General features: G+C 36.6%; 2 protein-coding genes and 1 pseudogene across 3 annotated transcripts; 2 read left to right on the forward strand and 1 right to left on the reverse strand.

Annotated features, from left to right (window-relative positions):
- The first annotated feature begins 18,018 nt into the window (after positions 1-18,018).
- Positions 18,019-65,283, forward strand: MNS1 (meiosis specific nuclear structural 1). The gene is made up of 10 exons (XM_042941937.1): positions 18,019-18,119; positions 19,106-19,327; positions 37,023-37,150; positions 45,255-45,357; positions 48,005-48,234; positions 48,824-49,040; positions 49,143-49,250; positions 56,818-57,075; positions 62,973-63,098; positions 64,739-65,283. The coding sequence occupies exons 1-10, from the start codon at positions 18,117-18,119 to the stop codon at positions 64,829-64,831; spliced, it is 1,488 nt and encodes a 495-aa protein (XP_042797871.1). The 5' UTR covers positions 18,019-18,116; the 3' UTR covers positions 64,832-65,283.
- Positions 65,252-129,421, reverse strand: TEX9 (testis expressed 9). 2 transcript variants are annotated; one of them, XM_042941938.1, is made up of 12 exons: positions 129,380-129,421; positions 129,184-129,275; positions 119,908-119,971; positions 118,117-118,196; positions 112,638-112,683; positions 111,780-111,862; positions 109,385-109,563; positions 106,595-106,677; positions 106,008-106,181; positions 87,389-87,523; positions 66,267-66,401; positions 65,252-65,640 (listed from the first exon to the last, which is right to left on the reverse strand). In XM_042941938.1, exons 1-12 carry the CDS (start codon positions 129,404-129,406, stop codon positions 65,566-65,568), a joined length of 1,173 nt encoding a protein of 390 aa, XP_042797872.1. In that variant the 5' UTR covers positions 129,407-129,421; the 3' UTR covers positions 65,252-65,565. The 2 variants fall into 2 exon arrangements, with proteins under 2 accessions (XP_042797872.1, XP_042797873.1); XM_042941939.1 differs by lacking the exons at positions 129,184-129,275; positions 129,380-129,421 and adding an exon at positions 120,131-120,287.
- Positions 129,422-204,786: 75,365 nt separating this feature from the next.
- Positions 204,787-205,257, forward strand: LOC122222540 (annotated as a pseudogene).
- The last annotated feature ends 29,432 nt before the right edge of the window (positions 205,258-234,689 follow it).

The following is a 234,689-nucleotide window of genomic DNA, read 5'->3' on the forward strand; positions in this document are numbered from 1 at the left end:
CAAAACAGACTTTTGTTTAATGGAAAATTAACCAGGATGTTTTTCTATCAACAATTCAATGTTGACCCAAGATAAAGGCAATGCATCATAATACATAAAGGCAATGTAAAGGAAACAAAAGTAAGAAAAACATAATGGAATTAGATGAAGTAGGTGTGGGCACAACTAGAGTCCATGACCACAGATGTCCTTGAGCACTTTGGAAACTGGTAAGGAATTTCACAAAACCACTCTCTATCATTTTTCAAAATTCCGGTAGAGTGCCTGCTGAAGTTCTGAATATAGGAAAAAAGTCAGCACAATGGCTATTTTTTAAATAGAAAAGAATGGCCTCGGTATTATAATATGTCTATCGGGTCAAATTCCTTGCCCACAAAGCTACTGAACCTTTTGTGAAAGCATTAATTTGCAAATCTTAAAAAATAATGTTGGACTTCAATTCAACATGAGTTGGTGAAGATTAAAATCTGTCAGTTGAATCTAATTTTCTTCTGTGATGGGTCTGTTAAAGGGCAGCGACAGTGTAATTAATTGCTCGAGGCTCAGAAACCCAATTAATCTCTAAGTTGACTTTTATTTCATAGAATGTTAGTGCTAGAAGAGGCCTTAAGGATTATCTAGCCCACCCTCTTCATTTTATAGAAGAGGAAACAGACGTTAAGGAGGTTAAATAACTTGTTCAAGGTCAAAGACAGAGTCTTTCTTTGCCAGTGCATCCTGTAAATAGGTTCAATAATGCATCCTTTAAACTTTTATGAGTTTCTTTGCATTGGATCATGAAATATTATTTGAACACAGGTTTTTTTTTTTAATTTGCCTCTAAGTTTTTGAAAATTGAAGCCTGTTCCATAATGATTATGCAGCAAGGGGGGGGGGTGGGTAGTGAGGGCAGGGTCCTGGTCTGCACCCTCAAGAGGAGGACTCTGGAGACAGAGGACCAGCCCTATATGGACTCTTGGAAAACCAGGAGTCCCAGTTTGGCAGATGTGAGTGACACCTAATCCTGGTGGTGCTTTGCCAGCCATGACCTCTCTTAGGGATTTGTATGTCTGATTCCGAGATGTAAGTGGATAAACTGGGCACACAGGGTACTCTTAGAGAAGATGTCAGCAGAATAACAATGATAACAAAGATGACATATGAGAAGATTAGAGGAAATGAGAATAGCCACTATAAATGTGAGACGCATACTAGCACTCCACGTGTCAATGTAGCAGCCATGGGGGTGCTCTGCTCAAATCTCTCTTTAAAGGAACTTGCTTCAAGGAAAGCAATTGTCCAAGAACCTGTGGTTGCTGCACATCAGGATCCACTGCAGCGTTCACACTCAGGCCACACTCTGCCAAAGCTGCTCCCAGGCAATGCCTGAGCATGACTGGGGGATTAGAGCTGGGACTTTTTGGCCCAACATGGGACATCTCTCATGGAAAGGCTGTGCTTGGAGACTCCCTACTGGCCTGGTAGAGACTTTATCAATTGTACAGCAGTTTGAGGCTCTTCTTCTTTTCCTCTCTCCTTTTACAGGTGTCAGAATCAGTTCTGAAGGCTCTCCATGCCTATGTCTACTTCTCCCTCCTCCTTTCTCCTTTATAGACCTTTTCCAAAATAAACCTCTTGACCAGCCAGTTTGGTCTTGGCATCTGTATCACAGAAGACCCTAGCTGATGCAGAATATAGCAGTTGCCTTGGTTGATGTCAAGGAGGGATTTAAACATTACCTGAGAAAAAAATTAGGATCCTGCTTTGTGGAGGGAGTGGTTTGAAAGCAATAGTTTCTTTTTTTTTTTTTTTTTTAATTTTTTTTTCAACGTTTTTTATTTATTTTTGGGACAGAGAGAGACAGAGCATGAACAGGGGAGGGGCAGAGAGAGAGGGAGACACAGAATCGGAAACAGGCTCCAGGCTCCGAGCCATCAGCCCAGAGCCTGACGCGGGGCTCGAACTCACAGACCGCGAGATCGTGACCTGGCTGAAGCCGGACGCTTAACCGACTGCGCCACCCAGGCGCCCCTGAAAGCAATAGTTTCTGTCTGGTTGTTGTAGTTACCATTATCACAATTCCTTAATTATGCTCCTTCATGATGGCATGGCCTTAGATATACGTATGTATTGTAGTAAAATTTACTTCTGGTGGTGGTGGGGTGGGGGGGAGAAAATCCATGTTTCACAGATTCTAGGATATACTTTCTTTTTTCATTTTAGTCTTTCTGAAATTGGGATGGGCCTTAAAATAAATGATGTGCTGCAGTTAAATCAGAGGGGTTTCTTCCTTTACTGATGGATAAAATACCTGGGCATCCTACCATTGATGGTGTCATAGATTGATTCAGTAAGAAATATCATCTCAATTCAGGTCACAAGATGCTAGGTACTATTATAGATTCTAAAGGCCTAAGGGGCTGAATTAACCTTTGTGGGTTATTATTTGGCTATCTGTTAGATGTATCTACTAGGAAAGGAAAGAAAAACTCATGGAACAGAATTATATGATGGATAGGTATACTGTGGATAAATATTGTCATGGGCATATTACTATAGAAATAAGTAGGGATCCAAAGAGGCATAAAAAAAGTTTTGGAGGGGCACCTGGGTGGCCCAATCAGTTAACCGCCCGACTTTAGCTCAGGCCATGATCTTGCCGTTCATAGGTTCGAGTCCTGCATGGGGCTTTGTGCTGACAGCTCAGAGCCTGGAGCCCGCTGTCGATTCTGTGTCTCCCTCTCTCTCTGCCCCTCCCCTGCACGCACTCTGTCTCTCTGTCTCTCTAAAACATAAATAAACATTTTAAAAAAAGTCATAGGAAGCAAGAACCTTTACTCTTGTCACTTCTGACTCTATTCACTCTTTTATTCCTTTTTCTTTTTTGCTACTTTTACAACTGATGTTTTCTTATAGGCCAGAGCTGTCTTACCTAAAATTGGATTCCTTGGCACTGTTTCCAAAGTTAGGACTGAAACCATTGTTTCCTTTCCCTCTCCATGTAACCTTTATACTTGGATCAGTTTCTCCCAGCATTCCAATTATTTCCAAAATTCCCCATGTTCCAAAAATCCTAGGAAAGAATAAGTGGGGATCATTTTGATATACTACTCCATAATCATTGGAAGGATTGGTAAAGTTTGGGGAAAATATACTTCACACTTGATTCAGAGATTGTTTGAAAAAAAATGATTTTGTGTGGAATGATGCCCTAGACATTGTGGAAAACATTCTATAAAATGAGAAATTTGCTGTAATTCCGAAGTTCACAGCATTTCCCTGAGATTCAGTAGTTTTTAAATTTTTTTGACCTTGACCCATAGTAAGAAACACGATTTATATCATGATCCAATATATACTCTCTTTCTTGCTTTCTTAGCTTTCTTTCTTATCTTACCTTATTCGTGATCCACAATTTGAAAAATACTTAATTTTATAAAAAAGCATGAGCTGGGGAGACAGACTTGGTATAAAACTCTGTCGCACAACTAACCCCTTCGATGAATTTGGCAAATTGCTTCTACTGAATCTTGTTTTCTTCATATGTAAAACAAACTGAATTGTCCTGATAATTACAGACAATTATAAATGAAGCGGCTGGTATATAGTAGATGCTCAATTAGGTATAAGGTAGCAGGAAAATGTTTTCAAAATATTTTGCACTGCATTTCCTTATACACTTTGTCATCTATTATCTCAAGGCAAGGTTGTTACAGGATTTCTGGGCCATTCTGGTCTGTTAGCTCTACCAGTGAATTGATACAGCTGCTCTCTCTCTCTCTCCCTTTGCCTTTCCCCTCTCCTCCCTTTTTCCCTGTCTCCACCTCCCCACAGCCCCCCAGTTCCTCTCTGTTTTCTGGCAATGGGCCAAGCAGGGCTGGATCTTAGGACAATGTAAACAGCCTTGCACCATACTCCTTTGCCTTGCTTCAAGTGATCACAGTGAACTTGGGTTCTTAGGCTCTCCCTCCTCAGGTAGCTGCCTTCTTCATCTGCCATTCCTCTCGAAGGAGTATTGGGTCCCTCTTGCTCTCCAGGACCTTAGAGTTGGTGCTCAGGTTCTCAGTGCCCAGTCATTCTTTCCTATGATGTTGCTCAGGCTCTCTGCAAATCACCTCTTCTTGGCCTGCCCCTCTGACCCTCCAGACATACTCACATGTTCTCTAGGTATGTAGCTGATGTGCTATTATTTATTTCATCATTTCCTTACCATTGTGTATTTGGGCTGCTCCTCTTTTTCTGCTAAATTGGAAAATTCTACAGTAAATAAAATAATACATTTAGTGGTTTCAAATTTTTGTTTGGTCTGGTTAATTTTCCATTGAAAAAAATGCCAATGAAATTTCATGTTAATGAAAAAAATTTGGCCAAATATGCCAAATTTGATCAAATTAGGTACTTTTTCCCAAGTTAAGAAATGAAAAACAATTAACGCCTTTCTAAAGGTGTTTTACCTATATATGTACTTGGATATTAATATGTACACACTTTTTTAAAAAATGAATATGAGCTTTATAGTTCAGAAAGGGACTCCTCTGCTCTTTACAATGAATTAGATGTGGTCGTCTTTGTTTCACCACTAACCAATTAGTCTCTATGCACCAAATGACAAATCTCTAAGCAACTATTACTTGCTGTTCCATATCTTGTTATGTATATGCCAACCACCTATTTTAGAACTAATTAATGTCACTTTTCATTCAATTCTGTTCTTACACCTGTTGTATCTGCCGTTGGTTTTCCTCTTATGCTTAGAATGACAGAATGCACAAAAATAGACAACTTGAGGCAATCATCTAGATGAAGGTAATAATTTTTTTCAACTACATGGTATTTCATTTTATTTTATTTTATTAAGTAATCTCTACACTGAACATAGGGCTTGAACCCACAACCTCAAGATCAAGAGTCACAGGCTCTACCAACTGAGCTAGCCAGTCATGCCAAACTACATGGCATTTTAAATAAAAGTGGCTTTTTAAAAAATTACCCAGATAAAACTTTATTCATATCCACAAAGAATAAGCATTCTTTCCGTGTGGTGTTCCCCAACCTTAGAAATGTACGTGTAACATTTCTATAGTTACTTTCTAGCGTTCCTTTAGAATTTACCAAGTCAGTAATTTCCTAATAGGTGAGCATGCAAGAGCGAGGATGAAACTAAGAGAGCAGTGAAGGAAGGGATCCACTAATCTAGGTTTAAATGGGCGACAAATAAGCCTCTATAACTGTGTCTCCTCCCTCCCCCGCAAACAATTATTTAGCTCTTGATCCCATCAGCACCTAGTCAATGTGATTCCCAGATTATGGTGGATAAAACATCCAGAAACAGATTTTATTGCCTTAATGAAACAGTCAGGTTCAACATATGGAAACTGGCTTATTCTGAATCGACCAGAAATAGTCACTTCCTAACTGCATATCACAGAGAGACAAAGTAAGAAAGGAAGTTATATACAATGAGACCATTAAATGCAGATTTGCCACAAGGCAAGATGGTAATGCTTGAACATTATGAAGTGCGAAAACTGCACAAACACATTATATTTTAAACACTTCATCTATTTAACAAACTATGTACACTCTTCAGCTAAATAAGATGAATTGAGATTCAAGAGGCAGCACCGTACTGGCAAATCTCGTCCTAAAGGCATCCATTAATATAAATCAACAGTAGCAATTTGGTTTGATCATTTATTTGCGAGAATCATTAAGGTTTATTAGCATAATTATTCCCTGTGGGATTTCATGTCAAGGAAATGAAAAATGGCATTATCAATATTTAAAAGATAAGTGTGTAACGTTCAGAGTACTTAGTCATCTGCAGGTGGTGTCCAGCTGCAGCAAATTAGATTAGATCTGGGCATTTTTCTGAATGAAAGAAAAATTGCTTTTTTTTTAATTGCCTCATTTGATAAAGCAATACAATTTTGTAAATAATTTCTACTATATGGTTAAACTTACAGTGTATACCTATTACCATGACTTATTTCATATCAGGAACTATGTTATGTTCAACCTCCCTATATTGTAACTGTTGGGAACTGTGAATCATATAATCCATCATTTATTATTAGGAAAAGCTCTTTCCCTTACATACTCTAGACCTTTAGTCTAGACCTGTGGGTGAAAAGCTATATTCCAAAGGGAAATGAACCAGAAAATTTCTCCTTAATGCTGGGAGGGCATAAATCCTTCCTCAACAATGAAGTAGCATTTATGATAATTTATCATAAAAAATAATCTTTAAATGTAGTAATTGTTTTTTTAAAAAGGCATACAATGGAGTATTATTTTGTGATAAAAATAAATGAGCTATCAAGCCACAAAAAGACATGGAAGAATCTTAAATGCATATTACTAAGTGAAATAAATCGGTCTGAAAAGGCTACAGACTGTGTGATTTCAACTATATGACATTCTGGAAAAGAAAAAAAAAGGCAATAGAAAGATTAGTGGTTTCCAGGACTTGGGGGGAAGGAGGGAGGGATGTATAGGTGGACCACAGGGGATTTTTTAAGCAATGTAACTATTCTGCATGGTACTGTAATGGTGAATACATGACATTATGCATTTCTCAAAACCCATAGACCTGTAAAATAGAGTGAACCTTAATGTCAACTATGGACTTTAGTTAATGTATCACTATTGGTTCATCAATTGTAATAAATGTACCACACTAATGTTTGATGCTAATGATAGTAGAAACTGTGTGAGTATGGAGGGAGGAGAGGACATGTTGGAACTCTCTGTAGCCTATCAATTTTTCTATAAATCAAAAACTGCTCTAAAAAGCAAAGTCTATTAATTAAAAAAAAATAGGCTATTTTTTCAGGTCAAATCAGCTAATTGTTGCAACTTACTAAATTTATCTTTAATTTATTATTATTTGTAATGTTTATTTATTTTTGAGAGAGACAGGGCGTGAGCAGGGGAGGAGCAGAGAGAGAGGGAGACACAGAATCCAAAGCAGGTTTCAGGCTCTGAGCTGACAGCACAGACCCTGATGCAGGGCTTGAACCCACAAGCCATGAGATCATGACCTGAGCTGAAGTTGGACGCTTAATGGACTGAGCCACCCAAGCACCCCAAATTTGTCTTTAATTTAGATGAACATTTGGGCCAAAAATCTTTTTCTCTGACAGATCCCTTATTAAATTACGTAAATTATTGTAGAATCTTTCTACAATACTCATGTGTTGCCTGGAAACAAGAAGCTATAACTAAAATTCCATTTAGAACCAACAATCCTTAGTTAGAGAAGAAAAAAATAATTGCTAAAATACTTTATAATACTACATCACATTTCGCTATTAGGAATTAGCAAATTCCACTCTCTTAAACCTGGTATATCCTGAACCTGTCCTCCTCATTTACCCTTGCTACAGGGAGCCTAACCTTTTAGGGAAGTGGTTATATCAAGAAATTTGCAGCAGGCTGTCTGCTTTGCTTTGTTCCAGGTCAATTTACACAGAACACCAAGAGAGAAAGCTTGTGCCTTCTGTTCCTCTCAGGCAATATTGCCGATGAGTAGAGCGGGAGAGATAATATTGATATGCAACCGTGCGATCAATAACCCAAGGACAGAGAGAGGAACAAAAAATTTGCAGTTCCCAGAACTTTTTTCACAGCTCCAGTTAATCTTTTTACTCATGCTTTAGATTCTTTTCCTTATGGTCTCAATCTTTGCCACATATAGACCTTTCTCAAACTCCTTCCCAGAATTTGCTTTAACATGAACGTTGCATGTTTTTAGCTTGTTTGTGTATGGCCCTACATTTTATCACTGTTTTCTTCATTAGTGAACATTGTTCTTAGTATAATGTCATTACTTTAAGGTAGGGGTCCCTTTGCCAGGGCAACCTGGAGTGCAGTGTAGGTCCTCTTAGACCGAGGACTTGAATTCTACTTGTTCAGAATCCTGTTGCTTTTTCAGCACCCTCCACTCTTGTGATTAAAAGTACACCAACCATTCCTTAACATTCTTCTTTTGTCTCTCATCTCATAATTTCTGGTCACCTATATGGTTTCATATTAGTTTATTTCTAGTGACTAAATGCAAAGCTTTTCCCTCCTCCTACACAGTAGATTCTCCATCTGAATTATCCTTCTGAACATCCTAACACTCAAATCACCACGTTCTAAATATACTGTCAGTCCTTCAATGTATACTTACTAAGCTATACTATGTTCAGAGCTCTGTGCTAGCCACATTCTGGTAAATTTAGACAATTAGTAATGCATTTAGACTATTGCTTACCATGTGTGGTGTTCTGAAATGCTAATTGCATGTTTTAAGAGGCAAATGGAATTGATATATTTAGCTGCCTAACTAAACAGATAATCTATGTATTGATGAGTGAAATACTTTGTGTATTTGATTAATGAAGTAGTCTTTAGGTTACAAATGTTTCCTTGCAAAAACTAATGTATTAGTGTGTATTAGAAGTTCATTGTATATGAGAGCTTATATTTAGTTAGCAAGTAACTAATGTTTAATGATCAGATTTGTACCCTCTTAATGTTTTTAAGACATTTATATTTATTGATCTGTGAGCATTTCAGGCAAATAACATTGACCTGAATCTATCTATGCAACCAAAAAGATTTGTCATTTGGTTGCCAAGAGGTCAATTGGATTGTGTTAGACAGATAAGGGAAATGAAGAAATTATAATGTATTTAGACTTTAATGAAGTCTTTTTGAAGAATTCTCCCAGTAAATTCTTATGGAAAGGTATATAAATATTGGTAACATTTTAGTAAAATTGGTTCATTGGTAACTAGTTAGATGATCATACTCAAAGTTTGCTGATTTAGTTCCCCTCTAAAAGATACTCTAATAGTATATGTTAGGGCTCTTTGTTCTTGGAGCCTTGTCTACTTTTTTATCCTTTAAGTATTTGAAAATACAAAAGGCATGTTTATTCAATTTGTAAATGACATGACTCTGGGAGTTATTAAACATGTTACGTGGATATTTTGGAAATCAAAACCAAGAATCAGGCATCGAAATCGGCCAGGAGGAGGACAAACTTTCACTCTTCACAGATTACATGATACTCTATATGGAAAATCCAAAAGATTCCACCAAAAAACTGATAGAGCTGATTCATGAATTCAGCAAAGTTGCAGGGTATAAAATCAATGCACAGAAATCGGTTGCATTCCTATACACTAACAATGAAGCAACAGAAAGAGAAATCAAGGAATTGATCCCATTTACAATTGCACTAAAAACCATAAAATACTTAGGAATAAATCTAACCAAAGAGGTGAAAAATCTATACACTGAAAACTATAGAAAGCTTATGAAAGAAACTGAAGAAGACACACACAAAAAATGGAAAAAGATTCCATGCTCATGGATAGGAAGAACAAATATTGTTAAAATGTCAACACTACCCAAAGCATACATATTCAATGCAATCCCTATCAAAATAACACCAGCATTCTTCACAGAGCTAGAACAAACAATCCTAAACTTTATATGGAACCAGAAAAGACCCCAAATAGTCAAAGCAATCTTGAAAAACAAAACCAAAGCAAGAGCCATCACAATCCTGGACTTCAAGCTGTACTACACACCTGTAATCATCAAGACAGTATGGTACTGGCACCAGAACAGACACTCAGATCAATGGAACAGAATTGAGAACCCAGAAATGGACCCACAAACGTATGGCCAACTAATCTTTGACAAAGCAGGAAAGAATATTCAGTGGAATAAAGACAGTCTCCTCAACAAGTGGTGCTGGGAAACCTGACAGCGACATGCAGAAAAATGAACCTGGACCACTTTCTTACACCATATGCAAAAATAAACTCAAAATGGATGAAAGACCTAAATGTAAGACAGGAAGCCATCAAAATCCTTGAGGAGAAAGCAGGCAAAAACCTCTGTAATCTTGGCTGCAGCAACTCTTACTCACCACATCTCCAGAGGCAAGGGAAACAAAAGCAAAAATGAACTACTGGGACCTCATCAAAATAAAAAGCTTCTGCACAGGGAAGGAAACAATCAGCAAAACTAAAAGGCAACCGATGGAATGGGGAAGATATTTGCAAACGACATATCAGATGAAGGGTTAGTATCCAAAAATCTATAAAGAATATATCAAACTCAACACCCAAAAAACAAAGAATCCAGTGAAGAAATGGGCAAAAGATACGAATAGACACTTCTCCAAAGAAGACATCCAGATGGCCAACCGACACATGAAAAATGCTCAACATCACTCATCACCAGGGAAATACAAATCAAAACCACAATGAGATACCACCTCACACCTGTCAAAATGGCTAACATTAACAACTCAGGCAACAACAGATGTTGGCAAGGATGTGGAGAAAGAGGATCTCTTTTGCACTGCTGATGGGAATGCAAACTGGTGCAGCCACTCTGGAAAACAGTATGGAGGTTCCTCAAAAAACTGAAAATAGAACTACCCTAGGACTCAGCAATTGCACTACTAGGTACTTATCCAAGGGATACAGGTATGCTGTTTCGAAGGGGCACATGCACCCCAATGTTTATAGCAGCATTATCAACAATAGCCAAAGTATGGAAAGAGCCCAAATGTCCACTGATGGATGAATGGATAAAGAAGATGTGGTATATATATATATACACATATATATGTATGTATACACACACACACACACACACACACACACACACACACACACACACAATGGAGTATTACTCGGCAATCAAAAAGAATGAAACCTTGCCATTTGCAACTATGTGGGTGGGACTAGAGGGTATTAGGCTAAGTGAAATTAGTCAGAGAAAGACAAATATCATATGACTTCACTCATATGAGGACTTTAAGGCATAGAACAGATGAACACAAGGGAAGAGAAGCAAAAATAATATAAAACAGGGAGGGGGACAAAACATAAGAGACTCTTAAATATGGAGAACAAACAGAGGGTTACTGGAGGGGTTGTGGGAGGGGGGTGGGCTAAATAGGTAAGGGGCACTAAGGAATCTACCCCTGAAATAATTGTTGCACTGTAAGCTAACTAACTTGGATGTAAATTAAATTAAAAAAACAACAACACAAGAATCAAAAGTTGTGATCAAGACTCTGAGCACAGGAATTATGGGAAAGGAACTAATTAGTAGCTTCTATAAGATAAGGGAGAGAGGAAAATGGGAGAAAGGAAATCGGAGGTTTTCCACTCTGCCTGTTAATCTTCAAAATCAAATATTGATTTTAAAAGGCAATGAATGCTATAAAAAGTTTTGTTTTTCTTAATCATTTTCACCCATGAGATTAAATAGAGATGGTGGTTTGTATCATTTAGGAATTGCATCTGACTAATAATAAGAAGAATCCGGAGTGAAGAAGAGGACACAGAGGCTTAGACAAATGAGGAATTTATTTTTCTTTCATATAGCATTAGGCAGCCCAATCTGATATTGTAGCTCTGTGGTCATAAATAACCAAGGCTCCTTCCATTTTTCTCTTCTGCCATCCAGAGCATGTGTTATCTCATTGACAAGATGGCTGGTGGGCTTTCAGTCATCACAACCTCTTATTAAGGGCAGAGACCCACACATGTAAAGGCCTTCTTGCAGGAAGGAGCTCAAAGAAGTCAATTTTGGCTGAAGTTTGAAGAAATCTGAAGAGATAAACATACAGCCTTTATAGCCAGGTGAAGGGTTCTAGATTTTCTTTAAAAGCAATAAGAAAACAGCCAGTACTTACCATTAAGAGAAGTTTTATCAGTTTATGAGACCCCCCCCCCCCACACACACAACTAGTGTGCCAGAACCCACCTAACACTGAGACTGGACCAGGGTAACAGAGAAGCCCCTCTTTCCACTACCTGGCAAGCTAGCCTTAGCAACAAAAAACAGCAGTCTCCTGGGAGGGCAGGAACCAGAAGGTGGAGAGAGATAAGCTTTGGCATGCCAGAATCACAGGGAAGGCCTTAAGCTAAAGATGAACCAGGAACACTGAGAGAAGCCTTTTGGAAAACTAGCTTCCACCATAAGCAAAAGATAATGCTAGAGAAATTTGAAGATAATGGTGTACTGGAACCACATAACCATAGCAACACGAAGTTCAAATCCAGCTCAGCTCCTGACTACCTAGGCTCAACCTCCTACACTGATGTTGTATGCTTATTTCCAGGCCTAAATATGATTTACCTCAGTCTCTACTGCCTTACATGTGATGTCTGGTATTCAATCCAGAACTATGACATCCACCAAAATTCAAGGAACAACATTGTAAAAGGTGTATAAAGATGAACCTATCAACAGAACAAAATTCATACATGGCCCAAATGGTGAAACTCAGAAAAATTTAAATACTATGATTAATATATTAAAGACCCTAACAGAATAGGTAGACAATATACATGAAAACTTGGATAATTTTAGCTGAGAAGATGGAAACTATAAGAGTTGAATGGAAATTCTAGATAAAAATAAAACAAATGAACTTTGACAGTTTCAACAAAAGACAACATAGCTGAGGAAAAGAGTCAGCGAATTTGAGGATATATTAATCAGAATTACCCAAAATGAAAGACTGAAAAATATCGGAGAAAACAAAAAACAGAGCACTTGAGAATTTTGAAACAATATCCAACAATCTAACATATGTATTGTGGATTTATGTAATTTAAAATGTATGGTAACAGCACAAGATATGGGATGGAAGAATTGAAATTATACTGTTCTAAGGTTTACACACAACAACTGAGGCAGAGTTACAGTATTTGAATAATATATAAATAGTAAAGCTTAGGTCAATCACAAACATTTAAGAGGTATAAATAACAAGTCAATAGTGAAAATAAAATGAAATCACAAATAATAAAAAAAGAAGACCAAAAAAGAAGAGAAAATAAAAAACGTATGCAACAAATATTTTAAAATTAGCATAAGTGTATATTTTAATCCATACATCTCATTACTGATATGTAAATGGCATAAACCTAGCAATTAAAAGATGGAGACTTTCTTAAATTTTTCTTAAATTAAACATATGAGTGAAATCATATGCTATTTGTCTTTCTCCGACTGACTTCACTCAAACATACCCTCTAGGTTCATCCATATTGTGGCAAATGGCAAGATTTCATTCTTTTTTTTTTTTAATTTTTTTTAACGTTTATTTATTTTTGAGACAGAGAGAGACAGAGAATGAACAGGGGAGGGGCAGAGAGAGAGGGAGACACAGAATCCGAAACAGGCTCCAGGCTCTGAGCGGTCAGCACAGAGCCCGACGCGGGGCTTGAACTCACCGACCGTGAGATCATGACCTGAGCCGAATTCGGACGCTTAACCGACCAAGCCACCCAAGCACCCCTGATTTCATTCTTTTTTATGGCCGAGTAATAACTCCATTGTACATATTTACCACCTCTTCTTTATTCATTCATCTATGGATGGGCACTTGTGTTGCTTCTATATCTTGGCTATTGTAAATAATGTGTAATAAGCATGGGGTGCATATTTCTTTTCAAACTAGTGTTTTTGGGTTTTTTTTTGGGGGGGGGGTAAATACCCAGTAGTAGAATTAGTGGATCATATGCTAATTCTGTCTTTAATAATTTTGAGGAAACTCCATACTGTTTCCCACAGTGGCTGTACCAATTTGCATTTGTACCAATAGTGTACGAAGGTTCCTTTTCCTTCACATCCTCAACAATACTTGTTATTTCTTGTGTTTTTGATTTTAGACATTCTGACAGATATAAAATGATATCTCATTGTGGTTTTCATTTTTATTTCCCTGATGATTAGTGATAAAACAAAACAAATGAACAAAGAAAAATAAAAGAAAAAAAATCAGACTCTTAAATACAGAGAACAAACTGGTGGTTGCCAGAGGGGAACCGGCCAGAGAGGGGTGGGGGGCTGGGTGAACTAGATAAAGGGGATTAAGAGTACTCTTATCTTGATGAGTATTGAGAAATGTATACAATTTTTGGCTCACTGTATTCTACAGCTGAAACTAGTATAACATTACATGTTAATTATACTTAAATTTAAAAAAAGATGGAGATTATTCAATTGAATAAGAAAATAATGCTCAATGATATCTGTAGGAAAGTCATTTTAAATATAAATATGCAGATACATTAGATAGAAAATTAGAAAAGTAAAAACATAGAGAAATACATGCCATGTAAACATTAGTTATAAGAAAGCTGGGGTGGCTACATTAACGGCAACAAGACTTCAGAAAAAGAGTATTACTGGGGTGCCTAGGTGGCTCAGTCAGGTAAGTGTCTGACTCATGATTTTGGCTCAGGTCACAATCTCAAAGTTCATGAGTTCGAGCCCTGCATCAGGCCCTGTGCTGGCAGCATGGAGCCTGCTTGTGATATTCTTTCTCTCTCTCTCTCTCTCTCTCTCTCTCTCAAAATAAATAAATATTAAAAAATTTTTAAAAAGAATAAAGAATAATTACCAGGGGAAAATAAGGGTGTTTGAAATGTTAATGTCAAAATGTTAATGTATATACCTTAATCCTAAAGATATACACACTTAACAATAATACTTTAAAAGACATGCAGCAAAAGGATAAGCAAATCCACAATTATACTTGATGACCTCAACACTTCTCACAGTAATTGATAAAATAGAAATACTGTAAGGACATGGAATTTCCTTGGCATTGGATGAAAGCCATTCTCAACCAACTTGACCTTTGCGATGTTTATAGAATACCTCACCCAAAGTACCTGAATACATATTCTTTTCAAGGACACATGAAACAGTCACCAAAATAGACCATATTCTGCTGAATAAAATAAATCTCTACAACTCAAAAGATTTGAAGTCATACAGGTACATTTTTTTACCATAATGGAATCAACTAGAAATCAATAACAAAAAGATGCCTGGAAATGGCTAACAAAGCATGTTTAAATAATTCATAAGTCAAAGAAAAAGTCTTTGATATTTTGAACTGAATGAATGAGAAATCACCATATATCAAAATCTGTGGGAAGCAGCTAAAGCAAGGCTTAGAGAGAAATTTATATTATATATTTATATTTGAAAAGAAGAATGGTGTTAAAGATTTAAACTTCCACCTTATGAAACTATAAAGAGAAAAGCAAATTAAACCCAAAGCAAGCTGGGAAGAAAATAATGATGGTAAGAGCAGCAAGCAATTAAAATGGAAAAAAATATATATATACATATATATGTGTATATATATATATATATATAGAGAGAGAGAGAGAGAGAGAAATTAATAAAGCCAAAAGTTTGCTCTTTGAAAATATAAGTAAATTTGATAAAACTTTAAATGATGAAGAGCAATATATTTCTTCAAAGTTATCTGGGTAGAGCTTTTTCCTATGTGTATAACAGTACCATAATTTCAATCATTTGTTAATTTAACAAATATTTATTTATCACCTATTATGTGCCAGGCACTAATCACTGTTCAAAACAAAACAAAAATTCCTGCTGACAGCCCAACCAACGAAATTTTAATTAGAGGCTACTTTATGAGAAGCTATACATAAGCTGTGCTTTTTGTAGAATTCTTGTGGAAGTTCTAGACAAACAAAATTGAATGTTTTCAAAATGTTTTGCACTGTACACATGTGGCCAATTCGACTTTTGTGGTAACTGGGTTTATATGATCTCCCAAAAAATAGAAACGTTGACAATTACCATCCCCTCAACACACACACACACACACACACACACACACACACACACACGCACATGCCCTTTTCTATTGTAGAAAACAATTTGATTCTAAGGTGAGGTCTACAAGCCCAATAGGATTATCTATTCCTTGCATTTCAGTTTGGGAAGTTTCTACTGACATATCTTCAGGCTCAATGATCCTCTCCACGGTGTTGTCCAGTCTACAATAAGCTTGTCAAAGGCATTCCTCATTTGTTACAGTGTTTCTTATTTCTAAAATTTTCTTTGGATTCTTTGAGTTTCCATTTATCTGATTACATCACCCATCTATTCTTGTATGTTGTCAATATTTTTCATCAGCTCCTTTAGCATATTAATCATAGTTATATTACTGTTTAATAATCTCCCAATCTGTTCTGTTTCTCCCAATCTGGTTGAGTCTAGTTCTGATGCTTGCTTTGCCTTTCAAACTGACTGTTTCCTTGCCTTTAGCCTTGTTGTTTTTTGTTGAAACTGGCTGTGTTATATTGGGTAACAGGAATTGAGGTAAATAGCGCTTAATGTGAGTTTTTTATTACATGGCTGGGAGTTGGGCTGTGCTTCATGTTTGCTGTAGCTGTTTGTTCTAGAGGTTTCAAATACCTCTAGTATTTTTGTTTCTGTCTCCTGTTGTCTTTGGATTTCCCTAAGAATTCCTTGTTAGTATGTGATTTTGCAGTGCTTTCATCTGTACTCAATGTTAAGTGTGGGAAGAATTCCATAATTTTATATTTAAGCCTCTTTAAACCTCTTTGGGCTGTGACCTTCACAAGTGTTTCTTAGCTTCCTCCTCTCTACTTAGGAGAGACTGGCAGGCTGGAGGAAGCTATAGTCAGAGAACTGTCCTTGCCTTGGGTGGGATATAGCTTTGGTACAATCTTTTCTTCTGGGAAGTAGGCCTTTATTAAGGAGAAGGCTCTAGATATATTTGATAATAATTATTAATCTTATCTGCTTCCTGGAGCCACAAGATATCTTTCTTGGTTTTTCATGGTGAGAACTTGCTGGAGTTCGTCAAAGCAAAACCCATGCAAGTGTTGGGGCTCCCAAGACTGCAAACCCCGGGTAGTTTAACTCACGCCAGTCTGTGCTCAGTTTCCAACAATTAATCAAAATTAGTATTCAAGTATTCCTTGTTTATGGCTTCAGAGGCTCCTGCTCTAGATAAGTAGGTCTTGGCTGTTACCCCCTGGACTCACCTCTCCAGATTTCAGGGTTGTAGGTTGCCCTGTGACCTCAGTTCTTTGATGAGTCCAAGAAAAATCATTAGTTTTTAGTTTGTTGAAATTTTTCTGATAGTAAGGACAAGTGATAACTTCCAAGCTTTTACATTTTGGAGCTAGAACTGGAAGTCCTTTTGGTTATTAATCTTTAAGCACAATATTGCTGCACATGATGGGCTTCAAATTAGCTAGCACAAACTAAGTCGAGTTCCCACACTACGTTTAATTTTTTTTTTTAGTATTATTTTTGAGAGAGATAGAGAGGGAGAGAGTGAGAGGGAGAGCGCAAGTAGGGGAGGGGCAGAGTGGGAGGGAGACACGGAATCTAAAGCAGGCTCCAGGCTCTGAGCTATCAGCTCATACTCACAAACCCCAAGATCATGACCTGAGCTTAAGTCAGATGCCTAACCCACTGAGTCACGCAGGCGCCTCATTTTTTTTAGGGACTTCTCTGTCATCTCTATAATCTTTGACTAATTTTTCTGACCCATTCTTGTTCTTAAATTCTTCCATTTAAAATGGACTGTAGTGTGTAACTGCCAGTAAAATAAACCTGATCACATCCTGCCATCATCTGTATGCTGGCTCATCGATACCTGGACCAGGTATTCCACAGCGGAGAAAGCTCTGTGTGGCCCATGCATTTTATTACCACAGTTTACCAACAGCGTCTGCGGGGTGTGAGGTGAAGGGCGCTGGAAGGACATGCCACCCGCAGTGCCTCACAGTTACCCAGCTAGGGAGACGGTGGCCGTGCCTCCCACTGCTAAAGGTGAAGGCAGTCATCAACTCAGGCAGAACGGGCTTTGAGGGCACAGTATGTTCTATGCGTGGAAAGTGACTTTGGCCCCATGGAATAGGAGTTTGCGTATTTCTGTGTAAAGTTTCCACAGCTTCCCCTTGGCTCCCAAACCCACCCAAATCACACAATTTAGCCGCTTGAGGGAAATCGTGAGCGCCCTAAAAGACTACAAAGAGCTCGCGCCTGGATACAGAATCTGAACTTCCCGCCTGTTAATTAGAGCTGGAGAAGTAGCCCCTCTGCCAGCCTTCCAAGAAGCTCAATGCCCATTGGCTCTTCCTGCGTCCAATGAGAGACTGCGCCCTGCGCCGGTAGGTGGGACCCTCTTTGGCGGCAGTTGCCAGGAAACCGCATCAACATCAGAGAGCTGAGCCTCTGCTTTGGAAGCGGGAGGTGGTGGCCGCTGGAGCACGAGAGGGGGATTTTCATCTGCCAAGATGGTAAGCCGGTTGGGGGTCTGGAAACTACTTGTTTATCTATTGGTTTAATTGTAGTTTAGAGCCAGCTTGCACCTAAAAAGGATTTGAAGTGCCTAATCTGAGAATTAAAGTGGGAAACTCGTACAATTTGCTTTCAGAGGCCTCCTGTGCTATTGTTTAAGCAACGAACACGGTGGCTTCCAGCCTTTTCTCAAATTTCTGGCTGTTATTAGATCTGCCCAGTAAATATGTTTTTTCTCATATTGTGGAAATTTGGGAAAAGATTAAGAACGTTGAACGAATAACTGGGGGAAGAAAACTCCAGGAGAGAGTGAATGAATTAAGTAGCAGCGGCCCGACCTGTTAAATCTATATTAGGAAAACCTGACCAGTTTCTCAACGGAACTTGATGGCCAAGGGGTAAGGGAGAGGGGGTGGAATGGGGAAGGAGGAATTCCCTGTATTGCGCTAAAAGCTAGTTCTACAGAGCTTGACTACAGGTCTTTGAATCTTAGTACTGCGGCATATTTAAGCTGAGGAATCCTGGGTAAAGTTGCTTTTACTTTTTATTCTTCATCTATAAAATGGGGAGTAATAAAAGTTTACTGATATATCAATATATTAGCTACCACGCGTACTTTTTTTTATTTCTCTGAATTTAGGAAGGGGGCCAAAGGTCCTTTGTTTTTATTAGTGTTCCCTATTTTTGTAATGGGAGCTTACATCAGTATACTTTTAAAGTTTATTTATTTATTTTGAGAGCGAGGGAGCACAAGTGGGGGAGGGCAGAAAGAAAGGGAGAGAGAGAACCCCAAGCAGGCTCCACGCTCAGCCGGGCTCAATTCCTTAGCGGGGCTCAATCCCAGGACTGGGAGATAATGACCTGAGCGGAAATCAAGAGTGGTGCATAACCCTCTGAGCCACCCAGGCACTCCACAGCAGTATTCTTTTAAAAATTAGATTTTGGAATATCAAAGTATGCATACTTTTCTTTTTTTTCATTATAGGCTTCTAAAAGGAGAGCTATGAACTTCAGTGAAAGACATCAGAAATTAGTAGATGTAAACTACTGCAAGAAATTGCATGTCCAATCACTAAGAAAGATACAGAATCAAGTCAGGGACCAAATGGTGCAGAACGAAAATGATGACCGTGTGGAGCGCAGGAGATTCCTCAGATTATTACAGAATGAACAATTTGAGTTGGATATGGAAGAGGCCATTCAAAAGGTACATTTTACTATTCATTCTTACATCATTTTTTTCCCTTCATTTTCTCCTTGGAAATGATAAAAATCAACTACTGATACTGGAATTGAATAGATAACAGCATCAGATAAAGTATGCCTCATTGTATGTCAGTCCAGTGTAGTGGTAAAGAACTGGGTTTTTGGAGTTAGACTGTTATGTCTTTAAATCCTAGTATTGCTGTATATAAGCTGTTGAACCATGATTTTACTTGCTGCCTCATCTATAAAACAGGAATTATAATAGTACCCACTTTGTAGGATTGTTTTAATAGTTAATGATTTAATACATGCAAAGCACTTGGAAAAGTACCTGGAACAGAGTAAGACACAGGTTTTCTCGTTTTTTTCATAAACATGAAATCCATAATTACTGAGTTTTGCTCATATAAGTAAAATTCAGTTGCATTCCATAAAATTCAAAAGAAAAAATTTCAGATTACCTTTTTTGAATTTACTGATATTAAACATGTTCATTGTTCAGTGGTAGAAAATGAACATGTATGTATTAGATTTGAATTTACTTGTATTTTTGATTTTTGAAATACTGACTTGAATTCAGGTACAGTACATATATATAACTCCTAAAATATGGAGATAATTTTTCAATGGAAACTTCTAAATATTTTACAGAGTGAAGGTGGTAAAAAAGGGAAACCAATAAGAAACAAGTTGTCATAAATGTGAAAAAGGTGTTCTGATATTTCACTGTTTATTGAGTTCCTGCTTTATGTTCAACATTTTGCAGGATATTGTGGGGAATGGCAAAAGCAACTTTTAAAAATGATATCCATCCCTCTGAATTTCAATTTCATAAAGCTTAGACATGATTTTCAACTCTGAGCAATAAGATCCTAGGGATTAGATTTTTTTTCCTATTTTTATTCTTATTTTTTTCTTTAATTTTAAAGAAAATCCTAGATATCAGATGCATCTTACAAAATACAGATATTTTCTAACATAGTAGCAGAACAATGCCATTATCTCACATAATAGAATTAACAGTAAATTCTAGGTATCATTTAATGCCATCCCATAATCAAGTTTTGGGGATTATGTCAAAGTCTGCTTTTACAGTTGGTTTGTTTTAATCAGGATCCGAACAAGGTTCATATAGTATATTTGGTTGTTATGTCTGTTAGGTACCTCTAATCTAAAATAGTCTCTCCCTCATCCTTTATTTATTTAAAAAGAAATTTTTCTTTAACGTTTATTTATTTTTGAGAGACAGAGAGAGACAGAACATGAGTGGAGGAGAGACAGAGAGAGGGAGACACAGAATCCAAAGCAGGCTCCAGGTTCTGAGCTGTCAGCACAGAGCCCGATGCGGGGCTCAAACCCATGAACTGTGAGATCATGACCTGAGCCAAAGTTGGATGCTTAACCGACTGAGCCACCCAGGCCTCTCTGGGTCTCTGGCTTTCTACTCTCAGATCTTAGGAATCACTTGAGCTGATTCATTATCCTATTTGTTCTTTTCCTCTGGTGAATACAAGACTCATCTTGTAAATTTCTGGCTTCACACCCGGAATCAGCCATTGTACCAAAGAGCACTGTTATCATCTAATGGAAATAATATTTAGAGACAATTTTTGAGATAAATTTAGATATATAAGAGTTGCAAAAAATAGTAAAGAGAATTCCTGTATACCCTTTACTGATTTCTCTTTAAGTTAACATCTTAAATAATCATGGAACAATTATCAAAATGAAGAAATTAGCCTTGGTACAATATGTTAACTATAGTATTTATTCAGATCACATGAGTTTTTTCCATTAACATGTTTTCTGTTTCAGGAATACAAACTGCATTTAGTTGTTATGTTTCCTTAATCTCCTCCAATCTGTAATAGTTTTTCACTTTTCCTGTCTTTCATGACCTTGACAATTTTAAAGACTACTGCTCATTTATTATATTAGTTTTCTGTTGCTATGTAACAAATTACCACAAATTTAGTGGCTAAAAACATCTGTTGATTACCTCACGGTTTCTGTTGGTCAGAAATCCAAACATGGTTTATAGCTGGATTGACTGCTTGGTCTCACAAGGCTGAAATCCAGGTGTTGTCTGGAATATATTCTCATCTGAATCTTGGGGTCCTCTTCTAAGCTCATTTAAGTTGGTAGAGGGCATGTTCTCATAGTTCGAAGACTAATGCTCATATCTCTCAGAGATTGCTGACATTCCCTGCCACTTGATCCTTTCCACAACATAGCAGTCTGTTTCCCTGATATCCACAGAACAGTGGCTTCAACTGCTCTTTGTCATTTTGGGGCTCACCTGATTAGGTCAGGCCTACCCAAGAGAATCTCCCTTCTGATTAGCACAGTGGTTATTCTAGCCTTTCTCCTTTCCTTATTCATAATTGCTTTCTCCAACAAAAAGAAACCTGGTTCTCATTATCTATAGTATATTTACTTATTCTTTCAACCCTAGTATACAAATAAAGTAGTCTCAGAATTGTTAACCTGCACCACTGTGAACAACACATTTACTTACTACAGTACGGATTTGGATATAAATATTTTTTGTCCTTAGCCTTATAATATCTAGTCAGACGCTGTTTCCTAAAATTACTTATGTCTATTTCTACTGCATTTATGTGATTGTCTTTTTAAAAATTTTATTGAGGTATAATTGACATACATTATGATATTAGTTTCAGGTGCACAACATAGCAATTTGACCTTTGTATACATTGTGAAATGATGACCTCAATAAGTCTAGTTACTATCTATTTACCATACAAAGTTAATACGCTATTATTGACTATATTCCCCATCCTGTATGTAAATCCCCATTACTTATTTTATAACTGGAAGTTTGTACTTCTTGATCCTCTTCACTCATTTCACACCTCCACTCCTTCTCCCCTCTCGTCTGGCAACCACCAATTGGTTCTCTATATCTATGAATTTGGGTTTTGTTTTGTTTATTTGTTTTGTTTTTGAGATTCCACATATAAGTGAAATCAAAGATAATGGTCTTTCTCTGACTTATTTCAGTTAGTGTAATACCCTCAAGGTCCATCCAAATTGTCACAAATGGCAAGATTATCTTTATGGCTGAGCAACATTCTATTGTACTTACATACCACATTTTCTCTATCCACTCATCCATTGATGGACATAGGTTATTTCCATATCTTGATTATTATAAATAATGCTACATTTATATATCTTTTCAAATTAGTGCTTTTGTTTTCTTTGGTTGATACCCAGAAGTGAAACTGCTGGATCATGTGATTTTTTAAAAATTTTTGAGAGCTTCCATACTGTTTTCCATTGTGGCTGCACCAATTTATATTCTCACCACCACTGCATGAAGATTCCCTTTTGTCCACACACCAACACTTATTTCTTTCTGCTAATAGCCATTCTGACAGGTGTAAGGTAATAATCACATTATAGTTTTGGTTTGCATTTCTCTGATGATGAGTGATGTTAAATATCTTTTCCTGTGCTGGTGGGCATCTGTATGTCATTTTTAAAAAGAGTCTATTTAGGTTCTCTGCTTATTCTTTAATCAGACTGTTTATATTTTGTTTGTTTTTGGGTTTTATGACTTTATATATCTTGGATATTAACCCCATATAGGATATATGATTTGCAAATACTTCTGTCATTCAGTAGGTTGTCTTTTCATTTTGTTGATGGTTTCCTTTGCTGTGCAGAAGCTTTTTAGTTTGTGGTAGTCTCATTTGATTTTGCTTTTTTATTGCAGTTACCTCTGGAATCAGCTTTAAAAAAAAACATTGTTAAGATTAATGTCAGGGAGCTTACTGCCTATGTTTTCCTTTCAGACTTTTATGGTTTCAGGTCTTAGCATTCAAATTTCTGATCCATTTTGAGTTAATTTTTGTATATGTTGTATGATAGTGGTCCAGTTTCATTTTTTTGCATGTTGCTATCCAGTTTTCCCAGCAGCACTTGAAGAGTTTCAACACCACTTTTCCCCGTTGTATATTCTTGCCTCCTTTGTTCTAAATTAATTGACATATATGTGTGGGTTTTCCTGGGCTGTCTGTCCTGTTATATTGATCTATGTGTCTGTTTTTATTTTAAAATTTTTTTAATGTTTATTTATTTTTGAGAGAGAGACAGAGCATGAATGGGGGAGGGTCAGAGACAGAGGGAGACACAGAATCTGAAGCAGGCTCCAGGCTCTGAGCTGTCAGCACAGAGATGGACGTGGGGCTCGAACTCATGAACAGTGAGATCATGACCTGACCAGAAGTCAGACACTCAACCGACTGAGTCACCCAGGAGTCCCTCTATGTGTCTGTTTTTAATGCCAATACTATACTGATTTGATTACTATAGCTTTGTGATAATAGTTTGAAATTTGGGAGCATTACACTTCTGACTTTGTTCTTTTTCAAGATTGCTTTGGTTATCTTAATTCTTTTGTGCTTTTATATGAATTTTAGAATTATTTGTTCAAATTCTGTGAAAATGGTGTTGATATTTCGGTAGGAATTACATTGACTCTGTAGATTGCTTTGAAAAGTACAGACATTTTATACCACTACTCCATGAGCACAGAATATCTTTCCATTTATTTGTGTTTTCTTCAGTTTCTTTCATGAGTATCTTATAGTTTTCAGTATATAGTCACCTTGGTTAAATTTAGTCCTAGGTATTTTGTACCCTTTGATGCAGTTGTAAATGGGATTGTTTTCTGATTTTTCTTTCTGATCTTTTGGTATTGATGTGTAGAAATTCAACAGGTTTTTATGTATTTTTTGTGTCTTATCACTACTGAATTGATTTATTTTAATAGTTTTTTGGTGTAGTCTTTAGTATTGTGTTATTTGCAAATAGTGACAAGTTTGCCTCTTCCTTTCCAATTTGGATGTCTTTTATTTCTTTTTCTTGCCTAATTACTATGGCTAGGACTTCCAGTGCTATGTTGTATAAAAGTGGGGATGGAGTGAACATTCTTGTCTTGTTCCTGATCTTAGAGCTTGTCACCAATGAGTATGAAACTAACTGTGGGTTTGTCATAAGGGTATTAATTATGTTGAGGCACATTCTCTCCATAATCTGCTTTTCCTGAATCAAAATGATCAATGATTTTTATCTTTCATTTTGTTAATGTGTATAATAGTGATTGATTTGGGGTGTTGAATCATCCTTGCATCCCTGGAATGTCACATTAATCATGGTGTATGGTCCTTTTAATATGTTGTTGAATTTGGTTTGCTTAATATCTTGTTGAGGAATGTTGCATTTATGTTCATCAAGAATATTAGCTTGTAATTTTATTTTTGTATGGCATCCTTGTCTGGTTTTGGTATTAGGATAATGATGGCCTCATGACATGCAGTGAGAGTGTTCCCTCCTCTTCAGTTTTTTGAGAGTTTGAGAAGGGGAAATATTAATTCTTTGAATGTTTGATAGAGTTAACCAGTAAAGCCACATAGTCCTGGACTTTTGTTTTTTGGGAGGTTTTATTGATTCAGTCTCCTTACTAGTAATCTCCCTACTAGTATGTTGATTTTATTCTTGATTCAAGAATTCTTCTTGATTCAGTCTTGGAAGATCGTGTGTTAGGAATTTATCCACTTCTTCTAGTTTGTCTAATTTTTGGCATATAATTGTTTATATTACTCTCTTATGATCCTTTGCATTTCTTTAGTATTAGTTGTAACTCCTTTTTCACTTCTCATTTTTATGTATTTGAGCCCTCTCTCTTTTTTCCTTGGTAAGTCTAGTGTCGCGACTGGCGCGACAAACACCGAGGTCAGGGTCCTGAGGGTAGGGGAATGCAAGAAAAAAGAGAGAGAAGAGAAAGTTTGGGAACAGGAGGGTCCCCTGGGCTGATGGCCCAAGTGACGGCTTTATTGTTGCTGTACACAATCTTTTATATCCAGACTCTTATGGGTCAGTCCATTCTAAGAATAAACAGGTTTCGCATAATCGCTGCCAACCAAAACATTTAGTTCTGTGTTTCTTGTGCATTTTCTAGACGGGTCACAACAAGACCTTGTTGATAAGATTGCTAGCAAAACACAATTCCCATGTTTGTTTCTATCTGACTCGGGGTAGAAAAAGGGAGGTAGCATTACTGCCAACACTTGCAGACCACAGGCTTCAGGAATTAACTTTCTCAGCCTTGACAAGGCTTTGGTATGCCCTTGAAAGTGGGGAAATGGGAGGGGGAACCACCGGGTTGGCTAAGTCAACAGGGAACATTGCTCGACCGGGTCTCAGCCTGGCACTGGGGCCCGGTCCCCCACAGTCTAGCTGAAAGTTTGTCAATTTTATTTATATTTTCTTTTTTAAGTTTATTTTTGAGAGAGAGATAGAATGAATGGGGGTGGGGGCAGAGAGAGAGGGAAAGAGAGAATCCCAAGCAGGCTCTGCACTGTCAGCATGGAGCCCAATCTGGGCCTCGAACTCACAAACTGTGAGATCATGACCTGAGCTAAAACCAGTAGTTGAATGCTTAACTGACTGAGCCACCCAGGCACCCCATTTTTATTTATATTTTCAAAGAAGTAGTTCATAGTTTCATTGATGTTTCCTATTGTCTTTTTTTGTCCGTATTTCATTTATTTCCACTCTGATCTTTATTATTTTCCTCCTACTAACCTTAGGCTTCATTTATTCTTACTATAGTTCCTTTTGGTGCAAAGTTAGACTGTTTAATTGAGGGTTTTGTTGTTTCTTCAGAAAGATCTGTACTGCTGTGTACCTCCCTCTTAGAACTGCTTTTGCTGCATTTTGATGTTATTTTCCTGTTTTCATTTGTCTCCAAATTTTTAAAATTTTATTCTTTAATTAAAATTTTTTCTCAATGTTTATTTTTATTTTTGAGAGAGAGACAGACAGAGCATGAGTGGGAGGAAGGGTAGAGAGGGAGAGGGAGACACAGAATCCAAAACAGGCCTAGGCTCTGAGCTGTTAGCACAGAGTCTGACAAAGAGCTTGAACTTGGAAATGGTGAGATCATGACCTAAGCCAAAGTCTGATTCTTAATTGACTGAGCTACCCAGGTGTCCCTGTCTGTAGATTTTTTAAACATTTCTTCTAGGTATTTATTTCTTCGATGCTCTTGTGGTTGCTTTGTAGCATGCTGGTTAATTCTCACATTTTTGTTGTTTTCTTCTTGATAATTGGTAATTCCATACCATTATGGTTGGAAAAGGTGCTTGATATAATATCAATTTCGAATTTATTTAGATTTTCTTTTTTATGTGGCCTAACATTGATCTGGTCTGGAGAATGTTTTATATGCACTTGAGAAGCATGTGTATTCTGCTATTTTTGTACTGAATGTTCTGTATATATCTATTAAGTCCACCTGGTTTAAGGTGTTGTTTAAGGCTGATGTTTCCTTATTGATTTTCTTATTTCTGTCAGATGATATAAGTAGGGTGTTAAAATCCCCTACCATTATTGTATTGTTGATTTCCCCTTTTTGGTGTGTTAATATTTGCTTTATATATTTTGGTGCTTCTATATTAGATACATATATATTTGTAAATTTTATATTTTCTTGCTTGATTGACCTCTTTATCATGAAATGCCCTTCCTTGTCTTTTATTACAGTGTTGGTTTTAAAGCTTATTTTGTCTGATATGAGTATAGCTATACCAGCTTTCTTTTCATTTCCATGGAATATTGTTTCCATTCCTTCACTTACAGCTTGTGTGTATCCCTACTTCTGAAGTAACTCTCTTGCAGGCAATATATAGATGAGTCTTGTTTGTTTTTTGTTTGTTTGTTTATAATCCATTTGGCCAGCTGTCTTTTGAGTGGAACATTTGGTCCATTTATATTTAAAATATTACTGTTAGATCTGTACTTATTGCCATTTGGTTAATTGTTTTCTGGCTGTTTTTGTAGTTCCTCTCTGTTCCATTTTCTTTCTCTCTTTCCTTGTGTTTCATTGTCTTTCTTTAGTGTTGTGTTTAGTTTTTTTATTTACTTATTTACTGTAAGGTTTTGCTTTGTGGTTACTGTGAGATAATTTATGTATACAACATATATAACATCCTGTCAACCTTTTAGGTTGATATCGACTTGAACTTACTCCAAAATAGTACACTTTTACCATCTCCCCCATTTTATGTTTTTGATGTCACATTTTATCTCCTATTCTATGTATCACTTAATTATTGTAGTTTTCTTTTACTGTTTTTGTCTTTTAACCTTCATACTAACTTTATGAGTTAACTTATATACTACCTTCACTACATATTAAATCTTACAGAGAGATTTTTACTTTCAAATGTTTTCTCGTTGTTAATTAGTGCCATTTCTTTTCAACTTAAAAGATCCCTTTAACATTTCTTGAAAAACCAGTTTAGTGGTGATGAACTCCTTTAGCTTTTGCTTATCTGAAAAACTATCTCTCCTTCAATTCTGAGTGATAAACTTACTGGGTAGAGTGTTCTTGGTTGGAAGTTTTTTCCTTTTAGCACTTTGAATATGTCATGCCACTCCCTTCTGGCCTGCACAGCTTGGGCTGAGCAATCTGCTGATAGCCTTGTGGGGTTTTCTTTGCAACAAGTTGCTTGTACTGCTTTTAGATTTTCTTTTTTTTTTTTTAATTTCTAAAAATTTTTTTAAAATTTATTTTTGAGAGAGAGAGAGACAGACAGAGTGCAAGCAGGGGAGGGACAGAGAGAGAGGGAGACACAGAATCCAAAGCAGGCTTCAGGCTCTGAGCTGTCAGCACAAAGCCCGATGCAGGGCTCAAACTCATGAACTGCAAGATCATGACCTGAGCCAAAGTTGGACACTTAACCAACTGAGCCACCTAGGGCACCCTAAGATTTTCTCTTTAATTTTTGACATATTAATAATAATGTGTGTTGGCATGGATCTCTTTGGGTTTATTTTACTTGGAACTCTCTGGGTTTCTGGATCTGGGTGTCTGTTTCCTTCCTTAGGTGAGGGAAGTTTTCAGCCATTATTTCTTCAAATAAGTTTTCTGCCTCTTTCCTTTCTCATCTCCTTTGGTATCCCTATAATGCAGATATTATTTCACTTGATTTTGTCCCATAGATCTCTTAATTTATCATCTTTTTTTTTAAGAATTCCTTTTTCTTTTTGCTGCTCTGTCTGGGTGATTTCCAGTGCTTTGTTTTCCAGTTCTCTGATCCATTCTTCTGTTCTATCCAATCTGCTGTATAACCCTCTTCGTGTATTTTTCAGTTCAGTTATTATATTCTTCAGCTCTGATTTCGGTTTCATACTTTCTTATATCTTATATCTCTTTGTTGAAGTTCTCACTGTGTTCATTCATTCTTCTCCTAAGCTTGGTGAGCATCTTTATGCCTATTACTTTGAATTCTTTATCTGGTAAATTACTTATCTCTGGAGCAGTAAGGTCTTTTTCTGATGTTTTGTCTTATTCTCTCATTTGGAACATACTTCTCTGTATCCTCATTTTGTTTGGCTGTGTTTGTTTCCCTCTGTTAGGCAAAACAAGTACTTCTTTCAGTCTTGAAGAAGTGGCTTTGTGTAGATGATGAAACTTCTCATTCACCATTGATTAGTTCTTGGTTGTCTCTTGAACGTTTGTGATCGTCTGTGAACAGCCTGATTTTTATTCTTGATATGTCTGTGTTGTTGATGGTATGCCAAGACCTGTCTGTGTTCCAAGGAGAGGAATCTTATTCAGCACCTAGTTTCAGGCTGAATGGAAGCCAGACCCTCAGGCAGCAGCTTTTAATATATGCAAATATATGCAGTCCTGTGGGGCTACAATTGTAAACTCTGTTGGCCTCCAGATCTAGAGATGGAGGTGTTCCCTGGGCAACAGTTGTAAAAACAGGGCTGCAAATGAGTATATAAGCTCCTTTCTGGGAGGTCTTGTTGAGCTGCAGTGAGGCCAACAGGATGGGCAAGAATAATGTCTCCCTACTTATGTTCCCTGGGAGTGCCTTTGTAGCTACTGTTTGTGTGGGAAACCTGAAGACTCTTTCTTAGGCTGGAGCTCCAGGATAAATAGGCCTTTTTCAAGGAAGACTGGGCGTGCAGTGCCCTGGGGGGTTGGCCTGCCAAGAACTGTCTTCTGATGGTAAGAGTCCCTTGGAGCTCAGGACTTTCAGCCCTCTTGGCCACCAAGGCCAAGTGAACAAAGGGCATTCCCTGTGTGGTTTGCACACACCTGCTCCGAAAGGTGCGCTCACCAGGTTCAGAAAGGCAGGGGGGAAATGTCTTGACTGCATGTGACTGAAGGCTTCTGTGATACTGTGGGAGAGTGCCCTGTCTCTGTGCCTGTATGGCCCCAGGTTGGTGGCAGGAGAATGTCACAACTGCTCCCACTTGCCAGTCCAAGCAGGGTATGGGGGATTGCTATGACCACTCCCACTGCCCAGCTGCAGATAAGCAGCAGGATGTCACTGAGGCCACCTGTCCCACCAGCCCCAGGGAGGCAGTGAGAGGGTGCAGCATCCAGTGTGCTACCCTGGCAGGTTAGGTAGAGAGCACACAAAAGGAGTTAGCCTTGCCTCTGTCTCTGGCAGAGTCCCAACTGTCCCTTACTTCTGCAGCAGATTCCCCCAGATCAGCAAATGAATTCCCTTCAAATTGGTGCTTTTGTGCTTGATCCTGGGATGAGTGAGACTGTAGGTGAGCCTTTAAAATGAGAATCTCAGTTTCCTATAGTACTTTGGGTCCCTTGGATGTCAGCCCTGTTGGTTTTCTAAGCCAGACATTTTTGGTGCAGCTCTGAAGTGTTGGAGTGCCTAATGTAGGGCACCAACCCCTCACTCATCTGGCAGAGGTGCTGGACTGGTGAGATCCCTCTCTGTTGTGTCTCCCTGCCTATTGGATGTAGGGTTTTTTGGCAAGACAGTGTCTCTACCCCTCTCAGTGTGGTCCTTTTATCCTTTGTTGTAGAGAAGCAGTTCATCTAGTTTTCAGATCCTTTTCAGAGAGAAATTGTTAGAAGGTGCAGGAGAGACATGAAGTATCCCCCAAACTGAGAAGGCACTTGGAGACCGGAAAATGAAGTAGGCCACTCCATACAGTTTACACAGTGTTTTACTTCAGGTAACTTACTGACAGGGGGATTGGGTGGAAGACTGACTATTCACAGCAACTGCATAGTTATTCTCTGCCAAATCCAGACCTTAGTCCACAAACCTTATAGAGCAAAGGGACGCATAGAAGGGCACTATACTGAGATCAAAAGGTTCACACACACCGCAGAGAGCTTGAATGTGTCTAATTGACAGCTAACTTTTAATTAGATCTTACAGCCTCACCTGTGCATCAGGAAGGGGAAAGACTATTATTTCTAAAAGATTAATGGGAGACCAAAACAACCTTCTCCCTATTTTGGTCTTGGTGGGCATTTCTAAGGTATGATTATTCATTTCCATGGAATGGCTACATGGAACCTGTAGCCCCAAGAAAGGTCATTGAGCAACCATGAACAAGATGGAGGGCTAAAGATGGAGTCGGTATTGTCAGCATTCCTACACAAATGATCTACATGTAGCTGTAGATTTTGTGTGTCCATGGGAGGAGATGAGTTCAGGATCTTCCTATGCTGCCATCTTGGACCCCCTGATTTTTAATACAGTTAATTTGACATAGTCTGCATTCCATTATTCCCCCCACATGTGGTTGATTTCTTTAAAAAATTTTTTTATGTTGAAATAGTTACAAATTCTTGGGAAATTGCAAAAATCATATGGAGAGGTCCATTGGGCACCATACAGAAGATTCCCCCGGTGGTTACATCTTGCATAACTGCAATATAATATCAAACTCTAGAAAATGATATTGGTACAATATGCATATATACCCATATGTCATTTTTTTCAAATGTGTAGTAGATTTACACAGCCACCACCTAATTCAAGATACAGAACTGTTGTATCACCACCAAGACCTTATTCATGCTACCTCATTATAGTCATATATTTTCTTCACCACCACTGCCCTCCCCTCCCCACCACCCCGCTGCTGCCACCGACTATGCCTGGCAACCATTGATTTGTTCTCCATCTCTGTAATTTTGTTCTTTCAGGAATGTTATATAAATGTAATTGTGTGTGATTCCATATATATGTAGAGTTATATGTGACCTTTAGAGTAGATTTTTTCACTCAGTGTAATGCTTTTGAGAGTCATCCAAGTTGTTGAATTTGTCAATAGTTAATTCTTTTTTATTATTGAGTAGTAGTGCATGGCATGGATTTACTGGTTGATTTCTTTTTAAATTTGCATATTATAAAATTAATTCTCTCTGATGTATATGTAGTTCTATGGATTTTGACAAATGGATAGATTTCTATCTCTACCCTCCCAGTGTCATTCAAACACTTCTATCATCCCCAAAGTCCCCTCATGCTGCCCCTTTGTAGTCAGCCACTCACCCTTCTCCCCAAATCCCTGGAAACCACTGATTTCTTTTATGTCCTGTTAGGTTCACCTTTTCCACAATGTCATAAAAATAACTGGAATTAGGCAATATGTTACCTTTTGGGTCTGACTTCTTTCACTTAGCAAAACAAATGTAAGATTCCATATTGTTGTATGAATTGTTCCTTTTATTGCTGAATGGTATTGTTGTATTCTAGTATATGGATGTACCACAGTTGTTCATTTGCATGTTGAAAAAAATCTGGATTGTTTCCAGTTTATGGCAACTGTGAATAAAACTGCTATAAACGTTTGATTACAAACTTTTATATGAACATAAATTTTCATTTCTCTTAGATAGATATCTGAGAGTAGGATGGTTGTGTCATATAGTAGGTGTATGTTTCACTTGATAAGAAATTGCCAAACCATTTTGCAGAGTTGCTGCATTTTTTTTGCATTTCCTCGGGTGGTATATGGGAATTCCAGTTGTTTTGTGTCATCATCAGTACTTGCAGTTGCTTTTTGTTAATTGAAATTATTATTTAGATAATTGTGGATTCATATGCAGTTGTAAGAAATAATACAGAGAGACCCAATATACCTTGCACCTAATGTCTCCTAATGGTACATCTTGCAAAACTGTAGTACAATATCACAGGCAAAATAACAGCAATGATACAATCCACCAATCTTGTTCAGATTTCCCTACTTTTACTTGTGCTCCTGTCTGTGCATTGGTGTGTGTGTGTGTGTGTGTGTGTGTGTGTGTGTGTGTGTGTATTTGGTTCCCTACAGTTTATCACACGTGTAGGTTTGTATGTCCAGCACCACAGTCATGATCCAGGGGAGCTCCATGACCACAAGGGTCGCTCATTTTGTCCTTTCATAAACATAACCATCTCTTTCTTGTACACCATACCTCATGCCTGACTCTGGCAACCACTAATATGTTCTCCATTTCTATAATTTTGTCATTTCAAGAATGTTACCTATACAACTCAACAATAAAAAGACAAATAAACTCTTTAATGGACAAAGGACATCAATAGCCATTTCTCCAAAGAAGATACACAAATGAATAATAAGCACATAAAAGATGTTCAACATAATGTCATTAGGGAGATGCAAATCAAAATCGCAGTTAGGTATCCCTTCAGAGCCATGAAAATTGCTCTAATTCTTTTTAAAAAGGATAGTAAGTATCGGAAACGATGTAGAGAACTTCGAACCCTTGTACATTGCTTTTGGAAATGTAAAATGTTGTAGTGGCTGTGGGAGACAGTTGGACAGTTCCTCAAAAAGTTAAATGCAAATGCTGTATCACTTAGCAATTCTTCTACTAAACCCGAGACAATTGAAAACATGTTCACACAAAAACTTGTACATGAATATTGAAAGCAATATTATTCATGATAGCCAAAAGGTGGTTGTTGGAAACAACCCAAGTGCCCATCCACTGATGACTAGATAAAATGTGTTCTATCTATACAGTGGGATATTATACAGACATAAAAGGGAATGAAGTACTGATACATGCTGCAACATGGATGAACCTTGAAAGCATTACACCAAATGATAGAAGCCGAGCACAAAAAGGCCACTTATTCTGTGATTCCATTTAAATGAAGTATCTAGAATAGGCAAGAACATAGAGATAGAAAGCAGATTAGTGGTTCTCAGAAACTAGTGGGTATGTGGAATGGTGAGTGACTGCTAACAGGTATGGGTGTTTTTTTGTTTTTTGTTTTTGTTTTTTTTTTGGAGGCGATGAAACTGTTCTGTAATGTTGAAACTTACATCTACACGAAAGCCTGCATGTGGATGTTTATAGCAGTTTTAATTGCCAAAACTTGTAAGCTACTAAGATGTCCTTCAGTAGATGAATGGATCGTTGATCCAGACAATAGAATATTAGTGCTAAAAGAAGTGAACTATCAAGCCATGAAAAGACATGGAGAAACTTTAAATGTGTATTACTAAGTGAAAGAATCCAACCTGTAAGGGCTTCATACTGCATGATTCCAACTATCTACCAGTTCTGTATGATAACTAATGGTAGATAAATATCATTACATGTTTCTCAAAACCACAGAATGTACAACACCAAGAGTTAACCCTAATATAAACTGTGGACTTTGGGTGATTGTGTCATTGCAGATTAACTGATTGTAACAAACGTACCACGCTGGTGGGTTGTTGATAGTGAGGTGGGGCGGTGCATATGTGTGGGCTTTGGGTATATGGGAACTCTCTTATTTCTGCTCAGTTTTGTTGTGAACACAAAGCTGCTTCAAAAAAAAATATCCACTTAAAAAAAAGTTCTGAAACTAGATAATGATGTTTGTTGCACAACACTGTGAATATACTAAAAAAACACTGAACAGGGGCGCCTGGGTGGCTCAGTCAGTTGAGCGACTGACTTTGGCTCAGATCATGATCTCGCGGTCCGTGAGTTCGAGCCCCGCGTTGGGCTCTGTGCTGACAGCTCAGAGCCTGGAGCCTGTTTCGGATTCTGTGTCTCCCTCTCTCTGACCCTCCCCCGTTCATGCTCTGTCTCTCTCTGTCTCAAAAATAAATGAACGTTAAAAAAAATTTTTTTAAAACACTGAATTGGGAATTGTGAAAGGTGAATTTTATAATATGTGAATTAAAGCGCAATTGTAAAATAAGGAACGTGTTTCAAGAACATTATATAAATGGGCCCAAACAGTATATTGGGATTGGATTTTTTCACTCAGCTTAATTGCTAGAAATTCATCCAAGTTGTTGCTAGTGTCACTATTCCGTTCCCTTTTGTTGTCGAGCAGTCCTCCATGGTAGGATGTACCACAGTTTATCTCACTATTCACCTGGTAGCATTTGTCTGTTTATTTCCATTATTGGCTATTTTGAATAAATCTGTAAACATTTGGATACAGGTTTTTATTTATTTTTATTTTTTTATTATTTTTTAATATATAATTTATTGTCAAACTTGTTTCATACAACACCCAGTGTTCATCCCAACAGGTGCCCTCCTCAATGCCCATCTGTCACTTTCCCCTCTCCCCCACCCCCATCAACGCTCAGTTTGTTGTCAGTATTTAAGAGTCTCCTATGGTTTGGCTCCCTCCCTCTCTAACTTTTTTTTTTCCTTCCCCTCCCCCCTGGTCTTCTGTTAAGTTTCTCAGGATCCACATATGAGCGAAAATATATGGCATCTTTCTGTGCCTGACTTATTTCCCATAGCATAATACTCTCCAGTTCCATCCACGTTGCTACAAATGGCCAGATTTCATTCTTTCTCATGGCCAAGTAGTATTCCATTGTATATATAAACCACATCTTCTTTATCCATTCGTCAGTTGATGGACATTTAGGCCCTTTCCATAATTTGGCTATTGTTGAAAGTGCTGCTATAAACATTGGGGTACAAGTGCCCCTATGCATCAGCGCTCCTGTATCCCTTGGGTAAATTCCTAGCAGTGCTATTGCTGGGTCATAGGGTAGGTCTATTCTTAATTTTTTGAGGAACTTCCATACTGTTTTCCAGAGCGGCTGTACCAGTTTGCTTCCCACCAACAGTGCAAGAGGGTCCCTGTTTCTCCACATCCTCTCCAGCATCTGTAGTCTCCTGATTTGTTCATTTTAGCCACTCTGACTGGCACGAGGTGGTATCTCAGTGTGGTTTTGATTTGTATTTCCCTGATGAGGAGTGACGTCGAGCATCTTTTCATGTGCCTGTTGGCCATCTGGATGTCTTCTTTAGAGAAGTGTCTATTCATGTCTTCTGCCCACTATTTCACTGGATTATTTGTTTTTCAGATGTAGAGTTTGGTGAGTTCTTTATAGATTTTGGATACTAGCCCTTATTACCCAGTATGTCATTTGCAAATATCTTTTCCCATTATTTTGGTTGCCTTTTAGTTTTGTTGATTGTTTCCTTTGCAGTGCAGAAACTTTTTATCTTGATGAGGTCCCAATAGTTTATTTTTGCTTTTAATTTCTTTACCTTTGTAGATGTGTCAAGCAAGAAATTGCTGCAGCTGAAGTCACAGAGGTTTTTCCCTGCTTTCTCCTCTAGGGTTTTGATGGCTTCCTGTCTCACGTTTAGGTCCTTCATCCATTTTGAATTTATTTTTGTGAATGGTGAAAGAAAGTGGTCTAGTTTCATTCTTCTGCATGTTGCTGTCCAGTTCTCCTAGCACCATTCGTTAAAGAGACTTTTTTCCATTGGATATTCTTTCCTGCTTTGTCAAAGATTAGTTAGCCATACATTTGTGGGTCCAATTCTGGATATAGGTTTTTAAATAAACATAAGTTTTCATTTCTCTGGGATAAATGCTTGAGTGAAGTCACTGAGTTATATGGTAATTGTATGTTAGCTTTATAACAAACTACCAAACTGTTTTCCAGAGTTGCTCTATCATTTTACATTCCCACCCAGCAAACAATTTCTCACCAACATTTGGTTTTCCATTATTTTTCATTTTAGCCATTGTAATAGGTTTGTAGTGATCTGTCGTTGTAATTTTAATCAGCATTTCCTGAATGCTAATGATAGTGAACATCTTTTCATGTGCTTATTCCTTCCAAATACAGAATTTAGTTAAGCCTGTAGATTCTTCTACCATTTTACCTGTGATACAAAAGAGAAACAAGTTAAATGGTATCCTGGAGAAGCAATCAGTCAAATTCAGAATGTAGGACATTCTATGGGCTACATGTACTAATTTCTACAACAAATAAATGGCTTGAGGGGAAAAATGTGTGTATGGGATGACTATTACAGAACTTATAACTAGATGCCACATGTGGACCTTGTTTGGATTTTGATTTGAAAAAGCAAACTAAAAGCATCTTTGAGACAATTGGGAAAACCTGAAAATGGACTACACCTTACTAAGGAATAACTGTTATTTAGACATGTTAATGGTATGGTTGTTATATGAGATGAAATTCTTATCAGATAGAGATCAATACTGAATTACTTATATGGTAATGACATATCTAGGATATGTTTTAAATAGTCTAGCAAAAAAGAACAAAGAAAAAAATGAAATTGGAGTAGAAGAACAAAGAAAAAAGGTTGACAAAATATTGGTAGTTATTGAAAATGAGTAATGCTACTTGAGGGTGTATTTTAATATTCTTACTACTTAAGATATCTGACATTTTCTATGGTAAAATGTTTGGGAAAGTGTTGATTGAAATAGCGTTTTGTATTTTAAAATAAAACACAAATGGTTGTTGCTCCGAAGGCACTTGAAGTTTTCTGTTACAAAACAGAGTCTTCCTTGAGGAAAAAATATATCTGATTCTGAAGGACAAATAATTGAAGTTTCTGTTTTAAAAAAATTCAGGCAGAAGAAAACAAAAGATTGAGGGAACTTCAGATTGAACAAGAAGAAAAATTGGCTATGGAATTGGCCAAACTAAAACATGAAAGTCTAAAGGATGAGAAGATGAGGCAACAAGTAAGAGAAAACAGGTATCTTGGCCTTTATAAATTTCAGTTATTTTGTTTTTGCCTTTAAACTATTTATGTTATGCTTGGCACCTGAAAGTGAAATTTCTTTCTTTGTATCATTGCACTTAGTTAATATTTTGTCTGGAAATGCTTATTGCTTTAAGTCCTGTATATATTCATTTGAGAAAAGAAGTTGTATTCAAAGTAGTGTTTAAGGTGAAAATAAATATCACTTTCTTATCTTTCCTCTAAATGTAATTTTTTAAATGACCTAAAAAATAGACTCATGAATCCTACTCTTAAGTGAAACCTTACATAATTGAATTTTCTACCCCAGTATTACTGGAAAGTGGCTGGTCAACTATGGGTCAACACCTCTAGTGATTGCCATAGAACTTCTTTTTTCATTCAGCTGTAACTCTGAATATCTTTCCCCCATATTGTTTCAAAATTAATTTTCTTGTAACTTTCATGAATTTATCTCATTTCTGCTATCTAATAAAAAACAAACAAATTTAGTGCTTATTTAGGATATCCTTTCATATTTATGAATCCCATAAATGTTTTACTCTATAAGTTAAACATCCTTCATTCCTTCATTTGTTTCACATATAGTATAATTTCAAGCTTCACCATCCTGGTTCTCTTCTGTAGATATAATTTACATGATTATTGGTCCTTAACAAAATATTACCCCCATAATTATGTGTAATGCTCCAGGGTATTGCTTAATACCCGTACTAGAGGGACTGTTAACCACATTGTTCTAAAATATGTTTCTTAATGTTGCCTAAGACAGAATTATTTATTAGGAGCAGCCATGTCACGCTGTTGGTTAAAACTCAGGGCTAACTAAATACCCATCCTATACTTACATAGTTGAATATAATAGAAATTTATTTACTTTGATAATTGTTACATTTTTTCTTAACTGAGCCAAACTTCCTGTAGGACTATGACCCATGGGTGACCTTCAGGGATTCTAAACTTCATTAATTTATATTTATATGTTTGACAGATGTACCCATGTGTGTTTTTCTGGGTCTATAACTTTTATCAAATTCTTTTACTAATTCTTAAAGATTTAAAATTGCCACTAATGTCTTCGTATTGTTCTAGTCGCAAACTGTCTTTTTGGACATTAATTCTCTAATCATATGAGCTATCCCTTGTGGTTTTATGTTATCTGAAGATGAAACAAATATTTCATCATATTTTTGTCTAATTCACTGATCTAAAAATGAAATGGAGGAACTTTCTACTTCTAGCAATTTTTAGACAAAGTGATTCCAATAATTGCTCCCTCTGAGAACAGGTTATCTGGAGAAAGTATAAAAGTCAGATCTGGGAAAGAAGAAAACCAGAATGGTAAGCTTGGCATTTGAAGCTGAATTTCTTTTGGAAGCTTTGCTGATTCCAAAAGTATGGCTGAGAGTTAAGAACTGAAGCAGAGCTTAGCCAATAAGCATATGGCAAGGTGTTCAACATTTTAATAAACTTTATGTTTAAGATTTTTGCACCTTTGTGTATGTTTTACTTCACTAATACAGAATTCAATTTGATTTTATTAGAAAGAAACAGATGAAGAGAGTCATGTGCAAGCAGGCCAGTGGAAAATATCCAGAATGAAGCACAGAGAGACAAAAAGATAGAAAAATACAAAAGAAAGCTTGAAAGAGATAAGGGCTTTCTATCTCTTTGAAGAGATATTGGCCAAGAATGTCCAAAAATGATAAAAGACATAAAGCCACAGGTTAAAACACAACAAATGTTGAAAACTATACCTGTACTTATCCTAGTCAAACTTTTGAAATCCAACAATAAATAAAACTATGAAAATCACAAAAGCAGCCCCTCAAAAGACTATTACGTTCAGAGGAGCAACAATCAGAAGTACAACTCGATTTTGAAAGTAACAGTGAAAACGAGAAGTCCATGTATTGAAAGGGCTGAAAGAAAATAATGGCCCATCTAGAATACTATATTTTTGAAAATTTTCTTCAAATTTAAGGCAGAAGTCATTCAGCTGAGTGCTTTTTCAAATAGCGTATGTTACTTCTTAGCAGTGTCAAAACTGCTAAGAGTTTTTAATTTTGTGCATAAGCCGTGATAGAATTGTGACTGACGTGCAGAAAGGGACCAGTTTTCTGATCAGTCTTTTCATCTGCAAATTGGCAGTTCTCAAATCAAGGAAATGTTTGCAGTGATACTCAAAATACATCCTAAGTGATTAAAAACCATGTATAGTAAGATTAGCCTCTTTAAATCTAAAAGAAATGAATTTTTAAAACCCAAGGTAAATTTTTAAAGCTCATTGACATTTATTTTGAAAATAATTGACTTTGAAAGTCATGAGATTCTTTGTTATTTGATCTTTGAACACATGATTTTTTAATCCAAGAAAATATTTAAAAGACAGTTTAATTTTATCACTGCTTTTACCTTGAGATGGGACAATCACTTCCTATTTTTATTTTTTTATTTTTTTAGTCACTTCCTATTTTTAGAAGTCTTTTTTAAAATTATACCACAGATCAATAATTATGTGTGATTAATAATTTCAGTTAGTTATTTAAAATTATTATGCTTAATTATATAATTAATTATACAATTTATAATTACATAATTAGCAGCTATACATGTACTATATAGTTAATATATAGTTTTATAAAAGCAAAAACAAGTATCTCATATATAATTGATAGTTAAGTTTAGCAAACACTGGCTCAAAGAGGAGACAGAGATAGGCTTCCTTTATTAAACACATAGCCACTTTGTTCCTGATGGCAGTACAGTTCGAACAGTCAAAGGTTCATAGCAACCAAGTGAATGCTGAATCAAGAAAAAGGCAACTTATAAATGGCAGCAAAGCTTTGTAGTTTTTTCATTTGTCCTTGCTCCATCCCCTCCCAGCTCTAAGGCAGTCTTGAAAGTAGTAGCCTATATTGTGAGTATCTGTCCCTCATTCTGGAGAGAGGAGAGCAGATCAGATCTTATTAGAAAATTATTATGTATGTATGTTTGAACCTACCTGGTAGCTACCTGTAGGATTGACACAAGATGCTCATCTCTGTTACACATAACTCCTAACCAACTCAGACTAGAAAAGCAAATTACATCTCTGATAAGATTTTAATATCCTTGGGGTGCCTGGGTGGCTCAGTCAGTTAAGTGTCTGACTTCTGCTCAGGTCATGATCTCACAGCTGCATCAGGCTCTGTGCTGATAGCTCTGTGCTGATAGCTCGGAGTCTGGAGCCTGCTTCAGATTCTGTGTCTCCCTCTCTGTTTCTGTCCCTCCCTGTCCATTCTCTCTCTCTCTCTCTCTCTCTCTCTCTCTCTCTCTCTCAAAATAAACATTAAAAAACTTAAAAAAAAAGAATTTAATATCCAGAATATATAAATGATTCCTACAATTCAACAGTTTGGAAATAGGCAAAGTACTTAAGAGATTTCTCCAAAGAAGACAGACAAGGGGCAATAAGCGCATGAAAAAAAAACACTCAACATCATTAAGTCATTAGGGAAATTGATAGGATAGCTTTAATAAAAAAATGGAAAGTAAATGCTGGTGAAGATGTGGATAAATTGGAACCCTTGGACATTGCTGGTAGGAACATAAAATGGTGCAAGCACTGTGGAAAATAGTTTGACAATTCTCAAAAAGTTAAATATAGAACTGCCGTATGATCTATCTAGGTAGATACCCACAAGGATTGAAAATTGAGGCTTAATCAGATATTTGTACATTAATGTTTAATGCAGCATTATTCACAATAGCAAAAGGTAGGAACAACCCCGTTGTCCATCAACAACTTTGGTATGTATATACAGTGGAATATCATTCAGTTATGAAAAGGAATGAAGTTCTGATACATGCTACAATATGGCTGAACCTTGAAAGCAATATGTTAAGTGCAGTAAGCCAGACACAACAGGATAAATTACTGTGTAAATCCACTTATGTGAAATAACTAGAACAGGTAAATTTATAGAGACAAAAAGTAGTAAGAGATTACCAGAGGCTAGGAAAAGAGAGGAATGGGAAGTTACTGCTTAAATGAGTACAGCATTTCTATTTAGAATGATGAAAAAGTTTTAGAAATAGTGATGATCGTTGTAGAACATTGTGAATGCAACTAACACCACTGAATTGTACACTTAAAATAGTTAAAAATGGCAAATTTTTCTTTTTTGTATTGTACCACAATAAAAAAATTATAATATGAAAACCCTCAAACTTATGGGGTTTAGCTAAAGCTGTTGCTCAAGAGTAATTTATAATCTGAAATGACTATTAGAAATGAAGGCTCAATCTGGATATTAGAGAATGTACACCAAATTTCCATCTGGAATGATTATAAAAAGAATGTAGGAAGAGAATAATAAGAGCAGAAACAAATGAATTAGAATGTAAACATAAAGTAGAATGAAATCCAGAATTGTGCCTTTAAAAAGGCTAATAAAATTGATTACCTCTGGTTAGAATGGTATAGTGTAAAAGAGAATGAATGCATAAATAACCAATTTTAGGAATGGATGATAAGATATCACTGTAGATCATACAAATGTTTACTAGATCATAGCAAGATATTGTGAATAATTTGATACAAATAAATTTGAAAATTAGATAAATTCTTAAATAGAACTATTTACCAAACTGGCATATGTAGAAACAGAAACATAAATGTTTCTATAACTTTTGAAGATATTACACCTATAATTAACCTTTTTAACAAAGAAACCTACATAGCTAGGTGGTTGGTGAATTTTACCAAACATTCAAATAATAACCCCGATCTCACATAGTTTTGCAGAGTGGGAAAAGAAGAAACACTTTCCAATTGATTGTAATCAGATCAGTACCTGAGTAGGGTAAGAACATTATAGACTAATTTTTCTCTTGAATTTAGCTACTGTAATCTGAAATTAGTTAATGTCAAATCCAACAGTGTGTGAGAAAGATAAAAATCTGACTAAATTTAACTTATTCTAAGAATACAAACTTGTTTTAACATTAGAAAATCAGTAAGTGTAATTCATCCGATGAACAGAATATAATAGAAAAACTGTATGAGCAGAAAAAAACCAATTGGTAGAAATCAACATCACTCTAAGATTAAAAGAGGATTAGCAAATTAGGAATAAAAGGAGTTTACAGTAACATCATACTTAATGGCAAACATTAAACACTTTACTTATATTAAGAAGACAGGAATGCTTGCTATAACAGCTTCTCTTAATAATTGTATTGGGCACACTAGCCAGTGCAATAAGGCAAGAAAAGTAAATGAAAGTTGTTAGGATTGTCAGTAAAGAAATAGAACTTTCATTATTACCAGATGATATGATTGTGTATGTAGAGAATCCAAAAGAATCTATGTATAAATTATAAAAATAAGTTCAGCAGTGTTGTTGGATGTGAAGTCAATATACAACATTAATTGTATTTCTGTAAATTAGCAACAATTAATGAAAGTTTTAAAATAATTTGTACAAGAGCATAGAAAAGTAAGTAACTAATGAAAGAGGTGTAAAACCTCAACACTGAAGAAAAACTATTATCAATAGAGTTTTTAAAAACCTAAATAATTGGAAGGATGTGCCATGTTTATAAAATTGAAGACTCAGTATTGTAAACATGTCAAACTGATATATAAATTCAGTATAATCCTAATCAGAATCTCAGCCAGTATTGTTTATTATGACATTTGACAAGCTTATTCTAAAATGTATATGGAAATGCAAAGTACCTAGAATGGCTAAGACAATCTTTAAGAAGACCAAAATTGGAGACTTATTCTTTAGGATATGAATACTTATTATAAAGCTATAATAATTAAGATATTGTGGTTTTAGCACAGAATAAACAAATGGATCGATGAAATAGGATGGAGCAGATCTTTTCAACCAGAAAATTTAAACCCTAATGGCCTACGGCATTTGTAATGAATTAACTTACTTCCTGTGGATCTAAAACAATGCCTGCTATGTACCGTCTATGAGAGAATTAAAATATAGACTCCATTTTCTGTGAGGCTTAGTTCTCTTATGGAACCCCAGTTGAGGAATGATGGGATGGGATATTCAAAAATGGATCCATGCATATATGCACACTTAAACTTTATGACACTGCAGATCCCTGGCACTACAATGGTAGTGCAGAACATTCAGAAATGGACATCTTTATAAAATGGTACTGCATCAATTAAATAGCCATATATACAAAAACGAACTTGATTTTTTACCTCACTCTACACACAGAATTCAATTCTTGAATGATTATAGTCTAAAAGTCAATGGTGAAACAAAATTTTGAGAGACTAACAAAAGAAAATAACTTTATGTCTGTGCAGTAGGCAACATTTCTTAAAACATGACACAAAAGTCATTGACAATGAAGAAACAGATGGGTGAATTAGAAAACTTCTCTTCATCTAAAGAAACAGCTATAAGAGTAAGTACAGACTGGAATAAAATATTTGCAATGATTGTAACTAACAAGAGACTTATATTAAGAACATACAAAGAACTCTTCTGTAACAAGAAGTAGACAATTTAGTCTAAAAGTGGGCAAAAAATTCTTGAACAAAAACTTCACAGAAGATGAATGACTTCACAGAAATGATTCAAACATATGAAAAGGTCTGAGTTTCATTTTATTAGGGAAACAAATTAAAACCACAGTGATATTTTACCCACAAGAGTGGTTAAAATGAAAAAGAATGACACGACTAAAAAGTGTTGCTGGGATGTGTAGCAGTGGGGGTACTGAAGCACTATGAGTGTAAATCTCTCTACAGAGCATGGAAAGCTGGCATTTTCTATGAAATTTGAATACAGCCTACCCTGTGACTCAGAAATCTCATTCCTAGGTATATATCCAATAGAAATCTGTGCATTTGTCCTTCAAATGAAAGTCATTTATTTGCATGTTAGTTGTTTGGAATTTGATGCACTTTGTTTTGGAGAGGTAATATTATAAATTGGGATTGGGTATGTACATTGGCTTACTAATATTAGTACCTAGCTCTAATCCAACAAAAACTCTTGTAAATATGTCAGCTCCTTAGAGTAAAATATGTGGACTAACCTAGAAACTTAATCCTCATTTATATTATTACTTTTATGAAAGAAGGCAGTCTTGTGTCCCATACATTTACAACTACAGCAGTGAGGGCAAGAAGGACACATCACAATACCAAGAATAGCTCTCTTCCCTACCCATGATTGTCTCTTTGGAGGTGTAGGGTACTTCTAAATTGTTTATAATTAGGTGAGTGCTTCTGTTCTAGTAAGAATTAAGATGTGCTTAAAAAATTTTTTTTAATTTAACTTAATTTTTTGAAACAGCATGCACGAGTCAAGGAAGGGGAAAGGGAGAGGGTGACAGAGAATCTTAGGCAGGCTCCATGATCCACGCGGGGGCTCCCACGACCTTGGGATCATGATCTGAGCTGAAATTAAGAATCAGATGCTCAACTTATAGAGCCACCCCAGTGCCCCAAGATGTGCTTCTAAGTGACATCTAAGTACCCTTCTGACTCAGAATTCTCATATTCAGAAATATGACTGGCACATTAAAATGAAAAGTTGTGTATGGCATATTATTTTCCACTATAGTTAGGGAAGGGATAGATTGAAAAGCAGTTCAGAGGTTTTCTGAGGGTGATCCTCATTTTTAATAGGTAAGTAAACAAGCCCAGAGAAGTGAAGCAAACTTGCCCATGGTCATTCCTCTCCATCATTAATCATCAAAAAATAGTCATGGCTTTCAGAGTGTTTACAACCCCTCCACTATAGTTCTTGTAGCTCAATAGTGTCAGTAGCTGGACAGAAATTTTAACCAATATTGATAAAGCATCTTCTCTGAGTCAGGCACTGGCAAAAAGATTTTTAGTGATGATTATTGGAAATAAAACAGTTGTTTTGTCTGGAAAATTAATTATAATGCCTCATTTTCATTCTGATTTTTCTTTAGATGAAGAGAGAAAAGAGTATTAACTTTCAAGATATTTAATATAAATATACATTTAGAAAAAAATTATTTTAAATTTCAGGTACAGATTTTTAAGATGAAAATGTGGTCCTCAATTTTAAATTTCTGTCTTTTTTTTTTTAAACAGTATTGAGCTCAGAGAATTGGAGAAGAAATTAAAAGCAGCTTACATGAATAAAGAAAGGGCAGCTCAGATTGCAGAGAAGGATGCCATTAAACATGAGCAAATGGTAATCATGTTTCTGGTCATTATGTTTTCTATATTTTTAGCTTCATTTAGAAAACCAACAATAGACCAATTTTTTGAAAATTGCTACATACCATGAAGAATTTACACTGCTAGATTTCTTAAATACTTTTATGCTTTTCAGATCCTTAAGGTATAGAAACCCAGAAATTATTCAATAGTGAGCCTTGTTTAATTTAATATTAGAGCCTTTCAGAGACACAAAGAATGTGTTTGCTGTTTAGAATGAATAGCTATACTCAGTAAGTCTGAGCATTCTTTGTGGTCTCTGACTGATAATTCTTTGACAAACCAATACAGTACAAGTTGTTAGTGTGATCAATTCATTTTAGAATGTTACTAGATTTTGCATTTGTTAAATGTTTTAAAAAGTGAACTATTTTATAATTTTAAGCAGGAAACTTTCCTGTTTTGTAAGTAGCTATCTCTATCTTTTTTCCTCTGTTTATTCCCTTTTCTAACTCCTGACATACTGCCAGATTCAGGGCAAGAGTTACTCTTGGGCAAAGGAGTTTTAGACACACTCACTAGTGGTGCTACAGTAAATGTAAAATAGGGTTTATTGAGTTAATTCTGAAAAGCAGCGTGCACACCATCACGTGAGCCCTCATGGTCCCCTGGAAAGGCTAGACATCAATGAAAAGGTCTGATTGCAATAGTACACAATCTTAGAAGTTCTTTTCTCTCGTTTCTCTATTAATACATAGAGCATTTTGGTTGTAGAGTTTCCTCTCTCTTGGATCCCTTTCAAGGATTATAAGCTATTAAAAAGAAGAGGTAGAGGTAAATGTTGTGGCTTTTAAAGTTATATTTTAGGTTAAAAAGAAAAAAAAAGTTGCAGAAAAATCAAGTTGGAGAGAAATACACATCACAGACCGTCTTTATTTTTTAAAAACTGTATATTAACATATGTGTATATATTTCAACACATATATGTTGATGCACACATACAATTAGAGGAATAATATCAAAATACTTAACCAGCACAATGCAACATAGGCATCTCATAAGAATAGATGCTGGCCACAGTGATGTGCATGCATGTGTGTTAGTACAGGAAAAGTCTGAAGGGTTGCACAGCATGCTGTTAACTGGGATTGCCTTTGGCGTGGCAGGTGGTAGGAGAGCATGAGGAGACCTCATTTCCTAAGCCATGTAGTTCTTTTCTACCCTTTCAAAAATAAAGTGGAACTGGGGCAACTGGGTGGCTCAGTTGGTTAAGCTGAGCCAGGAGTTGGTCCAACTCTTGATTTTGGCTTAGGTCATGATCTCATGCTTCGTGAGATCAACCCCACATCCTTGTGAGATTTTCTCTCTCCCTCTCTGCTCCTCCCCTCATGTTCTCTCTTTCTTTCTCTCTCAAAATAAATAAAATTAAAAACAAAAATAAAGTAGAACATGAACAGTGTACTCTTTGACCAGTAGTTTGCAGTTTTATTCTGATCATTGAAGTTTTTCCAGGTAGTTGTACATTTAAGTCTGACTCCTGAAAGAATTGCCACTATTTTCTAAATAAAATGAGTCCACAAAAATTAAAGTCAAATAGTCCTACAACTTGACTAGGTGTCAAGATACCTAGGTGCCAATATGGGCTCTGTCTGAGCTTTAGTGTTCTTAAATCTGTGAAATGAGAACATTGTATGTCTATAAGTGTGTGGCAGTGTGTACATAAATGTTTTTGTCATTTCACATTTTTTTAAAGAACCCAATACAACACGTGCTAAGAAAGTAGAAGAGAAAGAATTTTGGTCAAGTCATATTAATAGTGTATATGTTAAAAACCTCAATTAGATTAGGAATGGCATTCACATTCACATTTTAATCTTTTCTTGTCTATTTGATGCTATTTGGTATGTGATCATAATGGTCAAGGGTAATAAAAATTGCCTCAATATATTTAATTTACAACTTATTTTGTTAAGTGATTTCAAAATGCTCAAAACAAATAAGAGGTTTAACCTAGTTAAGAAGTAAGATTGTCTCTAACTCAGAGGGAATGGTCTTGAATGAGTGAATTAAAAGCTACAGAAAACAGGCACAATGATATATGTGACTCTTTTAAGTTAAAGTGATTATAAAGGGCATTTAATAAATGAAAAATGAGAGACTTCAAAGGCTGGTGGCAAGAAAGAAAGTTTAAGCTGAGAGAAACTTCAGAGTTGCTTAGAGCTGGTTAATAGGAGACTTGTCTGAAAAAGAGTACAATCCTTACTGTAAAGGGCAGCTGATACATAATGGAGCTAAAAATTGCCTACATGACTTTTAAATAAAAGGAAAAGATTACTACTGCTTTTTTTAAAAACAGTTATTAATAAAGTGCTTCTAATTTTTTCAAATTTTTGCTGTTTTTCAAATGCGGAGTTTTTCTAATTTTCTCACACGTGGAGTTATTAGTTACACTTATCTCGTATTTCCTTGAGATCTACTTGAAGGAATGGGAAAGCATCTTTAGGGTTTGACTCATCATTCAAACCCTTCAAGTAACAGTGACTTACCTTTGCATTTACCTGGACAGATGAAAATATTTTATGCAGTACACTTTATAATATTCAATTTCACCTGTTTTGAAGTATTCTATCATACTGCACTCACATTTGAAAGTAGAAAGATGAATTTTGTTTTCATAACAGAAACATGATGCTGAAATAGCCAAAATCATGATGGAAGAACACGAGAGAGCAATAAAGGAAGAGAATGCTGCAGAGAACAAACGGAATAAAGTAAAAGCACAGTATTATCTTGACTTGGAGAAACAACTTGAGGAACAAGAAAGGAAAAAGCAGGAAGCTTATGAGCAGTTACTGAAAGAGAAACTCATGATTGATGAAATTGTTAGGAAAATCTATGAAGAAGATCAATTGTAAGTTTATCCCAGTTTCTTTACATGCCTAAAAATTGAGATGAGATTTATGTCAGGCTTGTTGTGAAGAGGAGAAGCACCTGAACAGTGCTGAATACATACTAAGTTCTCAGGAATTATTACGATCACATAAACGGAGTCCAACTCCTGTTTATCTTTGTGAGCATGATAATTATCTGGTAACAAATGCTTATTAAGTAACAGAATGATTAAACCTTTGTTTTTCTTAAATGTGCCCATATCGTGTCAGAGGACTTGTCTTCTGATCATTTCTTTGCTAGACAACTGAAGTGTAGTGTACTGCTAGGCTTATGTAAACAGGTTGGTGCCTTTCTGAAGTGAGAGGCATAAAACTTCATTAATAGGTTAGAGGAAAGGTATAAGTAGTATTTTACTTGGAAAATTCATACCTGTCATTATATTTAGCAGTACATAGTGGACACTCAAAATGTTTGTGGTATGAATGAATGAATAAACTATAAATAGAAAGGCTGTTTTTTCCCACATTATCAACTGAAGGAAATGACACATTTTTATATTTATATTATTTCTTGTACTATAAAACTGTACTCAACTATTGCTTTTTTAGGGAAAGACAACAAAAGTTAGAAAAAATGAATGTAACTCGAAGGTACATAGAAGAGTTTCAGAAAGAGCAGGCTCTCTGGAGAAAAAAGAAACGTGAGGAGATGGAAGAAGAAAACAGAAAAATCATAGAGTTTGCCAACATGCAGCAACAAAGAGAAGAAGATCGAATGGCAAAAGTTCAAGAAAATGAGGAAAAAAGGCTGCAGCTTCAGAATATGGTATTAAAATAGCCACTTCTTTAACATTGGAGAAATTCAGAAATATTTGATATAGAATTTGTTTCTTATTAATGTTTGTGTGTTTCTTTAAAAATTTAATAGCTGACTCAGAAATTGGAAGAAATGCTGCGGCAACGTGAAGATTTGGAACAAGTGAGACAAGAATTATACCAGGAAGAACAAGCTGAAATACATAAGATGAAACTAAAAGTAAGTTTTGGAAATGGAAAGAATGATTAACATACAGAAGAATATCATCTTGAGATGAAGCAGTAGAAAAATAGTAGATTTAAACCCAGCCATATTGATAATTACATTATGTGTAAATAGCATAATCACTGCAATTAAAAGAGAAATTTTCAGGCTGGATAAAAAAGTCATACCTAGGTAACAGTTCACAAACTGCATAGAAAGTATGATTCAACTGTGTTATCTATAAGACACACAATTTAAATATGAAGACATATAGTTTAAAAACAAAAGGATGGAGAGAGATATACTAAACACTAATCAAAAGCAAGTGGTGTTGGAAATCATGGTAAATTCATCTAGAGGATATAATAGTCCTAAAGGGTGGATGAACCTAAATAAAGCTTTAAAATGCATGAAGTAAAACTGAAAGGAGAAAGAGACAAATCCATAATTATAGTTGAAGATTTCAGTATCCCTTCTCATTAATATATAGAATAAGTAGTCAGAAAACCACAGGATATATGTTCAACAACATCAAAAACCTTGACCACAAGTCAAGATGATTGGCCAGTTTTCTAATTGTGTTGTTAATTTATCGTAGAGTTTTGAGAGTTCTTTATGTATTATAGATATTAGTCATTTGTCAGGTATGTGGGTTTCATATATTTTCTCTTGGTCTATAGCTTGTCTTTTTATCTTTTTAACAGGGTCTTCTTCCAAGCAAATGTTTTCAGTTTCTCTGAGGTCCAATTTGCTAATTTTATTTTTTTTAGATCATACTTTGGTATCAATTCTAGGAAGTCTTTGCTTAGATCCTGAAGAATTTCTCCTTTTTTTCCTAAAACTTTTTGCCTTTTCCATTTAAGTCTGTGATCTATTTTCAGTTAATATTTTGTGTGGGATGTGAAACTTAGGTCAAAGTTTTTTGCTTTTAGATATTTAGTTGCTCTACATCATTTGTTGAAAAGATTTTCTATCCTACATTGAATTGCTTTTGCAACTTTATTAAAACACAGTTAAGTATATTTGTGTGGATCTGTTCCTGGGATCTCTATTTTGTTCTGTTGATCTATGTATCTGTCCCTCCACCAATACCAGACAGTTTTGGTTATTGTAGCTATGTAATGCTTTAAATTTGCTTTAGCCTTTTCATACATATTTTTAAAATTTTTTTTTAATGTTTATTTATTTTTGAGACAGAGAGAGAGCATGAACGGGGGAGGGTCAGAGAGAAAGGGAGACACAGAATCTGAAACAGGCTCCAGGCTCTGAGCTGTCAGCACAGAGCCTGACGTGGGGCTTGAACTCAGACCGCGAGATCATGACCTGAGCCGAAGTCGGACACTTAACTGACTGAGCCACCCAGGCACCCCAGCCTTTCCATACATATTTTTGAATAATCTTGTCTCTAAGTACAAGTAAGTCTTCTAGGATTTTGAGAGGAATTGCATTAAATCTAAGTATCAATTTGGGGAGAACTGACGTGTTCACTGTTGAGTCTACCAGTCCATGAACATAGTATGATTCTCCATTTATTTAGATCATCTTTGTATTTTTTCTTGTGTTTCATAGTTTTCATCGTACAAATCCTGTATGTGCTTTGTTTTTATATTTAAGTATTTCTTTTTTTTGAATAATTGTAAATGGAATTTTAGTTTTAATTTCAGTGTCCACGGACTCATTACTAGTGAATTCACTTTTTTTATATTTATCTTGTATCTCACAACTTTGTACTGTAGGAGTTGTTTTTCTTTTTCTTTTTTTTTTTTTTTTACCTACCCAGTTATGTTTTCTGAGAATAGGGACAGTTTTAATTCTTTTTTATCTGTATCCTTTTTATTTCCTTTTCTTGCCTTACTGTTCTGGCTAAAACTTCTAGCATTGTCTACCACTGTGATGAGTAACAGTGATGAGATAGATATCGGCTTTCTTTGTTGTCTATCTTCAGGGAAAGCATTTTGTTAATTGTAGTTCTGTAGATAGATGCTCTTTATTAAGTTGAGGAAGTTCTCTTCTAACCCTATTTTCTGAAGATTTTTATCATGAAGAGATATGAAGTTTGTCAAATGCTTTTTTATATCTATAGATATAGATATCTATATCTGTCTATCTATATAGATATCTATTTATATCTATAGATAACGTTGTGTGTTTTTTCTTTACTTTGGCGGGTTACATTTATTTTTTTTTGAATATTGAACCAGTCTGATTACTGGAATAAATCCCACTTTGCATTGGTGTATAAGTCTTTTAATATATGGCTGGATTCTATTTTCTAATATTATGCTAAGGATGTTTTCATCCATATTCATGAGGAATATTGCTTTTTAGTTTTCTGTTTTCATATTGGTATCAGGGTATTCTGATCTTCATAAAATAAATGCAGAAGTGTTCCCTCTTATGTTTTCTGGAAGATTGTGTAAAATTGGTTTTAATGCTTTGTTAAAATGTTTGGTAGTCTTTTCCAATGAAACCATCTGGCCCTGGAGTTTTATTTTTGAGAGGTTTAAATTATTAATTCAGTGTCCTTAATAGTTATAGATTAATTCAAATGATCTTATTTCATATTTGGTTACTATTAGTGACTTGTGTTTGAGAAAGTGATCCCTTTTGTCTAAGTTGTCAAACGTGTATGTAGAATTATTCATACTGTTCCCTTATTATCCTTTTGATGTCTGCAGGGTCTCCAATGCTATCCCATGTTTCATTCCTGATATTGGTAATTTGTTTCTTTGTTTTTTTGGTCACTCTTGCCTCAGGTTTTTCAAGTTTACTGACTTCTTGAAGTATAATTGACATATAAACTTGTAAGATATTTAAAGCATTATGGTGATTTGATATATGCTTATTTTGGGGAATGATTCTCCCATCTAGTTAATACATCTATCACCTCACATAATTATTTTTTTAATTTCTTTTTGAAGAGAGCACTTAAGTTGGACTTTTAGCAAACTTCACTTATATAATACAGTGTTATTCACTTTAATCACCACATTTTCCATTAGATCCTCAGGCCCTATGGCTGAACTTTGTACCCATTATCAACCTCTTCCTATTTCCCCTACCCTCCAGTTTATTATTTTCTGTCTCATTATATACAAAGATTAACTCAAAATAAGTGTGACAAACAAAAAGGCTGAAACTACAAAATTTCTAGAAGAAAACAGAGGAGAAAGTCTTCACCCTTGAGAAGGGTGAAGATTTTTTTGGTACAGTAAAAAAGGTATGATCCATAAAGGAAAAAGTTGCAAATTGGGTTTCATCAAAACTAACACTGTTAGGAAATTGTAAATGCAAGCCACAATCTGGGAAATAGTATTCTGTACGTGTATCTTACAAAAACCTTTTATTAAGAATATAAAAAGAACACTTATAACTCAATAATAGAATAATAAAGAACTATTTTTTTAATGAGCAACAAGTTTGAACAAAGACTTCATACAACAAATACATGAATAGCCAAGTATACAATAGATTGTTGGTTATTAGCATTATTTTTAATATTTTTCTCCTAAAACAAAACATCATTTTAGATAAACTGGAAAGAATTACCATGTATTGATATCAAAACCCTTTTGGGTGTATATTCTTAATGATTACTGCATGTAAGAATGTAAAATATAGGGGCACCTGGGTGGCTCAGTTGGTTAAGTGTCCGACTTGGGCTCAGGTCATGATCTTGTGGTTCGTAGGTTCAAGCTCCACGTTGGGCTCTGTGCTGACAGCTTAGAGCCTAGAGCCTACTTCGGATTCTGTGTCTCCCTCTCTCTCTGCCCCTCCCCCATTCATTCTCTCTCTCTCTCTCTCTCTCTCTCTCTCTCTCAAAAATAATACATTAAAAATTTTTTTAAATGTAAAATATGTACATTTCTTTTTAAAAACAACTTAATGTAATCCATTTATATATACCTAATATCAAATTACCCAAAAAAGTTAAGAATAAAATGATGGATGAAGGTGTAACAGGTATATATGGACCAAGGGGAAGCAAATAGGCAAGGTTAGCATCAGATAGATAGAACATCAAATGAATCCCAGATATCACAGATGAAAGGTACAGTTGACAATGAGGGTATTACAGGATAAACATTTAATCTTCTATGTAACATTGCATTGAAGTACATAACTTGAAAATTTTTTTTAATGTTTTATTTATTTTTGAGAGACAGAGAGACAGAGTGCAAGCAGGGGAAGGGCAGAGAAAGAGGGAGACGCAGAATCTGAAGCAGGCTCCGGTCTCTGAGCTGACAGCACAGAGCCCGACGTGGGGCTCAAACTCACAAACCGTGAGATCATGACCTGAGCCAAAAGTCTATGCTTAACTGACTGAGCCACCCAGGCGCCCCTGAGCGCCCCTGAGCGCCCCTGAAGTACATAACTTTAAAAGCTATTAAACTTCCAAAGAAAATTTACCAGAATAATACAAGGGGAAATGGTATTTATCATCACTAGAAATTAGTTACAAATATTTTCATCTTCTATCTGAAAATCTAAAAATATTATTTTCAGTTATTATTGGTTGAAGAGGAAATTTGTAGGTAATTTAGAGGATGAGATTAGTACACATCAAAATCTTATCAGATTTATAAAACTGATCTCTGAGGCAATTAATCTTTTAAAAATTTTTTTTTATATTTTATTTTTTTAATGTACCTCCAAATTAGTTCGCATTTGTGCAACAGTGATTTCAGGAGTAGATTCCTTAATTCCCCTTACCCATTTAGCCCATCCTCACTCCCACAACCCCTCTACTAACCCTCTGTTTTCCATATGTAAGAGTCTCTTATGTTTTGTCCCCCTGTTTTTATATTATTTTTGCTTCCCTTCCCTTATGTTCATCTGTTTTGTATCTTAAAGTTGAGGCAATTAATTTTTAACAAGAAATACTAGAAAAAATTATCCAGGCAGCCAACTCAGTAACTTAGAAAAACAATACAAATTCAAGTATGGGGCAAGAATATGGAAGGGAATCATAAAGATACAAGTGGAAATTTACCAAAATCAGGAAAACATATTAGAATTAATTAATCCAATTATTTAGTATTGGGTGGTAAAGCTTTTACTCCGGAAAAACATACTAAAAAGGAAAGCAAAAACAAAACTAGAAAGACTAAAAGGTCTGTAAAGAAAAAAGATTAGACAATAATGAACGGTCATTCAATTGTATACTTATAAAATGGGAAAATCTTAATGGTACTATTTTCTGCATTAAAAATATAGTGATTTCAAAAAAATGTAGAAAAAGCCAAAATAAGATTACTAAGGATATATCCCATGTGAAAAGCTTGCTGTGCCCTGCCTCATACCCTCTTAGCCTCACCTCTAATTTCAGTGACAGCTGTGGAGAACACTTGTGAGGGTTTACACTGACTGTGCTTGACAGTGTCCTAATGTGTGGTGCTGTTGGTGGGGGCAGGGAGTGAACACCCTCTGAGGCATCCCTCAGCCAACAGTGGACAGAAATTAAGGGATAAATGCTTCTTCCTGTCAGCCTTGAGGACAGACCTGAAAGGTGCTTCATGCATTCCTCACAAGATTCTGGCAGGATTAAGCCACACTTGCCCACATAGTAACCAGTTCAGTGATGCACCCACGTGTTGGCTTTTCTCCCTTCCCTATTTCTCTCTGCTTTTCCCTCACTGCTGCTTCCTGAGATCTCTCTCTCTCTCTCATAAAATATGTATACGCAAATATTTGTGTAAGATTATGCTTTCAGAGGAGAACCCAGACCAAGATACCTCTAAAAGTTTCCAGGCTCAAAGTAGTTTTTTCAGCAAATTATTTCAAACCTGCAGTGAAGAGCTATTTCTCAAACCACATTATGGGCTTTAGAATGTAGAAAAGTTTGGAAAATTATGCAGTTCATATTACATTAATATATATTCCTGATCCAGGCATATCAAAGAGTATAGGGACATTTTTCTAGTTGAAAAAAAAATACAGTGAATGGTGTTTTGTTTTGTTTTGTTTTGCTAACATTTCCCTGATTTTTAGCCAGATGTCTTTACCGTTGATTGGATTAAACTAAAATTTGTATGGGAGATGGATGCCAGGAAATGTCAACAGTTGATTTGGTTCTATGTGTATTTTTTGTGTGCAAGGTATTAGGATAAACTCTGGAGGAATTCAAAGCTGAGATAATATCTGCCTTCAGTGAGCCTTCTGACTTCTATATAGAATACATAGAGACGAACACAAACTATAATATCATAAAAACACTGTGCCCAGCATCCCAAAGAAAAATAATATATAAGATAAATAAAATAATAAGAAATAATATGCCTTCTAGGAATTTATTTTTAGTGAGGAGATAATGCATGTATCTGAAGTAAAATTAATGATGGGAAAAATAGATGGTATCAGAGGCCCAAAAGAGAGAGATGTATGAATTACAGTGACTTTCTGGAGGAGGTAGGTTTTGAACAGATTAGATAGAGGTAAGTGAAGAAAAAGAAGTGGAACATCCAAGATAATTAACAAATAGGTGGAACAAACAGCTAATATTCCAGATTGGGTGGCTTAAAATCCACTCCTATACTTTTTTGTCTTACTTTGTTATAAAAGCTATAGAGTTAAAACCACATTTCTTTTAGCTAGAATTCTTCATAGGACCTAGGTTATCTTCCAAGTTACTCTCCACCTCAAGGTGTGAAGATAGAAGTGGGCAAAATGAGGTCACAGTCACATGTAGAAGACTGGGTCTTTGGGAGTAGTTTTGGTAGAGTTACCATCATGGAATTTGAGCCATGATGGTTAACTCTACCAAAGACAGATGGTAACCAAGATGGTGGCTGGCTCCTTGGCCATCCTGGAAGTTCTCTCATAACACCTGCTGGCCTGTAGTAAATCCCTTATAGCTTCTGTTACCTGTAAGAAACCTGACCAAACGGCTGTTATTAAGGCAATATTTTGATTGCCTTGAGGATATGGCTTACCTCCTGGAAATCGTGTTTGAATTAGGCAAGGCAGGTTACAGTTGAGAAGGAATTGTATCAGTCCTAATTGGATAGATGATAAAGCAAAAATAGTAAAATGTTACTGATAGTATCTAGGTGCTAGGTAGATGAGTGATCACTGTAAACTTCTATTTTCCAGTTATGTTTGAAATTTTTCATAATGTTAGGAAAATTAAAGCTTGTAGGAAAACACTTGAACTGCTCCAAGTAAATTTGAATTTTCCTGAAAAACTTGTGCTTGTCACTTGTAGATTATTATTCTGAAAAATATTTCCCAGTAATTTGAATCATAATTTCAGGCAAGATTCTAGAATGATTCTTTGTGGGTACAAATTTCACAGACCACAGATTTAATGATCTCAGTTATGCAAAAAAGTTTTTATGTCAGCTCCTTTCAAAATAGATACAAATTAAAATTTAAAAATAAAAGAAGGCAATCCAAAGTAACATGTCCTTTATCCAACTAGTGTTAACAGGGTGAGGGAAAGTGTTATCTTGAAAAGGCTTAATTTTTCAGCTTTATTTCATATTGTAACACTGCACTTAACCAAACTCTATCCACCCTTTCTTTATAAATCTGTTGTAAAGAAACAGTTACTGAATCAATGTTTATACGGATTGTTGTTTAGGAGGAAGCAGAAGAGAAATTAAGAAAGCAAAAGGAGTTGAAACAAGATTTTCTAGAACAAATGGCCCTGAAGGAACTAGTACTCCAGGCTGCAAAAGAGGAAGAGGAGACCTTTAGAAAAGCTACGCTAGCTAAGCTTGCTGAGGATGATCGAATAGAACTGATGAATGCTCAGAAGCAAAGAATGAAGCAGCTAGAACACAGGAGGGCTGTGGAAAAGCTTATTGAAGAGCGTCGCAACCAGTTCCTTGCAGACAAAGTAAGAAAAAGTGTTCATTTTTGTTATCACTGAACAGTAGTCAGCTCATCTATTCATCCACTCAGCATTTAACTGAGACCCTTTTATGTGCCAGGTGATGTTAGATATCTGCTTACTAGTCACATGGCATAGACATTTTCTGACCATTTATTTATGCATCTAGAATGTATTTATTGATGCTTTCTATGTGCTAGACACCGTTTGGTGTTGAGAACATATGTACAGCTAAGTCTATGACATCTATGATTTTATTTTATGGTCTTGGTTAAAGAAAATATATAAAAACAATCATTGTAAAGATATGCCAGGTACACGTGACAATAATTATACAGGTATGGGCATCTTGGTGTGGTAGACAGGGCACAGATCATGAGTGCCCTGGATGCTATTTTAAGGAAGGTGGTCTTTATCCAGGGGAACCCACTGAAAAATTAAGAAAGCTATCTGATAAGATCTGCACTTGGAAAGATGACTTGAGTAGTGGTACTGGGGGTACTGCCTGGAGTGAGACCAGAGACAGGGAGATCAGTTAGGACATTACTACCATCAGTCCATGATAGGTGGGGAAAGCCTGTGCAAATAGAGAAGGGGGCCATGTGAGAGATGTTAGGGAGATAGACTTGATGGGGCTTGCTGACCAGTTAGCTGGGTCTGGAGAGGTGAGAGCAGGATTATGCCTGCTACTACCACTAAATAATACTATTGCTTCCATCTTCAGTGAGTGAGTGGGTGATGTCCTAAAGAAAACAAAGAAAAATAGATTTCAAGGGGGTATATAATTCCATTTTGTCCACATTGATTTTGAGGCCCCAGGGGTTGATTTCTTAGTTGGAAATATGGATTTAAGAGTTGGAGATGGAACTAGGTTTGTGCCTTTGGACACATTGATTTATCTATTTTATGTTTGATTTATAAAACTGAAATAATACTTAATCTGCCACACCAGCTTGTTGTGCTTTAAGAACCAAATAAGAGGGGCACCTAGGTGGCTCAGTCGGTTAAGCGTCCGACTCGGGCTCAAGTCATGATCTCATGGTTCATGATTTCGAGCTCCGCGTCAGGCTCTGTGCTGACAGCTCAGAGCCTGGACCCTGCTTCACATTCTGTGTCTCCCTCTCTCTCTGACCCTCCCCCACTCACACTGTGTCTCTCTTTCCTTCAAAAATAAATGAATATTTAAAAAATTCAAAAAAAAGAACCAAATAAGATAACGTATAAGTGCTTTGTAAAGATAAACACTCTAAATATGAAGAGTACAGATTAGGCATAGGGTAAATATTTTAAAATAATTAATATAAGTGGTAGTGTAACAACTAACATTTATTGAGCTTTTACATATGTCATTCAACTATTCTAAGCTCATTTCAAGCAAATAACTTTAACCTTTCAACTCTATGAGTTAGGTAGGTCGGGGTTTTATAGCAAGTAAGTGGCAGAGCTGGAATTAAGTTAATTGATATCCTAATGATGATCTTTTCCAGTATGAGTAGGCAGAAAGAAATCTCAGGATATTCTTGTAATCAATAGATACTGATCTGCTAGGCATTCTGCTGAGTATTGGTGAGAGAACCAAAATAAATACAAGTTAATTCTGGTACTTTCTAGTGTAGTACAAAAAATGGGGTATAGATTCCCAAAACTCTCAATTATATATAAAATTATACTGAGAATACATTTCTTAAATGTACAGTGTACGTTTATAGAATTTGGTAGTTATAATTTACCAATTGTGCAATACAGTTGACCCATGAACAACACAGGGGATAAGTAAGGGTGCTGACACCTCCCTCAACCCCCACCCCAAAAATCCACATAAAATTTTTGACTCCTCCAAAACTTAACTAATGGCCTCCTGATGACCAGAAGCCTTCCTGATAACATGAAGAAGAGTCAACTGGCACATGGGGTGCCTGGGTGGCTCAGTCAATTGAGCATCTGACTCTTGATTTCAGCTCACATCATGATCCTAGGGTTGTGGCATTGAGTCCCACATTGGGCTCTGTGCTGTGCATGGAGCCCTGCTTAAGATATTCTCTCTCTCTCTCTCTCTCTCTCTCTCTCTCTCCCTCTCTCTCCCCCACTCCCTCTCCCCGCCTCTGTCCCTCTTCCCAGCTTGTGTTCTCTCTGTAAAATAAAAAAATAAAAAAGATTATCTTATTTTTAAAAAGTCAATTAGCACACATTTTATATACATATTATAAACTATATTCATATAATAAAGTAGCTAGAGAAAACAATCTTATTAAGAAAATCATAAGAGAAAATATCTTTATGGTACCATATTATATTACTGAAAAAAATCTGCAGGTAAGTGGACCCACGCAGTTCAAACCTGTGTTGTTCATGGGTCAACTGTGCATTTATGGCAGAACTATGTGGGTTTTCCTGGAAATACATAAAAGATGAATAAAAGCAGAAGAAGGCTATTCTAAGTTGGCAGCATATGGAATTACCCACAATGAGAAACTTGAGTGATAGACAGAGGAGTTTAGACATGATACAATAGGAAATTGGTGATCACAACATGGTCTTAGGAAGAAGAGAATGTAGTGATTCAAGAGTGAGGTGATGAGTACCTAGAATAGGTTAACACAGCATGGGAGAAGCAAGAAAGGAAGAGTTTAAATATTTTTAAAGGAATATGAGACTGGTATGTTTTGTTTTGTCTTGTTTTGTTTTGTTGGTGGATCATATAGGGTAGACTGGAGGAAGGAGTCAAAATAACTCCAAGGTTTCAACTAGGAGAACTCAAAGAATACCAAGTGCTGTTATGTTTTGAGTCCGAGAAAAAAGATAATTACTTCAGTTTATATCATGTTGGACTTGAAATAGAAATACAAATTGAAAATATCTTGAAGGCACTTGACTCAGAGGAGCAAAGCTTAGGTCAAGTTTTCCTAAACATACATATCTGGCATTAATTAGCACACAGAGATTCCAAGAATATATTATAATGAGAAACAATCAGAAGGCCAATGATGGAGTCTCAGCGAACATTCTTACTTAGGAGTAGAAGGAGGAGGAAAAAAACAATGACAAGACCAAGAGATGGTCAGAAAGGCAAGAGAATCTGGATGGTTGTAGTCACAGAAAACTAAGCGAGGTCAGCTCTTTTTTTTTTTTCTGCTCCATGAAGTGGGGAGGTGGGGGGGATACTTGGAGTTCAATTTTTAGGACTCTTCTATTCTTATTCATTTCATGCTTTTGTTCTGATGCCATATTTCTAGCTGTCTAAATGATATAGTTGGAAATTTTGTAGGTGCCTTAGAATTTAGTTTCCAAAAGTGAACATTCCACACAAACTTTTTACAGTTTCTGTAGCCTGAATCTTGGTTAAAGACAGCATATTCAGTCAGTCACCCAAGTCTATGACTTTGAAATCATCCTGGACTTTTCCCCATTCCTATCTAATAATTTTTAGTCAGCCACCAAATTCCATTGACTTCATTTCAGTAATAAGTCTTAAATCCAGTTTCTTTTCTTAATAACTTAGTTCAGACATTTAATACCATTCCTATGGACTACTGAAATTGTTATCTACTGGTCACCATATGACTAGTCCATCTGCTACTAGTTATAATGGGCTTAAAAAATTCATTATGTCCTCCTCGTACTTAAACCTAAGTGGATTCCTACAGCATAAAATCCCAATTCCTTATCTTTGATAAATCAGTCATGATCTACTCTAACCTTTAAGGGTTAACCTTTAAGCACCTAGCATTTTGCTTGACAAGTGGTGAATAATAAATGTTTGTTGAATCAAGGAGGGTGATCAACAGTGTCAGACAAGCAGAGCAGTCAAGGAGGATGAAAATTAGAATTTTGATGAAAATTTGAAATGATCAGAAGGTTTTGAATACTCCTTGCCTAGAAAGAGGTAGAAACAGTGATAGACCGTCCTATGTCATGGCTTACAGAGGTAATTAGAAAGCTCCTAGAAAAGTTAGCAAGGCAACTATAAATGGAAATCACATAAAACCACCTAAAGCATAGATATTTCTACAATTTATGTCTTAATTTTCTTAATTTTTTCTAATGTAAATATTCCTAATATAAAGCTGTGTGCTAAAAGTGTCTGTGAGATTGGGTCACATTTTTCTTGCCCAAGAGCAAGGGTGGAGGTTCTAACTCTGTTTTTTTAGATTTCAGATATATTCCTAAATAGGTAACTACAATTCTGTCTACCTCTAAAAAAATCATATGGTTAGACAAAATATAAAACTCCCCAGGAAAGAGTTACCTAATACCAGCTCTATTGAGTTTGTCTAAATGGACAAATTGGTTTCATACTTTCTATTTACCCTAATTTACTATGAAAGTGTTTATTAGGATAAATATTTAATGTGTTTACCACATCCCAAGTAGAGAAATCTTATATTCTACCCCAACTAGAGACCATACATCATTGGACAAAAATCTAACAACTGACCTTTCCTCACAACGTTTCAGAATCTTTTGCATCTCCTTTTTATAAAGAACAGATCAGTTAGGATTAGGTTTGGCTGCAGGTACAGAGTATCAAATTAATAGTGGCATAGTAGATAGTTTACTATTCTCACATAAAAGTCTAAGGGAATTCAGGGGTGGAATGGAGGCTGTATTCAGCCTTCAGGAACCAGGGTCATCCTAGCATTTCGCTGTGGCTTCTGTAGCCTATACCCTTTATCTTCATGGTCTAAATTGGATCTTCACCCTTCATGTTTCAAGTAGCAGATGGAAGAGTTGAAGAGAGACAAAGTGGGTGTATACGATTGATTCCTGGAATCTGCCATATGACACTTTTGCTTATAGTCCATTGGCAGAAACCAAGTCCTGTTGTGACCACACATGATTATAAGGGAGCCTTAGAAATATAGTCTCAAAACAAATTCAGGTATAACGATTCCATGGCAGATTCTATAACTTTATATCATCTTAGAAAATAAGTAAGAGCCACTCAACTCTTTGATTCAATAACAAGATGGGTAGAGAGTGTAAGTCTTTTCTCAGCTACCAATGCTTCTTCTGATTCTGTAATGCAAATAAGGTAATATCATAGTAGACAAAATAGTCTCATTAGAAGCCATTAAAGGCTTAAGTGGCATTGGATATGGCTGTGTCCTAGCATCCTTCTTTATTTGGTAACTATGAAGAGTTTTGAAGAAATTGTGACCCTAGGAAACTACTTATTGCACAGACCAGCTCAACATTAATACTACTTTAATTCTATGTAGGAATTCATCACTACTTCAGTGGCCTGCCTTTAGCACCCTTCCCTTTCCAATAGATTATTTGGATACAACGCTGTAAGAGTTCTTTTAAGCCCTAAAACTTTTAAAACTGGCCATCTCTTCCATAGCATGTGGCACAGAATTTTGGTGCGGTTACATGAGAGCATTCAGAACTGTTGCCTGAGAAACACTGGTTCTCCTGTTAGAACTCTTGCTGCTACTCCTGTGCTTCATATGGGCTCTTAACATTTTTAACATACATGGAAATATTTATCTTTTAGATATCCCTATTCTGTTTCATCCAGTTTTTGGTTTTGTTTTACACTGAGAGCTGCCTTCAGCAATTGGCATATGGTAAACATTACATAAATATTTGAATTAATTAGGAAGTCCCTTCTTTGTACATTTTTTCCTTGGTGATGAAGATACTGTCCTGAAGACATATACTTGCCTCCCTAAAATCCCAGCCATGCCTATTTTTTTGTATCCTTAAGGGAATAGTGACTGTAAAAAAGAGATTTGTATATATATAATAAATATAAAAGATATATATACTACATAATATTTTCTGAAGTTAGTGTAAAAAATAGTTCAGTTTTATCTAATCCACTGCAAGATGGCTTTATTTGATGACTTCTTAAAAGATTAATGTATTCTGTGACAATAAAATTTCATTTACATTTCCAGCAACGTGAACTGGAAGAATGGCAGTTGCAGCAAAGACGACAAGGATGTATTAATGCAATTATTGAAGAAGAAAGACTAAAGCTTCTCAAAGAACATGCTACAAAATTACTAGGATATCTTCCTAAAGTAAGTGAGATTTAATTCAAGGTATAATCTTCCTAAACTCTAATAATGGGGAAAAAAAACAGAGGGCCTGGGTTTCACTTACTTGTGGCTGTTACAAAGCAGCAGTGGGATCAGAGGCAGTCATTGAACATCTGTCTCTAAAATTAGAGTTGGTCTTGGCACATTCTTTTTTTTTTTTTCTTAATATTTATTTTTGAGAGAGAGACAGAGTACAAGCAGCAAAGAGTCAGAGAGAAAGGAGACACAGAATCTGAAGCAGGCTCCAGGCTCTGAGCTGTCCGCACAGAGCCTGACTTGGTGCTTGAACTCATGGACTGTGAGAGCATGACTTGAGCTAAAGTCAGAAGCTTAACTGACTGAGCCACCCAGGTACCCCAAATCTTGGCACATTCTTAAAGTAGGAGCTAGATTTACTGAATTTAAATTTTAGAAGTTCTTTTTCCCTTTTGGTGTAGGAAGTCTAAAACTAAACTACCCTAAAGGAACTGTGATACTTTTTGTACAGGAAACTCTTGTAATTGGTAACACTGATAACAGACACATGCTTGAACCGAGTCCGAGACAGAGCTGCTGTATAATGGGAGGTTATAAGTAGGTACTAAGTAATCTATTTTTAAAAGTACTTCCAGAAGGTAACAGATTTTCATGTATAAGTGGGATACATTCTGACTATAAATGAAGTAACAATGGATTTTCCTAAGCCCCATAAACATCTGGACTCATGTAAATAAAATTTACAACCTTCAAATAGAAATGTCATTTGATATTTTATTCCATTGGAAGAATAAAGTGCTTATTTTGGGTTCAGTCCAGTGCTAAGGAAAGATAAAGGGAAATATATGAGTAATTATTGCTTGTCCACAGGATGTTATAGTCTAATTGGCTGATTGGATTAATGAATATGAAATGATATACTGACAAAAGCTATAAGAAATTCATTTCAAAAAAATTAGACTATAAATTCTGGAGAATCTCAGTTTAGATACTTTTAAAAGGAAATAAATGTGGAGATAAGGAGAGTCTAACAAACCTGTTCTGCCAAAATGATTTTAATCTTTTAGGTCCTAATGGCCCTAAATGACCTAAATTATTCTTTAGCTCCTTTAAATTACATAAGTAAATATTTAACAGCCTTTTATTGTGTACTATAAGGAAAAGAAAAGTAAATAAAAGCATCAAGAATTTCAAAGGGCTTGCTTAAAGGGCATGTAACTCCAAATCTGGAGTCTTTCCTGCAAGACAATGTTTGCTGATCAACCATAGAATGGAGGTGAGAGCCAATCCCATGCATGAATCTGGCAAAGCTCAGTCTCTTAACTCTGACTGCTCTCATACCTTATGAAATTCTCATTCAGCCAATCCAAGCAGTGGTACTTGAGGTAGTAAAATAGAATTCCAGATTCCTATTACAAATTCCTATACTGGAGCTGATAAATAAAATCAGGAAATCAGGTCAAAGATTTCATTATACACAGAGTCATAATTTTCAGAGACTAGTGATATTATATGTAAACCTATGAAATAGATTTCATTATCTTGGAGATAACTTTACAAATTTTTATAGTCTATATGTTAGTCTTAGAAGCATTTAGTTAAATATTCTGGCATTTGAAGTAACTCACAAAATATTTTTCCTGTAGGGAGTATTTAAAAAGGAGGATGATATTGATATGCTTGGTGAAGAGTTTAGAAAAGTATATCAGAAAAGGAGCGAAATTTGTGAAGAGAAGTGATACCATCAAGATTTGGTAAAACCTGGATTGTTTTGTTTTCACCACTAGATGTCAGTGTGACTTTTGTTTCACAGGTCAGTGATAGAATCCATAATCTATTTGGATTTTGTAAAGCAACTCTGTATTTCATCATTTGTAAACAATTATCTATAAGAAAATATTTGTTTTCTGATAAAATTAAATTGCAGAATATTTTTTATCTATAAAATTAATTGCTATTAGCCAAATTCTTGTTCTTGTACTGATAATTTGAAGAGCTGAGTTACACACCACATTACAACATTTCCTTTATATAAATACAATACAGCCAAACCCAGGAGACTAACTTTTCCATACTACTCCTCCTGCTCAGAGCTTGGTATTTGTGTTTAGGGAAATTATCTTTTTCTTTCTACTATAAGGGAAAAGAATAGTAAAGAGTGAGGAATTTCAAAGTGCTTTATTGTCAATAAGAACTTAAATGACAGTTTATGTGCTAGTACTGTTTTTATTAACTAGAGCTAAATCACCAGAGCATAAAATACTTTATATAAAAGGGCAAGTGGCTCACAATTTTCTAATAATCATCTATCAATTTTGTATCCACCCCAAATCTAAACAGGGAATTTGTTGCAATTGCTTTGATTTCATTATCAAATATCTTATTTATAAAGAGTAAAAATAAATCATTAAAACTTTAAAATGTATATGGGGCACACAGTCAGTTATACAGACTAATTAAAGTAGGTCACTTCTCAATTTCCCCATTCAAGTGCCTTCATAAATTCCTCTTCGGTGAAAGACAGCATCTTGGCAGCTTCAATATGCATCTGTGTTTGTAACAAATCAATATTGTTTTAGCATTAAGAGTAGACCACAGGACAACACGCAGTTGATAAAAATGTGTATATAAATATGCTATCAAATGATAAGCTCTGTTGGAATGTGTACTCTAATTCCAATAAACATATTTGAAATAATTACATTCAAGGGTCAGCCTGTAAAAGCCTATTTGTCCATGGTGGTTACTGAATCAACCTGTTGAGAGAACACGTCAGTAGTATTTTAATACATAACCTTTGCAAAAAGGGACAGTGGCAGAGCCATGGCTTCGAATCTTCTCACCACCAGGTAATTCATGTGTAGAGAAGGGAAGAGTGATTTGGAATCCATTTTCACTCTTCCGTGTTTAAAGAGGCAAACCAATCCAATAAGATAATAGTATATTATACTCTTGTATATACTTTCTATCATTAGGGAGTACCCATACTGTATTTACCAGTCCCATTTTCCACATTACTAATTTACCTGCCTGAAAATATCCATTTGCTTGGATGACATGTTATGTAGAAATCTTATTATGTATGTTCTATAGGTAAAATTTTGTACCTAAGCATATCAAACACATCTAAAAATATCTACAATTTAACTGTGTTTTTTTTTAGAATAGACTCACCTTCTGCCTTTTTAAAACATCAATTAATTTTAACTGCTTCTTGAACCCTATCATTAATTCTCCTTTTTGTTTTTCTAGCTTCTTGTTTTCAGATTTTAATGCTTCAATTTTTTTGTGGTCTTCATTGGCTATATCCTGCACAAGGAAAAACAAATCCCATATAGTCTTCAAATTATAAAAACTATAGTCACTTTGTAATAACTACCTTTAAAATATAAAATTTTTGTAAATCTTCTTTGCATTACTGAAAAACTGACTTTGATAACTCATACATTTTAAGCATTTTAAATATAATTCAGTTCTAATTCCAGTAGTGGCAGAGTAACTTATAATGGACCAAACTCTTCTGAGGGTAACAATAACATATTTGAAGGCACAGATGAGTAATCAATAGTAAGCAGAAAGTGGAGATGATATGATCCTTGAAAAAAGGGAAATAAACTGACTGAGGTCCATATTCAACTGGCTTCTGAGAGCACTTTCCACTTAATGGGTTCACAGGAGATAGACCTCAAGGAAAAAGTAGTTTTACTGGGCTAAGGAATGAAAGAGCAGGGTTGCCAGGGTGGTAGAAATTTCCAGGTGGCAAATCCTGGAAAGAAAAGAGCCCTCAAAATTCCCTCAAATCCTTGGCAGATACCTAGATAGCCCACGTGCAGAGTGAGACCCCCTAGGAAAGACAACATGAAAGGCAAGAGCTGTGGTCTAGAGAGCTGGGAAGAGAATTCAGCCAGTGGCCTGACAAGGCAGAGTTTGTAATTTTGGCAAAAATTACCTGAATGAGCTCTGCAGCAATTTCGACAGTGCAGAAAAAATATCTGTGAGCTTTAAGACAGGTCAGTAGAATTTATTTAAGTATGGGAAGATCTTAAAGAAATATTAAAGGAAGTCTTTCATGCAAAAGGACAATGATACCAGAAGGAAATCTGAATCTACATACACATAAAAAAGTACCAGAAATAATAGAATATTAGACTTCTTTTCAAAATAAATCTCTGTAAAAGATAATTGACAGCGATATCACCAAGATTAGGAAGCTCCAGACCCTTCTCCCCCCAACAAATACACAGGGAAACACTGAAGATACAATATACTCCCCAATGTAACTTGAGAACTCTAGAAGCCAATTAAGCAGCAGTAACAACCAAACACCTAACCAACAAAAAGTCACATTCAAAATGATAGGAAATTTTATGGCCTTTATGCTCACCCTTTCCCCTCACTCTCCTGGCCTAGTGGAAAAAAGCCTCTAAATTCATGGGAAAAAGAGTGGAACTTACTTGTGATGTTCTGACTTGTCTGAGGATTGCTTGAGGGACTGTCTTGCCTGACTCAGAGCACTGATGGGAACTGCTACACCTGAGGGCTACTGGGGGTCTGCAGAACCATGAATGCCTAAGGGCAAGAGATTATGGGCAGAGGAATAAAATACAACATCTAAGGCCCTGAGAAGCAGCAGGGCTGAGACTCCTAGGAAATTAAGACGTTTAAATGACAAAAAGAGCTTTAAGACATATAGAAAATAATACAAAATGGTAGCAGGAATTTCTTCCCCATCAGTAATAACTTGAAATGTAAGTGAATTACAGTCCCCATAGATTGGATTTAAAAAACAAGATCAAGTATATACTGTCTACAAAAGACTCACTTTAGATCTAAGGACATACACAGATTGAAAATGAAAGGATGGAAAAAGATAATCCATGCAAATGGTAAGCACAAGAGGATGGAGGTAGCTACAATAATACCAGACAAAATAGACTTTCAGTCAAAACAGGTACGAGAGACCAAAAAAAGGCCATTATATAATAATAAAAGGCTTAATTCACCAAGGAGCTATAACAATTATATATGCACCCAACATGAGTTCCTAAATATATGAAGCAAACATGGACAGAATTGGTGGGAGAAAAAGAACCACTCTACAGTTACAGTAGACTTCAATACCCCACTTACAATAATGGATAGAACCAGAAAGAAGAGCAATAAGAACAGTACTTGAACAACCCTAAAGACCAACTGGACCCAAAAGACATATTAGAACATTACACCCAAGAAAAGCAGAATATATATTTTTCTTAAGTGCACATGGAACATTCTCCAAAATAGACCATTTTAGGCCACAAACAAGTCTTAGGAAATTTTAAAAGATTGAAACCAAAGTGTCTTTCCTGTTCACAGTGAAATGAAACTAGAAATCAATAGCAGAAGGAAAATGGAAAATCCATAAATACATGGGAATTAACATACTTTTAAACAACCAATGGGTCAAAGAAGAAATCACAAGAGAAATTAGAAAAATATCTTCAGATAAATGACGATGAAAACCCAATATAACAAAAGTTATAGGATGCAGTGAGAGCAGTGCTAAGGGGAAAATGAAATGTATAGCTATAAATGCTTACATTAAAAAAGAAGATATCTCAAATCAACAATCTCACTATAACTAGAGAACTAAACCCAAAGCTAGTTGAAAACAGAAAATAAAGCTTAGAGCAGAGATAAATGAAATAGAGAATAAAAAAACAGTAGAGAAAAATCTATGAAACCGAGTTCATTCTTTGTTAAGATCAATAAAATTGACAAACCTTTACCTAGACTAAAAAAAAAAAAAAACCCCACGATGACTCAACTAACATCAGAAATGAAAGCAGGGGTCACCTGGGTGGCTCAGTCTGTTAAGTGTCTGACTCATGATTTCGGCTCAGGTCATGATCTCATGCTTGCGAGATCAAGTCCCACATTGGGCCCTGCACTGGGCATGGAGTCTACTTAAACTTCTCTCTCTCCCTCTGCCCCTTCCCTGCTCATGTTTGCTCACTCTCAAAAAAATAACAAAAAAAATGAAAAAGGGGATATTGCAACTGATTTTACAGAAACAAAGCCATTTTGGAAGATTTTATTTTTTAATTTTTTTTAATGTTTACAAGAGAGTGCAAGTGGGGGAGGGGCAGAAAGCAAGGGAAACACAGTATCAGAAGCAAGCTTCAGGTTCTGAGCTGTCAGCACAGAGCCCAACGTGAGCTCAAACTCACAAACCGTGAGATTATGACCTAGGTGAAGACGTTTAACCAACTGAGCCACCCAGGTGCCCCCATTTTGGGAGATGTTATTATTTATTTATTTATTATTTTTGGAAGATTTTAAATTAATGGGAGAGTAGACATTACAACTGATATCCCAGAAATACAAAAGGTAAGAGAATACTATGAACAGTGGTACACCAATAAATTGGATAACCTAGATGAAACAAATTCCTAGACATTCCCAATCTACTAAAACTGAATGATAAATACGAAATCAGTTCAGGAAATCCAAATAAATCTGTACCTAGTTAGGAGATTGAAGGAGTATTCAAAAACCTTTTAATAAGGTAATCCCTATTCAAAAACCTTTTAACAAGGAAATCCCTGAACTAGATGGCTTCACTGGTGAATTCTACCAAATATTAAAAAAAAAAAAAAAAAAAATGAACATGAACCATCTTCAAATTCTTTACCCAAACTGAACAGAACAAAAACACTTCCAAACTCATTCTATGAAGACAGCATCAGCCTAATACCAAAGCCAGACAAAAATACAACAAAAAAACTACAGACCTATATCCCTCACAAATGCTTACATGAAAATCCTCAACAAAATAATAGCACACAATTCCACAGTACATGAAAAGGACTGTACAGAATGACCAAGGGGGATATACTCCTGGAAGCAAGGATGGTTCAACATAATGAAAATCAATCAATGTAACACTTCACATTAACACAATGAAAGAAACACACAATCCTCTTGAATGATGTCAAAAAAGGATTTGAGAAGATTAAACACGCTTTCATGTTAAAAAACATGAAACAGACAAGGAACAATGATCCTACTTCAACATAATAAAAGCCCCACATGAAAAGCCCACAGCTAATATACTCAGTGGTAAAAGACCAGAAGCTTTTACTCTATTATCAAGAACAAGACAAGGATACCTGCTTTTGCCACTTTATCCAACATAGTACTGGAAGTCTTGGTCAGAGCATCCAGGGAAGAAAAATAATAAAAGGCATCCAAATTAAAAAAAAGAAGAAGAAGAAACATTATTCCTGTTCACAGATAACACATGTATGTGGAAAACCCTAAAGATTCTACATGAAATCAGTTATGTTTTATATACTAACAATGAATATTCCTAAAAAGAAATAACCATTGTACAATAACCATTGTATTGTAACCATACAATAACCATTGTATTCAAAAGAATACAATACTTAGGAATAAACATAACCAACATGAAAGACTTTTACACTGAAAACTTGAAAACTGCTGAAAGTATTTAAATCCAAATAAATGGACAGATATTCTGTGTTTGTGGATTGGAAAGACTTATTTTTATGATGCCAATACTACCCAAAAGATATTTATAGATTCAATGTCATCTCTATCAAAATCCCAACTGTGTTTTTTTACAGAAATGGAAATATCCATCCTAATATTGATATGGAATCTCAAAAGGATATAAATGGTCAAACAATCCTGAAATGAATAACAACGTTGGAGGTCTCATACTTCTGGATTTCAAAACTTATTACAAAGCTACAGTGATCAAAGCAATGTGATACCTTCACAAAAGACATAGACCAATGGAACAGAATGCCCAGAAATAAACACATAAGGACAAATAATTATATTGACAAGAGTGCCAAGACCATTCCCTGGGAATGGACATCCTCTTTAACACACTGTACTTGGAAACTTGGTATCTCCAAGCAAAATAATGAGCTTGTACCTCTATATCATACTATCTACAAAAATTAACTCAAGTTTGGTTAAAGACCTAAATGTAAACCCTAAAATTATTAAAGTATTAGAAGAAAACACAGGGGACATGGTACATGATATTGGATTCAGTTGTGATTTCTTAGGATGCCAAAAGTACAAGCAACCACAAAAAAATTTTAAAAAATACTACATTAAAGGACAAAATCAACAGAGTGAACGGCAAATCTCTGCAAATCATATATCTGACAAGGAATTAATATCCAGAATATGTAAAGAATTCCTACAAATCAGTAACAGAGCACAGTCAACCAATTCAAGTCCTTGCCTATTTTGTAGACCTTTCTCCAAAAAAAGATATACATATGTCTAGCAAGCACAAAAAAGGTGGTCAGTATTACTGATCATTAGGGAAATGTAAATCAAAGCCACAATGAGAAATAACCCCCTAATAAATATTAGGATGACTACTATAAAAAAAAATAAAACAAAAACCACAAAAAATAACTGCTGGTGAAAATACAGAGAAACTAGAACCCTCATGCACCATTGGTGAGGATGTAAAATGAGACCGCTCCTGTGGAAAAGCAGTATGGTTGTTTCCTGAAAAATTAATAAGTATTTGCCATATGATCCAGCAATTCCACATCTGGATATATACCCAAGAAAACTGAAACCAGGGTCTTAAAAAGAGTAATTGTACACTCATGTTCATAGCAGTCAGTTAAGCAGCCAACTTGATTTCGGCTCAGGTCATGATCTCATGGTTCAAGGGTTCGAGCCCTAGGTCAGGCTCTGTGCTGACATTGCAGAGCCTGCTTGGGATTCTCTCTCTCTCCCTCTCTTTCTTAAGCAACCATCAGCTTCATAAGACTATGATAAAGGTAGAAGATGTTATATATACACCTAATGATAACCATAAATCAGAAAACAGTAAAAAATATGCAAAGAATAAAGAGAAAGGAATCCAAGTATATCACTAAAGAAAATCAGCAAACCATGAAAGAGAGCAAGACAAAAGTCAGAGAAAAACTACAAAAAAATCCTACAAAACAAGTAACAAAAGGACAATAAATACATACCTATCAATAATTACTTTGAATGTAAATGGACTAAATACTCCAATGGAAACACAGGATGACAAAGTGGGTAACAACAAAATCCATCTATATGCTGCCTATAAGAGACTCATTTTAGACCTAAAAATACCTGCAGATTGAAAGTGAGGGGATAGAGAAATATTTATTTTGTAAATGGATGTCAAAAGAAAGCTGGGATAGCAGTACTTAGACAAAATAGACTTAAAACACTGTAACATAAAGCAAAGAACACTATATATAATAAAGGGGACAATCCAAGAAGAAGATACAATAATTGAAAATATTTGTACACCTAGCATGGAAGAACCCAGATCCATAAAACAGTTAAAGACAAACATAAGGGAACTAATCAATAGTAACACAATAATAGTAGGGGACTTTAACATCCCACTTACATCAATGGACAGGTCATCTAAACAAAAAATCAACAAAGAAATAGTGGCTTTGAATGACACAGGAGACTAAATGGACTTAACAGATACATTCAAAACATCCTAAAATAGCAGAATACACTTCTTTTCAAGCACACATGGAACATTCTCCAAAACAGACCACATATTAGGGCACAAAACAAGTCTCAACAGAATTTAAAAGATCAAAGTCACACCATACATCTTTTCTGACCACAGTGCTATGAAACTAGAAATCAATCACAAGAGAAAATCTGGAAAGAACACAAATATCTAGAGGTTAAATAATAGGCTACTAAAAAATGAATGTGTCAACCAAGGTATCAAAGAAGAAATAAAAAATTACATGTAAACAAATGAAAATGAAAACACAACAGTACAAACTCTTTGGGATATAGCAGAAGTGTTTCTAAAAGGGAAGTTTAGGGGCGCCTGGGTGGCTCAGTCGGTTAAGTGTCCGACTTCGGCTCAGGTCATGATCTCACGGTCTGTGAGTTCAAGCCCCACATTGGGCTCTGTGCTGACAGCTCAGAGCCTGGAGCCTGTTTCGGATTCTGTGTCTCCCTCTCTCTCTGACCCTCCCCCATTCATGCTCTGTCTCTCTCTGTCTCAAAAATAAATAAACGTTAAAAAAAATGTTAAAAAAAAAAAAGGAAGTTTACATAAATACAGGCCTATCTCAACAAACATAAAAAGTCTTAAATAAACAATCTAACCTTACACCTAAAGGAGCAAGAAAAAAAAAAGACCAAACAAAACCCAAAACCAAAAGAAGAAAATCATAAATGTTACAGCAGAAATAAATGATATAGAGACTATAAAAATTATAGAACAGATCAATGACACCAGGAGCTGGTTCTTTGAAAAGATCGACAAGATTGATAAACCTCCAGGGAGACCCATCAAAAAAAAAAAAAAAGAGGACTCAAACAAAATCATAAATGAAAGGAAAAATGACAACCAACACCATATAAAGAATTTTAAGAGAGTATTATGAGAAACTATATGCCAACAAATTGGACAACCTAGAAGAAATGGATAAATTCCTAGAAACAAATAACCTACCAAAACTGAAAGAAATAGAAAATTTGAACAGAATGATTACCAGCAATGAAATTGAACTAGTCAAAAAACTTCCAACAAACAAAAGTCCAGAACCAGACAGCTTCTCAGGCAAATTCTATTGAACATATTTTATTTTTTAATCTTTATTAATTTATGTTGAGATAGAGAGAATCCCAAGAAGGCTCCATGGTCAGCATGAAGCCTAATGCAGGGCTTGATCCCACAAATCATGAGATCATGACCTAAGCTGAAATTGAGAGCCAGATGCTTAACTGACTGAGCCACCGAGGTGCCCCAAATTCTATCAAACATTTAAAGAAGAGTTAATATCTAGTCTCCTCAAACTATCCCAATAAACATAATAGGAAGAAAAACTTCCAAATTCATTCTATGGGATTAGTATTACTCTGATACCAACACTAGATAAAACCACCACAGACACACACACACATAAACCCACAAAGAACTACAGGCCAATATCTCTGATGAACACAGATGCAAAACTCCTCATCACAATGTTAGTAAACTGAATCCAGTAGTACATTTAAAAAAATCATTCATCATGATCAAGTGGGATTTATTCCTGGGATTCAAGGGTCGTTTAATATTCATAAATCTCTCAACATGATAGAGCACATCACTAACAGGATACAAACCATATGATCATTTCCAAAAAGCTTTTGACAAAGTACAACATGCTTCATGATAAAAACAAAAAACTCAACGAATTAGGTTTAGAGGGAACATAACTAAACATAATAAAGACCTTATATTGAAATCCCACAGCATATATCCTACTCAGTGGTGAAAAACTGAGAGCTTTTCCCCTAAGGTCAGGAGTAACACAAGGATGTCCACTCTCATCACTTTTATTCACCATAGAACTAGAAGTCCTAGCCACAGCAATCAGACAACAAAAAGAAATAAAAGGCATCCAAATTGGTAAGGAAGAAGTAAAACTTTCACTATGTGCAGATGACATGATACTCTATATAGGAAACCCTAAAAAGTTCGCCAGAAAATTACTAGCACTGATAAATGAGTTAAGTTGAGGGATACAAAACCAACGTATAGAAATCTCTTGCATTTTTATACACTAATAATGAAGCAGCAGAAAGAGAAATTAAGCAAGGAATCCCATTACAGTTGCACCAAAAATAATAAAATACCTAGGAATAAACCTAACCAAAGAGGTAAAAGACTTGTACTCTGAAAACTATGAAACACTGATGAAAAAATTGGACATGACACAAAGAAATGGAAAGATATAATAAACATGGTCATGAAATGGGAGAACGAATACTGTTAAAATGTCCTTACTACCAAGCAATCTACAGATTAAATTCAATCCCTATCAAAATACCAACAGCACTTTTCACAGAACTAGAATAAACAATCCTAAAATTTGTATGGAACCATAAAAGACCCCAAGTAGCCAAAACAATCCTGAAAAAGAGAAACAAAACTAGAGGGAAGTATTACAATTCCAGTCTTCAAGTCATATTACAAAGCTCAAGTAATCAAAACAGTATGGTACTGGCACAAAACAGATTAATAGAACAGAGTATAGAGCCCCCAATAAACCCACAATTATATGGTCAATTAATCCTCAACTAAGGAGGAAAGAATATGCAATGGGAAAAAGTGTCTTTAACAAATGGAGTTGGAAAAACTGGACAGCTACATGTGAAAGAATGAAACTGGACCACTTTCTTACACCATACATAAAAATAAATTCAAAATGGATTAAACATGAGACCTGAAACGATGAAAAAAACCTAGAAGAGCAGCAGTAATTCCTGTGACATCAGCTATAGCAATATTTTTTCTAGAGATGTCTCCTGAGGAAAGGGAAATAAAGCTTAAAAAATAACTATTAGGATCACATCAAAATAAAAACCTTCTGCACAGTGAAGTAAACAATGAACAAAACTAAAATGCAACCTACTGAATGGGAGAAAGTATTTGCAAATGGCCTATCCTATAAAGGGTTAATATCCAAATATATAAAGAACTTCTACAACTCAACACCCAAAACCAAATAATCCAAAAATGGGCCAAAGACATGAATAGACATTTCTTCAAAGACATACAGATGACCAAAAGACATGAAAAGATGCTCAAAATCACTCATCATCAGGAAAATGCAAATCAAACCACAAGAGGTATCACCTCATACATGCCAGAATGGCTAAAATCAAAAACACAAGAAACAACAAGTGTTGGTGAGGATGTGGAGAAAAAGGAACCCTCAATGCACTGTTGGTGGGAATGCAAGCAGGTGCAGCCTCTCTGGAAAACAGTATGGAGGTTCCTCAACAATTTCAAGATAGAAATACCATATGATCCAGTAGCTCCACTACTCAATATTTACCCAAAGAACATGAAAAGAATAATTCAAAAAGATATATATGCATCCCTCTGGTTATTTAAAATAACCAAATAGGTAAGCAGCTCAAGTGTCCATCAACAGATGAAAGGATAAAGAAGCAGTGCATATACACAATGGAGTATTATTAAGCCACAAAAAGAATGAAATCTTGCCATTTGCAACACCATGGATGGAGCTAGAGAATATAATGCTAAGTGAAATAAGTCAGAGAAAGACAAATACCTTATGCTTTCACTCATATGTGGAATTTAAAAAACAAAATAAATGAGCATAAGAGAGAAAGAGAGAATGAAAGAGAGAGAGAAACTAAGAGTGAACTATAGAGAACTGATGGTTAACAGAGAGGTGAGTAGGGCAATGGGTGAAATAGGTGATGGGGATTAAGAATACGTTTATCAGATATGTGAGTACAGAAAATGTTTAAAATTGTTCAATCAGTATATTGTTTACCTTTAATATAACCTTGTATGTTAACTATAACTGAATTAAAATAAAAAACTTAAAAAAACAAAAACACAAATTCATTATATGTCCACCATGAATTGAATTAGAAATCAGTAAAAAAAGTATCTGGAAAAATTACCAAATATTTGTAAATGAAACAACAAGCTTCTAAATAACTCATAAGTAAAAAAGAAATCAAAAGGAAAATTAGACAGTATGTGAATAGAATGAAAATGAAAAAATGACAAATCAAAATTTGTAGCTAAAAGAATGCATAGAAGAAAATTTACAATGTTAAATGCTTATATTAGAAAAGAAAGGGTTCAAATCAACAGATTCTGTTCCCATTTTAAGTAACTAGAAAAAGAACAAATTGAACCCAATTAAAGAGAGAGAAGGAAATAACAAATAGAAATCAATAAAAGAGAAAACTGAGGAAAAATAAATAAAAACCGATTTAGTAAGGTTCTAGTAAGGCTGATCAAGATGATACAAATTACCAATATCAAGAATAAGGAGAAAAAGAAATCTATGAGAATGTGGGAAGAACATCAATATAAATTCTCTAGTTATTCAAAGGACAATAAAGGAATAACAAAAAAAATTATATGCCGATAAATTTGACAACATAGGTAAAATGTAAAGATTCTGGATTTCAGGGATGATGGTGACGTAGGAGGATGCTGGGCTCACCACGTCCTGCTGACCACTTATATTCCACCTACACCTGCCTAAATAACCCAGAAAACCGCCAGAGGATTAGCAGAACGGAGTCTCCGGAGCCAAGTGCAGACGAGAGGCCCACGGAAGAGAGTAGGAAGGGCGGCAAGGCGGTGCATGCTACACAGACTGGCCGGAGGGAGCCGGGGCAGAGGGGCAGCCTGCCGGCCAAGCAGAGCCCCGAGTCTGGCTTGCAAAAGCGGAGGGGCCAGAGGGAGTATGTTCCGACAGCAAGTGGGACTTAACATCTGGGAGGTTATAAGTTAACAGCTCTGCTCAGAAAGCGGGAAGGCTGGAGGACAACGGGAGGGAGAGTTGCTGAGCCCCTGATGACAGAGCTCAGTTTGGCGGGGAACAAAGGCGCTCGCCAGCGCCATCTCCCTTGCCCATCCCCCAGCCAAAATCCCAAAGGGAACCGGTTCCTGCCAGCGAACTTGCTTGCACTGCACAAACACCCAACGCTGTGCTTCTGTGGAGCCACCCCTCTGGCGGTGGGTCTGACTCCCTCCCGCTGCCACAGGGCCCCTCCTAAAGCGGATCACGAAGGAGAATTGAGCTAAGCCTGCCCCTCCCGCCCCCGTGCACCTTGCCTATCCACCCCAGCTAATACGCCAGATCCCCAGCACCACAAGCCTGGCAGTGTGCAAGTAGCCCAGACGGGCCACGCCACCCCACAGTGAATCCTGCCCCTAGGAGAGGGGAAGAGAAGGCACACACCAGTCTGACTGTGGCCCCAGTGGTGGGCAGGGGGCAGACATCAGGTCTGACTGCGGCCCCGCCCACCAACTCCAGTTATTCAAGACAGCATAGGGGAAGTGCCCTGCAGGTCCGCACCACTCCAGGGACTATCCAAAATGACCAAAGGGAAGAATTCCCCTCAAAAGAATCTCCAGGAAATAACAACAGCTAACGAACTGATCAAAAAGGATTTGAACAATATAACAGAAAGTGAATTTAGAATAATAGTCATAAAATTAATCGCTGGGCTTGAAAACAGTATAGAGGACAGCAGAGAATCTACTGCTATAGAGATCAAGGGACTAAGGAAGAGTCAGGAGGAACTAAAAAACGCTATAAACGAGCTGCAAAATAAAATGGAAACGACCATGGCTCGGATTGAAGAGGCAGAGGAGAGAATAGGTGAACTAGAAGATAAAATTATGGAAAAAGAAGCTGAGACAAAGAGAGATAAAAAAATCCAGGAGTATGAGGGGAAAATTAGAGAAATAAGTGATGCACTAAAGAGAAATAATATACGCATAATTGGTATCCCAGAGGAGGAAGAGAGAGGGAAAGGTGCTGAAGGGGTACTTGAAGAAATAATAGCTGAGAACTTCCCTGAAGTGGGGAAGGAAAAAGGCATTGAAATCCAAGAGGCACAGAGAACTCCCTTCAGACGTAACTTGAATCGATCTTCTGCACGACATATCATAGTGAAACTGGCAAAATACAAGGATAAAGAGAAAATTCTGAAAGCAGCGAGGGATAAACGTGCCCTAATATATAAAGGGAGACCTATAAGACTCGTGACTCATCTCTCTTCTGAAACTTGGCAGGCCAGAAAGGAATGGCAGGAGATCTTCAATGTGATGAACAGGAAAAATATGTAGCTGAGAATCCTTTATCCAGCAAGTCTGTCATTTAGAAGGAGAGATAAATGTCTTCCCAAACAAACAAAAACTGAAGGAATTCGTCACCACTAAACCAGTCCTACAAGAGATCCTAAGGGGGCTCCTGTGAGACAAAGTACCAGAGACATCGCTACAAGGATAAAACATACAGACATCACAATGACTCTAAACCAATATCTTTCTATAATAACACTGAATGTAAATGGACTAAATGCGCCAACCAAAAGACAGAGGATATCAGAATGGATAAAAAAAACAAGACCCATCTATTTGCTGTCTACAAGAGACTCATTTTAGACCTGAGGACACCTTCAGATTGAGAGTGAGGGGATGGAGAACTATTTATCATGCTACTGGAAGTCAAAAGAAAGCTGGAGTAGCCATACTTATATCAGACAAACTAGACTTTAAATTAAAGGCTGTAACAAGAGATGAAGAAGGGCATTATATAATAATTACAGGGTCTATCTATCAGGAAGAGCTAACAATTATAAATGTCTATGTGCCGAATACGGGAGCCCCCAAATACATAAAACAATTACTCATAAACATAAGCAACCTTATTGATAAGAATGTGGTCATTGCAGGGGACTTTAACACTCCACTTACAGCAATGGATAGATGATCTAGACACACGGTCAATAAAGAAACAAGGGCCCTGAATGATACATTGGATCAGATGGACTTGACAGATATATTTAGAACTCTGCATCCCAAAGCAACAGAATATACTTTCTTCTCGAGTGCACATGGAACCTTCTCCAAGATAGATCACATACTGGGTCACAAAACAGCCCTTCATAAGTATACAAGAATTGAAATCATACCATGCATACTTTCAGACCACAACGCTATGAAGCTTGAACTCAACCACAGGAAAAAGTCTGGAAAACCTCCAAAAGCATGGAGGTTAAAGAACACCCTACTAAAGAATGAGTGCGTCAACCAGGCAATTAGAGAAGAAATTAAAAAATATATGGAAACAAACGAAAATGAAAATACAACAATCCAAAAGCTTTGGGATGCAGCGAAGGCAGTCCTGAGAGGAAAATACATTGCAATCCAGGCCTATCTCAAGAAACAAGAAAAAACCCAAATACAAAATCTAACAGCACACCTAAAGGAAATAGAAGCAGAACAGCAAAGACAGCCTAAACCCAGCAGAAGAAGAGAAATAATAAAGATCAGAGCAGAAATAAACAATATAGAATCTAAAAAAACTGTAGAGCAGATCAATGAAACCAAGAGTTGGTTTTTTGAAAAAATAAACAAAATTGATAAACCTCTAGCCAGGCTTCTCAAAAAGAAAAGGGAGATGACCCAAATAGATAAAATCATGAATGAAAATGGAATTATTACAACCAATCCCTCAGAGATACAAGCAATTATCAGGGAATACTATGAAAAATTATATGCCAACAAACTGGACAACCTGGAAGAAATGGACAAATTCCTAAACATCCACACGCTTCCAAAACTCAATCAGGAGGAAATAGAAAGCTTGAACAGACCCATAACCAGCCAAGAAATTGAATCAGTCATCAAAAATCTCCCAACAAATAAGAGTCCAGGACCAGATGGCTTCCCTGGGGAGTTCTACCAGACGTTTAAAGCAGAGATAATACTGATCCTTCTCAAGCTATTCCAAAAAATAGAAAGGGAAGGAAAACTTCCACACTCATTCTACGAAGCCAGTATTACTTTGATTCCTAAACCAGACAGAGACCCAGTAAAAAAAGAGAACTACAGGCCAATATCCCTGATGAATATGGATGCAAAAATTCTCAATAAGATACTAGCAAATCGAATTCAACAGCATATAAAAAGAATTATTCACCATGATCAAGTGGGATTCATTCCTGGGGTGCAGGGCTGGTTCAACATTCGCAAATCAATCAACATGATACATCACATTAAGGAAAGAAAAGATAAGAACCATATGATCCTGTCAATTGATGCAGGAAAGACATTTGACAAAATCCAGCACCATTTCTTTTTTTTAAAAATTTTTTTTTTTCAACGTTTTTTATTTATTTTTTGGGGGACAGAGAGAGACAGACAGAGCATGAACGGGGGAGGGGCAGAGAGAGGGAGACACAGAATCGGAAACAGGCTCCAGGCTCTGAGCCATCAGCCCAGAGCCTGACGCGGGGCTCGAACTCACGGACCGCGAGATCGTGACCTGGCTGAAGTCGGACGCTTAACCGACTGCGCCACCCAGGCGCCCCTCCAGCACCATTTCTTAATAAAAACCCTTGAGAAAGTCGGGATAGAAGGAACATACTTAAACATCATAAAAGCCATTTATGAAAAGCCCACAGCTAACATCATCCTCAATGGGGAAAAACTGAGAGCTTTCTCCCTGAGAACAGGAACATGACAGGGATGTCCACTCTCACCGCTGTTGTTTAACATAGTGTTGGAAGTTCTAGCATCAGCAATCAGACAACAAAAGGAAATTAAAGGCATCAAAACTGGCAAAGATGAAGTCAAGCTTTCTTTGCAGATGACATGATACTATACATGGAAAATCCGATAGACTCCACCAAAAGTCTGCTAGAACTGATACATGAATTCAGCAAAGTTGCAGGATACAAAAATCAATGTACAGAAATCAGTTGCATTCTTATACACTAATAATGAAGCAACAGAAAGACAAATAAAGAAACTGATCCCATTCACAATTGCACCAAGAAGCATAAAATACCTAGGGATAAATCTAACCAAAGATGTAAAAGATCTGTATGCTGAAAACTATAGAAAGCTTATGAAGGAAATTGAAGAAGATATAAAGAAATGGAAGAACATTCCCTGCTCATGGATTGGAAGACTAAATATTGTCAAAATGTCAATACTACCCAAAGCTATCTACACATTCAATGCAATCCCAATCAAAATTGCTCCAGCATTCTTCTCGAAACTAGAACAAGCAATCCTAAAATTCATATGGAACCACAAAAGGCCCCGAATAGCCAAAGTAATTTTGAAGAAGAAGACCAAAGCAGGAGGCATCACAATTCCAGACTTTAGCCTCTACTACAAAGCTGTAATCATCAAGACAGCATGGTATTGGCACAAAAACAGACACATAGACTAATGGAATAGAATAGAAACCCCAGAACTAGACCCACAAACGTATGGCCAACTAATCTTTGACAAAGCAGGAAAGAACATCCAATGGAAAAAAGACAGTCTCTTTAACGAATCGTGCTGGGAGAACGGGACAGCAACATGCAGAAGATTGAAACTAGACCACTTTCTCACACCATTCACAAAAATAAACTCAAAATGGACAAAGGACCTGAATGTGAGACAGGAAACCATCAAAACCCTCGAGGAGAAAGCAGGAAAAGACCTCTCTGACCTCAGCCGTAGCAATGTCTTACTCGACACATCCCCAAAGGCAAGCGAATTAAAAGCAAAAATGAACTACTGGGACTTTATGAAGATAAACAGCTTCTGCACAGCAAAGGAAACAACCAACAAAACTAAAAGACAACCAACAGAATGGGAAAAGATATTTGCAAATGACATATCGGACAAAAGGCTAGTATCCAAAATCTATAAAGAACTCACCAAACTCCACACCCAGAAAACAAATAACCCAGTGAAGAAATGGGCAGAAAACATGAATAGACACTTCTCTAAAGAAGACATCCAGATGGCCAACAGGCACATGAAAAGATGCTCAACGTCGCTCCTCATCAGGGAAATACAAATCAAAACCACACTCAGATATCACCTCACGCCAGTCAGAGTGGCCAAAATGAACAAATCAGGAGACTATAGATGCTGGAGAGGATGTGGAGAAACGGGAACCCTCTTGCACTGTTGGTGGGAATGCAAATTGGTGCAGCCACTCTGGAAAACAGTGTGGAGGTTCCTCAAAAAATTAACAATAGACCTACCCTAAGACCCAGCAATAGCACTGCTAGGAATTTACCCAAGGGATACAGGAGTACTGGTGCATAGGGGCACTTGTGCCCCAATGTTTATAGCAGCACTCTCAACAATAGCCAAATTATGGAAAGAGCCTAAATGTCCATCAACTGATGAATAGATAAAGAAATTGTGGTTTATATACACAATGGAGTACTACATGGCAATAAGAAAGAATGAAATCTGGCCCTTTGTAGCAACGTGGATGGAACTGGAGAGTGTGATGCTAAGTGAAATAAGCCATACATAGAAAGACAGATACCATATGTTTTCACTCTTATGTGGATCCTGAGAAACTTAACAGAAACCCATGGGGGAGGGGAAGGAAAAAAAAAAAAAAGAGGTTAGAGTGGGAGAGAGCAAAAGCATAAGAGACTCTTAAAAACTGAGAACAAACTGAGGGTTGATGGGGGGGTGGGAGGGAGGGGAGGGTGGGTGATGGTTATTGAGGAGGGCACCTTTTGGGATGAGCACTGGGTGTTGTATGGAAACCAATTTGACAATAAATTTCATATATTGAAGAAACAAAATAAATAAAACTTTCACTGTGCTTTTTATCACTGTCTGTATAATGTTCTACAATAAATAAAAAAAAAACAATGACTTCGAAAAAAAATGCAAAGATGCTTTGAAAGACACATCCAAATCACACAATAAGGTACAGATGGCCTCTATATAGAATACTTATGTATCTGTTAGAGAAACTGAATTTGAAATTCAAAATATTGTCACATGAACTAAGGATGATTTTCTTTTATTTTGACAAGATTAATTTTTTTAAAAAATGAAATTTGGTGAAGGCCACAAGGACAATATGTAGCCCACAAAACCTAAAATAGTTATTAGCTGGCCCTTTATGGAAAAAGTTTGCCTACCTTTGTCCTGTGTAGAATCCTAAGGATAGAATACGTGACTTTACCAAGTTTCAAGATACAAATTAAATCTATAAAAGTAAACTGTATTTCTCTATACTAGCAACAAATAATTGAAAACTGAAATTTTAAAAATTTACAATAACATGAGGAAGATTAAAAACTAAGGGACAAGTGTGAAAAAAATGTACAAGACCTGTATTCCAAAAACTACAAAAAACTGCCTACAGAAAATGAAGAAGGCTTAAAAAGTAGATATGCTCTATTCATGATGTGGAAAACACAGTATTAAGATGTCACTTTTCCAAGTTGATCTACAGATTTAATGCAACTCCAAGCAAAATTTCCATACTACCAAAACCACCTATAGATTCAATGCAATGCCTCTCTGTCAAGATTGCAGTTGCAGTTATTACAGAAGTAGATAAAACAATCATAAAATTTATATAGAACCACAAACGATTTCCAAAAGCCAAAGCAATCCTGAGAGAAAAGAACAAAGCAGGAGGCATCACACTTCCTGATTTCAAGCTATATTGTAAGACTAGTAATTAAAATAGTATGGTATTGGCATAAAAGCAGACACATAGACCACTGGAACAGAATCAAGAGCCCAGAAATTAATCCATGCATATACAGTCAACTAATAATGGGAAAATGCTAGTGTTTTCAATAAATGGTGCTGGGAAAATTAGATATTCACATATAAAAGAATGCAACTTGATTCTACCACTATCAGTTTAGTCCAAGCTACCTCATCTTTCACACTGCACCTCTTAACCAGCATCCATCCTTCCAATCAATTATCCACACAGCACACAGAAATACTTTCCAGGTACACATCTGATCATAGCAGAGTCTCCTTTCACCTTTTTCAAATAACCATACAGTGACTTTATACTACTCTTTGGGTAAAACCTGTAATACTTAACATGGCCTAAAGGATCTAGATGGTTTGGCCTCTACCTAATGTTGGAGGCCTCACTTTGCAACACTCCCTTGACATCCATCCCTGACTTTCATACCTTGTCTTTCTTCCTGCCACAGTGCCATTTTTTACATAGGATTCCTTTTGTCCATAATCTAGCATCTAACTCATTAATATTATTTAGAACTTAGCTTAGAATTACTTTTTAAAAAAGCATTCCTTGAGGTGCAGGGTTGGCTCAGTCACTTAAGGGTCCGACTTCAGCTCAGGTCATGATCTCGTGGTTTGTGGGTTTGAGCCCCGCGTCGGGCTCTGTGCTGACAGCGCAGAGCCTGGAGACTGCTTCAAGTTCTGTGTCTCCCTCCCTCTCTGCCCCTGCTCGTGCTCTGTCTCTCTCAAAATAAATAACATTAAAAAAAAAGAATTAAAAAAAAAAGCATTCCTTGACCTGGTTACCTGCTGAAAGCACAGTTGCACCTTAGTTTTGCTTGATGAACTAACACACAGCTTCTTCACTATGAAGTGTGTGATTGTAAGCACCACATTTATTTTTATCATGTTTATATCTCTAGCCTCTAGTAAAAATCTGGCAGGTACCTAGAAGGCCCTCATAAATATTTCTGAATGAATTAAGGAAGAATTAGATATTATTTGTTCCTAAATGACATGGACTTGGTGACATGTTTTAAATGGATTACAAGCAAATCATCAAATGCCCTGTTTTAAGAATTCCAATTAAACCATCACAAAGTTGTTTTTCCTCATTCCTTCCTGCAGTGTGTTTCAGGGGCAATTATTATGTTTCAGGCACTGAGACCCAACAATGGATGAGACATTCAGGGTCCCTCCACTCATGCAGCATCTGGTTTAAGCTGACTGACTTTTCATTTTGAAAGTTACTCTTATTCTAAGGCCAGATTACTTGTTTCCTAACCTCTGTGGAGAAGAAATATATCATTATTTTTAAAATAAATCTTTAACTTTCTTATGACTCTGAGGAAATCTTGTTCTATTTTATGGAAAATTTACTCTTTCTTAAACATACAGACCTGAATAATTTTAATTACCTACCTATTTATATGTCTAATGAGAATGAGAAGCAAAGTACAAAGAATTAAAATGGAAAATAAAATATACCTCCTCACAAAACTTATATACAGACTAGACGACAAGCAAAAACCTAACAGCATATGCCCAGAGTCCTTCAAAGACAGAAGTTAGAAATAAAGCAAAGTAATTAAAAAATGAAAAACTTAAAGACATACACATATTTTTTCAGAAATCTGAAATAAGTTATGTCTAAGAACTCTGATCTTGAAATGCTTACTTCATAGCAAATAGTTACACAAAATGTTATCCCAACTATCTTTAAACTCATCACCCATAATGCTGACTTGGGATCAGAAATTTATCTTGGACACATTTGTTTTTACAGTGTTGATGGTTTTAAACTGAGATCGCATACCAAATCCTCATTACTTGAATTTGTAAAATGGCTGATTAGGATTATTGCTGTCATGGAAACTAGTTTTTCCTTCTGCTTCTCTAATGTGTGTGCTAAAACAGACATCACATCTACAACCAAGAATTAGCAAATCCTGGCATATACATGGTTATTCCATTTTCTTCAAAATCCCTTCAGAGTGCACCGAAGTGAAAATAATACTCCAAGAGCATGCTAATTATTGGCAAGTTATAAAGATGACTTCCTAACTTGCTTACTAACTTCTATTAATAAATCCCTGTCATCATACTATCACTGATGGCTCTTGAACATGAACATAGTCTGATCACACAGCATAAACTATCTCACAGAAGATATCTTAAAACTCTTTAGTCACTGTAACATATTTGCCTCTGTTAAACATGTTAGAGGATTCATCAAGTTCAGTTTAGTTCTATGTTCTAACATAGTGTTACTGTTAGTTCTAATACTTATTAAGTGTTATTAATTTAGTCCAAAATGTATCATCTGTGTCTATAATGACAGTGGCTCCTAATTTCATCACCCAAGTCATTGTTAAAGTATTCATTATTGTCCTAAGGGAGAGATTCCAATGGAGCATCACTTTTAGGCTGACATAGAACCAAAAACTAAGAGCCAAAATTTATACAAGATTTTGATATACAAAATAGAGTATACAAAAAGTTTTTACACAACATGGATATGTGAGCCTTTATTTATTCAACAGACATTTCAGGGACTGAGTGCTAATTCTATGACCATCACTGGCTAGATACCAGGATACAACAGTCATCCTTACAACAACCCTATAATAGTGACTATCAAAATGTTGTCTCAGAAGCAGTGGCATCAGCATCAACCTGGGAACTTGTTAAAACTGCTTCCTTAAAGTAGTTACAACAGGCCTCACCCCAGACCTACTAAATCTGAAACTCTAGGGTTGGGGCCCAGCAATGTGTTTTAATAAGCCTCCCAGGTAATTCTGATACACGCTCAAGTTTGAGAACCACATAATTGCATTAATATACTGAAAAATTGAGGCTCAGAGAAGGAAGCAGACTTGAGGTGGAAAAGGGACATTTTCCTTTCATCTATCCCCAGAGATTAGAAAAATGTCGGGCACATAATATGTGCACACAATAAAGATTTTTGGATGGGAAAATGACTGAATCCTCTAAAGAGGTGTGCTATCATCCAATTATGGCAATAGCCCAAGAAATATAATCCTAACTTATTGAAGATGTACATATTGATGATGAAAGTATTTCTTCTTTGAAGAGAATTGTTTGCCATGACATCAAGAATTATAATTTAAAAACTATTATTTTTGACTCTTGCATAAAAGAAGTTACCAAAGGTGACCACTACCCAAACTGTTCAATTTTTCCATACCTTGTTATTTTGCCTTGATTTACTTAACTCCAATTTATACTTTTCTGCCTCTTCTAGAGCTCTATTCAACCGAACTTCTGTAGCACTTTGATTAGTAGCAGCCTGTTTTTGTAGTCTTCTTTTATTTTCTAATTCCTGTACAGTAAAAGAAATATATGGGACATTTATGAATATATCACAAGTTCCCTCTATTATTATATAACATTTTCCATTTCTCCCAAATTTTACACACACACACACACACACACACACACACACACACACACACATACAGCTGGGGGCGGAGGGCTGAAGACTGACTGACAGAAGTCTCAGGGAATTCTCACTTCCAAATTAGTAGTAGGAAAATATATCCTTAAAAATGTAGTTATGAATTCAACTTTCAAATTACTATTTGTTTGGAATTTTCTACTTCTTTTTATGTAGTATAGAGATTCTCTGTATTTATTTTATAAGCAACTCCTTGTAACTACAATTCTTCCTTTGGGAACCTCCCCAAAACACCCATGTAAGGCACAAACTCTCTCATAAACACTGTGTTTATGTAAACCTAACAAAGTATAGAAGAAATATTTGTTAAAAACAGAGCATTCTATGTTAGCCTTATAGGGAAAATCCCAACTCTGAGCAAAAACAACAGATCTTGTGGATTAATTTTCCCCATCTTGGGGTAGGTTTAGACTTGCATTTCTGCAAATATTCTAAGAGATGCTGCTGCACAGAGTCTACAGGCCACACATGAAGAAACATGAACATGTAGGATAAACTCCAAATTCTACCATCATCTGGCACTACAGTTTCATCTCCTGCCAGAAATGTTACCTTCAGATGTATCAGCAGTATGTGGATCTCTTCTAAACAGCTATGATGTTTCTTGCCTCTAAGCCTTTGCTCATGCTCTTGCTTCTGCCCTGATCCCTCCTGCCTACTCCTCATTTTTACATGCTTATCCTTTAAAACTCAGTGAAGGGTGTACACGAGGGCTTTACCTCCTCCAATAAGCCTTCCCTCATTATCTTCCTCATTCTCCTCCTAGGCTGGATTAGGTACCCTTCCTTTAGAGCTTCTACAACACCGTGACGCACATTTATCATGGTACCTGCTGTGGAGAACTGAAACTATCCATTTACTTCATTTCCCCCACTATAATATAAACTCATTAAGGATAGAAATGGTCTTAATTTCTGTATTCCCAGAACTTTAATGACATGTTTATTCAATTAAATTTATTTTGTAATACTTAACTCACTCTTCTTTGCATTTCCTATAGTGCCTAGTACAGAGCTTTATATACAACAGATACTCAATAAATATCAGGGAATTGAAATGATGCAGTTAAAGCTACAGTTGTCTGTTTTCTTCTTTTATTAAGTTTTTTTTCTCCTGGCTGCATCACTAGGTTTTATTTGAAAACTGATCTCCCTGGCTCTGAGTAATTAAGGGCAAAACAAAACAAAATACAACAAAACACATGCTGCTCTTTATGTAGGTTTCTAAACAAATCAAACTGTGTATGGATACCATCTGCTATCACCAGCCTTCTTCACAGCTTTGTGGGTGGTAGCTACAGTAAGAGCAAGCTTGATTTATCTCACTGTTCACATGGAAAAGGCAGAGATTCTCATTAGCTAGAAAGTCCACAATTCTAGCTGCCTCATTTCAGCCTCCTCTCGTAAGAATATGAGATAAATCTTTGCCCTTCTCTTTCCTCCTGGTGACTTTGTAACCTGCTTCATAGAGAAATGGAAACCATCCTACACCACATTATGTTCCCCTTTTTGTGAATCAATATTGACCTCCTGCTTGGGAGAAGTGAAAAAGAAAAACGGTAGCCCTTAGAATACTAAAATACAAAATAAAATATTCCTATACGAGTAAATCTACTAAGGGAAAACCTTACCAAAAACTTGAAAACATTGCTGTTTTCAGTCACACTCAAGGACTCTCTACAAAATGCATACAAAGTACCAATATTTTTTATATATGCTGAAAATAATAAAGTAAACCTATTGTTACCAAAGTTAAGCATTTTACATGTTGTTAGAGAAAATTTTTATGAAAGATCTCAAGCCCTTACTTTTACATCAGCTTTAAAAGAAAAATCTAGATAGCTTAAATAAAATAAAATCTAACTTTAAAACTCAAAGAGTATGAGATCCAAGAAATAATTTGCCATCCTCTGATAACTTTTAAAGCATTCATAAGGCACTACAAGAGGGCAAGAATACAGAGAGGTATGTATCAGTAGCCACAGCACAGGATGAAATGTAGCAAATGCTTTAAGAGGAAAAAGTCGCCACAGTAATTTAGAAGAGAAATAATCACATGAGGACAACAAGTAAATGATCAGATAAGGTTCTAGAAACAGGTGGCTAAGGTACAAAGAGCATTAAACGTGGAGTCAGAAAACCTATGAACTGTGATAGACTCAGTTTCCACATCTGAAATTGGAAGTGATGAGATGTATATCTAATTACTTATGCAACACATTTATCAAGCACTTACTATGTGCCAGGTACTATTCTATATGAATGATGGGCACATGATAATTAACCAAAGTTCCTCCCTTCATAAAGCTTACCTTCTAGACGAAAAGACAGATGATAAGCACATACATATATACATACTCATACATAATATCTGGTAGTGATAAGGGCTATGAAGAAAAATAAAGAAGGCTTGGCGCCAGAAGCGAGAGCCCCTTGGGGCTCATCCTGCCCTCCCCCTCATTGGGTCAGTGAAAAAACGGTAAGAGTAGTGGTATTTCACCGCTGGCCGGCAAGGCCGGCAGACCCTGCCCCGCCCCTTCATGGGGGGGGGGGGCGGGCACGCCAGGGTCCTCCCACTTATTTTTTTTTTAATGAAATTTATTGTCAGCTTGGTCTCCATACAACACCCAGTGCTCATCCCAAAAGGTGCCCTCCTCAATGCCCATCACCCACTTTCCCCTCCCTCCCATCCCCATCAACCCTCAGTTTATTCTCAGTTTTTAAAAGTCTCTTATGATTTGGCTCCCTAACTTTTTTTTTCCTTCCCCTCCCCCATGGGTTTCTGTTAAGTTTCTCAGGATCCACATAAGAGTGAAAACATATGGTATCTGTCTTTCTCTGTATGACTTATTTCACTTAGCATAACACTCTCCAGTTCCATCCACATTGCTACAAAAGGCCCTATTTCATTCTTTCTCATTGCCAAGTAGTATTCCATTGTGTATATAAACCACAATTTCTTTATCCATTCATCAGTTGATGGACATTTAGGCTCTTTCCATAATTTGGCTATTGTTGAGAGTGCTGCTATAAACATTGGGGTACAAGTGCCCCTATGCATCAGCACTCCTGTATCCCTTGGGTAAATTCCTAGCAGTACTTTTGCTGGGTCACAGAGTAGATCTATTTTTAATTTTTTGAGGAACCTCCACAGTTTTCCAGAGCGGCTGCACTAGTTTGCATTCCCACCAACAGTGCAAGAGGGTTCCCATTTCTCTACATCCTTTCCAGCATCTATAGTCTCCTGATCTGTTCATTTTAACCACTTTAACTGGCGTGAGGTGATATCTGAGTGTGGTTTTGATTTGTATTTCCCTGATGAGGAGTGATGTTGAGCATCTCTTCATGTGCCTGTTGGCCATCTGGATGTCTTTAGAGAAGTGTCTATTCATGTTTTCTGCCCATTTCTTCACTGGGTTATTTGTTTTCCGGGTGTGGAGTTTGGTGAGCTCTTTATAGATTTTGGATATTAGCCCTTTGTCTGACAAGTCATTTGCAAGTATCTTTTCCCATTCTGTTGGTTGCCTTTTAGTTTTGTTGGTTGTTTCCTTTGCTGTGCAGAAGCTTTTTATCTTCATAAGGTCCCAATAGTTCATTTTTGCTTTTAATTCCCTTGCCTTTGGAGATGTATCAAGTAAGAAATTGCTGCGGCTGAGGTCAGAGAGGTTTTTTCCTGCTTTCTCCTCTAGGGTTTTGATGGTTTCCTGTCTCACATTCAGGTCCTTTGTCCATTTTGAGTTTATTTTTGTGAATGGTGAAAGAAAGTGGTCTAGTTTCATTCTTCTGCATGTTGCTGTCCAGTTCTCCCAGCACCATTTGTTAAAGAGACTGTCTTTATCCATTGGATATTCTTTCCTGCTTTGTCAAAGACTAGTTGGTCATACTTTTGTGGGTCCAATTGTGGAGTCTCTATTCTATCGGTCTATGTGTCTGTTTTTGTGCAATACCATGCTGTCTTGATGATGACAGCTTTGTAGTAGAGGCTAAAGTCTGGGATTGTGATGCCTCCCACTTTGGTCTTCTTCTTCAATATTCTTTGGCTATTCGGGGTCTTTTGTGGTTCCATACGAATTTTAGGATTGCTTGTTCTAGCTTTCAGAAGAATGTTGGTGCCATTTTGATTTGGATTGCATTGAATGTGTAGATTGCTTTGGGTAGTATTGACATTTTAACAATATTTATTCTTCCCATGCATGAGCATGGAATGTTTTTCCATTTCTTTATATCTTCTTCAATTTCCTTCATAAGCTTTCTATAGTTTTCAGCATACAGATCTTTTAAATCTTTAGTTAGGTTTATTCCTAGGTATTTTATGATTCTTGGTGCAATTGTAAATGGGATCAGTTTATTTGTCTTTCTGTTGCTTCATTATTAGTGTATAAGAATGCAACTGATTTCTGTACATTAATTTTGTATCCTGCGACTTTGCTGAATTCATGTATCAGTTCTAGCAGACATTTGGTAGAGTCTATCGGGTTTTCCATGTATATTATCATGTCATCTGCAAAAAGTGAAAGCTTGACTTCATCTTTGCCAATTTTGATGCCTTTGATTTCCTTTTGTTGTCTGATTGCTGATGCTAGACCTTCCAACAGAAGTTGGAATTCCAATGGAATTTGTCCATTTCTTCCAGGTTGTCCAGTTTGTTGGCATATAATTTTTCATAGTATTCCCTGATAATTGGTTGTATTTCTGAGGGATTGGTTGTAATAATTCCATTTTCATTCATTATTTTATCTATTTAGGTCCTCTCCCTTTTCTTTTTGAGAAGCCTGGCTAGAGGTTTATCAATTTTGTTTATTTTTTAAAAAAACCAACTCTTGGTTTCATTGATCTGTTCTACAGGTTTTTTTTTTAGATCCTATATTATTTCTGCTCTGATCTTTATTATTTCTCTTCTGCTGGGTTTGGGGTGTCTTTGCTGTTCTGCTTCTATTTCCTTTACGTGTGCTGTTAGATTTTATATTTGGGATTTTTGTTGTTTCTTGAGATAGGCCAAGATTGCAATGTATATTCCTCTCAGGACTGCCTTTGCTGCATCCCAAAGCATTTGGATTGTTGTATTTTCATTTTCATTTGTTTCCATCTATTTTTAAATTTCTTCTCTAATTGCCTGCTTGACCCATTCCCTGGTTAACCCCTCACAGGGATGGGAGGTGGACCACTGGGGGCCTCCCACTTATTCTACACCTCTCATGTCTCTTCACCATGCCAGACTAGAGTCAAGGTCAACAGGGTCTTCTTTCCCCCCTGATTCCGCCAAGCCTGTTCCCCTGGCTTTGGTTTCACTGGATAGTAGGTAGGGACAGTGGGAATCTTGTTCATCTATTCATGCATGTCACTAATTAGGTGATGAGGCATTTGGCTACCTTAAGAGAGTCATATTTACTCCCGAAATTTACATTTGGAAGGCTTCCAAATTGGGGATGATTCTTGTAAAGATCTGGAGGGAAGAATTATAGACTGAAGGAACAATGAAAACAAAGATCCTGAGGTAGGAATCCATTCAGCATATTCAAAGATCACCAAGGTGGTATTGTTATTGAGGTAGGACTATCAATCTAGGAGGTTACTGGAATAGAGTAAGTGAACGACAGTAGCTGGGGCTTGGATAGAAGTAGTGAGTTTTTGATAAGTAGTTAATTCTATGTATTTTGAAGATAGAATTGACAGAACTTGTTGATGGGTTGGATGTAAATATGGGAAGAGAGAAGGAGCAACAGGACTTTTGGATTTTGGCCTGAACAACTTGATGTTTTTTACTGAGAAGGAGAGGAAAAGCATGTTTGCAGAGGGCAGGGAAGCAGGAGCTCCTTTTAAGATGTACGAAGTTTAACATATCAAGCAGAAGTATCAAGTGGGCACCAAAGAAGAGGTTAGAGCAAGAAAAAGAAATGTGGTGGTGATCAACATATGGATGGTATATAAAGCCATGGAAGTGAATGAGAGTATCTAACAACTGGATGTAGACAGAATAGTGAAGAGAGCCAAGGACTCAGCCTTGGGCACTTCCACATGTAAAGATCAAGAAAATAAGGACGAAAATCATTAAGTGTGCTATAGAAGTCAAATGAAAAGTATTTCAAGGAGTGAGTAATCAACCATGGCAAATGTTACTGAGAGACAAATTACTGAAAGGAATAATAACTGACTACAACTGGCAGTGTGGATTATTGATGATGTTGTAAAGAATGGTTCTGAGGCAGAGCAGAGATGGAAACCTAACTAGACTAGTTTCAGGAGAGAATGACAAATGAGGAATAGAGACATTGGGTATAAACAACCATTTTAACAAGCTTCACTATAATGGGGAGCAATGTTATAGAGCTGGAGGTACATATAAGATCTATGGAGGTTTTAAAAAATATATTGCATATTCTATAACATGTTTCTATGATAATATGAGTAATCCAATAGATGAATGTGATTTTTGAGAGAGAAAGACAGGATAATTGTAAAAGCAAAGTCCTTGAGTAGGAGAGAGGGTATGTGATCCAGTACACGGTAAAGAGAGGCATTTACACAGAAGAGGTAGGAATCTATTGTCATACATTAGGGGGAAGCAGAGTAGATGGGTACAGAGGCAGAGACATTCACAGATTTAGTGACAGGATGACAAAGGGTTATCTTTTGATTTTATTTTCTTAGTAAAACAGGGGGCAAAGTCATGAACTTAAAATGGGAAAGTTAGAAGTACTGAAAAGTTGAGGAGAAAAGTTCACCTGTTTAATAATCATCTTGGGAGAGGGAAATGACTTCTCAGAAAGTTGGAGAGGAAAATGGCATTACACCTGAGATTTGTAAAATAAATTAAAATAGGACCAATCCATTTGGCTGGTGTTTTTTTGTTTTGTTTTGTTTTGACAGCCCAAATTCACTGCACTTGAGGAAGCATGCAGTAGCAAGGACATTAGGTTTAACTAGGCTTGGGTTTTGCCCACACACTAGATTTGCAGGGAAATTAAGAATATACAATGGATAATTAAGTAGTGAACATGAAAACTAAGCTGGGAGGAAGGGAATAAAGAACTGGGGGGAGATACAGATCTGTATAATAAAAATGTATTTGACTATACACAACTATCTTATGTACGTGATAGCAATTTGTAAACTACACAATATTAAACAAAAGGACCATTAATATAACAGCTCTACAGGACACATCTAGGCAAAAATTTAAAAAACTTTCTTTGCAAAATAAGAACTTGAAGAAATTAAGAAAATGATTTTGAGTAGTTTTGCTATAAAAGCAAAAAAGAATAAAGTATCTTCAAGAAATGATACAAACATCAATTTTAGCTGGGGAAAAAGATAAAAAGAGAGCAGACTTTTTAAAAAGTGAGTTACTAATGATAAGCATGTTTGTGTGACACAATCCATGGTCAGAGAAACTTGTGGATGTACCTGCTGACTTTAATTTGACCAAAACCAACATAAAACAGAGATTAAGTCTTCCACACATGATAAACAATAAGGATCTAACATAAAAACACATCATAAGCAACTAAAACAAATAATCAAAACTTGTTAAATGACTATTTAGAGATCATGGAAAAGAGTAGGATGGTGATTCCTGACAGAAGGGAAATAAATGAAGTAGTCCTATAATCACCCCAGCATTCTGCGTCAAGGCAACACCCACACTTTGGGTACAAGGAGAAAACACAAATAGAGCTCAAGGTCTGTTGAGCTGAGTAAGGAGACAGAGATGGGAGTTGGAGGAGACTGAAGCAGCTAGAATTTCTAAGAAGGGTTCAAGTAAGGAGGAACTCCATTAGGAAGGAACTTCAGGAATCCACATACTGAGGATTAGGCCACACCTGCATACAGAGAAACTCAACAAGGCCAGCAAAGAACAAGCAGGAAGTGTATATAGAACAATTCACGTCATTCAGACAAGGAACGAAGACATTTGAGCTCTATACAGACAGAAGTGAGAGTCCATAGTGATAATCTAAGGCATTCAGTGGAGATTTTGGAAGATATCTTTAAGGGAAGCCTTGGTAGTAGAGTTGAATTATTCTTGGAGGCTACTCTAGACACACCCAGCCAAACTTAAAAACAGGCCTCAAAGGGACTATATTGAAAAATATCTGTTAAAACCCAATACTAGCTTCAAAGAGCACACTAAACACAGACACTCAATAATATAACATTCACAATGTCTATCATCCAATATAAAATCACTAACCAATTCTAGAAGCAGGAAAATGTGTTAATTATATACATTATTATAATGAGAACATAAAGTGAAAATATAAAACAGAATCAAATGGAACTTCTACAGATAAATAATATATCCGAATGAACTTTTCACTGGGTTAAGAATAAGAACACATCAGACATTGAAAAGAAAAGATGAGTGAACTACTGAAGACATAGCAACAGAATCTATCCAAACAAAAAATATAAAGGAAAAAGGCTTAAAAACATCAGTGACCTAATATCATTGATATATTATCAGTGTGATAATATCAAGTGGTGTAACAAAAGTATAACTGAAGTCTCAGGGGAGAGAAAGAGAGGATAAAGAAAAAATACTGAAAGAAATAATTGCCAACATTTTCCAAATTTCAGGAACATTATAAACCCACAGATCCAAAAAGTTCGACAAACTTCAAGCAGAATAAACACATTCTCCACACAAAACTAAGAAAACACATCATTATCAAATTGCTGAAAACCAGTACCAGGGAATGTCTTAAAAGCAGAGATAAAAGATGTAAAAATAAAAAGGCAGACAGAGCAAAGAATTACTGTGAAATTTTTGTCAGAAATGACATAACCTAGGAGACAGTGGGATGGTATCTTTAAAGTACTAAAAGAAGACAAAAATTTTCAACTGATAATTCTATCTCTAGAGGAAAATACCCTTCAAAAACGTAAGGGTCCAAACACAAGTGCATACAAAATTGATGAAATATGAATAATACCTGTGGCGTGTACCAATGTTGGTTTCCTGGTTTTGATATTGTACTGTAATTATGTTCAATGTTATCAATGAGGGAACTGAGTGAAGGGTACACAGGACTTATTATTTTTCCAGCTTTCTGTGAATCTATAATTTTCAAAATAAAAAAAATTTAAAGAAAACAGTCTTTTTTCAAAGAAACAAAAACAAAGAATCAGTAATTAGCAAACTGATACCACAAAAATGGAAAGAGCAGTTATTTCAAGCAGACATATACAAAAACAGATCTAAAGAATGAAGAATACCAGAAATGGCAAGTATAAAAGGCATTTTCATACGTTAATCTTTTTATTTTTTTATTTTTTTTATTTATTTTTTTTTTAACGTTTATTTATTTTTGAGACAGAGAGAGACACAGCATGAACGGGGGAGGGGCAGAGAGAGAGGGAGACACAGAATCGGAAGCAGGCTCCAGGCTCTGAGCCATCAGCCCAGAGCCCGACGCGGGGCTCGAACTCGCGGACCGCGAGATCGTGACCTGAGCTGAAGCCGGCCGCTTAACCGACTGAGCCACCCAGGCGCCCCCGTTAATCTTTTTAAACTATAACTATTTAAAGAAATATTGTGAGATTTATGACATTTAAAAGTAAATGTATAACAACACAAGCATAAAGGAAAGGAGGTAGAAATGGAGTATATGGTTGTGAGCGTCTTATATTTGAAATAGTATAACATGATTTGAAGGTAGATTGTGATATGGTAAATATGTTTTTTGTGTTTGATGTAATTTATGCATGCAAACATTTTTGATGTTTTTTGTGTTGAGTCTAACATAAAAATATAAAACAAAGATATAGCCAATAGGGGAAAAACCACAAAATACTAAAAAATATTTAATTCACAAGAGAAAGGAAGTAACAGAACAGTTAGAAAAGCAAGATGATAGATTTAAATCCAAATATCAAAACCTGAATTAATGTAATTGGTATGAACATGCCAATGAGAGACGAGACCATCGAAGTAGATAAAAAAGCAAAACCCAATTTTGTACTGGCTATAACAAACTCATTCTCAGTATAAAAGGCAGATGACAAGTAAAAAGATGTATCACACAAACACTATGCATCATGAAGCTGGAACTACTACACTAATATCAGAAAAAGTAAGTCGACTTTGGAACAAGAAATATCATCAGAGATTTTAAAAAAGTATTTACAAAGAAGCATTAATCAAAACCACTACAATCCTAATTCTGCAGGCATCCAAAATAGAGACTGAAAATACATGAATCCAAAACTGATATAACTGAAAGGAGAAAAAGACAAATCCACAACTCTAGTCAGAGATTTCAGCATCGGCACCTAATAAATGATTAAGCACTTTAACAACACCATCAACAAACTCACCCTAATACTTGCAGAACACTCCACTCAACACAGCATACTATATATTTTTTTCAAATTACATGAAGTATTCATCAAAAGATGCTAAATGCTGGTCCATAAAACTAGTTGAGATAAATTTTAAAAGAATGAAATCATACAGGGTAGGTTCTCACACCACAGAATTAAATTAGAAATCAACAGAAAGACATGAAAAATGCCCAATTATTTAGAAATTAAACAATATACTTCTATATAATCCAATGATCAAGAAAAATTATAAAGGAAATGGGAATATACATTGAACTTAATGAAAATAAAAAGACAACATCAAAATTTGTGGAATGCAGATAAGGCAGCACTTAGAGGAAAATTTATAGCTTTAAGTGCTTATGTAAGCAAAGAAGAGACAGATAGAAATTTGAGAGTTGCCAGCTAACATGGAGGAGCAGCAAGGAAGTTTTTTTTGCCTCTCTTGTCCCTGAAATGCAGCCAGATCAACACCAAACCATCTTGCACACCTAGAAAACTGATTTGAGGATTAACATAACAATACAACCTGAACCACAGAATTCAGCAGGTACGTGGCACAGAGACATGAAATGGGGAGAGAGAAGCCAGAGAGGGTAGGGAGCTGGTTTTGCTTGCAGAGAGAGGATGGAGAGTACAGAAAAAGCACTCCCCCCTAAAGCAGCTGGAGGGAAAGAGAAAGAGTAGAAAACCTGCAAGGGACTGAACAAGAAAGGGAGAAAGGAGAGGGTTTGGATACCTTTCAGACTGTATGAACAGGGGAGTACAGAGTCTGAAACTCTGCAGCTTGATACCTGGTGGAGCTCTAGTAGGAAGAGCGAATCCCCAGGAGAAGACAGTGAGGACCAAGGGGTCCTCAGGCCACATGGAGAGTGGCGGTTCCCCTGCTGGGAGGACATTTGATAGAGGCTGTGCAGCCTCCCCAAAGGCAAAGGTCCCAGGGGTTTCTGGAGAACAGCCATGTTTGCTGGTGTTGGAACAAGGACGTTGAGGGTGAAACCTGGTGCCAGATGTGTGTTGTAACTTCCCATAATCCTTGAAACACTGCTGCTACATGATTGTGCAAACTTTTTCTGGGGCAGGTAGGCACCTGGCTGTAGTCTCTGGGAATCTGCAGCAAAGCAGTCATGTGAAAGTTCCTGAGGGCAGGCCAGCACCTAGCCATTCCCCAGAGGGTCTGAGTGGGTCAAAGCTGCAGGGCCCTCAGAAGTGAGGGGTCTAGAAACACAGCCCCATCTGAGATAAAACTTAGGACAGGTGCTGCCTGGCAGGCTGATGGCTTGGTCACAGTATAGAAGTGGTGAGTTAACAGAAGCTGGAGACAAAGGAGGGGTGCTTGATTGCTAATGCTCAAGAGCACAGAGTTCTGATACTAGAGACAGGGTAGCTGGGTGATACCATTTTCACCCCTCTGTTGCCACATGTGCCACAATAATCCACACCAGTAAATTAAGCAGTGCCATCTACCAGTAAATTAGGCAGTGCCATCTAGTGGAGAATAGTGTCCTTACTCCAAGCCCTGTCCAACTGGGCCAACCGTTCCCTAGAGGACCTCAAGTCTCTCTGCCTGCATAGTTCACGGACTATAAAGTGCTTCATAGTTGGACTTCTAGGGTAAACTGGACATAACTTTAATCATATTTCATTCTGTTCACTGGTCCATCTATCAATTTTTTTCCTTTTATTCTTGAATATAGGAAGAGAAAACAATTATTTTTATAAAGAAGATTTTTAATTTTTTCTACTATATTTTTTACTTTTTGGTAAATTTTTTAGTTCTATTTTACTCTCACCATTTCAATTTATTCTATTTTAGTGTATTCATCTTTTAAAATTTTCAAACTTTTTTTTTCTTTTCTTTCCCTTTTTTCTCTACTCTATCAAGCCTCTTTCAACAACAAGACCAAAACACATTTAGAATCTAGCATCTTTTGTTTTTTTCTGTGTTGCTTTTAATTAATTATTTATTTATTTTATTGTATTAATTTTCTTCCTGCAAAATGACAAAACGAAGGATTCACCCCAAAAGAAAACAGGACGAAATGACAGCCAGGGACTTAATAAAAGTAAGATGTATGAACTAGAATTCAGAATCACAATAATAAGAATACTACCTGGGGTTTAAAAAAGCATAGAATCCCTTTCTGCAGAGATAAAAAAAAGTAAAATCTAGTCAAGATGACATTAAAAGTGTTGTAACTTAGATGCACTCTCACATGGATGCCCCAGTGGCAAGGATGGATGAAGCAGAGCAGTGAATCAACGATACAGAGGACACACTTATGGAGAATAATGAAGCAGGAAAAAAGAGGGAAACTAAGGCAAAAGAGCACAATATAAGAATTAGAGAACTCAGGGACTCATTAAAAAGGAATAACATTTGAATCATAGGAACTCCAGAAGATGAAGAGAGAGAAAAAGGGGTAGAAGTTTTATGTGAGCAAATCATAGAGGAAACTTTCCTAACCTGGGGAAAGACACAGACATTAAAATCCAGGACACAGAGAACTCTCATTAGATTCAACAAAAACCAACCATTGACAAGACATATCATAGTCAAATTCACAAAATACTCAGACAAGGAAAGAATCATGAAAGCAGCAAGGGAAAAAAGTCCTTAACCTACAAGGGAAGACAGATCAGGTTCACAGCAGACCAATTCACAGAAACTTGGCAGGCCAGAAAGGAGTGGCAGGATATATTCAATGTGCTGAATCAGAAAAATATGCAGCCAAGAATTCTTTATCCAGCAAGTCTGTCATTCAAAATAGGAGAGAAAAAAAGTTACCCAAACAAACACTAAAGCAATTCATGACCATTAAACCAGCCCTGAAAGAAAATTTAAGAGGGACTCTCTGAGGGGAGAAAAGATGGGGAAAAAAAAGACCCAAAGCAACAAAGACTAGAAAGGACCAGAGAACACCACCAGGAACACCAACTCTACAGGCAACATAATGACAATAAATTACTATCTTTCAGTACTCACTCTAAATATAAATGGACTAAACGCTCCAATCAAAAGACATAGGGTAACAGAATGGATAAGGAAACAAGATCCATCTATATGCTTTTTACAAGAGACCCATTTTATTTTTATTTTTATTTATTTTTTTAATACGAAATTTATTGTCAAATTGGTTTCCATACAACACCCAGTGCTCATCCCAAAAGGTGCCCTCCTCAAAACCCATCACCCATCCTCCCTTCCCTCCCACCCCCCATCAACCCTCAGTTTATTCTCAGTTTTTAAAAGTCTCTTTGGCAAGAGACCCATTTTAGACCTAAAGCCACCTTCAGATTGAAAGTAAGGAGATGGAGAGCCATCTATCATGCTAATGGTCACCAAAAGAAAGCCCTAGTAGCCATACTTATATCAGACAATCTAGATTTTAAAATAAAGACTGTAACAAGAAATTAAGAAGGGCATTATATCATAATTAAGGGGTCTATCCACCAAGAAGATCTAACAGAGTAAAGATTTATGCTCCAAGTGTGGAAATACCCAAATATATAAATCAATTAATCACAAACATAAACTCATCGATAATAATATCATACTAGCAGGGGACTTCAACACCCCACTTACAACAATGGACAGATCATCTAAACAGAAAATCAACAAGGAAACAATGGCTTTGAATGACACACTGAACCGGATGGACTTAACAGATATATTCAGAACATTTCACCCTAAAGCAGCAAATACACATTCTTCTTGAGTGCACATGGAACATTCGCCAGAAGAGATCACATACTGGGACACAAATCAGCCCTCCACATGTACAAAGAGATAGAGATCATACCATGCATATTTTCAGACCACAGTGCTATGAAACTTGAAATCAATCACAAGAAAAAACTTGGAAAGATAACAAATACTTGGAGACTAAAGAACATCCTACTAAAGAATGAATAGGCTAACCAAGAAGTGAAAGAGAAAATTAACAAGTACATGGAAGCCAATGAAAATGATAACACCACAGCTCAAAACCTCTGGGACGCAGTAAAAGTGGTCATAAGAGGGAAGTACATAGCAATCCAGGCCTTTCTTAAGAAGGAAAAAAGGTCTCAGAAACACAATCTAACCTTATACCTTAAAGAGCTGGAAAAAGAACAGCAAATAAAACCCCAAAACAGCAGAAAACAGGAAATAATAAAGATTAGAGCAGAGATGAATACTACTGAAACCAACAAAAGTAGTAGAACAGATTAATGAAACCAGGAGCTGGTTCTTTGAAAGAAGTAACAAAGTTGATAAACCCCTAGCCAAATTGATCAAAAAGAAAAAGGAAAGGATCCAACTAAACAAAATCAAGATGAAACAGGAGAAATCACAACTAACACAGCAGAAATAAAAACAATAGGAGAGTATTATGAGTAATTATACACCAATAAATTAAGCAATCTGGAAGAAATGGACAAACTCCTAGAAACATATAAACTACCAAAACTGAAACAGGAAGAAACAGAAAATTTAACAGACCCATAACCGGTAAAGAAATCAAATTAGTAATCAAAAATCTCTCTCAAAAAAACAAAACAAAACAAAACAAAAAAACATGAGTCCAGGGCCGGATGGCTTTCCAGGGGAATTCTACCAAACATTTAAAGAAAAGTTAGCACCTATTCTTTTGAAGCTGTTTGAAAAAACAGAAATGGAAGGAAAACTTCGAAACTCATTCTATGAAGCCAGCATTACCTTGATTCCAAAACTAGACAAAGATCCCACTAAAAAGGAGAACTACAGACCAATTTCCCTGATGAACATGGATGCAAAATCCTCAACAAGATCTAGCCAACCAGATTCAACAATACATTAAAAGAATTATTCACCATGACCAAGTGGGATTTATACCTGGGATGCAGGGCTGGTTCAACATCTGCTAAATAATCAATGTGATATATCACACCAATAAAAGAAAGGACAAGAACCACATGCTCCTCTTAATAGATGCAGAGAAAGCATCTCACAAAATACAGTATCCTTTCTTGATAAAAACCCTCAAGAAAGTAGGGATAAAGGATCATACTTCAAGATCATAAAATAGGGATAGAAGATCATACCTCAAGATCATAAAAGCCATATATGAAAGACCCACTGGTAATATCATCCCCAATGGGGGAAAAATGAGAGCTTTACCCCTAAGGTCCGGAACACAACAGGAATGTCCACTCTCACCACTGTTATTCAACACAGGATGGGAAGTCCTTGCCTCAGCAAACACAAAGGAATAAAAGGCATCCCAATCGGCAAGGAGGAAGTCAAACTTTCACTCTTCGCAGACGACATGATATTCTATACAGAAACTCAAAAGATTTCACCAAAAAACTGCTAGAATTGATCCATGAATTCAGCAAAGTCGCAGGATGTAAGATCAATGCACAGAAATCAGTTGCATTCCTATACACCAATAATGAAGCCACAGAAAGAGAAATCCAGGAATCGACCCCATTTACGATTGCACCAAAACCCATAAAATACCTAGGAACAAACCTAACCAAAGATGTGAAAAATCTATACACTGAAAACTATAGAAAGCTTATGAAAGAAATTGAAGAAGACATTAAAAAAATGGAAAAATATTCCATGCTCATGGATTGGAAGAATATTGTTAAAATGTTGATACTACCCAAAGCAATCTACATATTCAATGCAATCCCTATCAAATTAATACCAGCATTCTTCACAAAGCTAGAACAAACAATCCTAAAATTTGTATGGAACCAGATAAGACCCTGACTAGCCAAAGAAATCCTGAAAAAGAAAACCAAAGCTGGAGGCATCACAATCCCACACTTCAACATGTATTAAAAGGCCAGAATCATCAAGAGAGTATTGTACTTGCACAAAAACACACACTCAGATCAATGGAACAGAATAGACAACCCAGAAATGGACCCACAAACGTACGGCCAACTAATCTTTGACAAAGCAGAGAAGAATATCTAATGGAATAAAGACAGTCTCTTCAGCAAATGATGCTGGGAAAAATGGACAGCAACATGCAGAAAAATGCATCTGGACTACTTTCTTGCACCATAAACAAAAATAAACTCAAAATGGATGAAAGACCTAAATGTAAGACAGGAAGCCATCAAAATCCTAGAGAAAGCAGGTAGCAATCTCTTTGACCTTGGCTGCAGAAACTTCTTACTTGACATGTCTCTGGAGGCAAGGCAAACAAAAGCAAAAATGAATTATTGGGACCTCATGAAGATAAAAAGCTTCTGCCCAGCAAAGGAAACAATCAGCAAAACTAAAAGGCAACCGACAGAATGGGAGAAGGTATTTGCAAAGGACATATTGGATAAAGGGTTAGTATCCAAAATCTGTAAAGAACTTACCAAGCTCAACACCCAAAAAACAAATAATCCAGTGAAGAAATGGGAAAAAGACATAAATAGACACTTTTCCAAAGAAGACATTCAGATGACTAACAGACACATGAAAAGATGCTCAACATCACTCATCATCAGGGAAATACAAACATCACTCATCATCAGGAAACACACAATGAGACACCACCCCACACCAGTCAGAATGGCTAACATCAACACAGGCACCAACAGATGTTGGCAAGGATGTGGAGAAAGAGGATCTCTTTTGCACTGCTGGTGGGAACACAAACTGGTACAGCCACTCTGGAAAACAGTATGGAGGTTCCTCAAAAAATTAAAAATACAACTACTCTATGACCCAGCAACTGCACTACTAGGTATTTACCCAAGGGATACAGGTGTGCTGTTTCGAAGGGGCACATGCATCCCAATGTTTATAGCTCTACTATCAACAATAGCCAAAGAATGGAAAGAGCCCAAATGTCCATCAACTGATGAATGGATAAAGAAGATGTGGCATATATATACACAATGGAATATTACTCAGTGCTCAAAAAGAATAAAATCTTGCTATTTGCAACAATGTGGAAGGAACTACAGTTTATTATCCTAAGCAAAATAAGTCACAAAAAGACAAATATCATGATTTCACTCATATGTGTAATTTAAGAAAAAAAACCAAACAAACATAGGGGAAGGGAAGGATAAATAAGATAAAAACAGAGAAGGGACACAAACCATAAGAGACTCTGAAATACAGGGAACAAACTGAGGGTCACTGGAGGGGAGGAAGGAGAGGGATGGGTTAAATGAGTGATGGGCATTAAGGAGGACACCTGTTGGGATGAGAATTGGGTGTTATAGGTTAAGTGATGAATCACTCAGTTCTACTCCTGAAATCATTATTAAACTATATACTATATGTTAACCTGTATTTAAATTTAAATGTTCATTTGAATTAAAATGTTCTAAAATTGATCATGGTGATAGTTGCACAATTCTGTGAATATATTAAAAGCCACTAAATTGGGGGACACCCAGTGGCTTAGTCAGTTAAGCATCTCACTCTTGATTTCAGCTTGGTTCATGATCACATGGTTCATGAGTTTGAGCCCTGCATTGGGATCTGCACTGACAGTGCAGAGCCTGCTTGGGAATCTCTCTCTCCCCCTTTCTCTCTGTCCCTCTCCCACTCATGCTGGATGCCTCTCTTTCTCTCTCAAAATAAGTAAACTTTAAGAAAAAGTCACCAAATTGTATACTTTAAAAGGGTGATTTCAGGGTGCCTGGGTGGCTCAGTCTGTTAAGCATCCAACTTTGCCTCAAGCCGTGATCTCACAGCTCATGAGTTCAAGCCCCGCATTGACTCTTGCTGACAGCTCAGAGCCTGGAGCCTGCTTTGGAATCTGTGTCTCCCTCTCTCTTTCTCCCCTTCTCCTGCTTGTGCTCTGTCTCTCTCTCAAAAATAAATAAACATTAAAAAAATTAAAAAAAATTTTAGAGTGTGGTGTGTAGTATATGTGAATTTTATCTCAATAAATCTATTAATATTCTCCTATATATGGTGGAAGACTTTTTAGTAAACACTAACAAAATAAGTGAACAAAAGTGATGTCTACACAAACATGCAACTTTAATGTTTTATAGTGTTTTTAACATTAGGGCAGGAAAAATCACAAAATTATTACCTTTTCTACTGAAGACAGCTGTTGCTGTAATCCATCACATTTTTTATTTAGCTCCTCAAAAAGAGTTTTATATTTTTCTGTTTGAGACTGTTGCAAATTAATTGTTCGCTGCTGTCTCATACAATCTTCTTCCAAGTTTTTTATTTGAGACTTTAAATCCTGAATTTCATTTTCCTATAGTTATAAAATTACAGATTATGTGAAAAATACACAAGATTTGGTATCAAAACATAAAGCAGAAAACAAAAAGGAGTTTCCGATGATTTTTAATGAGATACTTATATCCATTTCAAGGAGAATAACAAATTGTGTTCCATTCTCATCTTCAAAAATAGAAGTTTCATTTGTGTTTAATAGCTTCCATTTGTAAATCTTATACAAAAAATTCTAACTGCTAACAAGTATTTAAAATTTTTTCACTTAGTGAAAATTCAACATCTCAGATTAGAATATAAGTCAGTATTTACATACAATTTTTAATTCAAAAGTTAACTGTAAATTACATGTCAATAAACATTTATTGTAAAAATAATGAAACTGCTCCTAACATATCTTTAAATATAGAGCATTTAGTTTAAAAAACATACCTTCTTATTGCATTCATATACAACATTATCCAATTCCTCCTGCATAACACGGAGTTTGGCCTTTAGAAATCTGTTCTGTGCTTCTGTGGATTTAAATGATTATATTTATTGTCCTTCACTGAATCTAAGATGCCATTAACTGCAGACAGACCATTTTATGAGGAAAAAGAATGCTCAAGATGGCAAGTTTATCAGGAGACCCCTGTTTGAGAACACTAAAGACACTGAATACTCATACTATCAAGGTAAAGGAAAAACAAATCCACCCAACAGAAAGGAACTGTTCACATTTCAACAGTGGAACTGAGTAAAGAGGGGAAAAAAACCCAAAAACCTCTCCTTAGAATCTGAACCACAAGCCAGTATTCACTCTTGCAAACTGAATTTGTCTTTACCAAGGTGGTACAAAATACCTCAGTCAAAATTTAAAGTGGTTTCAGGTTGGTAACATCCCCAGGTGTTTGGCAGAAACAAACACAAAACCACTCGAACAAAACTCAACTTCAGTCTCAGCCATTGTAATTATAAAATACCATTGACTGTAACACACATGCCAATTTCACGGAAGTTATAATGTAGTCTATGTGCCTTAGAAGCAAAGAAATACACTAATACCTTACTGCTGAAGCTTTCTCGCACAAACTCTAAGATCTGCCTTTGCAAAGTATTTCATTGCTACCTAAAGTTCTTTATTCAATGATATCAGCAGTAAATCTTTGATGTTTCTAGGTGTATACAAGTAAATAAAGTGAAAACTGAAATTAGCACTCACTCCATAATTCATTCAATCATTCATTGAAAAAATATACATTAAGTCTCTACAATGTTCCAGACCTAATGGGGATAAAACAAGCTTTGCCTTCATGGATCTTATGTTGAGTAAACACCCTGAGTGGTCTCTGAGAAGTCATTAGAATATACCCCAGAGAATGCACAAAATCTCTTCATCCATACTCCTTCCAAAGCTCTTTTTATTTTTTTTTTAAGTTTATTTGAGAGAGAGAGAGAGAGTGCACATGTGGGCTGGGGAGGTACAGGGAGACAGGAAGAGAGAAAGAGAGAATCCCAAGCAGGCTCCGTGCTGTCAGCACAGAGCCTGACGCAAGGCTAGATCTCCCGAACCATGAGATCATGACCTGAGCCAAGATGAAGAGTCTGACGTTTGACTGAGCCACCCAGGTGCCCCCAAAGCTCTATTAAATGCTTCCAGTGTTATCATGGAGATGATTAATGATGACTGGCTCTAACCCACCTAGATCTCTCCAGCCTCAACTCTCCTTCAAGCCTCTCGTGTCACTCCAGGTTAGCACAGGATAGAAGGGAAATGATAAATTTAAAAATGTGAAGTTTGCAGTAGCTGTTCTCTAAGGGGAAAGGAGGAAGAATGCGAGAGCCTGAGTTTGTCCATCTCTTTCTCTCCCCAACTAACCTTAGTGTCATCAAGGAGTTAAGTGCTCTCATCTCTGTAGGCCACAGCATTAACCTCCCATCCCCATCTCCCTCTGACTTTAGTCTTAGAAAGCAGTATGTGCTACTAAACTACTTTTCTTATCTTTTCCTCTTGCCTGTAAGATACCCATTCATATCTGGAATAAGAGAAAAACTCCCCCAAAAGGGGAGATACCTAGGCCAAAGACTCTGGAAAGGGAATGCAGGGAGACAAAGTGGCAGAGAGGTGATTCAGCAATAAAAACCAAGTGGCAATATAAGGTAGTCTGTTGTATTGGTTCTATGTATCTGGGAGTGGGAATATTGTAATGGGACCACGGGTGACTATGTACTGAGAAACAGCCAACATGTGACCAGTGTGTCCTTGAAGGCATCTTGACAAAGACCTAAAGGCAGCTTCCTGCTTCCTTTATCTTCTCTTCTGACAAGTACACCCAGAAAGCTTAGATTTACTAGCCAGTAAATGTGATAAATTCATAAATGAATTGCTCATTTATGAATGAGTAGCATGTAGCACAATAATCATTATACATAAATTGTTATTGTTTTCACAGAATCAGAATTTTAAAGATAACCTTATGACCATCTAATATAAACTGCTAAATTTTGAAATTAAGAAATTGCAATTACAGAGAGGCCAAGTGGCTTGCCTGAACTTACAATTATAGTTCAGTATTAACTCTTCATCTACACTCAACTGTCTTATGTTTATAATAGCATAGGTGGCACCTCATAAATTCAACAGTTCTAGAGGCACTACTGATAATGTTTTTAGAGTATCTAAACTTATTATTATTTTTCAAAGTGATATGCAGAGAATGAGTTTATAAGAAAGAAAATCACATTCATTAGAAAACTAATTTGATTATTTTAACTGATGCCACATGAGTGATTCATTTATCCTTTTAACATGCCATAAGTAGAATACGGTAACAATCAATGAAAGAAATACAAAGACATTGGGTTTTAAAAAGTATTTTAATGTTTAATGATAAGGTATGGGGCATTTTAACCTTAGTTGAACAGTGGTCAATGAAACCAATACCATATAGTCTTTTTCATTTTTACTTTTTATAATGGAAAATGTCAAACATATAAAAGTAGAAAGACACTGTCAATGAAAAACCACTTTCCTATCATCCATCTTCAACAACTGACTCATAACCAATTTTATGTCATCTATAATTCCACTCATTCCTCCTACCATCATGTCCCACTAGATGATTTTGAAACAAGTGCAAGATATCACAATACTTTTTTTAAATGCAAAAAAATATTTCCCAAATATCTGTTTCTAAGTAATTGTGATATACAGATAAAAATAAACAGAAGAAAACTTACCTATTCCAATGTCATTACTAACACCACAAAAAATATCATCATCGATATAATCAGGTAAGCCTTCTTCCTCCAGTTGCCCTTCAATTTTACTAATTGTTTTAGCAAGAGAAAAGTCTGAGAAATCCTCTGGAATGGCAACATCATTGGCAGTCTGTACATCAAAGTATTTCAATTTTATACTATAAATAAACATACACACACATATACATACTCATTATATATTATATACAATGTCAACACACAAAGGAAATATGACTTTTATCCAAATAAAAAAGATCAAAATTATTAATTAAAAAATTATTAATTTTGAATTTATGATGAAACCTATAATTGATACTTCCAAGGATTATATTATAAAAGACTTGGCTGACTTTCAATCTTTATGAATCACACGGCCACAGAGCTAGAGAAGGCTTATGAAACCAGTTTGTCTACACATTGCCTCCAAACAAGTAAACATCAAAACTAAGAGTGCTGAACTTGGCCTCCCAAGTTAGATCCAGACTGTGGATTTTAACTTATATGCTGCTGAAGAACTATATAAAGTGATATTGCATTTAGCCATAATTCTGCAAACACTGAGAATAATACCTCTTAAGAATTAGAGTGAACATTTATTAGCTCAATCAAAATCAACTTTTTTTTCCACCTAAAGAAACACATTCTAACCAGAACCAAAATCAACCAAAAATTGGATTTGCTTTTCTTAACAAGAGAAGAAATATGAAATAAAAGTCACTAGTAAAGGCATTAAGGAATGAGCCAAGCCTAACCCATCAAGTTTATGATTCCAAAAGCCTTGTTTTTAACTTTTTACTTAATTTAAAGCCTAACTTTCTTTTAATACATAAGCACAGACTTCAGAATTCTATTTATAAAAACAACCTTTTCCTTAAAAAGTAGTTTTGAAGTCTGAAAATAAGATAACCAGTTATGTATGCATGCATGTACTGATGTACGCAGTATATGTTCTCTTTTCTTCTATCAATTTATTTATTTATTTTAATGTTTATGTATTTTGAGAGAAAGAGACCATGAGTGTAACCAGGGGAGGGACAGAGGGAGGGACAGAGAGAGAGAAAGAGAGAGAGAGAAAAGAGGGAGGGAGGGAGGGAGAGAGGGAGGGAGGGAGGGAGAGAGGGAGGGAGAGGGAGAGAAGGAGAGAGGGAGGGAGAGGGAGAGAGGGAGGGAGAGGGAGGGAGAGGGAGGGAGAGGGAGGGAGAGGGGGAGAGGGGGAGAGGGGGAGAGGGGGAGAGGGAGGGAGAGGGGGAGAGGGGGAGAGGGGGAGAGGGGGAGAGGGGGAGAGGGGGAGGGGGAGAGGGGGAGAGGGGGAGAGGGGGAGAGGGGGAGAGGGGGAGAGGGGGAGAGGGGGAGAGGGGGAGAGGGGGAGAGGGGGAGAGGGGGAGAGGGGGGGAGGGAGAGGGAGAGGGAGAGGGAGAGGGAGAGGGAGAGGGAGAGGGAGAGGGAGGGAGAGGGAGAGGGAGAGGGAGAGGGAGAGGGAGAGGGAGAGGGAGAGGGAGAGAATCCCAAGCAGGCTCCACGCTATCAGTGCAGAGCTCAATGTGAGGCTCGATCCTACGAACCATGAGATTATGACCTGAGCCGAAACCAATTTGGACCCTCAACCAACTGAGCCACCAGGCTCCCCTATCAATCTATTTTAGATTTATTTTATTTTCCTTATCCCTTCACTGTATTTTTTCTTTTATTCAAAAAACAAAAAAAGTTATTTAGCCTATTAAAAGACACCAACATTAACAAAGATTTTTCCAGGATTATAATGCAGTATCAGTTTGGATAAGTAATAGACACTTAATAATTTACTGTGAATAAGAAGCGTGTTGGTACAACCCATTGTAGGTATGACCTTCCTTTTCCAGAAGGTCTCCTATCCTAGATTGCCTCTTGGGTCCCCTTTTCAAGCTTAAACTACTAAGAACCGTCTTGAATTCTTTATCACCAAAAACAATAGAATGTAAATTATAATGATACTAGAGTGTTATTTAGAGCCTACCAAATCACTCTGTATGTCAATACACACAATAATGTATGGTGTTCTATTAAATGTTCGAAAAAGTAGACTAGTCTGAGAGAACTAAGCAAAGACACCTATGTTCTAGACTCAGTTCTAAGAAAATATCTCACTAAAAATAACATTTAAAAATTTGAAATGTGGCGATTTTGCTTAAAAGAACTGTGTACAATGTTTACTAACTGCTGTAAGACATTTCTGAGTTGAGAATGTTTTAAATTACTGAATGTAGATAAGATATATACGATGCCAGGTATAAAAAGATCTGGAGAAAGAGAAAGAGCTTAATATAACTAAAATCATGATAGTATGAATCATAAAACTAAAAAAATAGAAAGTAATACTTTTAAAACTGTACTATACCTTGAATTTGTTTTCCTTCCTTTATTTGTAGAGTGTAGTCTGTTTTGAATCTTGTTCACTGCATCAACATTTTTGGTCTTTGGCTACATCAAAGAATTTAAATTATTGATTAATTAGATTCTAATCATTTGCCCTGGAAAGCAGTTTTGTAATACAGAGAACTGCTAGTTTACTACACAGAAGAACTCCTATTTTCATGGAATTATTGAATTGTATTTTAAAGAATCCCAGAAACTGTATAGCTGGAAAAGACCTAGATATCACTAGCACCAACAGGTTCAAAGATAAGGAAAATGAGTCCCATAAAGTCAAGGATATTCAGCTGGCTAGTGGAATATTAAACCGGATGTTATGACTCACAGAACTGAGTTCTCCTCACTGATTATTCCCCAGGCAGGCCTTCACATAGGCTTTTTTCTTGGCCTTGATATCTGTGGGTGGGGAACCTGTAGATCTCAATAAGCCCATAACCTGTAATAGTGATCTATACACTGCAAATATTTAAATGAATGAATAAACCTTTCAAATTACCTTCTTAGTATATAAATAATTTTCGTTTTTGGGTCGAATACCTGGTAAATTTCAGCTTCAGAGGGAAAACAAACTCCTTAGGTTACAGATTCATTTTACTCAGAATTTCTTCCAGTATATAACCAAATTGTTCAGTGAAATTATGAGACAAAAAAGGATTCAGCTTATTTTATAAGTAACACATCATGAAGGCATCTCTTCTAAGTATCAAGGCTTATATTCTATTTCTGTAGAGTCATACTCCTCTCTTTTGTTCTAAGAAAAGCCTAAAAAATAACCTAAATTCTATACAACGTAATTACATTTACAGCAAGTTCAATTTCATACCTTAGTTTCTGAATGAAGATGAACTATCCCTTCAGACAACAGACCTCTACAGACCAAAAATAAACATTATACATTAATAATAGATGATACTACGCTGAGACACAATAAAAGTCAACAGTAATTACATCTGAAAGGGAAAATAGACAACTACCAAGTAGACTTTGCTATAATTCTAGTTATGCGCATGTTAATTTATTAACACAAGAAAATTGCTTTGGTTAAATAATTCACCTTTAAGAAGTTATAATGTAATACCAATATTTTTGTAGGAAAATGAAGCACAAACTTTAACAAATTAAAATCATAAGGAGTGATTATTGCCACACACAGGGATTATCTATTTTACAAAATAATTCACCACAAGGCTTTTTAGTGTGAGCCCGCCCAGTGTTATCCTTTGTTTAATGCATTTAAATACGTGGTCTGTATTTGTTTCTCCCATTACACTGTGAAATCCATGAAGGTAGGAATCATGTCTGCCTTGTTCACTGCTCTATGCCTAGTACATGGTGTAGTACATGGTATATAGGTTCTTAAATTGTCACCAAGTAAATATTTGCTAAATGCATGAATCTAAAATACAATTCATTTTTTAAACATTTTAACTTCACATTTTTTTAATTGACATACAATAGTCTATTAGTTTCAGGTGTACATCATAGTGATTCAGTATTTTTATACAATACAAAATGATCTCCACAATAGGTCTAGTTGCCATCTGTCACCGTACAAAGTTGTTATAATATTACTGACTATATTCCCTGTGGTGTACATTACATCCCTGTGACTGACTTAATTTATTACTAGAAATTTGTACCTCTAAAATACAACTCATTTTTCTGCGCAGTTTTCAAAATATGTTTTTATTTAGTACAAAGAGTGTTTATGGGGTCTGCACTCTCTGGCCCATGGGCTGAATCCATCCACATCAACACATTTTCACATTATCTATGGCTGTTTTCACACTACCAGCAGCGAAGTTGAGTAGTGACAAAAACTGTAAAGCTGACAAATACAAAAATATTTACTATCTGGCTCTTCACAGGAAGATTCTGCCTACCCCCTGATCAATTGTCTAGATCATCCCCATTACATATATTATTATTTCTATATCTTGTTGCTATTAAAAAACAAAACAGGCACTGGGTGTCTCAGTTGGTGAAGTGTCCTATTCTTGATTTCGGCCCAGGTCATGATCTCATGGTTTGTGGGATGGAGCTCTGCGTGCAGCTCTTCACTGACTGTGTGGAGCCGGATGGGGATTCTCTCCCTCCCTCTCTGCCTTTCCCCCACTCACATTCTCACTCTCTTTCTCCCAAAATAAATAAATAAATAAATAAATAAATAAATAAATACATAAATAAATAAAATACTTAAAAAACAAAACACTTCATCATATCCCCCTGAGAACTCATTACCAGAATAAGGACATAAAAACAAAATTACTTTCTATCAGATGTCACCTACTGAACTAGTTACACATAGGTTATTTCAATATTAAATACAAAAATATACTTAGATAGATATTACATACAACCTCTCAAAGAACCAGAAATAGCTTTGCAAAGAATAAAAAGAAGGCTTTAAAACAGCTTAAAATTACAGACTAAGAATCATTCTCACATATGATATTAAAATGTTACCAAATTTTGTACAAAATTTTAGCTGTCCTCTTCCATGGCCTTCATATCAAAAATATTTGCCATTTCCTTACATTTTCTGTAGCTTCCATTGTTCCTTCCCAGATACACAAACGTATCAGCCAAAAGACATTTAACGGTTATCTGTCTCCCTCAGGTTTAGCTGAGTGACATTACTTTGCTAGTGTATTTCTGTGAAAAATGAACTGAAATACAGTATTCTAGTTACTTTCATTACATTTCTCCATGAAAGGTTTGTACGTAACATGACTGAAATGATTTGTGTGGTAAACCTTGCTTCCAACAGATCGAAGGATATGTATCCCATACTGTTAAGAAGCTAGATTCTGGTTTTCCAACTGTATTGTTTGGCAGAGTAACCTTGGATGTTGAAGACCTATTATAATGTATACTGCCTGACCATAATCATTTAGGTGTATTATTCTCCAAGCTAAAATGGATTGTCTCTCTACAGAATTACCTTCCAGATTCAGCAATTCCCAACTAATAGTCAAGTAGCATGTTTAAAAGCCAATTGTTCAAACAGTAGTATTTTTTTAAAAAGTCACCTGACCAAGGTAAACAGAGGTGTCATCACCACTTTGCACTTAAGGAAAATTTTGTGAAAGAAAACCAACAGATTTATCTTTAGGCTTGTGAAATCAGTCTCTCACTTGCTTCAACAGAAACTAGGCATTAGCAGTCATTACCATCATTTCAATCTATTCATTTACTTGATAAAAGCCATGCCTCATCTTCTCTGTAATCCAAATTTTGGAATTTTGATAGCATCATTTCCCATAAAGTATCAGAAAGTGTTATATATAATAAGGATAAGTTGTTTCACGTGTGTATGTCAAATGATGATATAAAAAAATTTTTATGGGAAAAAATTTTATTAAAAAAAATTAAAATGCACCAGGCATTAACTCCTTGGAAGCAGGACCTGGTCTGTTATCACTGTATCACCAGTAGCTAGACCTGGCATGGATGGTGTTCAAAAATTGTTTCTTTTTTTTTTCAGAAAGATTTACTGATTTACAGTAAAATATACTCTTTTTAGCTATACAGCTCTATAAATTTTAACAAACTTTATGATCATATAACCATAACAACCAAGACAGAGAATGTTTCCATCACCCCCAAAAGTTCCCTTGTGCTTTGCAGTTAATTATCTCCCCTCCACAACATAAAACCACGAATCAGATTCTGTCTCTATAGTTTTACCATTTCCAGAATGTCAAATAAAGGAACATAGGGATAAGGGAAAAAAAAGAGAGAGAGAGAGAGAGGCAAACTAGAAAATAGACTCTTAACTACAGAGAACAAACTGATGGTTACCAGAGGGGAGGTGAAAGGTGGGGGGATGGGTGAAATAGGTGATGGGGATTAAGCTGTGCACTTGTCATGATGAGCACAGGGTGATGTATGGCAGTGTTGAATCACTATATTGTACACCTGAAACTAATATTACACTGTATGGTAACTAACTGGAATTTAAATAAAAACTTTAAAAAAATGGAATCATACAGCATACATATATTTTAGTCTAGCTTCTTCACTTAGCTTCTATGTTGCTGCTGCATCAATAGTTCATTGCTTGTTACTGCCAAGTAGTATTCCATTGCATGGATATAACATAATTTGCTTATCCTACCTGTTTACTACTTGATAGATATTTGAGTTGTTCCAGTTTTGCAATTATAAATAAAAGTGCTATAAACATTCGCATAAAGGTTTTTGTTTGGACATGTGTCTTCATTTCTCTTGGGTAACCAGCGAAAGGAGAATTGCTGTATCATACGCAGTATTTTTGAGTAAATGAATGATGTCCCAATATTTCAAGTATGAGCCAAATATACTACTGCTTAAATAACACATTTCTTTTCTGTTTCTAAGCCTTCTAAGGTGTTTAAACATTAGACCCTCTTGGGGCTGTGCTGCTTTCACAGCCTGCTTCTTCATCTCAGAAGAATGGGAGGACACACAGCTGTTTTAAGATTTAAACAGTCACAGTTTTAGTCTATCACTCAAAGTTTCTTTGCCAATAAAACTCCCTCAAAAACTAGTGGATTTCACACCTATTTGATTCCAGTTAGTTCTGTGTGCCATTACCACACCTACAGTTCTCTCCGAGACTGTATTTCTTTAAACTGAACACCTCACCCTCCTCCCCTTCTCCTTCCTGACTTTAAAAATGGCTTACTTTGAGGTTGTCAGGCTTCTATGGGGAAACTACAGCTTTAGTTAGATCTTTGTACTGAGCCATTTTACCCAATTGGAAAGTTTCACTAGGTGCCATTCAAAATGATCCTTGCCCTGAAGAATCTTAATCCACTGTAAAGTTTTATCAATAGCATGAAGCGCACATCTTTAGTTTGACTTTTACTTCAAGGCTGAGTTTTAATAGGCTTTTGTTCCTCAAAGAATTTCTCTATATCATAATTTCTCTTGTCAAAAAGCAGCTGATTCTACAAAGCAAGAGTCATCAAGACAGTGAGGGAGGGCATAAGAAAAGATATATAGATTGGGACGCCTGGGTGGCTCAGTTGGTTGAGTGTCCAACTTCAGCTCAGGTCATGATCTCATGGTCCATGAGTTCGAGCCTTGCATCAGGCTCTGTGCTGACAGCTCAGAGCCTAGAGCCTGCTTTGGATTCTGTGTCTCCTTATCTCTCTGCGCCTCCCCTGCTCACACTCTGTCTTTCTCTCTCTCAAAAATAAATAAACATTAAAAAAATTAAAAAAAAAAAAGATATATAGATCAATTGGGTAGAATTGAGAGTCCACCAATAAAACCATGTGTCTCTGGTCAGGTGAGTTTTGACAAAAGTGCCAAGACCATTCAGTGGGCAAAGAATAATACAGCTAATAGTAACTAACAGCACATACTACTAATATTCTGTTTTCCAACCTCTCTCCCTAACGCACAAGTTCATTTGACACCTGTTCTGCCTTCCCATTTAGCAAAGGTGGCAGTTTTACTAAATCTACTGCTGGTACATTTAATACAACTTCTCTATCTTTCCAGGATCAGTTTCCTCACTGGCTACCACCTAACTACAAAGCTAAAGCCACACTTTTTTCTACCGTAAGTTCCATATGGTCACCCAGAGACAAGGCTGGGAGATTTCATCAACTGGATTTTCACTGATCATGGCATAGAAAGACTCAGCTTGAGGTTCAAAACCCAACTCCTATCTGTTGGCTTCGAAGAGAATAGTCTGACTTTTGCTCATAGCAAGAAACTTAGAATGTTGGGTGATCATTATTGCCTCAGCTTTAAGATTTTATAGTTTTATTCACATAGATTTTTTATGTTTCCTGTTAAATTTATTCCTAAATACTTTTTGGGTCCCTATTTTTTTCTTTTAACATACCTGAAGTCCACATGAAATTCAAGGCAAAAAAGATCTAATATATTTTATTTTTACGAATTTATTTATTTTTACCTAATTTTCATATGCAATTTTAAAAGAAAGTATAGGATGTAAGAACAGGTTCGGAAATCTTACCAACTGTGGTTTGCATCTCAGTGAAATCACATATTATCTATATATCCTTGGGCAAGCTCCTGAACTTTGCTAAGTTCTAGTTTCCTCATTTTTAAAATGAGGACAATAACATTTATTTCAAAATAGTACTCTGAGAATTAAAGGAGATAAAGTAGGTAAAGGGTTTACATTGTGTCTGGCTGATATAAGCTCCCATTTTATTACTACATTATACATTACATTATTCTTCAAATTATAAATTTCCAATACTTACATGCAAAAAGATCTTACATAAAAAAAGATCCAAATGCATCATCAAAAAAATGGTATTTGAGATTTAACTTACTTTAAATTGCAATCCTCTTCCTTTTCATATGATTTAATTTGTGTTGAAACAGGCCTCGATTGGTCTTCTTGCTGATCTCTCTAGTTAAATGAGTAAAGGTAAGTCATATAAACAAAAATCACAAAACCAGGATATGGTTAAGTGCCTTTCTGATCATTAATCATTTCAGAGTTGTCCATAGTTTCCATGAAATCCAGGCACAGAATTCGAAATGTTATGGTATGAATATAAGGTTTGGAACAATATAAGGTTTGGAATATAAGGTTTGGAACCTTCCAAAAGGTTTGGAACAATGTAATTTCGCCTTTCATTCTTTTTGGATTAAGAAAGTCAATTTTAAAGGAAAAATGTATCAATGCCTTATGTGATCTTGTCTAACTCCTGTTTCCCCACTACATTAGTCTTCCAACTTGTAACATACAAAGGAAATTAGGCTCACAGGAAATGAGAACATAAATCTGTTTAATGGGTAGAAATGCTTATCTCAAAATAGGCAAGACTTCAATGTTAAGAAGATCATGAAGCACTAAAGTACTAAGTTTTTTGTAATGATGTATCAAGAAATGAAAGTGAGTAAACAAAAATTCAAGGGAGCAAAAGTTATATCCATTAGCTTCTGTGGGGCAGCAATGTCTTCTCCCCTTTCCCAGCCCTTCCTGGGCTTCTACTTTACTCTTTTTCGGGTAGAGGTAGATTGTCCCTATTAGAGGATTCTTGGAGCAATAAATCCCTCATTTTCCTATAATATGGTTTGTTATTTTCCTACTCTAGACACTGGCAAAAACTAAAAGATATCATAAATATTTTACTAAAAGTAAATTTTTAATTACAAATGAAACTAGCAAGTCTATAACCATTATCTGAATACATTACCTGAAAAGAATGTGATGTGTGTGTATGTATGTGTGTATATATGTGTGTACATGTATATTATATATATTATACTATATATTATATATGTGTATACATAATACATTATATATATACATATTATATATATACGTGTATACATAATATTATATATAACATATATTTATTATTTCAAAACTAATGAATAATGAAGGACTGTATAAGGCAGTTCAAAAAAATTATTCCCTATTCTTCACTACCCTCCTAAGGGGGATGGGTGAGAATTTTAAAAGAAGATGTATTAAGTAGAGTAAAAACTGAAAAAAGTTTGAAAGCAGCCACTTTATTCCTCTAAGGAATAAATAATGGGAATGTTGACGCATACGGAGCTGCTTACATTAGGAATAAACAATTTGGTAGCCAGAATGGGGCAAAATATGCTTATATTGTCTAGTGATAAAACTTCACTACATTTTCTCTAACTATAAAACTGACTACAGTCTAGCCCTAAGAATCTGAGTTACATCCAACTGCAGAATTTAAGAAACAAATTACCATCTGACTATCAGTGATGACTGTTATCCTTTATTCAACTTTTTTGCAGAGCCCATGTTATTTCTATCCTTACTGAATTACCAGAATTAATTATATACATCTACTCTCAAACATTAATTTTAAAGTAGTGGGAAAGATTACTAAGTATGAATGTTCTTACTAATTAGATGACTGGAACATCAAATAGAAAACACTTTTTCAGTGGCTTTTCAAAAATGCGTGCATATCAAAAACATATACTTGCATATATATACATACACCTATTCATATATTCATGTTCATTCTGTGATAATTCATTGAACTAAAAATTTATGTTTTGGGCACTTTTAAAAAGTTAAAAAAAACTAGCGCTCACATGAAATTAGTAATAATTGCATATTTACTTACTATTACTTCCTCAGCTTGTCGAACCAGATCAGCTGTTTTTGCCTCCAATTCTGCATTTAAACGCCTAAAGGCAGAAAATAATTATTATTTGGGATATACTCAAAATTCTAACAAAAATAAAAGCAATTAAATTTCAGTAACTACACTTTAGCTAATCAAAAAAATGCCAAAATACACACATGACATTTTTATCCTAAAATTACCATTACTTTAGAACTCTTACCTCCAACCACTCATGATTCCTTATCTTTTGTGGTAGAAATTCATACAGTAACTCGTGGCCTCTCTGGCCCTCACTTCAGGTGGAATGATTTATTTGGGTAGAACAAACTGGATGGGTTCAACTCAGTTTCACTCTCCATCTTCGTGGGATCAACTCCAACTGGGGACAGGAATAGGGCAGGGCGGGGGAGAGGCCTGCTTTGGTCTGGGGTGTTGCTGCAACTGGGGAGATAACTCTGGGTTTAGTGAGCAGACCTAATGTGGCTCACACCTCAGCTACATACTTCAGTATCAGCTTCAGAAACAAAGGTGACTGTTTTGGCCTCCACTTGCCACTCCTTCCTCCACCCCCATCCCTGCCTCACCCCACCACATCTACTTGGAATCTAACCAAGAATAGGAATACTATTAGGCTCCATTTAGATGGGAAGAATGGCAAGAATGGCAATATCACTGAAGGAAACTCTTTTTAAAGAAAAAAGTGCTCATAATCCTTCCACCATCATCCAATTGTTTTTATTTTTCATATTCCCTTCTAATTTTCATCTATACACACAATTTCATACTATGCTTTCCTACAAAAAACAGAAGGAATATGTATCTCCACATAATCTTTATAATTCATGCCTTAAATGGCTACACAATTCTAATGAGTTGCACTTAACATAATGTACTAAACTGTTCCTACTGTTAAAGATTCTTTTTCACTTTTAAAGGTTAACACTATAATAAATATCTTCAAAAGCATGTAACTTTTTAATTTTATTCATAGGTCACATTTCTAGACCATCTAGTCTCTTTTGAAATTACATGAAGGGAATATGTTGAGCAATTTTTAAAATGAGATATGATATTGTTTGTTTTTCTTCGATATGTGATTCAGAAGAAACAAAATTCAGACAATCCCCACCCCCCAGTAAAAAAAAAAAAAAAAAAAGGAAGAAGAAGAGAAGCAATACTACATTCCTTATGCCTTCCTAAAACAGTCTAATGTTGTAAGAAATATTTTTACATCTTAAGATCAGTTAATCAAAAGAAAAATAACTAATAAAGACTTAAAGTTGCATTTAAGATGCCATTACTTGATTTTTCACATTTTCTTAAGAATCATGAGAACTTAAATAGAAGCTTCTGGTCAATATAGTTTCCTCAGGATGACTCCGAACACTATTCTGCTCCAAACCATGGATGTCCAAATGGACATGTTGGATAAAATGTAATGAAGGAAATATTGCTAAACTCCAACTCAGGCAAGGAAAATACCCTGACACTAAAAATAAAGCAGTAACTCAAAGTGAGAGCAGTAAACAGGAACAGAAGCCAAAAGAGTCTAACAGCTAAAAACTGATGCATGTGTGGGAGTCATGAAGGACTACACCTGTGAAACACAGACTATAAAACACTACCCATAACATTAGGCAAATGGGAATGAAACTGGAGTCATGGGTGGAAAAGATTCTCTTGTCAGTGGTCAGAGCAAATTCATCTTTCCCAGATGGTGTGGGGACACTGTGCCAAATTTTAGTGTAGAAAGGTACACCGAAAGCAGTGAAAACTCTGATAAGCTAGGAAAGGTAAATGTGAAATCAACCTATAATGACATTTATTCATGTAGAACATATGGAGCTCTCTCAGAAAGCAAACCCTGCTAAAAATAACCTCACAAACATAACAAACTGCATAAAGAAGTTACCAAGACAGAGAAACGGCAGACACGACAAAACTTATACCATAATAACTAGATTTTCTAAATCTATAAATAAAAATCTAAATCTAAAATCTATTTTTAAATATTTTAAATCAGGATTTTTCATTTGCCCACTCCCCAAAAAGCAGGAATAGAAACTATTAGGCAAGAGCTAATATTTTTTTTTAACAAAAGAACACTGAATTTAGAAAAGAACCAAGTAGAAATTACATTAACAAAAACACAGTCATTGCACTTAAAAACTCAAACTCAATGGTTACACTGAACAATCAAATGAACTGAAGAGGAAATGAATGAGAGATAAGAGACAATGCACCTAAAAGGAGATAAAGAGAAGCAAAACGATAAAAATACAAAAGAAAGGTTAACATGCATTGAAGAGAGACTGACAAAGACATATGTACATCTACCTAATAGAAGCTGCAGAAGGAAATCCCAGAAGCAGGAACATCAATATTCAAATACTGAGAATTTTCTAGTACTGAAGAAAGACATGGATCTCAAGTGGAATTAAAATAGTGAAATTAGTCAGAGAAAGACAAAAATCATATGACTTCACTAATATGAGGACTTTCAGAGACAAAACAGATGAACATAAGGGAAGGGAAACAAAAATGTTATAAAAACAGGGAGGGAGACAAAACAGAAGAGACTCATAAATATGGAGAACAAACTGAGGGTTATGGGAGGGATTGTGGGGAGGAGGGATGAGCTAAATGGGTAAGGGGCACTAAGGAATCTACTCCTGAAATCATTTTTGCACTATATGCTAACTAATTTGGATGTAAATTTAAAAAAATAAAAAATAAAACAAGTTAAAAAAAAAGACTGTAATCTGGGCACTAAGGTTGGTGTTATTAGAATGGTTACTGTTTCTAGGTCTTTTCATGGACAAAGCTAGGAAATAGTGGGTGGGGGGAAGGGGAGGAGATGTTTTGTTTATTTATTATATATTTATTTATTTATTTTTAATGTTTATTTATTTCTGAGAGAGAGACAGAGCATGAGTGGGGGAGGGGCAGAGAGAGAGGGAGACACAGAATATGAAGCAGGTTCCAGATTCTGAGCTGTCAGCACAGAGCACGACACGGGGCCCAAACTCACAAACCTTGAGATCATGACCTGAGCCGAAGTTGCTCAACCGACTGAGCCACCCAGGCACCCCTATTTTGTTTTAAAGATAAAATAAATCATAAGTTCAAACATTCTTCCAATCCAAATTCAAGACTACAGAGTTTTTACTTAGCCTCTTTTAGGTTACATTCATATCTCCTTTTCCCACTCTGATCATTCTGGTTCTCAAAGTCACTGGGGATAAAAGAATTAAAATTATTATATAACAAACATATATCAAAACATATATATATAATCATATAACATAAATCAAAAAAGAAAACAGGGGCACCTGGACGACTCAGTCAGTAGAGTATATGACTCGTAATCTCAGGGTTGTGGGGTTGAGCTCCATGCTGGGATTAGAAATTACTTAAATCTTAAGAAACAAAGAAAGAAAGAAAGAAAGAAAGAAAGAAAGAAAGAAAGAAAGAAAGAAGGAAAGAAAGAAGGAAAGAAAGAAGAAAGAAGGAAAGAAAGAAGGAAAGAAAGAAGGAAAGAAGGAAAGAAAGAAAGAAAGAAAGAAAGAAAATTAGCCCACACCTATATATGTCATAGTGAAATTACAGAACTTCAAAGACAAAAATAATCTTTAAATTATCAAAGCAATTATTTAAAAAAAAAATAGTCTACCAGCATGATGTTCTAAAAAGCTGAGAGTAGACAGTTTATCAACATCTCTAGATTCCAATAGACAATGAAGTGTTAACTTCAATGGATTGCAGAGGAAGAAAACTGACCATTTAGAATTCTATGTCCAGCTAAACTACCATAGAAGAATAAGTGTTAACAAAATTTTCAAAAAAGACTGCAGACTCAGAAAAAGTAATGAAGGGTCTACACTTCAGGAAGGAGGAAGCTGGACCTAGAAAAAAGGTCACAACAGGGAAAAAAATTAGAAAGCATGATGATAAATCTAATTTAGTACAGAACATAAAAATAACATTAATGATAACCTGGAGAGCAGGAATGTTCAAAACTAAGAGCAAGTCAAGTATTATCTAACTTGACAGATAGAAGGAAACCAAGTTAAAGCATTTTAAGGTCTTCCCAAACCAGAAAAAGAAAAATAGAGATACAACAAAAACTTCAACCCAATAGAAGACAGAAAAGAACAAAGGGATAGTAAAGAGGAAATACAAAAAATAAAATGACCCAAAGAATTTCAAATTAATGACACAATAATGTAAATAAATTCACTTATCAGAGGCAGAAATGATCAGACAGGATATAAAAACAATGTTTTTAAAACTAAATGATATAAAAAGCTTGTAAATAAAAGAATAAAAAATGGAACTAATAATGAAAGGAATAATTCATTTCATCTGGAAGATTTAAGGAAATCAAACAATATAGTGTCCAAGCAAAAAAATGAACACAATTCTATGAAGAAGTTTTTAAATTATAGTTATAGCTTATTTCAATACACCTCTAACAGGAATCAACAGAGCTAGCAAGAAAAAAAAAATGGTGAGGATACTGATATTATGGAAAGCCAAATTAATTTGCTTGAGCTAAGAGATTAATCAACAAATACCAAATATACTTTCTATCAGAGAATACATGAACATTTACAAAAACTGAACATGTATCTATTCAGAAGTAAGTTTCAATACATTTTCAAATATCATTAGTATGTAATTCTCTGACCATAGTGCAATTAAACATAAATTTTAAAATTATAAAAATAAAGCAATCAAACAATCTATATGCCTGGGAACTAAAAAACTCCTAAATAATCACTTATGAAAATCATAAAATATTTAAAACAAATAACCACAAAAGAAATAAATATCAAACTAGGCCCTGAAATACAAATAAGCTGTAGGTGGAGAAAAATTTACAAAAATTAAATGTATTTATTAAAAAATTAAAAACAAAACTAAAAATGAAACTAAAGTAAATTAAAAATAACTTTTTTGTTTAAATTTGAGACAGAGAGCATGAGCAGGGGAGAGGGGTGAGGGAGAAAGAGAGTCTTAGCAGGCTCTATGCTCAGTGTGGAGCCCAACACAGGGCTGCATCTCACAACCCTGTAATCATGATCTAAGCAGAAGTCAGGAGCCAGTTGCTCAACTGAGTGAGCCACCCAGGTGCCCTAGTAAACTAAATATGAACTAAATTACTAAACTAAAGAGTAAAAAAAAAATCCACCACAATTAGAAGAGCTAGGATAAAGACCAAATAAAAAAACATAGATTAGCAGCAAAATCAAAAGCTAGTTCTCTGGGGGCATCTGGATGGCTCAGTCATTTAAGCATCTGACTCTCGATCTCTGCTCAGGTCTTGATCTCAGGGTCATGAGTTCAAGTTCCGTGTTGGGCTGGGCATGGAGCCTACTTAAAGAAAAAAAAAAAAAAGCTAGTTCTCTGAAAAGACCAATAAAATAGACCTTCCAGCAAGACTGCAAAAAAGAAAAGGCAAAAATAAATGACACTAGAAAGCTTCCATAAGATGTGTGTGTATAAGGTAACAAATACGCACAAGACTTAAAATACACACACACACACACATACACACACACACATCAGACACATATACACATAATGGAACATTATTCAGCCATAAAAAAGAATGAAATCTTGCTACCTGCAACAACGTGGATGATGGTAGAGAGTACTATGTTAGTGAAATTAAATCAGAGAAAGACAAATAACATATGATTTCACTGATGTGGAATTTAAGAAACAAAACAAATGAGCAAAGGAGGAAAAAAAGAGAAAGAGAACCAAGAAATACTTAACCACAGAGAACAAACTGATGGTTACCAGAGGGGAGGTGGGTGAGGAGATAGGTCAACTTCGGGATGGGCATTAAAAAGCACACTTGTCGTGATCAGCAGAGTGGTGTATGGAAGTGTTGAATCACCACACTGTACACCTGAAACAAATATAACACTATATGCTAACTATACTGGAATTAAAAAAAAATAGTAATAAATTAACTATTTCTTAAAAAATAAACATATTAAGAGTATATTTATGTTTTTATATTATAAATTTACCTTTTTAAAACATACATGAAGTGGACACTTTTCTAGAAAACTATAAATTACCAAAATTTATTCTGGAAGCACTAGTACATCTAAATTAATAATTATTCATTTATGAAACTGAAATGATAGGCAAAAAAATTCCATCAACAAAAAATACATCAGACTCAATTTCAGTTTTAATCAAAGGATAGATGATCCCTAGTTACAAAAAGCTTCCAAGAACAGAAAAAAACAAAAAGGAAAACTATTCTGTTGTTTCATGTGGCTAGGATAATATGGGTATCAAAATCAGAAAGGAAAAGAACTAGAAAAAAGTATAAGACCAATTTCATTTGTTTGAAGATGCGAAAAACCTACATAAAATTAGAGCAGTCAAATCCAGCAGGCTTTAAAGGAAAATAAAAAATCTGCTTAGTAGTTCAAAGTGTTAAAACATTAAATATGGTGGGGGAGGGCATTTAGTCACCTAAATTAATTAGGGAAAAAAGTTTTGATAGGATTTAACATTCATTCAAAACAGGAATTAAAGGAAACAATGTCCTTAAACCTAATAAAACAATCTAGTAAAACTCTATTATCAAATTTCATACACAGTGATAAATTAAGTGGGCTCCTTAAAATCATAACCAAGATAAGGATGCTCATCATCACTTTTTCTATTCCATACTGCAGTGGAGGTGCTAACCAGATTGATTTAAAAAAATGCATAAGAAACTGTGAAGACACAAAACTATCCTTATCTGCATTTAATATAACAATGATTATAAAAAATCCAAGGGACTCTATCTACACAACGACTAAGAGAGTTCAGCAGGACTGACTATATATAAATACAGGCGTAAGATCAACATACAAAATCACCAATGTTCCTACACATCTAATCAATTAGAAATATTTTAAAAAGCCATTCATTATAGCCACAAAAACTATAAGGCACCTAGAAATAGATTACATATGTGAGGGTTTAATGTAGTAATATAAAATATTAAAGGACACCAAAAAACCCCAACCCCTGTATAAATGGAGATGTATCAATATTCATGGAAAGAAAGATTCAATACCATAAAGATGCCAGTTCTCTGCCAATTAATCTATAAATCCAATGTCAGTGGTATTTACGGGTATGGGATGTGGGGAGGAGTGGGGCTTGCCCTACCGGTTATCAAGACCATTATAACAGAGGTCACAGAATCTTACTGTTTAGATTTCTAGTTTTATAATATAGGCAAGAAACTTGGAAAACCTACTGACTTGAGTAATCAGCACATTCTTTAGTATATTCTCTCAGATGGTGATTATTTCCTGAAAATATCTAACAGCAGTTGATTGTAGACCATTCTATATTGGGATCCCGGCAAGTTCTGTGTTCTGCTGATTGGAGACATCCCAAATATGCTTAATATCAAGAGCGCATGTGGCAAAATACTTTGTTATTACCTCTTATTCTTGCCCATTAGAATGGCCAGATATTTTACTCTTCTGCATGGCACAGAAGTGATCTATAGCTTCAGGCAGAGCCAGGAAGCTACTCTGTTCATATATGCCTCAGATTTGCACACCTGAGTACAGGTAACAGAACAAGCAACAACTGGCCACCTTTACCACAAAATGACTTTTGTTAAAATAGAATAGCTCCTATAAACGTCATTAAGAAGACTTGAAGCAGGACCATAACAACATACCAGAGCTAGATGCAAATTATACCCCTAAATAAGTAAATGAATTAACCTAATCAGTGCAGGTATTTAGTGCTATCTAGAGTATAATGAAAATAACCATTTGGGGTTGAGCACAGCTGCTTCAGACCTGTACACAGACAACAGATGAGTTACTTAGGTAAACTCCTGAAGTGAATTAATAGGCCCATTTCATTAAATAGAGGAGAATTATTATCTTCCTACATGTTATGGCAAATTAACGAGTACATGTCTAGTTCATCAAGAGAGTTCACTTCAGTTTTAACTTTAAATATGCTTTAATTTTAAGTACAGATCATATGGTAACTCTATGTTTAACTATATGATGCAGTACTATAATGTTTCCCAATTTTAAATTAAATTAGATAAATTAAAAAGAAAATGAGTTGGTAAAATATAATTTTTTGTAAGGGTATATGCAATGACAAATAAAAGACGTGGTCTCTTACTTTAAAGAACTTACAGCCCAGTGGAAGAAACAGACAAAAAGTACACTAACAAATGAATTTGTAACAATTATGCTAACTGCAAAGAAAAATTAGTAAGTCCCTATAAAAAGAGTAACTGGGGAGCTTACTTTAACATAGTTCAGGAAGACCACGCAGAGCATTACAGGTGGAAGGCATATGTGTGATTGTCCTCAAGGGAAAAGTCTGAGAAGCTTAAAGACCAGTGAGGCTCAAAATTGGTACGCAAAAAAGAGAGGGCACCAGATCAAACTAGAGACAGGAGCCAGATCAGACAGCTTCTTTTTTGATTTTTTGATTTTTATTTATTTTAATATGAAATTTATTGTCAAATTGGTTTCCATACAACACACAGTGCTCATCCCAACAGGTGCCCTCCTCAATGCCCATCACCCACTTTCCCCTCCTTCCCACCCCCCATCAACCTTCAGTTTATTCTCAGTTTTTAAAAGTCTCTTAGGGTTTGGCTCCCTCCCTAACTTCAGACAGTTTCTAAAGTGCAACAGGGAACCACTGCAAAGTTTCAAGCAAGGGAGTGACATGATCAAATTGAATGATTACTCTGGGTCTGTGTGAAAACTGGGGCATGAAGGCAGAAATGATCTAAAAATGAAAGCACGTGTTGTCAGAATAGGTATAATTACACTGAGCGCAGATAAGGAAATGCTCCTCCCAACTCCACCAAATGTGGATGAGAACGGGAATTCCAACTTCAATGAGAAACACGCTTTCAATTTAAAAACCAAGAGAAATTTACATAACTAAACTCTAGGGACTCCAAATTAAGTGGATTTTCTTAAACTAGAAACTGAAATACTGGCAATTCCTGCTATCCTACTCACAAAGAGCATTATCATTTTCCTGATGAACATGTTTACTTGGGGTAAATTTCCATCCCCTTCAAACACTGACGATGCAAGCGGAGAAAAGATGAAGAAAGACTAGCGAATAGGATGATGAAAGGAGAGTGGTAAACAGTGAGTAACCCCGAAGACCCCGTCAGTCACCAGGAAAGTACTTGCAAGCAGCCTCATTTGGGTAAAGGAAAGTAGGAAAAGCTGAACGGCTTCTTACTTATATTCTTCCTCCCGGGCAAGTAGGTCACGTCGAGGCGCAGCAGGTTGCTGAATACGCTGCGGGAGCGGAGTGCCTGGAACGCTCCGTCTCTGTAAAAGAGAAAGGGACTTTCAGACCCGAAGTTAAATGAGGTTCCGCGTTCTCAGCCCGCTGGAAATCTAGTCGCTACTCGCGTGTCTGTGTTTGAACTGACCCGGGGACCGACACTGCGCCCCGCCATCTTTCACGACCCACGCTGTTACCGAGGCAACGAACTCATCTTCCCGCGAGAGTTCCCGCATCCCAGACAGCCTACCGCCCTGGGCGCAGACTCCGTCTAGTCCTGGACTCTAGAGCTGTCTGAGACTGGGGTGGTGCATGAGGGCTAGGGAATAAGCACAGAGGAAGCTCTAGCTGTGGACTGAAAGGGGGAACCCTGATCTGCACTGCCCCAGTAGCCCAAGAAGCCAGCCTACTGGGTCGACATACAAATTGTGAAGTTGGGGTTGGAAACGTTTCAATCAAGGAAGGCAGGTCCGTTTCTAAAACTCAGAAGCAAGCTAGTAAAGCTCCTTCTCTGTTGTGCTTTTCCAAACTTACTAGCCAATTCGACCTCCACCTGGTTTTTAAAAAATGAACTCGTTATTGGGATTTTAGGTTCTAATTTCTCACAGAGCATCAGCCAGCCTAAGTTCATGTCCTGGCTCTGCCGCTTACTAGTTGTACGGTCTTGGGTAAATCACTCTGTATCTTGGCTACTTCACCTGTAAAAGGAGAATAAAAATAGTTCCCATCTCATAGAGTTACAATGAGGAGTAAATGAATTTGTGATTAGGATTGTGGCTGAAACACAGCAAGCAGTTAAATTTTCCAGCTCTTTTGGAATAAAATTGAGAGTTCAAAAATAAACCTTCACATGTTAAAAAATAAAACTGCCAGTTATTTTACCAGCAAAAATGGGTTTGGGAATAGCAGAGAACTGGAATCTGGAACAAGCAAGCTGCAGCAGAACCACAGGCAAATCCACAGAACAAAGGAGAGGACTGCTCTTATACAGGAAAGGGGGATGCTGGGAAAGCTGTTATAAACAAAAAGCCTATTGGAATAAAAACTGGGAGTTTGAAGTATAGTTGCTATTCATTGGCTGAGCTGTGACAGTCTGTTATTGGCTGGGCTGTTGTCAGGCTATGGGAAACACCCTTCCTCCTCAGGCAGTGTATCCATGTGCAAGGTCTATCTCTTCCTGTTAGATTTGCAATTGTTAAGTGGTAGAGTTTAAGAGCTTCCCCCTCCTGGTCTCCTGACTCCATTCTCAATAAGGTTTCCTTTTACTAATTTTTACAAGTGTCAACATTTGGCAAGGATGCCAAGACCATTCAATGGGGGAAAGAATAGTCTTTTCAACAAATGGTACTGGGATGCAGAAGAGTTAAATAGGACCCTTATCTCACACCAGGTATAACAATTAACTCAAACTGGATCAAACACCTAACCTTAAGAGATAAAATTATAAAGCTCTTCAAAGAAACTGTAAGTGAAAATCTTCACCTTGAATCAAGTAATCATCTCTTAAATATAACACCAAAAACAAACCACAAGAGAATAATCAATAAACTGAACATCATGAAAATCAAAAACATTTTGTTTTGGGGCATCTTGGTGGCTTAGTTGGTTAAGTGTCCACTTCAGCTCAGGTCATGATCTCACACTTCGTGAGTTTGTGCCTCACATTGGGATCTGTGCTGACAGCTCAGACCCTGGAGACTGCTTCAGCTTCTATGTCTCCCTCTCTCTCTGCCCCTTCCCCACTCATGCTCTGTCTCTTTCTCTCTATCAAAAATAAACATTAAAAAAAAACATTTTGTTTCAAAGCATACCATAAATAAAGTGAAAGACGAACAATAACAAGTGTTGGGGAAAATGTGGAGAAATTCAAACCCTCATACACTATTGGTGGGAATATAAAATTGTGCAGCCACTTCAGAAAACAGTCTGGCAGTTACACATAGAGTTACCAGATGATCTAGGAACCAACTGTTAGGTATATGCCCAAGAAAAATGAAAACATACGCCCTCACATAAAGTTATACACAAATATTTATATAACAGCATTATTCAGAATAGCCAAAAAGTGAACATAACCTAAATGATCATATGCTGATTAATGAGCAAATAAAAGTGGTATAATAATAAAATGGAATATTATTCTGCACCCAAGAATGAAGTACTGACACATACTATAATACGGATCAGCCTTGAAAACATGAAATGTGAAAGAAGCAATTCATAAAAGGCCACATATTAACTAAATCCATTCCAATATGACCACATATTATGTGAAATGTCCAGAATAGGAAAATATATATTGACAGAAACTAGATTATTGGTTGCCCAGTTTTACAGATGATGGAGGATTGGCTAAGTTGCAAAGGTTTTCGTGGGGGTATTGTAAATATACTAAAATTGATTGTGATGATGGTTGCACGACCTTTTGACTACACTAAAAGCCAATGAATAGTACAGTTTACATGGGTGAATCATAGGTATGTGAAATACATCAATTAAGTTGTTAAAACATTAAAAAAAATAAATTGTTAAAATGAAAAGATCAAGGGATGGAGAAAAGTACACCACACTAATGCCCATCAAAAGAGAGTTGAAGTGGCTGTATTAATTTCAAGCAAAGCTGACTTCAGAACAAGGAAAATTATCAGCAACAAGGAAAAGCATTACATAATGATAAAGAGGTTAACACTCCATGGAGAGGCAGCAATCCTTAATGTGTATGCGACAAACATTTTAGTGTTAAAATGCATGAGGCAAAAACTAACGGGATAAGATACGGATAAGTCCACTAATATATTTGGAGATTTTGACACCCCTCTTTCAGTAATTGATAGTTTAAACAGGAAGAAAAACATTAAGGATGTAATTGCTATTAATCATCTTGATCTAATTGACATTTGGAGAATACTCCCTCCAACAAGAGCAGAACACACATTCTTCTCAATGTCACATTAAACATTCATCCAAATAGACCACATCCTGTATCAAAAAATGCAAAATAAAAAAATTTAAAAGAATATAATTTATATTAGTTTCCTAGAGCTGCTGTAACAAAGTATCACAAACTAGGTGGCTTAACACAGAAGAGGGACACCTGGTTGACTCAGGTGGTTGAGCATCCGATTTCAGCGTGGGCCATGATCTCACAGTTCATGAGTTTGAGCCCCATGTCAGGCTCTGTGCTGACAGCTCACAGCCTGGAGCCTCCTTCGGATTCTGTGTCTCCCTTTCTCTCTGCCCACCCCCCAGCCCCCGCCCTGCTCATACTCTCTCTCTCTCTTTCAGGAAATGAATAAACATAAAAAAAATTTAAATAAATTCATTTTAAAAATTAAAAAACACAGCAGAAATGTATTGTCTCACAGTTCTAGAGGACAGAGGTATAAAAAAGTGTTGGCAGGGCCATGCTCCTTTTGAAACATATAGGGGAGAATCTTTCCTTGCCTCTTCCTAGCCTCTGGCGGTGGCTGTCACTCTTTGGCATTCCTTGACTTGCAGGTGCATCACTTGAATCTCTGCCTCTGTAATCACACTGTGTTCTCCCCAAGCGTCTCTGTCTTCACATGGCATTTCTTCTCATAAAGACTGCCAGTGTATTGGCCAAATACACTGTTTTAGTGTCAATATCAGTCTACCAGTAGTGATGCTATCAGTCAGGAATGCCTGGGGGACTCACCTGGACCCATACCACTTGTGGCAAGCCCCCACGGATATTTCCCCAACCAGAGCCAGTGTTGTGGCTGGACTGACCTTTATGGTTCTTATTATGAATGTAAGATACACCCCAGCAACAACCATTTATTACTCACAAATCCTGGAGGGTACACAGCATGCCTAAGGGCCATACAAGGGAGGCTGCAGGTAGAAAGGGAGTACAGACCTGGGATTCTGCCTTTATCAGGGTTGAAGACGGGTTGCCTAAGGTTTCCTTGATTCACTTCTATTGGTGAATTTTCAAACCTAAGAGTAAGAATTGGGGCATGGAAAGGGGAAAGGGGTGTGGACACTCAAGCAGTCCGTTATCTAGGTTTCCTTTATAAAAGGAGAAGTCCATGGATAGGGGAGGCCTCGCTCCTTATCTAGTTATTTAGTTAGTAGCTGTGTCATCCAGCTGGCAACATGTTTATTCGAGATGGATGTCTTTGAAAGGGATGTCTTGGCAATCAAAAGCTTAAGGTCAGCCACTTACTACAGACCCACCTTAAATGACCTCATCTTAACTTGATTACCTCTACAAAGACCCTATTTCCAAATAAGCTCAATCCACAGGTTGGGGAGCATGGCTTAGGACTTGAACATATCTTTTGAGGGGACAAAATTCAACCTATAACAGGATCATACGAACTATATTCTCAGCCCATGATAGAATTAAACTAGAAGTCAGTAACATAAAAATAGCTGGAAAATCTCAAAATACTTAGAGATAAAACACAGACTTCTAAATTATATATGAGCCAAAGAACAAGTAGCAAGAGAAATTTTAAAAACATTTTGAACTAAATGAAAACAAAAATACAACTTATCAAAACTTACTGGAAGCAGCAAACCAGTACTTAGAGTACTTAGCATTAAATGCATATATTAGAAAAGATGAAAACCTTAAAATTGACAGTCTTAGGTTCCAACTTAGGCAATGAAAGAAAGAAGAGCAACTTAAGCTTAAAGAGAGAAAAAAACAAAAGAAAAGGGAAAAAAAGAAGTAAAAGAACAGCAATCATTGGAATTGAAAACAGGAAAACAATAAAGAAAATCACAGAAACTAAAAATCTGGTTCTTTGGAAAGATTAATAAAATCAATAAACCTCTAGTCATGCTAACCTAGGAAAAGGAAAGAAGACACAAAATAAATTACCTACTCTGTGTTATTTTGGGTGATGGTTAGTCAGATATGACCATGAGAGGAGTCACAGGAGAGAAACAGGTGGCAAAGAATGCCACACAAAACTACAGGGGAAAGCCTCTGGTGGTAAGGAGACAGAAAACACAAGCAAGAGGGAAACCTAGGCTAGAGCTTTTATTGGGGTTTCTGCAGGAAAGGCAAGGCAGTTTAGGGTTGACTAGTTTGAATAATTTCAGCAGGCCTTGGGGCATAGGAGCTGTCCCTAGTTGCCTGGTATCTGGTCCTGGGACAATTAAGGCAGAGGAGTATTGCCTCCTGGGGTGTACAGGACAGGTAAAAGAGATATGACTCTGGATTGGTTAATTTGCATACCAAAGGCATGCTCCTGGCTGAGTCCTTTGCTATCTCTGAGAATTGGCTTAACCCCCGGAGAGACAGTCTTTCCCCAGGCAGAAAGGTTTTTTAAGATGTCAAAACACCATAATCCACAGAAAAATTAAAAATATAAATGATATAATACCAGGGTCAGAAATGGAAATGGGATCATCATTAGTTATCTCATAAACATTAAAAGAATAATAAGAGAATACTATAAACAACTCTATATTCACACATTTGATAAATTAGATGAAATGGACCAATTCCTTGAAAGATGCAAATGACCAAAACTCAGACAAGGAGAAATGTATAATTTGCATAGTCAAGGACTGAGTCACTAACCCTCTGAGAAAGAAAGCACTAGGCTGAGATAGTTTCATTGATGAATTCTACCAAATATTTAAAGAAGAAATGGTACCAATTCTCCACAATGTCTTCTAGAAAGTAGAAACAGAGCGAACACTTCTAATCATTCTATTAGTCCCTAATACTGAAAAGCAGTTAAACACATTATAAGAAGAGAAAACAATGGACTGGAATCTCTCACGAACATTAACACAAAAATCTTCAACAAATATTAGCAAATAGAATCCAACAATGTACAAAAAGAATTATACACACAACCAAATGGGAGATTTATTCCAGGTATACAAAAATAGTTAAAACATTCTACAATCAATGTAATTTAGCATATAAAGAAGAAAAAACACATGATCATAAATATTGATGTGGCAAAAGCTTTTAGAAAATCCAACAACTTTTATGGTAGAAAATTTCTTGGCTAAAATTCTCAGAGCAGAACATCCGCAACTTGATAAAGAACATCTACAAAAAACCCACAGCTTTCATCATACTTAATGGTGAGAAGCTGAATAGTTCCCCCTAGAGGGGCACCTGGGTGACTCAGTCGGTTGAGTGTGACTTTGGCTCAGGTCATGATCTCACTGGTATGAGTTCGAGCCCCGCATAGGGCTCTGTGCGGACAGCTCAGAGCCTGGAGCCTGCTTCAGATTCTGTGTCTCCCTCTCTTTCTGCCCCTCCCCGACTTGCACTCTGTCTCTCTGTCTCATTCTCAAAATAAATAAACATTAAAAAAATAAATAAATAAGGAAAAAAGAAAAAAAATGAATACTTCCCCCTAGGGCCTGGAACAAGACAAAAATGTCCTCTCTCACCATTCTTATTTAATATCATACCTGAAGTCCTAGCTGATAATAAGACAAGAAAAGGAACTAAAAGGTATACATTGGGAAGGAATAAATAAAATGTCTTTGTTCAGACATGATATAAGTGTCTATGAAGAAAATTTCAAAGAATTACTGAAAAAACTCTTGCAGCTAATAAACAAAATTGATAAACAAAAGGCGGTATACACACACATATATATGTGTATATATGTGTATATATATTTATACATAATGAAATTTGGATCCATGCTATAACATGGATGACTTTGAAAACATGTTAAGTGATAAAAACTGGACACAGAAGGACAAATATTACATGACTCTATTTATACAAGGTGCCTAGAATGGGCAAATTCAGAGACAGAATATAGACTAGAGAGGGAGAGAGGGACTGGGTAGCTACTTTTTAATTAGAGAGTTTCTGTTTGGGATGATGAAAAAATTCTGGATGTAGCTAATATCGATCATTGCACAACATTGTGAATATACATAATGCCACCAAATTTTAGACTTAAAAATAGTTAAAATGGTATATTTTATGTTATATATATTTTACCACAATAAAAAATATTCCAGCTGAGGAGCATCCTACAAAATACCTGATCAGTACTTATCAAAACTGTCAAAATCTTCCAAAACAAGGTAAGTTTGAGAAACTGTCACAACCACAAAAAGCCTACGGAGACATGACAATGAAACATAATGTGGTATTCTGTATAGAATATTGGGACAGAAAAATCTATTATGTTAAAAGACAAAGAAATCTGAATAAACTATAGACCTTAGTTAATAATGATGTATCAAGAATGGTTCATTAGCTTTAATAAATGTACTATACTGGTAGAAGATGTTAATGATAGAATAAACTGGGTGCAGGGTATATGGAAACTCTCTGTACTATATTCTCAATTTTTCTGCAAGCCTAAATCTGTTCTAAAAAATAAAGTCTATTTTTTAAAAAATAAGCTAAAAGAGTCTTCTTTAACAGAATTGTGAGCTAGATTCTCTTCTTGTACAACAACCAGATTCTGTTAAACAAGCATATACGCATTGCTTAATTTGCAGAGGTAAGGAAAACTTCTGTGTCCTGCTGACATCTGCCACTCCAGCTCTCTGCCCTCCCAAATGAACAAAATGGATTCTTGTGAATAGGCAATTAAAAAAATAAAATGAGCTGGGGTGTCTGGGTGGCTCAGTTGGTTAAATGTCTGACTTTGGCTCAGGTCATGATTTCATGGTTCATGGGTTCAAGTCTTGCATTGGGCTCTGTGCTGACACTGCAGAGCCTGCTTGGGATTCTCTCTCTCTCTCTCTCTCTCTCTCTCTCTCTGCCCCACCTCTCAAAGCAAACAAAGAAATAAACTTTTTAGAAAAAGTTTTTAAAAAATAAAATGGGTTAACCTGAGAAAATGCCCATAAAAGGACTGTGCTCAGAAAGCAAGGTTGAGATCATCAGTAATATGGAAGATCTGAACCTGAGACCCTTCTTCTAAGCTACTGAACTAACTGATAAAGACTAAAATAGCTCCAAATTGATAATGTACCTAGGCTCCCAACAGAATCAAATACAAAGCCTTTTCAGAGGAAAAATATCCCTAATTAAGCCCACCGGATTCCTGGATTAAGATCAACAAAATGTGAGTGCACCATCAAAAATAACCAGGCATAAAGGAAGCAAGCAAGTCACCATGAGGGAGAAATCAAAAGAAATAATAAATATTTATAATCCCCAATAAACTCAGATATAAAAATTTTTATCAGTTGTGAAATGTAGAATATTTATTTAGAATATATTTAAAGAAATAAGGGATAGAATTATAGTGATGATGAAGCAACAAAGGACTCTCAGGAATCATCAAGCAGATGTGACAAATAATTGTATGACACTTTTAGACATTAAACGCCTTTTTGTTGAAATGAAAACACTCAGTGGATAGGTCGAATGCCAGATTATACACAAATAATTTGTTAACCATAAAATATCTAGGAGAACTATCCAGAATGAACAGAGAATGACAAGGACATGGTAAATATAAAAGAAATGTTAATCATAGGAGTCAGACTGAGAAGATCTGACACGTACATAATCAGATTCCAAGGACAGATTTTAAATATCGAGAAGCAACATTACAAAAGTTAATTGCTTAGAATTTTTGAGAATTTAGGAAAGACATGAATGTATAGATTCAAGAAACACAGGAGGATAAAGTTAAAAATCTATTCTTAGACCTGTTATACAACCCAAAAGTTTTTTTTCAAGTATCTTTAAAATAGCCAGAGAGAAAAAAGACAACCTACAAAGAAGGAATTAGACTGAAAGCAGATGTTTTAATAGCAACAATGGAAGCCAGAAGACAGTAAAATGATGAGTGAAATCCCAGGATAGTAAGCTCCATTATAGTGAGAATTTGGATCAAGAATAATGGATGACTAATCACCAATTAATCATTAATGATTGGCTACCTTCTCTCTAGCCCCCATTTTCAAACTGGGTGGGAGAAACCTTTATTTTCTGAGTGGAAGAGATAGAGGGTGTGGAGTGATGAAGAAAGGGGACATAAAAGCTGTGTGAGAAAAACTAAGCACCCAATCTCAGGACACAGAGAAGCAGAGGCTGAGTCCTTTATTGCCAGTATTCTTCCAATCTACCCTCCTTTGATTAGAATGATTAAATGGGCCCCAGCTATATAGAAGATTACTATAAATTACTATAAATGCTGTCACTGTCCTGGAAGCTCTAGTCAGTGAGACAGGATCCAGAATTGGCATCACTGGTGTTTATTTTGATTCAGACCGCCACCACCAAGTGGTGCAAAACCACAATCAGGATGAGCAAAGATTTTAATTATAGAGCCAGAACACTAAAACTTCTAGCCAGCCAGCTAGACAGACTCAGGTGACTCCTTTCTTTAATTTCCACAATAATCCCACTCTTCTTTGTATATAGTTCCACATTTTCATCTTCCCTAATATTGCCATATTGTTTCCATATTCTGAGGGGATTTTATTGTATCCTCAAAGGGATCAAAGAAAATTTCAGTCTAGAACCATGCACTCACTACTACTATATTGCAAGAGTGAGAGTATAATAAAGATATCTTCAGATAAATAACACTTAAGAGACTCACCACCCACATACACATACTAAGGGAACTTCTACAAGATGTACTCAGGAAGAAAGAAAATCATACCATAAGAACACTTTGAGATGCCAGAAGAAATAGTAAGCATATAAAATGGTAAACAGGCATGTCAGTCTAAATAAATAATGTCTCTAAAAATGCCTACTAATAATAATGCCTAATATGTAGAGATTAAACATTGGATTCTCACCATACTGGGAGGAGAAAGGAACGTCTTCAACCTGATAAAGAGCATCTCAAAAAAAAAAATCTGCATCTAACCTCATATTTAATGATAAAAAAATAAATGCTTTCCCCATAATATGAGGAACAAGACAAGAACTTCCATTTTTACCACTCTTATTCATAATCATACTGGAGAACTGAAGTTCCCTCCTATGCAATAAGGTAAATTAATTTATCAATCTGGGAAGGGAGGAAATAAAAGTGTCTCTATTCACAGATCACATGATTGTCTATTTGAAAAACCCCAAAGAATCTACCCCCAAAGGTCCACGGAAATATTTAGAGATATTAGCAAAGTTGCAAGATACAAGTCCAGTACACAAAAACTAGATGCAGTTCTAAATACTAGCAATGAACAATTGGAAATTGAATTCTGAAATGCAGTACTATTTACAATAGCACCAAAAGAATGTGAAATGCTTAAGAATAAATCTACCAAAATATATGAAAAATCTATAAGCTGAAAACTGCAAAACGCTGATGAAAGATACCAAAGACCAAATATATGTAAAGAGATTCCAAGTTTATTAAGTAGGAGACTCAATATTGTGAAAAATACCAATTCTCTCTCATCAACATTCCAGCTGGATTTTTGTAGAAATTGACAAACTGATTATAAAACTTGTATGAAATGACAAGGAAACTACAGTAGCCAAAACAATTTTGAGAAAGAACAGCAATGTTGGAGGACTCACAATACCTGATATTAAGACCACAGTGATCCCGACAATATAGTACTGAAAAAAAAATATGTATAGATCAATGGAACAGAAAAGAGAGCCCAAAAGTAAACCCACACATTTCAATAAAAGTACAAAGGTATTCAATGGGGGAAAGGATAGTCTCTTTAATAAATATTAGTGGGATAATTATAAATCCTTATTTTAAAAGTTAACTATGATTCCTACTTCCCACCATATAAAAAACAATTTGGATGTGACTTATAAAGTTCAACATATAGTTACCATATAACACAACAATTTAGGTAGTTACCCAACACAAATGAAAGCACGTCAAACACAAAAGACTGTATGCTATATGATTCCATCATATTAAATTCTGGAAAAGGCAAATCATAGTGACTGAAAGCAAATTGATAGCTGTCTAGAATTGGAGGTGAGATGAAGGCATTGACTGGAAAGGGCCACAGAGAAATTTTAATTGTTGGAAATGTTCTCTAATCTTAACTGTGGTGGTAGATACATCGCTATTCATAAATACCCAACCTCATTAAACTACCCAATTAAAATCAGTGAATTTTATTGTGCATACTTTATTTCTCAATAAAACTGTGGGAAAAATGATTGGTTAAGATATTCCTAAATATTCCAATTCAGTTTGACTTGCTTGAATCACTTTTCAACGAAGAGTCATCAATGTCCACCCTTCTCCATACAGTATTATTTTCTGTATCATCAAGTGTGGGTTATGAAGCACTTATTAAGACTGCTCCACTATTTTCTCCAGAATTCTCTTCCATGTCTCTGACACCCATTCTGCAGGTTCTGATGTAAACACTGAACCATTGATAATTATAAGCAAACCTTTTATGTTTGGCTGCTTGTCTGACTTTAACTGCGAGATGCCTTCTGACTTCAGATATATTAAAATGTGAAAAAAGGAGAACATTTCGGAATTAAAATGTGGTAGAGGCAAACAAGGTTTTATTATTATGTAATAATCTATCCCCAATAATGCTTTTTGGTCAATTTTATCTCATATTAGTGTAACTAACTTGGCTATCTTTTGATTAGTCACTTTCATCAGTCTATCTGTTCCTCCCCTTTCTTATTTCTGGAACTCAGCCCAACTTTGACAATGCAAGGGCTCTAGGGAGCCAAACGTGGTGTTCAGCAGAGTCCAGGATACCTGCTGGAAGAGGGGTAGATACCTTGCAGAGGAGTAATAGTACCTTTAAGATAAGACCTGTTTGTAAATACAAGAAAGATACCTCTAGGAGCCCCCAGAAATACTTGAAGGACACAAAAGTGGATAGTGACTTCTGTAAGCAGGTAGAGCAAAAGCCAGTGACATCTGAATATTAATAAAGGAATGACTCCTATCTCTGACCCCAACAAACATAACTCAGGATACAAATGTGCCAAGTATATACATGTAATTAAAGCCAGGAAAGATTCCACTAAAATGTTCATGGAAATTGAAAACCTTTTTAAAAATAATCTGGATTTTCTAATCACTACAAAGTACACATATTACTTTTGTAATATTTAGAATGCTAAAAGTAAAATGAAACAAATATGAGGTTACCCAACTAAAATACCATGGAAAAACTGAGCAATAGGCAGACTGAGAAAAGCCCTCTGGATTTGGCAAGAAAGAAGCTACTGGCCTCAAGAAGGGTATTTATAGGAAAGTGGAAGAATTAGAAGCCATGTTAGAAGGGAATGAGTAGAAGGCAATTACTGTCAACAATATGTTTGAGGAATTTGGTGCCAAAGGATGGTCATATCCTTCTCTTAAATCAGTCCATATCCTAAAACCTGAAGCTTAGGCCTGACCAACTGAATTGATTCATGCTGCTTTCTTTACATGTACCAATTTAAATGTTTATCACATCATCTCTTTTTGTTAGATTTCTTTCCACTTTTTATTAGATTTTATTTTAAGTAAGTAATTTTTTTAAAAAAAAGTTTTATTTATTTTTGAGAGAGTGCAAGTGGGGGAAGGACAGAGAGGGGGACAGAACATCCAAACTGGATTCTGCCCTGAAAGCAGGAAGCCCAATGTGGGGCTTGAACTTATAAACTGTGAGATCATGACCTGAGCTGAGCTCAACCAACTGAGCCACCCAGGTGCCCCTTAAATAAGTAATTTTAGTCACAATTTTAATCATCCTCAAAAATTTCTTTTAATAATTTTTTACTCCTTTCAAATTAATATGAATTTTAAAGAATTAGTTATGCACAACTTATAAAGCATAGGTTATATTTTTCAAAAGTGCCTTCTATTAATTTAGAGTGCTAATGTGATTTATATTTTTCCCCAGTGTACTATAGAGATATCAGAAATTGGGCAATAATTGTTAGTTTCATTATTTCATTAAAAATATCCAAAGCTGAACATTTCTTTGTGGCATCCTTAGGAGTTGACTATTCATTTTTCAATAGGCTAGTCACGGTTTTCCTTAAGGGAAATAACCAGAAACAAAAACAACAGCATATACATTAATTTAATTAAAACAAGCTTATATGTTCTGAGTACTTCTCAACATACAATAAAATTTTACTGCAAACAGTAAAATAAATCAAGTTTACATTAAAATGTATAAAGTAGTTATAAGCGGATAAGAAAAAAATAAAACCAGTCTAGTCAGGGTAATAAGAGAAGAATTACGGAAACAACTTAGTCTTAATTTATCTCTTCTTGGTTATAAGTTCATTAGAAAAACCTTAAATGTGTTTTCCAGCTTCAGTTATTAAAGAACTTTATAACACAAATTCATATAGGAGAAGTTCTCACCTTTTCTTCACCTATAGAAAAAGCTACTGTTATTAAAAATCTGTATCATCTCTCCAATACTTTATGATAAATATCGATGCCTAAGTAAAACCTATCTGTTTGTTGAAATTATTTGCTTTAAAATTACCAGTAAAAATTTTAATTTAAGCTTTAAGAAACACTAATCTAATGCTATACAATAATATACTATAGAATGGTCAACTTCTTATAAGAATCATCTTCAATACACAAAACAAATAGTCAAAAAAAATTTCTTTCTATCTTACCATTGTCTCCAAACTTGTTTATATAATCTATGTTGGGAGGGAGATATGATTTTTGGGTGTTCTTCCTCAGCAGATTGACAACTGGCCGCAAACAACAAGACGCATTCACTACCCACCCCTTATTCTTTGTTATGTATTTTTCAGCAGCTGTTCCCTACCTTCAAACATTGTGTAATTAATGTCAGATGAGGTCAGACAAGAGTGTGTTAAATCCATAGCTCTTCTAGAGCAAAAGCAGAACATTAGCTGTAATTACTCAAAATCTTCTCTATGTCAATGTTTATGTACAATAATTATTAGATCTTGTTGCAGAGTTGCTCCATACTTTGATCTGTCATCCTTCAAATGGCAGAGATCTCCTCTAGTCCTGCCCTGATAAACCAATCTGCTAATGTTTTCAATAATACTAAGTGACTATAAGTGTCATCTAGAAGGCAAGTCATGGGTGACACATATCATCTCTCACAGTGCCACTTTTAAATCGGAGGTACTTTGTGATACATTTTTCAGACAGTGCTTCTGGAGCTTGAAAATTCACAACTAGTCATCCATAATTCAATTCCACAAATCTTCAAAAAAAATTAGGAATGTTTAGATGTTATGTAGTTTTGAAATATGTTTCACAGTAATGAAAATGTATGAAACATAGCATTCTGCTATGGAAACATTGTGAAAGCAAACATGAATTTAAAGGATGTTGTGAATTCTGGATCTTTGTACAATAAAGTTCATCACTATGAGTGTGACCTGAATAAACATTTGCAGCTGATTCAACAGTATAGATCTTGTAACAGGATAGATAAAAGTCTTAAGCGAATGGGTAGGATGAATCTAATTGGAATTCAGTTAAATGTGTGAAAAAACAAACACAACTTGGAAATTGTGTCTAAGATACCCTTAACATTAGCTGGAACGGAATCCCGATCTATTGAAGATTAAGTATTTTTAGGGGCGCCTGGGTATCTCAGTCAGTTAAGCTTCCAACTTCAGCTCAGGTCATGATTTCATGTTTCATGGGTTTGAGCCCCATGTCAGGCTCTATGCTGACAGCTTGGAGCCTGGAGCCTGCTTTGGATTCTGTGTCTCCCTCTCTCTCTCTGCCCCTCCCCTGATTGCGCTCTGTCTCTCTCTCTCTCTCTCTCTCTCGCTCTCGCTCTCGCTCTCGCTCTCGCTCTCGCTCTCGCTCTTGCTCTCTCTCAAAATTAAACATTACAAATTTTTAAAAAATTATTTAAAAAGTATTTTTAAAGTTCAGATGAGATCGTACTACAGAATCATAATTTTAGAGTAGTACATAATCTGGCATAAGCCCCTCATTTTACACTAACAAGGAAGCCAATTTCTAGAGAGATTTAAAAATTCATTCAAGGTTACCTGGTTCATTAACAATAGATTTAGGATTAAAGCTATGTTTTATGACCCATCCCCACTGCTTTTTTTTACTACAAAAAATTTTTTAGGGGCGCCTGAGTGGCTCAGTCGGTTGGGTGTCTTACTTCCTCTCAGGTCATGATCTCATGGTTCGTGAGTTCGAGCCCCACGTCGGCCTCTGTGCTGACAGCTTGGAGCTTGGAGCCTGCTTCCTATTCTATGTCTCCCTCCCTCCCTCTCTCTCTTGAAAATAAATAAACACCAAAAAAATTTTTTAGTCATATTTTCATTATAACCAGTATATAACCAGTATAATAGTTTATTTTCTCTAATGTGTTTCAAAATAAAAATTTGACCCTTCGAAATGTGAAAAGTACAAGGTTATGGAAAAAAAGCCTATCCTGATGTTATATGTATAGCAAGTATAAAAAGCATAAAAATAAAATACTTGTTATTTCAGGGGCGAAAACCGAGCTGGATAGAAAAATCCATTACATATAAAGCTGTATGTTAGCTTTAAAATGATTTTAGAGGAAAGGAGATTGAAAAATTGCAAAAGTTAAGGCAACAATATGATCAAATTTGTGATTAAGGAAGAGCTAAAATGTGTAATAGACATTATGGGGATTCAAGAAGGGAACACTTCTGGAGTTCTTGAGAAATAAGACCTACTTCCTGGGGAAGAAAGGATTTGGTTTGCACCATAAAGAACCTTAACATTTGGCAATTACTGAGAAACAAAAGAATTATGTGGATGTGGAGTGATGGAAAGAAGAAATGGGGGTGTCTTCTAGAAATTCAGTGGAGGTCGATGGATGGAGGGCAGTGAGTAATAAGGTGCAAATGATAATCAGAAAACACTGGAGGCTCTGGAACCGGGGAGTGTATGATAATTAGGAATAGGAGGAGAGAAACTATGTGCAGGGGTGTTAGCTAAGAAACTATTTTAGTAATACAGACATTTAAAGTATTTGAAAGAAACAAAATTGTATTTTGAAAGACAATATAGTATTGTACCAAGAACACCCACTTTAGACTCAGACAGATCTAAGGTTTCCTGGATCTGCCACCTAAGAGCTGTGCAACTTTGGGTAATTAACCTACCTACCCAGAGCCTCAATTTCTTTACTTGTAAAATGAAGAAAACCATTAGTGTTGTTATGACAATCAGTGGGTGGTAGATACAATTATTTTTAAATACTCTATGATTCACAGTTTTGTACATTTAGACAAAGCTTTGTTGTAATTAGATTCTGCCTTTAGGAGGCTTTGTAGCCATAGTTGTTGAAATGGACTATCTTGCAGGTAGTGAATTCTTCATCACTTTTCATAACCACAGTTATGAGAGCCAGAGGTAGTAAGTGACCTGGCAAGCAGGTATAGCCCTATCATGAGAGCTGCAGCTTAAGTATAGTGCCCTTGTGCCCAATAACTGGCCAATACCAGCAGAGATTTCCCTTAGAGAGTTTGAAAGAGACTCCCACTGTGAAAGAGTTATTTCATTGTTATTGACAGGAGCAGTAGCAATAAAGACAGTAAATGAGTGGTGGAGCACCGGAACTGGGAGCAATGAGTCTTTATACTTTACTGGAGGCAACAAACAGCAAGCTGGCATAAATTTCAAACAAAGTTACTTTGCATCCATGATATCCTGTTTATTGCCATAATGTGAATTTATCTCTTAGAAAGGTGCATAAAATCTCAGTAAGACTTACTCATGAATCATGGTTAATAGCCACAAATTATTTTCATATTTTTATCAAAGAGAGGAAAATATTCATTGTACACTAAGTGCCTGAGGTTTGGAAGCCTGTGAAGGGAAAACTGACTAATGATCTTCCCAAACAGTGACCCTCCATAAAGCTATGGAAATGTTTTACAGTTTGTGTTCTTCCATCATACACACTCCACTGCCATATATGCTATACTATAAAATTATTCAAGAATAATTAACATACAGTGTTATATGAGTTTCAGGTGTACTATGTATAGATTCAACAATTCCATACATTTCTCCTATGTCCTATTCTTGCCTGGTCTTGGCCTCAGCTAGCTATCAGTTAATTGACTGTCTTCTAAACTATTACCCTTCCCACAGATATTTTTACTGAATTTAAATGAATTTGAATTTGAATTTGAATCAATTTAATGAAATGAATATAAAATTACGACTTTTCTGGGACCAGGATTGATGTGTCCCCTAGCAGAAATAACTTTCATCACTGAAGATCACTAGATTAAAGGTCAGACTAATCCAGTTTTAAGGCTATTCCAGATTAAATGCGTAGATTTTTAAATTGGTTGGTGCGAATGGAATGAGAACCCTCCAGGCACCTGTAGACTCAGTATGTGGCTGCCTTCTTCTCTAACCCCTGTCATCAGTGCCTGCTCAACAGGATAGATTCTGTTTCCATTCCTAGTTTTAATTGTCATTCCCACTGCTAAATCTGGAATCTTTCCAAGGACCCCAGTCTACTTGGCTATCTCCATAACCATCCTATACTTACTAGGCCAACAGTTATATTGGACTTATCCCCTTGAACACTGTGGTTTTAATACCTGGACACTACATACCTACCAACATGAAGAGAATAATAAAAATTATACACTCACATACGCTATATTTACTAAATTTAGGGGCACCTGGGTATTTCAGTCAGTTAAGCATCCAACTCTTGATTTTGGCTCAGGTTATGATCTCACTGTTTGTGATATTGAGCCCCACTTGGGCTGACCGGTCTATCTCTCTCTCTCTGCCCCTTCTCCCTACTCATGCTCTCTCTCATTTAGACTCCTGTTTGCATGTCTTGCAATATCTAGTATATTTTAAACAGAGTATCTTTTTCACATTTTAACGTTTATTTATTTTTGAGACAGAGAGAGACAGAGCATGAACAGGGGAGGAGCAGAGAGAGAGGGAGACACAGAATCGGAAACAGGCTCCAGGCTCCGAGCTGTCAGCACAGAGCCCGACGCGGGGCTCGAACTCACGGACCGTGAGATCATGCCCTGAGCGGAAGTCAGACGCTTAACCGAACAAGCCACCCAGGCGCCCCTCTTTTTCACATTTTAAAGAGAAAGATTTCCCTCCCCCCTGTTTTTGAGAACTTTCAAGTTATTCTGGACCTCATATCCATCTTGTTTACCTTCTCATTTATTTTTTGTTGCAAAAAGGTGGTTTTATTATACCAGAGGCCTGGTACCTGTGGGCAGCAAGAGCCACACTGGCGTTGTGAAGAGTGACTGGTTATATATTATGGAGTTGGGGGAAGTAAAGGCCCCCTTCTGGGGCCTCCAGAAGGACTTTCATATGTTAGGAGGACTCATAAGATATTTTAAGACTTGTATTATTGCGTTTTCTTAATCCTGGTCTACAGAGAGATGATAAAGCATCCATATTGGAACTAAAGGGGAAACTATTCTCCTTGAGTGATCTCCCAGGACCAGACCCCATCAGCAAGAGGAAATCCAGACTCAATGCCTTTCCCCTTTGGATCTGTCATAAAGGGAATGTTTTCAATACTTGCAGGACTTTATTTCAAAGTACAATTGTTAACGCCCTACTGGAAGCCAGGTTGAAGAATGTAGAGAAGACTCCAGGTTAAATGGGAGAAGAGTTCTAATGACCTAACCTTGAGTACCATTACTGAGAAGGCTTAAAAATTTAAGTGAAAACACGAGGCAGAAACATCAGAAATAGAGAAATCAACATTTGCGATTTCTAAATGCATGGAATTTTAGGTGAAAAAGATGACTCAGCCTCCGACCTGGGACACCAGGCTTACCTGAGAGCTGGCCATTTCTTCTTTCACCTCATCCTCTAGATCTCTTTCTCAGAAGATAGTTGTGGAGAATTCACAGCTGCATCAGGAGAAAATGCCCTTAAAGGCACCAACAGAACATCTTCACCAGAAAACTGCTCACTGGCAGGCAGGACTTTGAAATGCCCAACTTCCTAGTTTTTTGTAGCAGGAGCTTTTCAGAAACAAAGACTTCCTACTTGGGGACCAATCTCTGAGTTTTCCTTCTATACTTTCAGGGGCTTCCTCTCCCACAGACACCCACAAATTCTACTACAGCATAGGAAGAGTGTGCTGCATTGACTTAATCCTCCCACACTCATGTAGAGGAGACCGTGTTACCTCTTCTTGAGCAAAAGCCTGCACTCAACTCCTATAAATTAATGGGAAGCTTTGCCAACTAATACTGGCCTCACCTGGAGCACTTAATTAAATCAAACACTGTGGATGGTGTTTCCATCCACACCAATTTACAAAATCTGAGGAGGGGGGTAATAGCAAGGATGGGTTTTGAAACTCCACAGGGGATCCTATTTGGAATCATTTGGGGGAAGTAAGGAAGGCTATGGTTATTATCCAGACTTAAATCCATTTCTTCTTCACTTATCAGAGTTTCTGGACATTGGAAAAAAGAGTGTTACAAATTTAAGAGCCTAACGCACCTTCAGCTCTTCAGTCAACCTTTTCAGTGTCTTCCTAATTCCCAATGACAGGGCTCTGAGGAACCACAGGGATCTTCCCAATCCTCCTTCTCAATTGGCTTGAAGAAACTACTCTCCACATTGGGAAAAAAAAAAAAAATCTGTCTCTGTCCTTATTGACACCTGAGCTACACTCTCAGCCCTCAAACCCAATGCTACCAAGCAGCCCCTGCCTCAGAGAACTGAAAAAGTTCAAAGAATATGGGTCCCTCTCTATGAAGTTACTCCTTTGTGTCTCAGCCTTTTGAGCATTACACACCCATTTCTTCTTAGTCCATCTGCCCCAATTCATTTACTGGACTGACATTTCTTTGAAAAAATGTCATGTCAGAATTTCTTTTTCCCAAAAAGGGGAAAAATATCTAGAATTTGACAGTAGGAACCACATTAGGAAACAAGGGGAAATGAATGACATTTCAACGTGTAAAAATAAATAAACAGATAAATAAATAAACTTAAAAAAAAAAAAAGTGTTCTCATTGTCCAGGCCCTCTTGTTATACAACCAAAAGACTGGCAGTTGGTGTTTCTCTTTTCCCTTCAAAGTTTGAGGTTAGCAGTTTTATAGATGAGGGCAGTCCTGATCATAAACCTGACTGCATTTGCACAAAATAATAGAGTTAGCCTATCCCTTCCTGCCATAAACCTCAATGCTCACTTCTCTGCCTTACTAATAAATGCCTTTTGTGGCATTTTCTTTTCCAGGATAGGGCACTTTTGTCTGCACTAAAAATCTGTCCAGGCAGATATCATTTCTTCTCAATGATTTTCTTAGTGGTATCTGTGAACTCGTCTTCGACCTCATAGTTGGCAGACGCTATTCCTGTTATCTTGACATTTTTTATTTTTATTTTTATTTATTTTTTTTTAATTTTTTTTAACGTTTATTTATTTTTGAGACAGAGAGAGAGCATGAACGGGGGAGGGGCAGAGAGAGAGGGAGACACAGAATTGGAAGCAGGCTCCAGGCTCTGAGCCATCAGCCCAGAGCCCTACGCGGGGCTCGAACTCACGGACCGTGAGATCGTGACCTGAGCTGAAGTCGGACGCTTAACCGACTGAGCCACCCAGGCGCCCCTATCTTGACATTTTTTAAATTAAACCTCTTTCTAAAATTATCAAACAATCCTTTGCTGGAATTAAATTCTCTAGCTTTAAATCCTTCGCTTTCCTTTTGTTTTAAGTTGTCATATAATGTTTTATCTTGAATCATATTAGTCTATAGGTGTGCCTTTCTTATAGCAATGCCGCACCTACCTGAAAGCTGCATTTTCAATATGAGATTAAAAAGTATTTTGTAAAAATTGCAAGGTTTTTCCACCTGCTGGTGTAGCTTCAGTGATGATTTCATGGATTTCCTTTTCTTTTTTTCAATGGTCCTTAACACTGGATTAATTTATCTTAAAATGGTAAGCAACCGCAGCTGTAGACCTCAATCTATAGCGCATACCAAGAAGCTCAACTTTTTCTTGCAATGTCATGACTCTGCTTCTTGGGAGGACTTCCAGCATCACCAGTGGCACTTTGTATGGGTCCCCTGGTATTATTTAAGGTTTATGGTATTGCACTAAACACAATGAAAAATACATGAGAACCACAAGAGACCACTTTTTACTGTGATATGCAATTTACTGGAAAGACAAACAGCTCATGCAGAGATGATTAGCATCACATGGCATTTTAAGCAAATAGTCAACACCTGAGCTCACCGCAGTAGCAACTATGTAGTAGAGGTGGCTATGAAATTATTACAGCAATACAGTATGTAATACACTTAATTTTATGCAGTTATGATTTAATACGAATCTTAAGCTTGTCAACTGTGAACGGCACCATGTACACTCTGTGCATAAATTCTGATAAACTTTAACTTTTTATAATAGATTTGTGTATATTTTATGGTAGTAAATGATAAATAAAATGGACTAGCATCTATATATATTTGATGTATCTATGGCATGCTTATCTTTTTATTAATTTTTTCAATATTTCTAAGGTTATGTGGTTTGTATGCAAGTTTTTTCAAATTGTCACAAATCTCTAAACAATTTTCCAGTATATTGATTGAAAATAATCCATGTATAACTAGACCCATGCAGTTAAAGGGTCAACTGAATATGCATATACACACAGTAGATGTAAATGTATTTTCACTTCCTTATGATTTTCTTAATAACATTTTCTTTTCTCTAGCTTACTTTATTGTAAAAATATAGTATATAATGCATATAACATACAAAAATATGTTTTAATGACTGTTTATGTTAGTAAGGCTTCCAGTTAATAGTAGGCTATTAGTAGTTAAGTTTTGGGGGAGTTAAAGTTATGCAGATTTTAGACTGTGGGCAGTTGACCCCCCTAATCCCCATGTTGTTCAAGAGTCAATGTGTATCTCTATCTCTATCTCTATCTCTATCTCTATCTCTATCTCTATCTCTGTCTCTGTCTCTATCTCTGTCTCCATCTCTATCTCTATCTCTCTCTCTATCTGTCTATCTCTGTAGTGTCACACAGTGCTACAAGATGTATATATATCAACACAGAATGTTTGACAAAATAGTCTATGCACCAGATCTTGTACAACACACAAGGAATATAAAGATAAATAAACTAGGATCTCTGAGCTCAAATTCTTATAGTCAGTTGAAAAAGAAATATACACATGAATAACTTCATTAAAAGTTCTCTAAGCAATGTTGACACAAGTTCCTATGAAAGCCCAGAGGAGAGACACCTAATCAGCTCTTATGTAGCTAACTAACTTTCAACCTGAAAGAAATGAAAGAAAGAGAGGGTTTCTGTGGGGAGGTAATGTCTTAACTATTCTTGACAGATGAGCAGATGTCCTTTTGGTAAAAAAGAGAAGGAAGGACTTGAAATTCTGGTATGGCTGAGTAACCTACTGGACCAACACTGTTGCAGATAACAACTATAAACTCTGAATGCAATCACCTGTAGGAACTGGAAGGTGACCAAAACAGACAATTTATGGAAGAAAAATTATACTTGAGTGTAGGGCATGGCATAGAGTGAGTTTCCCATTATTATAGCTTTAGATGTAAAAACAGCTGCAGTTGGCACAACAAAAAATGTCTAAAACTCTGACAGAAAACCCAGTCTTTCTGGTTTGAAGAACCAGAGAACAGAGTTTGGAACAACTTGAAAAGAGCACCAACCAAGAAGAGCCCAAAATTCTGTGTATAAACTGTACCCAAAGCTCTAGTTGACCAGTGAATTACAAGTGGTTGGGAAGATTTCAATCAGCTCATCTAATAAAGGATGTGAGATTTGAAGTGTTTCCTAAGAGACAAAGTTTTCGGGGTGAGTGTGACCAACTTTATTTCATTCTAAAACAACTCTTTGGGGGAATAAAATAGGATCCAGAATCTCTACAACATTAGTATTAACGTTGTTCAAGATACAACCCCAAATTACTTGACATATGAAGAAACAGGAAAATGTGACCTATTCTCAAAATAAAAACCATCAATGGTAACTGACCTTGAGATGACCCAAATGTTGGAATTAGCAAACAGGGAATTTAAAACTGCTATCCCAACTATTGTCAGCGAAAATTTGAAAACTTCATTAGACAGGCTGAATGGAAAAATAACGATAAAGGAACTTCAGTGAACTTGAAAATTAATCATTAGAAATTATTCAATCTGAACAACGGAGAGAAAAATATTAAATATATGATAAGAGATTCAAGAGCCTATAGGATAATATCAGTCATTCTAATATATGTGATATATGAGTTATTGAAGTCACAGAAGAAGAGATTTAGAATGGGACAGAATATGTAAAGAAATAATGGCTAAAAATTCCCCAAATTTGATTAAAGAAGTAAATTTACAGCTTCAAGAAGCTCAGTGAACTCCACACAGTATAAATATAAAGAAAATAATGCTTAAACATCATAACCAAATTTCTGAAAACAAAAGAGAAAGAAAAAATTTTAACATAGTCAAAGAAAATTAATGCAATGGAGATCACTATATAGAGACACAGGTTATTACTGACTTCATCCCCAACTCACAAAACGAGCAACTCAAGACAACACTGAGAGAATCCTAGAACACAGAGTGAAGCTGAAGCACCCCACTGTACCTCAGAGACCAAGACAGATTGCATTAGAAGGGTAAGAGAAGTGCCTACACACTGACCATATGTCCCTCCACCAGACCAGTGCAGCACCATACAGAAAGGTCTCCCCTGAGCCTCTGGTTCCTCCAGTGAGAAAAGAGAACCCAGGGAAGACAAACAGTGCTCCCAACATTCTGAATCACTTTGCAGGAGTCCCTACTCTGACCTCACTCCACAGGGATTGCAAGAGAATTTGTGGGTTGTAGCCAAAGGGAATCTGACTGTGACAGAGAAGAAAGGAGGGTTTGCAACAACCAGCACACATATCCTGCCAGATTGAGTTCATATTGGCAGTGACCAAGTAGTAACCCCAGCCAGTAACTATGTTAATCTGCAAAACCAACTCAGGGTTGTACTCTGATCAGGGAACCCAGTGGGGTGCAGAATTTTCTGATTGAATTCTCAGAGAAGTTATTTCTCTGGCTTTAGAGTCCACTTTGCTGACATGCTGAGTTAAAGACCCATACACTATACAGAGTATTTTCTAGCTCCCTACCAGAAGAGCTAGTGACAACTCATGGAAACTGTCTAGCCCAGTAGCACTTGAGCCAAGAATTAGGTATTAAAAGCTGATTCCCCCAGAAAAAAAGCCAGTACCAGGCATGGAAAGTTCACACATTATGCACAGGCACGAGCATTAATTCGTAAACAAGGCTCAGGGTAGATAGTGGTCCCTCCCAACCAGAGAGTATGTTTGGGAAATTGAGAGTAGCCAGGACCAGCTTCTACCACTTCCACCCAAACAAGGGGGCTGAGACCTAGTTTCACTCACTGTGGAGAGTGCCTTCCAGCCCCATTCAACCAGAAGGGTTGCCAAAAACACCTGGAAGCTGTACATCACAGTGGCACTCAAGCCAAAGAAGGAAAGACAGAGTTGATGGTTTGCAGAACAAAGTCAGTGGCCATGTAGAGCCAGTGAACATAGGGTATAAATCAACTTAAGTTTAGACAACAAAGAGATTTACCAGTTTTAGAGCTGCTTCTCCTGGTTTGAACAGTCAGGGAATCTAATTTGTAGCTCTTCCCATCACTGAATACACCCTTCAGACTTTCAGATCAGGGAACCTAACCAAAATGCATAAGAAGCCACATAGTCCATTTAATAGTCCTTCATACAGTGGCACTTGAACAGAGAGCATAGCTCACAGTTTCCCCTATCTGCAGAGCAAAATCAGTGGCCTCACCAGACCAGGGAATAAAGCACACACTTTGGCCTGATGTAGGCCCCAAACAACGAGCCGTGTAGGCCCTGGGCCCTGGCCTGCCACCCTGCCATGGTAGGGAAGCTAACTTATATCCCCACCTATTACCAAACATATTACTCATCTGCAGCCATCTACCAAGCCTGACCAGATTATTCAGACAATTACAGAACCCATACTACAGACTCACTTGGGCAAGAAACCAAGACAGTAGTTTTATCCAATAGTTCTCACCAATGGCATAGCCCCCCATCCCTGTCTTCATAGCTCAGTTGCCTCACCCAAAATTAGACCATAAAAATTAGACCATAATATTAGACAACCTACCCAAACACATTATCATCAGACATACTCAGAAACCCAAACTAAGCTGACTGGTGAAGAACTATTTCTGTTAAAGCAAACCTGTAAAGTCTGGAAGAGGAGCCTCATTATTTAAATGTACAGATGCCAAAATAAGGAATCAAGAATCATGAAAAACCAGGTAAATATGAATACACCAAAGGAAACTAATAAAGCTCTAATAACTGACCAAAGAAATGAAAATATACTATCAGACAAATAATTTAGAATAATCTTCTAAAGGACATTTAGTGAAATACAAGAAAACACAGACAACTAAAAAGTTAAAAAAAAAAAACAATGCATGAACAATATAAGCAGTTTGACAAAGAAATAGCAACTATCAAACATAACAACAACACAAATAGAAATTCTAGACTGGGCCATGCAAAAAATGTAGACTGGACCATGCAAAAAAAGAATCAGCAACTTAGAAGATAGGACATTGGAAACTACCCAGAGCAAAATAGAAAGAAATACAGAGAGAAAGAATGACAGAAAGAAAAAAAGGAAAAAATCAAGGAAAAAAAGAAAAAATGAAGAAAGCTTATAGGAATTTATAAGACATAATGAAAAGGAACAATATTCACATTATGGGAATTCCAGAAAGCAAAGAGAAAAGGAAAGGGACAGAAGGTATATTTAAAGCAATAATGGCTGAAAACTTACCAAATCTAGGGAATGGACATCCAGATCCATGAAACCCAAGTAGGTTGAACTCAAATAGGACTACAAAGACACTTTAAAATTAGTATATCAAAAGTCAAAGACAAAGAAAGAATTTTAAGAGCATCAAGAAAAGAAAGAGAAACGACATGCAAGAGAACCCCTATAAGATTACTGGCACATTTCTCAATAGAAACTTTCCAGGCCAGGAGAGAATCAGATGACATATTTAAAATATTAAAAGAAAATAACTGTCAACCAAGAATTCTATACCCAGATAAGTTTTCCTTCAGAAACACAGGAGGGATTACACTTTTCTAAACAAAGAAAAGTTGGGGGAGTACATTACCACCAGACCTGCCTTACAAGAAATACTAAAGGGAGTTCTTTGAGTGGAAGTAAAAGAATGCTAATTAATATTATAAAAACACAATAAGTTAGCAAAACTCTCACTGGTAATGATAAATATATAGTCATAATTAGATTCTGCAATGGTGGTGCATAATTTACTTACAACTCTAGCTTAAAATTTTTCTAAATTAATGTAGTAAAAACACCCACAAATACAATAATCTATTGTTACACAGTACAAAAAACATGCAAATCCTAACACCAATAACTTAAAATGTAGGGGGAGAAGTAAAAGTGTAAAGTTTACAAATACTATTGAAGTGAAGTTTTTATTAGTTGAAAATAGGGTGTTAGAAGTTTAAGACACTTTATGGAAGCCTTATAGTAACTAAAATGAAAATCCTATAGTAATTATATAAAAGAACATGAAAAAGAAGTCAAAGCATACCCATACCAAATGACATCAAAACACATAAAAAAGCAGGAAAAGAAAAAAGGACCAATGAATATATAAAATAATCAGAAAACAATTAACTAAATGCCATTAGTAAATAGTTACCTGTCAACAATTACTTTAAACATAAACAGATTGAATGCTCCAGTGAAAAGACACAGAACAGCTGAATGGATTAAAAAACCAAGATTTGGAGTGCCTGGGTGGCTCAGTCAGTTGAGCGTCCAACTCTTGATTTTGGTTCAGATCATGATCCCAGGATCATGGGATCAAGCCCTGCATATGAGACATCACCCAGAAAATGCCAGGATGGCTAAAATCAACAACACCAGGAAACAACAGATGTTGGAGAGGATGTGGAGAAAGGGAACCCTCTTGCACTGTTGGTGGGAATGCAAACTGGTGCAGCCTCTCTGGAAAACAGTATGTATTACCCCAAAAAGATAAAAAAATAGAACTATCCTATGATCCAGCAATTGCATTACCAGGTATTTACCCAAAGAATGCAAAAATACAAATTCAAAGGGATACATGCATCCTGATGTTTATAGCAGCATTATCTATAATAGCCAAATTATGGAAATAGTCCAGTGTCCATCGACTGATGAATGGATAAAGAAGATGTGGTTTATATACACAATGGAATATGAATGAAATCTTGTCATTTGCAGTGATGTGCATGGAGCTAGATAGTATTATACTAAGCATAATAAGTCAGTCAGAGAAAGACAAATACTGTATATATGATTTCACTCATATGTGGAATTTAAGAAACAAAACAAGTGAGCAAGCGTAGCGGGGAGAGAGAGGCAAACCAAAAAACAGACTCTAAACTATAGAGAACAAACTGATGGGTGCTAGAAGGGAGGTAGGTAGGGGACATGGGTTAATAGGTGATGGGGATTAAGGAATGCACTGTGATAAGCACTGGGTGTTTTATGAAAGGGTTGATTCACTATATTGTACACCTGAAAGTAATATTACACTGGAATATAAATAAAAACTTTTTAAAAAAAGCAAGAAGATGCTACTTGAAAATAAAAAAAAAATTTACCATATGATACAACAATTCCCCTTCTGGGAATATATCCCAAAGTAATGAAAACACTAACTCAAAAAGAAATCTGCAGACCTTTGTTCACTGCAACATTATTTATAATAGCCAAGCCATGGAAGCTATTTATGAGACCCACTGATACATGAATGGATAAAGAAATTGTAGCCTAGGGCGCCTCGGAGGTTCAGTCAGTTATGTCCAATCCTTGATTTCATCACAGGACATCATCTCCCAGTTTGTTAGATCCAGCCCTACAACAAGCTCTGCACTCACAGCACAGAGCCTGCCTGGGATTCTCTCTCTCCCCCCTCTGTCTGCCCCTCCCCTGCTCTTTGTCTCATGCACCCATGCATGTGTTCTCTCTCTCTCTCTCTCTCTCTCTCTCTCTCTCTCTCAAAATAAATAAATGAACACTAAAAAAGAAATTGTAGTATATAAAAATACAATTGAAAGTATTTAAAAACACAGAAATCCTACCATTTGTAACAACGTGGTTGAACCTTGAAGGCATTAATTGCTAAGTGAAATAAGTCAGACAGAAAAAGGCAAATACTCACTTAAATGTGGAATCTAAAAGAAAAATAAGAGCCAAATTCATAGTTAAAGAGATCAAACTTGTGGTTACTGGAGGCAGAAGGTGGAGGAAAGGGGAATTGAAGAACGGTGGTCAAAGGCAAAAATTCCATTTACAAGATAAATAAGTATTAGGATATAACGTACAACATGATTACTATAGCTAACAGTGCTATATGATACATAGAAACGTTAAGAGAGTTAATCCCAACAGTCCTCATCACAAGGAGGAAATTTTTTTTTCATTTATTCTTTCTTTCTTTCTTTTCCTTATATCTACATAAGAAGATGGATGTTAGCTGTAGCTGTTGTGGTAACCATTTGACAATATATGTAAATCAATACATCATGCTATATGCATTTAACTTATACAGTGATGTATGCCAATTATTTCTGGAAAAAAATAATAAAAGCATTGCATTAAAGTAATTGATACAAGAAAGTCAATGATTCAAATTTTGCTGCCTTTTCTTCAGAAAATGGAGAAGAACAGGCAATGGAACAACAACTTTATTTGTTTGTTTGTTTTCTTCATTGAATGTTCTCTCTTTTTCCACTGGCATTTTTATTTTTATTAATTTATTTTATTTTTAAAAATTTAATTCCAGTATAGTTAACATACAGTTTCAGGTATATAATATAGTGACTCAACGATTCTATGCATTACTCAGTGCTCAGCGTAAGTGTACTCTTAATCCTCTTCATCTATTTCACCCATCCCTCACCCACCTCCTTCCTCCTTTCTAGTAACCATTAGTATGTTCTCCATAGTTAAGAGTATGGGATTTTGGTTTTCTGGTTTTTGTATTCTGGGGTTTGCCTCTTTTTTCTTTAGTTTGTTTCTTAAATTCCACATATGAGTGAAATCATAGGGTATTTGGTTTTCTCTGACTGACTTATTTCACTTAGCATTATACTCTCTAGATCCACCCATGTTGTTGCAAATAGCAATATTTCTTTCTTTTTTATGGCTGAATAACATTCCATTGTGATATATACCACTTCTTCATCCATTCGTCTATTGATGGACACTTGAACTGCTTCCATATTTGGTTATTTTAAATAATGCTACAATAAACAGAGAGATGCATATATATTTTTGAATTAGTGTTTTTGTTCTCTTTAGGCAAAAACTGAGTAGTGGAGTTACAGGATCATATGGTAGATCTATTTTTAATTTTTTGAGAATCTTCCATACCCTTTTCCATAGTGGCTGTAACAGTTTGCATTCCCACCAGCAGTGCAAGAGGGTTCCCCTTTCTCCACAGCCTCTCCAATACCTGTTGTTTTTTATGTTGTTGATTTTAGCCATTCTGACAGGTGTGCAGTGATATCTCATTGTAGTTTTGTTTTGCATTTCCCTGATGATGAGTGATGTTGAGCATCTTTGCATATGTCTTTTGGCCATCTGTATGTCTTCTTTGGAAAAATGTCTTGTTCATGTCTTCTACCCATTTTTAAATTGGATGATTTATTTTTTGCGTGTTGAGTTTTGTAAGTTCTTTATTTTGGACCTTAACCCTTTATCAGATATTTCTTTTTTTTAAATTTTTTAATGTTTATTTATTTTTGAAAGAGAGAGAGAGAGAGAGAGAGACAGAGCACAAGTGAGGGAGGGCAGAGACACAGAATCAGAGGCAGGCTCCAGGCTCTGAGCTGTCAGCATAGAGCCCAATGCGGAGCTCAAACTCTCAACAACAACCGTGAGATCATGACCTGAGTCAATCAGACACTTAACCAACTGAGCCACCCAGGCAACCCCTTTTATCAGATATTTCATTTGCCAGTATTTTCTCCCATTCAGTAAGTTCTCTTTTAGTTTTGTTGATTGTTTGTTGTGCAAAAGCTTTTTTTTTTTTAAATGAAGTTCCAATAGTTTATTTTTGCTATTGTTTCCCTTACCTTAGGAGACATATCTAGAAATATTTTGCTATGGCTGATGTAAAAGAAATTATTGTCTGTGCTCTTTTCTAGGATTTTCATGGTTTCAGGTCTCACATTTAGGGCATTAATCCATTCTGAGTTAATTTTTGTGTATTGTGTGAGAAAGTGGTTCAGTTTCATTCTGTCCAGTTTTCCCAGCACCATTTGTTGAAGAGACTGTCTTTTTCCCATTGCATTCCTTGCTTCCTTTGTTGAAGATTAATTGACCATGTAATTGTGGTTGTTTTCTGGGCTCTCTATTCTGTTCCATTGATCTGTATGTCTATGTTTACACCAGTACTGTACTGTTTTGATTACTACAGCTTTGTAGTATATCTTGAAATCTGGGATTTGATACCTCCAGTTCTGTTCTTTTTCAAGATTGCTTTGGCTGTTTATGGTCTTTTGTGGTCCCACAGAAATGTTAGGATTGTTTGTTTTAGTTCCGAAAAAATGCTGTTGCTATAATGATGGAGATTACACTAAATCTGTTGATTGCTTTGGGTAGTATGGACGTTTTAGCAACCTATTGTGCTTCCCACGGATGAGCATGGAATATTTTCCATTTGTTCATGTCATCTTCAACTTCTTTCATCTATGTTTTATAGTTTTCAGAGTACAGTTCTTTCACCTCTTTGGTTTAGTTTACTCCTAGGTACCTTATTATCTTTGGCACAAATATAAATGGGACTGTTTTCTTATTTTCTCTTTCTGCTACTTCATTATTATTGTGTAGAAATGAAACAAATTTTTGTATATTCATATTGTATCCTGCAACATTACTGAATTCATTTATCAGTTCCAGTAGTGTTTTGGTGGAGTTTTAGGGTTTTCTATATATAGTATCGTGTCATCTGCAAATACTGAAAGTTTTACTTCTTCCTTATCAATTTGGATGCCTTTTATTTCTTTTTTTGTTTTCTGACAGCTGAGGCTAGGACTTCTAGTACTAATGTTGAATAAAAGTGATGAGAGTGGACATCCTTGTCTTGTTCCTGACCTTAGGGGAAAAGCTCTCAGTTGTTTTTTTTTTTTTTTTTTACCACTGAGTGTGATGTTTGTTGTGTGATTTTCATATAAGGCCTATATTATGTTGAGGCATGTTCCCTCTAAACCTGTTTTTTTGAGAGTCTTTAACATGAATGGATGTTGTAGTTGTCAAATGATATTTATGCATTTATTGAAAGGATCATATGGTTTTTATCCTTTCTCTTATTGATGTTATATACCACAATGATTGAATGCAAATATTGAACCACACTTGTATTCCCAGAATAAATGATTTTTTATAATATTTTTTAATGTTTGTTTATTTTTGAGAGAGCGAGAGTGAACGGGGCAAGGGCAGAGAGAGGGGGACAGAGGATCTGAAGTGGGCTCTCTGCTGACAACAAAGGGCCTGATGAGAGGCTTGAACTCATGAACCATAAGACGATGACCTGAGCTGAAGTCGGACACTTAACTGATTGAGCCACCCAGGTGCCCTAACGAATGATTTTTTAAAAATGTATTGTTGGATTTAGTTTCTTAGCGTTTTGTTGAAAAATGTTCTAAGTATGTTCATCAGAGATACTGGCCTACAATTCTCTGTTTTGTAATGTCTTTGTCTGGTTTTGGCATCAGATTAATGCTAGCCTCATAGAATGAAATTGGATGTTTTCCTTCCTTTTCTATTTTTTGGAATAGGTTGGAAAGAATAGGTATTAACTCTTCTTTAAATGTTTGGTAGAATTCACCTGTGAGGCCCTCTGGTCCTGGACTTTTGTTTGTTGCAAGTTTATTTTCTTATTGCTACGGATTAAATTTCATTGCTGGAAATCAGTCTGTTCAAATTTTTTGTTTCTTCCTGATTCAGTTTTGGGAGGTTATAGGTTTCTAGAGATTTATACATTTCTTCTATGTTGTCCAGTTTGTTGGCATATAATTTTTCATAATAGTCTCTTTAAAAAGTTATTTATTTTTGAGAGAAAGAAAAGGTGCAAGTAGGAAGGGGTAGAGAGAGAAGGTGGGGAGAGAGAATCCCAATCAGGCTCCACACGGAGCTCAATGCAGGGTTCAATCCCATGAATGATGAGATCATGATCTGAGCCAAAATCAAGAGCCAGACACTTAACTGACTGAGCCACCCAGGAACCTCCATAATAGTCTGTAATAATCCTTTGTATTTCAGTGGTGTCAGTTGTTATTTTGCCTTTCTTTTCTGATTTTGTTTATTTGAGTAATCCCTCTCTCTCTTTTTTGAAGATTCTGGCTAAAGGTTAATGATTTGTTGATTTGTTTCAAAAAACCACTTCCTAGTTTTATTGAACTGCTCACTGTTTTTTTCGTATCTGTTTTGTTATTTCTGCTCTAATCCTTGTTATTTCCTTCTTACAACTGATTTTGGGTTTTGTTTGTTCTGTTTTTTCTAGCTCCTTTAGGTATAAGATTAGCTTGTTCATTGGAGATTTTTCTTGCTTCTTGCTATAAACTTCATTTTTTGAACTACTTTTGCTGCATCCAAAGATTTTGGACCATTGTATTTTCTTTTTCATTTGTCTCTGTATATTTTTTAAATTTCCTCTTTGATTTTTTGGTTGATCCATTCATTGTTTAGTAGCATGTTATTTAACCTCCACGTATTTGTGTTCTTTCCAAATTTTTTCTTGTGGTTGATTTCTATTTTCTTAGCACTATATTTGGAAAAGATGTATGCATGACTTCAATCTTTTTTAATTTATTGAGACTTGACTGTAGACTAACGTGTTCCACGTGCTCTTGAAAAAAACGTGTAATCTAGTGATTTAGGATGGAATGTTCTGAATATATCTGTTAGATCCATGTAGCAGTCCAGTGTGTCATTCAAAGCCACTATTTCCTTGTCAATTTTTTGTTTGGATGACCTATCCACTGATGGAAGTGGGGTGGTAAAGTCCCCTACTATTTTTGTATTACTATCAATTACTTCCTTTATGTTTATTAAAAGCTGCTTTTTGTATAAAGAGGCTTCTCTGTTAGGTGCATAAGTATTTACAATTGCTATATCTTCTTATTGGATTATTCCCTTTATGGTTATATAGTGCCCTCCTTTGTCTCTTGTTGTAGTCTTTGTTTTAAAGTCTCTTTTGTTCAATATAAGTGTTCCTACACTGGCTTTCTTTTCACTTCCATTTGCATGATAAATACTTTTCCATTCCTTCACTTTCAATCTGCCGTTGTCTTTCATTCTGAAATGAGTTCCTAGGCAGCGTAGATGGAACTGCTTTCTTATCCATTCTGTCACCCTACGTCTTTGGATTGGAGTGTTTACTCCATTTACATTAAAAGTAATTATTGATCATTAGTTATTGCCATTTTGTTACTTGTTTTGTCGTGTTTGCTTTTGTATTTATTCTCTGTTCCTTTCTTTTCTTGCTCTCTTCTCTCACGGTTTGCTTGCTTTCTTTAATGATATACTTGGACTCCTTTCTCTTTATTTTTTGCATATATATCACTGGTTTTTATTTGTTTTACCATTATGTTTGTACATAACATCTTCTGCATATAACAGTCTATATTTAGTTGGTGGTTGCTTAAGTTTGAACTCTTACTTTACTCTTCTTCCCGCCATGTTTAGGTATATGGTGTCAGACTTTACATCCTTTTATGTTGTGAATCCCTTGATGGGTTTTTTATAAGTATAATTACTTTTTCTGCTTTTGTGCTTCCTACTTTTCTCTTTTAATTTTTTAAATTAATTTTGAGAGAGAGATAGAGAATGAGTAGGGGAGGGGCAAGGACAGAGAGAGAGAGAGAGAGAGAGAGAATCCCAAGAAGGCTCCATGCTGTCCATGCAGAGCCTGACAGGGGCTCGATCCCACCAACCATGAGATCATGACCTGAACCAAAATCAAAAGCTGGATGCTCAACCAACTGAGCCACCCAGGTGCCTGTCTTTCTACTCTTCTTACTCCTCCTTATGGTCTTATCTTGCAACTCAAATAATCCCTTTTAACATTTCTTGTAGGCCTGGTTTAGTGGTCATGAATTCCTTTAACCTTAATTTTGTTTTTCTGGGAAATTCTATCTCTCCTTCTGTTCTGAATGAACAGCTTTGCTGGATAGAGTGTCCTTGGCTGTAGATTTTTTTCCTTTCACCACTTTGAACATATCATGCCACTCCCTTCTGGCCTGCAAAGTTTCTGCTGAAAAATCAGGTGATAGCCTTATAGGGTTTCCCTAAGTAACTGTTTTCTCTTGCTGATCTTCAAATTCTCTCTTTATCACTACTTTTAGCCATTTTAATTACTATGTGTACTGGTGTAGAGTTTCTGGGCTGATTTTGTTGGGGGCTCTGTGGACTTCCTGAATCTTGGTTTCTATTTCTGTCCCCAGATTTGGGGAGTTTTCAACTGTCATTTCTTCAAAATACATTTTATTTCACCCTTTCTCTCCCCTCTCCTTCTGGGATCACTATAATGTGGATGTTATTATGCTTGATGGTGTCACTGAGTTCACTATTTCCATTTTTTATTATTTTTCTTCTCTCTCCTGCTCAGCATGATTGTTTTCCATTACTGTGTCCTCCAGGTCACTGATCCATTCTTCTGTTTCCTTTAGTGTACTATTTATTCCCTCTAGTGTATTGTTAATTTCAGTCATTGAGTTTTTCATCTCTGATTGCTTCATTTTTATATTTTTTTATCTCTTTGTTAAGGGCCCCACTGGTCTTCTCAAGTCCAGTGAGTATCTTTATGATCATTACTTTAAATTCTTTATCAGAGCTATTGTTTATCTCCATTTCATTTATCTCTCTTGCAGTAATTTTGGCCTGTTTTTTCACTTGGAATACATTCCTGTCTCCTCATTTTGTCTAACTCTCTGTGTCTGTTTCTATGTGTTAGGACAGTCAGCTATGTCTGTTGCTCTTGAAAGTAGTGGTTTGTGGTAGTATGAAGTAGTAGTATGAAGAAGAGGTTATATACTGCCTGCAGTGCAAGGTCCCCTGTTCATCAGACCCTGATGCTTCAGGTGTGTCTCCTATGTGTGTTGTGTGCACCTTTCTGTTGTAACTCAGCTGCTTTTGCCTTCAGTCCAGTCATCTGCAATGGCTCTCTTTGTCTACTGTGGACAGTGTTCGGTGTCTGTGTTGTTAGTAGGCCAGTCCAGGGCAGCTTTGGGCTTGAGGTGAGTCATGTCAAGCATTTACAAGAGATGCGATAGCTCTAAACTGCAGGGCTCTTTCCCTGTGTTGTCCCCTGGGAAGTTTTTGTTGGTAGGCAGAGCATGGAGGCAGACCAGATGTTGGCCCCCAGCTCACTGCTGGTGCTGCAGACCAGTGTATGTGGTTATCTTCTCCTCTCCCTGGGGCAGGAGTCACGTTAGAGTGTTGCTGGCCCCTGTTGTGGCTGCTTGCACAATGCCAGGCTTGTGGCAAGCAATGGGCTCAGACCAGGGAGAAGGCAGATCCACAGTAGCATGTTGGGGTGGGGCACACCGTTAGCAAGCTAGGTTGAGAGTGTTGTGCTATGCTGGTTCCTGTAAGTGTCCATCTATCTAGGCTGGGGATTAGGGAAGGAAATGGTGGACACCAGCTCTTCAGCTCTTGGAGAAGCATCCCAGAGGTCCCTGACCCTTCAGCACATGCTCTGAGATTAGTAAACAGACTTTTCTCCTGTATACCTCCAGTGTTTTTCAAACTGCTACTTTTATACTTTATATCCTTGGGCTGTTTTTTTGTGCTGTCTCTTTAAGGGCAGACACTCAGTTTCTTCTGGTCCCCACGGCTCCCCCAGAGCACAGTCTGCTGATTTTTAAAGTTCTGGGTTTTAAGCCTTGTTGATTGTAAGAACTCACAAAATTATGCCCCTCTAGTTTTCAAGGGGGTCCTCTTTGTCTAGGGTGCTTAGTAGTATCAGGGTCTGGTCCTCTCCTGTCTGTGTCCATAGCATCCCTCCTTTCCATGAACAGTTCCGTGGGTCTGTTTATCTCCCCATCACATCTCAGCTCTTCCTACCCACTTCAATATGGCCTCTTCTCTACATTCAGCTGTGAAGGGCCTGTTCTGCCTATCCTCTATCCATTTTCTGAGTTATTTATATAATGTGGGTGTCATCTAGTTGTATCCATGGGACAAGGTGCTCTTAGGATCTTCCTATTCTGCCATCTTCTCTGGAAGTCCCTGGAACAACAACTTTAAAGTGCTGAAAGGAAAAATCATTAAGTCAGAATTCTTTATCCAGCAAAAATATATGTCAATAATGAGGTGAAACAAAGACATTTTCACATAAAAGAAAACTAAGCGAACGTCACCAAGAGACACGTGCAATTTTATCATCAGGAGGCCTGAACTACAAAAAATGCTATAGAAGTTCTTCACACAGAAGTGAAATGACACCAGATGGATCTCCAATAAGGAATAAAGAGCATCAGAAGTGGTACATATGGAGTGGTAAATAAATGTAAAATATTTTTTTCTATAAGAGCTTTTTATCTATTTTTATTTTTTTAACATTTATTCATATTTGAGAGACAGAAAGAGACAGAGTGTAAGCAGAGAAGGGGCAGAGAGAGAGGGAGACATACATACAAAGTAGGCTCCAGGCTCTGAGCTGTCAGGACAGAGCCTGATGCAGGGCTCGAACCCATGAACCATGATATCATGACCTGAGCCAAAATCAGACACTTAACCAACTGAGCCACCCAGGTGCCCCACTAACAACTTTTTAAAATAAGGTAAGGTGCATTTCAAGCAAAGGAAGCAGCATAAATAGAGGCATGAAAATGGAAAACAACATGATGTTTTAAGGAATTACAAGCAGTTTATTACTTGCAATCTTAAATTTTTCTTTTTTTATATTTATTTATTTATTTACTTATTTATTTTAAATATGAAATTTATTGTCAAATTGGTTTCCATACAACACCCAGTGCTCATCCCAAAAGGTGCCCTCCTCAGTACCCATCACCCACTCTCCCCTCCCTCCCACCCCCCATCAACCCTCAGTTTGTTCTCAGTTTTTAAGAGTCTCTTATGTTTTGGCTCCCTCCCTCTCTAACCTTTTTTTTTTTCTTTCTCCTCTACCATGGTCTTCTGTTCAGTTTCGCAGGATCCACATAAGAGGAAAACATATGGTATCTGTCTTTCTCTGTATGACTTATTTCACTTAGCATAACACTCTCCAGTTCCATCCACGTTGCTACAAAAATGTTTATAGCAGCACTTTCAACAATAGCCAAATTATGGAAAGAGCCTAAATGTCCATCAACTGATGAATGGATAAAGAAATTGTGGTTTATATACACAATGGACTACTACGTGGCATTTTTTTTTTTTTTGAGAGAGAGAGAGAGAGAGAAAGACAGCACAAGCAAGGGAGGGGCAGAGAGAGAGGGAGACACAGAATCTGAAACATCCTCCAGGTTCCAAGCTGTCAGCACAGAGCCCAACATGGGACTTGAACTCACAAACCCTGAGATAATGGCCTAAGCCAAAGTCAGATGCTTAACCAACTGAGCCACCCAGGCACCCCTTACTACTTGCAATCTTAAGTATGATAGGAAGATTGGAGGGCATGACTATCATACTAAGGATCCTTTTCCTAATTTTTTGTGGCAAGGTTTTCAAGCCAGAAAATGACATAGTAGGATCTGTGTTTATGTAGATCACTCAGGCTACAAAGGGAAGAACAAATTTAAAGGGACAAAACAAGGCAGAAAAAAACTCCAGCCATTTCAGTGATCTAAGAGACATATTGAAGAAAGTGCATTAAGAGAACCTGCCCTACAGAAGTAACTGTATAGAGGTTTAATGAACATAGCTCAAAAATATTTCAGAAGTAAAATCTTGTATGAATTGGAGATTGTGAATAAAGTAGAAAAATATTACTTGAAGCATTAAAAAAGTTTGAGGGAGTTTTCCCTTAATATATACAAATTTACTACCTGGTTTTCTGGTTACAATGTACTGGACACTAATCCATGTTTCCTGTCTCATCTGTCTCATTCATAGCACTTAAGGCTCACCCTCTTATTTGTTATCTTTAGGTTTTATTTTAATTCCAGTATAGTTAACATACAGTGTTATATTAATTTCAGGGGTACAATATAGTGATTCAACAATTCCATATATTACTCAGTGTTCATCAAGATAAGTATCCTCTTAATCCCAAGATAAGTATACTCTTAATCCTCTTCACCTATTTCTCCCAACCTGCCCCCACCTCCTTTCTGGTAATGTAAATCAAAACCACAATGAGATATCAAATCTCCTATTTAATACCAGTTGAATTAAATCCCTCATCCCCTTGGCAACAGCTATTTTGATGAGGTTACCTGGTAGAAAGAGGGAATGAATAGTCAATGAATAGACCTACCAAAATCCAATAATGTAGCCACACCAAAAGATGAAGTGAATCAATCAGATTTTCTCTGTCAGAGAAAGAGAACAAAGAAAGCCCAAAAGGCTGGGTCATTTAACAGGGGAAACCATCGCTAAAACTTCATGTCAAAGAGAGAAAGGCAAGCTCAAGAAATATGGAAAGAAGCACACACATACATCCTCCATGAGAAAGTGACACTAGTTCCAGAAAGAGACAAAAAGAATAAGCTGACATGCTAGAGATACCTTGGCTTCTGTGCCTGGCATAAAATAGGGATTCAAAAAACATTTTTGTTATTGTTGTTGGCTGGAAGAATAAATAAATGAATAAATTAACAAATGAATGTCGCTGATTTTCCAGTGCCAGTTTCTGTAAAGAGTTTCTTGCAGCCTTATTTTCTAGTTCCTCAGAAATCTCTATCCCTAGCTTCCCTATTTTCCCATTTCTATTCCTTTATTATACTCAATTCCACTGTGTCACATTTTATAGAGTCCTGTGACCATCTGCTTTCTTTTCAGACTAAAAAGTTTAGCAGAAATGACCACCAGTTTCGTTGCAATTTTTTTCGACATCTCTAGTCTCCAGTCAGAAATTCTCAGTATGTACCCTTATCAGTGATGGACACATTCTTGGACGCTGGAAATCAAACAGCCTGTATACATACTCATGCCATTATACCTTAAGGACTATGTAGGTTTGATTACTTAAATTTTGTAGGCTACACTGCTCCTGGAATCACTCTTTTCCTGCTGAAAAACATCTGTGTTTGTAGATATCAAGTCTTTGAAGTCTTCTTTTGGTAGCCCTCTGGGCTGCTACTTTCTTCATTCCTTTCCTAGACCAGGTGTTCTGTTTGGATCACAGCCCAGGTGGAGTAAGAAATGATGACAGTACCTGATCATCCTTGCAGAAAGCATTCCTGAACGTCAGATATGAAATTTTGCCGCACTTATTTTAGAATAACACAGCAGAGTGTCTGAATCAGCAGCAGGGACCGCCAGCAGAGACCTCAAACCACAATAGAAAAAGTATTCCCCTTTTGCACTACTGAGGTTGAATGGAGGAATAAAAAAAAAAAGGTTTTCTTTAAAAAATTTTAAAAACAAGGGAGATGTTTTCTCATTTCTGCTGCTTAGAATTGCATAATGCTACACATTCTGCATGGGGGAGGAAATTATATAGATGAAGAAGAGAACAGAGGTGATTAGTCTGTCACTGGAAAAAAATATTAAAGGATGGAAGAACATAAAATGAATTTGTCAGTTCCTTAAATAACTAATGAAATAATTACAAGCTAATTGTCTCTGAATTATCTAGCTCTGACATAAGGTCAAGTCCTTTGTTTCTGAATTTTTCTTCCTTCCTTTCAATTTTATCCAAAGGACAGCATCTGAATTCGTATCCCTCTTCAATAAGCATCATCTCCCTTACCACATGCCTAGCTATGTTGAACATACCCTAAACAAAGTACATAATTAGCATTTGCTTAAGAGCATGAGAATGGAAGTAAATATAGTCACAAAGTATTCATCTAAGGAAATTCTACTAAATTCTAGGTTTTCTAATTTGTTAACATATCATTTTTTCATAGTATTAATTTATAATCCTTTGTATTTCTTTGGTGTCAGTTGTTACTTCTTTTTTGCTTATGATTTTATTTGAGTCCTTTCTCTTTTCTTGGTAAGTCTGGCTAAGGGTTTATCAATTTTGTTTATCTTTCCAAGGAACCAGCTCTTGGTTTCATTGCTTTTTTCTATTTTTTAAAAATTCTCTATGTCATATATTTCTGCTCTGATCTTTATTATTTCCTTCCTCCTACTCACCTTGGTATTTGTTAGTTCTTTTTCTAGTCTCTTTATATTTAAGGTTAGATTGCTTATTTGAGCTTTTTTGCAGGGGGTAGGTCTATATCACTATATATTTCCTCTTAGAACTTCTTCCACTGTGTCCCAAAGATTTGGGACCATTGTGTTTTCATTTTCATTTGTCTTCACACATTTTTAAATTTCTTCTTTGATTTTTTCATGGACCCATTGATTGTTTAGTCACATGTTATTTAGCCTCCACGTGTTTGGGTTTTTTCCCATTTTTTTCTTGTGATTGATTTCTAGTTTCATACTCTCACTTCTTTGTGGTCAGAAAAGATGTATGGTATGATTTTAGTTTTCTTAAATTTATTGATAATTGGTGGTCTAACATGCGATCTATTCTGGAGAATGTTCTATATGCACTTGAAAAGAATGTGTATTTTCTTATTTATGGATGGAATAAATACATTCCTAGAAACATACAATCTTCCAAAATTGAATAAGAAATAAATAGAAAATCTGAAAAGACCATTTAAGAGTAACTATATTGAATTGGCAATCCATGATCATGGATTGGAAGAATTAACATTAAGTGTCCATACTGCCCAAAGCAATCTACAGGTTCAGTGAAATCTCTATCAAAATGATAACAGCATTTTTAACAGAACTAGAACAAATAATCCTAAAACTTTTACAGAACCACAAAAGATCTCGAATAGCCAAAGCAATCTTGAGAAAGAAAAGCAAATCTGGAGGTATCTCAATTCCAGATTTCAAGCTATACTACAACACTGTAGTAATCAAAACTGTATGATGATGGCACAAAAATAGACACATAGATCAATGGAAAAGAACAGAGAGCCCAGAAATAAACCAATGATTATGTGGTCAATAAATCTACAACAAAGAAGGCAAAAATATACAAGGGGGGAAAAACAGTCTCTTCAATAAATGGTGCTGGGAAAACTGGACAGTTCCATACAAAAGAATAAAACTGGACCCTTTCTCACACCATACACAAAAATAAACTCAAAATGGATTAAAAGCCTAAATGTATGACCCGAAACTATAAAAATCCTACTAAGAGAACATAGGCAGTAATTAATTTCTTTGACTTCAACTGTTGCAACATTTATCTAGATATTTATCTAGATAGGCAAGGGAAAAAAAAGCAAAAATAAACTATTGGGATTGCACCAAAATAAAAAGGGTTTGCATAAAGAAGGAAATCATCAACAAAATGAAAATGCAACCTATTGACTGGTGGAAGATATTTGTAAATGATACATCCAATATGGGATTAATATCCAAAATATATAAAGAACTTCTACAACCCAGCATCAATAAACCAAACAGTCCAATTAAAAAATGGGCAGAGGATCTGAATGTACATTTTCCCCAAAGGAGACCGACAGAAGGCCAACAGTCACATGAAAAAAGAGGCTCAACATCACTAATCATAAAGGAGATGCAAATCAAAGCCGTGATGAGATATCACCTCACAACTGTCAGAATGGCTAAAATTAAAAACACAAGAAATAATAAGTTTTGGTGAGGATGTGGAGGAAAAGGTACCCTTGTTCACTGTTGGTGGGAATGCAAACTGGTGTAGCCACTGTGGAAAACAGTATGCAGTTTTCTCAAAAAATTAAAAATAGAAATACCATATGATCCATAATTCTACCAGTGGATATTTACCCAAGTAAATGAAAATACTACTTCAAAAAGATAAGGGACATTCTCAGACCTGACTGCTACTCTGCTACTTGGCCAGGCCAGTGGGCAGGGAGAGCACTTTGTGTCCTCAGGGCATCCTGTTTGGCTGCCCCTGTGGTGAATGTGGGGTGCACATTGGGCCCTACTGACAAGACCTGGTGCACTAGCTGCCCCATTGGGCTGTGGAGAAGTGATTATTAAAGTGTTAAATCTCTAAAAACAAAGCCACAAAAAGATATATTCATCTCTATGTTTCCTGCAGCATTATTTATAATAATCAAAATATGGAAGATATGTATAAATGGCATATCTATCTATCTATCTATCTATCTATCTATCTATATCTCACATATACATATATATATATAGGAATATTATTCAGCCATAAACAAGGATGAGGTCATGCCATTTGCAACAACATGGATGGATCTAGAGAGTATTATGCTAAATGAAATAAGTCATACTAAGAAAAACAAATACCAAATGATTTTATTCATATGGAGAATCTAAAGAACAAAACAAACGAATAAACAAACAAAAAGCAGATTTAGACCTATAAATACAGAACAGATCAACGGTTGCCAGAGAGGAGGGGGATGTGCAAAATGGGTGAAAGGAAGCGGGAGATACAGGCTTCCAGTTATGAAATGAATGAGTGATGGGAGTAAAAGGTACAGAAGAGGGAATACGGTCAATGATACTATAATAGTGATGTATGGTCACAGATGGTAGCTACACTTGTAGTGAACATAGCAGATAGAGATACTGAAAGGGTATGTTGCACACTGGAAACTAATGTAACATATATGTCAACTATACTCAGATAAAAATTTTTTAAATTAAAAAAAGAAGTTCTACTAAATTCTGTTTACATGCTTTTACAAACTTTGTGTATCAGCTGTTCCCAAGCCACTAGCCTGGAAAAGAAGAACCAAAAGACCAATCCTCAATGGTAAATAAAATCAACTGTTTTTCTCCTGGGTCCCTAACAACTGTAATCCCAGTGTCCCTACCTCCTACTGTCCAGTACTTTTGGTCTCTAACAAACTATTTGCAAGAGTAGGAGTACCTCACAAACTCTCCATAACATAACAGGTGGCAGCCCAAACTATCTTAATCCCTCCACCCTTTTTTAAAGTAAACTCTTTTATTTTGAGATAAGTAGATCATATGCAGATTATATGGGATCATGCATAGTTTGCCCAGTTTACCCAAAGGCAAAACTTGCAAAACTACAAGACAAAATCACAACCAAGATATTGACATTGATTCAGTCAAGATACAAAATATTTCCACTACTACAAGGATCCTTCATGCTACCCTTTACTGACGCACCTACTTTCCTAGTACCCTTAATCCCTCCTAAACCCCTGGCAACAACTAATCTATTCTCCATTTATATAATTTTGTCATTCTAATAATGTTATATAAATGGAATCATAGTATATGTGACCTTTGGAGATTGGCTTCCCCTCCCTTAGAATTCTCTGGAGATTCATCCAGGTTGCCGCATGTATCAACAGTTTGTTCCTCTTTACTACTGAGTAGTATTTCTGGTATGGATGTATCTCATTCACTGATAGAAGCCTATCAAGGTTATTTTCACTTGGGGGCTATTACCAAAAAGCTGCTATAAATATTCATATTAGGTTTTTATGTGAACATAAACTCATTTCACTAGGATAAATGCTGTGTCGAGTAACAGTTACACGTTCGGTTTATTAAGAAAGTGCCAAACTGTTTTTCATTGACTGTATTACTTACATTGCCACCAGCAATGTATGATTGATCCAGATTCTTCAGCACTGTCATCAACATTTGATGTTGTCACTATTTTAATTTTAGCCATTCTAGCAGCTTTATAGTGATATCTCATTATAGCATTAATTTACATTTCCCTAATGGCTAATGACGTTGAACATCTTTTCATGTGCTTATTTGCCATCTGTGTATGATCTTTGGTAAAATGTCTCTTCAAGCCTTTTGCCCATTTTCTAATTGGCTGTTTGATTTCTTTTTTCTGTTGAGTTTTAGGAATTCATTACATAGCGCAGACACTAGATATAACAAATATGTGGTTTGCAAATATTTTCTACCTCTCTGCAGCTTAGGTTAACAGGGACTTTCCTGGAACAACAGTTTTTAATTTTGATAAAGTCCAGTTAATTTTTCCTTTATAGATCATGTTTTTGCTGTCAAGTCTAAAAGTCCTATATCCTGAAGATTTTCTATGTTTTTTTTTCTAAAAGCTTTATACTTTTACATTTAAGTTCATGATGCACTTTGAATTAATTTGTGTATAGTGTGAAGCTTAGATTAAGGTTCATTTTTTTAAAGCTATGAATGTCCAATTGCTCCATCATCATTTGTTAAAAAGGGTATCTTTCCCCTATTAAATTGCTTTAACATCTTTGTCAAAAATCAGTTGGGCATGTTTTGTAAGTTTTTTTCTGGGTCCTCTGTTGTGTTTCAATGATTGATATGTCTATCCCACTAGACCACACAGTTGATTGTTGTAGCTATAGTAAATCTTGAAACCAAGTAAACTGATTGCTCCCATTCTGTTCTTTTTTTAAAAAAGTTTTTAGCTATTTAGTTCTTTTGCTTTTCCATGAAAAATTTTAGAATAATATTACCTACGTCTACAAAAATTGTTGCTGGGATTGATAGGAATTGTGTTTAACCTGTATTCAATGTAGGAAGAATGGATTATTTTTACTATGTTGACACTTCCAAACCATAAATATATTATGCCTTTATATATCTTCTTTGATGTCTTTCCTCAGTTTTCAGCATACAAATTCTATACATATTTGGTTAAATTTACATCTAAATACCTTTTTTTACTAGTAAATGATTGTAAATAATATTGTCTTTTTATTTTGGAGCTCACATGTACATTGCCAGTATATATAAATACAATTTTCTTTGTATTTTTATCTTATATGATAAGACCTTGATAATTTCACTTATTAGTTCTAGAAAAATTTTTGTGTGGAATCCTTAGGATTTTCTATGTAGATAAATATATTATCTGCAAATAGGGACAATTTTCTTTCTTCTTTTAAGATTTCCATGCTTTGTGTTTCCTTTTCTTGCCTTATTGAACTGGAAGTCTAGAACTTCCAGTACTGTGCTGAATAAGAGCTGTGAGAGTGGACATTCTCACCTTGTTCCTGATCTTAGGGGTGAAACATTCAGTCTTCTACCATTAGGCTATAGAATATTTGTAGATGCTATTCGTCAAGTTGAGGAAGTTCTACTCTCGTCTTATTTTTCTAAGAGTTTCATCATTAATGTGTGTTAAATTATGTCAAATGCTTTTTCTGTATCAATAGATATGATCATGTGATTTTTTCTTCTTTAGCCGATTAATATGGTAGATTACATTGATTGATTTTCAAATATTGAGCCAGCTTTGCATCTCTGGAATAATTCCACTTGTTCACATTGTATCATTCTTTTAATATATTGCTGAATTCTATTTGCTAATATTTTGTTAAGATTTTGCATCTATATTCATGAGGGGTATTGGTCTGTAATTTTCTTTTCTTTCTTTCTTTTTTTTGTATTTCTTTGTTTGCTTTTGGTGTCAGGGTAATACTGGCTTCAAAAAATGAACTGGAAAGCACTGCCTCCTCTTCTATTTTCTGGAAGGCATCCTGTAGAATTGATGTTAATTCTTCTTTATTATATTTCTCTAATAAAACCATCTTGCCCTAGGAATTTTTTGGAAGTTTTAAAATTATAAATTCAATTTCTTTAATAGTTATAGGAGTAGTCAAAACATTATTTACTTTGGTTTTGGGGGGAAGCAGTCCATTTCATCAAGGTTGTCAAATTTACCTAAACAGACTTGTTCATATTATTCCCTTAATATCTTGATATCTGCAGGATCTGTAGTAATCTCCCCTGTTTCATTTCTGATAATGATAACTTGGGTCTTTCTCTCCTTTCTTTTTTAAGTCTTCCTAAAGGTTCTCAATTTTATTTATGTTTTTAAGAATTAGCTTTTTGCTTGATTTTTTTCCTCTGGTTTTTCTGTGTTCAGTTTCACTGACTTGTGCTTTTATTGTTCTTATTTCTCCCTATGCTTGCTTTGGTTTTATTTTGCTCCTCCTTTTCTAGGTCCTCGAGGTGGGAGATTAAATAATTATTTGACAATTTTCCTCTTTATAATATGCATTCCATTGCTATAAACTTCCCAACTGCTTTAGTTGCATCCTATGTAATTTTGGCATGTTGTATTTTCATTTTTATTCAGTTTAGTGAATGTTTTTTAATTTTCCTGTTTTATCCATGGATTATATTTAATTTCCAAGTGTTTGGATATTTTTCTGTAATCTTTCTATTACTGATTTCTGTTTGACTTCACTGTGGTCAGAGGACACACCCTGTATAATTTCAATTCTATTAAAACTTTTTCAGGTTCATTTTATGGTTCAAGATATGATCTATCTTAGTGAATAATCCATGCACACTTGAGAAGAATGTGTATTCCATTGTTGTTGGATGGAGTGTTCTAAAAATGTCTGTTAGATGCTATTTGTTGATAGTATTCTTAAGTTCTTCCATATTCTTGCTGATTTTGTCTAGTTTTTTTTGATCAATTGTTGAGAAACGGTGTTTATTATTTAATAAATCCAACTATAATTGTGGATTGTCTAGTTCTCTTTTCTATCAGGTTTTGCTTCACTGATTTGCAGCTCTGTTGCTTTGTACATACACACTTGGGATTGGTATGTCTTCCTTTTACCAACCTGCCTATATCATTGTATTTGAAGTGAGTTTTCTGTAGACATCTTTTTTTAATGGTTTCAGAAGTAGAATTTAGTGATTCATTACTTACATATGACACCCGGTGCTCATCTCAACAAGTGCCCTCCTTAATGCTCATCACCCATTTAGCCCATTCCCCCGCCAGCAACCCTCATTCTGATCTCTGTATTTATGAGTCTCTTACGGTTTTCCTCCTTCTCTGTTTTTCTTATTTTTCCTTCTCTTCTTCTATGTTCATCTGTTATGTTTCTTAAATTGCAGGTAAGTGAAGTAGACATCTTTTTAATGCAATCTACTAATATCTTTTAAATGACATATTTAGATTACTTTCATAAAAAATACATTAGGGATTAACTCTGCCATTTATTTTTTTGTTCTCTGTTGGTTCTTTAAAAATTTTTTCTCTATTTTGTTTTTCCTGCCTTTCCGTGGGTTACAAAGATGTTTTTTAGAATTCCATTTTGATGTTTCTATAGTGATTTTGAGTGTATCTCCTTAGCATTTTATAGTGGTTGCTGTAGGTATTAAATATACACAATTGAACTTTAGTAGTATCAGCATTTACCAGTTTAAGTAAAGTCTAGACACTTTAGCTATCTTTACATTCTTCTCCCTTCCCCTGTTTAGAATACAATTGTCTTAATACCTCCTTTGTTTTGAGAACATCAAACATTATTATAATTTTTGCTTCAAGTGCCAAACATAATTAAGAAAATTCCAGAGAACAAGGAAAGCCTATTGTATTTACCCACAGTTTTGCTTACCATGTATTTCCTTTTTTCCTGGTGTTCCAAGGTAACTTCTTAATTTGTTTCTTTACTGTTTAAAGAACTTCCTTTAGCCATTCTTTTAGGATGAACTTCTTGGCAACAAATTCTCTTAGTTTTCCTTCATTGGAGAATATCTTGACTTCTCCTTAATTTTTGAAGGATATTTTTGCTGGATATAGGATTTGTTTTTCAGCACTTGAAAATACTGTGTCACGTCCTTCTGGTCTCCATGGTTTCCGATGAAAAATCTACTGTTGTTCTAATTGTTTTTCCCCTATAGGTAGGATACTGTTTTTCTCTGCTTTCAAAAAATTTTTTTGTTTAGTTTTAGTTTTCAGAAATCTAATTATAAGTATTTTTGAGTGGATTTATTTGCATTTGTTCTATCTTGATATTCTGCCCTTTTCCTGATCCTCTGGCTAAGAGAGCAGACTTTTGGTTGGGGTTTCCTTTGTCTGTCTGTACTTGCTGGCATTTCAGATTTCTGGATTCTTCAGCTCCAAGTCTGGGATTTATGAGGCCAAAAAGAAAACACTGGAAACTCACCATCATGTTGTTCCTTGGGTCTCAACATACCTAGCTGGTTTTCCTTCTTCTATCTACCTTTCAAAGTCTTTTTATGTTTGTTTCATATTTAATTTCCAGAGTTTTTAGTTGAGTTTAGTGGGAAGAACAGGGGAAAGTACATCTGCTGTATCTTCCTGGAAGTGGAAATATATATCTCTTTCTTTTTAATAAAAAAATAAAAATAAAAATAAATCTTGAAGGTCACTTCTAAGAGCTGAGGTTCACAGGAGTAGTCTCTCCTACCTCTACATGCATTGCTAATATCCTAGAGAAAAATGTGTGGTTGGGTCATAAAATATCCCAAATGAGTTATCAATCAATATGGCCAACATGAGGAATACTGAAATTAAGGTAGGAGAGAAATGGGGTGGAGAATTTGAGAGCCTAGAAAGCAAGTCAGAATAGTAAATAGGGAGTGGGATGGCTTAATTTGGAAAATGGAAGAGGAGCTTTTAGGGGCTTCAAGTTCTCCTTTCATGAATAAGCAAGGTGGGGTTTTTTGTGTGTTTTTTGTTGTTTGTTTTTAAAGATTTGGACAGCAATAAATACTAGCCCAGGCTCCAGGAAGCACCATCCATAATGCTGCCTTGACTCATCCTTGGAAGAGCCAGACACACACCTTAGCCTAGTCATTGTTCAATTCTAGCAAACTCATATAACCTACATCCCCCAAAGAATGAAATCAGAAACCCCAAAGCACACTTGGGCTGTACCTCCCTGGTCTTCTCCTATCTCTCCCAGGCATCTTCATCCAACCTTCAGTTCAAAAATTGACTTCTACTTGAATCCCTTCTTTTGGATTGATATCTTTCACTACATCTGTTTTTCTGAAGAAACTGTGAGTATTTATAGTGATCTATTAGATCTCTAGATATAGAAAACTCTATGAGACGGCAAACAAGCAATGTTCTTGTTAGGCACTGTTAAATTTATATTTGGGACTGCCATGCAACCTGATTCACACTTATCATGGGCACTACACTCAGCTTAATTGACCAGTTTCCCTTCTCAGGTTAACCCTGTGGCCCTTTCACATTATGAAATGGAAAGATGAGGCCCAGAAGCCAGCCAGACATCTGATGGTGCCTACAACAACAGGTCTTTAGAGCATTACTTCTCATTCCATGTTTTTCCTTGCTCCAAAGCTATTAATGGTGTTTCCACTGTCTTCTCTAGGTCTGATTACTTCATAATATCACCATAACTTGGTTTATGCTATCTCAAAATTTGCCTTATTCTGGAAGTTTCTTCATCCAAATTTTCTTAGTACCTGTAACCAAGGCAGCTCTTGTTCTGGAAACCTCTGCTAAAGGGATGGGATTTGGTTAATGCATATGATGCCAATCCTCCCTTAATAAGCCAGGAAACACTTTCCCTCTGAACCTGGGATGCAAGCATGGAATCCTTCTCAACACAATTCTCGAAATATACTTTGCAAGTTAATCTGCATTGCAATTCCTGCCCTTTAAGAGCTACGGCCTTTTGCCTCTAACTATGTCCTAGGAAAGTGCCCTATCCATTGATGTCTATGCTTCCAAAATATCTAATCTTTTTACCATTCACTCCGTTTGCCACAACCAAACTGTATTTATCAGTGGAGATCTCTTCATATGGGAAGATATCCAAAAAGCTCTCCTAGGAGCAAAATTACCACTGATGTGTAGAAAAAGTAAAGAATTCAAATAGATAAGTTAATCAGTAAGAAAACAAATAAATAAGATGGATTTATTTCTTCTAAACCATACCAGTTTGTGGAGCGCCTGGGTGGCTCAGTTGGTTAAGTGTTCGACTTCAGCTCCAGTCATGATCTCGCAGTCTGTGAGTTCGAGCCCCGCGTCGGGCTCTGTGCTGACAGCTCGGGGCCTGGAGCCTGCCTCGAATTCTGTGTCTCCTTCTCTCTCTGCCCCTCCCCTGCTCATGCTCTGTCTCTCTCTGTCTCAAAAATAAATAAAAACATTTAAAAAAAATTTTAAACCATACTAATTTGCTTATCTACCTTGCTTACTGATTAGACTGGGTTGGGATCACAGATAATAGCAGGTATTATGGATGCAGTCAAGGTGCTATTTTGGACAGGGACAAACATTCTGCTAATGAAGAAGAAGGATCTGACTCCTGTAATTCTTCCTTGCATTTACCAAGTGTATTCTTAATTAATTAATTTATTTTTTGATGTTTATTTAATTTTGAGAGAGAGAGAGAGAGAGCCTGGTAGGTGCAGAGAGGGAGACACAGAATCCAAAGCAGAGTCCAGGCTCCCAGCTGTCAGCACAGAGCCCAACACAGGGCTTGAACTCACAGACCATGAGATCGTGACCTAAGCTGAAGTTGAATGGTTAACCAACTGAGCCATCCAGGCTCCTCTGTATTCTTAATTTAAAAAAAAGAAAGAAACATACAAAGATTTTCTTTAATGACTTTGTATACACTCTATAATAGAAACAAATGTTTACATATTGTCTTAGTTCGGGCTGAATAATATTACACTGTATGGACACGCTACTATTTGTTTATCCATTCATCAGTCAGTGGACACTTAAGTTGTTTCCACTTTGGGGCTATTATCAACAATGTTCCTATGAACATTCATGTACACATATTTGTGTGAACATATATTTTCAATTCTCTTGGGTATATATTTAGAAATGGAATTGAGGCATCATAGGATAACTCTTTAACCATTTGAAGAACTGCTAACCTGTTTTCCAAAGTGGTTGCACCATCTTATATCCCCACCAGCAGTGCAGAAGGTTATCCACATCCTTGTCAACACTTATTATTTCCTGTTTTTTTTTTTTTTTTATAGTGGCCATCCTAATAGGTTTGAGGTGGTATCTCATTGTGGAATTTTTTTTAATTTTTAAAAATTATTTATTTATTTTGAGAGAGACAGAGTGCAAGTGGGGAAGGGGCAGAGAGAGAGATAGAGAGAGGATCCCAAGAAGACTCCATGCAGTCAGTGCACAGAGTCTGATTTGGGTCTCGAACCCACAAAACTGCCAGATCATGACCTGAGCTGAAGTCAGAAGCTCAACCAACTGAGCCACCCAGGAGCCCCTCATTGTGGTTTTAATTTGCATTTGCCTGATGGCTAATCATGTTGAACATCTTTCCATGTGCTTTACAGGTCATCTGTATATTTTCTTTGGAGAATTAAGTATTCAGATCCTTCAACCACTTTTAAAATTGGGTCATTTATCTTTTTATTATTGAATTGTAGGTGTTGTTTCTATATTCTAGAAACAAGTTCCATATCATATACGATTTACAATATTCCCCCATTCTGTGTCTTTTCACTTTCTTGATGGTAAGATGTGTTTCTAAGGTAATTATCCATTTAAACCAAATTGCCATTTATTATTTGATAAATTTAAAGTTATTGGCATAAGCTATATTAATTAAATATAACTGAATTATTAATCAAATATATCCAAATAAATATTGGTATAATCCTCTTATGAGGATATTATTAATTAATATAGGATCTGTAATGAAGACTTCTCTTTCTGTCTCATATTGGTAATTTTTGCCATCTCTCTCTTTTTTTAATTAGTCCTAAGTGTTTATCAATTTTATTAATATTCTCAAAAAATTAACTTTTAGTGATGTCAGTTTTTCTCTATATTACATTTGTTTTCTATTGATTTCTGCTGTAGCTTTATTATTTCCTTCCTTCTACTTTCTTCAGGTTTGCCTTGCTGTTCTTTTTTATAGTTCCTTGGAAGTTTAGAAAATTGATATTTAACCTTTCTTCTTTTATGCATTTAAGGTTCTGAATTTCCTCTAGGCACTGCTTTCGCTGAACTCAACAATTTGAGTAAATCACGTGCTCACTATCAGTTCAAATGTTTTGTAATTTCTGTGTTAATTTCTTAGTTCACCTATAAACATTTTACAAATCTCTTTGTTTTTTTTTTTTTTGTCTTAATCACACGTTTCCCTTTCACTGCCTAACTTCTTTTCTCTCTTTTCTCCTGCTATATTATCATTCTTTTCTTCCCCTTCCAATAGCATTATATGGCATTTGGCATATTGCAAGGTAAATTTTTTCTTTTAGGAGAAAGTTAAAATCTTCTCTCTGGGATACTATGCTAATTTCTCGTACTCTCATCTGGTTGGAGTTAGGTCACTTGAAAGTCTTCCCTAGAAGGAATCCCCAGTGGAATTATATATCCTACTAATTGTTGGGAAACAATAATTGAAAGATTCCATTATTTCCCTCTTTCTAGGAGCTACCATTTTGGGTGCAGCTGCAGGAAGTTTCTCGAATACATTCCTTAAGAAAGCCGCATTGGTTCTTAGGTATTATATTTCAGTGCAATGTAACCTCTTACTTATTTTCTTGTATAGATGCTTTTTAAAAAGTAATTTACTGTCTGTTTAGGAAATCATTGCACTGGACCAGTGTTTAGGTGTATTTATTTCTGCCATCACTAACCATAACACCAACTTTTCTGCTATATACAAGGAATTCTCTTTTCTTTCTGTTTAATACTAAATGCTCTAAACCATAATATTCACTTTTTATTCTTTTCTTGACCATAGAAGAGTAGATAGAAAGCTGTTGTTGCAAGTAGAACATATGACCATAGAAAGAAAAATTATTAAGTTTTTACTTTTTAGTTTTAAGTGTTTTTAATTCCAGTTAGTTAACATGCAGTATAATATTAGTTTCAGGTGTACAATTTAATGATTCAACACTTTCATACAACACCCAGTGCTAATCACAAGTGCACTCCTTAATCCTCATCACCTGTTTAACCCATCCACCACCCACCTCCCCTCTGTTAACCATCAATTTGTTCTCTATAGTTAAGAGTCTGTTCCTTGGATTGTCTCTATCTCTCTCTGTCTCTCTCTCTTTTCCCTTATGCTCACTTGTTTTGTTTCTTAAATTCCACATATCAGTGAAATCATATGGTATTTGTCTTTCTCTGACTAATGTATTTTGCTTAGCATAATACTGTTTAGCTCCATGCACATAGTTGCAAATGGCAAGATTTCATTCTTTTTTTATGGCTGAGTGATATTCCATTATATACCACATCTTTATCCATTCATTAGTTGATGGACATCTGGGCTTTTAAAAACCAGCTATCTTGGGATTTCTTTTAAATGAGCAGAGTGAGCCCTGTGGCTCATTTGTTTACTGGTTGTGTGAATTTTCCACTTACCCTCCCTGAACTTTACTTTTATAATCTGAAAAATAAGGATAACAATACCTCCAACTCAAGATTATTGTTTAATATGAGAACAATTAATATTAAGTATTAGGAGAGTTCCTTGCATATAGTAATTTTATAGGACCAAAAGAGAAGTGACCACAGATAACAATGTCAAGTAAAAAGAAAGCAAGCTATTTTAGTACTGAGTTAAGAGTTCACGTTTGAACTTTGAAAATTCCAGACTTTAGGCTTCATAATAGGGATTGACATAACACTGAATCTATGTCAATGTAATAGAAAATCCCACATGTCAAAAACAAAAAAGCATAGTTGATAAGAAAGGTTGGATACAGGCACATATGAAGATCAATATAAACTCATAACTTTTTTAAAAAGTACTATCTTTTACACCTCTATCTCTAACATTTTCAGCATTTTTGCCTACCACCAACTCTCCTGTGCACCTGGAATTAACATTAAAGATCTCCTTTTAAGGTCAAAGTTTTTGTTCTTAGGATTACCTTTTTATATGCTTTATGTTTGTTTTCCTCTTTTGCATATTATCCACTCATGACCTTTCACAGACTCACCTTTTTCATCAATCCTTTAAAAATAATAATTATGTTTTAATGTTTATTTTTGAGAGAAGACAGAGTGTGAGTGGGGAAGGGGCAGAGAGAGAGGGAGACACAGAATCCGAAGCAGGCTTCAGGCTCTGAGCTGTCAGCACTGAGCCTGACACGGATCTCAAACTCATGAATGGTGAGATCATCACCTGAGCCCAGGTTGGATGCTTAACTGACTGACCACCCAGGCACCCCTAAAATAATAATTATTAATATTGGGGTTGTTTTTGCTCCTCATATTATCAGAGTTTGGCTAATAGGAATATTTAAGAGACTCCAGATTTTTGTTTTTAGTACTGTTCTCCAATAAAATCAATCAGGAAATATTGGAGAAAAGGAATCATCAGGAAGAGTCTGAGACCACTTATTAAAAAGAAATGTCTAATCATTGCTTAAAGTACAAAAGAGATGTTCCAGGTCTCTGTGGGAGTGGTGAGGATGCTAATAAATGACTGACAGAGGGGTTAAAAGTCTGGTCCCTTGAGCCTCAAGTTGAGAAATCTCTCAGTATAATTTGTACTCTAAAGGGCCCACTTCCATTATTCAAGTAAAAGTCAGATTTAACCTGAGACTACATCACTGAACAGTCTGTCCTCTTCTCTATCCTTCTTCCTTCTGTCTCTTTTAGTTTTTTCCTGAAGTACATTCTTTTATTTTTTCCCAAGTTTTTACTTAAATTCCAGTTAGTTAATATACACTGTAATATTAGTTTCATAATTACATAATAATATTATGTAGAATTTAGTGATTCATTACTTACATACAAGAGTGAGTGCTCATCACAAGCGCACTCTTTTTTAATTTTTTTTTATTATGTTTTTTAAGGTTTATTTATTTTTGAGACAGAGAGAGACAGAGCATGAATGGGGGAGGGTCAGAGAGAGGGAGACACAGAATCTGAAGCAGGCTCCAGGCTCTGAGCTGTCAGCACAGAGCCTGACGCGGGGCTCGAACTCACGGACCGCAAGATCATGACCTGAGCTGAAGTGGACGCTTAACCGACTGAGCCCCCCAGGCGCCCCACAAGTGCACTCTTTAATCCTCATCACATATTTAACTCATGCCTCACCCACCCACATCCTTTCCAGTAACCATCAGTTTGTTTTCTGTAGTTAAGAGTCTGTTTCTTGGTTTGCCTCTCTTTCTTTTTTTTTTCCCATGTTTAAAAAATTAATTAATTAATTTCTTAAAATTTACATCCAAGTTAGTTAGCATATAGTGTAAAAATGATTTCAGGAGTAGAATCCAGTGATTCATCCTGTACATATAACACCCAGTGCTCATCCCAACAAGTGTCCTCCTTAATCCCCGTTGTCCATTTAGCCCATGCTCCCCCCCAAAACCTGTCCAGCAACCCTCAGTTTGTACTATGTATTTAAGAGTCTCTTATGTTTTGTCCTCCTCCCTGTTTTTATATTATTTTTGCTTCCCTTATGTTCATCTGTTTTGTATCTTAAATTCCACATATGAGTGAAGTCATATGACATCTGTCGTTCTCTGACTTATTTCACTTAGCATAATATACTCTAGTTCCATCCATGTTGCTGTAAATGGCAAGATTTCGTTCTTTTTGATTGCCAAGTAATATTCCATTGTATGTATATGTGTGAGTGTGTGTGTGTGTGTGTGTGTGTGTGTATCACATCTTCTGTATCCATTCATCAGTTGATGGACATTTGGGCTCTCTCCATACTTGGGCTATTGTCAATAGCACTGCTATAAACATTGGGGTACATGTGCCCCTTCGAATCAGCACACCTGTATCCTTCGGATAAATATCTTGTAGTGCAATTGCTAGGTCATAGGGTAGTTCTATTTTTAATTTTTTGAGGAACCTCCATACTGTTTTCCAGAGCTGTTGCACCAGTTTGCATTCCCACCAGCAGTGCGAAAGAGATCCTCTTTCTCCACATCCTCGCCAACATCTGTTCTTGCCTGAGTTGTTGATGTTAGCCATTCTGACAGGTATGAGGTGATATTTCATTGTGGTTTTGATTTGTATTTTCCTGATGATGTGTGATGTTTAACATTTTTTCATGTGTCTATCAGCCATTTGGATGTCTTCTTTGGAAAAGTGTCTGTTCATGTCTTCTGCCCATTTCCTCACTGGATTATTTGTATTTTGGGTGCTGAGTTTGAGAAGTTTTTTATACATTTCAGATACTAACCCTTTATCTGATATGTCATTTGTAAATATCTTTTCCCATTCCATTGGTTGCCTTTTAGTTTTGTTGATCGATTCTTTAGCAGTGCAGAAGCTTTTTATCTTGATGAGGTCCCAATAGTTCATTTTTGCTTTTGTTTCCCTTGCCTCCAGAGACATGTTGAGTGGGAAGTTGCTGCGACCAAGGTCAAAGAGGTTTTTGACTGCTTTCTCTTCTAGGATTTTGATGGCTTCCTGTCTTACATTTAGGTCTTCCACCCATATTGGTTTTTTTGTGTGTGTGTTGGTATAAGAAATTGGTCCAGTTCATTCTTCTGCATGTTGCTGTCCAGCTTTCCCAGCACCATTTGTTAAAGAGACTACTTTTATTCCATTGGATATTCTTTCATGCTTTGTCAAAGATTAGCTGGCTGTATGTTTGTGGGTCCATTTCTGGGTTCTCTATTCTGTTCCACTGATCTACATGTCTGTTTTTGTGCCAATACCATACTGTCTTGATGATTACAGCTTTGTAATACATCTTGAAGTCTGGAATTGTGATGCCTCCAGGCTTGGTTTTCTTTTTCAGGATTGTTTTGGATATTCAGGGTCTTTTCTGGTTCTGTACATATTTTAGAACTGTTTGTTCTAGCTCTATGAAGAATGCTGGTGTTATTTTGATAGGTAATGTATTGAATATGTAGATTACTTTGGGTAGTATTGACATTTTTAACAGAAATTGATCTTCCAATCCATGAGCACAGAATATTTTTCCTTTTTTTGTGTGTCTTCTTCAATTTCTTTCATAAGCTTTCTATGGTTTTCAGTGTATAGACTTTTCATCTCTTTGGTTAGGCTTACTCCTAGGTATTTTATGGTTTTTGGTGTAATTGTAAATGGGATCAATTCCTTGACTTCTCTTTCTGTTGCTTTATTATTGTTGTATAGAAATGTAACTGATTTTTGTACATTTATTTTATATCCTGCAACTTTGCTGAATTCATGGTTCAGTTCTAACAGATTTTTGGTGGACTCTTTTGGGACTTCCACATAGAGTATCATGCCACCTGTGAAAAGTGAAAGTTTGACTTCCTCCTTGTCAAATTGGACGGCTTTTATTTCTTTCTATTGTCTGATTGCTGAGGCTATGACTTCCAACACTATGTTGAATAACAGTGGTGAGAGTGGACATCTTTGTCGTGTTCCTGACCTTAGGGGGAAAGCTCTCAGTTTTTCCTCATTGAGGATGATATTAGCAGTGGGTCTTTCATATAAGGCTTTTATGATCTTGATGTATGATGCTTCTATCCCTACTTTCTTGAGGGTTTTTATCAAGAAAGGATGTTGTATTCTGTCAAATGTTTTCTCTGCATCTATTGAAAGGATCATGTGGTTCTTATTCTTTCTTTTATTAATGTGATGTATCCCATTGATTGATTTGTGAATATTGAACCAGCCCTGCATCCCAGATACAAATCCCCTTTGATCATAGTGAATAATTCTTTTAATGTATTCTTGGATGGTTGACTAGTATCTTGTTGAGCATTTTTGCATCCATGTGCATCAGCGAGATTGGTCTGTAGTTCTCCTTTTAGTGGGGTCTTTGTCTTGTTATGGAATGAAGGTAATGCTGGCCTCGTAGACTGAGTTTGGAAGCTTTTCCTCCATTTATATTTTTTGGAACAGCTTCAAAAGAATAGTTGTTAACTCTTCTTTAAATGTTTGGTAGAATTCCCCTGGAAGCCATCTGGCCCTGGATTCTTGTTTTTTAGAAGATTTTTGATCACTAACTCAACTTCTTTACTGGTTATGGGTGTGTTCAAATTTTCTATTTCTTCCTGTTTCAGTTTTGGTAGTTTATATGTTTCTAGGAGTTTGTCCATTTCTTCCAGATTGTCCAATTTGTGGACATATAATTGCTCATAATATTCTCTTATTATTGTTTGTATTTCTGTAGTGTTGGTTATGATCTCTCCTGTTTCATTCTTGATTTTATTTATTTGGGTCCTTTCCTTTTTCTTTTTTATCAAACTGGCTAGGGGTTCATCAATTTTGTTACTCCTTTCAAAGAACCAGCTCCTGGTTTCATTGATCTGTTCTACTGTTTTGTTTTGTTTTGTTTTGTTTCCATAACATTGATATCTGCTCGAATCTTTATTATTTCCTGGCTTCTGCTGGTTTGGGGCTTTACTTGGGAAGCACATTCTTTTAATAAATCACCTGCACCTGAATTCCTGTCTCAGATTCTGCTCCTAAAAAACACCACCCATGACACATTGATATTAGAAATGGGATGCAGACTATAAGGATGGTGTTCAGCAGTTGAATCACCTACTGACAGTGAGGACCTCAATGTTCTTGGTAAGTGGCATATGGTAGATCCTGTTATGCTGAAGCAGTAAAATTATCAAGGCTTTCCAATTGTGGCTAATTGGGATGGGATCTAGAATGGGATGCATTGACTTGTACCATCTCTGGCATTTGAGATGTATGAGGAAAGTGTAAATTATAAAGACTGTGGAATTGCGTAGCTGTTGCTGAACATCAATGCTTTAAATGAAAAAAAAAATGATAGGCTAAGGATGATCACTCATCAATTCAAAGCAAAGTGTGCTTTTCTTTGTACTAAAGACCCTACTAAATATCATTTAAAGAAGTGCTCATTAGTTATGACCTAATCTTAAGAGCAACAGGATTTTAGAAAATACTGCATTATCAACCCTGGAAAATTTCCTATGCCAAAGCCATGGTCCTGAGATGGAAGGAATGGTCCTGAGATGGGAGGTTACTCTTCTTAACCTTAATGTCCTAGGTTAAGGATTCTGGGTGGATCCAGTCAGAACTTTGAACCCCTGGTATGTTTAAACCCTGTGAGCCTGCAGAAATGTCCCACTCATTCTTCTTGGAAGATAGGAGCTACTTTGCTTGAATAACATGCAGATGTTTCCAATAGGCAGGTGGCTTATGAGACAATGCCTGCCCTTCTCAGGATCTGCCACCAACCCTTGACCTGGCAACCACACCAATAACTAGAGTCAAATCTCAGCATAACTGGGTAGCATCAGGTCAGCTAATGTAAGAGACAGGTGAGCCATAATGAGCACCTCAATAACATGGAGCCGCAAGAATCAGGATTGTTTGCAAGGAAGTTAGTCCTGATGATGCTGAATCAAGGACAGCAAAATATAAAGCAGAATAAGGGAGAGTTTATTGATATAGAAGCACTCTCCCATGACATTTGGTTTAACACTCTGGCAATGATCTTTTTTTTTAAAGTTTATTTATTTACTTTGAGATGGTGGGGGGGCAGGGGAGGAGCAAGCTGGAAAGGGGCAGAGAGAGGGAGAGAGAAAGAGAATCCTAAGCAGACTCTGCACTGCCAGCATGGAGCCCTATGGGGGGTTTGAACTCATCAACTGCAAGATCATGACCTTAGCTGTAATCTAGAGACAGAAACTTACTGACTGAGCCACCCAGACACCCCTCTGGCAAGGATCTTGACATGCAGTTCTAGTAAGTTGCTGGCATGGCCCTTAGAATCTTGGAAAAAGCAATGGCCTGTGCTAAATGAAGTGGAAAATTCAACAGCTAATTATGTTCCTCATATGGCCCTGAGGACATTCAATTTACCAAGATAATAAATGCATTGGTGAGGTGGCCAGCAGCAGTAGGGAGAAGCTCACTAGTGCTTGTACTCAGTAAGAAGGGGCTGACAACAAGAGACTGTGACACAATAGGCTCATGTCATATCTTGCTGTTTCCAAGTTTGAGCCCCGCATTGGGTTCTGTGCTGACAGCTTAGAGGGTGGAGCCTGTTTCAGATTCTGTATCTCCCTCTCTCTCTCTGCCCCTCCCCAGCTTGCACTCTGTCTCTCTCTCTCTCTCTCAAAAATAAGTAAACATTAAAAAAATATATAACAATGGTATGATCTTGTAATAGTAGAGGGCAGGTGGAAGCACCTAATTGTCAGAAGCAAGAGAGGTATAATTATTCTCTTGGGCAGTGAGGATAGAAAGGTAGCCAGAGAAGCCTGACCCATGGTGATCTATGGAGATGATTAACAGCTCATGTATCTAGAAGCAAGACTGATAGGGATCCGACAAGGGTGTTGCTTAATATATACAATAATCAATGATATCCATCACTTGATGAGCAAAAGATTAAGGTAACCTACCCCAGTGGGAAGATATAATCCTTTGTGTAGTTTCCAGACCTGAGACAGTTGTCAAACTTAGAACCCATCAGTTAAAGAAGAGGCCAGGTCCCTTGAGGAAGAACACCGAACATTGCAAAATGATAGCAAATGTCTACTATAGTGATGTCCCCAGTCCTTCTCCCAAAAGACTTTCCTCAGGTAATTATAAACTGAAGGGAATACATAGGAGATTTTGAGGCATATTGGATACAAGGTCTGAATGAATATGGAGCTGAATACCCAATGACCCAAAATGTTATCATGACACATTTGTTAAATAAGGAAAGAGGTCAGGTAATAAGTGGAGTCTTGGACCAAATCCATGACACTGTGAGTCCATTAGTTCCCAAAACAGAAAGAAGTATAGAATGACTTATGGTCCTTTCTCTGGTACCTAAATACCTAATTGGAATGGACATACCCTCATATTGGCTTCCTGACCTATGAAAGAAGAACTGTTATAATAGAAAAGGCCAAATGGAAACCTTGGGAATTGCCCTTCCTACACTTGGAAGACTGTAAAATCAAAAACAATACTGTTTCAAGGGAGAATGGCAGAGATTATTACAATCTTCAAAGACTTGACCTATATAAGCTTAGTGGCATCCATCATAACCCTACGTAATTGTCCAGTCTAGCCTCTAAAACACAAGGTAGATAATATCTCAAACTTAACTAAATAGTAACCTTACATTGTAGCTACTGTGATGGGTGTGATATCTTTGTTATAGCAGATTAACACAGCCCCTGATAAGAGGTATGAAGCTATTAATGTCACAAATGTGTTGTTTTCAATATCTCGCAGGCAGCAAAAGCATAAGCAGTATGCCTTTGCATTGGAAAAACAACAGTACATTTAAAGTCTTGCCCCAGAGTTGAGTTAACTGTCCTATACTCTGTTATTACATAGTGGAAAATACCTGGACCATCTAGATATCCCACAGATTACACTGTTCTATGACATTAGCGATATCATGTTAGACAGACTTAATGACTAAAAAATGGTCAATTCATATCCCTTGGTAAGACACATAGCTGCAGAGTATAGGAGACAAATCCTATGAAAATTCAGACCTATCCATGTCAATAAAGTTTTTAGGGGTCCAGTGGTCTGGTGCTTGCTGAAACATTCCATCCAGATTAAATATTGACATCTATTTGAGGTATGGGTTTGGTTGCCCTGCCCAAGGTGCCTCCGTCAATACCATTATATAAGAGGTCACTATCTCAGCTCAAGTGAGCTATTTTACAAATGAGGTGTGGCAACAGACTCATGACACGGGATTCACTGGTTTTAACACATACTGCACCACCCAAAACCTGCAGGCTTCATAGGTGGAACAGATTTTTGAAAGCACTGCATCATGTGAGGATGAAAGACTATCCTTCAGGATGGGCACGACACCTTAAATCAGTGACCACTGTATGGTGATATTTTCAAACAGGGGAACCCAGGGTTGTGCACGTAGGAGTGCCTTTTCTTATTAGTATTCCAAGGGCTTCCCGTCACCACAACTACATGCTCTGCAGGCCTTGAGTTTCAAGTTTGCATAAAGGAAATGCTTCTGAAAGGGGACAGAGTAATAAGAATCTCATTAAACTTTAAGCTACCCCCTGGTCATTTCGAATTCCTTTTGCCAAGAGGCTAGCAGACAAGAAAAAGAGTCCCCATGCCAGCTGGGTAATTGGCTCAGATGAGGTAGAGCTAACTGTTAGACAATGCAGGAAAGGAAAACTCTTTAGTACTGAACTGATCCACTGGAATGCCTCTTGATAACTTGCCTAAGCAATTTTGATGGCAAAAGGATAAGTGCAACATCCATATGGCAACTAGAGGCTCAGATCCCTCAAGCCCCATCCACACAAGCCACCTAGCCCAACAGAAGGGCTAGTTGAATGTTCTGGGTTTAAATTTTTTTTTAATGTTTATTTATTTTTGAGAGAGAGAGAGAGCGTGAGCAGAGGAGAGTCAGAGAGGGAGACACAGAATCTGTGTTTGTGAGCTGTCAGCACAGAGCCTGACACGGGGCTCAGACCCACGAACCGCAATATCATGACCTGAGCCGAAGTCAGACACTTAACCAACTGAGCCCCCCAGGCACCCCAGAAAGGGCTAGCTGAATGTTAAGGGGATACAGAATGTGTGGAAGAGGAGAGAGATGATCAGCATCTGGTTCAAATGCAATGTCAGGCTTTGGAATTTTTCCCACCAACCTTATAAATTTCTCCGGGAAAAAAAAAAAGTAACCAAAATCCAGGATAAGCTGTCTCCAAATGAGGTGAGGTTTTGTTTCTTAGAATGTTTCTGAGACTACTCCCTATTAAACCTCCTGTATGCAAATCTCCATCTCGGTCTATTTCCCAGGAAACTTTAGATAATATCACACCCACTGAACAAGTTGGGATCATGGGGATGGATACTATGTGTAATTTGGTACTGCTATAAACTAACAAGTGACAAGTACTCTAAGGAGAAAAGAAAGTGCTCCAATATATAACTGCATGTGGGAAGGCATGATGGCTCTGGGCTGGAAGTACTCAGCTAAAATCTAAATCAATATTCATAAACACAAAACAATGGATCCTAAGCGGTAGTGGTGTTTAATGACACACATGAAGTTGAATCTCTGTAACCTAAGTGGCTGTATCTTGTGATAATCACAAGATATATTATAGTACTTTGAATTCAAACTTACCTGTATTAAGCAATATTTCTGAACTGCAAACAAAGCATGAATCATTGGCATTTGAATACACGGCACTCTATCCCACACTGTTTATATCTTGTAAGCATTAACATAATAAACATAGTCGAGTGAAAACTGGACCAGGTATAAATTCATTGTTCAATGAAACTGAAATAAAGTATTTCTAAGAACAGCAAAAACCTGGAACAAATGTAGATGTCCAACCAGGGAATTAATTAAATAAATTATGTTATAGTATATCATCATTAGTGACATCAGGAGATATATACTTATTGACATAGAAAGATGTGATATATGGTATTACTAAGCATCAAAGTCTATCACTAAGAAGTCTATTACAAAGTCATTACTAAGTCTGCAAACTAGTATCATGGAGTGACATTTTTATGATACTTTATATTCAGGTAAATATAGGTATAGAAAAAATTCTAAATGGACATACATCAAAATGTTAATCATTAATAATTACAATTTTCATTATTTTTCTTATTATCCTGGATACTGTCAGTTTCCCATGCAGCACTCTAGCCTAATTTCTAAGGGCTTCCTCCGCCCCTGAAAGCCTTTTACTCCAGAACTGTGGAAAACAGTTCTGTAAGCAGGCAGAAAATGCTGAGGTAGTAGCTTACCCCTGAGGCAGCATAATTCTGAGGCACTTATTTTGCAGCATTTTCCAGGGGTTTTCAGGAGATTTCTCTAGAGTTTCCTACTATGATAGCTGACTTAAAACACACCCTTTATTGGCTGGATTCTCTTCCTTGTATTACTTCCCCATTATTCTAAAATATTCTGCATTTCCCAAATAATCTGCTTACATTCAAATCCTTGTCCCTTCTCTTTCTGGGCACATCAAAACTATGATATTTATCTGTAATTTTCAAATAGTTTATTTAAAACAGATTATTTATGTAAAAAGTTAAAAAAAAGCTTTAAAAACATTTAAAAGCAGATGCATAATAACATAATCAGAAGAAAAGTTAAGAGTTCATTCTGTGTTCTTCAATAAAGATATCTGTCTTTAAGTTTTTGTTTTAATACTGTGATTGGGGAGCATGGAAGCTACTTTGAAATATCAAAAGGGCTAGGGGGCGCCTGGGTGGATCCGTGGATTAAGCGTCAGACTTCAGCCCAGGTCGTGACCTCGGTGAGTTCAAGCCCCATGTCGGTCTCTGTGCTGGCAGCTCAGAGCCGGGAGCCTGTTTGAGATTCTGTGTCTCCTTCTCTCTCTGTCCCCCACTCACACTCTGTCTCTCTCTGTCTCTCAAAAATGAATAAATGTTAAAAAAAATTTTTTAAAGAAATATCAAAATGGCTAATAAGTAAAATAAAAATTGGATGTATTCATCATGACACCAAAGTGACCATAGAAAAAGAGGATAGTAGGTAGAAGTGACAAGGAAAAGGATTTCTTTCCAATAAGAACTTTCTAGCAGTTAAAATTACCCCAAATTGGAATAAATGGTCTCTGGGAAAAGAGCATTTTAGTCAGTGACAAGTGACATTGCGTAAGCAGAGGTTAGATGTCCCTTGACAGGGACAGTTGGCTTCAAGAATATTTTACACCCCTTTCAACTTGGAGAGTATTTTTTTAAGTCTTATTCATCAAGTTATATGGCTATCATGGAACCATTTATAATTTCTTACTCATGATACCTGGCGTGTTGGATTACTTGGGACCCTATGTTCATTCCTAGACCTTCAGATATGAGTGAAGAGATCACTGTGGCACCTTGTATTAAGGGTAAGTGCATATTCACAAAACAGAGGTGGAGAAAGATTAGGACTCTAGATAAATGATGATTTAAAAACTGTCATTATTCACACTGACTGTAGCCAGACCATGAAATGGTCTTATTTTATATATTTTTCCAGCAGTTGAAATATCTTACATGTAAGCCAGAGATCATCAGTAAGTGGCCAGTTTGGACAAATGCGAAAAATCATTATGCATCCTTAAAACAAGAGGAAACACATTTCTTCCGTGGGCTATATTATGGGAGAGTACAGACATGGGAAGAAAGAGCCAATGTGTAATACTGTTGGATCCCTCAATTTTGCTAACAACTTCCTAATGTGGTTAAAGAAGATTAGAAAATACAGTATCATTGAAGTGGGAAAATACGTAAGAAGGGATCAGTAAGATAGCTCAAAGTAATGAGGGTGTTTGAAACCCTGAAACCTTTGAAATCCCATGTCTTCTGTCCCATCATCCCCAAACTTTCTAGATCACATACTTCATGTGTTTTGGTTGGGAATAGATGGCTTTACTAATGTGGCAATGAGACTTCTGGGTCATAAGATCCACAACATACTTCTGTCTTCACCACTAACTAACTTGAGTATTATTAACCTTGAGAATGTAACAATCTTTCCAAGCCTTCTTTTCTCCATGTGCAACATGAAGAAGCAGACTACATGATTTTAAGTGTCCTTTCAGGATTAACATTTTGTATTTCTACAAGGAAGTATTCAATATGTTGAAGGAAAGAGCACATACTCATCTACCAAAAAACCAAAGACGTTATAAAACAGACTGTCTTACCTGGCGTATTTCCAAAGTGACTTAAGCCATGTGGTTATTCCTGATTTTAGGCTCTACTGGAAGCTTCATGATGGTTAAAGACAAGTAGGAGTTATCAGTCTCTTCCTCTACAATTTATTACATGGTTTTTATAATGCAATCAAGTTCTAGGTCAAATCCTGCCACACTTAAACATTTTTATTAGTAAGCAGGAATAAAAATATTCACCCAACCTGCAGTGTAATCTTTCTAAAGCTTCTGTCCTTTTACCACTCCAGCAAGTAACTTACATGAAAGACTCACTGAAGGCAAATGCAACATGATTGAGCTAATCTAGTCAAAGCCAAGCCACAAAAGCCTTATTAAGTGGTTTGTATACAGACTGAATTGGAATTCTAAGCATAGAGTACCATTTCAAAGGGTGGAGACTAATGGGTTCACCAGATTTTTATATCTTGTCCCCGTAACTGTGGGAGGACTAGTACAATATCACTAGCCAATCCACATGTCTTGAATACTTTTTTAATAATGAAAAATAATCTCTAACATGCATATGCTAACAAGCCCTCTATGTTGATTAAAGATATTAGGAATGCCACCTGTGAGGGGTGCCTGGGTGGCTCAGTCACTTAGGTATTGGACTCTTGATTTCAGCTCAAATCAGGATCTCACAGTTCGGTTCGGTTAGTGGGTTTGAGCCCCACATCAGCCTCTGCACTGTGAGGAGCCTGCTTGGGATCCCCTCTCTCCCTCTCTCTCTGCTCCTCCCCTGCTCTCATGCTCCCTCGCTCTCTTTGTCTCAAAATAAATAAATACACTTAAAAACAAAAAGGAATGCCATCTGTGAAATGTGACTTTGCTTTGTTTGGTATTTGCTTTGGGGCACACTGTTGATGTGTGTACAACCAACTCAATGTTAATTTGCCTGCCTGGGGTGTAGATTAAAATTAAAAATCAGGGGGACTTGGGTGGCTGAGTGGGTTAAGTGTTTGACTTCGGCTCAGGTCATGATCTCATGGTTCATGAGTTGGAGCCCTGTGTCAGGCTCTGTGCTGAGAGCTCAGAGCCTGGAGCCTGATTCAGATTCTGTGTCTTCCTCTCTCTCTGCCTTTCCCCTGCTCACACTCTCTCTCTCTCTCTCTCCCAAAAATAAACATTTAATAATTAATTAATTAAAAATCATACTGTCCATAATGAACTATTCTAAGGTAAATTATAGATGTGTAACAGTATAACGTGAGGACTTCCAGGAAGGACTCCTCTCCAAAAAGACCTGAAGTTACACCAGTCATGATTTATTTTTGTTAGATAGTACTCTGTAACATTCTTCATGTATTCCTTCTTTCTCTCCATCTTGTCTCCGTCCTCTGTTTATCATCCGTCATCCCATTTTTCTTTACCATTCTTCATACTGTCCTCTTACCATCAGTAATATATCATATGATAACATGTGATATTCTTTTATAACAGGATTATGTACTGGACTAAGATATTAATAGTTTAGGAGGAATTATGGTAAAATTATTTTGGCCCCTTTGTTCATCGCTTACACATCTCTGGCAAAACCTTGACTCTTGGTTAATTAAGTCATCTTCCTTCTTCATTTATATACACCTGGGCTTCTGAACATTGCTAGAGAAAATGATATAGTCATGTGTTTTCAAGCCACAAAAAAATCCTAATCTCCAACTTCAACTACTTTTAAGTTGTCTAGAAGCATTTCTGTATGTACTACAATGTTTAAGGCCCAGGAGAATAAGAAATCCTAAGATAGTATTAAGTATATCATTGCAATGATGAGCCGGAGATGGGATTCTGGCTAGGCAAAAGAGAAAAGCTTTTCCTCTTACCCACTCCGTGCACACTAAAGTCTTTCTAAGATACCACCATTTCTATGTAGTTCCAATGGCTTTTTGCTTCCACTCTTACCCCTAAATGTTACTCTCCATACAGCAATCAGAGCAATATTTATTTTTATTTTTTTAATTTAAATCCAAGTTAGTTAATATATAGTGTAATAATGATTTCACGAATAGAATTCAGTGATTCATCACTTACATATAACACCCAGTGCTCATCCCAACAAGTGCTCTCCTTAATGTCCATCACCTATTTAGCCCATCCCCCCACCCAGCACCCCACCAGCAACCCTCAATTTGTTCTCTGTATTTAAGAGTCTCTTGTGGTTTGTCTCCCTCTCTGTTTTTATCTTATTTTTCCTTCCCTTCCTCTCCGTTCATCTGTTTTGTTTCTTAAATTCCACATATGAGTGAAATCATATGATAATTGTCTTTCTCTGACTGACTTACTTCACTCAGCATACTACACTCTAGTTCCAACCACGTATTTGCGAATGGCAAGATTTCATTCTTTTTTTTTTTTTCAACGTTTTTTATTTATTTTTGGGACAGAAAGAGACAGAGCATGAACGGGGGAGGGGCAGAGAGAGAGGGAGACACAGAATCGGAAACAGGCTCCAGGCTCCGAGCCATCAGCCCAGAGCCTGACGTGGGGCTCGAACTCACAGACCGCGAGATTGTGACCTGGCTGAAGTCGGACGCTTAACCGACTGCGCCACCCAGGCGCCCCAAGATTTCATTCTTTTTGACTGCTGAGAAATATCCGTTGTATATATATACAACATCTTTTTTTTTGTATTATCTTTATTTTTATTTTTTAATATAATTTATTGTCAAGTTGGTTAACATACAGTGTGTACAGTGTGCTCTTAGTTTTGGGGATAAATTCCTGTGATTCATTGCTTACATATAACACCCAGTGCTCATCCCAACAAGTGCCCTTCCTCAATATCCATCACCCATTTTTCCTTCTCCCCTGCCTCCACCCCCCCATCAACCCTCAGTTTGTTCTCTGTATTTAAGAGTCTCTTATGGTTTGCCTCCCTTCCTCTCTGTTTGTAACTATTTTTTCCCCTTCCTTTCCCCCATGGTCTTCTGTTAAGTTTCTCAAGTTCCACACATGAATGAAAACATGTTATCTGTCTTTCTCTGACTGACTTATTTCACTTAGCGTAATACCCTCCAGTTTCATCCATGTTGCTGCAAATGGCAGGATTTCATTCTTTCTCATTGCCAAGTAGTATTGCATTGTATATACATAAAAAACCCCACATCTTCTTTATCCCCATCTTCATCAGTTGGTGGAAATTTAGGCTCTTTCCATAATTTGGTTATTGTTGAAAGTGCTGCTGTAAACATTGGGATACATGTGCCCCTATGAATCAGCACTCCTGTATCCTTTGGATAAATTCCTAGTAGTGCTATTTCTGGGTCATAGGGTAGTTCTATTTTTAATTTTTTGAGGAACCTCCACACTGTTTTCCAGAGCGGCTTTACCAGTTTGCATTCCCACCAACAGTCAAGAGGGTCCCTGTTTCTCCACATCCTTGACAGCATCTGTTGTTTCCTGAGTTGTTAATTTTAGCCACTCTGACCGGTATGAGATGGTATCTCAATGTGCTTTTAGTTTGTATTTCCCTGATGAGGAGTGATCTTTGAGCATCTTTTCATGTGTCTTCTGGATGTCTTCTTTGGAAAAGTGTCTACTCATGTCTTCTGCCCATTTCCTCACTGGATTATTTGTTTTTTGGGTGCTGAGTTTGAGAAGATCTTTATTGTTTTTGGATACTAACCCTTTATCTGATATGTCATTTGCAAATATCTTTTCCCATTCTGCTGGATGCCTTTTAGTTTTGTTGATTGTTTCCTTTGCAGTGCAGAAGCTTTTTATCTTGATGAGTTACCAATAGTTCATTTTTGTTTTTATTTCCCTTGCCTTTGGATATGTGTCGAGCAAGAAACTGCTGCAGCTGAGGTCAAAGAGGTTTTTTCCAACTTTCTCCTCTAGGGTTTTGATGGTTTCCTGCCTCACATTTAGGACTTTCATCCATTTTGAGTTTATTTTTGTGTAGGTATAAGAAAGTTATATACCATATCCTCTTCATCCATTCATCAGTCGATGGACATTTGGGCTCTTTCCATACTTTGGCTGTTGATATTGCTGCTATATACATTGGGGTGCATGTGCTCCTTCAACTCAGCATTTTTGTATCCTTTGGATAAATACCTAGTAGTGTAGTTGCTGTGTCATAGGGTAGTTGTATTTTTAATTTTTTAAGGCACTTCCATACTGTTTTCCCACCAGCAGTGGGAGCAATCAGACTAGATAATTCCCCTGTTTACCCTCAATGGCTTCCAGCCATACTTAAACTAAAACCACTTCTTATTAAGGCCCATCAGACTCCATACATTCTGGCTGCTCCCCACCTCTGCCTACTCCTCTCTATCCACACTGGTGTTACTGCCAGTTATCAAACCTATAGCATGTGCCCACCGCTTCTCAACTTGCTATTCCTTCTGACTGGAACACCCTTCCTATGAGTTTGACATGGTTTACTTTCTCACTTGTTTCAAGACTGTGTTCACATGTCCATCTTCCTCTACCTCCATGCCTGTCCTCATATACCATTATTCCAAACTTCAAGAAATGTCAGTACTTGAGGTTCTATTTATTACTGTGTAATGGAATTTTTAATGCTTCAAATTATTCCATGTAACTATTCCCTGTTCTATCCCTACTGTGTCTTTGGGCCAACAACAGGTCTGCATATGGAAAGACAAATATATCTTTGTACCTAACAGAAAGATATAAACTTGTTAAAGCAACAATTTAGAATGACAAGGAGGATGTCAGAGGAGAGATTGTTTATTTGGTTTTACCTATAAAGTCCTGGATTCTTTTACTTTTAAATCTCTTATTTATTTTAAAAGTTATGTACAGTAAAATTCATTCTTTGTGATGTAGTCTTCTATGAATTTTGATATATATGCATAAAGTTACATATTCACCCCAATAATAAAGATATAAAACACTCCCCAAATTCCCTTATTCATCTGCTTCAGAGTCAACCTCTTCTCCCACCCTCCCTCAACTCCTGTAATCACTTAGCTGCTCTTTATCTCTATCTTGATCTCTATCTCTAGCCGTTGATCTCCAGCTCTAGCTCTAGTTATTTTGAGTGTAACCATTATTCAAGGTCCAGCTAGTCCTGATATCTGCAGGCATTATTCAAATCTGTACTTGATAGCAAAATAATTGGTAGAGCATGACTGAAAGAGTGTTAACTATGGATATAGTTAATAAATTATACATCAGCTTTTGTGGAAATGTGATATAGAATCTACGGGCAATACCTTAGCTGGAGTGGTTAGAAGAATGATTTCTGTCCTGGTCTGGCTTAGCCCAGATTCTTCCTCTCCTATTTTGTCAGGATTCTGCTAATTTCCTTCATCAGATCTGTTTTTGTCCCTCATACAGTTACTTCTTCATGTAATATTCATAATATAGGTTATGGTTTTTCCCTTGAATTTACAAATGCCCAAAGTTTCTTTTAAGCACAGCATCATTGTCACTGAATTGCTAATGATGTCCACAAAAATTTTCTTCATCCCCCTGTCTCTTTCCATCTGAGTCCTCCACTGCGTCTGTGCTCCCTGGCTCAGGCAGTAGTTCCTTCTTAACCTAAGTGCTTTGTACTCTGCAGTTAGCTCTCTGGTTTGCCACATGTGTGTTTTGGTTGTACCCTGGTACTGAGGGTTTAAGTGCTAACGTCCAACATACAGCCTGGCTACTGCAGCCGTGGGGTATTCCTGTTTGACCATTTCATATCCACTAATCATTCACACCCATGGAGAACCCTGGCCTATGAATTACATAGTGAAATCGAATTTCCCAGGAATAGGAAATAAGAAGTAGGAACAACAAAAAAGTTCACAGGTTGGTTCCTGTGCCTGCTGCACCTGCAGCATCAACCCTAGGGGTTAACATCAGGCAGGCTGATGGCAAAGTAGCTTCAATAACTATTCATGAGTCACAAATATGCTTAGGCTTTGTCCTGTGCATTTTAGAAGGGCTACACTGGGTTCTAGCTCTAAATTCACCTTGGACACCTCTTCATTTCCTACTCCTGGCCACTCCTCACAAGGCCACTCCCTCACTCTTGAGGGAGATACACACCCACATAATAAGGGCAATGTAAAACCACGCAGCACTTTAGTTTCAGACTAGTAGTGCCGTATGGCCTCGTTTGGCAGGACAACGCTGTGTGTCCAGGTGTAGTTACTGATAGCACTTTTTTTACTCTCAAAGTGTAACAATTTTGATTATAAATTATATGACTACCTTAGTTATATATAGCATATATGCACAACATATAACTCTCCCCCTCCCCATCGGGAGGGAATATGGAGCCATTAGAAATCAGACAGACCAAGAGAAGGGCATAGGGTCAAAGAAAGAAATTAAAATTATTCTTAGTATTGCCAAATAAAATTGGCAGACAGAATTTTGTAATACCTCTTGGAGTGGAAGCAACACACCCATAATGGCAGTTCTTAGGAGGGAGTTTGAGTTTTCACAGATATAGAGACTAATCAGAAATTTTAAGGCCCCTGAAACTAGGGAGTGTTGTCACAAAAGAATGTGGTCATGCAAGAAGGAGATGCAGGAAGCCATGCAGATCAGACCAGAACAGAGACCGATTACTTAACCAAAGTAGCTGAAGGACGCACTGAAAGATTCTAACAGGAGTAAGTATACGGCAGAGGTCCTTTCATTGAGAGATGTTGGGGTCTCTGTCACTTCTGGGAAGTATAACTGAAACTTCTTGTACATACAAAATTTTCTGGAAGACCTATCCATAGTTTTCATCAGATTCTCAAAAAGGTCCAAAAAGTTAAGAACCATTGCTTTAGGTGTTTCCAGTTTTAAATGTTTTAAAATATGTTAAAAGGTTGTTATTCCAGCATCATTCTATTTAGTCATTTTCAACACATCTACCACTAGTTTCACAAAATCCTAAGTCAGGGCCCCCTGGGTGTCTCAACTGGTTAAGCATCCAACTTTGGCTCAGGTCATGATCTCACAGTTCATGAGTTCAAGCCCCGCATTGGGCTCTATGCTGACAGCTCAGAGCCTGGAGCCTGCTTCACATTCTGGGTGTCCCTCTCAGCCCCTCCCCAATTTGTGCTCTCTCTCTCTCTCTCTCTCTCTCTCTCTCAAAAGTAAATAAACATTAAAAAAAACACCTGTGTTAAATAAACCTTCACAGGTAAATAAAACCTGAGTTTTACAATAACGATTCCAATATCTGGGGTAGAAAAAAAACAGATAAACAGATAAATCGTTAACAAAATGCTCTCTTAACATAGCTTATTTCTCCCTAGGCATGTTGCACATTATAGAAGCCCTTGGTAATTCTATACTTCTGAGGATAACATAGAGGCAGTTTTGCAAGTTAAATATCATTTCAGATAAAGATGGGAGAGCTATGTCATGTATAAGAAAATAGACTGGTTCTGCAGTGCCATTTGAGAATGTTTTTGTTTCGGTTGACTTTTGGTTTAGTTTATTCCCTGTTGATACTGCATTTATGTGCCAGGTGAGCTAGGGTGTGATTGGTTTATATAGTTCTTATTTGTAATAAAATACTGAATGGTAGGCATCTCTACTTCTGCTATGGCAAACCCCACACTTGTTCCGAACATTGAGTATCTGGATGCCCTTGTGAAAAAAATGTAACTTCTCTGGGCTTGAGGTTCCTTATCTCCAGACATGAATGAGAGCGTTGGCTTTCATTAGAAGTTATCAGAGGTTTCCTCCAACGGTGTAATTTTATGGCTTTGTATTTCTAGGAAGGCATCTGTGTTTATCATTCTCAAGTTTATGCAACAAACTCCTGAGGAGGAGAAGCACTTTATGTTCACTCAGGATATCTAATACAAAAAGTAAATAAAAGATAAAACATTGATTGAACAGCTTGGGAGAAGGCCTCTCAGGAGAGCCATGCTTCTCTAGTCTCCCTACTCCATGAAAAGACTGATTGGCCAAATTCTAGGAGTCCTGCCACAGTGCACAGAACCATCATATCATTCATTAAGGGTCAGACACACACACACACACACACACACACACACACACACACGGACACAGGCATGTTCATATGAATGCACACACGTGCAACATGAATTCTCTCTTTTTTATCCCTACAAGGCTTATCCTAGCTGGCTCTTTTGTATCATCTTTCCCACCATGCAGAAAGAAATGAACAACTAAGCCAATTGCTGCTTCTCAGTGACAGGAGTCCTGGCCTTTACTCTCTTCCCTCTCCTGGGCACAGAGGTTTTTCTTGCAGAACCTCAGTCCTTCTGGTCTGATTTCTGAAATATGAGAAGGTGCTGGTATTCAGAAATAGGTCACGTGCCCCTACTGAGAGTACCAGAACATGGCAGGTGGGAGGGAGAAGAGCGTTTGAGGTTGAAGCGTTACATATCGGGTAACCCTACACCAGTTATAGACAACATGTTAGAGACAACATTCCCCCGAGTTGAAAGTATCACTTCCTGGTCACAGTCAGAATTGAAAATGGGTCCCCCGGCCAGACAAAATTATGAGGCTTTCATAACCCCAGCGTTAGCTAAGCAATGGCCATAAGTAAGCATTATTATTTAATCATATGCAAGTTGTTTTCATTCTGACAGTTATGATGGACCTGAAGAATATTACCCCCTGTACTCACACCTATAATATCATCTTAGGTGATGTCCCTGGAGGTTCAAAATCCAGTATACTTCACTCTAGAAATAGAAAATCTTGTGCATTTGACTCATATGTGGAATTTAAGAAACAAAAAGATGAACATATGGGAAGAGGGGGAGAGAAGAGAGGGAAACAAACTACAAGAGATTCTTAATGATAGAGAACAAACTGATGGTTGATGGACACAGGTGGGTGGGAGATGGGCTAGATGGGTGATGGGTACTAAGGAGGGCACTTGGGTGCCTGCCTGGCTCAGTTGGTTGAGCGTCCAACTTCAGCTCAGGCAGGTCATGACCTCGCAGTTCATTGGTTGGAGTCCTGCACCCGGCTCTCTGCTGTCAGCATGGAGCCTGCTTCAGATCCTCTCTCTCCCTCTCTCTCAGCTCCTTCCCTATTTGCATGCTCACTTGCATTCTGTCAAAAATAAATAAAAATTAGAAAAAAAATTTCTTTAAAGAAGAACACTTGTTGTGAGGCACCTGGGTGCCTCAGTTGGTTAAGCATCTGACTCTTGGTTTCAAGAGATCATGATCCCACGGTTTCATGAGTTCAAGCCCCATATCAGGCTCTGTGCTAGGAGCATGGAGGTTGCTTGGGATTCTCTCCCTCCCTCTCTCTCTGCCCCTCTGCCACTCACACTATCTCTGTCTCTCAAAAGAAATAAATAAACTTAAAAAAAAAAGAATGGTGCTTGTTGTGATGAGCACTGGGTGTTGTATGTAAGTGATGAATCACTGAACTGTACTTCTGAAAACAGTATTGCACTGTATATTAACTAACTAGACTATAAATTGAAAAAAAAAATTTTAATGAAAATGAAAACACAACCCAAAGAATGGGAGAAAATATTTACAAATCATGTATCTAACAAAGGCCTAGTATCCAAAATATGTAAAGAACATTTACCACTCAACAGCAAAAAGACAGATAACCCAATTAAGGAATGGGCCAAGGACTTGAATGGATGTTTCTTCAAAGAAAACAAATGGTCAACCAGGACAAAAAGAGACGTTCAGCATCATTAGTCATCAGCAAATGCAAATCAAAACCACTCACTAGGATGGCTATAATAAAAAAGATGGACCATAATAAGTATTGGCAAGGATATGAAAAATTGGAACCCTCATACCCTGTTGGTAGAATGTAAAATGGTGTAGCCACCTTAGAAAACAGTTTGGCTAAACATAGAGCTACCATATGACCCAGTATTTTCATTCCTAGATGTATACTGAAAAGAATTGAAAACTCATGTCCACAGAAGAATTTGTATACAAATGTTCAGAGTAGCAGTAATCATAATAGTTAAAAAGTGGAAACAACCCAATTCCTCATCAACTGACGAACAGATACACAAATATGATATATCTACACAATAGAATATTACTAGGCTATAAAAATAAATGAATTACTGATACACACAACAGATGAACATTAGAAATACTAGGCTAAGTTAAAGAAGCCAGACCCAAAAGCTGTGTATCACTCCCTTTACATGAAATGTCCAGAAGAGGCAAATTCATAGAAACAGAAATTGGGGTAGTGGTTTACAGGGAGAGAAGAATGGTAAGTATATGCCAGTGAGTATGAGGTTTCTTTTTGGGGGGATGAAATGTTCTCAAATTGGATCATGGTGATGACTGCACAATTCTAGGAATATAAATCCTAGAGAAGTATACCCTTTAAAAGTGTGAATTTGCTGTGGCAGCAGGCACATCCTTGACTTTATAGAACAATGCTGTTGAGTTGATGGGCCTGTACATGGGGTCAAAAATGCTCTGCCAAAAACCTCATCATTGGTGCCAAGGACCACACAACCACTCAGATGGTGGCAGAAGTTGACAGGGTGACAGGTTCAACAGCCAGTTTAAAACCTATGCTATCTGTGGGGCCATTGGCAGGATGGGGGAGTCAGACGACTCTATCCTCCTACCAGGCAAGGCCCACAGCATCGTTTCAAAGAATTTCTAACTGGAGAGGATCACAGATGTGGAATATCTATCATAAACAAATAGCAAGGAAATAAAAAAGTAAGTAGCACAAATCAAAATAAGATAAGTGTGAATTTTATGGCATCTGAATTATATCTCAATCAAGCTGTTATTTTTCAAATGTCCAATACACAGTAGGTATTTAATAAATATTGTTGATTTCATTCCCATCAGCCTAAATTAAGATAACAGAGCTGAGGCTATTTCCTGCCCAGGGTTTAACAACTTTTGTCCCCTTCTGCAGCATCAGGTGGGAGTGCCTGAGGGCTTCCAGTGAAGGAAATTGGAAATAGCTGTCCAGGTTGTTGGGCTGGGAGGAGGAGCTGGTAAAGAAAAGGGAATCCAAAATTAGGAAACAGATGCAGATTCTCTCAACAGAGAGAATGGTCTCAACAGAGGCCATTCTAGTCAATAAAGTAAGGGAAAAGGTGGAAAATAGAACTTGAGACAAGAGACCAGAGGTTTGGGATCTGAAGGCAACTTAATTCAATGAACAGCTTCTTATATCCCCCTCCCTGAGTTTCATTTGTCTGCCCACTTGATTTCTCATAGAGCAAGGACAGGGATCCCACTGCTTATACTCAAGTTGATTCAGTCATTTTACTGCCAGGAAACTGTATCTTTTCCTGTTTCATTGAGATGTAGTTGACATATAACTATTCCTTTTAGGTGTATGACATGATGGTTTGATAAATGTATATATTGTGAAATGATCACCACAATAAGTTTAGTTAACATCTATGACTTCATATAGTTAGAATTTTTTTTTCTTGTGATGAGAACTTTCAAGGTCTGCTCTCTTGGCAACTTCCAAAAGTATAATGTGTTAACTATAGTCTCAAAGATGTATATTACATCCCCAGAACTTATTTATCTTATGTTTTAATTAAATAATTATATTACTAGGCATGGAAATAAAGAACAACAAATGAGAGTTGAATTTCTACAATATTGGGTCCCCTATCCTGAGTATAAGTGAAAAACACAGTGGCAATTTATTGTGCTATATTAGCAATACAGGTAACACAATTTGTTTATAGGTAAACAGATATAATTGGACTGCTTAAGTCTTCATTCAATGCAATCTTTTATGCAGATAAAGAATATTATATATTTATTAATTTAATTAATACCATTAAACAAATCCTTGTGGGAATAGAACTAAAACATATTCAGAACCGAATGTTTACTGGGCACTGTGTATTAAGCACTGTCACAAATGTGATCCAGAGATAAAGCCTAAGAGAGAGCCTTTGAATCTTACGACTGGATAACAGTGGCCTTTGAAAAGCAGTTTCATTAGAGAGGTGAACCAGAATTGGAAGGATTATAGTGAGTGTGTAGTGAAAAAGTAAAAGTAAAGGTGTGGACTCCTTTTCCAAGTCTAGCAGTAAAAGGAAGAACAGATGAGATAGCTTGAGGAAGAGGCAAGGCAAAAAAATTATAGCAACTCATTTCTCTGATTATTTAATATGGGCCCAATGTAGATAGTTTGGAAGAACAGAGAAAGTATAGAGAAGTATACAGGAGTATAACATTGTATATACATTTCTGTATACAGAAAGTATACAGAAGTGTAACAGGAAAATAAAATAAAAATGATTTATGATCTTTACATAAAAATAAACAAACTACAAAGCTACATTTTTTGTGTCAATTCCTATCAAAGAAACTTGAATAATGAATTATTTAAAAGCTGGCATACAATTTAGACTTCTAACTAATCAAAGTATATTTCTATTAAAGTTAAAGAAAGGGGCACTTGGGTGGCTCAGTCATTTGAGTATCCAACCTTGGCTCAGGTCATGATCTCACAGGTTCCTGAGTTGGAGCCCTTACGGCTGTCAGCGCAGAGCCCACTTCGGATCCTCTGTTTCCCTTTCTCTGCCTTTCCCACCGCTTGTGTGCTCTTCATCAAAAATGAATAAATATTAGGGACACCTGGGTGGCTCGGTCGGTTGAGTGTCTAACTTAACTTCAGCTCAGGTCATGATCTTGTGGTCCATGGGTTCAAGCCCCATGTCAGGCTCTGTGCTGACAGCTTGGAGCCTGGAGCCTGCTTCGGATTCTATGTCTCCCTCTCTCTCTGCCCCTCCCCCGCTTGCACTCTGCCTTTGTCTCTCTCTCTCTCTCTCTCTCTGTGTCTGTCTGTCTCTCTCTCAAAAATAAATAAATATTAAAAAATTTTTAATACAAAAATGAATAAACATTAAAAAAATAAAGACAAAGAAGGAAAGGACAAAAAGTGACTTTTCTTTTATGGCAGATGTTTAATTTGAAGGAAACGTATGGAAGTAACTGAAGCCATTTGGTACTACTTAGACATTATTTTGCTTGTTGACAACAATAAACTTTTGTTGACAGAAGTAGATCTAATCACAAGAAAAAAAGTTCCTATGTGTGGTGGTAGATGTTAACTAGACTTACTGTGGTGATTTTTTTTGCAGTGTATACATATATTGAATCATTATGTTGTACACCTGAAACTAACAATGTTATATGCCAATTATTTCTCAATTTTAAAAATAATAAAAATTAAAAAATGGAAAGGAGCAAACCAAAAAAATTGCATTTCATTCCCATATAACAATCCATTCCATTCCCATATAATAATCAAAATTATGGACTTCATTTACATTTTAGGTTGTCCTCCCCACATTTGGCTCAGATCTGCTGCACCCATGGCAGCCTGCAGGCAGAGAAGCCACAAGTCAGGAAAGGGAGTATGAATTACTTCTTCTCTCCCTTCCATTACCCTTCTACTGCTCCTCCCACAGCGTTATAGCTCTCCAAGGCTGGCACGCAGAGAGCAAGGAGAGGAAAGCAGGGCAGAAAAATTCTCACTTAACTGATGCTGATGCTGGCTGCCGCTGGCTCCTTTTAGACTTGGAAGACTTGTCAGTCTGGTTTTTTTCTCTCCTGGAAGGTGTTTGGGTTACTTGCAAACCCTGTCACCACCACTGCGGGGATCTCAAATCCATTTCTATTCCAGCTAGTCATTTGTGACTTCTTCCATACCCTGAGGTATCCACTTTGGGCCTTCTGTTCCTGAGGTTTCCACTTGGACAGGAACTAAGACCACTCAGGTTGACTTTTGTCACGTTATCCACCTAGACCTGATCCTTGGGAACCATGAAAACTCTTGCACCATGACAGACTCTAAAATGGCAGCTACTTCCCAAACTACAGCCATTGACCGCTTCCTCTAAGCTCTCAGTCCTTTATTTAAATTTTTCAGGAATAATTCTGACACCAGTCTTGTGTCTCCCAAACTGTGCGAGACACATACTAAGCTCTTTAGGTGGCTTCCGTAAGTTCCTCTCTCTTGCCTTCAGCTGAAGGGGAAGCACCTGTACCTTCACACTCTTCCCACCATGTATGGTATCATCATACTTATAAATTTGTATAAAATTATATTGCATATATTTACATTTTTAAATAAAAAATAAATATGACAAGGTCATAAGAAAGAGTCAAGCACAGTGCCAGGAAGATAGTAAGCATGAATGAAGGTTAACTATTATTGCTAAATATTAGTTTTTCTGAAAGGTCATTTATATGATTGTTAAGAAACGGAGAATAAAAGAGTCATCTTTAGAAGACCTGGCTAGCTACACGCCAGGAAACCAATTCCCTTTATTAAAATAAAATTAAAAATATTAAGGACTATGCCTTCTGACTTATATTTTTACAACAAAGATGGGGTAACATGTTAAGAGAGATCAATCCATCTGCAGAGGCAAAGAAGGTTTTACCAAAACATGAACCACTAAGAAAGAAAAACTAGACATACGTGGCACAGCATGCTGAAAATGGTTAGGATTTAAAAGAAATTAAAAAAAAAAAAGCAGGATGGTACAGTTAATAGAGCAATTTTGGTGCCATCTGAATATTTTTTTATAAACAAGGTGGAATATAAATGAAATAAATTATAATAGCTCTAATTTTTCCTTGCAGATCACATAATGAACATGACAGAAGCAATTAGTGGGGGATAAAAATGGCTGAAGTGATCAGATTGCCATGTTCTTATTATATGGGGCATCCAGACCTAGCCAGAGATATTCATGCACTCAGTATCCATGCCTTCATTCAAAAAATATGCACCTACTACGTATGAGGTGTTCTCCTTAGAGCCTGTGATCAATATAAACAACTATGACACAGTAATTGGCCTTAAGGCATGTACGGTCTAGTTGCAAAAGATAAAGCATGCTGTCTTTCAATTTAGAAATTTTGTGTAAAACTAAACTAGCTAGGTAGAGTGTTAGGTATTTATCATTAGAAGAAACATTTGCTGTTACCATCAAATTCTATGTATTTTCAAATTCTAGGTGCTTGTTTTCAAGTTTGTAGGTGTTGAGTAGTAGATAAAAGATGGATATGGTAAAAAAGAATGATTCAAATGATACAAAAGAGTATTGGTTTTAAAATATCATGTTTATATGCATTTCTTACATACCATGATATAAGAAATGCCCTAATTTTCAAAGATACTAGTTTTTACTTCTTTAGCCTATTGTTTCATTTCCTTCTCTAATTTACTTCAACCCCCATGGCACGCAATATGCAGAACTTGATCGGTTATATTTCAGGGCAGCCTAACACTTGGCCACATGTCATTCCCTGTTCTCTTTACAGAAATTCTGCAGTGTTTTCTCTAAATTTTTTTTCCCATGACATAATCTATCTTCTTTTTTTTGTTGTTGTTCTCTCCATTTCTTTCTTTCTTTTTTTTAATCTCTAATCACATAAAGCAATAGAGATCTAAAACTCCTTATTTCAGCGTCTTCTAATCGCTACCGAATTCTTCCCAGACCCATGATTTAACATCTGTGTTCAATATTCTAATCTACCAAAGAAGAATGGGGCTCAGTTTAACTTGCTTCTTTCAACCTGGGAGAGCAAGAAAAAAAAAAAGGCAGAATAACTGAACTCATCAGCTTCCTCATTTGAGATCTCCATTATATAGCTTCATTACTTTGACATGAATTCCCTAGACATCAGACTCACCCATACTCAAGTTTAAGGGCAAAAGCATCCCAAGGACAAATATAAATTACTTTTGGATTACTCAACTTCTGCTTCTTCTGATACAGACAATTTAGTTGACATTATTTTTTACTCAGTGAAAAGTGATACCTTTGGCTAGCAATTAGCTTTTTATATAACTTTTGCAATATTGTATCCCAAAGAGAGTAACTCTTTTAAATGTTATATTTAAAATAACTTTAAAATTGGGTTATAATGAGGGATTCTTGAAAAATTCCCAGCTAATTTTAATGCCCTAGCTTTAAATAATGCTGAAGCACAATGGCTTCATCTTGAAAATTTGACAACTAAAATGGTACTAATTAAAGCAATGTGTGCAATTTTCTTAGGGCTCTAAAACAAATAGAATTTGAAACTCAGTAACAAACTAGAATGACTGTCAGAAAATTAGCTAATTAAAAGATTTTAAAAGTATCACATATGTAATGCAGTAGAGAATAGGTAGTTCTACCTATGCAATTATGTGAATGCAATTTACGTGATTCTTTTAAAAAGATAATACCTGAATGCATTTGGCAGTGCTGACAGTTGTATAAGCTTGACCCTCAGGTATAACTGAGGCCCTGAATCGAGGATGGGACAGGAGGAAAAACAGAGCCAGTCATAGAGTTGGGTTATGGGGCAGCAAGCTAGTGTTCAAATGACAAATTCACCATGGACTCGGACTGGCATCGAAATTTGGTCCATTCCAGTTGGAAAGGGTACAGAGAGTAGAAAATAACGAAGTCAGGGGAGGCAGTGGTTTTGGATTTCAGGAGCAGAAGTCTAACGAAGCCTTGGATTTATGGAACATAGGATTCAGCTGCTCAAGAGCAGGCTGTTAGGATCCCTTTCACATGGATTTGGTTCAGTGTTCCTGATCCAAGGGGGAGCTTGAATTCTGAACAGTTAACTGAGGCAGAAATCCAGTCAAATGGCCTGGAATAACACAGAGCGATGAACAGAGGCTGTAGTTTGGGGGCATATAAGAAGCCAGGGTTCTCCCTAGGCACACAAAACCCAGGCTTAAAGCAGTGAGATTAATCCCACACTCCAATGGCTCTGGTTTGAGTCTGATAAAATATTGCCTCTTACGTACTATGATCAAAGCAATGGCTGCATGGAGTCAGGAAGGTGGTGAGGCTAAATGTCAGACTGAGGATATCTGTGCCTTAAAAAGAGCATGACCAGTGAAGGCAAAAACCAGTAAGGGCCTCATCCTCAAAAAAGTTATTCATGATACAGAAGCAAAAGAATCCTAAAAAGGAATGGTTTGTACTTGGATACATTCAAAAGAAGGTGCTACTTAACTGATACATCCAGTGAGGACACAAAAGTGGTACCTCCTGAAGGATACTTAATGAACTAATTTTTTCAACCCAAAATGTTAACAGAGCTAATAATAATAGATACATTTACTGAGCACCTCTATTGGGCCAAGCATTCTAGAAGGCTCCCAACAACCTACAAGGCAGTTAGACTATTATCACTATTTTACAGACAGGGAAACTAAGAATCAGAGAGATACAGTAAATGATCCCCAGCTACTCAGCTTACAACTGAGTCTAGTTCCAGTAAAGCAGTTGAGAAGAAATAGGCTTACATTATAGTCAGTTAAATTAAGCAAAAACAAACAACAACCACAAAAACCCAAAAAACAAAAACCAGATTAGACATATAGTCAAGCTTACTTTAATGTATTTATACACATACAAAAAAGTGATAATGAAATACAAGCTTTACTACTCTGATGTTCTAATGCTTACTGGTCCTTTCTCATTCAGATATTAGTGAAATGTTTACATGTCTACTGTTCTCAGGCTCTGCCTGCGTTTTCTTTTTTTCTTTTTTTTTTTTTTTTGCCTTGGTTTTCTTAGTGCCTGCCTTTTTACTCCACCAGTTGGTCTACAGATACATTACCCCAGTTTCTATGCTAATCCTAAGTGAAATGGAACTTTTGTTTAAAATCTGTTGGTATTTAAATTCCAACTTAAGTTTCCTACATGACTTCAGATAACACCCAAACATTACTATGGAGCCTCCTCCCAGCCACTCTCAAGCAATTGACATCAACTAACACCTGATGACAGGACAAGCTAAGCAATGAGGTTAATATTGTTAGCAAGGATAATAAAAATTTATTTCATTTGTATCTTTTATGGATAATAAACATTTTAAAGAAAATGACCACAGACTCTTTAAAATTATAAAGTAGATGCTATGGAGGCCAAGCTACATCTATTCACCAAGAAGTTTCATTATAAAGGAACATTTATAATTAACACATAATATTAAGTAGAGATCAATTTCCAGAGATAAAAATAGTATAGTTGTAATATGTAAATATGTGCATCACATAAAGAAGGAGGCAGTACTAACATTTCACTGATTTCCAAGCAAAATAATGTCAGATGTGTCAAATCAGAAGTCTAAATTGAGCATCTGAGGGGAGAATGAAGGCCAGGGTTAGGGATGGGAGGGGAATGTTCCCTGATGCAGGGAAGGGAAGAAAAAAAAAGTAGTGGCATTCACAGTAATTGGAGTAAAGAAGCAGACTTTCATCAAGGTAGGGCAGATTCGAGGTCCTAGAAAATGCTGGTGGCAATTAAACATCTTTTTGTCAGTCCATCCCACCAGCTCCCATCTCCTATCTCCAAATTTACTAGCAGACTGTGCTCCACTTACGTGACCTTAATGATGGCTCCAAACAAGGAGAAGAGATGCAAGCCAGTTATGATGGTTTAGCCAACCATATAGCTAGAGGAGCAGTGTCCACACAAGACCACCCTCACTTATGACGCCAACTACATATCTGGGCAGTTCCCCAAACCACCCTCAGTTTTGATCATTTGCTAGAAGGACTCAGAACTAAAACTAAAAACTGCTACAGCCACAGTTGTGGGCTATTACAGGGATTAAAATTGGCCAAGAGAAAAGATACATAGAGCCGAGTCCAGGAGGGGGCCAAATGAGGAGCTTCGTGTTCTCTCAACATGGAGTCATGGACAGAGTTAACTCCTTCTAGCCACAATGTGTGAAGATATGCACAGCCAGCAGAGGAAGCTCACCCCATCTTTGATATTTAGAGTTTTATTGGAACCCCATTACATACCACCTATGTGGCTGAACTGTAGTCTCCATTGGAGGTTGGGCTGATATCTTTAGTCTCCAAGCCCTTCTGGAGGCAAAACTGACACTGAGTGACCCAAAGCCCCCATCATAAATCACATTTTTAGACTGATACTGCATGGGTCAAATCCCCCAGGCAAAAATATTCCTATCAGCAAGACATTCCAGGGGCCTAGAGATCACCTCCTCTTAGTTTGGGGTAAAGGGAGACCTCCCTTTGGGTAAGGTTAATTCTTTACTACATACCGGGCCAATCAAATTCTTCGTCAGGAATTTCCTTTTTGGAGATAGAGGAAAAGGAACTGTCTTAGGATCCCCAGAAGCAGAGCTTGAGACAAGATTCTTTCGTGATTTGCTGAAGGAGTGTTCCCAGGAGAAAGCTATCAGGATGTGAGTGAAGCACTACAGGACAGGGGAAGATATTAAGTAGAAGAAATAGTTTCAGCTGAAGTCTAGTCATAGCCTAATTCCACCAGAAGCTCTTGGGCATGAATGATTGCACCTCAGAACTGACCTACCTTGAGAAGGCGTTTTGTACCCTCATATCATGTCAGCCATTGGCTGTCGGCCACCAGTGGGGGTGGGGCATTATTTCTCAGGCATTTCTGGATGAAGCAGCAACTAGTGGCCCAAGGCAGTTCTCCAAAGTTTGGCGCAGCTGTAAGCCAGTATCAATCAGCCACACTGGCAACAGCTCAAAGATAGATGCACTGACATGGAAAAGGGGGAGGATGGGTGGGCCACCAATAACATTTATTATACTCCACGCTGGCACTTGCTCAGATCAGCTTGCCTGTCACAGTTAGTTCACTATACCCAGTCACAGCTTCTCCAGGATTCTGGTTGATCACAATTTGGGGGAAAAGTTACAAAAGAAGGGTCAATGGGATGGACTTCTGCCCCTTGCTGCTTTATTTGATCACAAGGCCAGATACTCATCATGTCCCTCCTCTACTTTTTATTCGTAAATATTCTACCCGTTGACAAGCATTTCCACTGGTCTAGGTTTGTGTAATGGAATAGCCCAGACCCTCAGTGGAAACAGCAGCAAGACCCTTCTGAAGCTCTGGTTGCTGTTTGTCAATTTATAGTTAGAATCAGGCAGGGAGTACCAAGAGATGCCACAAAGCATCTAAATTTCTTCTCTTTTATGTATCAATATACCTATTTAAATGATGAAGTTCAGATACCCCTGCCAGTGTGGTAATTACTTTCTTTGCTTACCAGCTGCTATTAAAGGGACAAGAAATGCAAAGTGACCAGAAAGCAGCTATAAAGTTTAGAGGTAATCTATGTTGCTTGGGACAAAGACCCCCACTGCAATAGAAATTCAGACCTCTCAATCCACAGATCCTAAAGCTGCAAGGACAAGAAAACAAATTCTCCAAGTGGGTCATCAGGAGTAATGTTGACTGGGGATACTGAACTGATGTACTCTAACTGCTGGGGATACAGCACCATATAATATTCATCCCTTTGAGATGTATACACCATTCTGAAGAATAGTGCCCCTTTCTCACATGAGAATCATCTCTAATTCTAGCACCTCAGCAGAAGCTTTGAAAAAACCATTCCAATTGATAACAACACAAATGGAAAGATGTTCCATGCTCATGGAATGGAAAGATTAATATTGTTAAAATGTCCATATTACCCAAAGCAATCTATAGATTCAATGAAATCCCTATCAAAATACCAATAGCATTCTTCACAGAACTAGAACAAACAATCCTAAAATTTGTATGGAAGCACAAAAGCGCCCAATAGCCCAAGACATCTTGAGAAAGAAGAAAAAAGATAAAAGTTATCACAATTCCAGATTTCAAGATATAATACAAAGATGTAGAAATCAAAATAATATTATACTAGCACAAAAACAGACACATAAACCCATGGGACAGAATAGAAAGCCCAGAAATAAACCCACAATTACATAATCAATTAATCTATAACAAAGGAGACAAGAAAATACAATGGGGAAAAGACAGTCTCTTCAATGGGAAAATTGGACAATTACATGCAACAGAATGAAATTGGACCACTTCCTAACCCCATACATAAAAATAAACTCAAAACTGATTAAGGACCTCAATGTGAGACCCCAAACCATAAAAATCCTAGAAGAGAACACAGGTGGTAATTTCTCTGACATGGCTGTAGTGACATTTTTCTAGATATGTCCCCTAAGGCAAGGGAAACAAAAGCAAAAATTAACTATTAGAACTTCATCAAAATAAAAAGCTTTTGCACAGCAAAAATACATCAATAAATACATCAATAAAGCAAAAAGGCAATCTATTGAATGGTAGAAGATATTTGCAAAAGAAATATTAACCAATAAGGGGTTAATATCTGAAATATATAAGAACTAAACTAAACTAAAATATATAAGAACTTATACAACTCAAACCAAAAAACCCCAAACAATCCAATTAAAAAATGGGCAGAGGTCCTGACTGGACATTTTCCAAAGAAGACATGCAGATGGTCAATAGATGCATGAAAAATCCTCAACATCACTAATCATCAGGGAAATGCAAATCAATACCCCAATGAGATATCCCTTTACCCCTGTAAGAATGGCTAAGATAAAAAAAACAACAAATAACAAGTGTTGATGAGGATGTTGAGAAAAAAGGAAACTTCATACACTGTAGGTGGGAATGTAAATTGCAATATCCACTGTATAAAACTGTATAAAAAGTATGAAAGTTCTGTATAGAAAGTATGAAAGTAACTCAAAAATTAAAACTACAAATACTATATGATCCAGTAATTCCACTTCAGGGAATTGCCAAAGAAAACAAAAACACCAATTTGAAAAGATATACACACCCCTATGTTGACTGCAGCATTATTTACAATAGCCAAGATATGGAAGGAGCCTAAGTATCCAATGACAGAAGAATAGATAATGAAAATATGCAATACATATATATACGTATGTATATATGTATATATATATATATATATATATATATATATATATATATATATGGCACATGGAGTATTACACAGCTATAAAAAGGATGAGATCATGCCATTTGAGACAATACGGATGGACTTAGAGGATATTACACTAAGTGAAAAAATCAGACTGAGAAATGTAAATACTATATGATTTCACTCATATGTGACATCTAAAAAAAATTAATAAACAAAAAGCAGAATCAGACCTATAAATACAGAGAACAAAATGATGGTGGCCAGAGGGGAGGGAGGTGGGGTGATGGACAAAATAGGTGAAAAGGAGTGGGAGATAACAGGCTTCCAGTTATGGAATGAATAAGTAAGTCACAGGGATAAAAGATATAGCATAACATAATATTTATGGTCAGTGGTATCGTGATAGCATTGCATGGCAACAGATGGTAGCCACATTTGTGGTGAGCATAGCATAATGTATAAATTTGTCAAATAACTATGCTGTATACCTGAAACTAATGCAACAACGTGTGTTAACTATACTCTAATTTAAAAACAAAGAAGGGGCACCTGGGTGCCTTAGTCGGGTAAGCGTCCAACTTCAGCTCATGTCATGATTTTGTGGTTCATGGGTTTGAGCCCTGCGTCGGGCTCTGTGCTGACAGCTCAGCGCCTGGAGCCTGCTTCAGATTCTGTGTCTCCCTGTCTCTCTGGCCCTTCCCTGCTTCACTGTCTCTCTCTAAAAAATAAACATTAAAAAAAAATTAAACAAACCCCCCAGCCATTCTACCAAATTATCAGGTTGATAGCTCCTAGTAAATCAGTCTGTGAACCATCAAAGAGTAAGTAGAGTTAGACTCTGTGGATAAGAAAAACACACCCATACCCAGAACCACAACAGTAAAAACGAATGTTTGTTCTTTCAAAGATGGACATTATCTCATGTAAGCAACTTGCCACCAAATGATGGCAAGGAAACCAAATGGTCTTCTCAATGGGGGGCAAATGCTCCTTTCAACTCTCCCGAGCAAAAAACAAACATTTTGGCCCTTTAGTTCAGTACCAAACTCCATGGTCATTGTCAAGGTCAATAGTATCCCTCTTCCCCTGCTCAGGTTGCAACATTTCTGACCAGGAGATCCTTCACATATGTGTTTAGAAAAGCGTCCTTATCTATAGTACAATCTGTATAAATGAAGAATTCTAAATTTATCCAAGGCATTGAGGTGCATTAAGACCAGTTCCTCACTTATCAGAGGCTTCTATTTCCACTTTAAAGTTAGCTTATCTTTTTTAATTTTTAAAATATATTTTAAAAGTTTATTTTTTGAGAGAGAGTGGGAGAGGGGCAGAGAGGGGGAGAGAAAAACCCAAGCAGGTCCCTCACTGACAGCACAGAGCCTAACGCGGGGCTCAAACTCACGAATCCTGAGATCATGACCTGAGCCAAAACCACGAGTCGGACGCTTAACCAACGGAACCACCCAGGCTCCCTAAAGTTAGTTTTACCTTTGAATGCTATTTGTTGTTTAAAATGGAAGGAAAATAAGAGTTACAGTCCTGTCTTCTTTACTAAACATTGCTTGTCTTGCCTAAAACAGCTAAATGTGCCTTTTCAATTATTTTAATCCAATAATTTAAATATCTTAAAGGAAAGTAGAATACACCTGAAAATAATGTAACATTATGTGTCAACTATACTCCAATTTAAAAAAGAAGTAGAGGGGGCACTTTTCTTAATTTTTGCATTTCTTATCCATTGGCATTCCAGCTTTCCAGTTTTAAAGATTCATGCCACATTTTGCTGTTTGTCTTTTAATTATGTGCCATCCCCTCTATTTTTTAAAGATCATCTCAAGTGGCGCCTGGGTGGCTCAGTTGTTTAAGCATCTGATGTCGGCTAGGGTCATGATCTCATGGCTAATGAGTTCGAGACCCACGTCAGGCTCTGTGCCAACAGGTCAGAGCCTGGAGCTCGCTTCATATTCTGTCTGTCTGTCTGTCTGTCTCTCTCTCTCTGCCCCTCCCCTGCTCACGGTCTCTCTGTCTCTCAAAAATAAATAAACATTAAAAACAATTTAAAGACCACTTCAAAACCTGAATTTATCACAAAGTTCCTTCTATAGTTAATTTTGTTTCCTTATGTGCAGGTTACCTCACTTTCCCAATGAAATAATAACTGAATAGGGATAATTTCATATACATAAGAATCTCTTATATTTTTTAAACCATATTTCTTTACAGATATCCTAGACCGAGTACCATAATTCATTTTTCTGTATTTAAAGTAAAATAAATTTCTGACTGGGACAATCTCATTTTCAGGTCCAAAGCCAGTGGAACCAGAAAGAACATGGCCTCCTCTTCAGAGATTCCAATCACAATTATCTTCAGCTCTTTGTTAGTGAGATTTAAATTCATAGTTGTATTTCCCATTACTGCATTATCTACCTTTTCAGAGAAGAATTTTTCCTCAGGGTTGGCATGTATCTTCAGAAATCTCTCTCTTCATTAGAGTCTATAAAAAAGTCCAAACTCAAGTTATTTTTGCCACTATCATTAATTTGATTTTGTTGTTTTCTTCACACTTTTCACATAACATCATTTCCCTCCAGAAATCCTGTCCTCTTTAAAATTGCATAATATTTTCTGAAAAATTGATTCTTTGTTCCAAGAGTTTGAAACACTCTCTAATCAAAAAGACAAAATAAAATTTCAACCTGATCTACAAGCTCTGGAAGTTCAGAGATGGGACAAACTGGAAAGAGAAATGGCTTTGAAATTAAATCATGGATAGGTTGTAACCTATTCATGCATGAGATGGAATGAGGAAATGTATTTCAAGAAAACAAGAAGAACTGGAAAAACTCAAGATGTATTCAGAGGATGAGTGAACTAGTTTATTTGGAGGGTTTGGAGACTGAGACATAAGACTTATATCTGGAATAGAAATGTGGAGGATTTACATGCCAAGCTAAGAATTCGTGTCCTAAGAATTAGGATATTATTCTAAACAGAAGTTCTAGATGGTGTTTAGGAAGTGAACTGATGTTATCAAAACTTTATTTTGGGAATATGTGTGAAGGCATTAAGCAAAACTATTAGGAGAACTAATACCAGTAAAGAATTTTGAAGTAATTCAATCATGAAAGAATAAACACTCATATTGATGGTAGCAAAAATGGAAATAATGGATACACAGGAAACCCATTTAAAACACAGGGCTTGTTTGGCTGTTCCTGAAACATTAAATATAGATTTATCATATGATCCAGAAATTCCACCCTTAGGTATATTCTCAAAAAAATTGAAAACAGGTATTCAAACAAAAACCTGTACACATGTGTTCATAGTAGCACTACTCACGATAACCAAAAACATGTAGCCAACTCAAGTGTTCAAATAATGAAAGAATAAATAAAATGTGGTATATTCGTACGATGAAATCTTATTTGTCAAATAAAAGGAATGAAGTAATGATACATGCTACAACATAGATGAACCTTGTAGGCATTATGAAGTAAGCCATATATGGGGGCCTGGGTGGCTCTGTCAGTTAAGCATCCAACTCTTGATTTCAGCTCAGGTCATGACCTCACTGTCTTTAGATGGAGCCCAGCTCTGTGCTGAGTGTGGAACCTGCTTGGGAGTCTCTCTCGCCCTCTCTTTCTCACCCTCCCCTACTTGTACACACACACTCTCTCTTGAAATAAGTAAATAAACTTAAAAAAAAATTAGCTATACACAAAAGTACCAATATTGTATGATTCCATTTATTTGAAATATCCAGAATAGGCAAATCTATAGAGACAAAAAGCAAATTAATGGTTGCCAAGGACTGGGGAAAGGGGATGATGGGGACTGACTATTTAATGAGTACAGGGTTTCTTTTCATGATTTTGGAAATGTTCTTGAACTAGATAGTGATAATGACAACATACCACTGTAAATGCCACTGAACTGTATATTTTCAAATGGTCAAAATGGAAAATTTTATAATGTGTGTATTTTACCACACAGCACACACACACACACACACACACACACACACACACACACACACACCAAAAATCACAGGGCTTGCTAATTGACTGGAAATGTTAGGGAGAAAGGGTAAGCCATGATGTTGTCATTTATAGTATGGTTTATTGGTGAGGGCATCTGGGTGACTCAGTCAGTTGAGCTTCTGACTCTTGATTTCAGCTTAGGTCACGATCCCAGGGTCATGGGATTGAGATTTGCCTCAGGCTCTGTGCTGAGCATAAAGCCTGGTTAAGATAGATGATAGATAGATAGATAGATAGATAGATAGATAGATAGATAAAGTATGTTTGGTTGGGTATTGATGCCACCATTAATTGAAAGATGAAAATTAATTAGGGAGCTTATTGAGGAGGAAACCATGTGGCAATCACCCCCTTATATGGCAGGGAGGTTATGGGTTCAACATTAGGTTTTCTTTCTGTTTTTTAAGGTATCATTGACACATAATGTTACATTAGTTTTGGGTGTACAACTTAGTGATTTGACAAGTTTAGACATTACTCTATGTTTACCACAAGTATACCTACCAACTGTCCCATTACATTATTATTATAATATCATTGACTGTACTCCTTATGTTCTGCTTTTTATTCCTGTGACATATCTATTCTATAACTGGAGATTTGTATCTCCTACCCCTCTTCACCCATTTTGTTCATCCCTCACCCCTGTCTCCTCTAGCAACCATCAGTTTGTTCTCTGTATTTACAGGTTTGAATCTGCTTTTTGTTTGTTTATTAACTTTTTAGATTCCATTTATGAGCAGAATCATATGGTATTTGTCTTTTTCAGTCTAATTTATTTCCCTTAGCATAGTATTCTCTAAGTCCATCCATGTTGTCTCAAATGGCATGATCTCATCCTTTTTTGGGGTGTGTAATATTCCATTGTATATATATACACCACATTTTCCTTATTTATTTGTCTCTTGATGGACACTTAGGTTGCTTCCATGTCTTGGCTATTGTAAATAATGCTGCAATAAACATAGGAGTGCATTTATCTTTTCAAGTTAGTGTTTTCAATTTCTCTGGGTAAGTTAAGTACCCAATAGTAGAATTACTGGATCATATGGTATTTCTATTTTTAATTTTTGAGTAACCTCCATACTGTTTTCCACAGTGGATATACTAGTTAACATTCCTACCAACAGTGCACAAGTGTTCCTTTTTCTCCACATCCTCACCAACAATTTTTGTTTCTAACATTAGATTAGAATGACTCATTAACAAGGGAGTATAAAGTTCCTGTCATTTGTGTCCAACATAGGAAAACTATGATGAGCCAAGCTTTTCTATGGGTTCCATCAAGGCTGTCATTAGAGCCTGCATAACAGCTCAACTTCTCCATCTGCCTAATCCTGCCTCTTTGATCACAATGGTACTCCCTAATATCATCCTGCACCCTAAACTCCAATCCACTGTGCTTCCCAGAAAATCCAATCTGCAATAATTGGTGCCAGGAGAAGTCTCAGAAAACAGTTAAGAAGGGGATTTAGAGCTAGTTCATTCACTACCAGCTTGGTGAAGAAGATGTCATCACTGATAGTAAATGAAGTAACAGCCTCTGGCTGCAGGGAGCCATCCAATTGTTCAAATTTCCGCTAGTAGTGAGCTGGAATGGCATAGTAGTGAAAAGAAATACCCTAGCTGATTTGATGTATCAGACATTTGAAAAATACAGATACAGTAGTAACTACAAGAACAATGGAATTCCATAGATAATGCCAAATTGGATTGATGCTCTAGAAAAAGATAAAAGGCTAAGAGCAATTAATAGGCAATTGGAAATAGTCAGGTGGAAAACCTGTGGGCCCTTTAGCAACATGTAAAGTGGCTATCTGTAGCAGGGAGGCAGAGAAAACTTAGGATCAGACCCAGTACTTAATTGTCAGAGTACGTACTTTCCAAAAAAGTTCAACTTTCAAACAACATAAGCCTGCTATACTAAGGTCTAGACTCTGAGAAAGAATTGGACCTTAACACTTGGAGTGGGGACATTCGGATTGATACCCCTGAAAATATCGGATTCTCAGATTTCCCTGAGTTATGAACCTACCAAAGTAGCCCAACTCTTCCTATTCAGAGCTACCACTTCCTCTTGCTTTAAGAAAATACAGATTTCTACCTCCTGTAAGACAATATGTGCTCCTCTCAGCATCTGTGAAGTAGGTAGTTGGGGAAGATTTTGAAGGGGGTCATAGCATATAACCAAGCTGGGGACATGTTGGGACATGAAAGAGGACAGAAAGGAGATGCAGGACACGGACGGCATGTGCTGGAAAGAGCTGGAAGTATGCCTGGGGATGTGTTCTTTGAGTGCTTGATCAAGGAGATTAGAACAAGAGATTGGAAAAAGTGTTTTTTATTAAGCCCTGAGATACAGGATTTAACACCTATAACAAGGATCCCAAGAGAAGGGATCTCTGTGAACTCTCTGTGATCTCTGTTAACTCACTAACTGGGTAACACCTAGCAGGTGGGAAAAAAAATAATGGCCCATAATAAGAGAGGTCAAAATGCCAGAATTCCTGTGACAGATGGAAAAGGAAATTGAAAGATACACAAAAATGAGCATGCTGGAGTAGATATACTATATCAAACAAAAATACCCTCTAAATGATTATGTTCCACGGGAAGACCTGAAGGATACACAATTTAGCAAGACCATAGGGATGTGCTGGGAGAAGGAAGACAAGCATCACTAAAAAATTCAGTGTTAGTTCTCTTTTGTTTGCCAGGGTTGACAGCAAAAGAGTCGGTTACAGTACCGGGCTCACTTATGGTAACAGGGATAATAGGATCCCCAAAAGATGGAGACCACATGGTAGCACTTAATTAGACACTAGGTAGATGCAATTATTGTAATGAGTGGCAAGTTCAGACTGGTGGCCAAGGGGACTGACCCACAGAGAGTTATGGAGATGGTTAGGAAAATACGAATTTGTATTATTTAACTTGTACCCTTAGAAGAAATTAAGGATGGCTAAATAGGAGGCTGAGGGTAGTTGTTCCAGTAAAACTTCATGATCTTTTGCTGTTTTCAGAATTTAACCTACCCCCCCCCCCGTTTTTGGACCCAGAAGATGCCGTTTTTCAGAAACAAGAGATAGCTGTAAAAGAGCAGAACAAATGTACATGGTAAAATCATTCCCCAGTGGGACTTACGGCCATTTATGCAGATACATACATACTGGACAAAGGGGACTATCTAAACATTTCAGAGGACTATTGGATATCACTTTAAGATGAATGCAGTATCCTGAAGAGCAGTGTCCCTTTCTCATATAGGAGTTATGTCCAAAACCAGCAGAGGTGCCAGCTAAGGATGAGAGACATCTAAACGAGTTGCAATTATGGAAGCTATAGTTCACTTCATTAACACTCCTCTTCCAAGTTTTCCCCAGTAGGGGAGGCCAACCAGAATCCTAGCTGAACTCTCTGAACATATTTTAAGAAGTAGATTTTAGGGGCGCCTGGGTGGCTCAGTCGGTTGAGCGGCCGACTTCGGCTCAGGTCATGATCTCACGGTCCGTGAGTTCGAGCCCCGCGTCGGGCTCTGTGCTGACCGCTCAGAGCCTGGAGCCTGTTTCAGATTCTGTGTCTCCCTCTCTCTGACCCTCCCCCATTCATGCTCTGTCTCTCTCTGTCTCAAAAATAAATAAACGTTAAAAAAAATTTAAAAAAAAAAGAAGTAGATTTTAAGCAACACAGAGTGGGTAAGATAGTGGTAGACATGAAACTGTGATATCCAGACCCTTATCCAAAGAAGGACTTGCTGTCCAGTCACTGGGTTTTCTGGAGCCAGCTCTCAGCTCCTTCCAGGATTGCCTGCAGAAAAGTCCTTCGCGCAAGGACACACCCCTTCCAAATGGCACACATGCAGTGACTCATTGACACTAAGAGAAAAGGCTTCACCATTTCCACCCCAAAAAACCAACCCTGACAGGCCAATTTAGCTCCATAGCTGGTGCTGGCATTGGCAAAATGTCATCAGGCCTGCATTGCAACCTGTCTTTTCTCTCTGCCCCAATCTGCGTTTCTTTTCCCCACTAACCCCGAGGACATTCTGTACTCAACATCTTGCACTCTGGAAGTCTGCTTCCTAGAGGACCCAGTCTGCAGCACCCACCTTCCCCAAAACAAATAAAGACTGTAGCTATTTTACTGAAATTCTGGTGAAGCGTTTGGCATTGCTAAAAAGGGAGGCATTAAATCTTTGGTCTTTGAAATGTGCTCTCTTTTTTACATGACGCTTTACTCTCTAGATCTTCAGGGGTTAGTTAAAAGTTCTCTTTCTTGGGGCACCGTGGGTGGCTCAGTTGATTAAGCATCTGACTCTTCATTTCAGCTCAGGTCATGATCTCACGGTTTGTGAGTTTGAGCCCCATGTTGGGCTCTGAGCTGTCAGCTCAGATTGGGATTCTCTCTCTCTCTCCCCATCTCTCCACCGCACCCCTGCTCACAATCTCTCTCTCTCTCTCTTAAAATAAATAAACTTAAAATTTTTTTTCTTTAAAGTTCTCTTTCTCTCCTTCACTCTGAAAAGTTCTCTTCCTTTAACCTACTGTATTTCCATATGCACATTTTGTAGTGTATGCCTCCCCACTTCCTTGGGATCTGTCACCCGTCCCTACAGCACTCACCAACTCCTAACCCCTTCTTGGGTCCTGACGCATGTTTACTGCATGTGCAAAATCTATCTGATTCCACCTGTGCATCACCCTCGTGGGACTTGGACGACAAAGGGGACGACAGGCTATCTCCTGTACCATGCCTCTGACCCAGGAGTCTTGTGTCTTCTGCCAACATCCCTGAAACTGTGTCAGCCTAACTTGTGGCATGCAAGTAGGGTTCAATCTCAGATCCTTCACTGCCCTTAACACATTTGTCCCATGAAAAGTGGAGAAAGAACAGGACTAGGAAGTTTCCACTCTCGCTGTGGCTGGGATTCTTCTAAGTAGTCATAATCAAACACCCATCCACCTTGAAATTTAGTTTTCTTTAACACATTTCTCTACACAAAAGATTCATATATCTTCTGGGGTAAAACTCTGATTTTATTTACTACAAACTTAGGCCTCATGTTCAAAGAACATAACATCGTCCTTGAATTGGGCTACATACAAAGCATTCTAACATGAAGACACAATAAAGGACAGTGCTCAAATTGCTTTTCCCTATTCTTTGGTTTCTCCCGATTACGAGAAGGATAGTATAGGGGTAATTGTCTCAGCTAGCTCTGCTTCAGTGGCAATATTAGTAATATGGTTACAAATATGCCAAATTTGAGGTGATAGTGGAATACCCATGTCAAAATTTTCATTAATCACTTTCATGGAGCTTGAGAAAATGTCAGAGCTAGATAAAGATGAAATAATTTTAATGTCAGTCACAAGCTTGGCTAAGATATACCAGTTATTTTTTTTTCTACCACTCAGGTTACTTTCTGATCCTGACTTATCCTCTGACTCTGTTCCACGGGACTGACAGGAAAATCTTGCTCAGCCATTCTGGGGGATGCTTTTCTCCTTGGATAGTACTGTAATTTTAGGGTTTAATACAGTGCCAGTGCAAGGAGAACCAGTATTGTTACCACTGGGAGTTCGCTGTCCTGTCTTCATGGTCCCTCCATTTTAGCTCTCTGTTGCTTTTGTGTCAATTTAGCACCTGGGAATCATTTTTAGACTGCCTATGTCTGTCTTTCTGGATGCTTCAAGAGCCATTTCTCTGTAACTACTTTCTCTCTACTATCTCCCTGATAGCACTAGCTGAAAGCAGTATCCCCGTGTCTAAGCTCTGGACCCTGCAGATCTCCTTATCTCCTACCCTCAGTCTAAGAGAATGTCATTTTAGTCTGAGGTAGATCTTTCTTCTGAGACATGCCATTTATACCTGGGAATTTAATTCTCCCTTTCTTCTAACTTCCCCTTTAAGTTTTTCTAAGGTCTTACATTTTTGGAATGCAAAAGCCAAGGAGACTTGTGGGTTATGTCTGCTTTCCATTCTGCTGCATACCCCCTTGGAGGCAATAATCACAGAACTACATGCTTGAATGGGAGGTAAGGACAGGGGAAATACAGGGATGAAACACTCTGTAGATTCATATCTCAAAATAGCTTCCAGCCACACAGATTTGATCATGGGATGAGTTAAAGTGAATCCATAAAAATTAATGAGATATTTTTTATTCTGTTGCATCAAAATCCATTGGTTTATCTTGCATACACACACACACACACATACACACACACACACACACACACACCCCACAATCTTAAGAATCTATTCAGTTAATTCAAGAGTGACAGATGTTTAGTGCTGGATTTTTTTGCGGGGGGGTGGCAGGTTACATAGAATTGAACCAAATACCATATGAATATTCAGTTGTAATTTTTCTTTTAATTTTTAAGGAGCCAATAAAATTGCATGGTTTCTTTATTTATTTGAATAGTTGACACATGTTACATTAGTTACATGTATACAATATAATGATTCAACAACCTTATATACTATGCAATGTTCACCACAAGTATAACTACCATCTGTCACCACATAATGTTATTACAATACCATTGACTATATTCTCTATGCTGAAAATTCCCTTTATTCCTTTTATTCATTCCATAACTGGAAGCCTGTGTCTCTCACTCCTCTTCACCCATTTTGCCCATCACCCTGCCTTCCTCCTCTCTGGAAACCATCAGTTTATTCTCTATATTTATAGGTCTGATTCTGCTTTTTGTTTATTTATTCATTTATTTTGTTTTTCAGATTCCACATATAAGTGAAATCATATGGTATTTGTATTGTATGGTATTTGTCTTTGACTTATTTCTCTTAGCATAATACCCTCTAGGTCCATCCATATTGTTGCAAATGGCAAGATCTCTTCTTTTTTTTAATTTTTTAAATGTTTTTATTTATTTTTGAAGGAGAGAGAGACAGCATGAGCGGGGGAGGAGCAGAGAGCGAGGGAGACACAGAATTCGAAGCAGGCTCCAGGCTCTAAGCTGTCAGCACAGAGCCGATACGGGGCTCGAACTCACAAACTGTGAGATCATGACCTGAGCCGAAGTCTGACGCTTAACCAACTGAACCACCCAGGCATCCTGATCTCTTCTGTTTTTTAATGGCTAAGTAAATTGGTATAGCCACTATTGAAAAGAGTATGGAGGTTCCTCAAAAAATTAAAAATGAAATACCATACAATTCCATAATTCCACTACTAGTTATTTACCCAAAGAAAAAGAAAACACTAATTCAAAAAGATATATGCATCCCTATGTTGATTGCAGCATAATTTTCAATAACCAAGATATGAAAGCAACCTGTTTCCAAAGTTTCCATCAATAGATGAAAGGATAAAGTTCGTCAAACTGTCAACCTGTTTCGAACTATGGTGAATTCACTTTCTTCTGAAGTCACAGAAAATGAGAATCACTATTTTCATTTGGGGGGGCTAATAATTATGTATTATCTTGTGACTCATCTTGCTCTTCAAATATCCTGAAGTCTTTGCCCATATTATTTTTTTTGAGAGAGTGCGCGCGCAGGAGTGAGTGCATGCAGGAGGGCACGCATGGGGGGAGGGTCAGAGGGAGAGGGAGAGAGAGAATCCTAAGCAGCCTCCATGCCCAGTGGGGAGTCCAGCAGAGGTGGGGCTTGATCTCATGACCCTTAAATCTTGACCGAAGCCAAAATCAAGAGTCAGAAGCTTAACCGACTAAGTCACTCGGGCACCACATCCATATCTTTTTTAATTACAAAACTAATATGTGTTCATTATAAAGAATTTGTTTGGGGACTTCATTTGGTGTCATGGCAGATAAGTATTTGAGTTAATGCTTTTAGTAAAAACACCAAAAATACTGCATAAAACACATATTTTTTAAGTTAAGAGCAGTGAAGAACTGACATGGTCAAAAGGAACTGCCAGGCCAAAACCCAAAGGAAAGCTGAAACCCAGAGAGAGAAGTCACAACACCAAAACCACTTTTGGCATGAGGGCTTTTGTCCTAACTGAAAAACTTGAATTTGGTTTTGGCGAGCTTACAGTATGGTGGGTAACAGATATTGAACCCCAGGTGGGAGGTGGGGACACATGTCAAAATGGCTAAAATCAATAAAACAAGGAACAACAGGTTTGGTGTTGGTGAGGATGTAGAGAAAGAGGGACCCTCTTGTACTGTTGATGGCAATGCAAACTGGTGCAGTCTGGAAAACTCTAGAAAACAGTATGGAGGTTACGCAAAAAGTTAAAAATAGAACTACCCCATGATCCAGCAACTGCACTAGGTGTTTTCCCTAAGAATACAAAAATACTAATTTGAAGGGATACATGTACCACATGTTTACAGCAGCATTATCTACAATAGTCAAATTATGGAAACAGTCCAAATATCCATTGACTGATGAATGGATAAAGATGTGGACTCAGCCATAAAAAGAATGAAAAGAGTGAAATTTTGCCATTAGCAACAATGTGGATGGGGATAGAAAGTATTATGCTAAGCGAAATAAGTCAGAGAAAAACAAATACTATATGAGTTCACTCATATGTGGAATTTAAGAAATAAAACAAACAATCATACGGGAGAAAAATAGAGAGGCAAACCAAGAAATAGACTCTTAACTATAGAGAACAAATTGATGCTTACCAGAAGGGAGGTGGGTGGGAGGATGGGTTAAATAGGTGATGGGGATTAAGGAGTGCACTTGTTGTGATGAGCGCTGGGTGATGTATGGAAGTGTTTAATCACTATATTGTACACCTGAAACTAATATTACATTGTGTGTTAACTAACTGAAATTTAAACTAAAAACTTTAAAAAAGAAAAAAAAACAAGCAAATCTGTGCTAATTCCCACTTCCAGCAGATGGCAAAGAACATTGCTTTGGGACTAACAAGGAAAAGAAAAAGAAAGAGATTAAACCTTCCATGATAATTTTCTTTAATGTTTTATTTTTTATTTTTGAGAAATAGAGCATGAGTGGGGAAGAGGCACAAAGAGAGAGAGACACAGAATCTGAAGCAGGCTCCAGGCCATATAGCACAGAGCCTGATGTGGGGGTTGAACCGATGAACCACACAATCATGACCAGAGCCAATGTCAGATGCTTAACCGACTGAGCCATCTAAATATCCCAAACCTTTCATGAGAATTTGTGACTACACAGTGTATCCTCCCATAGATGTGTTGTCTGGATTTATATCACCCAGCGGTCCAGAAAACCTCAAACCATGAACTTGTTCTGATATGGTCCTGGATTAGAGCCTGGAAAAAGAAACATAAATACTCCCTGAGGAAAGTACTGTAGTGGACTGAATAATGCCCCCTCCTTTCAAAACAAAAGGTGTTCATGTTCTAATCCCTAGCACCTGTGAATATGTTACCCTACTTGGCAAAAGGGACAGTGAATATGTGATTAAATTAAGAATTGAAATAGGAGATTCGCCTGGATTATCCAGGTGAGCCCAATGTAATCACAAGGGTTCTTATAAGGAGTCAGAAGGGTCAGAGTCAGAAGAGATGTGATGACAGAAGCAGAAATTGAAGTAATGCAAAGGGCTATGAGCCAAAGAATGCAGGCAGCCTGTAGTAGCTAAAAAAAAAAAAAAAAAAAAAAAAGGCAAGGAAAGGTTCTTCCCTAGTCTCTGGAAGGAATGCAGCCCTGCTGACACCTTGATTTTAGACTTCAGAAGTGTAAGAGAATAAAGGTGTCATTTTAGGCCATTAAGTTAGTGGTTGTTATAGCAGCAATAGGTAATTTATACAGGTACCTTCATTATAAGTCTTAAAGAATTCTCACCAATAATTTTCAAGAACAATGAGCTCTACACAGTCAAAATACCTAGCATAGAAAAATGCAAGATACAATAAATAAAAACTAGCAGAAACAAAAGAACAAATAGATGCAGAAAGTATTCAGATACAAGAATTATCAGACATAAATTTAAAAACCCTCTCTACATAGTGTGTTTGAAGAAATGAAAGCTAATTTGAATATTTCTGTAGAGAATATAAAATAGACCCCAGATGACCAATTAGAAACCTCTAGAAAGGAAAAGTAAAATATCATAATTAAAAATGCAATGGATGTGTTTATCAGCAGATTATAGCCAGCTTTAGAAAGATTAAATGAATCAAAAAATAAATTAGAAGAAATACAGTATATAACACAAAGACTTAAAAATATGAAAGCAACATTAAAAACATGGGGATAGAGTGACAAGGTCTAATATATGTTTACCTGAATTCCAGAAGGAAAAGAAAGAACAAACACAGCCAATATTTTAAAAGACCATGGCTCAGAATTTTCCAGAACTGATGAAATACAACAATCCACAGATTCAAATAAAATAAGATAAATAAAAAGAAATCACAATTATGTACTTCATGGTGAAATGCAGAACACCAAAGACCGTCTTTAAGGAAACCAGATGTAAAAGTTTACCTTCAAAAGAGCAACTTTTATACTTATGACTTATTTTTAAATAGTTTAATGGAAGTCGGGAAAACAGTAGAATATCTTGAATATCTTAGTTAAATAATTAATAATTGAAGAAAGAATTGCTAAACTAGAATTCCATGTACCAAGAAAAAACATTTTTGAGACTGACATACTTCAGGTCATATACTTCAGACAAGAGGAAAGTAATCTCAAATGGAAGGTCTGAGATACAAGAAGGAATAAAGAACACACTTGGGTAAATCTAAATGAACAATGACTTAATAAAAAAGAGACAATAACATCTTGTGACAGAAAAGAAAATTACAACATAGAATTTTAAAATTCAAAGCATACAAGTGGAGATGGGAAAATGAAGTTAATGTGTTCTAAGAAACTGGTATTATGTTGGAGGAGAGTAAATGTATTGATTACATTTTGATAAACAGGTATAAAATTTTAAGTTTCTAGTGTCACCACTAAAAAAAGAGAAACCTAATGTGTAACTTCCGCTCTAGAAAAGGCATAAATACAAAAAGATTAAGCAGTCCACAGAAGTCAAGAAAGGAGAGAAAAATAAATGGAAAATGTGAGACAAGTGGAAATCACAGAATGAGATGATAAATTTAAAACCAAATGTCAGGAATTGACATAGATTTAATGCTCTAGGAAAAAGACATATAGATTCAACCTGGGTAAAATAACACAATATAATATATGGTATTTACAAGAAACACATTTAAAACATTAAGATTCAAATAAAAAAGCTAGCGTAGCTATTGCTGTATTAATATCAAACAAATAAATGCAAATACAGGAAGCATTACTAGATACTAAGATCATTTCGTAATGAAAAGGTATAGTTGGCCAGGAAGACATAAGCATTTTAAATTTGTATAATCATAATAATATGGCCTCAAAATGTTTAAACCAAAATTTTTTCAAAAATCACAAACATAATGAGATATTTCTTAATGCACCTGTCAATAATTTATATAATAGGCAGACAAAAAATAAATACATGTAAGATTTGAATAAAATTAAATTGATCTAAATAATTACTATAAAATACACACATATTTTTCAAGCACACATGAAATATTATAAAAAAAATTGGGGTATAAAGCAAGTCTCAATGACTCTAACATGATTAAAATTATATAGAGAATTTTGTTAATAGATTTTATTTGTTTTTAGCAGTTTTAGGTTTACAGAAAACTGAAGTGGAAAGTACAGAGACTTCCCATATAACCCCTTAATCTTCTCTCTCCCCACCTGGTTTCTGCTATTAATAACATTAAAAAATTTTTAATCAAAATATTCATCACTTCACACAGTTGTCTGTGTGTGTGTGTGTGTGTGTGTGTGTGTGTGTGTGTGCACACATGCATGGTGAGAACATTTAAGATCCACACAATGGAATACTACGTGGCAATGAGAAAGAATGGAATATGGCCTTTTGTAGCAACGTGGATGGAACTGGAGAGTGTTATGCTAAGTGAAATAAGTCATACAGAGAAAGACAGATACCATATGTTTTCACTCTTATGTGGATCCTGAGAAACTTAACAGAAACCCATGGGGGAGGGGAAGAAAAAAAAAAAAGAGGTTAGAGAGGGAGGGAGCCAAAGCATAAGAGACTCTTAAAAACTGAGAACAAACTGAAGGTTGATGGGGGGAGGGAGAGAGGTGAGGGTGGGTGATGGGTATTGAGGAGGGCACCTTTTGGGATGAGCACTGGGTGTTGTATGGAAACCAATTTGACAATAAATTTCATATTTAAAAAATTTAAAAAAATAAGAAATAAATTTAAAAAAAAGATCTACTCTCTTAGCAACATCCAAAAAATATAACAGCATTTTGAACTGTAGTCACCATGCTGTATATTAGATCCCCCAAACTTATTCATCTTATGACTTAAAGTCTGTACCCTTAAACTAACATTTCCCCTCTCTCCCCATCCATCAGCCCCTGGTAACCACCACTCTACTCTGTTTCTATGAGTTCAATATTTTTAGATTCCACATCTAAGTAACAGGATACAGCATTTGTCATTCTCTGACTTATTTCACTTGACATAATGTCCATGTTGCTGCAAAAAGGCAGGAATTAATCCATGTTGTTGCAAATGGCAGGAATTCCTATTTTTAATGGCTGAATAATTATAATAATCATAATCATAATAATATATAATACCCACTCATGTCTGTCTATCTATCTATCTATCTATCTATCTATCTATCTATCTATCTCATATTCTTTATCCATTTGTCCATTGACAGACACTTAGGTTGTTTCCATGTCTTGGCTATTGTGAATAATGTCTCAGTGAACGTGGGAGTGAAGACATCTCTGAAACAGTGAGATATCTCTGAGACAGTGATTTCATTTCCTTTGGATATATATCCAGAAGTCAGATTGCTAAATTATATGGCAGTTCTATTTTTAATTTTTTGAGGAACCTCCATACTATTTTCCATAATGGCTATACCAATTTATGTTCCCACCAACAGCACAAAGCTTCCCTTTTTTCCACACCCTTGCCCACACTTCTTATCTCCTGTCTTTTTGATAGTAGCCATCCTAACAGGTATGAAGGGATATCTTATTGTAGTTTTGATTTACATTTCCCTATTGACTACTGATGTCAAGAACCTTTTGATGTACCTATTGGTCATTTGTATATCTATTCAGGTACTTTGGCCATTTTTAAATTGGATTATTTTGCTTTTGTTATTGAGTTTTATGGGTTCCTTATGTATTTTGGATATATGTATGCTTGCACATATTTTCTCCCTTTCTGTAGGTTGCCTTTCCATTTCATTGATTGTTTATTTTGCTGTGCAGATGATTTTTAGTTTGATGTAATCTTACTTGTTTCTTTTTTATTTTGTTGCCTCAGCTTTTGGTGTCATATCCAAAAAATCATTACCAAGACCAAGGTCAAGAATTTTTCCCTATATTTTGTTTATTTTTAATTAAAAATTTTTTCAAAACGTTTCTTCCATGTTTTAATTTAAATTCCAGTTAGTTAACATACAGTGTAATGTTAGTTTCAGGTATAGGATTTAGTGATTCATCACTTACATATACAATAATATCCATTGCTCATCCCAACATGTGTGCTTCTTAGTACCCATTCATTTAATCCATCCCCCTGCCCACCTCCTCTCCAGTAATCCTCAGTGTGTTCTCTATAGTTAAGAAGCTGTTTTATGGGTTCTCTCTCTCTTTTTTCTCCCTATGTTTATCTGTCACATTTCGTGAATTCCACATATGAGTAAAGTCATATGATATTTGTCTTTCTCTGACTGACTTATTTTGCTTAGCATAATACTCTCTAGCTCCATCCACGTCATTGTAAATAGCAAGGTTGCATTTTTTTATGGGTGAGGAATATTGTATTCTACACACACACACACACACACACACACACACACACACACACACACACACACACCATATATTCTTTATCCATTCATCAGTCAATGGAGATTTGAGTGTTTTCTATAATTTGGCTATTACTGATAATGTTGCTACAAACATTGGGGTGCATGTATCTTTTGAATCAGTATTTTTGTATCCTTTGGGAAAATACCCAGTAGTGCAATTGCTAGATCATAGGGTAGTGCTATTTTTATCTTTTTAAGCAAACTCCATACTCTTCCAGAGTGACTGCATCATTTTGCACTCCCACCAACAATGTAAGAGGGTTCCCCTTTCTCCACATCTTTGCCAACATCTCGTTTCCTGTGTTAATTTTAGTCATTCTGACAGGTGTGCAGTGATACCTCATTATAGATTTGATTTGCATTTCCCTGATGATGAGTGA

Source organism: Panthera leo, chromosome B3, assembly GCF_018350215.1.
Source record: "Panthera leo isolate Ple1 chromosome B3, P.leo_Ple1_pat1.1, whole genome shotgun sequence".
In the NCBI taxonomy this organism is placed as follows: Eukaryota; Metazoa; Chordata; class Mammalia; order Carnivora; family Felidae; genus Panthera; species Panthera leo.

What these genes read in the sequence shown, in the direction of transcription:
- MNS1 (XM_042941937.1), top strand. An exon ending in ACCAGTTCCTTGCAGACAAA is followed by an intron (nt 57,076 to 62,972) that starts GTAAGAAAAAGT and finishes TTACATTTCCAG; the next exon opens with CAACGTGAACTGGAAGAATG. An exon ending in TACTAGGATATCTTCCTAAA is followed by an intron (nt 63,099 to 64,738) that starts GTAAGTGAGATT and finishes TTTTTCCTGTAG; the next exon opens with GGAGTATTTAAAAAGGAGGA.
- TEX9 (XM_042941938.1), bottom strand. Translation starts at nt 129,406, where the DNA reads ATGGCGGGGCGCAGTGTCGGTCCCCGG. An exon ending in AGCTGTCTTCAGTAGAAAAG is followed by an intron (nt 87,524 to 106,007) that starts GTAATAATTTTG and finishes TTTACTGTACAG; the next exon opens with GAATTAGAAAATAAAAGAAG. An exon ending in AATCAAGGCAAAATAACAAG is followed by an intron (nt 66,402 to 87,388) that starts GTATGGAAAAAT and finishes TTCCTTGTGCAG; the next exon opens with GATATAGCCAATGAAGACCA.